At 40.7% G+C, this 282,800-nt stretch overlaps 14 protein-coding genes and 1 long non-coding RNA gene across 27 annotated transcripts; 8 read left to right on the forward strand and 7 right to left on the reverse strand.

Annotated features, from left to right (window-relative positions):
- Window positions 1-657: 657 nt before the first annotated feature.
- On the reverse strand, window positions 658-49,790 carry pde4ca (phosphodiesterase 4C, cAMP-specific a). Of its 5 annotated transcripts, none has more exons than XM_086271376.1 (16): window positions 49,441-49,790; window positions 11,548-11,739; window positions 10,758-10,802; window positions 10,224-10,260; window positions 9,510-9,583; window positions 9,359-9,411; window positions 8,826-8,938; window positions 6,095-6,188; window positions 5,749-5,921; window positions 5,546-5,644; window positions 5,200-5,364; window positions 5,007-5,106; window positions 4,725-4,879; window positions 4,493-4,615; window positions 4,220-4,402; window positions 658-3,831 (listed from the first exon to the last, which is right to left on the reverse strand). In XM_086271376.1, exons 1-16 carry the CDS (start codon window positions 49,788-49,790, stop codon window positions 3,331-3,333), a joined length of 2,457 nt encoding a protein of 818 aa, XP_086127502.1. In that variant the 3' UTR covers window positions 658-3,330. The 5 variants fall into 5 exon arrangements, with proteins under 5 accessions (XP_086127502.1, XP_086127506.1, XP_086127503.1 ...); XM_086271380.1 differs by lacking the exon at window positions 49,441-49,790 and adding an exon at window positions 36,728-37,871; XM_086271377.1 differs by lacking the exon at window positions 49,441-49,790 and adding an exon at window positions 27,057-27,841.
- Window positions 49,791-52,418: 2,628 nt separating this feature from the next.
- Window positions 52,419-57,216, reverse strand: ifi30a (IFI30 lysosomal thiol reductase a). The gene is made up of 7 exons (XM_086273219.1): window positions 56,990-57,216; window positions 55,834-56,022; window positions 55,596-55,670; window positions 55,364-55,450; window positions 55,084-55,236; window positions 52,735-52,803; window positions 52,419-52,660 (listed from the first exon to the last, which is right to left on the reverse strand). Exons 1-7 carry the CDS (start codon window positions 57,107-57,109, stop codon window positions 52,595-52,597), a joined length of 759 nt encoding a protein of 252 aa, XP_086129345.1. The 5' UTR covers window positions 57,110-57,216; the 3' UTR covers window positions 52,419-52,594.
- Window positions 57,217-59,866: 2,650 nt separating this feature from the next.
- Window positions 59,867-93,697, reverse strand: pik3r2 (phosphoinositide-3-kinase, regulatory subunit 2 (beta)). 2 transcript variants are annotated; one of them, XM_086273217.1, is made up of 16 exons: window positions 93,460-93,697; window positions 86,018-86,900; window positions 75,395-75,487; window positions 73,867-73,941; window positions 73,262-73,411; window positions 72,005-72,215; window positions 71,797-71,882; window positions 71,595-71,697; window positions 70,321-70,419; window positions 69,973-70,153; window positions 69,658-69,777; window positions 69,348-69,490; window positions 69,061-69,237; window positions 68,846-68,917; window positions 68,536-68,706; window positions 59,867-67,645 (listed from the first exon to the last, which is right to left on the reverse strand). In XM_086273217.1, exons 2-16 carry the CDS (start codon window positions 86,334-86,336, stop codon window positions 67,438-67,440), a joined length of 2,208 nt encoding a protein of 735 aa, XP_086129343.1. In that variant the 5' UTR covers window positions 86,337-86,900; window positions 93,460-93,697; the 3' UTR covers window positions 59,867-67,437. The 2 variants fall into 2 exon arrangements, with proteins under 2 accessions (XP_086129343.1, XP_086129344.1); XM_086273218.1 differs by lacking the exon at window positions 93,460-93,697 and adding an exon at window positions 88,560-88,694.
- A 2,550-nt stretch (window positions 93,698-96,247) lies between these two features.
- mast3a (microtubule associated serine/threonine kinase 3a) lies at window positions 96,248-126,790 on the reverse strand. 4 transcript variants are annotated; one of them, XM_086273644.1, is made up of 28 exons: window positions 126,481-126,790; window positions 125,156-125,187; window positions 120,837-120,925; window positions 120,022-120,094; window positions 118,361-118,381; window positions 118,099-118,180; window positions 114,175-114,332; window positions 111,208-111,283; window positions 110,878-111,087; window positions 109,876-109,977; window positions 109,312-109,444; window positions 109,027-109,112; window positions 107,471-107,556; window positions 106,954-107,162; window positions 106,672-106,813; window positions 106,256-106,388; window positions 105,979-106,144; window positions 105,703-105,804; window positions 104,625-104,747; window positions 104,299-104,408; window positions 103,939-104,120; window positions 102,646-102,767; window positions 102,359-102,547; window positions 101,860-102,083; window positions 100,541-100,663; window positions 100,256-100,392; window positions 99,724-99,908; window positions 96,248-99,617 (listed from the first exon to the last, which is right to left on the reverse strand). In XM_086273644.1, exons 1-28 carry the CDS (start codon window positions 126,517-126,519, stop codon window positions 98,767-98,769), a joined length of 4,185 nt encoding a protein of 1,394 aa, XP_086129770.1. In that variant the 5' UTR covers window positions 126,520-126,790; the 3' UTR covers window positions 96,248-98,766. The 4 variants fall into 4 exon arrangements, with proteins under 4 accessions (XP_086129770.1, XP_086129769.1, XP_086129768.1 ...); XM_086273643.1 differs by lacking the exons at window positions 125,156-125,187; window positions 126,481-126,790 and adding an exon at window positions 123,335-123,817 and having other exon boundaries at window positions 118,099-118,177; XM_086273642.1 differs by lacking the exons at window positions 125,156-125,187; window positions 126,481-126,790 and adding an exon at window positions 123,335-123,817.
- A 3,361-nt stretch (window positions 126,791-130,151) lies between these two features.
- gdf15 (Growth differentiation factor-15) lies at window positions 130,152-132,509 on the forward strand. Its single transcript, XM_086271468.1, has 2 exons — window positions 130,152-130,822; window positions 131,340-132,509. The coding sequence occupies exons 1-2, from the start codon at window positions 130,486-130,488 to the stop codon at window positions 132,113-132,115; spliced, it is 1,113 nt and encodes a 370-aa protein (XP_086127594.1). The 5' UTR covers window positions 130,152-130,485; the 3' UTR covers window positions 132,116-132,509.
- Window positions 132,510-141,756: 9,247 nt separating this feature from the next.
- On the reverse strand, window positions 141,757-144,031 carry LOC147308642 (uncharacterized). The gene is made up of 3 exons (XR_015126060.1): window positions 143,793-144,031; window positions 143,142-143,476; window positions 141,757-142,855 (listed from the first exon to the last, which is right to left on the reverse strand). It is a non-coding gene; the product is annotated as an uncharacterized LOC147308642 (long non-coding RNA).
- A 5,685-nt stretch (window positions 144,032-149,716) lies between these two features.
- On the forward strand, window positions 149,717-172,524 carry crtc1a (CREB regulated transcription coactivator 1a). Of its 5 annotated transcripts, none has more exons than XM_086273487.1 (16): window positions 149,717-149,867; window positions 152,898-153,014; window positions 154,480-154,605; window positions 156,284-156,345; window positions 156,758-156,852; window positions 157,409-157,459; window positions 157,699-157,784; window positions 157,870-157,910; window positions 158,380-158,570; window positions 158,716-158,861; window positions 158,990-159,082; window positions 161,848-161,946; window positions 163,364-163,468; window positions 166,041-166,124; window positions 166,241-166,418; window positions 167,187-172,524. In XM_086273487.1, the coding sequence occupies exons 1-16, from the start codon at window positions 149,742-149,744 to the stop codon at window positions 167,390-167,392; spliced, it is 1,806 nt and encodes a 601-aa protein (XP_086129613.1). In that variant the 5' UTR covers window positions 149,717-149,741; the 3' UTR covers window positions 167,393-172,524. The 5 variants fall into 5 exon arrangements, with proteins under 5 accessions (XP_086129613.1, XP_086129614.1, XP_086129616.1 ...); XM_086273488.1 differs by having other exon boundaries at window positions 161,851-161,946; XM_086273490.1 differs by lacking the exon at window positions 163,364-163,468.
- Window positions 172,525-173,936: 1,412 nt separating this feature from the next.
- On the forward strand, window positions 173,937-179,496 carry crsp7 (cofactor required for Sp1 transcriptional activation, subunit 7). Its single transcript, XM_086273486.1, has 3 exons — window positions 173,937-174,624; window positions 175,648-175,722; window positions 175,814-179,496. Exons 1-3 carry the CDS (start codon window positions 174,553-174,555, stop codon window positions 177,482-177,484), a joined length of 1,818 nt encoding a protein of 605 aa, XP_086129612.1. The 5' UTR covers window positions 173,937-174,552; the 3' UTR covers window positions 177,485-179,496.
- A 5,254-nt stretch (window positions 179,497-184,750) lies between these two features.
- Window positions 184,751-191,482, forward strand: cnn2 (calponin 2). The gene is made up of 7 exons (XM_086271617.1): window positions 184,751-184,949; window positions 187,513-187,634; window positions 187,765-187,831; window positions 188,155-188,292; window positions 188,394-188,510; window positions 189,184-189,330; window positions 189,909-191,482. Exons 1-7 carry the CDS (start codon window positions 184,893-184,895, stop codon window positions 190,212-190,214), a joined length of 954 nt encoding a protein of 317 aa, XP_086127743.1. The 5' UTR covers window positions 184,751-184,892; the 3' UTR covers window positions 190,215-191,482.
- Window positions 191,483-194,451: 2,969 nt separating this feature from the next.
- On the forward strand, window positions 194,452-197,004 carry rps15 (ribosomal protein S15). Its single transcript, XM_086273493.1, has 4 exons — window positions 194,452-194,572; window positions 194,971-195,056; window positions 195,474-195,708; window positions 196,842-197,004. The coding sequence occupies exons 1-4, from the start codon at window positions 194,570-194,572 to the stop codon at window positions 196,953-196,955; spliced, it is 438 nt and encodes a 145-aa protein (XP_086129619.1). The 5' UTR covers window positions 194,452-194,569; the 3' UTR covers window positions 196,956-197,004.
- A 362-nt stretch (window positions 197,005-197,366) lies between these two features.
- LOC147308647 (dipeptidyl peptidase 9-like) lies at window positions 197,367-214,525 on the forward strand. Its single transcript, XM_086272448.1, has 21 exons — window positions 197,367-197,581; window positions 198,892-198,975; window positions 199,120-199,358; window positions 199,565-199,677; window positions 201,079-201,252; window positions 202,581-202,752; window positions 202,997-203,107; window positions 203,721-203,849; window positions 203,952-204,013; window positions 204,126-204,226; window positions 204,449-204,626; window positions 204,724-204,883; window positions 205,022-205,101; window positions 205,773-205,925; window positions 206,573-206,708; window positions 208,797-208,942; window positions 209,116-209,262; window positions 209,359-209,511; window positions 209,947-210,089; window positions 210,763-210,874; window positions 213,364-214,525. The coding sequence occupies exons 2-21, from the start codon at window positions 198,920-198,922 to the stop codon at window positions 213,454-213,456; spliced, it is 2,658 nt and encodes an 885-aa protein (XP_086128574.1). The 5' UTR covers window positions 197,367-197,581; window positions 198,892-198,919; the 3' UTR covers window positions 213,457-214,525.
- Window positions 214,526-217,675: 3,150 nt separating this feature from the next.
- Window positions 217,676-223,966, reverse strand: angptl4 (angiopoietin-like 4). The gene is made up of 7 exons (XM_086272706.1): window positions 223,317-223,966; window positions 222,436-222,546; window positions 222,231-222,312; window positions 219,636-219,749; window positions 219,449-219,544; window positions 218,984-219,268; window positions 217,676-218,877 (listed from the first exon to the last, which is right to left on the reverse strand). Exons 1-7 carry the CDS (start codon window positions 223,842-223,844, stop codon window positions 218,693-218,695), a joined length of 1,401 nt encoding a protein of 466 aa, XP_086128832.1. The 5' UTR covers window positions 223,845-223,966; the 3' UTR covers window positions 217,676-218,692.
- Window positions 223,967-236,708: 12,742 nt separating this feature from the next.
- On the reverse strand, window positions 236,709-240,126 carry rps28 (ribosomal protein S28). The gene is made up of 4 exons (XM_086273190.1): window positions 240,013-240,126; window positions 239,659-239,706; window positions 237,528-237,650; window positions 236,709-236,828 (listed from the first exon to the last, which is right to left on the reverse strand). Exons 1-3 carry the CDS (start codon window positions 240,049-240,051, stop codon window positions 237,528-237,530), a joined length of 210 nt encoding a protein of 69 aa, XP_086129316.1. The 5' UTR covers window positions 240,052-240,126; the 3' UTR covers window positions 236,709-236,828.
- An 803-nt stretch (window positions 240,127-240,929) lies between these two features.
- On the forward strand, window positions 240,930-247,906 carry LOC147308650 (potassium voltage-gated channel subfamily V member 2). Its single transcript, XM_086272678.1, has 4 exons — window positions 240,930-241,754; window positions 241,853-242,486; window positions 243,051-243,176; window positions 244,517-247,906. Exons 1-4 carry the CDS (start codon window positions 241,228-241,230, stop codon window positions 244,832-244,834), a joined length of 1,605 nt encoding a protein of 534 aa, XP_086128804.1. The 5' UTR covers window positions 240,930-241,227; the 3' UTR covers window positions 244,835-247,906.
- A 246-nt stretch (window positions 247,907-248,152) lies between these two features.
- insl3 (insulin-like 3 (Leydig cell)) lies at window positions 248,153-250,016 on the forward strand. The gene is made up of 2 exons (XM_086273269.1): window positions 248,153-249,511; window positions 249,681-250,016. The coding sequence occupies exons 1-2, from the start codon at window positions 249,319-249,321 to the stop codon at window positions 249,875-249,877; spliced, it is 390 nt and encodes a 129-aa protein (XP_086129395.1). The 5' UTR covers window positions 248,153-249,318; the 3' UTR covers window positions 249,878-250,016.
- The last annotated feature ends 32,784 nt before the right edge of the window (window positions 250,017-282,800 follow it).

The raw sequence follows: 282,800 nt of genomic DNA on the forward strand, positions 1-282,800 counted from the left end.
TCTTTAAGATAAGATGTCTTTAAATACAACCATTTATCATCTTAATCTGTTATCCACTTAAGGTGACACGAGGCTGGAGCTTTCACAGAGCGAGATCCACCCTTTGGAAATTAGAACTGAAAATAAAATTAGCATTGAACAATGTTTGTCTGCAGTGTCACGTAGAAACGCATTCTCTTTGGAGCTACTTTTAAAAAAGCAGTAATCAATACTCATTTCCTTTAAGTGATAAATGCATTTATGACTTGCTTTTCTCATAAAAGGAGAAAACGGGACATCACAAAGTGAAGAGCTTTTCCTTTATTGGCAAGGCATACAGTTCTAGTTGGACAGAGGGCTAACGCAGCCACAGTTAAACAGCAGAGTTGGATTGTCAAAGCTGCAGAGTTTCAGTTTATGACACACATTCATAAAAATCTCCACGCACAGAAATACTGGTCTTGGTTGGCTGTTGAGGCTGTTCGACAACGTGACATCTTCACTAAGAGTCAAAGAGCTTTCAGATGAGTGCACGTACTCCGAGATCCTTTATGAACACGTGATGCGATCAGATCAGTGATGACAGAGGAAGACAGGCGATAGGACGTGATCCAGAAAACCCAGACGGAAATCTGTCACTCAGCAATTTTTACACCAAGAGAAAAGTGAAAGTGAGTATTCGCTCATGTATAATTTTATATTAGAAGTGAAAAGGAAAAGTTTCTCACACATGAAGCCACGTGTGAGTATTAAAACCTTAGACTAAAAAAAAAAGCTACTTGTCTGTCACATCGTTGCTGACAGGTAATACAGAAGCAATAAATAAACTGTACACAAAGTAGTGTGAGGAAAAAGAACACTATGAATTAGTGACACACAGAGAGACACACACTGACTCTTTGCATGTTGTGCTGGTTATAATGTTGTTAAATAGTCCTTTGGTGTTGAAGGCATCTTTGAGAGTTGAGTCGTCGGCTACAGAAAGGATTGCACATGTTTTACTCCAGCATGTCAGTGACCAGAAAAAAATCCCAAGTTAAAAATAAGGCTTCAAAAAAAAACAAAAAAAAGGAAGAAAGAAAGCTCAGTCACACATTTAAAACATAAGTTACACTGTTTCATGGTAATAAAAAAGTTTCTCGACAGGATGAGTTTGGTAAGTTCTCTGCATTACTTTCATAGTGTTTGAATCCGGCAGCTAATGTCACACATCTCAACAAAACACTTCTTTTGCACAGTCAATTAGTTCATTATAAAAAGGACCAAAGAAAAGAAAAGACAAGACAAGACAAGGAACTTCAGCCCTTCTGAGCGTCAATGGTCCAGCTCATCCAATTCAATTAAACTACCAGGCCGTCCGTCAACAGAAAAGTGCAGAAGTGTGAGAGAACCGTACAAAGTGCTTTGAGTTTTTTTCCTTCTTTTTAGCAAATACTTCAAAAGAAAGAAAAGAAAAAGAAAAACATGAGAAAGAAAACTCATTCATCCGGACAACAAACACGTCACTGTTTTAAGACAATATCAGTTACTGTTACGGTTCGAACAGGAGTTCAGTGAGAGAGAGAGAGAAAAGAGCAGAGACACTGAGGTCAGATTGGCACACTGGGTGCTACAATCAACCAACTTTATCAGTCACTGATGGAAAGTAGCCAGTGGCAAAATGGAAATTACAGTACGGGTTGTGTCATGCTTGCTTGGCACTTGTTTTGTCATTGACTACCGGCGTGTCCCTGTGGAGAGCAAAGTACTGATCAATGAGAGGGGAAAAAGAGGGGAGATTCAGGCACAGGGAACTGGCTCTTTGTAACCTCCTGGGTTTTTACAGTTACAGCAATGCTAACATCTGTCATTACAACCTCATCAAGACACTGCCCTCATTAGTGCAGTAATCTATGCTAGTGGATGTTACCAAAAACACTATTTCAGTAGGTAGATGCTGTGAAGTAAGAATAATGGAACTGTAATAGCTTAATGTACTCATAACTCTACTGTGACACTGAGGTTTTTTTTTTCTTTTTTCTTTTTATGTTTTTTTTTTTTTCATGATGTCTGTGCTAGTTAGTGTTTCTCAGTCAAAAGCCTCCAATGAGTTCATGTTTTGGCTCGAGCCCTTAAAAACAGACAAAAACGAAGGCTACCTATGAACAAAACTGCAAAGTGCTAAAACTTGAAGGCAAACTGATAAAATGGGCGCCAAACATCAAATCAAATAAAAATAATCCAAACAATAAAGCAACAAAAACAGAAAAATAACCGACATTTTTTTGGGTAGTCCTACAGTTAAATAGGTTTTCAATGTAAGAACTTGCAAATCATTTACCACAGTACCAGAACTTTAGTTCCACATGTGGACACTGGGAGGCACCATAAGCACAGCCCACATCGCTCTGGATGTAACTCCTAGAGCGCCTAACGCTACACTGACCCTGGCTCAGTTTTGTTGCTGACTATATCTCATTAAGATTATTAAAAATGGAAATAATACATCTGAAAACAAGAAAAAATAATATGCGGTGCCAGCTCAGTCGTTATAATCATTAAAGCAACTTGCCTGCTGAGTACAATTAAATCGGCTGTGCAACACCAGCTGAAAGGAGTGCTACTGCATGTATACAAACACAGTGATAGAGTCACTTCAAATATCTGCTACATTTAAGGTGTTTTGCAAAAAAGAAAATCCTTCATAGCTCTTCTTTTTGTGCTATGAATTTGCTTACACTTCTTTCAAGTTTGCTGTTAGCTGTAGCTTCAATTTACTGTGTGTGAATCTAAATAACAGACAACTGAATTAAAAAAAAAAACTTACTAAAAATTAAAAACCAAAAAACCCCCAAAAGGCAGGCAAACCAGCATTTGCAAGTTTGGCAAGAAGTCTTAAAAGACTTTGTTGTGTTTTCGCAGTCATTCATCACTTCCTCGCTTCTTTCACACAAAAAAATACTCCATTAGAGGAAGACACGTCTGTCTTTAGTCGTAGCGGACTTTAGGTTAGCTGGTAGAAAAGCGTGTATTTTTCTAACTTCTTATCGTCTCTGTGGAACTTCAGCCACAATTTGTCTGAGTGAGAGACACAAATTTCCTGTCCTTACTGGAACAGCGACTGGGGCTATCTGTCTCTCTCCAGTGCAAGTGACTGCTGTGTGAAACTGCAGACTTTCTCAGTCCTCCCCCACAGCCTCCCGCACTCCCGTACTCCCCACCTTGAGTCCTGCTCTTAAACCCCATCTGCAGAAAAACAGAGGTGGTGGCGTTTGCTCGAAGTGGAAGGTGGGGTGTGACAGAGGGCGAGGCACTGAAATCAAGAATAATTAAACGAAAGAAAGTCGAAAGAGTCGAAACTATTGACTGGTGCTATGTGCCAATTCGAAAGCGTGGAACCCCAGAGACGCCTTCATCTGTTTCTTCTCTTTCTTCTGCCATATCTTTCTCCGAGTCTAAAGAAAACGTCCTGCCCGAGTCACTTGTAAGCATTTTGGGAAGCCTTCGAGATACATGAGAGGCCGAATCGGATCTGTAGATTTCATGCCTCCTGCTGCTGTGGCCCTCCTCTTCCTCAGGTGGACTCTCTGTGTCAGACTCCCCCTCTTCTTCTAAGGTCAGCTTAAACTGAAACTTGTCAGCAGAAGCAGACCCGCTACCCCGACCATGTGCCGAAGCTTCCCCTGCAAAGGAATCTTCCTCCTCCTCCTCCTCCTCCTGGCCCTCTGGGTGAGGTGATGGGCTGTGGGGGATCATGCTCTGATACCACTCTCTGTTATCCTCCAGCGTGTCCAGGATGTCCTGCGCATCAGGGTGCACCAGGTCGGCCCATGTTTCCCACAGAGGATGAACGATGTAGTCGATGAAACCCACCTGAAAGAGAAAGCAATGTTTAAGACTGCGAATAACAAACTCAGCAGTGATGCTTTGACTTAATCAAAGAACTCCATCTTTCCGTGAGCGGTTTTGTATCCGAACTAGTTTTCTTCCTGACGTCTACATCCATCAACCACAGGAAGCATGAAGCTAGATACGGCTAATTTTTACAGGCTGTCTCCCTATCATTAACCATCAGGTTCATCATAAAATGTATTTTGAGGACCACTTCAGTGCCTTTTTAGTTCCATTATATAAAAGAGAAGGGATCTCCAAAACCCCCTCACAACAGAACAATCTAAATCTAGGCTGACGAACAGCACCAAGAGGAAAAATACATGAATTTGATTTTGAGGCTAAGCTCGCGGTTTAGGTTATTCCCCACCTGGTTCTTTTCTACTGAAGCATTGTGCTTGTCGCACATGGGGCTGATCTCCATGCCTTTCTCTCTCTCTCTGTCTCCCTGTGTGAAGAACTCCACCATGATGCGGTCTGTCCACTGGCGGTACAGCTCGAGAGGTTTGGTCGGGTTACTCAGGTCTGCACAGTGTACCATGTTCTGAAGAACCTGCAGTGGCAAATTAAACAGGTGTTGTCACATGTCAAATATATAGATTAGATTAGATTGATTCTATCTTTGTATAAAAAGAGTTCTCACCTGTATGCGATCTGAATAGTTGTCTAAAAGCAGGACTCCCAGGCTGGTGACTTTCTTAGTCTCCACCATGGTCTTCAGGTCTGCTAACAGGTTCATGTGTTTGGACATATCTGTGGCGAGCACCTGCAAGAACAACATTAAACACATTAAACCAAACAGAAGTCACTGGGGAAAAAGAAGGCCTAAGCTGAGTGGAGCTACTGCACGTCTACGATCTTAATGGTCCACTCACCATGTCGATGACCATTTTGCGAAGCGACTGACGCTGCTTTTTGTTGAGATTCTGAAAAATATCACAGTTGTCTTCCTGCAGAAGCTTAAAGCCTACAGCCAGGTGGTGATTCTCTAGCACTGACAAGTCATTGTACATCAGGGCCAGCTCTGAGTCTGAAGACAAAAAGGCATAAAAAACTCTGAATGTAAAATAAATCACGATCTCGTCAGCTACATAGTTAAATACACTCAGCACCCACACACATTCAGATAATCCCTGCAGAGCTACGAGCAAACTCACTGGTGTTGATGAGAAACTGATTGGAAACTCCGGGGTGATCCACGTCGTGGATGGCGCTGGCGAACAGCGCAGCGAGGATCTCCAGATCAGTAAACACAGCCTTGGATGACACACAAAGAGAGACAGTTAGTTTTGTGTGTATGCGTGCGTGTATGTGAGGGCATCAACCTGGACTGTGTATTTGAGCGTTTACCTCCAGTGCAGGTGTGGACAGCAGCACGTGTGTTGATTGGACCACGTCTGCAGCATGGATGTTGTTGTGGTAGGCCACATCAGCATGATAGTGGTCCTCCAAAGTCATTGTGAAGGTAATGAAAGTATCCACTGGAATCTTAAAGGACTTCAGCAGCTCACGTTCCTGCAACAGCAGAGGAGAGGATGGCTCATCCAAGGTAAAGATAAATGACTGATTACAAATTGTCTGCTAAGTCATTGCTTCATTGACTTCAGTAAATTCATTATGCACTTGTTTGCTTTGCCGTGTTTGAGGCTATAAAGTACAGGAGCCATACAGTACGCTGTGTGCTGTGATGTGGTACCTGGAAAATGGTGTACATGGTGACTGTCAGTGGGCGATTCCCAGAATACTCAGAGACCTTAAAGATGTCAATACCCCATCGATTTATATCCTCAAGTTCCTGTCAGTGAGAAAGTATAAATACGTATATTAAACAACATTCAGTATGTGGGAAAAAATAGAGAATTAGCCTCAGGGAAATAACAAATGAACTAGTCCTCACACCTTAGCTAGGAGTCCTTCCTGGCTAGCATTGACCCCAAATCGAGGAATGGTTGAAGGAGCGAGGCTGGGACTGTGGGTGGCCTTCTTCACACCGCTGATCTGGGACATAGGACGCTTTTTCTTGTCTTTCTCCTTGGTCGGGGGAGACATGATGTCCATGTCATGTTGTTTCTCTGCCAGTGAAAGTCATCCAGTTAACAGTGATGAAAACAGAAATGCACCACTAACACTAACTTTCCTGCTGTCATGCATTTCAACTACTCCTGTCTGAGCACTGTCCTGTGATTTACATGCATATCTACATGTATGTGCAGCAGTGTGTAGCGTACAAAGACGGCATATTTACCCAGAAAGGTGCTGGAGATGAATTCAGACACCTGGTTCCCTGAGCGGCTGGTTTCTGACAGCTGGCTGAGCTCTCGGTTCAGCATCCTCTTGAACTGAGGACAAACACATGCAAGCATCAATGAGCTTGATCAAACACTCTGTTTGCTAAACTGTGGACAGACTAGGTCGGATCAACTCAGCCGCCTGCTGGAACAACAGTTATCTCTTAACAACAACGTAGAAAAGAAACACTTTACAAGCAAATCACTCTCTCTCAAAACCTGCAAACGGTTCAGTCAAATACAAGTAGCAGATGCCACAGATCATACTGACATAAGACGTGTTGAGTCTCAGAGAAAGTCAGAAAACAAGCAACACGTGAACCTCAGGGAGTCTCCTACCCTCCCATCCAGTTCATCCCTCTCCTCCCCTCTCCTCACCTGAATGAACATCAACGAGATGGAGATGAAATAAGTCACTTCTGGCATTTCAGCGTAAAGTCAAGCATGGGAGCAAAAATAAAACGAGTGAGCTCTCAGGTTTAACACGCCTGTTCGACAAAGCTGCCCGTCTCGGAAAAATCCACCAGCGAGTGCTGCAGAAGCTTTGATTATAAGTCTGTGGAAGAACAGGAGAATTGAAGCATATGTATGTGGGAATGCTGCTGGATGCCAGGATGCAAGGCAGAGAAGGCAGACTCTCCCCGACTCTCCTTCATCCACTCAGTTACTGCCTGCCCACTATGTGTGTAAACAGAGGGAGAATGGGGTACTCTAATCTCCACCTCCTTTCAAAAATGCCTAAGAATAGCAGCCAATCAGACACCCGCTGCAGCAGCGTGTAGCGAAACAGAGAGCCGTCATTGGCCACGAGACATACACAGTAGGCAGGGCAGAGTGAGGTTGTGAGACACACCATGTGCACCAAGTTTGAAGGTATGAAGGAAAAGCTTTGAATGGATGGGGAGGAGGGTTCATTCTTGTAGCCAAAAATAAAAATAGTACATCACGCACCACAGAGACTTGGGTGCCCTGACCATTAACACAATCAGAGGAGCAAAAGACAAAATGCTTTGACAAAGAAATGCTTAAAGCGGGCTCCAAAAGTTCACTCACAGCTAAATCGTGCTCAGAAGCAGATAGAAAATATTGAAGGATAATTACAGTGGTCTTAATGTTAAGCTGATTTATTCACTTTTATACAAAATTCAAACTTGGTAGTAATTACCATCAGAGGAGGAAAAAAATGCCTATGCGGCATGTAAAAAGCTCTTTCTTAAATACCCTACTCACATATAAATAACTCAGTGATTAAAAGTGGTTGCACGATTGCTCAAAGACCCTTTCTAGGGTCAGTAAAGATCCAGTTTAACAAAGCGGTTCGATAAGGTCGTCAGGGATGCAGAAACATTGTTCACTTCAGCCTCCCATGCACCTGTCGTTGTTCCCAAGGGCCGGCATGGATAATTCTTTTCTTTAGCTCATTGACTGATCTGCAGCAATTGTGGGGGCTGGGGAGAGGAGTGGGCGTGGGAGGGGGGGTGCCTCCAGCGAAACTCCCCTCCGCTGCCACGTGAGTGACGTGTGGAATGGTGTATGCATGAAGCAGGAAGCAGGCACGGTACGTGATTGGTTAATAATGTAATTCAGATTTATGTGATGAGAAGAGGTCTGTTTCCTTATGTTTGGACGCTTCTATGAAGTGGGTGTTTGTGAGTGCTGATCGGAGAGGAGAGGGAAGGATGGAGGAAGCATGCACGGTGAGGATTCCATTTCATCCAGTGCAACATCTCTCCCACTCCCACTACTCATTCACATGTTTCTGCATATGATTCAGGGAAAAAGGTGTGTCCCTGTTTCTAGTCCCCATCTGCATGCCGGGAATCATCCTATGCATGTAAGCTTCTTCCATCTGCGGACAGATGGGGGCTTCTATTCATATTTTCATGATGGATTCTTTGTGTTAATGAGCCTTCAGCTTGGTTAAAGCATCGGTGATGGTAATTGTATTTACGAGAGGCCACACACAATCCTTGGGTTTAGTGTCGTATTTGGGGCCTTTTCTAATTTGGGCAGGAAAAAAGCACAGCCAAAGAATACATCAATTCATAAAGCATGAAAATGAACATGCCTCATGTACTGTCTATATTATCCATTCTAAAAAGAAATCGGCTGCATTTCATTTCAAAAAGGGGAAATGACAACAGTAAGCTGGAAGAAAATGACCGCACGGCTGCAGATTGAGCACCTTTCCCAGCGGTGAGGTCTAAAAATAGACATATACAGGAATAACGGCATAATCAGCCTCCAAGGTTTGTTCTCTGGTGCTTTCTATACCAAAAGCCCTCCAAAATATACAAGGACAGTCCAATAAGCTTCCAACTTGCAATTAGAGCAGGACCAGAGGACCCTGTCTTCAAAACTTCATCTCTCTGACCCTCATACGTCTTTTAAGCAACTACAGCAGATGTTTAATAATAATAATAATGGATTGGATTTATATAGCGTTTTTCAAGGCACCCAAAGCGCTTTACAATGCCATTTAAGCTCCCAACCTTGCACTTAATCCATTTTCTACAACTGCAAGATTCACTCGTGTGTGTGTGTGTGTGTGTGTGTGTGTGTGTGTGTTTGTGAAATGTCCAAAAGAGCAACAAACTTTCATTCAGTCTTTCAGTTGCCTAAATTACCAGCTTCTAAAAGTCTAACTTAGCAGGCTGTTGGTAGTGTGTTAGTGTTTTGTTAAAGTACCTTGTTGGAAGCCATCTCACTGACAGAGTGTCGGGTTTTCAGCGTCTCTAGTTGCTCCAGACACCAGTCCAGCTCATCTAGAGTCTCTATGGCCAGCTGCTGGTGAGGCTCCTCTGTATGTATATCACACACATATATATATATATATTAAATTTCATCGGGGAGGAAATGTTAATGGTATTTCCCTCTCAAATATTGAGCTGCATTTTGTTTCATAGTAATTGTATCCATGGGATGAGGATACAAGTGACTTACAATAAGCATTAAAAAAATCATCATTACAGGCACATGGCTGGAATACTTGCCCACCACTGGATTTCATGTGTTGTTGAACAACATTCGCTTACTAATTAAACAGCTGTGATGTGTTTCCAGTAACCCAGATTTCCCGATTCCCAATCGTGTTAATATCCTTGCCATCTGTGTGTGTTTGTGTGTGTGTGTGTATGTGTTTTTTGTTTGTTTGTTTGTTTTTTAACAAGTGTGTATTTTGGGCTAATAAGTAAATATCTCATTCCAAAGCCGCTACCAACCTGCGAGGCTGGTCTTGCACATGGATGGTGGGTTGCTGCCTGAAGATCGTGTTCTGTAGACAGAGACCATCCAAAGTGAACATATTAAAGACACAAGTCAGGTGTGGTGGTGAAAGAGCAAAAAGACTTAGGAAGTCTCCAAAACGCCTACTTGCTGGCCGTGCGATCTTGCTGGCCGGTTATGACGGCAAAGTTACTTCTGACTGTCCTCAGGCTGGCGAGGACCTACGAGAGGAACAAAGGAGTGAATGTATGAGTTCATCAAATGACGCATTTGTAATGTGATGAAGTGTAGCTTTAAATGCTCATAAAAGCTTCCACTTTCATTGAACAAGAGCTTCTCAACACAAATCACTGACTATCATTTGATACTGTGGCTCTCCACTCTTGGCAGATGTGCTACCCAAAGGCATCCCCCACTCCCTTTCTGATGTTTTCATAGCATCACTGACACTCCTCTAGGTCACGTCTGCCACTGCATCTGTCACCAAACACTGACTCAGCATGAGGAGAAAGCCCACAGAGTATCAGATGTCCAGACTTGATCCATGCATGAGCCTTATCTGCCACCATGCATATCTTAAACAGCATGATCCAGCAGTATTGGATTCTCAGCTCCTTTTACTGTGTAAAGTGAGCACAGGAGTGACGCACATCCCACGCAAGAGCTAGGCAACACCAGCGGGATGCTGATCCTGTCGCAGGGCCAACATGATCCTGAGGGGATGTTCCGGTAGAGCACTAAAACCCAGTCTCATACCATCTGGAGGCTGTTTTTTTTTTTTCTTAATTTGTCCATCTGCCAAATTTTCAAATAACACAATAAGTAAAACAGGCTGACTGGAAAAGATTTCAGAGGACTCACCTGTGCAAACGGTGTGACTATCATGTCTTCTGTATGTCTGCAGAAAAGACACACAAGAGGAAAAAAGCATGAAAAAACACAAAATACTGAGAAGCTCAACTATAAATCCCTAAACTGTGATACCAAAGAGTGATAAAAAGAAACCTTCCTCGTATCTATTATAGTTTATTTTAATTTATTAAAGACATGCACTGCTTCTAGTGAGGCCGGTGAGGAAACAGTCGGGGTGAGGTGGAAAGGGTGGGCGACACGTTATGAACAGTTAAATATGAGTAAAAAAAACCCAAAAGTGTGTTATTATACTTGACTCCGCTCTGATTAAGCGTCGCATGCAAGAACAAACAAAACAGAACGGGGTGTTTTAGAGAGCCTGACAGGGGTCACAAGAGAGGTTTTTGATATTTAGTCATCGGGAGAAAGGAGGGAAATGATCATGAAGCCATCCAGAGGGAATGCAGAAGAGGCCTTCAGGGGACAGAGCCAGTGTGGGTTTATTTTCGCCCTAATTTATTTTGTTTATCATGTTCTTCTCACCGAGATGACAACCAGTTGACTTCCCAATGCTTCAAGCTTTCTTCCCTTTAAAAACAGATAGGCAAGAGGTTGAAGAAATCTGTGACTGCTTCAATTACAAAACTGAAGGTTTTCTTTCTTTCTTTCTTTTTTTTTTAGATAGCGTGAAATCTATAATGTCTTGCTTGGGGATGTAACTGAGACACACAGAAAAACAAACAAAATATTCCTTTCTTTAGAATCCCAGTGGAATAGATTTGACATTCAAGCACTTTGTGATGGGAAAACAGCTGCAAGCAATACATAGCATGTCCTAATAAAGTATTTGAGAAGGCTCAGTCTTCTCAAGGTGGACCTTTCTTAACAGTCCTCCTCACTCTATGAAAAACAAGTAAAAAAGTTAAACTGCGTGACAATTTGGCTTCAGAACTCAAACTGCAAACAGGTAAGGGAGCCAGCACGTAAATCGAGGCACAAAACTGCTTCTCCAGCCCGGAAACCTCTGAGCTCAAACAGATAGAGAAGAACAGAAAAGCAGAAATGCAAATATGATCCATGTGATCCTAGTGGTATTCCTTTAGGATAAAAAGCACAGCATCAGGAATGGCTGTTGATACTTTGAAAACTTTTACCCGTGTTTTTCAGATGTAAAAAGCTCTTTTTTACTTTTAGAGAACTTGATATCAACAGATTACTACATGTAAAGCAACAAGATTCCTAGGCGGGGCATTGGATTTATCCAAAGGGTTTGTTTTAGGCCCCTCTCAATACATAGAGACAGAGGATTAACAGTTTCAACTGGTGGACTTACAGGTCACTGGCAGTGGAGGAGTTTCTGGAGGGACCTTTGGGTGAAAGGTCAAAGTCGGAGTCAGAGCGGTAGAGGAAAGATTCCCTCCGCTGGCTGTGAGGGAAATTGGTCGGTCGGGCCAGACCGGAGTTAGGGCTGGCCTGAGGGTCCAGTGGGCTGCGTCCCACAGACAATCCATTCTCCACATCAAAACTAAGAAGACATAAATGCAAAGAGAATTTATTAAGGTTAGATGACTTAAGAGGCTATTTAGGAATTTACCAGCTTGTAGATTTGATCAGGAAAGGAAATAGAAGAAATGAATCCATCCAAACTGTCCATGCTTCCTGGAAAGCTTGTTTTTCCATTCTTAGACACACAGTGCCATAAAATATCTCCCACAGAATATCTGCAATGTGTGCATTTATGTGTACAATAGCTGGTGTGTATGAATATATCCCTGAGTCTGTCACACAAATACAGTTCAGCACTTTGTGACTGTTTGCAGCATCAGGCAGGAGCAACCGAAAACCAGCTGTCAACAGCGTTATTGGAAATACACCGAGTGGCTGGTCAAGTGGGTCAGCATGCACTGAGGTGAGAAAACGAGCTCCATTAAGAGCTGCAGGCAGTATAAATGCAACAGCCATAAAATAAAAAGAATAAGGGAGAATAAATGTGGGAATAAGCATTTCCCTTCAGACCAAACTGACAGACAAACTTTTTACAAAATTCCAGTTACAAGTTAACCAGACTGCTGCTCCTCTGGTGCCAATAACATGGACACAGTTACTAAAAGATGGAATATTCATATCTAAAACATCGCTACAGACCTTATAAAGACTTCTATCACACAAGCTTTCAATCTGATATTGTCCTTTCTTGAAGAGGAAATAGTGTAACATAGAAGTAAAAAAACTCAAAATTCAAATTTAGAAGGGTGACAAAAAAAAGGATAAGACATTGTGATATATATGAGCTCAGCTCACAGCTCAGGAAGTAAGCTAAAATCAGCACCACAATTCAAGCCGAGCAACAATGGTGGATAAGAAAACACATCCAAGTCAGACTGAGACCAAAATGAGGAGGTGATGAGATCCAAAGAGGAAGAATAGCTCTCAGCACTGGTGGCTGCATGCAATGCTATAGCTGATTTATAAATAGGATAACTAACCGCTAAAATCCATTAAGTGTGTTATTAGAGTGATCCAAAAAAGAGCAGCTGATTGGCAGGATGGACCCATTTTTCATTATTAATATATTTAACATTAAAAGATAGTATAGCATTTGAAACAGCGAATCAAGCGAAACCTGAGGCTGTCAGGCAACCAGCCTGGACGTACTTGAACTCCACAGCTACACAATCATCATGCAGAGAAACAGTAAAGGCATGAAATGTGTTTAGATAATGTGATGCTCTCGTGATACAAGTATGTGTATGTGTCCGCGTGCGCGCGTGTACATACAGATGAATCCCGACTGTGAGCGAACAGCAGAGATAAAAATAGCAGCACAGTACTGACGTGGGTTACACGAGAGAGGCGAGTCTAAAAATAGCGCAGCGTCAGGTGAAGAGGAGTTCCTCCTGAAAAACACCGTCTGACTACAGAGGAAAACAACAAATGAAGGCACGGCAAGGTCCTTCTTCACAGTCTAGGCATGTTTCTCCTGTGATCTACATTTCTACTTTCCCACAGCGTTGCTCTGAGCCTCGGAGACTTTCGGCCAGCAGCTCCGTTTGGCAACGCATCTCCTTTTGCTAAACAGCGTGAGGATCTCCAGAATAGAAATCCACACTTTAGTAAAACAACCATTAGCAGAACATGAAGGATTTTGCAAGGGCAGATGCTGAGACACACTTGATCCCTTTCAAATAAACAGAACGGGGAAACCAATATTTCAAAATAAAAATCTCATGGCGTAGGTATGGGTTCCAAAGTGTTAGAGAATAATAACACACAAACCCAAAATGTCAGTGATACAATTACCACAAAATCAGATCCTTGTGCAGCTGTGTGGGGTCTAGAGTGTAACAAAATGCACACATTGAAAGACGTTAACAACTGCCATGTCGCATATATACTCACTGTACACTGTGTTGCATACAGCAGTTGATGCTCGGTTTAAATGTTCGACTTCAAAGTGACCATGGCTACACGCCTACCTGCACCAAGTTGTTGCCATTCAACTGGCAGATGTTTCCATTAACAAACAGTTGGAGAGGTGTAGCTAACAAAGTCAGAGGTCAGTGAGTGCACAGTATAGAAGGTGGGGAGTAATGATGTGTTTTTCACATGGTCAACAGTTTTTGACATTTGACACAACCTGAGCAAAACCACAACTATCTGCTGGCTCCATGAATGACTACCTTTTACTCCAATCCATGAGCGATTGACCAACTTTGGCATTTGCAGAGTTGTGCTGCTACAATCCAGCCTTTACAGTTGCATGAAAACACTGCATTCATTCCTCTCTTGCTGCGTTCTGCAGTACTCTCCCCCCCAAGACGTTGGTGTGTTACTGGCTATTACATAACAGCAGAAGCTGATTTCCATGTGACAGATTCAGACACACTGACTGCATCACAGAAGAAAGTGCGAGTGACTAAAATGTCAGACACAGTACAGTGGGACTGTGCCAGCGTGGCTGCTAGAGTGAGCGTGCACGAATGACAGACAGGCTGTGTGTGCAAGGGGTAAAAAAAAATCATAATTTTATGTGTAAATAATACAAACAATGAGTCCCAATGATGTACGCCTACAATGTGTGTATTTTAATCTCAAATTACTGAGGTGAGGAGATGGTCACGCTCTCCTCACCTTTTCATGTTTCCAGTTTAACCCATCTCTCTCATCGTATCTCTGTATTAATGCTGCGCCCGCTGCTCTCCTCGCGTGCTCTGATTATGAATCTGTTTGTATTTCCACACGTCTCTGTCTGTGCAGCTAAATTTAACCTCCGTTCGCATGTGAATCCAGAAAGGCAACACTGCAGCTAAAAATAACCTTCAGGTAGAATTCAGAGCCCTCCTCTCTCTCTTTCGCTCTCTGTTTGTCATCTCCGCCTCACAGAGCAGCAGATTCTTCCCTCCATTCATGAATATTTATGGAGGAGTTTCTATTTGAAGCCGATACCGAGCTAAAATTAGACCGCGGATCAAAATACCGCCTACGCCATTCCCCCACTGCTTTTTTTTTTTTCGCTTCCAGTTTTTTTCTCTTTATCTCTCGCTGAGCTGTTGTGAGCCCAGTGCAGGAAAGGGAATCCTGACTCACTCGTGACACTTCACTGCTCACCTAGTACTCCAGCACCCCAGCAGACAAAACACGTAGTATTTTTGCATTGTGAAATCACAATCTTCTAGTTGTGGTTCATACAGTTTTATAACAAATCCTTTAATTTATGTGGCAAAAAAGAAAAAAAAAGGGGGGGGGAAGTAGCTGTTACCATGGAAACAAGCGATGGAGATCTAAATAGGTGATAAAGTAAAACAATAACTCAAAAACACATGCTATTTTTGAAAAAAATAGTTGTTGTTGAGGCTGTTAAGTTGTGAGTTATGGCGTTTATAATTTTCTAAACAGCTGAATTGTGATATTCTATATTCGGAAAAAATGAAAAAAGCAGTTTACAGTTTTTCCCGTAATGTCGTTTCACAGTAAGAACAGTGCAACCAGAATATTCCAGTATTTTCTGCACACCTCCAATGTGCACAATCTTTAACTATACAGTTAACAAAATGTGCATTAACTCTGTCAGCTGAGGCATTCTGTAGTCCTAAGAGGTCAAAGGTCAAGGTTCAAGCTCAGTGTGCGCATCGTCTGAACAGGAAGCTCCCACAGAAGCTCCGTGGCTGGTTGGTCTTCAAAAATGACTCCTCCATTGTCTTTTTGTTTTTCACAACTGGCACCCACCCACCCGCCTGCCCACCTCTCCTCCTTCTCCGGCACCCTTCCCACTCTCCACTCTTCTCTGCTCCAAGAATAAAAGAAAGGGATTTTTAAAAAATATCCCTGTTAGTGTGGGAAGGTGTTAATTATAGTCCCGATAAAACTGGTGATGAGTGATAGCTAACGTGTATTTTAGGTTCTTCCTGCCGAATTAAAATAATCTATTCATTCTCTCTGAGGACAGAGTCCCTCTGCTGGGCCTTAGTGAAACTGCTACAGCCAGTCAATGTTCATGTCTGAACAGAGAAAACTAAGGCATGTTATTCATTTAATAATTTATTATTCAGATATTTGTATCATTGTAGCTTCAGCACAGACAAAACATGCATTCTGACGATTTTGGGGTGAGTCTTTGAACTTGCACATTGTATGCATTGTAAAATAATGAGGTAGAGACGAAGTTTTCTGCAGATAAATCAAATTAATCACTGAACAAAAACCCGAGCTACTTTTGTTCTTAATTATTGCCACGCTGTAAAAAAAAAAAAACCCTGACTGAAAAGTTTTTATACGTGCAGAGACGGTGAAAATAAAATCTCATATAAAAGCTAAAAAGCCAGCTGAAATGCGTAATGTGCCACCTGTTGGAGATTGGATATGGTTAAATAGAACCATCCTAATTTGGCATCTGCATTCGCACACCAAGCTTCAAAGGTGGACATGAATGCACATGCACTCGCACACTTAATTACTTCTCTTGTCTAAAGACCAATTAGAGCCAGCATTCCTGGACAAGGCAAAGACTTTTAGTTAAAAAAAAAAAAAGGTGTAAAGAGAGAGGTGTTTGTTATTTAAGTGGTTGGCTGGTAACAAGTGTGATTGATGGCAACCTGTCAGTGGCCCTGATACTTGACACCCCGCCTGCGTCACCGCCTGTCATGGCAACGTCAATCCCATCTGGGGAGCATTAAAATACAGGAGCAACGGCGAGCGAGAGAGGGAGAAAGCAAGGGCGAGATAGGCCCGTAAACCAGGGCAAGCTGTCATCTGAACCTTCATTCATCACTCCCAGGCCTTTGCTGTGACACAGCCAGAGGTAGAATTAGTTGCACCAAAGCCGAGCTGCGCGACGAACTGGGACGTTTATTCAAACGCTGTTTAAACTGATGCACAGAGCATTCGCTTCATGCAAGAGAAAATTGTGCTTTTGTAAAACTTGGGAGATAATCTGAAATGATTTCTAGTATGCGACAATGTGTCAGTGTGAAACAAAAGCAACAATGCTGTGAAATTATTACAGCACAAGAGGCACGAGAGACATTCTCCGCCCGGCTTGAGTGAGACCACAAAGTTCACACCAGCAACTAAGAGTCCACACGCTGTAGCTCAGCACACAGAACAATGGGAACAAAGGGAGAACAGATGTTGTAAAAGTGGTCACAGTAGAAATCCACAGAGGTGATTTTGATTCACCCAGAGGTGAATCAGCTCTATTTATCCCAGAGCACAAAGTCATCAGTTTGTGCTCTGGGATAAATGTTGGTTTTGTGTGGCCCTTCACACACACAGCCAGGACCACCCTGTTGTTTGTCTTGCGCGTCTTCTTCTTCTATTCTGTAACATCACGTTACTGAATCTGGCCGTGAAGAAACCCGATGGAGGTGGTATGTGTTTACATGTCGACAGTGTAGCTAGATTAATTCACAATTGCCTTATCTTTTTCCCAGAGCACCAGCTGCAATCCATCTCTGAAAGTACACTTATATTTTCATTGGTTTCTTGCATCTTCTAAATATTTTCTAAAAGCAATGTCATGATTATTTTATAAATCTGATTATGTTATACACTGTGGGTGGCTTAAATGAAGTATGGTAAAACAACACGTCTCATGGAAAATGTTTCCTTTTTCCATGAGTACATCTTATCAATTTACCTTCTCAAGCATGCTCTGGAATATGGCGCAGTTAAAGTAGTGTGTTTGAACATCATGCAAGGTCATTTGCCTTGAATTGAAGATGATAAAAAATTCTAAGCATCCAAGAAAATCCACCAAGTAATGGCTCAAAAAGAAAAGGGGGTCATGGAGAGGACTGGACTTAAATGCTGCGAAATGTGGATTTCAAACAGAAAAACAAACAAAAAAAACTCTTTGACTTGTCAGATCACTAAATGAATGTTGCATGAAAGAGTGGTGAAATAAATATCAGACACAGGTCTGACAAATTATGCAAAAAACCTACAGGAAGTAAGTTATTTATATCTCAGTTGGCCCAAAATAAGCTTCTGAGGCTATGGGTACATTTTCTACAGGAGAACACTAAATCTATTGAGATTTTGATATTGACTGAAAAAAGCATGTGGTGTTTCACAGAGGATCAAATGTTCCTCATTTCACATGAATGTGTAATAAAGGCACTCACAACAGATTTAAGGAAAGAAACTTATCGGTTGTCTTGTCTGTCATGTCACTGACAACTGACTTGTGGACCATTAACCCAAAAAGGGAACAGCCTTGTGACAATTAGCCTAGCTAAACTTAGCTTAGCATGAAAACAAACAAAACGAGCATTTAATCTCATTCGAGGCTCTGTGCTGGACTCATGTTTTAGTTGATAGGACATGTTTATTAGTGAGTTTTACAGGAGCTTATAAGTAGATTTTGTGCCCCTTACACAAAGCAAAGTTAGCTTCTGAGCTAACGTTCAACAACAAAGCAAACGTGTATTTCTCAAAAAGCCAAATTAGCATTTAGCTGAATAAGCTAAATATGTAAGAATGTGTTTCTCTGTTCCTGAATAATCCTCCTAAAACACACACACAGAGCAGTTTTGCTATATACACTGTAGATCTTTCTCAAACCATACAGCAAAGCAGCACAGACATAAACCGGACTGCAGCTGTGACTGCTTAAGAAAGTAGTTGTGAATAGCAACACAAACAATAACCTTTTAGCTATTTTCACACTTTACAGCCAACAAAAACAGGCCCAGCAGGTCAGCCTCTGAGTGACAGAGGAGAGCTAATTATAGACATTGTGCATTGGTAATAGAGATGTCTAACCACTGTTCAGAATGAAGTGAACCAGTAAAAACTGGTTTTAAAAGTGTGTAATCCAATGTAGAAGACACACAACAAAGACAGGGACTCAGAATCATTTGCCTTATCTTATCATTGCCTTAAAAAATGAAGACCCAACCTATACTTAGATTATTACCTGCTGAATAAATAACATTTGGCTTAGAAGACATAAAAGCTTTTGTACAGACATACTGTAAGAAGTTACTATTCTCGTTAAGGAAGACTTCACGTTTAATGTGATTAACTATTAACCTAAAACAATGCATGATTTCTAAAGAGGCAATCCTAGATAGTCCTATAGAGGAATATATCTGTTAACACTAAAATTAACAATTACCATCAGCTAATTTCAAGCAACAAAAGGGTTTGGAAGTCAGTATCGGTAAGTAAATAGTTAGGATGTTGTTAGATTATTCTTGTTATGTCTGTAAGGAAAATCTGAACGGTTCTTGCAGGCAAGGAAAAAATTTTGGAAGGTGACTATCTAGTAGTCTATCTAGTATCATAACTCACCAGCTGCAACCTTATTTTCTGGTCCAGTACTGATTGCTCGGAAATGACTGTGTGCAAAGTCTGGAAGGATGGATTCCCTCCTCACTACGGTCAAGGTGAATAACTACCAGGATTTATACATATATCACACTCATGCAGTATTACATTACATTTGTCAAACAGCATTTATTTAACTTAGAGAAAATGAGTGTCAGAGGTAAAACACTGCAGGTTCCTCAGGACTTTCCCTCTGATGGCTTCAGTCACCCAGCTGTCTTCCCCCAATATTTTTCTTCCTTTGAAAAACAACATAAAGTCTAGATGTGGAGCTCTGATACCGTTTACAATGTGAAATGACTGCCGAGGACAATCTTGCTGTCAGTCATCAGTTAGCTGATACAGTGTAGGCAGTGGTGAGATGTCACAATCAGAGGTGCTGTGGAAGAAGGAAATACTCGTTTTTCCAACAAATGGTTTTAAGTTACACTTACACAAGCGCTGTCAGCTGCAAGAATTCCAACAATTTCAGTGCAGCCAAATTGCCCAGATATTTTTTTTTTGCATATTTTGTGCCTAATCTATGAAATTGAACTTGCATAAGGAATCTGTCACTGCAAACACATTCCATTTTCTTCAAATGTTCCTCTTTGCCTTTCCTTGAATGAACCCTGAAAGAGAAACTCGCTGTTAGAGCGACAAGCTGTAGAATGATGTGTGGATATCTTGCTGGCAAAAGATAGATATGTAGCTGACCTCTATTTCACTGCGAACTGTTGTTTAAATTGCAAGTGAACAGTGGGTCATACACATACATAAAGGACTCCTTGCATGGGAAAACCTCTAACTTCAACTCCAGATTTTAAATAATAAATAAATCAGTATTTCCATGCAGTTAAAAGCCACTTCAATGCAAGTCCACCTCATGGTATTAACTTGAGGTGGAAGAGGAGGTGGAGGTGGTCAACAAGTACCTCGGGCTGTGGGTGGACAACAAACTGGACTGGTCATGCAACACAGAGCACCTGTATAAAAAAGCCCAAAGCTGACTGCACTTCCTCAGGAGGCTGAGGTCTTTTAACATCTGCAGGAAGCTCCTGAGGATGTTTTATCAGTCGGTGGTTGCTGGAGTACTTTTCTATGCTGTGGTGTGCTGGGGGAGCAGCACAGCAAAGAAGGACTCATCCAGGCTGGAAAAACTGATCAGGAAGGCTAGCTCTGTGGTGACAGTGGCAGAGAAAAGGACACTAAAATTGCTGGACATTATGGACAATGCTGGGCATCCTCTGCACACGGCCATAAACAACCAGAGGAGTCTGTTCAGTGACAGGTTGCTTCTCCCAAAGACAAGAACTAACAGACTTAAAAACTCCTTTGTCCCACACGCCATCAAACTGTTTAACTCCTCTCTGGAGGGGAGAGGGAGGGGAAACAGGAGGACAAAGGAGGGGGGAACAACTAAGCTGTAGTGCAATACTTTTTGTTAATATCCAACATTGCAATAAACTTCAATACTTGAATGTGCAATTCCCTTGTATTCTTATTCCTATTTATTCCATTTATCCCTTTTGTATACTCTTTATTTATATATGTCTCTGTATTTATATATGTGTATATATGGTATCTGCTCACATTCTGTAACTTCTGTCGGTGCTGTGCTATTTGGAAACCGAATTTCCCAGAGGAACCCACCCGAGGGATTAATAAAGTTTTATCTAATCTCTAATCTAACTTCAACCAAATTTCATTTAATGAGGAAAAGTCTAAAAACCACTGCTGTGGCCATCGCTCCTCTAAATAACAAACTTGACAGCAAAGACCAGTGATAGGAGCACCTCAAAGGAAAAAATACTATTAATCAAGCCAAGCATTGGAAACAAACAGTTTTAAGTGAGGCAACAAAGGGTTAAATTCCAGCTTTACTCATAGACGTAATTGTTTCCACATTAAAATGATTCATTAAAACAACAACAACAAGCAATATTGCTAACAACAAACCTCAGACCAGAGGAGGGTGAAAACAACTGTCAGGGACGACTCACAGCTCATTTGAATGTCGAATGTCACAAATGTAGGATGACATCAAGCGACCTACAAACTGAAAATGGCAGCCGGGGTGAAATGCAGGGGGCAGGTCTGGAGTTGCACAAACAAGAAAGGAGGAAAGAAGATCCAACCTAAGGTTTGCAAAAGACTGTAGGGGACTCGTTTACCCGGAAGGACCTAACCTGGTCGCGTAATTGTTAGGCAGAGAGGCCCGGAGAGGCCTACAAGCCACACAATCAGTACAGGGCTGCATGGATGTGCATCCACGGTCTCTGCAGTGTCAACAGACTTCTGGATAAAAATATAAAAATAAGGTACTTAAAAATATCATCATTAAGTTTGTAAATTCTGAACGTATTTTAATGACCAACAAATCACTCAGTTTGTTAACACAACAAAATAGGTATGCACACGGGTGTTCACTGCTCGTAGACTTAAATTACACCTTTCTTGGCTGCGTGCTGCACAACAACATTGAATATTTAGTATTTACTGCTGTTTACACTTAGCTAGATTAATGCGATGGCGTTGTGTTTAGTATGTTGCTTTGGGGTTTTTTTTGCTTGTTTTCTATTCTTCTTTTCTCAACAGGTGATCCAGGAGATTTTTTTTCTCCCCCCCTTTCTCACTGTCCCTCTCCCCTTCTGTTTTTCTTTTCCTTCCTCTTTCTTTCTCCCTTTCCTATCCCTCACTCATGTCTGTCCCGTCTGTAACATCTGAAAATAAAATATAATAAATAATAAAAACAAAGGTCGATCAAATGGACCAATACAGCAATGCCACGATGATCCATTTGGCAAAGTAAATCCATTGGGTATCCTTGTTGGTCTTCAGACAACAATTCTGATGGCTAAAGAACCAAATGGGACAGGCAAAAAGAAAAAAGAAAAAAAAAACACAACAAAATACACCTCTCAGCTTTTCATGTATTTTGAAGGTGTTTTTTTGGAGACCTGGAATGTAAATGTTCCTGTCTCTAAAGCACTTTGGGTATAATTATAAGCTGTAAATAAAATAGACAAGACAGTAAAGACAAAAAACTTTACGCTTCTTCTTTTCCAATAAAAATAATTTATTCAACACAAGTCAGTGGGCTACATACTAATGTATTGCCCACATTTTCATGCCTGTATCAAGCAACCTGATTCCTCTTTATGAAGAAAATGACACAATTTCAGAACCCTGTGTGGTTTTCATGCTTTGTAACAAACTGAAGTGCACATACAGGCCATCCATCCATCCATCTTCATCCGCTTTATCCGGGGCCGGCCGCGGGGGCAGCAGCCTAAGCAGAGAAGCCCAGACCTCCCTCTCCCCAGCCACCTCCTCCAGCTTAACCGGGAGAACACCAAGGCGTTCCCAGGCCAACCGAGAGATATAATCTAGCCCTGGCGGACTGATCCCCGGCTGCCAAGACACATACAGGCCACATCTTTAAATATAAGTAACCTTTGCATGATGACTCTTCCTGTGAGGTCATCACCGGCTACTGAAACAAAGTAGTCTTCAACTCACGTGTCCATTTAAAAACACAGGTAAGAGAGCGGTTTCACAGCCATGCTCGTCTGTGCGCCTCGGGCCTGCAACCCATCAGCGGACCTGCTGCCTCCGTCTGAGACAGATGGTCCATGTCACTTCACTCCCCCGTGGGCCACACCATGACTAGGAAGCGTTGATGAATTAAGAAATGCTTTGGAAAGACTTTCAGGAGACATTTATTACGACAAAGTGGCTTTTGGCTGAGAAACCTCCTCTACTTCGCCAGGACCTGTGAGAGTTATGAAGCGTAGCGGGCACAAGATGAGTTAATCACTTCTGCAAATGAGCACGGCGACTGACAGCTTGGATTCATTTATCAAGCCCGCAGTGACCTGGCAAAGTCAGATAATATTTGACCCCGGCACAAGTGTTGTGCGATTATCTCAAAGACAAGAGTCTGTGTACGTAAATGAAGCAGTAACAAGAAACATCTATCTAGAAACTACTTAACAGGAGTTGGCATCTAAAGCGTTAGAGTGGATCCAACATTCACACTTAGAGACGTTGATAAATTAGGCAGATGAAGATTTCTCTTTCCTCCTCCTCTCCTCCCAGGTTGAACTGACAGGGGAGAGTGTTGGGTTTCTAAAAACGCACGTCTAAAGCTCAGCTTTACTGCCAAAACTGTCAGCATTGTAACGCACTTAATTTATATTAAATTACCCTGAGCATAACTCCCAAACACCTAACAAAGCCCACACTTGTATTTTCCATCAGTGGTTTATTTAGAAATAATCTTTAGGATTTTTCCATCCCTTCCATCACTGTCAAACCTGCATGATATTCCGTGTCACTGTTAATTTTGCGCGCAGCCCTCTGCTGACACGGCTGAGGTAAACTAGATCAACAGCCTGTGGACACACAGCTGCCTGCAAATGGGCTCGAGAGAGGGGGAGAAGAGAAACGGCTCGAATCGATGGAGCTAATCACCCAGCTTTTAATTTTCGACCCGACAACAAGAGCGGGCTCTGTGATTTGTTATGCAGAAAATAACAACGTAAACCTTTTACCCACGAGAGGTACAAAGAAAAAGAGCCATAAACGTCCTGCTGAGGACGATTAACTTTGCAGGTATTTCCGCTGGTCAGTTTAAAAGTTTGCTTTAAAAGTTTGCTGTGAGGGATTCACCCTGAGATCACCATGAATGTAAAAATGTACTAACTGTGACCCACTGCAATAGAATTACCACCATCATCTATTTTTCCATAATAAGGGATGAAGTCAAACCACTTTTACCGACTCAGAAATATTGTTACCATGCCATACAATGCAACTACAGTTACCACAGTGTTGCATTTATTTTTACTATAGCTTGACTTGCATGCGAGCTCCAAAACTGTTTGGCTTTAAGTTTGACTAGGGAGTAAAAGTGAAGCTCCCAGCTGGGCCCCAGCATGCTGAAAGGTTGAAGATGAAATTCTGTATTATTAAAATAGTTTGTTGCTGTCTCTGTCTGCCAGTTTTTATATTTGGTCTTAATATTTTTATAAATTCACCCAATTCTTCCATCTTTTTCCACTTCAACTCAGGGTCAGCGTGGGGCTGGAGCCTATCTCAGCTATCACAGAGCAAGAGGCGCGGTACTCTCTGGACATGTCGTCGATCTGTTGCAGGGCTAACAAAGAGGGACAGACAACCACTCACACCTACAGCCACTTTGGAATCACCAGTTAAGCTAACATGGAAGTTCTGGACCGTGGGAGGAAGCCAGCCAGGTGGATTCAAACACAGGAACTTCTTGATGTGAGGTGTTGGTGCTAACCATTACAGCTATTGTGGCCCCCTCTCCAAAATCATGCTGTTCTCAGCAAAATAGAAGCAAATATAATTAAAGTAGATGTGCCTAACAGGCTATTTTAATACCTTAAGGCGAATATTACTTCCACAACATTCAAATTAAAAAAGCTTTACACGCCGATGAGCTGCGACTGTCCCATGAATTGCGTGGGAATTTCTCTATCCACGTTTCAGCAAAGTTTAAAACAGTTGAAAGGAGAAACCAGTAACCACCACCGGACGCAAAAATATCGTCAGCACTCACCCACCAACTTAAAGAAAATAGCATGGCATGCATAAAAGCACCAACCCTTCTATCTGCTGCGCTCACAGACATGTAAAAACATGCATAACCTCAACACATATCCATCTAAGTCGAAGGCCTACTTTCATGTTTTCTTCTGCAGTTAAGTGAGATAATTGGCCTTTAAATCACGCACTGCGGCCACATGAGACGCTCTAAGTTTGGTGTCTGATGTCAAACGCTGCAGATTTATATCCTTCCTCCCCATGCAGGTTTAATTTGTCAGTTCATCTCATGCCTATGTGGGAATCTACTCATGCATGACTATATTTTATAGACAAAAGGAGCCGAGGCTGACATCAGAGTGTCTGCACTGGCTCCATAGATATCAGCTGTGATCTACTTTATGTGGACTGGCTAAGAAATAACAAAAGGGAGGATAAAAAAAAGAGGGGAGGTATGAAAAAAGATATAAAGAGCATAAAAATGGTTTATACTACTGATTATAAAATAAATGCATATACTTCATAAGGCTGTCTCTGATAATCTCATGTGTTTCTAATCTGCTTGGACTTCCTGTAACAAATTACTGAAAGAAAACAGGCCATTTATTGGAACTCGGGCTCCAGCAAGAGTCAGTTCTTCCATCAGCATCACCAGCACAACCTCCCAGATAAAATAACTCAATCCAAATAAAGATCTCTACCTCCCGGTTTCTGATTCCCCTCTTTGAGCACATTTACAGATCTACTCCAGCAAAGACTGCTGCTCGTAAAGCTCTGACCTTTTTAGATCCACGGGTGGAAGTAATTCGAGCAGCAACATAATGAGCAAACGTCCAGTGTCTCCACAGTTTGACATTTTTAGGTAATTTTGCTTGTTTAAGAGTAGAAGTCAGTTGCTTTTCCTGGCACGGGTCCCCAAGAGCAATGAAATCATATGGGGCAACTGACCGTTAAAAGCACCACTGCTCACAAATGTTCTGCGTTACATCTGATAAACAAAGACCCAGCCTGAGAAACAGGACAGAGGACAGTAATGTAAACACGGCTTTATCTCCGAGTCCTCCTTCAGAGCCTCCCCGCTGGCACTGAGGATTATGTGTGAAATTACAAAAGTTCTGCGGGAATTTTTCCTATGAGAAGGACAGCAGCATTCAAGCTGCATGTCAGATAGATAAGCTTTAATGAGAAAAAAGTATTGCGTTACGAAACAGGATTTCTTAAACTGATGTGCGAGACACACAGAAAAAACATCCTGACGTTTTCCTTCACATGAAAACTTTGTTAATGTGTAACAGAAACAGGCCGGCTCACTGCTACAGCAGCAAAAATCATGAATTAAGTAAGCCACCATGTAAAATCAGCATCTCTGAAGGGCAGCAGGTATTCGGTAAAGCAGTGAAATCCAAATGATGAAGAGTGTGTGGATGTGTTTTCTCCGATTTTACCATTTTTGTTGTAAAGGTATTAAACCTGTTACATAATTGCTCCACTTCACTACTCCATCACTGTATAGTCTGCATTAAATCTCTCACACACATTTGAAATTACAGTTGGACTTGTGTACTGCTTTCTGCCTAACACATTATAAAACCTTCTTGGATAAGCCACGGTGGTAATTATGAATTTAAAAAATATCTGGACAGCAACCAGAATTTTTGTTTTTTTCCCCCCCCAACCAGGATATACTGCAATATTCAAATGATCCAAAAGCTAATACTTTCACAAGCCCTTTCCCCTCTCTTAGTTTGACTCTTGTTGAAAGCTGCAAGATGTCTTCATAATGAAAAAAAAGACACGACAGCGGGCACTGTTCTCATCTGGAACAATGCCTGAAAGTGGCTGAAGAGGAAATGTGATTAAAACAATATATATATTTAAGGAAATGCTGATTTGGACCAAAACAACTGATAAAGAAAAAATGTTTTTGTGAATATTGCAGCTGATAAAAATAGTTTGAAGTCTAAACACTTCCATATTCAGATATACAGTACAAAAAAAGAGGTTTGTTTTTTAATCCCATTAGAGTCACTCCTGTATGTTCCTGTTTGAACTATAAGGATCTAAAAGAAAAAAATAGACAGTGATACCCTACGAGCGATGCAGTGTTTTAGGTACTTGGAAATAAACTTTGGTTTCAATAAAAGCCAGTTTTACCAGTAGACCCATGCTCCACAACTTCATGCACATCTGCATAATGACACGTTTGCTGTGTATGTCTGTGTGTTTAAGAGATGAAAGAAGACGTGAAAAAAAAACGAAGACAAAAGCACCGAGAGTAAATAACATAGCTCTTAATTACCGCCTGCGTTTCTGCATGATGTCAATAGGCCTGTTGACAGCACACGGTGATCCCCATATGTTCCCACTCCGCACTGTGATACTCCGTTCCACAGAGTAAAAGAACCCACAGTTCGTTGGCACACTCATCTTTTCTTTAGCCTACTCTCTGTAACTCGTCCTCACCCTCCTCTTCTTGGCGACTCCGCTTGTCTCCCTCTCTTGGTTCTCCTCAGCTTGTGGCCGCTCTCATCTCTGTAAAGTCCGTCCCGCTTCCTCGTCTGTCTCGCTCGATCAGGCTGTCCAGCTCTCCACGGCTTCCCGGGAGGTGGCATTACCTCTGGCAGGAGTGGACACCAGCACTATGACCAGCGGCTCCAGAGGAGTGCCAGGATGAATGGCACGATGGAATCTGCCGCCCCGGGCGAAGCTGTCGCTCCTGTATTCTGGTGAAGATTTGCTTTCTCTGGGATGATACGTATAAATTTTTGAATGTAATCTGTCCTGATCACCTGAATTCCTCCAGGCTGCACTCTCCCAGCTGCACGTCTGTCTGCCTTGCAGGCTGTAGAAAAAGCTTTTCATCACTCTCAGCAGAGCTCCATTAATCGGTCCCCCATGTACATCTTGTCTTTGCTCTGGGTCTAAATGTAACGCTACACTGTTGCCCTCTTCCCCCTCTCCCTTTCTGTCTGTCTGCTCTCTCTCTCACACACTCGTCTTCTGTTTCTCTCCCTGTGCTTCCTCCTACCCCCTTTGGCTGCTACACCTTTAATCACCGAACAAACAGACTTATTTCCTTTCCCTGGACAAACTTGCTCTCCTGCTCCAGTCTGTCACAGTAGTCCTGTCATCTGCGTGTGTGTGTGTGTGTACTTTTTGTTCAGACGTGCCACAGAATGTGCACAGAGCTGTACAAGCTGGTTGTGTAAATGTGTGTGTTGGTGAGCGTGTGCACTGCTGAACAAGTGTGTATGCAGGCATGTGACTCAACAAGTGTCTCTAGGTGTGTGTGTGTGTGTGTGCATGCGTGCCTGCGTGTGTGTGTGTGTATGCATTAGACTTAAAGGGGAGCAAGTTTCAGAGTGAGGTCAGAGCTGAGAAAAGGGGCGGGAGAAGAGCCAGCACAGTCCCTGCCTTCCCTAAATGTTATAGACATTTTAACCCCTTCCTGCTCTCTCTCTTACACAATCTTAATACCACTGCAGGATCGCACTCTCTCGTTGGGCACAGTGTGTGTGTGTGTGTGTGTGTGTGTGTGTGTGTGTGTGTGTGTTGGGGAGGCCATGTATGTGTTAGGTAAAGAGATTGATGGCAGGATGAGTGTGATACGGTATTACAATAAGTAGCTCTTGGGACACGGACTGCTGAGAACGAAGAACACACACACAAGCACACACACACAATATGTACTCATGCACAGGCTTAGGCACACGCAAGGTCACCCATGACCTAAACAGATTGTGTATTTGAAGAGCATAAATGTGAAAAGTAAATATGAAACCTTAGCTTAGGTTAACTTTCTGTCTCCAAACGAAATCTTTCATAGAAGAATATTTAACAAGAAATCGGCAAAATGAGACACGAGGCAGCTATTTTACAGACAGAGACAGATTAAATGTGGTTGTTTTTCACTGAGGACAAACAGCTTTGTAAAATTTTTAATAATTTGATAATTCCTTGTTACAATTTAGAGAGCATTTGGTACTGAATATCAGTTTTAATTGTAATAGTATCCACTGACCAGGTGCTAAAGCTGGACTATAGGACATTGCAGCCTAAAGATATGAACTGTGGTGTTTTTTAATAAGTATATATTTTTTTAAACTAACTAAAACTGCAAGCAAAGAAGTAGAAGCAATTCATGGACAACATGTGTATCTGCTCTGCCTAACAGATACAAGATATTTAGGACCAATACAGATATTTGGTGATTTAAATATCTGATATTTCAATATATCCGCTGATATTTTCTGTTTTTTCAGACATAAAAAACAAAAGCAGAGTTGTTTTGTGTACTTTTTCATTTACTCATTTATGTTCTGCCGACTCTGCTTGGATCAGCAGGTTGGTGCCAACACGGAATTTTGCAGAGTGCCCTCTGGTGGACAAACTATAGAATATGAACACTCGTAAGATGTTATCGTCATACCATAAATCATTACATTTGCATTTATGAGCCATAATAAATAAAAAATAGATAAACAAATAGAGAATATTTGCTGATAACGTCGTTCCGCTGATAAATCGATCAGCCTCTAATCTGCTCTGGCACAAACTGCAGTTCTTAGCATATCCATGTTATTTGTAAACCAAGGAGCTCATCATTAACTATATGCTTGTATTATGTACTATGTATTATTAAACTGTACTGTTTGCAGCACTCATGTGAAAAATGAAGTCTTCACAGGAATCTATGCACTCCTCTTAAAAACTTTGTACACCCCATGATTCAGCATCACATTTATCTGCAATAATTTGAGGTAACTGCTTTCTATATGACTTCATCAAATTCCTCCACACCAACAATTTGACCCACTTTTCTTTGCTGTTTCAGTTCAAGGAGGTTTGCACAACTCACGTAAGATCCCACCACAGCATTTTAATCCAGTTGAGGTCCACCTCAACTCTTTTCTCTTTAAATCATTCTGTTGTAGATTTACCACTTGTGCCCTGGATTATTGTCCTGTTGTGGAACCCAATTCAGCTAAGCTTGAGCTCACAGAGAGATGGCATCACATTTGAGTCTAGAATACTTATATCGAGGAATTCATGGTTGCCTCAGTGATTGCAAAGTGCCCAGGTCTGCAAAATGAGCCCAAATCATCACCCCTCCCTTTTCACAATGCTGCACACCATGTATATGCTTGTTGCATACGCACCTGTGTAACATTTCCCCACTGTGTAGCCCCCAGCCTTAGAAGAGGTTAGTTTACACTATTGGTCACTTGCTCATTCTGTTTATGAAATTTTAAAGTTGAATAACCACGGTCGGTGTTGCACGAGACAGCACTGCATTGTTACGTTCAATGAAAGCACGTAAGCTAAATGACCAAAAGAAGCTATTTTAAGATTAGGATGAATTCATGTTAATGAAATTATGTCAATCTTTTTTTTTTGTCAATATTTAAATTTAAAACAAGCCAACAGGAGCTATTAAAAAGTGTGATAACAGACATTGCTGATAACATCTTCAAGCTACTTGAATCTTTGCAAAACCACCTGCTGCTAGCTAGAAATCAGAAATGTGTTTGTGTGCCTATAACTTTGTTGTTTAAAACGCAAGAATCGTGAGCAAAAAAAACTCATAGCTACAACCAGGACGAGCGAAAAGCCCAGCAGACATAGAATGACCCGAGGAATGACGACTTACTGTCAAGCTACACAAAACACATGCCCATAAATGGCGTTGTGCTTCATTCTGCGCTATGATATGCTTCAATTAAATTGGCAAATCAATCAATAGCATCACTTCATCATCATGGAATTCACAACCGTTAGCACGGAGACAATAGGTGAGAATGGAAAAGAAAATGCAAGGAAATAAAAGTATCACAATATAGACTCAATAGTTTCCTTTAATATGAACCAGGCTCCTTTCAGAGGCCAGAGGGTTTAAAACACATCACAGGACCACTGCTCTGCTACATACATATGAAAATCTTATTACCCTAAATGAAGAAAGGTCGTTTCATTTTTTTTTTTCATACGCCTTGGTTTTATATTACAACTTTATATTTCCATTGGTTGAGACACACACACAGCACAGACAAATTACAACTGCAGTGTTTGCTCATGCAGTCAAAGTATTTGATATGACCCTTTACTATAATACAAAGGTTCTGTGTCTGCGGTAGTCAAGAAAAACTTCCATTTAAGGAAATCTGAAGAGGTGCACACAAAAAGGACCAATCGTAACCACAATCTGAACAGACATACAATACTGCTTTGCATTACAGCTGCGGCGAGACTGAACTAGGAACGGTCACAGCTTATAAATCCAATCACACCGACTACGGTGAATTCAAATTTAGCCGTGAGCAGGAACGACTGTGGAAGAGTATTAGAATCAGATCCATCATTATTTGATGAAGGAGTCACCAAATCTAAGTCTAGTTTCCTGCTTGTATTCACAAATATCCTTTGTGAATTTATACACTACAAATATTGTACTAGCGTCCAAGCCAGGCTTATGAAAGGGAAGACTCGATCCCCTGTGGGATGAACAGTGTCCTGATGCAAGCGGGATGAGACTGTGCTATGAATTAAACTTTACAGGCTCTGCACTTTCTGACACGTTTTCATGACAGGAAAATTGTTTTCATGTGCAGTTAGAAGAATTGAAAGTGCTTATACAACACGGTGCAAGAGCATTGTTCTTTGTAATCTAGAGTGGACATGAATACACAGACACACACACACACTTGCTGGTTGGCAGCATACCAGAGGATTTCAGAGTGTTTCATGAATCTGCGTCACTGGTGGTGGAAGAGACTTGATGTCTGAAGAAAGACAGACATTAAATGTTTGGTTCTGCTCAGTGTCTTCACTTCCCCACTTAAGAGAGTCGAGCTCCGAAGCGCTTGGATGCCAAGGCCGAATCGATGTTACAAGGTCACTTTTGGAACTCACAAAATGGTAGATTCTGGCTGAACTTTCAGTGGTGGATTTAATAGTCCACTATTTGCAAAGCAAGCCTCGTGACATCATGTGTTGGACGCACGAACGAATGGTTAACATTCTTGAATAACGAGCTGTTTTGAAGTCATCGAGGAGTACTGTGTGTCAAAGTAGCCGACTGTCAGCGAACACACCGTCTCTGATTTGTAAAAGTAGCTAAAACTAACCAGATGTTTAAATGAATGCAAAAAACCCCAAAATATTTATTTTAAAAAAATGCAAAAAAGGACATATTTAAATTGCAGAATATGTAGGACATAGTTCTCCAAAAGATGTACATTTTATTTGCCTTTGTCATCCAGAGATGACAAATCTACACACCTGCATAACATCTAGTCCTAGATAGAAGCTTCAATCAAGTGAAAAATGACCTTCAAATTGAATATGTGGGTATGTGTGGAAGCCACACTGCTTCCAAAAAAAGAGTTAAAAGCAATTAAGTAATGCCCTCTCATTGCTCAATGCTTATCATGATCTCATTCCAACAAAATTAAAACAGATGGTTGCAAACAGTTTGTTCTTCTATATCTTGCGCTGTAGAAGCAAGGAAATGCTCTGTAAGTAAACTGCACTGATCGCATCACACAGATGTTAGACGTCACATGCTGTCCTCCTAAATTTGCCGGTGCAGAACATCTGGGTGTGAACACACCTTCACACCCAGACTTCATGTCAAATCAAGTGGAAATGTTCTAAATTAAGCTTTTATACACTTTTTTTTGTCGTAAATTAAATGTGTTGACTGAGATTGGCACAGCAAAGTTTAGCAGTGTTATTAAAGCAGCTGCACACAAACATACACACACGGCATGTAACAGGATCACCAGGAAGGAATATTCACAAAACTAACTGCTTCCTTTAAAGGAATTACATGCTGCTGAATACGTATCAATTACACATCTTCACAGCTACCTGAACTGCAAAACTGACACCACCCCCTCCTCACAAAAAACACAAAACCCCTCCCAAAAAACAGGCAGTTCAACTTATTTCTTCACAGGCTAAATGTCATCAAAAATATTGAGCATGTAACAAAGAAGCAGCACCAGGTGTCAGGCTTTGGCTGTTGCTTGTGGCCTATATTTAACTTTCGGCGTCTCTGTGATGTCAACGTCATGCTACACCGTGTACTGTAGTAAAGGCTAGTGTGTCACCTCATGATTCATTAGGCTGCCATCTGCTAGCACGACGGCTTGCTTTTGAGGCTCATTTTATTTGAGGATTGGGTGGATGACAAACTTGCGCAAACAAAGACACGCACACATATGAAAAACCCACAAATGCATACACACAAAACTCACATTAATAAGCACATGGGCTTGTGTGCACACTCAGGTGAATACTGCTTTACCAAGGATGTGATTATGGAATAAAAAAAATTAGGAAAATGTATGAAAAAAAGAATCTTATTTCTGCCAAAAAACAAATAAATAAATAAGAAAAAAGGGACTTTGCATACGCCCTAAGAGAGGGATGGCAAACTTAAGCCCTGGGGATTAAAATTGGCCTATTAAAGACTCAAATCTGGCACACTCCATGGCTTTAGGAAATGTAAACGAGGGCTTAAACATGTGGACTTTTACTGTATTTTCACACGTTTTATAGCATTTTCTGCTGATACAGACCTTTTCTTAGTTTTCTAATTACAAGTCAGTCAACCAATGAGTTACCAGAACTCTCTCCTGTAACTTTACATATGTATTTCCTACAGTTACATATGTATTTCCTACAGTTACATATGTATTTCCTACAGTTACATATGTATTTCCTACAGTTACATATCTATTTCCTACAGTTACATATCTATTTCCTACAGTTACATATGTATTTCCTACAGTTACATATCTATTTCCTACAGTTACATATGTATTTCCTACAGTTTAAGTCCAAACAGTCGTGCTGACACATTTCTTTCATTTCCTACAGCAGCATTTATATGTGACGTGGAAAGGCTGAAACATATTGTTGGAAATGCACTTCTTTTTCTTAATAATAATAACATCACATTTCAAGGGTTAAATGTGTAGCTAAACTTCTTTGAACAGACAGAAAGGATAGTGTCATCGCTCTGGCCGACTATGTGACCCTCGTATATTCAATAAATACGTCCATGTTTGTAGTGGGTACAATTGTTGCAGTAAGGTTTGTGAAAAAACTAGTTATACATACAGTAAATTAATACCTCACTGAACAATAAATGTACTTTTTTTAGAAACTAAAAATGCAGCCGATCATCCTGTAACTACACTGTTAGAGTTGACCTTTGTTTGGAAAGCAGCCATTTAGTAAAAAGTGAAGTGTGAGGATCAGTTTTGTTTTTTTTGTCTGGCAGTGTTTTAGACTCTTAAAACCTTCAAACTGAATAAGAATAAAAGCGATGGCCCTCGATGTGTAACGACTCATCTAGAGATTCAGAAATAAAAGTAGTCAAATTAGTAAAATTGTGAATTTGAAAGACAAAAAGCTTGTCACACAGAGCAATGCGTAATCTAATGTAGTGAATACAGCATCACTACACAATCACAACATGGAGTCTGTTTAGTGGAACTAAAAAAGCCTATAAACACAGTTATAATGCATCAAATGCACACAGCTCCCAGTCGTTCACTGAACTCTCGCTCGTTCTGCAGCACGTCTCGGTATAACTTAGTCGGTTTCCCCCTCTAGTGGTAGCAAACCATTCGGCCTGGTATTGTCGACACACAGATTGTGTTGGAAAAAAAAGTTTGTGGGGTTTTTTAAGAAATGCCAATATTCATCAGTAATTATCTAAACTTTCTCTTGGAAAACAATCATGTAAGTTGTTTTATATATTTATTTATTTATTGGGTTTTTTTTGTTTGCCGAATGATCCTCTCTGAAGTTTGGATAAAAGAAAGGCCTGTTACGTCCTCTCGCACTCTGAATACAGTAGAGCAGCTGGTGCTGAGTTTCGGCAGCGTTAGTGCTGTCCCAGGCCGCTGCTCGGGAATCGATGAGGCTCTGGAGGCGATTGGGGAAATCAGTCATGCTGAAAATATGGAGTACAGCAGTGACGCACAGAGCAGCTTCACACAGGCCCTATTGACTAATCTGGGCGTGTGTTTGTTGTGGAGGGGGGACGAGCAGCTATATTGGGACCTCTGACATTGACACTGTTAACCTTTGGTTGAGTGACCTTACATGGCACTTTTTGTTTTCCTTTTTATTCTTTCCAACATTTCTAAGCATGTCTACAGAGTATCGTTATATTGTGTTTTCAGCCTGGGAGCCTGCTGTCTCTCTTAGTCTACTACTGCACTCGTTATCTGTGCTAAAAGCCGCCCTATCTCCACCCAAGCACCCTATCGCTCCTTCACCACCCTCTCTTCTGTGCCTTCCCCCCATTTCTTTAGATTATTTCTTTTTCCACTCGGTCAGCCATTGCTGCTGTATCTCTTACTTTCACCTCACCATGTCTCTCCCCATCACTCCCTGCTTCACATTAATGGCGTCTCCTCAAACTATCTGCTCATGATACCGTCTGAGAGCTCTCGTCTCCGGCTATGTTCGCTTAATGCAGCGACATGATGAGGGTTTTTTTATGCAACACACGACCAGAGAAGCCATAAAAATGTGTTGTGTGTTGTGGAGAAAGTTATAAGGAGTGAAGTGGAGGGGGGGAAGATGAATAGTGTCCTGGTACTGTCAGTACAAAAGACGATGAGAGTGTCATTATTGTGATGGTCACATTTGGATAACACAGACTCCTTTGTCTGTGTTTGTGTGTGTATGCGTGTGTGTGTGTGTGTGTGTGTGTGTGTGTGTGTGTGTGTGTGTGTGTGTGTGTGTGTGTGTGTGGGGCAAGAGGGCAGAGATATTATTTTTCCTAAAGATTTCAAATATCTATCTAAATTAATTTCAGAACTATTACTCCTGTCGCAATGGCTTCTTCTCATTATCGCACAATAAATAAACTTGTCGCCGTCTTTACTTGTGCTTAAAAAGAGAAACTTCCTAAATGCTTTCAGGGTTTCTTTTTTTTTTTCAATCAGAAAGTTCAATGTACAAATCAGGTAATAAGAGAATAGAGGCTTGTTCTGTTCCCTTCTGTGCTTCTGTATTTCTGGCTGTGGTCTTAAATCTCCTGCTTTGATCTCCTCATATGATCCAAACAGGCTCACAGCTGGAGGAGTTCGGATGACACTCGTGAGGCACATGCCTTATGCCCAGAGTTCAGAAAAGTTTGCTGCAATGCATACTGCACTGTAAAAAAAAAAGAAAAGAATCCACAACAGCTCCAAAATGGGTGTTTTTAGTAAGAAGATTAACCCTCCCCACTACATCTGGAGTCATTTAGGTCCCCAGGTTCCCCACGGTGTGCATCAAAGTTCTTATTTTAACAATTTAAAATCTCTGTTTTGTTTTCTTTTGTTTTTTTATGTCTGTAAATTGAAACAAAGTGTCCTCCGTGGTCTTTTTCACAGATTTAGTAGATCAGACATTTTTCCTGATTACGCACATCTCCAATTACGCCGGGTGTTCACGTCATCAGTCTCCCCAGTAAGTTATCACGATTGTACTTTAAGATTTGACAGATTATTTAAAGGACTACATAAAAACACAGATGTTGTCTCCCACATCTGCCACTCGTATGGACATTGCTCTTATAAAACATAAAAGTCCTGCACCACATGATGATGATACCGTGCCTAACGCAGACAGCACAGCTTGGCTTGAGTCCCACGACAAAGAGAGACGTCAGAGAACATAGACATTGATCCAGCATGCCACCCAAGGCCTGCACCCCAACAGCAACAGCCCCTGGCTCTGGCACACACACAACCACTTGCGTTAGTTTTAACGGGCATTAGACTGGATTTAAGTTAATCCAGAGTTTTAAACAGCACACAGGTGCAGATTCAGCATTACATGCACTGAGTCAAATACATTTTACCTTAAAGCATGAACTATGGCAACTACTGGAAAAAATACACAACAAAGAATGAGCAGATGATCAAATCGATATGATGCGATGACAGAGACGAGGTGTCTAATTGTTTCCCATCAGCTTGTGTTTTATATTTATATACAGCCAGAAACAGAAACAAGCCAGCTTCCAATATTTCCTGAATGTCTGCAAACTCGTGTTGCCTACACTGCCCATCACTAAAGATCATCGCAATCACAGTACCCCTGACGCACAACTGGATACATACCCAATGCATGAGTGCCTGCGGGTGGAGAAGTTGCTGTGCATCTTCCTTGAAAAGCGAGAATCCTTATTCATCATTTTATTGGCGGGTTCAAAAAAAAGTTTGCCTGAGTTTAGAGAATCGTCAAAGCACCAGCTTCTGCGTCAATAAAGAAAAATAACTTCTGCCGTTCGAGCAAAGCCCCCATACTGTCTGGAATCAGAAAGAGAGTCTGCACAAATTCCTTTATGTCGACTGCCGTCACAAGTTATGGCATCAGGAGGCAGGTTCCCTTGACGGGACGGAGCAGGAAAAACAGATCCAAGAAGGACGAATGCAAAACAACTGCAACATGCAAAACAGCAAAACTCATGAGCTGCACCTGACAGGAGCAAGAATGGGAGTGAGAGCAACAATAAGCCAGGCCTGTTGAGTCTGCGTTTATCACATAAAACCTAATTGTTAGAAATGATTCACTTCCACCTCAGTGCAAAATCCATGAACCAAAGTGCATAAGAAAGAAAAAACTGACTGGCTGTTCTGGTTTGGGTCCCAGCTGTACGGATATGTCCATTTGTTTGGAAGGAAAATCAGAAAGGTTCAACTCAGAGTGTGTGCACGTGAACAGCCTAAAAAGGCAAAGAGTCTTGGCTGTTAAAGACCTATCGCACAGCGAGTTAGCATATCGCCTCACTGTATGTGAAAGTATGGGGCCGAAACAAATCTAATGAAACTGAGGATGGTGTCAGCTGTCAGTGCTCATCTGGGACTAATTCCTCACTGGTTCTCCTTTCGGCTCACCACAGATGTGTCAAGATAAACGCTTCTCTTGTATTTTTTTCTCTCTCTCTTTCATACTCCTAAATAGGAAACACCAAGCTTGAATTCGTCCAAGTGAGCTTCTAACTGTCAAAGCCGAATTCCTCACCAACAACCTCCAGGTATTCTTTATCTTTAAAAGTCAGGTCCGACAACCTCAACACAGTTTTGCCTCTGTGAAAGTGGACTACCAACAGAATGAGTAGAGTTATTCTGAGCAGGAGGAAGAAAGAAAAAAGCTGGAAAGAGTGTTATAATCCCATCAGATGCTCCCTGGAGTGGGCTGTCCCATGTAGTCCCAGTCAGCGGGCCATAACAGACTTCTGCTCTCTCTTCTCTTCTCTCCTGAGAGTGGTGGGACCAAACCGGGGCTTAAAACAACAAACAACAACACTGTCTCCACTGAGAGAGGGAGAGAGAGGGAGAGAGGGAGGGAGAGAGAGAGAGGTGGGTAGGGTGCTGTGTGGTAAAGAGGGAGAGAGTGAGTGAGAGCAACTTGCACAAAGAGAGAGGGTGTGGACAATGATGGTCACTGCCTGTGAAAGTGGACTAATATTAAAGGTACTTTGTGTTAAAAATTTATTTTTTTTATGTTTTAAAGTGAAAAAGAAGAATTTTAAGAGTGCATCATTTTTCTTTTGGTGAAAAAAAAACAACAACTAAAAATTGGGTTTCCTTTTCCAATATTGAGCTTTTATGATTTTAAAATCATAAATATAAGTCCATCTTTTTTTATTTATTTCATTTTATTTATTTATTTTTTTTGGGGGGGGGGGGGGGGGGTACAGTGAAACATGTAATTGTGGAAATATTTCAGAGAAGTTTTCTAGTAAAAGAGGAAATATTTCCTAATGAGAAGGAAAACAGTTTTGGGGTCATTACTCCAATAACTAATTAATTAAGAAGCGACTTGGAAGTGAAGAATTCTCAGAAACAAAGAAACAATCAAAATGCAAAACTTAAACAACTACAGGCTGCTAAACCTTCTGCTGGAACATCGATAAACTTAAGACTGTTTGTAATCCATCCATTACTCTTAATACTTATCAGTCCAAGACTGAAAGGAAAGAAAGAAAAGAAAATTTCTCTGATCCAGTAACAACATTTCTCAACAGCATCAGGCTAGAAAAACATTTTTCATCTCATTTCCCCCCTAAAAATATTTGAGTCCCCACAGAGTCGAACTCCAGCAAAGGAAATGTCTCTTTCCCCGACTCAGATCCATCAGAGAAACACAAATGCATCCTCCGGAGAGGCTCTCTGCCCGCATCTCACAACTTAATGTCCTCTAGTGGAAGAGAAGGGGAAATGCATGTTGAGGATCCTCAGCGTCGCCACACGTTTTTCTTCTGCTATTTTAACATACACCTCTGTCGAGGCTGCGAGCGCAGCTCACTGGGTTGAGCAGATGACCCATATGCAGAAGCTCAAGGTTTAAATAAACAATGTACCCATGTTTTAATGGAAGTAGTGACCCAGGATTATTACTTCAGTGGCTCAAATTGAAAGAAATAAGTCAGGATCATCACCTATAAATGGGGGACAAATGAAAATGTGTATTCTGAGAGGAGTAATCTCTTCCATGATGAAAGTGCTCTCATCTGCAGGGCTTGAGGGATCCCTGAACGGTTTATTGAGCATGAAAACAATCACATCATTTTCCCTTCACACCGGATCTGTGCAGTTTAGCACCTGTGGGAAAGTTCAAAGCTTTCCAGTATTATCATCAAAACAAAGCACCGAAGGAGGGATCAGTTCCAGAGACTTGAACAGTGCTCTTGCAGATCATGGTGGCACAACACCTTGCTAGGATTTAGTTTGTTGGTTTTTTCCCCTTTAATTTGTCACCTGTCTACACAGCCACTTCTCTAAAAAGAAATACAGTCGACGATCTGCAAACTGAAACCACTTTAGTTGCAAGTGATAACGCTGCTTTATTTATTTTAAAAACTCCTGCTCGAGAAATGAATACATCCAATAAATAAAGCAACAATTTGCGTGTTTTCTGGACAGTTTTTATTTCCATTAATATAACGTGACTGAAACACTGAATGGAAAAAAAAAACCTGTCATCACAGAGCTGGCTTGAAAAAAAAGTTTATTGAATGTTTAAAAGTTTTTCATGGAAAAAAATCCTTTTGACTCAGTGTCTCTGAAGGGGAAAAAGAGACTTCATCAACTTAGACACAAAGTGAAAATAAATTTGCGCGCACGTTCTATATTTGAGCGGCCTGCGACATTAATTTTCCGCCGGACCCCCAGTTTGTTTAATTCTTCCTGCTTGCCAGTCATCCTGCAATAACTCATGTCCATCCATTTATTTGAGCTGTGACACTGCAGGCGGAAACTTCCTCAATGGCCTGGCCTCAGAGCTGTGTAAAACAAAGCCTGACATGTTGAGTATCTGCGCTGCCCTCCAGATATCTGACAATCAAGACTGAGCCTTGAAGTCCACTTGACTTCTTTTCCTCTAATATTTAGATTTTTAACAGACACCCCGAGCTCAATTAAACAGTTTACAATAAACTCTGAAATAGAAACATATCCACCAATGTCAAATACACCACCGTTTAAATGCTGCATGTTTAGATTTCCTACGGGGCACCCAGCTCTCGTAGGAATGCTCCTGCCAATAAAAGTAAGGCAGGAATTTACAGCACCAGCTAGAGTTTCTCTCGAGCTTTTAATCTGATTTCACTGAGGTGGATGTGCCTGACATCAGTGCAACAAGCTGGAGACACCGTGCAACAGCGCCGATTTGCATGGTGCCTACATCTGAGTGTTTATATGCTCAGAGTACACACTGGAGACATTTGCTTTTTAAAGTGCTTTACAATTTTCCACAACAGGCTCTTCTTTTGAGGACACCAACAGGTGTGAGGGAAGAGAAATACACAGTCCCGCCTGAGTCCTGTTTATTCTCCCTATCTCAAGAAGTTATGGTCAAATGCAATCTAATTGGGGGACTAGGTAAATGTTTAAATTGCACTGAAAAGAATAAAATCATGAGCCTGACGTGATTCAATAACGGATCATAAAACTAAAGCTATCAACAGGTACCAGAGCAGCGCTGCCTGATAGAGAGACTGCTGCGTTGTTTCCAAAGAGATTTATGACCGCTGCAACGGAAGAATAAATTTAAGGTGTTTGAAACTCGGCAGGAAATATCCAGTTGTTTGAGGCGTGCTTTCGCAGCGAGTGCAGCGATTAAAAAGTGCGGCTGTTAAACAAGAAGACATTGTTGAAAGATTGAAGCGTGTCCTTAACAAGTGGAACAACAAACTGCTGATCCTGTGACAACAAGGATGTCGCTGAGCTGTGTTTACTGACATGATGGAAAGCAAAAGGTGAACAAAGCTTAGGAAAAACACTCCTGGTAATTCAGCACTAAAGCTGACAGCGGGTTTGGAAAAGCGTCTCTTATTATAAACTCAATGCTCATCAGCAGCTTTGCTGTGAATGAATTCTATAATTAGCAGATTTCATAGAAAGAAGAAAAAGCTAAACACAAGCAGGAACCACGCACCTATGTGCAGTCAGTAAATAAGGGCAGGTCTATTTATGGAAATGAAACTTTAAAAAAAAATGCACATCATGAGAACAAAATTTGTATTAGATCTTTCTTACCAAAAAAAAAAGGCTAGTTTTATCCTGGCAGAGGAGAGCAGGCATGACTGAAAGGCATGAATATAAGAACATCTTGTGGTCAGTCTTACTTTAATAAGATAAGCTTCAGGGCAACCATTTTTGTGGTGTGAAACACTTGGACAAAAATACACTTGAACGCATCAACATCTCCAACCAAGTGGAGTAAAGATTGGCCATAAGGCTGCTGTTCTTTACCAAATACCAAAAGGAACAGCAAAGAGCACCAAACAACCCTTACATAGCCCCCCACCCCCCTCCATATGCATCATCCATGTCTAAATGATGTGCTAAATGTGAACATTCGATAAGAATAGATGGCTTTTGAATGATAAGAATCCTAGTTGGTGGATTTGGAGCAGAACTTGCATAACATTAACACATCTTCAAAATCTGCGAAAAATAACCTTTTTTTTTTTTTTACATTATTTTGAGTGAGAATAATGCAAAGTGCAACAGCTGTCATCTATATCATCTTGGCTGCAGTCATAAACTCTACCTGGGGGTGTGGGCCAGGGTGAAGCGGCGCCTCTGGAGGTTGATGCTGCGGTTCATCAGCAGCTTCCTGAAGAGCAGCGGGGAATTTCGAGGAGACCCGCGCGGCGAATCCTTGGGTGAAACCTTTGGAGATCCTCCCGTGGAACCCCCTACGGTCCTGGACATGAGCTGAATCACGGGAAGCCGGGACAGCTTTTGTTCCCGGGGGGTCTCATCGACTTCAGATTGTTCTTCCTCGGAGCTCTCGGAGCACAGGTCGTTCATGATGAATAGATAGATGGTCAGTGGTCAAGCGATCGCTCCCTCTTTGCTCGCTCTCCCTTTGAAAAATGTTGTCGTCAGGTTTGTTTAAAGACTTTTGTGTGACATGACATATGAGACGGGTGAGGATCTGGTCCTGCTCATCATTGCTCCAAAATTCTCTCAGAGATCTCAAGAATAAAAACCTGTTTTTGAAATCTAAAATGGACTAGACAAGACTGCTCAGAAAATCAAAAGCTACCTCTCTACCTTCAGTTGTGCTCTATCAGCTCCGTTGTCTGTTGTCTCTTCCTAAAGACCATGCTGACTGCCGTGCTAGCCGTTCAAACATTAGTGTTGATGATAAACTCTCCCTGCCTTCTTCCCTCCCCCAGGCTTTGTTTACATTACTGTGAGGCCTTCCCTCTTTCCAACTAAATATGGACGTCTGATTTACAGGGAGTGGAAGCATGACAGATTACCTCCTTCTGCTCCTCTATCCCTCTTTCCATCCCTCTACTTCCCCCCTCTTCTCTCCCTTGCAATCCTAAGGAACATATTGTTCATCAACTTCAAACTGTGCTTCATAATTACTTCCTTTCCAAATTCCGCCTGTGTATAAACATTAAGCCGTCGCCTGGCTTGGCCTTCGAGCTCACCTTACTTACTCTCACTCCCAAGTTTGCATACTCAGGCTCCCCCCCCCTCCCCCCCTGCACTCCCTGAGGTGCTATCTGTTGTGAAGTTGCCTATTTCCTCAGAGACAGCTTCTTTGCCTTTCACATGCTCTGAGCGCACCAGGAAGAATCACATGAAGTGCCTCTGACTATAAAAAGCAGAGGTAGATAAAAGCTATAGAGAGCATGGGTGCTGTCACGATGGCACTCTCTATCTGTGACCAGAGGCAACAACATCTTCTCCCTCACCCAATCTCTCTGTTTATTGCCGGAGAGTGAGAAAAGGTCCTCCTGTGATTAAGGACTCATAACTAAACACCGGCGCTGGCTAGAGTAACTAAAATAACCTAGGGAGCTGGAACATCTGACACAGGACTGAACCTATGACCAACAGCTGTTTAGGGAAAGCAGGAAATAAGAATTGTTTGCTTGAGAGCTTTTGTGTGTGTGTGCATGTGTGTGTGTGTGCATACACTCATTAGCACTGCACTGCATTAAATTTGGTGCTGTCATTTCTGCTTATCCATCCTTATATCTAGAAATGAGACAAATAATCTTTTGCAGCTCATCTCAGAATGTGTTTTACTGTCATTTTGTCTCGGTTCACTCTCACTTCGCTCATTAACCCGACCTTCAGGCTCCCCTTTATTAACTCTGTACCTGTATGTTCAGCACACTCCAGCCAAAGTTAGTTAACATTTAACATCCAAAGAAACATGTTTTTTAAGCAGTCACTGGAACCAGGCAAGCAGCAGCAGACTAAAGCACAAACACGATTTGTCTGGCATCTTAAGGTTTCGTTTTTTTTCAGAGCGACGATATCAGCGAGCACGGAAACAAAACATTTCTGGCATTTCTGCAAGTGGACGGAGCTACAGCACAGCCAGCCGGAGCCAAGAGGACTGTGAGGAATATGGAAATAATACTATATCACTTGGAGATGTGCAATCATGAGAGCAAAATGAATAGATGAATAAAGTCAAATTATGGGCCTGTTATCGTTGTCATCAACTCTCAGAGCCACAGAGGCTTAAGAGCTACCCAGTGCCCAATCAGATTCAGATTTAAGTATTCCTGAGGCACATCTGGAGTGGAGTTCCTCACACTGAGGCCATTCGTGTGTTTCGAGATGTTCCCCTTTTTACAGAATCAGACATCGAGACAGTACCATCAGCTGGATGCTTCTGTCAGCATAAAGTTTGCTTACAACTTTTCAAGAGTGGCTCAGACTCGCAGCCTCTCATGTGACTGCTTCTATGATAACTGAGACTGAGTAGTGTCTGGAATGGGATGACTGTTAGTTTGGAAAAAGGCTTTCTGCTTGTTTCTCGATACGAGATTCACCCGAAAGTTTATCCCGCAATGAAGCATGCCAAAGACAGTAAGAACAAAAAACCCCCAGAAAAAACAGGGCTCATAGAAAACATTACGCTGACTCACTGTCTCCAAACATCCATCTGGAGATCCCATCTGCTGTGGACAGAGCATGCTTACAACCTTCTCTTTCAGAGTGATGTTGTAATTCCAGGTTTTCAGGCCTCAGCTGCCAGCAGGAAGCGTGCATCAGACACTTTCAGACATCGAGTATGACACACTTGGAGAAAAGGCTCACACCAGATCCACTTTGTTTGTAAACCATCTGCTTTATTCCGGGTAGGAAATGGTTTGTCTTTTGAGAACATTCTTCCTCAGATGTTTCATAAAAAGCCGCATCCCTTCCAAGCTGCTGAGGTCCGTTCTGGAGTCATTTAATGCAAATTTGATGTATATGATGTAGAAAAGGAAAAGGAAAAGGTTATCCTAAGATTTGCAGCATTGTCAGCTATAAAGCATCCTGAGATTTCTCTATAAACACTTTCTCTGGCATCCCATCAAAACTGCACTACCAACTGGTAAACAGGAGAGCACATGGCTCTCTTCATAGAAAGGGAACATAATGAAAGGCTTTCTAGTCCTTCGATATCCCTGCTGTCATGTTTGTAGCCGTGCTACTTTATACCTGCTGTCATATAAACATTTATGAAGTAAATAAAAGTGAAACATCACAGTACTTGCACCTATTTTTTATGTGCTGCGTTATAGCAGTAATCCGTTAGTATAAATCTAGATGTGATGTTTATAGTGCATCTGAAGGTTTTTTTCTGCATTTTAGGGCCCCGTACGTGCATAAAGAGGCTGGCAGGATAGTGTTTTTCCAAACCCAATGCTGAAAAAGGCGGGATGCTGCGTAAAATGTAAATAAAAGGAGAACGAAATGATTTGCAAATATCATAAACAGGTATTAACAGAACACAGAAAGCGCATCAAATGTTTGAATTTGATGGCAGCGACATGTTTAAAAACAGTTGGGACAGGGCGATGTTTACCACTGTGCACCATTCCCATCTTCTTTTAAACATCTGGGAACTGAGGAGACCAGCTGCTGGTCTTTTGTTGTCTCATTCTTGTCTGATATATGATTCTAGCTGCTCATCAGTCCTGGCTCTTCTTTGTTGAAGTTTTCACTTATTTATGCTGTAAATGTTTTCAGTTGGTGAAAGGTCTGGACTAAAGACAGGTTAGTTCAGCAAATACAAAGTCATGCAGATGTAATAGATGTACAGAGAACAGAACAGTTTTTCACTTTGTTTCAGTCCATTTTAAACGAGCGTCGGCTCAGAGAACACAGCAGCGTTCGTGGATCGTGTCCAATTACGGCTTCTTCTCTTCATGATAGAGCTTTAACCTGCATTTGCGGATGGCACAGTGAACTGTGCTCACAGTTCCATGACAGAATCGTTCCTGTTTTTAATGCAGTGCTGCCCGAGGGCCAAAAGATCATAGCCATCTAATATTGATTTTCAGTCTTTTCACCTGCACAAAGAGATTTCTAACAATTTTCTGAATCTTTTGAGGACATTATGTACTGCAGATGATGAGATATTCAAAGTCTTTGCCATTTTACGCTGACGATCATGATTCTGCAGCTGTTCCACAATTTGTAGACACAGTTTTTTGCAGCTTGGTGAACCTCTGCCTCTCTAGGATGCACTTTTTAAACCCAATCATGTCACTGACCTGCTGCCAGTTAACCTCATTAGCTGTAAAATTTTTCTCCACCCGATTGTTGCCCTCGTTCCCATGTTTTTAGATGTGCTGTTGGAATGAAATTCCAAAATGAGCTAATATTTTTGTTAACAGCAGTACAGCTTCTCAATTTACATATTTGCCATATTGTTCAATTGTGAATAAAATATCTGTCAGTGAAAAAGCAGTTAAAGCTACTTAACCAGGAAGTATCAATCTTGACATTAAGATTCTCTTTTGAAAGAGTGTCTTTGGCAGGAGAGTGTGCAGCAACTGTGTGCAACTTCCCCAGGCTCTACCCGCTGGGTGGGGATTGCAGCGCATTGGTAGGGTCTGCAGGAGAGTGAGTCAAGAAGTGGTGAGAAGTTCACAGTGAAGGAGAGCACCTTTGATGGGACGTGTTATGGCCTAAGACTGACTATAAGCTGACCTGACCTCCTACATGAAAAGGTCATGTTTGATCAGTTGACAGTTACACAAGCACATGAAACACAGTGTGTGTTGTTGCAGCAGAGCATGCTATAAAGTAAAAAAAAACAACAACTTATGACCTTTTATAGTTGCATAATATGTGTCAAAAGACTTCAATTTACCAGAAAACAATGAGTATCTTTTCCAGCTTGCAAAGTCTCGTGCTGCAATCAATTGTATCCAAATGTGACTGTAATACTGAGAACTGTTACCGGAGATGACCCACAGAATGCATTTATGTAGTGCTCTTATTGACCACTGAAAGTGTTTCGCATGATAGGCCACTCATCGATCCACATGCAAACATCATAAAGTACTTTTTCTACTCAGTACATACATCGCTATTCCTATCACACAAACACACGCACACATGTACACAGAGAAAGAGAGAGAGATGGATACACTGCATTAAGTGGAGAGTTTTTTGTGGTTCGGCATGAAAGGGACGAATTGACATGCCAACAGAAGAAGCCAGGGATTAATGAATGAATCATTTCACCTCCAGAGCCACATCCGACCCCAATAACCTGCTGTCCTCGTTGCCATTACAATAATACATTTTCCAATTTTGTTGGCTACTTTTCAACAACACTGAACATGTTTGTGTTCCCTTCTAGATTTCTAGTGAGCTATACTGTCTCACAAAAGTTGCATTTCCTGCGAAAATGCCGAGTAAATGCCATATAGTGAAAATCGTCTTCCGAAAACAGCTGAAGAAGCGGAACAATTTGCTGAAAAGAGGTGAAGAAGCTGAACTGTGTGATGAAGATGGCTTTATTTGAAAGGGTACACTAAAAAGTGTCAAGAAAGCAGAGGGAGCGAGAGCAGGGAAGACATGCGACAACCGCCACGGGTAGGATACGAACCTGCGCCTGCTCTCAAGAAACAGGAAATCAATAGGTTGAATGCCTATGGGATTCACCCAATGAGAACTTGGCAGCAACGTTCCCAGCTCTGTTCTCTTATATCTCCATCTCAACATTGCAGCTGTCTTCAAATATCAGGGACTCACTTAACTTTCAGTAGTCTGTGTACATCAGATCCTGATAATAGAGCCTCTGAAAAGTCCAGAGTAATCCCTCCTCTTTGGATCAATGATTATATTCATCAGGATAGAAGAGAGCACAAAAAAGCTGAAAAGAGATGGGAAAACAAAGATCTCCCTTTTCACTTTATTCACATGAAGAACTTATTAACCACGCTCAACTGAAAAAACGTCCGACTTCACTGGCTCCGTTGAGTGTCAATTTTTTTTTTTTATTATTTTATTATTTATTGCTAGTAAGATCTATGGTATCAGGTCACAGTTCACGATTGGATCCTATCACCTTGTCCAAGTGTAGTCATCTACTTATGCCTATCTACTGAAGCCTATGGCAGCTGGGATAGGCTCCAGCCCCCCACGACCCTGAAATGAATTACCTGAAAGAAAAAGGAATGGATGGAATGATCTCCTTGATATAGTTTCTAATATGTGCACTTCTTTCTGCCCAGTTGACACTATTTCTCCCAAATTTCTTCAAGAGACTCTACCTGTCATTTCCCCTGGGTTTCTCTCAATTATCAGTCAGTCACTCTTACTTTTAAACAGCTGGTATCATCCATCTCTTTTAAAGACCCTCCATGTATCCCACTGTTTTTAAACAGATTCCAAAATCAATTTCTAAAATTCTAGAATACACTAAAACCAGCCTGAATCATTGATACAAGGCTGGATGGATCCATGCCTTCAAGCTGTTTACACCAAATTCTGACCATATCCTCAGAATGTCTCGGCACGTCTGCTATCCAATTTTGGAAAGCCCAAGCAAATCTTGTTCTTATATAACAAGAACACCACTGTGCTCTTATGCTGCTGTGGCACATCTACTTCATTAATGGTAGATGGACTGGTTCTTATATAGTGCTTTTCTAATCTACCCGAGCACTCAAAGCACTTTATACATGCCTCATACCCATTCACACCCATTCACGCAAGCTCTTTTTTCTCTGCTCAAGTGCTTTCTATCTAACATTCACACACATTCATTCTCTGATGGATGAATCGTAGAGCAACTTGGGGTTAGTATCTTGCCTAAGGATGCCTAGGCATGGAGACTGGAGCAGTCAGGCATTGAACCACCACCACCTACAGCCAACCAAATAATAAACTTTCAAGGTAGTTTCTCATTTTCAGACTCTTCTCTATAAACCTTAGAGGTGACTGTGTGGCTAAAATCCCAGCAGATCAGCAGTTTGTGAAATCCTCAGACTAGCCCGTCTGGCACCAAACTCTAAGCGACGTTCAAAGTTGGTTAAATCACCTTTCTTCCCCATTCTGAAGCTCATTTTGAATTTTAGCAGGTCGTCTCAATCATTTCTAAATGGCCAAACGCACAGAGTTGCAGCCATGTCACTGGTTGATTGGATATTTCATGAAGTTGTATAGGTGTACTTAATAAAGTGGCCAGTGAGCGTATAAAGAGCAATGCAAAAGAACAAAACACCACATCACTCTCAGTTTATCCAGTGTTTGCAGAGGTGCTACTCAACAATGAATCACATGACAAAGAAGAAGCCAACAGGGGTTCACCTGTGAGGTTCACTGTAACTAATAACAATATCAAACAGATGTCTCCGGATTCCATCAACAGGTGGAAAAAGAGACGTAATGATGGTACACGTACACACACGTTCACAGACGCCAGCACACGCAGACACGTACACACCCACACACGAAGTTTAGAGAGGCCGAAATTGCTACAGATGTATTGCTGAAGCAGCTTGAATGTTGTTGTGAAAACAATAATAAGAGCCTTGTTTGTCTGATCTTTTATGGCGATAATTGTTCAGCAGTGTGACAGAGGCGAGCGCAACGCCTTAAGCTTAACTTTGTTCAATCATATGCTCGAGAAGCAACGCAGCTTTTTTCAACCTAAATAAACAATTACCCCCCGCCCCGCCTAAAAACAGATGATCATTAAGTACTCCTTAATCTGTGTTGATTTACAAGACCACAGCTTGCTTCACAGGGGCTGGTTTCACACTGAACACATATAATTTTAATCATTAAGCTTGAGAAGGGGCCCAGCTGTTGGGAAACTAGGAAAAAATTTACTCCTTTCCACACAGAGCGCTGGTTTTGGGAACACTTAAACTCCAGAGCTGTTCTTTCTAGAGGAAATCAGAGGATATTTAAAGAATGAATTTAACATGTGTGAGATACCTGAAGTATCATGTGTTCCCAAACATGCTTTTGAAGCAGGATGTGTGATGTTTTGGTATGCACATTTAAATTCATTAGCAAAATGCCACTAAACATGTTCAACATCAGTGACTTACAGGCCTCTGGACATGCAGCTGGTCAGAGTCCCGTAACTTCTCGAGTGTTTGATCCTGTAGGTCGCAGGGCCCAATGGGGCGACGGGCGGAGGGCCATCCTGAGCAGAAGATCTGCAGGAAAGCTTGGGCAGCTGCAGGTTTCCCGAGAAGAGCCTCTTCACAGCCCATCTGATATCACAGTCCTGGAGAGGCTCTACAGAGGAGGTTTGGTCTAAGGAATCCCACTGTCTCTGTAAGGCAGATAAAAGGCAGGCGATTTGTTTTTTTACTGAGATGATATATGCATACATGTCTAACTGTAAGCTAGAAAAAGAAGAGTGTGATGGTATAAAGACGGGATAAATCTGCATTCATAAAGACTAGATTGGAGACAAAAAGGGGGGCCAGCTTTTTAACTTGTTCACTTTTTTGCACTGAACTCAAAGGTTTGGAGTGAACTGCAGACAAGAAAGGAGATTTTTATGAAATGGAAACTGCTTGGTTAACTCGATTTTCTTTCATATGCTTTGCATGTCAGCTTTCTTACTGAAATGAAAGGGATGTGCATGTGCATGTGCTGTGGCGCTAACAAGATTGATTGCTATGCATCACAAAAATCAGCAGCTCTGTGCTTTTCAACAGCAAACCCTGGCTCAAAGCTACTTGGCACTCATTCATCCTATAATTTAGCTTATGTGCAGCTTTCTGGGCTATTACTTTGAAATATGAAAATGATGTTCAGAGAAAATTTGCCTTTTTGTTGTTAATAGTTTATGGCCTGCAATAATTACAAGAACTACACAAACTGGTGACAGAGCAACAATACAGAAGCAGCATTTTAGCAGGGATATCACAGAAACCATACATAAAGGAAAGCTGCATGTTTGCCAGCAGGGAGAAGTTTTTATATTTCCCGAGCTTCTTGAAAAGTCTCTGTGAAGTAAAAAAAAAAAAAAAAGACCATCTGTTGAGATCTAAAGGTGAGCCATGCACAGGGCTGTTTTTATGACGCTACTAAAAATGTGACAAGCCTCACAAAAGCCAACTCGGGCATTATTTTTGGAAGGTTTATCTGATTTCAGGTCCTGAGACCAAACACACTATCACCTTGGACACAATAGACGGTTCTTACAGGGAGACAGTGTTCGGGATTTCGCTCTCAGGGCTTCTCTGTTTCAGCGTCAGCGTTGAGGGGAAACAGATAAGAGTCCTTGTTTGCCACTGTATCCCGTGACCCTATCTCTCCTTCTGCTTGGAAGTTTCACCTTTCCATAAACAAACGTCAACAGACTCTGGAGTTTTATTGTTGACCGTTTCTATCCAAGATCACCACGAGAGGGGCCGATGTGTCAACTTCATGGATTATGAGTTGGATCGATCAAGAGAAAGCTATGCTGCAACACATTATCTTTGCCACCAAATGATTTCCTTCCTTAATGACACAATTTTACACTTTAATGCTGTTGCTTATTTTCACACACAAGCTCCCATTAAAGTTTCCACAACTATTTGGCAACAGGAACAAGAAAGGAAAACAAAACACGTAGCAGTGCAATTACAGAATCCACATTAATCACACATCATAGCTTTCCATTTAGTTTTTGCGAATGTGTAACCAGTTCACTTTCTTTTGAGTTCATAAAAGAAAGCAAATGAAATAAAGAAAGAAATAACCAAGCCAAGCGTAATAAAGGTTGCCGAATTTCTTAAACGTGAAATTATTACTCTTACCTCTGTGAAGTTGAAAATTTTTGAGTTATTTCTCCTCATACTTTCAGCTACTGGGAACCAGACAAATGAGAAGGAAATGCCAACGAGGAGGATACAGGAACTACAGTTAAGATGAGATATGAAGCTGTCTGTGGCACCAACATTTAGCTGGGATGTCACTCAGTACAGACCAAACTGTCTCCCCGCCTCTTCAAAACTTTCAGCTGTCATCACATCGGTGATAAACAGCAAACTTTCTTAGTAGTAGTAGTAGTAAACCGATTTGACCCAAAAGCGATGTTTTGGAAAATGACGACAATTAGTCGCCAAAACAGAAAGTATGTGGAGGCTGCAGATGCTGGTACAGAGATTGAGGTGGTGGAACAGCCTGCATGGCATGCCATTAGTCATGCGAGTCTGTCTGCAGAATCTGTGGACCTTGCAGATCCAGACCTGCCGGTCAGTGCAGCAAAACTCTGGGTTTGATCAAGCGGTTGCCTAAAATCTTCTCATTTAAGCTTTTTTTCTTACTCCATGAACACGGTTTAAATTTGTAGCTGTAGGTGAGTCTGTGTTAAAGATTCAGGAGATTTTGTGAACTTTAATGAACCTGTGCCTCCTGATGCTAAGCCCACATTAACTCAGGTTTAAAAAAAACAAACAGAACGTGAAGTATAAGGTCAACTGTGACACATGTTTTCAAGGCCATTAGGCATGAGCTTTAGATTACCTATTATCCTACCATTTACATTAAACACTTACTCTGACGCTGTGGGAGACTACAAAGACAAAGAATCTAGTAAATAAACTCAAAATATCAGTTTTAATACAGCACTGTGACAACACTGTCTGTGTCTGTCTGTGTGTGTGTGTGTCTGTGTGTAAGCTTACTATATTTGTGGGGACCAACGGCCCTTTTGGGGACCAAAATCCTGGTTCTCACAAGTTTGAAGGGAATTTGGAGACTGAGACTGTGGTTTTAGTCACAGTGTAACAATTGGTTATGGTTAGGTTTAGGGCAAGGGTTAGGCATTCATTTTCGATGGTTAGGGGCTAGGTAAAGCATTGTCCCCACAAGATATGAATACCCTACTGTGTGTGTTTATTACCTCTAACAAATGATGATTTGTGTTTTTTGGATGATTTGTGAATTTGTGTACCTCCATCTAAACTGTTTTTTAAAAAGTTAAGCAAAAAACACTTTAAATAAGGCAAATACCAAAGTACTACAAAAGCCATTTATGATTTTTTGGTTTCCATAGATATTAATTCAATGACAACACAGTCTCTTAAGAAGGTAACGTGTGTTTTTATATTTTGGAATTACAAAAGTGAAGTGATCAAATTCTTAGAAACAAAGTTCAAAAACACAAAAAGAAAAAGAAAATCTTTGATGACATTCTTCAGTGTTTCTTGTTTAGAGGCCACACCTGGCTAGTAAACAGGCATGTGCAGAATTTCTCATTCACACTTTCTGGCAGTAAGTTTTGTAGTGCATCTGGCTCCCCCCGCAGGCCGCAGGCTTAGTGCCCTGAAAAAACAAAACAAAAACTTAAGTTCAAGTAAATTACAAGGCAGATATCTAGTAGACATTGATGACTGTACCTTGTACATGCTGCAGACGAGAGAGAGGAGAGAATTCATGGCTTTGTCCTGCAGGTCGTCTGTATGCTCCTACAAATCAATGAAAATTAATATTCCCAACATTTAAAAATAAGTAACTTCTCATACCTCAGTTACACAGTTTGAATGGTTTATTAAGGCAACAGACACTTAGCAGTACACTTTAGGTCTTAAACCTGGTGATACTGGAATGTAAAACAGCAATAAGAGGCCGTCAGAGACAGATCATCTGATTGACCTCGTTAGATTGCTAGGTGCATGACTTGCAGGTGATTGCAGGTCACAGCAATGTCATATAACTGTAAGGAAGACCGGTGTGAATGACTAAGGTGGTAAGTGCAAAGGCTGAGAGAGACCATTTCCAAAAAGGGACAGGCAAATGCAACAGATAGAGCTGAGCAGCCTGATAACCTTATATTGTGGATGATCTGAATTTAGCATTTGACTTGCTTTTCATAGGAATCCCCCAAAAATGTGATTGCCGTCAATCTTGGGTCATGTGATCTTAGCAAAATTGTAATCAGGTGAGGCACACTTACTATGCACCTATTGTCATATGGATTTTGGAAATCTAAATACGAAAAGAAGACCTTAAGTTGGTCCAGGAAGTACAGTACATAGTAAAACTCCTAACAGCAAAAAGTGTGTTTAACATTCCAATACTAACGCCTCTAATAAAGAAGAGGGGCTTACGTGGGCGTGCCTGCAATTCACATGTGACTTGCTTTAGACAAAACTTCCATTTTTATGTTAGGGTACTGCATGATGTCAAGTGAAAAAGAGGCAGCTTTACATGTATCAGTCCCAGCTTTCTTTCACTAACAGATTTGGGCTTTGAGGCAGATCAAGTGTCAAACTCATCACTGAAAAAGTAACAGCACTTCTTTTGAAGGACAGAGTCAACATCAGATCTGGATCATTTCAAATCACTTTCTCCATTCCAGTCTGATGTCTTACAGTTTCTCACCTCTTCATTATGTTTTTATAGAGTAAAGGAAAAACGTCCACTTCCATGCTGTATGTCATTCAATTCTGTCTTCTCTCTCCTATAGTTTGTATTGTGTCCTGTCTCCCTTTTCCTTTCTGCTCATGCCCCAGTTGGTTGCGGCTAGGGATGGGTATCGTTTAGGTTTTATCCGATACCGGTGCCAAATCGGTACTTTTGAAACGGTGCCGTTGCTTAAACGGTGCTCAAACCGGTGCTTAAAGAATGGAGAACACAAACTTTGTCCAAAAACCTCTCATGTTCAGCTGGTTTTTTTTGTAAAAATATAACAATGTTAGCCTTTTCTGCAGCTATGTGGCATATATGGCATCACTCTTGGCTGGAAGCAGTGCTTAAACAATGGAAAAAACACAAACTTAAACCCTCTCATGTTTAACTGTTTCCCACTTTTTCTTTGGTCATTTTAGCCTTTTTGGCCAGGGTGAAGGGAGTATCTGCCATCAAACAAGAGGACAGCCGCATGTAGCTATGATGATGTTTGCTAGTTCACCTTACATGCATTAATGTAATAACGTGGTTAGCCTACTCAACGTAAATTACACATGACCAACATGAAGCTACTCACGCAGAGAAGAACGGCTGCTGCTGCCATCATCATCCGTCATCATTTCTGCTACACTGGCAGGGCTAGGGGCCAGGACTCTATTCTTCGGGTTTTTGGGGGATGTTGCTCCGGGTCCGATAACTGGCAACCCACCCGACGTGCACGGTGTGAGGTCTCGCAGCAAGCTATCAAATACGGCGCATTTCTCGGCTTTTAAAAAAACCCGCTATGCGTCGCCAGCTGTTTAATCGGATTCTTGGTGTTACCTCCTTTGACAGTATCACAGTATCAGCTTAAAGCACTTGTTGCAGGCTGCTGAGTTTGCATATTTTGCTGTGAAGTACAGCCAGACTTTTGACCGCTTCGCCTTGGACATTTTTAATCTGTAGCTCTGGGAAACATAAAATGATTGGCTAGAAGTGTATCACAGCTCAGGAAAAAAAAGCACCGAAATAAAGCACCCGAAATGTGCGCTGCTTTTCGGTCTGGTTACTACCGTTTGTGATGGCACCGGACACCGGTACCCATCCCTAGTTGCGGCAGATAGCTAACACAGAGGAGGAGGGTTTTTTTCCTGTTAAAAGGTAGTTTTTCCTTTACACTGTCACCAAGTGCTGCTCATTGTAGGCTGTCTGATTGTTGGGGTTCTCTTACGTCGTAGGGTCTTTACCCTATGAGATAAAGTGCCTTTACGTGACTGTTGTTGCGATTTGGCACTATATAAGTAAAACTGAACACCATGGTATTTGCTGGATAGGCTGTTACTGCAGTAAAGTCTTACCCCATTAATGGTGATCCAGGGCACGTACTGGTGCGGAGGTTTCAGGGCAGCCGTCTCCAAGGCATTTTGATGCATCAGCTGGTTTCCTTGAGGACCATTGACGCAGCTCATGACTTTGTCCCAGCTCAAAGTGGGGTCATAGACTCCAGTACACTACAACCAAACATGGTTGTAAACGGAAATTTATTAGTGACCGAAAAAAAAAAAAGTCATGGACTGAAGTGGTCTAGACCAGTCAATTGCCTGCATAAATCAAACAAACACGCGCACACACACTTACAGCTTTGGCTGAATTGATGACATCAGAGGAGGACTCCATACAGAAAATGATTGGAAAAGCCATCTTGGACATGTTCATCAAACAAGTCTAGAGAAAAAACAAAAAACAAATATTTCATTCTTTTAAAAAAATTAAGCATTTTGAAGCAACACAGCAAGATGCTTTTGACACCAGACATGACACATTATTCAGCAGTTTGAGTGGTTGGTGTGTGTCTGGGGTGCAACGTCACCTCAATCATGTTGCCCAGACACTCCTGTTCTCCATGCTGGCAAGTAAAGACGTACTTTTCATCCTGTTTGACCTCCTGGAATGGAATACAGTTACCAATGATGTACTTGGGTAAATCTTTTTAAATTTTTGACAGATATAGTGATGAGAACTCTTGGGTTGCCTTTAACCGTAAATGTCTTTGCACAGGTAGATTTACAATCGCAGTCTGCAACCAAGCTGCTCAGCCGACTGCTTACCTGGGCATTGCCGAAAGGCACCAGGTTAACAACCATGATGTCATTCAGGAGGACCGCTGTGGGGAAGAGCATCATAACGAGAAACTGTCTGCACCCAGGACACAGACTCTCGTAGTAAAGCCCCACCTCAACGGGATCGTCTGTCTGTTGGGACTTTGTGTAGGTGGAATGAAGGCATGACTTCAAAACCTACAGCAAAGAGCAAAACAGGGAGGTCAGCTTCTTCAAAACGCCACCACGTTCAAGACTCCAGAGGAAGCTCAGCATCAGTGAGAGTTATACTATGACTTTTCATCAATAGCATGTGGTTGTAATTACTTGTGATCAAGCCAATTTCAGCTGAAAATGCTACAGAAAGGTTGAAAATGTGCATTAGCTGGTCCTTTTTTATGACTTAAAAACAGCATACACAGATTACCTATCAAGTTGTTGCAGCGATCGTTTTTAAAAGTTTGAATTATATTTATATTGTTTATTGCATTATAATTGTGATTGTAATATTGTTAATAAATCTATCACCATTTACATGACTATATCTTTTATTCACTGTATGCCAACTATGGTAAGACCAACTAAACTGGCTGCTTAGTGGTACATGTAAAGACCGCACAGCTGGCAAAGAACTGGTATTTGAAAGTTTTACTTCCTATTTCCTTAAAACCTAAAAATAACCGTTTCTTTCGAAGTCCAGTTAACAGACAAAAAAGGTTACAGAGTTTTAGTGAGTACTTGTTAGCTAACACCGAACATTAGCTATAAATAATTACTTAATAACACACGTGACGTCATTAAAAGATGAAGACAAGGGCAACGCTTAAGGATGACTCTGATTTTTGTAAGAGACTGGCTCCGCTAACTTCATGTGCATGATAATGTTTCACCTCTCCACATTCAGACTATAATTTTGAAGTCTTTATCAGAGGAAACCATTATTTGCGGTCAGGTCAGTTTACTCACCTGAAAACTGACCGCATATCACATTACAGCGACGCACTCATTGGTGCTGCTACGCTTTCTCTCAGTGGGTTTTTTTTTCTCATAAATATAGAAACTTTTATTTAGCTATTGCCTTACCTATGAAAGTGGCTAACGTCGTCGACACTAACTAGCCATTCAAAATTAGCTCTTGATAAAAAGTTATGTATAAAGTTCTTACCCCGCACTCAACAGCCGAGTCAACAGATGAACACCAGTTTAATGGCGACTGGGAGCATGAGGAGTACACGGAGGAGCCGACGTACCCAAAAGCCAAAAACAGCAGCAGTAGTGCCTTCATCCTTACCTACAACCAAGTCACTGTTTATAACTGTCACTAGCACCACAACACGGACCCACAAACAACTGTGCGGGTCCACTCTTTAATACTCGACCGCGCTTCCTCGTGCAGGTTAGCTGTTTTTTGATTGGCTGTGGTCTTAAGCGTCACTTGTAACTAGGAGACATCTATCCAAAGAGAGCGAAGTCTCTGCTGCTGTTCTGAGGAAATAGAACTGTCATATGATTGGCATGTTAGTATGTAGTAAGTTTACACATCCTGAAGTTCGTGAAGTTCGCAATGATTTAACTACGTGGACATTTCAAGTCTATCAATAAAAAAAATAACGTCGTGTACAGGCACAATAGCTCACGTTTTTAAAAGGAAATACATATATATCTGAGTTATTTATTTTATTCACAAAGCGTTTCAAGGTATAATTTAAGAACATCCCGTAACTTGTGTGACATAAATTGTATCTCTACAATTAAAACCTAATACTGGAAAATGTTTATTTTACAATAAGGATTCAAAAGGGCATTTTAAGACGATGCAACATCTCAATTTTAAATCTTATCATGTTCTGTAAAGGTTAAGAAGTTCCCTCTTAAGATATGTTAGGGGTTTTTTTTTTCCAACAGATGAATGGGGAAGTTTTCTGTCTATTGTTGTCATTCTTGTTTTGCCTCATTATAAAACAGAGGCGGTCCAAAGGTCTTGCTCAAGAAGAGTTGACATGCAGAAAATCATCACAAACCTTGGGCACTATATAAGGATTACCTGGTGATTCTCACATGATCTGTAACAGCTTTTGTCTGTTTTTGAAAACAGGGAAGTGAGCCATGACTGTGTGATTCACTCAACTTCCTGACTTGCAGCCCTTTATTTTGTATTGGGTGTATCTGGCAAAACCAAAGCCCCTCACTTCATTGAAAATCAAACCTTTTTTTGGGGAGGGGAATTCCAAATTTTCTTTCCTTTCCCATATTTACTGTGAAATATGATTTGTGGTACGAGGCTCGGCCTGAAGACCCAGGGCCAAATACCCAGGCAGGGGATGCAGAGCACACATTAGAGTAGCAAAAAATTAAATATTCTGTGTGTGAATCAAAAGTCCCCCCACACACACAAGGCATACAGAAACTGAGGCAAAACAGAAGTCTATTTAAGGCTGCGGTCTTACACCAAAATTAAGGGGAAAGCATATGGAGGTCAGAGTTCCTCAATAGACACAGTGAGTAGCTGGCATTAAAAGCTGGCAGGAAATAGAAGAGTGGATGTAAAACTGATGAATTAACATAAATAAAATACAAACATATGAAAAAGGAAGTAGCAGAATCCCTGCAGGTTGTGCCAAAATTACAAAACTCATAGTTTCTTGCTTCTATATGGTGTCACCTTTCAAATTCCCCAAATTTAAATGACCACATTTCTACAGTAGAGTACAAAGGTCATCAATATTTTGCCAGGTAAATGGAAGTTAAGAGAAGCAAATTATTATTTAAAAAAAAAAAGTGCAAACATCCATGGAAATACAGCTTGAAAGTCCACTTTTGGTACAACCACTTTATCCTTCAACATGGTCTGAAATCTCTTAGGCAGCTTTCCGTTTTTTTCTTTAAGCAGTCTTCAGGAATAGTTGTCCAGGTCTCTTGAAGGACATTTAGAGCTCTTTTGTTTCTGCCTTTTGTTCCGTTCTCTGTCAAGATGATCCCACACTGCTTCCTTAAGGTTGAAATTCAACATTTGGATGCCTCTATCAGACCTGTTTCCACTGATTCTCCGTCCAGTTCTTATGTATTTGGCATGCCTCAGTCTTTTCTCTCCATTTCCTTTCCGTAAGAATGGGATGACGAGGCTGATGTGAACAGTTTGTGACAAGCTAGTAATGTCAAATAACACTATGATACAATTTAAAATTTGTTCTTTGCCAAGTTTTTTGGATTTGACTCTTAAATTAAGACAACCTACCACTTTTAAAAACCAGCAAAGATTCTGTTCTCTTTCTATGTAGGAAGTAGGTACCAATAGGCACTGAACTACTGGTTCTGACTTTTTTCTAGGTAATGCTAAGTGGAGTGTCATAACATGCAGCTAATATGGGAGCTAAATGGACTGCTTTGGATGATCAGTAGCAAAACATATTTGGGCTAGAAAAGATTACTATCAGTTTAACTATAGGTTTAAAGTTTTTTCAAAGCTACTACTGTCAGACAGCTCTGTTAGTCAAACCATGCAAACAAACATGGAGGATCCTGCCAAGCACCTGCAAGCCCAGCAAATCCATTAGCACATCCATCATCACATGAACAATTAGCCAGAGGAAAATGTGAAACTTCACTTTGTTGCTGTCACTGAATTACAGCTATTGACAGACTAAATAACTGACTTATAACAACAAAACTCATTCTAAAAATCAGGTCCACCATATTTGATCCAACACAGATCAAACACAGCATTGTGACACACATCGATTTTCACCAATTGGAACTCTGCATCCTCCAAAAAAATGATAAACACTTGTGTTTTAATAATAGTTGATAATTAACTTTTTTTGGCATTTCCTTACCTGGATGATTGAGCAAACCTCTCATGTTGCCTCCCGCCTCATCACCTATGTGCCAGTTCATGACATTTGTTTAGATGTCATGAACAGCATATTCTGTATTTCTACAAATATGCAGTGCCATCATGTTTTATGCCAAGCTGAATCAGGACAGACATGTAAAAATGTACCAGGATAACACAGGCAGGGAAAAAAAAGAAGAGGACAACACATGGCATTTTAGATATCTTTTATTGTCTTTTTAAAATCATTGCATTAACCTAAAGAAATAACCGTACAGATCAAAGAGTACCTGTCTGAGGACATACCACTCTGAAGCAAGCCGTACATGAAAGAGAAAGAAAGAAATGCCGCATTTGAGTTAAGACAGATAAACGGAGGGAGGATAACACAAGAGAAGAAGAATAACCATCTTTTCATGCATCTGGGTCGGGCACATTGCAACCAGTAGGCCCCTACTGGCTGAAACAACAGTGCTCCCTCTGCCTTCAATTGCACTTTGGTGTAGAGTAGCTTTATCTGACGGTCCATCTCTTCACTGTTTTTGAGTGAGAGAGACGGAACATCTTTACTAACTATAATTTTTAGCTGTATGTCTGCTGAAGCCAGTGATTCAAGAGGCAACTCGGTGGGCAACGCTGCAATGCAATGTGTGCTCTGATTAGGGTAAAGATGTGTTGATGCCTCTTAAATTTTTGCTGCTGTGTAACACTGCCCAGCCTGTTGCAACATGGACCACCGTCAATGTTGCCTCCAACATGAAGAGTGTGACGCAATATAAACTACTGTACACCAGTGAACGATACTACAACATTCACATCAGGTTAATCAAACAAATGCCAACTTTCCACACGGAGGAGTGACAATGTGAGAAGATTTAAAAAACATAAAGGGAAATAAAAGTGCTGCTCTTAGCATATATAGATAAAAAGAGAATGATAAGATTTTTTTAAGTGAAATAACACACAGGCGGAACAAGCTGCGACTATATTGGCTGAATTTTGGTCTTAAAAACTACTTAACTAACCAAAAGAGCAATCGTTTCAGCTTTTTATTCGACTATCATTTGCTGCGTAGTGCAAAAAAACAACAATAGGATGCCTTTAGATAGTCATTCCTGAATTCTAATCTTCGCTTATGTACTAATCTGTACTCAAGTATTTTTACCAAGTGGCGCTTTTGTTTTTCCTCTTTTTTTGTTTTTTTTACTAATACACAATATGAAATTCTTTGAATCCTTTACCGCAGATACATCAGTCAGATTCATATTCGAATTCACCAAACTGTGCATGACAGAAACAGCAAAAGATGCAACAGGGTCTCAAGTTAAGATTCAGCACATACAAGGCTCAGTGTAAGGTGAAGAAATCAGCAGGTAAAGAAAGACTGACACACAAATAGTTCAACTACATTGCTGAGTAACTATTTTGCAATAGAGGGAGCACTGTTCACAGGAAATTTAAAAAAAAAAAAGATGAACAAAGTGAAATGTGGGGGGAAGAGAACAAGCAGTCATAACATTTTCAAGTTTAAAATGACAGAAGAAATAAAGAAATACAAATCAATCTATCACAGCCGCTTTGAGGGACAGACTGATTCTTAAACGCATATTTACTATTTGGTTAATTACATATTGTAAACATTTGTATTTGTGTTTTCTGTATAGAGAAAAAAAATTCAAGCTAGCTTATTTTTTCTTTATAGGCTCTGTAAGGTTATCATTAAAGATATAAACAAACAAAACAAAGAACACTTGGACAAACAAATCTATCAGCTTTTTTAAAAAGCCAAAATAGAAAGAATTATATTCAGGCACCATAAAAGATCACTTTAATGCCATCATTGTTCCAAGTAGAGGAGCAATCGTGAACCATTGAGTCGTGTACCTTCCTCAGCGTCAGGTTTAATTTTCTTTTCTTCTTCTTCTTTTTCCTCTTTCCTGGCTGTAAGCACATAACCACCCCCCACCCCCAAAAAACCTTCAGCAGCCACTGAGATCTGGCGCAGTAAGACCGAGTGGTAAGATGGATCACCTTTTTACAGCATCAGTGTCCAATCTGTGCCAGATCTCTGCAGCAGCATCGAGTGTATCTTTTGTGGTGCAACTTTTTAACACTGCCTCTACTCACAAAAACAACAAACAAACAAAAAAATCAAAAACAAACAAAAACTGTCTTCCAAAAGACAAAACAAGAAAACAAACAAACAAACAAACAACTAACAACTAATATTTAATAAAATGCAAAGCAGCCAGGACTGCATTTAACATATAGACTCAGCTCTGTAAATATTAACACATGTACATGAGCTTGCTTCATCCTCCGAACACACCTGATAATCATGCGTAAAAATCATGAATGTCGATCGACTGTAACCACAAAGTTTTAACTGGTGATCCTGATGAAGCTCGCTGCAGCGGGTAAGTAAATATGTCTGCATTTCAACAACTGCTCGATTTCAAAGCAGCCACGGAGCTAAAAGTGTTCACATCAAAGCCTCGTTCTGATTCGTTTCAAGCGCCAACCAAATCAGAATTAAATCATCCAAAAATATAGATATCTAAGTATATATTTGAAAATATTTATTCTCTAGTATCTCTCATTCCTCAAACCTTAATAGACAACAAATATGTGTTTCTTTGTAGTCAGTGAAAGATGTGCTTTGTGTATGAGGCCGTTTCAAGGTTTATCATTTACAGTGTACCAAAGAATGATGAAAAAATATTTAATTGCTTGAATGATTATGTATCATATAGAAAAATGTTTTTTTTGTTGTTGCTTTTTTTCTTTTCAAGAAGCTCCAAGATGCATATCTAATAGAGAAGCGGGATGAAAGCTTTGAGTTTGAGAGTTTCAACTCCATGTCAAAGCGCAATAAAGTCTTCATCTCCTGCTCTTCTCACGCCCGTCTCACTGTGCGACCACATTTCACTGCAGCTAGCATTGCTTCTAGCCAATAATCGTGTAAATAACATGGCGTACCAAAGTGTTTAAGCACACTGCAAAAATGTACATCATAACAAGTGATGCTGGAAGCTGTTCAGTTCTACATTTCTAGTTTTCTTTCAGACACTAAAAAGTTGAGCAAAACGAAGCAGAACCACCTTTTTCATTAACTTGTGTCACACCAACCAGTTCTGGGTTAAAGTTTGACTCCACTAGAAGGACTTTCCCTAGAAATGCTTTACACAAAATCACCTTGAAAATCCCCGACACTGCTTTCACTGACTCCTTGTGGCATCAAGCCATGCATGTAGTTTCACTTCTATGTCCTCACCCGAATGGAAACAATGTTCCATTGTATTCGTTAGGAAACGCTACAGTTGGCCACCTTTTCCATATCTCGTCCACAATGTAATGTTTTCTTGACCCATGCTTTGGAGGAAAATGGTTTAAAGAAGTTTGAAAATACCTCATTTGTAGTGCTCAGAGAACATTAAATAGGATCACTTTTCTAAAAAAGAAAGCTGTGGGTACTCTGGATAATGTATAGAGTCACTGCAAACTGCAATACACTGAGTTTGTGCTGATGCTAATGCCAGTGGAGGTTTGGAGCACTACAGTAACTGAGTCAGCAGGGTCTCGGTGACTTATGCACTCCATGTGACTCTGTAACTTTGTGTGATCTGACACTTGAACTTTGGAATAAAAACACTTACAGCTAAAATCATGGACGGAAGAAATTTCACAAAGGTTGTTTGTGTTGTAACAGTGATATCCTCTTTTGGCACCATGGCCATATTCAGTGAGCTCTTTAGAACAACCCATTCTTTCACAAATGTTTGCAAAGGCACACTGATTGGTTGGTTGATTTTATACACCTGTGTCAATGAGACTGAAAACACCTGTGGTGTTGTGCAATACGCTTGTTTACACAGTGTAGAACCAAATAAAAAGGTAGAAAGAGTGCAATTATTTGCATGTTTAAATACCACAAGGAATAAGTGAAAACCTGGATGAACTGAAGCTTCTTCTTTTTTAAGGAAGATTTATGTTTTTCATGTTTAGCTGGACACTTCTGCTGTGCGGATGAGAATTGCATAATGAGCTAGCAGCTCTCCTTAAAGTAGCTTTGAAAAGTACTACAGAGTTTACACAGCCCACATAGTAAAACTAATTCTATAACGAAAACATTGCAATCAGTCAAAAGCATCAGATTTACAAGACAGTTGTTGACTGCGAAACAACAAAAGCATATACTGTACACTGTATACTCTGATATCATAATGAAAATGTCAATCATTCCTGATATACTGAATGAATAACTATCAACAAAAAACACTATAAACAACTCAGCATCACCATTGTCTGTTAGTTTTCGGTGGTTGGGCGACACACTAGTCTGAGTGTGTGAAACAAAAACAAAAAAAGTGCAGTCACAAAAGTGTTGGTCCAACAAACTGAATAATGGTGGATGATTTAATCAGATCATCTGTTTACTAACTTAATACAAAACACTGAGAACTGCTGCATGCATTAGCTTGAGAGCTTACCAAATGAGCTTTAAACAACTGGTCTGGGCCACGGATGTGTACTGTTCACATTTCTATATCTTTTATGAGTTTTATTCAAACACACACCAGACACACAAACAAACAAAAAAAACAAACACTGAAGTAGGCTAGCCTGGGTGCACCAAGCTACTGTACAGGCCCCACTACAGAAAGAAGGAATATGTAACAACTATAAATGCAATACCAAAGAGGCACAGCTAATATCTGCCACTCTCTTAACTAGAACATGCTCAGATTTGCTCTAACACGCACACAGACACTCACAATCACACACAACAACTACACTCGTTTGCGAGATACACCTTTGTTTTGATAAATGACAAATGTGTGAACGGTGGGGCACTACATGTGGTTGTGGTTGTGGCATCGTCTTATGCAGCAACGCTCCAATGAAAACAGGGAGACGACCACCTCATCGCAACGACTAAAGGCACTTCTAATCTTTCTCACTCGTACGTTTTTTTTTTTTTTTGTTTTGTTTTTTTAATAGCCCTCTAATCAGAAGCACCTCTGTCACCTCCACTTTAATTCTTGGGGTCCTTTACTTGCCAAGAACTGTGCAAAGTACAGTACAATAGATTCGTCCTGACTGAAATCAAAATGATTAAAACTTTTCAGGTCAAGGTAGGTTTGATCAGAAGACTGGGTTGGTATGTCTGGGAAAAATGTTGCTACCTGATGTCTGAAACTGAACATTTCAGAAATAGAAAAGCACTGCGTTTGTTTGAAGCTTGGGTCTAGCTCAGATGACTTAACTAATCACCAACAGAGTAGACGAATATCTCATTTAAGAAGAACGTCTAAATTTTTCTCTCTCTCTCTCTCTCTCAACAAAAAGGAACCAAAATAAGATTTTAAAACACATTTTTCCCCATTTTCTATTGTTAATGACCCCCGACTCTTCTATATCCCACTACAAAAATAGTTTTTCTTCTTTTTGGCTTTCTCAGATTACTAAATGTAAAAATGTGTAAGATTCATATTAATATTTGTTCATCCGGGAAAAAAACACCAACTACATGAATCAAGTTTAAAAGCAGCGTCATTTGACGCCTCTTTTCAGCTCCACATTTTCATTGAGAACATCAATATAACTGAGTAACCCTGCATCTACGCCGCTGTGCTTTGAACGTGACATTGAACGGAGGCGGTACTACCTACACCTCGAGCTAACACGGAGAAACAAATAGGAGAAATTCATCGCCACATCACCGGGAGGGAACTGAACCCAAGTCTAAAACATATATGCATACAACCGTGTTGTGCATAGTAAGACCACATGCCAGTGAATACTGTATATTCACTACAGAAAGCACAATTTCAACCACTAATCGAAGTTAAAACAAACAAACAAAAAAAGATAAACAACAACCCAAATGAAGGACTCCATGCATAACATACCAGATAATCTCTTAGACCGCCAAGGTCATGCTAAATGGCAAAAAGGACTGTTTCTTTTTTCATTCTTGCTACATGAAAAGACATCCTTCATTTGGCTCACATTAAAATGGATAATTTGCATCCTTAAACAGAATCTAAAAGCATAGCAAATCTTCCGTGAAGGAACCGTATAAAGTCACATACACAGGCTGCATGTGTGTCTGAAATATACTGTACATGATTTATATTACTGCTTTCTTTCTTTCTTTTATCTTTTTGTACATAAATGTTCTACAGCTCTGTGAGTCAAGCTTGTGATGAAATGAACAGTCGAGCGCAAGGGAGAAGAAGTACCGTGAGTAAATTTGCATATAAAAAAAAAAACCAAAAAAAAAAAACCCTCCAAAACAATAAACATCTGCAAGGACACTGTACCACGGAAACAGTCTAATCTAACTAGAGATGAAGTAAATACAGTACACGAGATACAATAATCACATAGGTCGATGCTCTGCAAGTGTCTTTAGCATATAGAAACAAGACACATAGGAGGAGCACTAACAGTGCCTTAAGTCAATGGCTACAGGTGCTACAGTATTACAGAGGATGAAGAAGGAAGTCTGAAACGAAGAGACGCAGGAGTATTTCCACCATTTCCATTTTAAAAGGAAACCTGAATCACGTGGAACTGCATTTATCAATGTACCTCTCCATCTAGTGTACTGTGATTAAAAAACAATTCTATATTCACAATACACCAAATATGTACCATGCATTTTTATCCTGTTATACAGCAATCACTGTACGTTGTACCTCGTCAGATCAAAAGGACACCCACTGAGAAAGAGAGCAACAAGCCAAAGCTGTTGGAAATAGAGATCATTTCATAAAAATATACCTATGTGTATGTATGTTTTTGTTTAAAGCTGTAGCTTTGTCTATGTCGACAACCGTTTACTCCCCCCCCCCCCCCCCCTTCTCTTTCGGTTTGTAACCTCGACGTGCCCCCTTATTCTAGTGACACAGGCTTGTGGTCATTCAAAGCTATTACTATGGCACTTGAGCAAGCTTTTAACTGAATCAATCTTTTTCTTTTTAAAAAAAAAAAACCCTGAAACAGCAACCCTCTTCACCCCCTTCCCCTCCTCAGTCTCCAGTGACTACACTCCCAGCCCATTGTTTTTCCTCAGCCACCTTTAAGTGTGAAACGAGCAGCCTGGTTTAGGCAAGCCAGTAATTTCCTCGGATGACAGCTCAGGCTTTTGTCTATGGAGAGTTTGCAGGCAGTCTGGGAATGACAGATCGGGCCTTTGTCTGTGGACATTTATCTCGCATTAAAGGCAAAAAAACCCCCAACAAACCCTAAAAACCAAATGTGGCTCCTGTAATTTCTACCATCATCCCACCATCTGGTCTCTCCGCTTTTTAAAGATTTAGAAAAAAAAAAAAAAAACCCATTGTGTGTGCCTTCCTTTGATGTATTTTAGTCTTTTTTCCTGAATAATGAATGTTCCTATGAATTTCTCACTTTTTTCCATAACCGACACTGGACAGTGTGGCTGGCTAATGCACCACTCTCATCAGCTTTTAACTGACTGCATCAGCCAGGCTAACTGTACAGTGCTTCGTTATCAGTAGTAGTGTGCTTATTGTGAAGCCATGCTGTTAGCAAGGAGTGCTCTTTGCTGGACTCTGTGGGAAATTAGCATCAGCTTCTGGCCAAAAATACATGATTTTTTCTTCTTTTTTTTTTTTAAATCCTGGCAATTGAGTCTGTTTTACCTGCCACAGGAACAAGCATTGTCCAGAGTTCTTTTTTTTTTTTACCCCCCCAATGCATATGTCTAATTTTCCCACTCTGGCTGGTGTCCTATGCTGCTGGTGAATAATTCATCTGGGGTGCTGGTTCTGATTCTGGGAGCGGGCCAGGACTGGGTAGGCTAGATTTACATTCAGCTGGTCGTTGTGTTGGACCAAGGAGACATTTTTGTAGTGGAGCACCAGGTCTTTGAGGGACGAATACAGATTGTAGGGCTCGGCGAATCCATACCCCGTGACTGTCTTGTAGATGACGCAGTGTTTAGAGTCACCGTCCACGCTAGAAACAAGGAGAGAGATCGTGTTTAGAGGTGATCTTAGTCTTAAAAGTCTTTCACAAACCCACCAGTAATGTAACTGTTAACTTCAGTGTCTGCAGAAAATTTACTTGAGTTATTCCTCCTTTTAAATTTTATTTTATAACTTAATGTATCTGAATTGAATTTCTGCATTTCGGTTTTATGAGACTGGATTAATCTTACACTTTGGGTTGTGCATGAATTCAAATTTGTTAATAATTCACCTTTAGAGGTACTGCTCTTAACTTACTCCCTTATCTTCAGAAAGAGCTACAGTAGTGAATTTAGCCTTGTATTTGCAGTAGTGACAGAATAATTATTCTCACATAATTTCTTGAACTTGTGGCGAAAACAAGTGTGAAGAAGAAGAAGTGATTTCCAGCCACATTTTTTGGTACAACCAAACATTTTCAATTATAAATAAAAATGTTTTAACTGCATGTTTTCACAGTTTAGTCCATTTAAATCGAACTGGTTCATTTTCCCTCACTGTGCTGCTCGTTTGTGCAGATAAGATCACAGTAAAAGCACTCGGGGGAGAATCAAAACAACACTGAGACCCTTCGGAGGAGGTGATTTTGGTTTCAAATTAATTCCAGTGCGCTTTGTTTATGGTGTGAATGTGATCTGACCTCTATCGAACTATACCAGGTGTAGGATGCAGGTTTGAGCTTAAAAAATGAGCAGACTGAACATTCGCATGTAGTTGGTAGTGACGCATTTTGGTTCACTTGTATTCTTCTCTGTGTGAAAACAAACCAAATCACGGGGAAAAGCTACAAGTTTACAAGCTTGAATGATTCGGACCAGCATAAACAAACCACAGGTGTGAAAAAGCCTTTAGACCTCACAGGGTTAAACACAAACTTACACTACGGAGCAGGCGTAAGAGCCCTTCTGTGACTGGCTCTCACGGATGAGAAAGGTTCCATCGCATTTGCCTCTCAGCATTTCCTCAGCCTGGGTGCGCTTGATGTCGCCCACGTACCAGGTACACTCGTCATGGTGGGGTGAGCCCTCATCTTCTTCCAGTGAGAAAGAGCTGAAGATGCAATGAACAAAAACTATCAAGCAGGAAAGAAACTCCAGACAGAACAATGAGCTTAACTACTGCCTTCATTACTGTCAGAGGTGCAGCTGGCTTCACTCATGACAGCACAAGCTGCGGAGCAGTCACTTACTCATCAGCATCGTTCTTTATACCCAGCCATTCATTGATCTTCTTCTGCCTCGTCCCCTTCTGCGTCAACCATCTGAAAAACCAGAGGACAACAGAATTAATGCCGACCTACAGGTTACTTCCTGTGCACGACATTTAAGGTTCTCACGACTGTAAACAGAATAAATATATGAATGTGTAAAGTTCAATTTCATGCATGGATAAAAGTTTACTTACATTAAGTACTGGTCCCTGATCTTGCGAAGCTGCATGAGATCTGGCTTGAGGCTGTTCATCTTCTTGTCAATCTCTCTGTTATCAGACACCTGCTCTCTCAGGTCCTGCTCCAGCTTACACTTGCTGTCGTGGATCTCCTTCACACGAGACTGCAAACGCTCCGAGTTGCTCTGGATTCTAATTTGCAAGAATTCGAACATTATACCTTCAACTCACCAAAATGTTGTTTAAATATAGCAGCTTTGTTTGCATCTGTGCTAAAAACAGAATTATGCATACAAACGTACTTCTGTATTTCCTTTTCGTTGCCCTCACGCTGGAATCTCTCCAAAGACTCTTTACTGTACCGCTCCTGAGTCTCAAACTGCTCTTCAAAGATCTTGATGGTCTCGTTGAAGGCTTCAATGGCTGTGCGTTTCATCTGCAGCTCCTGAGACAGAGAGAGACGTTTCAATCCAGCTCCATTTTATCTTCAGGATAAACTGCATATTGTTACGGATCACATCAACAAACACTACGCACTATGCTAGTTTAGGATTTATAATACTCTGAAATACATCTCTTGTTTGTGGTTGTCAGCATGTGTGCTATTCAAACCTGCGAGGTATGTGTGTACTCCTCGTACAGAGAGTCGTACTCGCGACTCTTCTCCTGGTACTGCTCATGATAGATCTTCAGTTGCTCTCCCACCTCCTCTATGCTGTTCTCCTTCACCAGCTGATTTTTTACCACATGAAAAACAGACGACAGCAAGATCACCACTTACTGAAGATTCAGGCCGACTACATTCGCGTGTTATTAATGAATATGATTCTCGATTTGTAAATGGAATGAGGGAAAATTATGAGCTGGATGATTCACATCTTGTGATGACAGCTGATTTATTTTAATGTAATGTGCAGCTTCACCCACCTGCTGGTATTTGGAGATGGGATACAGAAGCTTTGTGTCCAACTTGCCGTTGTACTGGGCCAGTGACTCGTGGCGGTAGTGATTGATGAGCTCCACTACAGACAGGAAGGTCAGAGGCTCTGAGAAACCATACCGCGCGTCTCTGTGATAAATCTTTATAAGCTTGTTGTTCCCCCCCTTCCTGCAGACGGAGACAGGAGCCAAAAGAACATGGTAGTAAATAAGTCGATGTACTGTAATACATGTTGTCCGTCAAGTAGCAAAGGCCTGGTTTGTTTCTACTATATATCATTTTCCTATGGCTATACTAAATCTGAAGTGAGTATTGAAGAACAGCTGTTACTTCACCTGAGTGTAAGAGTGTACTCGCCCTCCAATTTACTTGAAGCATCTCGGACCAGAAAGGTGCCGTCTGGAGTGTCTCGCATTTTCTCATTCACCTCCTCTCTGCAAATATAGCAGCATATTTAGATAGCTGCAAGAAGCAACGAGGAGGCCAAGCAGGAACTTGGTTTTGTGTGTTGCAGCACCCCCCAGTGGTCATTATTTTCTTGGCTGATCAGATGTCCCACTTTTTTCAGGATTTTGATTGACTCTAGTTTTTAAAGTTAACACTGCAAAACAGATACTTTAAATACTGCCGTCATCAAAAGTACAGGTTTAAGCAACTACTGCAAAGAAATGAAAAGGTATGACAAAGTCTGGAAGAAGCTTGTGGAAGGAGAGTCTGGCTTTTTTGTTAAATGTTCTCCCCCAGGCTAAGAATATCACACTAAGTCACAAAGAACATAAGGTTAGGAAAAAAGATGGATGCTTAGTTACTGAAATGAAAGATGATCAGCAGACACATCGGCAGCTGAAATGATACTTTTCACCATAAGCTTATAGGAGCTGCTGCAGACTGTATATAAACTGAGCACAAAAATTTAATTTGTCTATGGGCGACTATTTCTTTGTTGTAACAATGAGAATTACACAAAGCCACGACTGCTGTGCGACGTCATTCTGCAGCAGTGTGTGACCAAGCTGGTGAGCAGCAAGAGGAAGGGGTGCCAGGCAGCTGTGGCTGTGTATGGGTCTTCCACATGATACTGAGCACCCCGTTTGTTAAATCAATAAATTCTTAAATTACCAATATGTTTCTTCAGCGCTTTCTTCTAGACAACCTCAAACAAGAGTCAGTAGCAGAATAAGCCGTTTGCCATTGGCAGAGAAGATTTAGCAAGTCTGCCACATGCTGCTCTGCTGCTTGACCCACAAATGTATTTTCATTATGAACGTGGCACCATTTAAGAAAATAAACAAGTTTCCAATGGTGTAATATTTATTGCCAAGAAGCATCATTACAACAAAGAAATAATAGACCAAACACAAATTAACTTGCATCTAAAAACTTAGCACAAAAAGTAAGTAAAACATTTGAAACATTAAAGGTGTGTTGCTCTTTAAGAAAAAGAGGCATTGGATCTTATTTAAGAGCAAAATACTAACATGATTTCACTAATTTTAAGTATTTTCAATAACATAGAAATCTTTATGGATCTGTCACAAGTGTCCATTTAATCAGACATTTCTTTAAACAATACATCAAACAAAATCAATATTACGAGCCCAAAACTTGCCTGGATATTTCGCCCCAGTACCACTCTGCATCATTCAGCAGGCTGCTCGTGTCTGTCATGGCTGATGGTGTCATTTTTGACTTCACAGGCTTCGCTGGGAGAACTGCAAACAGACACAAACGCATCAGAAACCCACACCTCCTTCAGCAGTATTTTATAATAAAGGAATGGATCCAAGCAGTGTTAAAACAACATAACTTACCTGGAGGAGTGAGGTCTTGACCTGTAGTTCTCTCTATCAGCAATTTCTCCACCACCAAGGTGGGGAACTCATCATCCATTGGAAACCTGCCATTCAACAGTTCACATTTCCAACATGTAGATTTAGATTTGCTAACTCTTTATCATCATTTCACCTTTACATATTTGTTACACATTTGTTTCATGAAAGTAAAAAAAACCCTACTTACCAAGCAGTGGAGGGGCCGGTCCAGATAAGCAGGGGGCCAAAGATCTTTCCCAGCGTGTTTGTATCCAGGCCATTGCTGGCCTGTGCCTGAGTGACCTTAGCCAGGTGTGTGAGGAGATACTGCAGGGTGAGACGGTGATGGAGAGGGACGGTGGTCGAGTTCTCAAGCACCAGGCTGACTTCTCTGTTGTGGCTTCCAGCTACCGCACCATCTGAGAGAGGCATAAACGTTGTGAATAACTGTTTAGGCTTCAGTTGTGCATCTTTATTACAGCTGGCTGAAAAAGGAGAATATAAGGAGTGCATTTGATTGTATTTGGTAGTTAAAACGCATGTGATTAGTTCATGTCGCTGAAAACAGGACAAACATATATATCAAAAATGAAATCAGAGAGTCCTTTGTGTGGAGGAGAATCAGCTGAAGCATATCTAACATGCCTCAGGGAGCTTGCCCTCCTGCTTCCATTCTCTCAATGCTGACATCAGAGTGAACTCAAACAGCAGTGCACAAGGCTGAGTTTAGTCCTTGTGCAATTTTTTCGCTTAAATTATAGTCACTGAAGCACTGAAAGGTGCCTTTCTGTCCACAAAAACAACGGCGGCAGCAGCTCATTTGTGCCTGTGCTGTTCTATAACACTGTACTGCCATTTTGTCCACACCCCATAAAATCTCCATCTTAATCAGTCATTCTGCGTATGTTTTTCCTATAGTTATATGTGAGCCCATTTCAATAAAACAAACAAGAATATACCCCAGTGTGAGATGGTTTCACCTTTTATTAATTATGTTCTTTTGCTGAAATTGAAAAAGATTTGGCACAATGAGGTCCTGAATGCAGCTCTTTTGTTCACGTTTAAGCCCATTAAGTACAAACTGTGTGTGCTGCAGATTTTCCGGTGAATACTCCGGGATTTTAGATTCATTTTTTCAAGCTTAAGGCAACACTCATTGTAAGTCATGCTGTCAACGTTTGAACGTCAACTTGTGCAAACTTGACTTTCTCTTGAAAAGCCTAATTCATCACGCAGACACCAGTGACTGTTTCAAACGGGTCCTAGGGTTGCTTTTCAAACTGCACCTGCATAAACTTAACTCCCCTGAGCAGGCAGCTGCAGAATATTTAATTTGTACTGTTAACATTATTGTAAAAAGAGAAGAAAATGCACAAAAGATGACACACTGTCCCTGTTGGAAAAACTAAATGCTCAGTCAATACAAGCAGCAACTTTAAGATTTTCAATCTGTGATCTGATGTACCTGCTGACTGCTGTAGGACATGCTGCTGCATGAGAGCAGTTTGTAGGTGAGGGTAGACACAGGCAGGGATGACAGGTGATGGAAGGTCTCTCAGGTACTGCAGGACGCTCTCAGACAGGAAACCTAGATCCCTCTGAACCACGTCACTCTCTGGATGATCAATGCATAAAGCAAAAGACCAAAAAGGTGCAGTTTGTTAGAATAAAAAACTCAAACAAGCGTCAGGGAGAAGTTTAAGGAATAAAAAGGCAGTTTAATCAAGGAAAGTACACAAGAGCGAACATATCATGTCAGTGTTTGGTGTTTTTCCCCACTTCAAAGCTATGAAACTAACCCCGAAGCCTAACACCAACTGTATCTTCTGGAGACCAAAAAATGATTTTTTTTTTGAGGAAAAAAGTTATTTTCCAATTAGCTTTTATTTTTATTTTGTACTGACTTGTGTTGTTTCAGTTATTTTCTGGAGTGGATTTTCTTATTTAAATCACTGAATTGGACCTGCTGAAGAGCATGCAGGCTGAGAAACCATCCCAAATATACCCAAGTTCTGTTAAAGAAAAGGATCAAATAACGTCTAAAACAGATAAATGACAAATGTAACTCACCAGAGCACAGGCTGTACACCGGACTATCTGAACCTGAGGAGCTAGGTGTCCTGTACAACGTCTTGCAATCCAGACCTGAGACAGACAGAAAGAGCAATTTTAGTAAATGTGTTCAGAAGGAACGAAGAAGCAAAGAGGACACATTTAGATGGAAAACAGAGAAGTAGTGACAGATTGTTTTCTGACTCTATGGCTGTGGACTTGCACTAGATAATTTAACGCAGTGCAACAAGCTGGAAATGGAAAAAGAAGGCAAAGGCAGCGCAATGTAACTATGAAATCTAGAAGTAACAACAACAAGAACAATAATTAAAAATAAGAATGTGTGTCATTACTAGCTGAATGTCTGTAAATACGTGACAGTTCAGTACTGTATCCAACAACAGAGAGAATGTGACCAGCCCACAAAGTTCAAAAGCAACATCTTAAAGACCGAAGAAGGACTCACACGTTTGCAGTGGTGGACTTGAATTTTCAAGTTATCCATTGCTTTTTAATTTTGGGGATTCAGAGACTTTTTTTCTTTCCAAACTGTGGTCATCTCATCTATTTCACTCTCAGCACTAATCATCACGTTTCAGTTCAACTCATTTTTGCCAAAATAAAATTTATTTTTGGACAAACAGCTTATAGTAGTTCCCTGCGAGTAGAAATTCTAGCTCTCCCCCAGGATTTTGTGTTTTTCTTGCTCTGATGATGAAAAAAATTTTGAATTCATATTTTTTGTTAGTGATAATAACTCGCAAAGGATATATTCATATTGTAAACATATTAGACTAGGTATAAAATATACTCTGCTCTATACTCTGATACTTTTTAAAAACAGAACAAGCCCACTTATAAGAGTGCATGCATCCCAGTATTTCTGTATAAAATTGTATATTATGTATTTCGGTATACTTGATATACTGGATTTTTTTCCAAGCATACACATAAATGTTGAGTAAATTAAATGCAGCTGTCTCATTATCCAACACTATGTAACTCAATTCACAGACAAACTCTCTGATTTGTTCCTGCATCTCCACCGTCACAATTTAGCTTTTCTTTGTCTTGCATGAGGGTAAACGCCTCGTCTTGGACAACAAAAAGCCGTAAGAAGCCGTGAAGCAGTTTTTCACAACTTTTTAACATTCTGTACATGAAAGAGTTTGTGAATTGGTGTGAATGACACAGAAAGTTAGAAGGAAGAGAGAGAGAAAAAAAAAAGGCAAAACTGTGAATGGAGTCCCACCGAGCTCTATTTGTTAATAACACGGTGTGAATCAAACCCACTGCGCAGGACTCTTAGCGGGTCTGCTCTCAGTTAAACCACACTGAACTTATATGTACTGAATGTGAATGCGCATGAGCTTGTGAGAGCACTTGTACCTCTGTGCGACTGTCTGCATGTCTGCACATGTGCAAACGCTGGCATGAAAGCAAGAAGCAGATGGCGAGAGGGAGACAGTCGCACGTAGATGAAAAGACAGCAGAGGCAGCGTGACAGACAACAGATGAATATCTTGGCTGGTTTGTATGAATATACCTCTCTTTTCTATGGCTTGTATGAGGCCGACGAGGGCCGGGGGAGCCGTCTCTGGTGGTGTGAACTGCTCGCTCAGGTCCGGCACAGGAACAGCTGAAACAACAGCACAAATCTCAGTCACACTGCTACATTGACAAACCCCGCTGTTAAGTACGAGCACTTAGAGAAGCAGAGCACAAAATATGTTCATAATATGTACAAAACTTATGAGGAACACAATAAAACATAATGGATATTTATTTCACAAGCTCAGCCATTTTCAAAAGCCCCGTGGGATTTATTTATTTTGCATTTGTTTGCACAGTATTTATTAAACAAAACAAAACACTTCTTATAAATAATTAATGGACAGAAATGTCAAAGGCTGGGACATATTGTCCTCCTCAAATCTGAATGATGGGATATGACAATAACTGCAGAACAATTTACTGACTGTACTAAAGGAAGAAAGGGGATTTCATGCAGGAGTGAAAGTAAAAAAGGTCACCAGAAAAAAAAGAGGCATCGAGAAAAGAAAAACTTTATCTACTTAACAATTCCCCACAGACTAAATCAAACATCTTTTCAGTTGGAGAGAAAGAGGAAAGGAGAAAGCTAGAGGGAGAAAAAAAAAAAGAAAAAAAAAAAGGGAGATCCCATTTCCCTCCCTCCCCCTCTTTTTACTCCCTTTTCTTTTCTCCGCTCTCGTTCTCTCTCCTCCCCTTCACTCTGTCCTGCTCAGTGTTTCGCCTTAGCTCTTTGCGTGAGTGGAGCACAATAAAGGATTTAATCAAAACTCCTGAACAAGCAAAAGCCCTGTGGCAGTGTGCCAGGCTCGGCCCAGCTAGAACAGGCAGGCAGCGCCTCTTATTCGGCCCCAGAACAGGCCTGTGAGCTGGGTCTCTCTTTTTTTCCTCCCCCTTCTCTTTCTTTCTTTTTTTAAGGAGGGGTAGTGGAGGGGGGTCTGGGAGCAGGGAGGGCCTGGCCTGGCCGGGGCTTGGCAGTAGGCTCCTGTTCCTGGCACGGCTCGGCTAAACCACTGCTGATTATTAATTTGGGGAGTTCAGACAAGAAACGCCGCGTCAGCACATTCCTTGCTCTCTCTCCTGCTCCTCCATGTCTCTTAGTCTCACTCGCTCTCTCTCATTTGCTCTCCTGTTAGTGGATGTTTTTTCTCTTGCTCCTTTTTGTTTTAACCCCCTTTAGGCCTCTTTAATTTAAGTTTTTATTCGACTATTTCCTTTCTTGTTTTTTTTCCCCCTTCCTCGCTGTTTCTTTCGCGCTCTGTGCCACCATGTCGGCTTAAACGTGGAAACTCTGCCTAGCGGTGTCTCCAGCTCTCTCGCAGGCACCGACAGCTCTTCGTCTTCTTTATACTTGTTGGCCATTTTGGATTGCAGCCTTGTCCCCCTCTCATCGAGCTCGCTCTTTTTTTTTTATCTAGTTTGCAGTCGGGCGATGTGTGCAAGTGAGAAGAAACCCAAAAACAGTGTTGTGTGTAATGTAACCACCTTTCTATACACAAAGGTGACAATTTGAAGGTCAGCTCAGTGTTGCAAATCCAGTATTTGTATGTTTGCACTGACTCGCTCGCTCAGTCCGAGGTAAGCCTAAGACAGGCAAGAGTAGGCTTGAGAAAGCAAAGCTATGTGAAGCAAAATATTTGCTGGATATCTTCTCGATCAGTGTGCTTATGTAATATGTAGCTGGCTGTGCTGCGCTCTCCCTCTCAGACCTCTGTGTCAGAAGCTGAGATTTTTCCGTGTACAGCATGAATTCCCAGGTCGAATTAAACCTCTGGAATTTCCTTGCTTTAGCCTAACACTCATGCAAAACACACTTCATGCTGGTCTCAGGTTAATGTCTTAAGTTAGGGTGTGGCTTTCAAGTGCAACAGCAACAATAATATGTGATAAGCTTCACAAAAAAAAAGAGAAAAGCATTCATTATTTAAAAAACAAACAAATGTTATTTTATAACCATTTACATTAAACACAACATGGACAAAAGCACTGGGCCACCCACACGACCGCGAAGTTCCCAGTGCACAGTTCTTGTGCTGATCTTAATGCAAGAAGAGATTTGGAGCTCTGTGGTCATGGGGTCAGAAGAGCGTTGTTGACTTTGCAACTACACCTACTATCGCTATCAACCGACAAGTAGAAAAGGCTGAACTGCTTCATCCTTGCTTATTGGTTTCAATAAAGTAAAACTGCTGGTTTCAATTAGCCATCGAAACACTAACTCTGCCCGTCTGAGTTTCCCAACATTAGTAAATGTCAAACCCCAGATAAACACTGGCCTTTGGTCGGTATCGAAGCCTAACTTAAGTGTTTCCATTCCTATAAAAAGGTTTGATTGCTCTCCAAATGCACTTAATATTTGAGGCTAAAATGGAAAAAAAAACAAAAAACAACAACTTTGGGATAGATTTTTGCTCGCATTTTGAACCATGGCAAGTGATACCATGAATGCGTGTATTATGTGCAGTGGTGACAGGGCCAGTTGGTGTCTGGCTCACAGATGGTGGGTAACACTGTAAGTTGCTGGTCGTGTTTCACCGCTACATGTCTTCACTGCACTCCAACTATGTTGACAGGCAATGCATCATGACTGGGCACACCATCCACTCCTGTCACAACATATTTCAAAGCTACACGTGTAGTAGTGAGCCCCTGAAAACTCAACAAATGGAGGTGATCTGCTCTCAGTGCTCAGTCTGGTTTTACTGGCCTCCAGGCATTACTGGGAAGAACGACAAATGGCACTAAAGACACTTTCTGTGATACCCGTAAGAGTAGGCTCACTGGGAGTTGATTCGTGCAACATAAACATAGCATAAAAGATGAACACAGCCACCTTCTCACCACTCAATCCTGGGTGTGATGCATTGTAGCTTCAATGTTAGGATCACACTGTTTATTTGGAGCTAGACGTTACCATATTTGGATGATGGCATTCTAAGTTATCAGCTAACGCCAGTTAGATTTGTTACCGAGCTGATTATAACCTTTACAGGTGTACTGCAACAGCACAGATAGGCATGCACAATTATTAAAATTTTCAATCTCAATCACAATTTTGGTTTTTCACAAATAAATGAGCATGACTGTGCAATATTTACAATGCATGCTGAGCAAGCAAAAGGGCAGCTGGAAGTTTGTACTCTGAGACTACCTCAAACAGAGTACTAAGAGAAAAGAGACACTATCATCGGGTTACGTCAAATTTTATTGTAAGTGCACACTGCTACAGTTTCTAAAACTGAAAATTATATTTAATGCTTTAGTAAGCTCATTTATTATTATATGGCTGTTAATTCATAAAGATACAATTAAACAGATCAATGATACAAAATCATTTATCATTATTAACACATTTTAAAAAACTGCCAGAATAGACTACAAATGCACACAAATTTTTTAACTTTCTATGTCAATCCATTTGCAGCCACCATCGATGTGGAGTGGGCACAGCTCGCCAGCTTTTCTTTATCCTTTCACGTTTTTTTATTTTCCCCACAGCATCTTGAGTGACTTCTTTTAGTCATTTACAAACACATTGCCACAATTTGAACGACTTTATTATCTTCCTGTGCTTTCACTAGTCAACAAGGTCAATCAATACATGCTACAAAATACATAAATTAACATTTGATTTACTGAAGCTTTTACCATACCATACCACCTTTATTTATAAAGCACTTTAACATAAAACCAGAGTTCACAAAGTGCTGTACATGCTAAAAGCATAAGTAAAGAAAATTAAAATGAGATAAGATAAAATAAATAATCGTCAGTAACACAATTTCGCACCTAAATAAGTTCTCCTGTACGGCAGTAACATTTTCTCTAGCTGCAGAATGCCACAACGATCGGCAAAGAAAAGAAAGTACAGCTGGTTTTCTGTATCTGCAGTTGGATAGGGTGGCCTTTGCTTACCCTATGACCCGTGCCTCCCTCCCTTTCCAGCCTCTCCATAACTTTCCCATTGTCTTTTTCTACTGTCTCAACCTCCCTCCCACCCTTCTCGTGTGGGTTCTTTGAAAGTGTTTTCCTGGTAAGGCGCAGAGAAAGCGAGGAGGAGAGGCCTCTTCTTTCAGAGAACTGGCTTCGTGAACATGGTTTATAGCCGCCCAGAGACACTGTCAGACGAGTATGTGAATCAGGGCTGCAGAAATGGAAGGAGGACGAGGGAGGAGAGAAGGGTGGGGGTGCGAGTAGGAGAACAAGGGAGGAGTTTGCAAAAATGCCAAGCCATGGTTCACTTCAGCAGGCAGTTAAAGTGAGGCCAGAGAGAGGAGAGAAGGAAGGCAAAGAGGCGGAAAAAAAACCTTTTTTCAGACTCGTTACCGTCGCAGGTTGAGAAATATCAAGAGTTCATTTTTTCTCTGTTTACATTTAATTTCTATAAACTCAACAACAAAAGAGCAGCACATCTGGAGTGTGAGTCAGTTAGTCTATCGAAGTCCCCCTGTTTCTTTTTGGGTACAAAATGCTTGCACTCTATATGACACCATCTGCCAAGCCTACCCTCGCAATATCACTTTAAAAAGCAGAAAAACTGTTTGCATATTTTAGCCAGCAAGAAACCTCCGTTTTGCATTTCACTCGCTACTGCTGAAAAACAATGACGCAGTTTTTGCATGTACTTAAGCCAAGTTGTTGTCGACATTCTACGGTAACCCAATTTCTCGAATGCAAATGCATAATCTGGTTTCTTTCACCAGATGGAGATGAAAATAATGGTTAACAGGAGGACTTCTGATTAAAAAAAAAAAAATACACTTGGGTTCTGAGAATTTTACAAGCTTTTGCATGAGGCTGAAACATTTCCTCTCCAGCTGCTGTGTGCAGTGTTCAAATTAATTAAATCCAAATATCTGAATAAAACCAAACACAAAAATACCATACAAGTGTAAATGAACCACTTTGTACACACATGAGGAGAGCAAGGGAGACATATTACAGACTTAGTCCTAAAAAATAAATGCATAAAAAGCTTCTAGAGCAGGGAAGCCAAACTCATTTTATATTGTGGATCACATACAGGCCAATTTGATCTTAAGTGAGTCAGACCAGTGAAAAATCTCCTTTCTGTCACTGTAACATAGTCTAACTGCATATTTAATCCCGTTTATAATACAGGAAATAGTAGAGCAATTACAACAGCACATCTCAGGTTTTCTACACCATAAACAAATGATGATGTAGTAAATGAAAGACATCAACAGCATGAATCTTTGGGATTAATTTGTAAGAAATAAATGTGTAAAATTGCTAAGACTGCCCTTTATTTATAAAGCAGAAAGCTTTTGTTAATTCACAGAAATTGCCCGTTCAAAAAAAATCATATTTATTTTAGTGTGGATACATTGTGGAAACATGCATTCTATACTAGATAGATACAAGTTCCTGTTTTTTCACTAAATTATTTGCTTACCTATTATTTAATTCCTTTGATGTAGTATGAATGACCGTGGGGAAGGTCTTTATCAGTAGGATAAGTTGGAAAACTTATGAAAACATAAAGCATATACAAGCTAAACTGTCAAGAAGCATCTCTGTACTGAGTAAAGTTAAACATTTGTTGCCTTCCAAATCACTCCGGGTACTTTACTGTTCACTTATATTGCCATATTTGGAATACTGTGTGGAAATCTGGGGAAATACATACAAAACTTCACTTCAACCACTATGTAAAATTCAGAAAAAAGCAATCAGGATGATTACTAAAGCAGGATTTAGAGACCATACTAACATCATGTTCTTGAAATTAAAAATTCTGAAGTTTATGGATCTTATAAAATATAAAACTGCAAAAATTATGTACAAATCAGATACAATATGTTACCAGGAAATTTACATACGATGTTTTTTGACAGAGAAGGGGACTATGAATTGAGGGGAAAATTAAATCTGAAGACTCTTAAAGCACGGACAAAGGTTAAAACCTTTTGTGTTACTATTTATTCCACCTGTGGAACAGTAAAATTGTTTCAGTTTTACTGTGGACTAGAGCTGGGCGATATGAGATTTTTTCATATCACGATATGTTTTTTTCATTTCAGGCGATAACGATATCTATCACGATATAAGCCAAATAACTATATTTGTAAGATTTAAATGTGCCGTTGCTCACAAGTAAAATGTGAAATAATCAGCAGCTTGTTTTTATTTAAATATTTATTTCCCATAATAAGTTCAACAGGGTAGATGTACTTAAGGAACATGAGACTTTTTCAGATAAATAAAGGCAAATATTACAAACTACACAAAAGGCAGCCACTAAAGCGTTTAAGTTTCAAAATAGAACAAACGAAACAGACTAAATTGTCAATTCCACTTAGAAACAAAATATTAATTCTAAAAATAAATCTTAGTTTGTTTTACAGAAGAACAGACAAAACTGACTAACTTTTGTCAATATCAAATAAACTGAGAACTAAAAGGAAATTCTCAATCTCTCCTTGTTGTATAGCTGAGCTTTTCAAACAGTTTTAACAGTTACTTTAGTCTGACAAAAGCCGAATGACGAATTAGCGCTTCCAGTCAGAGACTGAGGCTACGTCCACACGTACACGGGTATTTTTGAAAACGGAGATTTTCCGTTTTCGTTTTAAAAAATAATCTCGTCCACACATAAAGGCAGAAATGAAGGAAAACGCTGCTATGAACATGCCAAAGCAGCAGGTGGCGCTAGATTCCTAACCGTGCAGAAATGTTGGCCAATCAGAAGTCTAGAAGCCTCGGTGGGAAAAAGTAAACAAAGCTGGGGCATAGAAGCAGAACCGAGTCGTATGTGTGGAGGGACAGTAAACACTGCAGAGAGTAGAATTAACAGTAACAGTCTTGTAGAAATTCATTTCACCGAAACAATAACGTGGCGCAGTGTGACGCATGCACCAGTTTATTGTATTTCCAGACTTGCTTTCGGCACAATTTACAGTGCACGCTACTCTGTTTTTTGTCAGACTTGAAATAGCCGAAATACCTTCACACTACGGAACTTCTATGGCTCTTCCGTTCGACAATCTCTCCGGCGTTGGAACCATCATCTGTTTTCTCTTCAGTCACGCTCGGTTGATTTTTCTAGTCGGCACACTCATTTCCTCCATTACCCGCTGGCTGCTTCCCAAACAAACACACGTGCGGCTTGGCACTTGTGCTGTATGTAACAAGTCACGCGACGTGACGCTGCGGCTGTGATTGGTTCGGCTCTGCGCTACTGAATTTGGATTGGCTGACCTTTTTTTTTTTTTTTTTTTTTTTTTAAGAGGACAAGAGTGGCGAGGTCTATCGCGATAGCTTAATTTCTCTATCGAGTAAAAGTTATATCGCGATACATATCGTTATCGTTCTATCGCCCAGCTCTACTGTGGACCTACAGCAATGTTCAGGCATTAGTCAGGTTATAAAGACGTTTCGAAAACCGCTTTTGGAAGAATATGAAACTGATAAAGTTGATGATCCATTGTATATATAACTATGCTAAATTGTATCTAAATTATATCTATCACTGTAGCTATGTTTATACATGTTCTCCTTGTTTATTGTGTGGGGTAAGTGATGATGGGAATAGTGGGATTCAATAGAATGTTGAGCATGGGGTAGGGATTAATAAGTATGTTATACTTCTTCCTACTCCATTTCAGACCTAATAATTGTCATTTCATGTCATTTAGACTTTGTTTTATTTTATTTTTATGTTTTATCTGAGCACATACATGTGTGTATTTACATATATATTCGTATTTGTAAATGCAAGTATGTGTACTTGTGTATATATTGTTTTTTTTTCTGTATATGTCTGAAATAAAGCTACAATACAATACAAAATACAATTTAAAGTCCATTAATTTATGCCCTTGTTAAAATTTTCCAAAAACATCCAGTGAGCTGGACTGGAGTCTTTGCTGTGGCGATTCTGGCCCCGGGCCTTATGTTTGACACCCCTGTTTTAGAGTCTAAAATTATGCTCAAAAATGACTAGCTAGCCACTATAGTAAGTAAACAGCTGTAAAAGTAGGGATTACAGAGAAAAGGTGAGTGTATCGCATATAATAATTTTCACTTGAGCTATGACCTCTCTTGTTGTGCTCTACACAAATAAATTATAGTTTAACAGCTTTTAGTGAGGCTGAATTGTTCTTAGTTGCATTCAAGCCTGTAAAGTAGTCAACTCCCCTAAGCACCAGGCCTGGTACTGGTAATGTTACCATCTCTGTGAATAGCAAATGGTGCCACAGCAACAATAGCTCTATTCACAGCAAGTCTAGGGCCTCTGTTCTTTCAAGGAAATGAAGATGATATTTGTAAAAGTTTGACCATTTCTAATGTACAATGCACTTTTGGTGCTGAGCCAAAGTACCCCTCCTTGAGCCACTGCCCTGCCTCCCTCTCGCCCACACCTCCCCCCTTTCTCTTCCCCTATTTCACTTGCTTCTTCTGCCCCTGTCTTTCCAAATCACAGACACAAGCGCCAGCTGCCCAACTGGTTTGTCTCACTGTCGGTCAAAGCACGGGGATACTTACAGTATGTCCTTACCTGCTTCTGCTGGAGAAAACCCCCTGCTTATTCCCTAATTCATGTCCTTCACTCAGCCTTTATTTAAGTATCGGCATGAAAAAAGCTAATTTGATAATTCTGCAGACATTTGTGCTACAGCTATGATACTAAAAATGGTAAATGAGAAATAAAAATGACACTAGTTGAATGAGGCCCCCGTGTATTTGGCCATACACCATGATCAGCCAATTGGATACACCAGAGGTAATTCAGAGTTCACAGCCTACATGCTCAGAGTGGTACTAGCACATCTGTCATTAAAAAAAAAAAAAAAAAAGAGCAAAAAGGAATTATAAGGAGAGGAATGTGTGGTTTTATGTGGAGAACAAGGAAGCAATAAATTAACCAGCTGAATCCAAAAGCAATGAAGTGCAAATTAGAAGAAGTTGATGGAAATCTTGGGAGTGTGGAAGAACTTTGGTCACAAATCAAAGTTTTACTTGAACTTGAGCTTGCTAAGGTAGACCAGTGCATGCCAAGTCAATGTTTGACTTGGAAGCTGCTGCAGCTCAGAGCAGATTCTTAGCATTATTAATAAATGTCAGTATTTTAATAAAAGCCATGGGAGTGAAGAGTGTGACAGAGCAGAGCATTATCCCTGAGTAAAAAAAGGCTGTTGTATTCCTTTTACTGTTGAATAACTCCTCATTTGTACAAACTAAAAACACACCTATAAAAATGTCAGTTTGTCAAAAGAGCCAGTATCCTTAACCCAGGCACGTCCAATTGAAAACAGCATCAACAGGCCCTCCAGCCATTGTGATTCTTGATTACACTCGGAGGGGTCACAGGCATGCATTTTTGTGCACTGCAGAGACTAGTTTTCCTGCGTCAAGAGCCGCAAAGACCGATACAATCAATACCAGACCAGTAGAGTCTGATAAGAGTCTTGTCAGTCGACGGATTAGCACTTTATTATTCAACGCAGACTTAAGTTGGCTACGCTTACAAAGAGGTAAAGCTTACTTAGTATAGCTTAAAGGGTCAACTGGCGGTCACTGCCAAATGTGAGAGCCTTATGAAAACATCAAGTACACCAAACTAGCTGCTGCTAACAGCTGGGCATGTGAGAAGTTGTGTTTTTCTTTTAAAACTTGAGGAAAAAAATCCCCCCCAAAAAAATAAAAATCAAGAAATCTCTACACTGTGAGGCTAATGAAGGAGCACCATGTTTTTGTGTCTCCCCCTGGTCTTTGTCCCAGTTTTCCTGTCTTCTCCCCGCTGTCTTATCAAACAAAGACCAAAAAGCTCCCCACCTCAAAAAACAAATGCAGCTCAAAATTACCAAACATATCTTAAAAGGTAAAAGGGAGCAAAATAAACAAACTATTATTTAGCAAATTTCTGCATCAATATTTTCTGCACATTCAAGGCCAACTAACAAACTAACACCAACTAACTAATTGTCTAGACATTTAAACAAGAAAAAATGAGACTAGCTGACTAAGAGGCAGAAAACCCTCAGCAAAACACTTAAAACTACTTTAAATGGACTCATTTAAATTCAGGCCCAAAAAATTCTATATAGGAGCTTAATGAAACCATTTATCATTTCCTCGTTAATTAAATCATATTTTAAATGTCGCCAAATTGTGCGCCCAACATACAGCCACTCGTTTTTACATCAAACTACAGCAGAACAGCGCTCGTTAGGGTCATTCCACCTTTACTCGTTCACAGCTTCTATTCAGAGAGCGTGCAGGATGCAGCAATAACTGTCAGGGTGGAGGTCAGCAGCATTGTAACATCTTTGAAACAGTGGCTGCTGTACACTAATAAAATAAGAATAATTTATTTAGTCAGCTAGCATGTCTGGCACGTAATGATTAAATGCCTACCCGACTAGTCGCTCACATCCCCATATGTGCAAGTTAAATTATTCTGATATTTTAAAAATGCCACAAAGTAAAATTTAATGATATCTCACTCTTTTCTCATTGTTATTATGTTATCTTTTTTACTTTAAAGGCCACCTTTAGTTTACAGTAGTGATGTGCCGTGAGCGTCTCACCACTGGCTGCTAAAAACAAACAAAAAAGCAGAAAAAAAGAAAATGATCTAAATAGTGCCCCCTACCTTGAGTTGACTCTGGTTTGGGAGCTGCAGGCAGGGGTCGCTGGGACCTTGGCTGACTCGATGGGAGTGCCATCTTGATGGGGCCCACATACTCAACATACGTCCCTGGGAAGTCGCCTCTCTGCTTAGTGCGCTCGTTGTACCCGAGGAGCCAGCCCAGACGCTCGGGGTGCTCCACGCAGCCCTCCTGGTAGTTCTCCATGGACATCAGAGAGGCCTTGCTGACTGTAAGAAGGTCTCCAGGCTGCAGATCCAAGTCCTCGTCCTGGTCCTTGGTGAACGTGTAGAGGGCACGGTACTGGAAACCTTCCACCGCCATTTTGTGACAGAGGCAAAAAGTAAAATGGCCACCGCTTCGAGGATTTAGGATCGGCCTGAGTCCCGCTGTAACAACAGGGTTAGGCTAGACAGAAATCCACCTCTGAAACCAAAATTGTGGCTGAGTTACTCGAGTCTGGTGTTGGTACAGTGGCTTAGAGGGTCGGGGGGGATGAAAGGAGGGGAAGTCAGCCGAAGCTCAGCAGCATTTTTAAAAGTTAATAACGAGGAGCTCTGCTGCTTTTGTGTCTGCAGTGGCAGCGGCTTTACACCTGACCGGTGTTGGTGGACTGGTGCACTTTCCTCAGCTTGATACCCCGGTTGAGCCAGATGATGGAACAGAGGGAGATCGTTGGCAACATGCTTTTTCAAGCAGCAAAAACCTGCTGGCTGGGTGCTACTGGAACAGCCTGGAAAAGGGTTTTCCCAGTGACAGGCCCCGTGTCGTTGGCTCTCCGCGGTTAAATCAAGTGGCCCGATTGGCGAGTGCCAGGGTGGGAAGGTCTCTAATCCTCTCTGGCTCTTTCAGATATCCCACATGTTTGGGGCAGGAATAATGACCGACCTGTAGGAAATAAAAAGTGCATAAATTAAGAAAAAAATTTGGAAAAAGACTTAAAATTTAGTCGAAAAAATTAAAGTAAATAAAACTATTTTAAAAAAACAATTTAAAAAAAAAAGGATTAAAGGTCAAATCTATTCGATAAATGGCAATAATTAACGCGACTTATATCTATGTGAAACGAAGCCTAAAGCGGCGCATGAAAATGGCGAACTGCGACAGCTCCATGCATTTGTGCAGTCTTCGGTTAGGACAGAGAGCTCGGATGATGCTGCTGCGTCATAACCAACAGCAGACTGGGTCCCTGGACAGGAGCCTCCATTCCCTCCACTCTACATTCACACACTCACAGCCTTAACTGACTCGTCACAGTTTCCACAGGAACAATAAGTTTTCCTGCGAAATGAACGTCTCTTCAACTCACACAACAGCACGTACAATTAACAGAACCGCAAAAAAGGGGTTTTAGCTGAACTGGCATGCAAAGGAAAATAAGGACTGCACCTCGACTGTAGGGCGACCAGAATTTTCTAAGGCGTGCAGAACCCTCTGCAACAGTTCACTCTCCATCAGAGAGAAAAAAGGTAGCTCTGTGTTGCCTAAGAAATATTTTGACTTCTGTCAAATTTACTGTACCAAGCCTGCTTCAGATGGGAACGTTGAATGGACAGCCAACTGAGAAACCACAGTGAACCATCACCATTCATATTACACCCCTTGAAGTCACTTATCTCATAGCTTCCACATATAGCAAAAAGGTCAGTCCATGGAAATGTAACGAACGTCCTCTGATAAAGCCGATTGCAAGGCCCAATTAAATGCCAAGCGCAAGTGCGCAATATATATCCTATAAAAGCGACACAACAGTCTGAAAATGCTAAATATTATCAGTATTAAAGGTTTGACTAAAGTAAATAAATGAAATCTGTCGGTCAATCGACCAAAAATTAAAAATCTACATTTTTTGGGAGTACATGTTGGAAACACTTGATTATAAAATCCACAGTAAATCGTGGAAAAATTAATGGGCAATTTTGGCCGAGTTTCGAGCGGCTGAAATTTAAAAATGCTAAATGCTAAACTGCAACTATGCTGGGAAATGAGACGGGGTGGGCGAGAAAGAGAGATTATGGTTTCCAGATTAAGTACGACATCTGTGGTCTGTGGACCAATCAAGGACAATGGTCCTACTAACCTCCCTGGACGTGATGTCAAAGAGGAAAAGAAGCAGGTGGAGAGTGAAGGTGAAAGTGGCACAATGACTGATAGAAGTTTCATCGTGGTATGGCAGTAACAAGGCATTTGGGGCAATTTTCCAAAACGTCCAAATCTCAATAACCACAGGCCTGGTTTGCGAGGCCCGACGCTGTACCAGCGTTTCATAAATGTCCATAAATGGACAGTATTTTGAATAATGTACTGCAGACGCTTAAATACAGTTGAGTAAAAGCATAAAAAATTCACCGAAACGTCCAGTTTGCAGCCGTGAATGCCAAAGTGCATGCTTTTGAACCTTAGTCTAGATTATCCTCTCCACCCCCCTCGACATTCCGAAAGCGAACGCACATTCACTGCAAAGCTTTGTGAATAAGGACGTTGTCTTTAATAAAAAAGGTTCAAGAGTTACTGTGATAACAGAACGCTGCACAGTGCAAAACTCACCCCACTTTAGGTTCAGAGGGAAGCCGGACAGGCTCAGCCAGACTCTCGGTCCAACATCCTTCGAGTCGAGAAGCAAGAGGTGCCAGGCTAGACACGTGGCACTGGCATACCCAACCACAGCCCGCAATCCTCACACCACCATTACCCCCCCACCCCCACCCCCAAACTCCCTCCCTCTTCTCTCCACCTGCTCTCCACTCCCCCCCAAACACACAGAGTCCTGCCTCCAACTGACCCCCCCTCCCGATCCTCAGCCAGCGAAAAAGTCAAGCCGTTTTTCCAGTTGCTGTAATAATTTAGTTCTTTATAGTCCGAGTCCGGCTGCAGTAAAGCAGCAAAAACAAGAAGAAAAGGAGGCAGAGGAAAAGGCAGAGCGCTCTTATTCACCAGTCCTCTTTTAGTATTTAGTTCCAGAGAAGAAAAAGTCGCACAAGGTGAGAGAGGAGTCATCTCTGTTCCTGTCCTACTCTGGCAGTGTTGTAGTAGCTCACAGTTCAGCACAGCAGCTGGAAAGCTCAGTGTCTGTGGACCCATTCGTTTTTTTTAAGACTCTGCGTTCAGTCTGAGCAGACAGCGGCAAAAAGCAGCGAGAAAAGAGAGTGAGAGACGGAGCAGTTTGCTATCAGCAGAGTCCAAACGGCTGAGGAAGACCACAGGAAAATAATTAATGAATAGGCAGCGAGTAACTCACTGTTGCTAGAGAGAGGGAAAGCTAATCCCAGCCTCTGATTGGCTGCTGCTCTGGCCATGTGCTCCCCAGTCACCAGAGAAACCGGGCAAATCAAGGAAATGTTCTAATATTAGAAAATGTATCTAGGCAGTGATAAAACATCTGACCTAAACAACTCCACCTTTTCCAGCACCTTTGACTTTTTTCATCTTTGCAACTGTGATGACTGTTTGTAATATTTATTGAAGTGATGATTTAAATCAAGTGCAGCTACCCTGGGAGAAAGATGTAAAAGAAAACATGGAAAAACTCCAGACTAAGTGTGATTGGAGAAAACTCCATGAGTCACAGTGAAGCTGTGCAATGGGATGAAAGGAGATGATGTTTGTTTTTCTGAGTTCACAGGGAGAGGGATACAGTTAAAAAAAATACAATAAATAATATAAAATAAAATACTTATTAAAAACATGTCACTAATAATTTATTAGTCTTTCACTGTGTGGGTTTTTTTTTTGGTAACTGACATTTTATATATTGCATTTATTATTGGTGTGATTAAATCGAGACCTACAAACTGAAGTCTGCTTTCTAAAGAAAATAAATGATGTGTTTAGTCAGCCAGCACAGTGCTGACCTGTTTGTTGCACCAGCATGCGTATATAAAATGCCAAATAAGCTATTAAAGGCATCACTGACACTGCTCGAGGATCAAAATGCCACACATCTTACATCATCATTACTTGTAAAATCGGTTTGTGTAACCGAATCAGTGGATTTTAAACAGATGTAATCTTTTATTTATTTACTGGTTGTTTTTCTAATTTTTCTAATGTTTATATACAAGTGCAGAGGCATGTGCCAAAACTCAAATGTGAACAAATATTTATCTTTTTCATGTTATTATCATTGTTTTGGGTTTGGTCATCAGTTTTAACAAAAGTAAACAAACTTGATGTTCATGATGACTAATTTGCCAATTAAGAGAAAGTGATTTCGAGGATGACATTTAAAATAGAAATGTTCATGTAGAGTATCACTGTAGCCAATTTTCCCTTAGGACCGATCCATGATGGTGATTTAAATATATGTAATAATTGTTAGATCATTAGTAATTACACTGTTTGTAACTGGTAGATTAGTTTCTATGTAGATCTAGATGCTGGGGAGCTTCTTTACACTCAAAATGCAAATTTTGATCACTTCAGTCATAGCGAAGAAAAATTATGATTTCATGATGATTAAGAACTTTTTTATTTAACACAGTAAATAAATATATGTAATAGGTAATCAGGTTATTTTAGTTGTGGTAAATAACAGACCCAAGAGGCTAACATTGCCATATGCCATTTTTAGCTTACTACTTTCACCTGAACAGCTCAGTGGTCATGTCTGAGAAAGTTTATTACATTCAAGAAGCTTAACTTTGAGAAGGTCCATCTTTTTGAACATTTGTGCACATGTCCATGTCCCTTAGCTGGTTTAGTCCCCCTCAAGCAGTGGTGCAGTGTGACATTTTAAGCTGTTACACCAGATGTATAACACCATGTTGCTGATTATGATTTTTTGCAGTATTAATCTTCTTGAGAGAATGAAAACAAAAAGGAAATTTAATGAGCAGTGCAATAAAAGCTCCTCAAAAATTAACAACACATCTAAAACTACTAGAGAGATTGTGCGTGAACAAACAGTTGCTAACTGGCAAGATCCCTCACATCTCCATGTCACCAAAATAAGGAAACACTGATTACATCCATGTAGGCCAGAAAGAAAGTAGTTACTACTGCATCTGAAAGTGGCAAGAGAAACCTGTCTACCAAATAATTATTTTTTAAAAACAGCTGAGGAGTTTAGGATTTTAGGAATGCACCCTAAGCTTAAAACAAACAAAACAAAAGATTAACACGTCACATTACAGATCACTCCCTGTTCCACAGACAAAGTTCTGGGATTTTTTTTTATTCATAAGCATTACTATCATTTCTTCTCTTTAAAACTTTCATAATCACAACAATGCAACCAAAAGTTCAGACATTTATGTGGGCACAAACAGTGTATTTGTGTATGCATGTTTTGGTACTTCCCGGGCTGCTGGGGAAGTACTGACTACAGAACCACCATGCATGCAGTCTGGCCGCAGGCCATCTGTCCACATGGATCTGAAAAATCTGCTGCGCCACAGGCAGATAGGACGGGCCAAAAACACTGGAGTCTGCAAAGACTAACTTTCCAGACTAAAATTGGTTCTTACGAATTTTATGATTCCAGTTTCGTTCACCTGAATTCTATCTGTCGCAAATGAAGCCGAAAAGCTCACTTTGCTAAATAGAAACATCTGCTAGATTATTTAGCACCAAGACTGCACTGTTCAGGAAAGTCAACTATGCTGCAAGGCTCTAAAGTTAAAGAGGACTCGGTCTATTTATCAGAAGCGATAACTTCAATCCATCTGGTCAAGATTATGGATTTAAACATTTCCACTTCACCAAAGAAATCAAATCTGATAAACCTGCAAAGTCTGCATCACTTGAAAACACCAGACACAAACAAGATAATGTGTGCCTTTATCTCCTCCTCAACTCCTCAAAGAAAAAAAAAAATCTCCCAAACCCTTTCATAACCAACTACATTTGACCAAAAATTGGTAATATGCAGGTAGCATACTGCAGTCTACATCTATATCACATTTATGACAACAAATCTAATCAAATTCTAAAAGGAATCTGTTTAATCTGATACAATAAAGACGTTTTAATAATGCAAGTTATTCCTGGATTGCAGGAAAAAGAAAAGGACAAGTCCCAGATAATTGCAAGTGACCAATAAGATTTGTGTCCAGTGTGTTGTGGTTGGGAGGGTAATCGATTAGGACTTTAAGTAGACTCATGATTGTCTCTGGGAAGTTAGAAAAAAATCACAACCCCACAAAGCACAGAATATGCAGTATTTCCAGGTGAGACATGACTAAACTGTCCTTAAAGACTGCTGTTTTGATCAAACAGGACCATTTCAGTTTAACTTCGACATCAAACAAAAATAACCGCAGCTTTAGTGCCTCTGCTGGAACTTGAGGCTAGTTTAGGTTTTCTTCACCCCCTCTGAGAGGTGTCACTCGGCATTTCAAGAAGCACCACTATTTCCTCTCTTTTTATTGTGTGTGTGTGTGTGTATGTAGGGGGGCATTTAAATACAACAGCCCTGCCAGTCACTCAGAGCATTTCAAGACATTTGAGAGAAGAATGAAAGCCACAAGTCATGCATCACACCGATAAAGCATATAATGGAGGACTGACATTTGGTTGCATAATGCTCGATTCATAATTACAAGACAGGGGGGTGCGGGGTCTCAGCACAGTTGAGTGGCTTGTCTCATTATGCAAGTGGCACAATTTCCATTAACTCCTCGATGGATGCCAAATCCTTAAACCAGGGATGGTTTATTTTTATTCCTATTTATCCCCTTCGTATATTTTATTTATATTGTCTCTGTATATATATATATATATATATATATATATATATATATATATATATATATATATATATATATATATATATATATATAATATTCTGTAACTCTGTAACTTCTGTCGGTGCTGTGCTTTTTTGGAAATCGAATTTCCCAGAGGAACCCACCCGAGGGATTAATAAAGTTCTATCTAATCTAATCTAATGTAAGAGACGCATCTAGTCAGGCCTTCAGCTACTTTAGGCCTCCCATAGTCTGCAGCCAAGGTAAAGACACTAGTAACACATACTAGCAATGGTATACACAGGGAGTACACTGCAAATATATTGCAAATGGGTCTTTTTAGTAGCGTTAAAATACAACTAAACAGTACTAATGAGACACTGACATTACAGAATATTTTAGCACTAATGCTGGCAAACTTGACAAGTCATTTTTAATCGTTTTCACGTCAACAAATAAGCCAGGGAAAACGGTTTAAACTTTGAAGCAGCTTAAAAAAAACTTGCTCGGCATTTGTACGTCAGCGAGCGCGAGCACCGAGCAGTGCGGCGCGAGGGCGAATTAAAGTTAACATTTCACCGCAAAGAGCACAGAAACGCACACGAGCGCGACAAAAAAAGTAGGTCTCCTTTAAACTTTAAAAGTAGGACACAAGTCACCAACGTGCAGCTGCGTGCGTGGAGCACACTTGCAGCGCTTCCACCATTTTCCAGTACAGTGGCTGCCGTACTGGAAATGTGCAATAACTTGGAAAAACTCACCGCGGATATTTCTTGACTCTTCGCACTTTTGGGTTCGGAGCAAAAGTCGCACACAAGATTCCGAGTGGTGGCTTGTCTGCAGACGACGGCTTCTCTGTGAGCTCTAAACTTCCAGCAAGCCTTTGGTTCACTTCTTAATTCCGCGTCTTTCTTTTCGCTCTTTCTTTCTTTTCCCGTTCATAACTCCCTGCTCCAACACACAGCCATTTTCCAGCTCAGCACGGTACAGGGAAGGAGGGCGCGTGGGAACTATATAAGAGTGCGCGGAAAGTGACGAACGTGAGCGGAAACGTCCGAACCATCAGTGAGGGGGTCACCGAATAGACTCGGAGACGAAAAAAAGAAACAAACAAAAAACAAAACGGAAATTTGAAGCAGACAGTCTCCAAATCGTGTTTTTTGAGCTGCATTTAAACTAAAGAAATGTGTTCATGTGGAAAAAAAGAAAGCGGTGAACCACGCGCTAAATCCATGTGCGTCAATTGTGTCAATTAGCGTAAAATACTTGATCATCATCAAATGTAAATTATTCTTCAGCACAGCCTTGACTCTCTTGAGCTGCTTTCTTGTAAGTTCTTGAAGTAGTCTTTAGGAATAGTTCTCCAGGATTCAGAGCTCTTCTTTGGATGTTGGCTGTCTAGATGATCCCACACTGCTTCGATGATTTTGAGGTCCGGGCTCTGGGGAGACCAATCCATGACTGATTTGCTTTTCTTCCTAGGGATACTTTCACTTTGCATTGGCAGTAGGGGTGGAGGAAAAATATATACAGTATGGCATTGCAATATCTTGCATACAGGAACACCAGATATTGATATTAAATAAATGAAAATACTCTGGAAATTTTATGAACAAGAGGGCTCATCTCACCTTAAAGAAGGCAACCTTTCCACAAAGAGTTGCTGTCTGCAGATTCTGCAGAGAGAGCCGCTGCATGGACCAGTGGGTACCCATCATCAACTTGCCTGAACGATGAACTTTAACCAGCAACAAAAATGTGTCCAGAGACGAATTTTATCTGCACACAAAGAGAGGCGTGAACCCTGATGGACACAGATTACCATCCAAAGATCAAATTCCAAAGCACTGCTGATTTGGGGGGGAAGAAAATTCCTGGAAGAAAAGAGGGGGAAAAAAACCCTTGCTGTCTGTATGAGATGATGTATTTAAAGGATGAGGAGGGGGAAAAAGCAGGGGTTGGATTTTCACAGGACTGTTTGGAGTTGCATCTGTCAGCCTTGGCAATCAAGATGAGACGGCAAGGTTCTTGTATCATCACACGGTGGAAATGTCATGCTTTTTTTCTTCTTCTTCTTTTCTTTCTTTAAATGTGACACTGGCTGGACACAGTACAGACGGATACTATCATGTGTTTGTTTGGTAAAGGACTCTGTGACGGAGAAGTCAGAGAAGTGTGGGGAAACCAGAACGTGGAGCCGTTGAGTGGACCAAGGCCTCGGCCTCTCTCTGCAGAAACAAAGCACTCGTTGAAACACTGGACCTACTGCAGTTTCACTTGTTTGATTAAAAACTGTTAATGTTCAAAAAAAAGAAAAAAGAAAAAAAAAAGAGTTGCTGTCTGGCTTGGACGGACTGCAATCACTAAATGAAGGTTGTTGGAGGCTTGCAAAAAACTTCTAATTTATAAATACAGGCAGATTGCCAACATGCTGCCATGACTGTGAAGAGTCTTTATAGATTAGCGCAATTCAAGCTCGCTGGCAGCTGGTTGCATACTGGTGATTCCTACCTGTAATTGGCAGGATGTTTGGGATCATTGTCATGCTTGAAAACGAAGCTGTTGCTCATTAGATGCATTCCAAATGGTTGATTAAAATCTGAGGCTCCTTTTTGCATTCATAATTCCATCACTTTGATCTCTAACACAGCCTCTGATGAGGTTTCAGTGAACAGTGATGGATCAACTAAAAGGGATAGAGGTATCCGAGTCCTGTGTCAGGTCTTTGAGGATCTTTTCCCCATTTTTAAGGACATGATTTTCAGGTTCATCTGCTGTAGTTTGTAGATTAACTACACGGGGCGATCGTGGCTCAAGAGTTGGGAGTTCGCCTTGTAATCGGAAGGTTGCCGGTTCGAGCCCCGGCTTGGACAGTCTTGGTCGTTGTGTCCTTGGGCAAGACACTTCACCCGTTGCCTACTGGTGGTGGTCAGAGGGCCCGGTGGCGCCAGTGTCTGGCAGCCTCGCCTCTGTCAGTGCGCCCCAGGGTTGCTGTGGCTACAATGTAGCTTGCCATCACCAGTGTGTGAATGTGTGCGTGAATGGGTGGATGACTGGATATGTAAAGCGCTTTGGGGTCCTTAGGGACTAGTAAAGCGCTATATAAATACAGGCCATTTACCATTTTACCATTTGCTGCTTCTTATTTTGTCTCCCACTGTCCAGTTTCCTCAAATGTTTTAAGGACCTGCTGCATACCATGCTAAGATGTTCAAAGTTTTCAGCTACACAACACTGGTCTTTTTTTTTCTTTTTTTTTAAATTGGAAAAAGAAAAAATTCCTTTTAAAATGGTCGGGTACAAGGACTGGACTGAAAATGATTTTAAAAAAAGGAGCCAACGCCCCCCCCAAAAACTTTGAAAAGACCTTCAGAAATCATGGAGAACTATTGCTCCAGAGCACTTAAAGAATTACAAGAAAGTTTGTCTCCTTGGAAGCAAATAATTAAGAAAAGGGTGCACGAAGTAAGAAAAACTATAATTTTTTTTGATACAGTACTGTAAATGTGCAAATATTATTATAGGAGGACAAATGACAAGTGCAACGTCTTGTAGTCTTGGACTTTCCAGTCCTCTGGAAATTCATTTATTTCAAGCACTGTTGAGACAAGAGAATAACAGACAATGTCACACCAGTCTGCACCAGATACCCACATGGTAGGCATTTCACAAAGGGCAGTTTGCCACGTAGAGACAAGGGGGTTGAGTGGTGATGGTGGTGGGGCACACCAATACAAAAACACAAGTGAAAAATGTGAAGGGTGGGGGCTGTTACAGTGAATTTGTCATACACATGAACGCACAAGCCGATCAGAGACAAGGAGTTCACTCTGACGCTTCATTTGATGCAAAATGGGCTGCTGCTCAGACCTGTGCCTGATTTATAAAAGTTTAACAGGGTGACCCAACAAAAGTCATGGGATACTACAATGAAAAATAAAGCAATTCAACACTAAGAACATATTAAAAATGTATATTGCATCAGAAATTTAGTGATAAAACGCACATACACACATTTCCCCCTAAAGTACAGTGAAAAAAGGTCTACGTTTTCATTCACACAACATAACCTTTATCCAAGGTTCAATATGCTGAAATTCTTTGAGAAATCCTTATTTAAATCTCCCTTGACTGCAAAACATAGATGTGAACCTTCACAAAAAGAGGAACAATCAACAAATTCCTCTTCTCTAACCACTTTGTTTGATTTTTTTTAGTTGCCAATCCAAACAGTTCTTGGGAGTAAAACAATACTACTAATAAAACAAAAAACAAAACAAAAACAAGAACAGGATTAGAATTTTTTTTTTTAAAGTAAAAACTAGTTAAAGAGTACATAATGGAAAACCAAATACCATTTGTTTATATCTCACCGTAAAAAACAAATTTTTAAAGCTGAAAGCCTCAAATTCAAGAATTCAAGGCCTATCCAACAAAACTTCCAAGCTCTCAAACAGAGTAAAACCGTGGAGATTTACTGGGATGTAAAAGATGCACAACTCTTTACAGTCAATCGCAACTTGGGATTAAAGCCATGCCACTTAACTCACATCTTACACGAGTCCATCCACCCTTACATTTCACTGATAGCTGTTATAAGGTCCACCATTGTTTATATGATATACAACAGCATAGGTAATTAGTACTGCAACAAGACTGTTTCCATATCAAAATATACAAAAAGGAGATTACCACTGAATCATTCCTTCATCCACCCAGGGCCTCAGGTCTGCCTCTCCTGCGCCTTCCCTCTCTTTTTTCCCCATACAATAATTTAACAGATTCCACTGAAGTCCACCCACATATTTGCATTGAAATGTAAACATTCATCCATAAAACACATAAAAAAACAAAACAAAAAAAAAACAGCCAAGTGAGCCAGATTTGTTTGTTGCATCCACTGTACAATTTCTGAATCCCACAGAGAAAGAGATCACCCTGAAATATAAATGTACTCTCACTGTTACACGGCAGCTATGACTTGTGCAAACACTTCTGCTAGACTACGCTTGTAAGGAGCTGGACGGAGGTTAGGTTCACAAAGGTATCGGAGGTCGGATGCAGCAGCCGGGAAGGTAGCCACTAAGCTTTATCTACACACCTGCGTGTTGATCAGGTTATAATTTAAACAACTTACAGACGGGTGGCAGCACGGATACAAAAAACAAAAAAAAAAAAAACAGGACAGCCAGTGGCGGTAGACCCAAGCATACATGAGGCTTCTTATGTACAACTACAGTACCTATTATTAAGCTAAACCATGCTTTGGCGCCACAGCTTAGCTGACAACTGTTGCAATGTTGTTATTTTTCCTTTTGTCCCGATTTGTACATGCCCTGCGTCGAGAAACAATGACTCCGAATCGTCACGATCACAATCCGCATGATAGATTTCTTCAGAGAGGCAGCAAAAAACGTGTTATGGAACTTTTTAGCATATACAGTGCAGGATGAGCACTACAGTCTGTATATGAAACAACATCCCGTTACACACGCACGCACACACACACACACACACACACACACACAACAGTATAAAAAAAAAGAATCATATGAATATTGCAATATTGACTAATATTATCTTTGTTTTCCCTCCACACCTACTAAGACTACACTGAGAAGTTGTTGCCTGGCTTTTCTCCTGTGCACTTCCTAAAATTAGAACAGCTGAAGCGTCTGAGGCATTTATAGCAACTTAAAAAACAAACAAACAAACAAATTAAAAAACAACAAAACAAAAACAAATAATCATTAAAAAGTCATAAATAAGTTTCTTCGTTTAAAACAACAAATATTTATAATTACATCCGTTAGAGGCGCCACAGTGATTTGAGAACCGAGAGAGAAATCGAGCAACTCTGAAGTAAACTTCGTTTGGCAGTCATTAATCTGTTAACAGTGTTGGAGGATGCGTGTGGTACTGAGAAATGCAGACTCTTTGTTTCTGTGATGATGTGGGACTTGGTCACAGTTTTCTGGACACATGCAAGGCCTTTAAATGCAAGTACGATAGCAGGTCAAAGCCTCATCTTCTCTGACCTTTGATCCCTGCAAAATAGAACTGAACAACTAACGCCCTTCTTTGTCTTTTGACTTGGTTTTCTGCGGTGTGGTACCCTGTGATCCCAGCTTGCTGCTGGGTTCCGACTGTGACGAGTTGATCCAGGATGCCTTGAACGCCTTTGACTGTGTGACAGGAAGCGTGGGGCTTAGAGCCGCCTCCTCCAAGTCGTCAAAGTTCACTTCCTGGACTGCCTCCTGTTTCTTGAAGGAGTCTCTGCGCTCTGATAGAGCCAGCTTCCTCATCACCACCATCTCTTTTGAGTGGTTGTTGGTGCTGCGCTGTTGTGGCAAGGCAGCAGAGCGGTGGTGATCGCTGCCTCCGCTGGCTGTGTCCTGGTGGCCTCTCTGCCCTCCAATGTGTAGGCCCTGGCGGCCGTGCTCGCCTACGCAAACAAACCCTGTAGCTTTGTCTCCCTCTAGGTCCTCCAGCCCCTCTCCCTCAGACAAGGGCACCTCCATAGTGTGACGTCGGGTGCTGTAAGCCTTCCTATCTCCGTGGTAACCCCCAGTCATCTTGTCACCAGTCAGTTTCTCTGCTGACTGAACTCTCTTGAGCAGCGGTGAGCGCGGCGGTTCTGCGCTGCGAGGACGCACAGAATGACGAGCGATTGTAGGAGGTGACAAAGTCTTGCCGTGAAAACTGTGCAGGGACTTGGGGTGACTTGGGAGGCTAGATGGCGAGCATTGAGGAGAAAGAGATTGGGGTGGTGGGATACAGGCCAGAGGCGAAGGAGGGATGCTGCTGGTGGACTTGCAACGACCAGCTTTCGTGTAGCGACCCAAGACGTGAAGAGAACTGGGACGAGCCTGCGGTACGGGCGAGTTTGGAGAGCTGGAGCAAGGAGAAGAACTTGAATCTAACAAACAAAAAAAAAAAAAAAAAAGAGTTTAGATTTAGTGGATACACTTCCTCCAGAAAGAGACAACTACATCACTACAAGAACGATTGTCCTCTTCTCTCACCTCCAGAGTGGTCAGGGGCTGGGGAGCGACAAGGTGTTGAAGGCCCAGGAGAGAGGCTTTGTGTTGGTGAGCCAGAGAGGCTGTCACTAGATGATTGGTGGAACCCCGAAGAGAAGCTACGACTGCTCTGCATGGGTGGAGGCGGTGTATGCTTAGACAGCTTCTTCAAGATGCTGCGTCGTCTGCTACAAAAGTAAATTAATAAAAAAAAAAAATTTATAAAAAAGCAAATTTACATCATTTACATCTGAGACAAGGAGCCAACTCGTGTTACTGTAATGCTAATCAAAGCTTCTCTAGGAGCATCACTCCGTCTCTCTTACAAAAAGCTTTTCGGAGGCTTTAAGGTTTTTAATGCACGAATCAGACTTGCAGAATGAAAAAAAAAAAAATCCTTTTTTTCCATTTGCCGACTTTATAATTGCAAAATCAGCAAATAGGAACTCTGCTATTTATCTGAGATCTAACATGAGGCTTCAAGGAGGAGTAAAACGTCCAATTCTTCAATATGATTTCATTCTCGCCCGTGTACCTGTCTTGTCCGTCCTTCCTCTTGCTCTTTTTGCTCCGCCGGGCCATCTTGGCCTTGTAGCTCGCTTTTCTAGCAGGTCCAACCTTGATAGAAGTGTTCTCCAGAGCAGTGGTTTGGAGGGTCACCTTGTTGCCACTCTGTCGCAAAAAAATAAAATAAAATAAAAAATTGAAATTTCTATTTAAATTCTTTCTTTAATTTGACAGTTTTAATCTTCCATACATTATAATGATCATTTTAAAAAAGCAACAAAACCCCCCGAAACAAAACACGTTATCCACATACCTTAAGCAAAAGCTCCACCACCTCAGTGTGTACGAGACCCTGGACCGACTCTCCGTTGACGTGAGTGATGAGGTCACCTGCCCTCAATCCTGCCTCGTGTGCAGGACTGCCCTCCTCAACGCACTAGATCCAAACAGACACAACCTCACAATTACTGGTAAAGCAACCATCTAAATGGCTGTTGCTGCGTTTCACCTATGCAATTAGTAAAACTAGTGTTTTTGGTTTACTTAGTTTAAACTTGTTGTGTGAAAAAAATGCCATGTATAGCAACAAAGTATCACGGCAGCATAAAGGTTTCATAAATAAAGGTATGCTTCTTGAAGAAATTTAAGAGAGGTCGCTGAGTCTGCTGACTTGATTTCATCAGGCAGCTTGTCCTACAGCTTCAGGGCTCTGACAGTGAGTGCACAATTAAAATTTTCAACCCCACCTCAGGACCAGATGAGAGTCAAGCGTTTGTGAATGTTAAGGTATATACAGACTCATATGAATCTAATTAGAGCATCTCTGAACCTTGAAGCAGACCATAGTGGGTGCCACTCCTGTTCCTGAACAGAAAACTGAGGCTACAATTCACACAGGTTTACCAAAACTGGCCAACAGAAGATTGGAAAAATGTTGGGAGATGAGTCTCAATTTCTGCTGCAACGTTCAGATGGTTGACAAAGCATCGATCCATCATGCCTTATAATAACGGTTCAGTGTGGTGTAATGGTGTGGGGAATATTTTTTTGGCTGCTTGGGCCTCTTAGTACTGACTAAGCATCGTTTACATGCAGCAGCCTGTCTGAGTATTGTTGTTGACCATGTCCATCATATTATGACCACAGAGTTCTCCTATAAAGTGAAAGGCTATGAAGAAGCTTTTATAAAGGCTTTTTTTTTTTAAAGAGTGAGGAGGGTCAATTTTTGGGGTTCTATGAGTCTGACTATTGGCTTTCTGGTTGAGTGAAGCAGCTGTTGTCAAATCACGAGAATGTAAACCGAATCATACCAAATTGCATAAGCTTTGTTTAAAACCTCAGTTCAGTAAAAGAAAAAGTTTGACATGTTCCAACAGGAAACCAGCAGATGGCACAATTTCTTTGCCATGTGCTGGAAACTATTTTGAGTCATTTGGTTTTAAATTATACCTACGCATACCTAAAAACTAGCAAACAGTCTCTCAGTGTTTGCATGTTGCTGAGCTTGGTGATGCTGATTTCACTCATTTTTAGGGCCAGCGCAGAAAAAGAGGCCATAAAGTTATTTAAACATCTATGCTTTTGATTCCCAATATAGTATAAATCTAGTCAGTACCAGATAAGATCGCATACCCAGACCATGTGATGAACGGTGTAGACGTCACTGTCTCCCATGTAGACTCTGATGGCTCGCAGCGCAAACCCAAACCTTTTCCCAGAGCTGTGGATAACCACCGGAGGCCTGAGGCAGCTGACATTGACGGACAGATCGCGGCTGGGAGACGAGTCTCTGGACGAGGGGTTGGATGATAAGGACAAAGAAGATTTGGGGCTCGTAGGAGGACCTCCTGAGTCATCTAGTTAGGAGCAGAAGAGAAGCAGGAAGAAACACAGCTGAGTCTTTATAAAGTGTAAGCACTACTGTTTTTAAAATGCTGCATCCAGTAATTAAAACCAAACAAACACTGTTCTAATCTTGACTTCAATATAAATAATGTGTTTTACAATATTTACAATAATTACACAATATTAGGCTGTAGAGGGCACTGTGAATACATGAACACTCGTTTCTTGTCACCATTTTCTTTTAATTCCAAACACTTTCTATAATGCATTCATCCTGCAAAGATACCTGGGGTAATGATGAGTGAAAGGCCAGAGACTGATGCAGACTTGGGGACTTTTCCAGAGGGGGACCTGGGTTTCTCTGGGGTCTCTAACTGATGTGCGATGCGTCGAGATGCCCCCCTCCTGAAGGATGGCCTCGTACCTGTGCTGTTGCTCCGGAGACGGATGCGGCGCAGGTTGGAAACCATCCCATCTACAATAGTGGGTACAATGTGTGAGTACTAGTGTTTCACAGCAGCAAAAAAAAAAAAAAAGTAGATAAGGTAGTTTCTGCATTTATTATACTCTTACCCTCCTCATCAGCAGGGATGGCAACTCGAGGCATGATGTCAAAGCTCTGGGTGTTGTTCATTACCAGTGGGCTGGTGCTGCGTTCCGACTGTGAGGAGCTGGATGACGCACGTGGACGGAGACTGAGAAAGATAAAGGTAAAATGCAGGTCCAATAAAAATGCAGATTTTAGCTAAGTTTCTCTTTTAGAAATTGGGCAGTAAACAACAGTTTCCTTCCTAACTACACAATAAATGTCTTTCAACAATAAAAACAAGAAGAACTGCCACTACATTTTTTAAAAAGTGCATTACTTATAGGGCTGCAACGAGTCACTGAGTAATGTGAATGATTCAATTATTTTAAATTAAAAAAAAAAAAAAAATGCTTGACGCACATTCTTTGCTTCGATGCACACGGCTCTGTGGTAAACGATTTAACATTTAACAAAAGTGTTTAACATTGATAACACAACAACAACAATAGTGATGATGACACAGTTTAACAAGTTGATACTGAGATGTTGAGCTCAGGTTTAGTGAAAGACAAAAGTGTTTCTAGTGTCCAAAACAGCAGCTCTGTTCCTGTAATCACCATTAAAACCATTACTGGGAAACAGCTAGTGAGAGTCCTTCATTGAAGCACCTGATCAACAAACTCAGACATTAAGAAAGGCCTCTTCATCCACCACCATTTACTTTACACAGCAAAAAAATCAGCTCTAAAGCTACAGAAGTAAAGCTACATTAAAATAGGAAGATGAGCTGAAGGCTGACTCCAGCCGTCCTTTTTATATGGAAGCAGTAAACACTGGGAAGTCTAAAGGGGGGCTTGGGGTGTTCTTATGTCAAGGCTTTTACTAAATTAATGAAATAATCAATAGCTGCAGCCCTAAATATTTTATTCGAAAACTGCAGCAAAATGAGCTTATTTGGTATTTTGTGGTTTTTAATCAATTTTCTTCTTAGATATCCTGTTTCTCTTTTATGGTTTAATGGTTCACTCCATTCAGCACCACACAGGGAGGCTTCAGTAAACGCTGAATGGATATATCACTTGTGTTTACACCCGTGGGCAATGTAAAGGCCTCCATCTGACATGCACGCAAGAAAACATCCAACTGGGGGAACTTTAGAATGGCTCATTGGTTTAATACAAAACGACGTGAAAAGACCTCTATAAAATTTGCCCTTTTGAAATAGGAAACGCTTCAACCCAATACGAGAGACTATTATATTTTGTGAATACAGAGAGGGCTGTGATAGTTTTGTTCTCATAATAAGGACATCACTCTCCCTTGTTCCATGCTCTCACCTCCCCCTGTGTCCATCTGCCCTCTTGTCTGCACTCGCCAAATGTTTGTGTCCGTCACCAGGGGAAAGGACTCCCCTGCCCTCCCATCGGTCCTCCTTCTCCTCGCTGTGGCTTCGGTCTGATGACGACAGGCTCAGGTTGGATGGAGTGGAGGTGGACAGGTGCTCTGTGCTGCTGTACACCTGGAGTTTAAGAGGAAAAAGGTGGCATGGATTAAAGAAGAAGGGTTTTTTTTTTTATATCCTACAAATAACCAGAGGTATTTCATTAACCAAATTACAACACCAAAACAAAAAGTCTTGCTTTGTTCCATGAGCCAGGTATTAATATTGATTATAACTCATGGGTAGTAACGAGTACCTTGCTGAAGCGGTGGGCTACAGAGGAGAACTGTCGTAGCTCCAGAGATGATTCATCATCATTTGTTTCATCGTCATCTGAGCCCAGATGACAGTATCGCTCTGATCGGGCTGGAGGGAAACATGGTGGCATGCAATAAATGATCACAAACTGGGAACAGTTTCCTATCCAAATTAAAACTACCACCATGCTGCATTGCTACAAATTTAGCTCATAAAATCATCCATTTTCTGAGAGCTCATTTCCAAATGAATTTCTCCTCACAGGTTTTTAACAATGCAGTGCATCTACTTCATAAAAGGCCCACAGTCAGTAAATCCACATACTGTCAAAGTAGCTGGTGTCCTCCTCGCTCTCTAACTGTGGAATGAATTCAGCTTTCTGCCTCAGGAGACCATTCCAGTCCAGGCCAAGGAAGAAATTGTGCATCTTTACCTCAGTGGCCCCACCTGGAGAAAGAAGTTATTAAACTCAAATATGGGCATCGAGGTCCCCAGACTTGAGTCTGAGCTTGTCTGATCCCCAGCCAGACTCTTTGTTGCACTGAGGCGCCTTGAGGCATCTGTTGCCATGATTTGGTGCTATATAAATAAAACTTATTTCATTCCATTCTCCTGGTCTCTGGCTTTATGCTTATTGTAAAACTAATTTGCTGCTATTTTCTATAAATTCAAGTTAATTAATAAGAAAATTTAAAAACAAGCATTTAGTGCTGTGCAACATAGGATGCAATAAGACATTAAATTTCAAGTCTCAGTCAGGTTTAAATGTCAAGAGTAAAAATGAGTTTTCAAATAACTTAAGTGTAACGGACTGCTTCAAAGTTTACCTGCAGTTACAGCAAAGGCCTGATCTGTGGTTTAACCAGCTTCCCGGTACAACCAAAAGCATCTGGTCAGCTGACCTTAATGATCTTTTGAAAGTGTGCATAATTAAAAGGCCTGAAAAGTAAAGAGGTCCTAACCCATACAGTGACCTAAACACAAACAAAGTGTAAAGAAGTCAAAACAGTGGAAATTTGAAGTCTAAAACATTCAAGTCAGAAAGCTCTAGAGAGCTTATTGATTACTGTGAACTAGTCGACCTCTCTGTCTCTATGGGAGGTCTATGGGAAACAATTTTATCAAGCCTGGTTAATGTAAAATTCTATTAATGAATAATCTGCCAAATAAACACACAGAAGACCTCAAATCCTTCCTTATTCCTGTGCCAACTTTATTTAAACTCTTAAAATTAAATTCCTCCACATGAGGCCTTGTGCAGACTATGACCTCCTGGTAAGACACCCAGTGACACATCTGTCACAAAAAGCATGTTTTTGCCTTTTTCTGGCCACCTCAGAGTCACACTGTCCCGAGGCCCAGAGAAGGTTTTTCATCCATCAGCAATCATGCTGTCACCAACCTGTTCCCAGGCGCTCCAGAGGGTTCTGCCTCAAAAGTCTGGTGATAAGGTCCTGAGCATCAGCTGGCAGGGCATCCTCTCCATCCGGCCAGATAATATCATCTGAACACAGGAGAGAATGCAACGAAGGGAACTAAAGGTATCTACAAAGCCCAGGGGACTGATGTGCCAAAATACAGAGATCTATTGCAGAATTTTGAGCGAGAGGATGACAAATGGATTGGATTTACGTGTATAAAAATAACTAACTATGAGTTCAATTGAAAGATTTCCTACCATTAACCACTTGACCAAAGAGCTGCTCTGGTGTGTCTCCAAAGAAAGGCACACAGCCCACTAGGAACTCATAAAGGATGATCCCCATGGCCCACCAGTCCACAGGCTTCCCATAGCCCTGCCTCAGGATCACCTCTGGAGCGATATATTCTGGAGTACCACACACCTGTAGACAGGTTTAAAAAAAAAAAAAACAGAGTTAAAGAGAAAAGGCGGATTTTAGAGAAGCTCAAAATCAGAGGAGATGAAAAAAAAAGACAAGCGAGAAGAGACAAACCTGCTTGTCAATGAATTCTCTGGTATCCTTTTCAATGTGTCCTTCATACAAGTTGGTTGTCATGTTCATTAGGCCAATCTTTGAAAGTCCAAAGTCTGTCAGTTTAATATGTCCCATGGAGGTGATCAGCAAACTACAAAGGAAGTAAGCACAGAAATGTTTCATGTTACATCAAATGCTTGCCCTCAAAGCACTGGAATTTCATCTTTAGAGAAAAAAAAATATCAAAGACTCAAAGTTTGAAAATATTCTGCTCTATCTTCAGAAAGATTCCATCTCCCTACAGATCACTGCAAGTTTAAAAATGATGAAAGCTTTTAAGTTATTTAGCGCTGCCTTAAGGCGTTCACAAGAAATATGGGGGAGGGGGGAAGGAATAAGAATATTCTCCTTGTTCATCCGTTTGCCTGACTCACTTGTCAGGTTTGAGGTCTCTGTGTACAATGCCGTAGTTGTGAAGGTACTCTAAAGCCAAGACAGTCTCAGCAAAATACATCCTGGCCATGTCCACAGGCAGAGGCCCACCGATATTCTTCAACAGATTGGCACAATCTCCACCTTAAAAACACAAATGAGGCCACCATGAAAAACGCTTTCAGGTCAGGTGACTTAGACTTAAAGGTGTACCTTGTATGGTAGATATATAAGAGCTTGGTGTGCATGTGTCTCTATGTGTCTACAGTCTGAGCCAACTGTACCTTCCACATATTCCATAACCATGCACAGGTGCCTCCGTGTCTCAAAAGAGCAGAACATGGAAACCACAAATGGGTTTTCAGCAAAGGTGAGGATGTCTCGCTCTACGAACACCTGTTGGATTTGATTTCTAAGGATCAGATTCTGCCTGTAGATCTTCTTCATAGCAAAACGCTGACGAGTGTCTTTGTGGCGCACCAGAAATACGGCCCTGTGTAAGAGAACAGAGGCAAAAGGAAGGGGAGAGGCAGTGACAACACAAAGAGAGACAGAATAAATAATCAGCAATCATCAACAAAGAAAGCAGGGAGATAATACAAAGAAAATCAATTGTGGGAATCACATAGTGGTAAATATCAGTTCAGACTGGAAATGAAACTGCCCTGACTAATTCCAGCCTGAACACAAAAATACTACAAAAACACATCCACATTTTAGTTTCCACTTTTATTTAGATCTCTGTGGTTCTTGGTGCGACTGACTCAGTCAAACGCAAACAAAGAAGTCTGTCTTACTCACCCATAGGCGCCGTTGCTAATGAGCTTTATAGTCTCAAAGTCGCTTTCCAGTGGTTTCCTACGAGGAGGGGTGCAGGCTGCACGGCTCTGAATCACGCAAATCCCAACGAGAGAGAAAGAGAAAGGGGGAGAGGAAAAAAATTACAGCTGCTGTGTTACTTTTGGAGAATTTTTTTCATGTTAACGAGAGCTCCATTTATCACTTAAATAGCATTGAATCAAGAATAATCTGCATGCTCTGCCAAATGGCATTTAATATTTCTTTGGTGCATATGCCACAGCCGTCAAGTTCGTCACCCACCACAGTTAATCCTGTCACAGACACAATTCAGCTCTGCTTTATCAACTGGAGCATCTTTTATGCACGCAACACAAATTGCTAGAGAAAAATGATTTAAAACACAAAAAAAACAACAACAACAATGATGCAAAGAGTATGCCAAATCCACACAGTGAAAGGCTGAAGGCTGGGATTTTGGGAACCTGCTAATACATCCAGTGCTGTGGAAAGGTATTTGCCTATTCCAAACTTCTTAGGTTTTTCACATATGCGTCACACTTCAATGTTTCAGATCAAACAAATTTTAATATTAAACAAAGACAAGCCAAATTTTCTTAATTATGATTTCATTCATTCATTCAGAAGAAAAAAAAAAAAAACTATCCAAACTTGCCTGGACTGTATTTATAAAAAAAAAAAAAAAAAAAAAAAAAAAAGGCTGTTATTGAGCCATTCGGAGGTGGACTAGCTGGTGTGTTTTGAATCATTGTGCTGGTACATAACCTAGGTGATCTTTGGTTTACGCCATGAACTAATGGCCAGACACCCTCCTTCAGGATTTTCTGGTAGAATCTCTTCATTATTGTTGAATGATAACCTCTGACCTTAACTGAGGCAACTGAGGATTGGATGTTTTTAGATGATGTTCTAGTTTTTTTTTGTGATAAGTCCTCAATGCAGGTCACTCCTGGGAACGTTCACCATTGTTCCAAGTTTTCTCCATTGTGGATAATGGCTCACACTGTGGTTCACTTTGGCAAACTTTCCAAACTAGCAGATGTCAGTGACTTTTTTTCCCCTCGACTGTTTCTTTAAATCGTGACACGATGTGCCCGTCTCATTTTGATGGACAGCTTCTATTTAAGTGATCTTTTTGATTCAGCAGGTCTGGTCGTAACCAGGCCTGAATGTAGCTTGTGAAATGAAATTCAGTTTTTCAAAAAAAATGTGGTTAATCAGTTAATTTATTATTTAAGGAGGCAATTACTTTTTCACAGAGGGTTAGGTAGGTTTAGAAGTGTTTAGTAATAAAATTTCTTTGATGATCATTTATGTGTGACAGATATGGAAAAAAACCCTAAGAAATCAACACCGTATCAACAAAGGTTGCCACTCGGTGACTTAAAAACTAGTAAGACAATCTTAAAGCAAATAAATCTAATCTAAAGGATGTGGAATATTTTTAAAATACGTGAGACATGAGCGCCATCTGTTCTTCCTGGGTCACTTTAGGGTTCACTGTATGCATTTGGTAACCGTTTAATGTAAGCTTATACCTGTGCAGATGTTGCCTCTCCAGTGTCATCAGACTCTCTGCTCGCTGATCTGTGAATCGGGCTAGTATGCTCCAAATGAACCATCTCTGTAACGGCAGCAGACAAAACAGATCCAACTTTATTAAACGCCAGTGCGAATCAAAGTTAAAAATCACAAAACTGTCACTGTATCTTACGAGATTAGTTCACAATGATTTATTTAAGCTAACTGCATTAGGGTTTTCAAATTTATCTGAAGTAAGCAATAATGAGATAGAAATATATATATATTTTTTAAATCTGCACCTTCCAGGGGGTCTCTGGTAAGGCCCAGCTGGCTGATTATGTATCTGGGAATATCAGTTTTGATGCCTTGTCCTACTTTGGCTTGACCCTCTGCAGCCTCCAAACGTTGGTAAAACTCCTCTGGATCAAACTCCTGGATTCAAAATATAAAAAAATAAAGGAAAGACAGTTCAGGTTTCACTCAAATATACATTACTTTGTTGACATAATATGTAGAAAAGCTTCAACTACTACATCGGGAAACGATGGATCAAACATTGTAATACAATTAAAAATGCTGAAAAATGACAGAAAAATGTTTCTGCTCCAATCTGGGCTTTTTTTCTGGCCTGGAAAACTGGAGCATCACTGGCACCTTACTAACAACAGACCCAGGCTAGCAAGGTGAACTTGGCTTAGTAAACAGTAAGCTGGGTTATTATTACTGCACAAACTAATCGCTACTACAAGATGTCAACATCATGTATGAGTCAACTTTCACGCATGCATCTAAGCTGATGGACATAGTGTTATTACGTCACTCGTAAAGCTGTGATTATTACTGCGTCTGTCATTGAGTCTTACCAGACACTCCAACAGCCTGGCAGGCCTGGAGATGATGATGAGAATCTTCTTGACCAGTTTGGTGATGATGGTCACCTCCTCGCTCTCTGAGCGCTCATACGCCTGAACAGAACAAATAGTGATGTGATTATTATAGTGACCTAATCCATTTGACACAAGCCATGAGCCACCACAACTCATCCAAAGAAGCTGTCTGCACTTGTCGGGTGATATTTTTAGCATCCATTTCATCCCCTTACATTGTCTGGTGGTGATTCAAGGGCTGGTATTTCAACATGTTGAATCAATACTCACTGCATGCTCTGCCAGGCTTATAAATAATGGAAAAACATTTGACTTTTTAACACTCATTCTTGCTTATCTAAATCCAACAGCGCTTTGATCAAACAGCAGGTTCAGAAAGTGTATGATAGAGGTGGTGAAACAGTCAGAGGAGCGATTATTCAGCAGTCAGTTTAAAACAAACTCTTGCCCTGCTAAACACAGAAAAATCCACTCTAAAAAAAATTGTAAACACCTTTATGAAAAAGCAACACTAGCAAGCAACTCAACATATGCATTTTAGCATGTGGAGAAGGGTCAAAACAATTTCTGTGGCCACAAAGAATATACTAATTAAAGAAATTATTATATGACAAAATAATCATTTAAACCACTGTTTTGCTGTAGAATACACAATCATTACAAAACTGAACACTTGACCACTGCACACCCCTATGTAATAACACAAAATACAGAACATTATTGACGGATGGAGTGGAATCAGCAGAATATTAACAGAGGAAATGGGCCTTTTCATTTCAATGTTCAGTGTCCTCAGTGCTGCTATAGTACAGCATGCAATGTCCCAGAGGGCAACCTGAGCTACCAACAATAACACCAGCTAGAAACATCTTAGAAAGAACCAACACTCCCTGACTGTTTGAAAAAGAAAAGAAGAGAAAAAAAATTCTCTGTATGAAAAAGATGAAAAATCATTTACTAAAGATGAGAGACACCCACCTCATGCAACAGCTTCTCCAATTTCTCCTGCAGCTCCATGAAGTACCTGGAGGTCACCAGACCATTCTGGGACTTGTCCAGACAGTCTCTGGCGAGCTCCACCAGCTGGTGCTGAATGAATCCAAGCACACCATCAGCCAGGGGCAGAGCGGTGTCCGGGGAACACTCTGCAATGATGTCGAGCAGCCGACCCTCCATCTGGGCCGTCGCCTGGGAAACAAAAATGAAAGCCTTCGTTTAAACCAGTACTGCATACATTTCTAATCCATTTAGTGAGCAGTTGAAGATTTTAACTTTGATTATGAGACTTTCACACAGAAAGGGAGCTACCTTAGGGAAACGTTCTTTATAGACGTGATTCATCATGACAATCTCATTGTCAAACACCCCACAGGTCCGTCCAGGGCTTCACAGAAAGAAGACAAAAGGAGAAAAAAACAAAAACCAGATAAAAATATTACAAATGTCGATATTTTTTTGCACAAATGCCATTAACAAATAATGGAGACCAAACTAAAATAAAATGAAAAACAACTGAACTAAGTGGCAAACTGAACTGATGAAATCAACATTTATATCTTTACTGAACAGCCATACACACAACAAGCTATAACATTTTATGACCACATTAACAATTAAAGTGTTGACTAACATTCTAGGTCATACAAACAGCGTGTTTGACACAATTCAGATCAGGCTCTCATGTTCACCATCCACGACCACACGTGTTGCACCCAGAGGGTTTCGGTTACACGCAGGGGTCTTTTTAAACCCTCCTTACAAGTTCCAAATCAATGTACTGTCAGCACAAATGTTAAAAATAACAGTCCTGGGTGCTCCCTTACACTACGTTGCATACTAAAAATGACAATAATGTCAATATGCGACATGAACTTAACTTGTTCTGGGTAACCACAACAGTTGCACACGCGGTATGAATTTATTTCAGGGTAATGGCAACTGCTTAGACCACTCGGAACTATTTTGAGGCTGCAAGAAATCCTTTTACGCAACTTGTAGAGCAAATTTAGAACAACGGCGACACATGTCAATCAGCTGCTGTTGATTTAGATGCATCATTAACAACTATGCAAAGGTCAGGTAAAACCCAAGGGGGAGATTTCTCCCCGGTGTAATTGCTAGAGTTACCCAGATGTACTTATAGAGTATTAGTGTACACATGCAGTGCGAATTACTGCATGTGGCACAGGCATGGACACGTCACCAAAAAAGCAACCACATCAACGGGCTGCCAAAATCCTCCCCAGCCTGTCATAAAAACTCTACAGCAACCTCAAAACAGCCTGCCATTGCAGCTATTCAGAGGGATGAGTCCAGCAATGCCAAGTGATGAGGAAAAGGTTTTATTCTATTCCAGGGGATCATGCAGAAATGGCACAGAGGGTTTTTCCAGAGCCACATTAAATAATTATCCCAACATATTCTTTCCAGACAGTATTTAATTTATCTTTTTATAATCATGTGCGAAATATCTCCTGAAAAACCATTAAGCCTACTTTTGTTAGACTGGGCTGGAGTGGCAGCCTCACCAAACAGGGCAGTGCTCATTCACATACAACTTTACAATGTTCTAAAAAGAGCAACTACAACTACTTAAGGTGGCAAGCTTCGTGAGCTTAAACCTTAGCACAGTCTATCCCACATTTGCTGTTTAACTGTTTAACAGGTAAAGTTATTTAATTTACTATAAGCTTTGATTACTTGGTGAGTATGTAGTAAAGCAGCAGGAACGGGTAGCATGTTAGCCACGCTAGTTACAAGTTTGAGGTTTTCATTTTATACCCCGTTAGCAGATCTTCTCTTTCTGTTGTGAGAAAATGTGCATATTTAAAAAAAACAAAAAAACAAACACACTTTTTTTTTTTTAAGGGAAAATTTAGAGCACAGTTCAGTTTAAATATGGCACATATGATCACACCAGTGAAGAGAAACCTTGATTTGAAACTACAATTTAGCAGCACAAGACCACAACAAGTGGCGCTCTTTTCAACTAAGATCAGGAAACTAAAGCTACAATTCAAATAAGCTCAACATCAGCCGATGAAAAATTATGCCTGGTCTGATGAGTTCTGATTTCTGGTGCGAACATGATAAAGAGCTCGCTGTATTCAAATGGCCTCTATAATCACCAAATCTCAACTAGGGATGGGTATCATTCAGGTTTTATCTGATACCGGTGCCAAATCTGTACTTTTGAAACGGTGCTGGTGCTTAAACGGTGCTTAAAGAATAGAGAACACAAACTTTGTCCAAAAACTTATGTTTTTATTTTTAGCAGTCTCTTTTTTTCTGCAAAATGATAAGCAACACACATGGGGCGATCCGCGCTAACTCGCTAATGGAGATTTACCACACCCGCAGCAGATGTGCTTGTTGTGAAGTCTTGCAGCAAGCTATCAAATACGGTGCATTTCTCGGCTTTTAAAAAACGCTATGCGTCGCTAGGTGTTTCATCAGATTCGAAGTGTCACCTCCTTTGCACAGTGTCACCTTAAAGCACTTGTTGCAGGCTGCTGAGTTTGCATCTTTTGCTGTGAAGTACAGCCAGACTTTTGACCGCTTCGCCTTGGGCATTTTTAATCTGTAGCTCTGCTCTAAAAGAGCGTACGTACCTGAGCCCGCCTACTATTCTTGAAAAGCTAAAATGATTGGCTAGAATCCAAAGTGTATGACATCTCAGGAAAAAAGAAAAAGAAAAAAAAAAAGCACAGAAATAAAGCACCGAAATGTGCGCTGCTTTTCGGTCTGGTTACTACCGTTTATGTCAGAACCGCCATAATGGCACCGGATATCGGTACCCATCCCTAATCTCAACCCAATGGAGCTTTGTATCATGGACGCACAGCAGACAATTGTGCAGAAACGGAGTGATGCTGTCATGTCAATATGGACCAAATTCTCTGAGCAATGTTTCCAGCACCTTGTTGACACTAAACCATGAAAATTTTAAGGCAGTTGTGAAGGCAAAGAGGGTCCAATGAAGTACTATTAAAGTGTATCTAATGAATTGATATATAAGGGTATATAGAATGTACAGTTAGTATAATAAGCCTTTAATAACACAACAGTTTTATCTTTGTGCTTAAGTGGCGTGTGTGGTGAGCTGCTGTATACAACTGCTACTGCAGCACATAATTAAATCTACGAGACTGAAGCCAGTTGGGGGGATTTCGGTTCCACCCTTTCAAAACAAACGGCCCAGTGAAGTATGACAGAAATGTTTGTGTAACAGAGACAGTCTATATGCTGCATCAGCATATAGTATAGGAAAGTTACCTGAGACTGCGTGAGCGGACCCTGACAGGGGGCATGGGGTGGGCTCCTTCTTCATCTGCCACACTTTCTGGGCTCGGAAAATGTTTGAAGAGGAAGTGAAGATCCTCTTGCGTGGGCTGAAAGGGCAACTGGTGCAACAACTCCTGTGAAGAAGAGGACTGGGAGGGAAAAGTGGAGAAGAGAAAAAAAAAACCCAGGGAAGTAGGGTCAATGGTTAAGTTGCATTTATTGATTCTTTTTTAAATTAACGAAATAAAAAACAAAACAAGCAAGCAACCACTGCCACTACCACTTTTATCCATTTTTATTTAAATATTCATACGTAGGCGGGGCTGTGCTTTGATTATATAACATCCTGTGTTAAAAGGCTTCCTCTGGTAAGACTCACACGTCTGCTCTCTCCGACTCACTCTTTATCCTGTTAATACCAAAGTCTTAAAGACTTTCATGTTACACTGCAGATCTTAATTAGATGCACCACCTTATATGGACATGCAGAGAGTTGATTTGTGATGTAAAAAACATCATGAATCCCTTCCTACATGAAAAGAAAGACTCAGTGAACTTTATAGATTCCCCAAAGCATTTTTCAGTAGGATTTCGCCCTTTTCACGCAGCACACATGGAGACAGGCAGCATGTGTGAATGTTTTGCTTTGTTTTTTTTCCTTTCCAAGTCAGGATGTGTGACACACCGCCTGGAATTTATGAGAACTCCCATTTGGCTAGGATCTTGTGTATCCCAGGAAGAGCAGAGAGAAGAGTGGCTCATTGGCCAGAGGAAAAACAGAAGAGCCAACGAGAAAGAAAAGCAGAGCGAGACAGTGAGAGACACTAAAAGGAGGAGAAAAAAAAAAAGAAAAGAAAGAAAAGAAAGCAACAGAGCAAGGACGTGACAGAGCAGTGATAGGAAGGTGGGGGTGGGGGTGAAGGGGCTACGCTGAGCAGAAAACTAGAGACTTGTCAGAATCGACTAAGAGCTGCATAAAGACCTCACTGACAGCAGGCCTGAAAGGGGCATTGTACAGGGAGGGCTGACTTCACCGTCTCAAAGCCATGTGGTTGGCCATACAGAATTTCAGCAGAGACGCAGGAGCTGGGTATTGTTTTCCATTTGAGCCAACTGCAGGTTCAGCGATGGCTTTCGAGATAAAATCCTAATAATCACCATAGAAGACATCGGCAAACAGCTGACAGGTATAGCTGGGCAGCACAAAGTGTGCTTGCAGTATTCCTGAAAGGGAAAGCTGAGTAGGGAAATGATGTGGTACAGCCCCTGCTCGTTTGTGATGTCATCCAGGAAAAAGAAACGGCAAATTTCAACAGGACCGGTATTATTGTAATGATAAGCTTTATTCTTCCCGTACTTTCCCCTCAGTCAAAAGAGGACACGCTCAGATCAACTCAGTTCGTCTCGTGTGATGTCATTCATTTAATGATGGACACATGGTAAATAATTCACACAACCTCCTGTGTTTTGGTTTCCCCTTTCCCCAAGTTTTTTTTGTTGTTGTTGTTGAATAGGAGGTAGAGAAATATACCATTATGAGAAAACTTTTATGCCTTTTGACTTAAAAAACAAAACAAAACAATGACAACAAAATTTACTTTTTACCACATTTAATACTGTTTCAATAATTATAGGAAAACTTGGGGGAAAAGGCATCTGAGGACTAATTCTAATATCCTCTCCAAGGTGGAAAATATGACACATGGTCGATGATGGAGGGATTCATCATCCTTGGACGTATCCTGTTATGGCTGCCTGAGTCATTAAAAAGGATACCAGGATCCATCTCCAGACAGCTGCTTTATAAACCAACCGGTGCCCGAAGCTGTCAGTGTGAAGTTTTCCAACCACTTTACTGTATCAGTAAAACTAATTATAATCAAAAATGTCACAAATTTGTAGCGATAATAACGCTAAAGCGACAAGAATGCTCTGTAGATGTAACGAAAACAATCATCCAAACCCCCCGTAGACTTAAAAGCTAGTTGTAAAAAGTTGGCAGTCTGCTTCCTTGCCAAGGAGGTTGCAGTTAGTCTGGATTTATATCGACTGCAACTCAATCTGAGAAAGACAAGCTGTCACAGAGGAAATGGCAAAAAACCCAAAACAACCAAAGACTAAAACCACAAAACTTTTCTCTACTACTGTTTATGGCGAGTGACCCGGTAAGTTTAAAGTGAAGTTCAAGTTCTAAACTGTGAGTCAGTAAGATTTTTTTTTTTTAATGCTAAAACACAGTAAACATTCCTTTTCTATGAACAAGATACAGTGAAGTAACTCTGACGAGCTATGTAATGCTGATGCTACTTCTAAAATATTTCACAACCACTGTGGAAGCTTTGTTCTAGTATTCCTTCCTTGTACGGTATGTGCAATAGGCTAAAACTAACCAATAAATAACACAAGCCAATTCTATTAAAATTCATATTTTTGGCTAATTACTGCTTTCATGTGGTGTTCACGAGACTACGACTGATTTGGTGACCAGTAACCACAAAATACCAATTTTTAAAAAGGTAAAAATTACAGGTAGCAGTGGTAAGATTGGTTCAGTGGAACAGATTGTTTTGCTTTTCACGTGAAAGATCTGTGAAAAGTTCCCTGTGGGGTTGCCTCAGGATAAAAACTCCAATCAAACATGCGAGATACCTGCTGTGTGGCGACGCCTTGCTAATAAGGGAGAAGACAAAAGTAGGACAGTTAGCAGACTGTCCCACAGACTTAAACTACTCAACTCTGAAACAAACTATTGAAGTGCCATTCAGTGGGAGAGAGGACACTGACGCAAAAGGAGAGGACGTTATCTTCATAACCAAAGCCTGCAGTGTCCAGCGACCAGCTGTCAGCTACAGAGCGATGAGCAAATCTTTACAGACCTAGCCAAACATTTTGGCAGTTACACAAATTTTATTATTCATACACTTTTTTTTTTATTAATGCAAGTTATTTTTCGAAGACTTCTGCCATGTCGACAATCGAGCATTTTATAACTTTTAAAAGGGTTGTGTGCACAGAGTCTATGTTTACAGTGTTGACCATTCTTTTTCATAACATCTACAATTTTTGGTGGTGTTCTACAAAGGGGGGGGGGGGGGGGGGGGGGGGGGGGGGTAGAATTGGATCAGCAAATCCACAGGATGGCTTTGGAAAATGTGAAGGATGGCATAAATTTTAAAACTTTATTTGCACAAGTTTTAAAGCTTTAGCTAACAAAAGACCTACCCTGTGGCCATTCAAACCACACCAAAGTAATTAAGTAACAGACAAACAATTACATGTCAAATATTTTCCTGTTTTGTTTGTTTTTCCACTATTTACTACAGAGATTTCTTTTTTCTTTTTTTCAACAATGGGTCCACATTTTTTGTGAATTGATAAAATCTTTGTTTTATAATCACAGGATAACCTGGACAGTTTTTTCGCTGTAATTTTAGACTATATGTAAAATTAATATTTGTTTCTTACAATTTAGGTCCAAGAGTCATTCCACCACATTTCTTTCATGTACTAGCATTTTGTTATCATGTAGAAAATGAGACATACAGTTGAAATTGCCCCCTTTTTTATATTCAGAGATTAAATATGTAGGTTAACTTCCCAACTTTAACTCCCCATATTAGCAGAATGGGGAGTTTCACTGGTCCGGCCAGCTTTAGATGTGTATGTAGGTCACGATGTAAAATGAGTTTGACATCCCTGAGCTACTGTAAAATCAACAATCATTTATAGGCAGATTTATGACACTTTGTAAGCTGATGGGCTTTACAGCTCAGTTAGTCAGCATCGGAAGTTTACAAGACACCACAGTCCTGTAAAGTGGAGAACTAAATGCCCCCAAGGTAGTGGTTTAGAGAGAGGTTGAATGTGTGATGATGGAAAGAGGTGACAGACAGTAAGAGATACTTCTCCGCTTACAGATACTGATGAACTTGGTGCGTTTGTGCAGTATCCAGAGGAGGGAACAGATGCCACCGACCACCTTCGTCCGTCTGCCCTGCTAAAAAACACACACACAAACAAGCACACATAAATAACAAGCTGCTCAGTGGAGGCTCATATGAAAAACTTTACATCCTGTTGACTCATTCCAATCTTCAAAGCCTAAAAAGGCCAACAGACAACATTTGATGTTTGAGTCTTTGCAAGAAGAAGAAACAGCAATTAGTTATTTTCTTACCTTTCAGTCCGGGCCAGTTGACTACGCAGATGCAAAAAAAGGGAATGGAGGCGAGAGATGCAGATAGAAAGAAGGGGCGAATGGAGGCATGAAGTGAGAGAGAAAATAAACACTGTTTAATGACAGTGACAGATTAAGTCTGCCTGTCAAAGTCACAGTCCTGTTAGTCTGACAGAACTCCCCGCCAGTGGCTGTTTGCTGTTTCTGAACACCTGCCAAGCTGCTATCATACTGCAGCATTGAGGCCTACAGACAGTTTCTCACTATGCACACAGACACACAATGCACTCATTAACACTGCAGAAAACCTAAACCTTTCTCTACCAAATAAATAAATAAATAAATCTCCACTGTCCCAATAGTTTTCCATCCAATACACTCTGAGGAAGTGGCCCAGTTTCCTTCACGGAGTCAATCTGTGGCAACAAAAGATGGTCGAATGCAGTTTCTCTGAGAAACCAGCTCTTGGGGACATGTAGCTAAATTAGAGGTGACAGTGAAGGGATCTGAGGGTTAGTGAGCTGTGTTACATGTATGGTTTCTTATCTATCCCTATCTGATATGTACAACATGTTGTATCATGTTGCTGTAAGAAGCCACTAATAAAGGCAAAGGTTTCAAATCAATACTGGAATCAATGGCTTAGTTGTGAAAGGAACAAAATAAATAAATCAGAGTGGACCAGAGCACTGGTCGTCCTTACTCTTCAAGGCTACTCCACGTTCACATGAAAAAAATAACTGCACCAAAAGCAGAGCTACGAAGCTTTTGTGAATAACAAATAAACCCAGTGGAGCTGTCAAAAGTGCAGTCACAGCATCTGTCTACACTCTGGCAGCTTAAAAATGTCAATAAATTTAGATGAGCTGCACAAGGCAGTCCTCTAAGAAGACTTCCCCTCTGCATCCCTGAGCTCTATGGTGCAATATGGCATACTGCACTGCAGCTTAACTCATGACATTTGGGACAGTCGGTCATCACATACATTTAAACTACCGGTACAGTGTTCTTGAAAATCCTACATTCAAGTATACATGTTGCTGCTCCTTACTAAAGTCTTCTTAGAGACAGGCTACCACACTATTTTCCGCTGCTGACTGAGGAAGCTGGTTGCAGCTAATGTTCCTCTAAATCCCAGCGAGTCTATAAACGGCACGCGTGATGAGAAGGCAAGCTCTGCAGTTTTCTTCCATTATCACAGCAGCCCTGAGTAATGAGTGCGCGCACCAACTCGCCTCCTTAATTGGGTTGACAAATGCCAAGACCCACGTCCAGTAAGTGAGTGACCCTGGGGGCTTTCAGCTGGTCAGACATGGTTCTCCACTGCCTCGATTTGAGGGGCAAAGGGAACAAGCCAGTGCATGTTCAGTTTGCGTGCACACAGTTTCCACCGAACCAAAGATCCCTTGGTTATTTTTTCTGATTTAATTTTTAGTCAAAGCGGGCCAAGAATAAAAATAAACTTTCACTGACTACATATCTCTTTTTTTTTTTTTTTTTAATCTAATTTGCTGCCATTTCACTCCATTAAAGTACTTTTCATTGCAATATGTCTGTTTTAGTCATTTTCCACTTGATATTACTACGGAAAAGAAACTACTGCAATAATGTGCCTGGTTTAAACCAAGACTATATTAAAAAGCATTTCATTTAATTCTTACCTGCGGGCAAACTGGAAATTGGCAGAAGAGCTAGCAGAGACATTTCTGGGGCTTTCTGAAGGACTGCTACCAGCTGAGGAAACAAAACAAAACAAAATTTTTGAAAATTGAGAGGAAGCTGAAGGAATCCAAGCATATTACTAAATGCAGAATAACTGGACTGGCTTCCTAATGTTTTACACTATCAGTGTGCAACGGTCAACTTTGCAGATGGTTTTCCTTTACAAGTTCAAACTGAAACAATCAAATATTTTAATGACAGTGATGCATACACACAAAGTTATCTAGGGCCCTTCCTGTCCTGTCCTAATCAAAGAAGGATTGTGTCAACAGACAGCAGGGGGTATTTGGTACAATCACACCATATTGCATACTGCTAAAAAGGTAATTAAAGGACTTCCACTGTCCCTGAGGACAAGTCACAAAAAAGGGGGATACACGGAATGACACTTTTTAAGTGGAGAGATCAAATGATGAGGAAGCCTAGAAGGGACTACATTAAAAATGATCACAAGGAAAAGCATTGTATGGCTTTTACACTCTACTGTGGGCACATTATGAGAAAGAAGGAAATAAAACAAAGCACCAGAGGTAAACTAGCGATTGCTTCATGACATACAGCATCAAAAAAAACTTGAGACTGATGATCCTACATGAGACAGGCAATCCTGTGCTCTCCTCAACATTCCACTCTCTGTAACTTCTCTGCTTCACACGCAATCAGCGGTGGCTAAATGCAGGAATTCTGATGAGCCAATCCAATAAACCCTGCACTGAGGCGAGCAGACAAACGGGTAAAACCGAAACACAAGTACCTGTGGCGAGTGGGAGAGGTGAAAGCGGTCGTGACAGCGTGGGCGATGGGGTCCCGACCGCCAAACTCCTTCTCTTGTTGTTACGGGAACTGTGAGTGGAAAACAGCAAACAGAAGAGAGTGATCATCTGTTTTATGCAGTGTTGTAACAAACATGATCCAAGCACACTTTGTTTATCAATCTGTGGGGAAAAAAAAAAATCAAACTCGATCAGCCTCTGAATTCATATTTTTTTGATGTGCTGACAATAGTAATGCCACTGTAATTATGTATATACATACAAAGCATGCATGACTACAAACATGTTGGCATGTAAATATATAAACAAACCAACTTGAGTGCAACTTCTTTCTTATGCATCAGCGCTAACTACACATTACCTGCTCTAATATTTAGAGGAATTAAACTTTTTGTTTTTCTTTTAGCCACTTCTAATCAGTAAATAATGTGAAGTCTGGATTGAGCAGTGTAGTACGATCCAATGACGTCTGAGAGTATTGTCATGTGAGATAAGGGAAATATATTACTTATCAGTACCACTGGCAGAGCCTGATTAGACAATAAGAACTTTGGAAAGCTGTTTTATCATGATGGAAATAAATAAAATGGTCCAAGTGACCCCTGATATAATTGAGCAGGCCATGACACACCGTCCACATGTTTGTACTTCGGTCTTTGTGAGCTGTGAAGTGTTGTTTCACTTCTGCTGGTATTTTTGAAGCTGGTCTGTGTTGTTTGTCCTGATCGGTTTTTTGGTTTCAATTTACAAACAGTGTTTCTTCTAATTTGCATATATTTGTAGAGTTTAAAATGCTCTTTTGATGCAGCTTTTGGAGTAAAGCAAACAACCTAATGCCTTTTTGGCTTACCAGTCCAAGTATAACATTACTTTAGAGTACCAGTGTTATCTTGTCCATTTCCTGTATGTTTGTATTTGGTGCCTGCAGGTTTCTGCACGCAGGTGTTAACTCCATGTTTTCATTAAGATTACAGTTTTGGCTTCTTTTCAGTTTTCTTTGTTCCCCCCCGTTTGTGATCTCAATGCTTTCTGTTTCATGTCGGTAAAGTAGATCCTGTCTCCCTTTCCTTCTGGCAGTGACCTAAAATAATTGAGGGGCTGAGACGACAACAAAGCCTGACATTTCTGGGTCGGTGCAAAGGCAGATTCACAAACTATATGGCCCCTCAACCCATAAAGACTCAAAGTGCCACAGAAACAGAAGGATGAGAGGGTCAACGTGTGCCAAGAGTTGGGCTTCAAAGTGTATACAGTACACCTCCAACCACAGAAACACTGTGAAGGTTCGCTTTTTTGCTCCTGTTAAAAAAAATAAACATCAGCAAAAACACTCCAGAACCTGTGCCGAAAGATATAAGATAAGATAGAACTTTATTAATCCCTCGGGTGGGTTCCTCTGGGAAATTCGACATGAGAGCACCACTGTATCACACTGGCACACCACGTGAGCGCTTCATCAACAGCTGGCAGTCATAAGACGACTGATATTTGGGACTAACAATAATGGTTTGTATGGATCTTGCAGGAAGACATGAAACATGATGAATGTAGGCCACTGAAACAGTCCTGCGTGTTAACTATGTCTGCTGCATTTGTTAACTGAAGCCAATTTCATCAGCTCACTGTGGTGGATCGGCCACATCACTGATTGATGCATGACCCCCCAACTACATGGAAAGAGTGGATAGTTTGACATTCCACAGATAGCCTATGTTTCAGCGTGCTAATGGCTTCTTCTTCTGAAGCTTCACTCAATAGCAGTACATTTACATTTTTAAATCCTGCAATATAAACTGCAGCTCTTGCGGTTTACACCACTGTAACAAAGGCAAATTGTGCCAGCAAACCAACAATTATGTGTTCAGATTATGACAAAGAGGTGAGAGGTAGAGACGCGACAATTTAAGATCACTATGAACTCACTGACTGCCAAAGACATATTGAGTGCATTAAGGGCTAAGACACCTTAAGAGCTGACTGGATTTATCTGATTGATGAAAGCACGTTTACAACACTACTGTCCCACTAACCGCATCAGTGCACCGATCAGCAGTGGGCCCTGGTGTCGCTTTATGCGACAGCTGGCAGCAGACAATGCAGCCTGCCCGCACACATACACACAACAGTCTACAATGGCCACGTTTCTCTGTCGGAAACAAAAACTAGGGCGGATGTAACCGACACATACAGTGCAATGCTGAGGGGCTATCACAGACCCTCCGGAGGGATCAGATGTCTGAGCTGTGAAGCGGCTATATTAGCAGACAGTCTGGAGGTTGCCATTAAGCGCCTTGAATCAAATAGCTCGAAATTACGACGTTCAACAAATTGCTGTTTCTCAGAGACTGAACGGCACAGCCGATGACAAACATACAACCCCCCCCAGACGTTTTGCAGCAGTTTGGTCGAGGCTAATTAACATTCGTCTCCATTTTCAAGGATAATTTTCTAGTTAGAAACAGGCTTTAGGTTTTGTTACCTTTTCGATCTTTTCATCATGGCCCCGGTCACAAAACTAGTTTTGTAGCTCGGCAGCACGGTCCAGTAGTAGTTTTGATCAGACATGTTGGAGGTGACCGCTAAATCCGATCCGATATGAGAATTAGTATACTGTCGTTAAAGAGGGGGCATCGCGGTAAACAGTCTCCCCTGTCGATTTAGGCTAGTACGTCGACTCCAAAGGCACAAACTCCTTTCTGCTTCTTCGATACAGACTGACCCCAGACCCCGGGCAGGGCAGCTCGGCGGTGCTAGCAACTGCGACGGCCATGGTCACGCTGCTCCTTTTCAATGTCATCAGTAAAATTTTCGAGACAGCCTGTCTCCCACGAGGTGCAACATTATCGACCGATAACTAGCTTCGACAAAACGTAAAGCGTTATTCTGGAGACAGAAACTTTCAACCACAGCAACGTCTCTGCCGCAACGCGCAGCCGCATCGCCGCGCGCCAGCAGGAGGAGGGATTTCTGATGCTTTCATGTCCTGTCGGAAATACTGGTTTAAAACGCTATGACACAAATAATCCATCCGGTACAAAAATCTAAGATTTTCAACGATAAATCTTTTTTTCCCTGTTCTTTTTAATTCTTCTCTTTTATTTTTTTTAATAGAAACAATAAATATAACATTTGACAAGAAGTTATATCAAAATTAGAAAGACTATTTTCAGAGCGTCCGATAGTCTTGAAGGTAACATTTTTTCAATAGAGATTATAGGGATGCTCGCGACTTTTATTGATTTCAAAGCCTATATAAAACAATGGTTCGGAGAGTTTAAGTCTTTTTTCTTACGTTTTAAAATACAGGTATTAACTGTGATAAATATGTATATTAGAAGACAGAAAAGCCTTAATGAAATCACCTGACTTGGCCAACAGATATCAGAGACAATGGGATACAAAGGATTTTATTGCACAAACATAACTTTGTCTCACAACACTATACTGGCAGTGGGACAAGTGTAGGTAAGCAGCACAAACACATGTAGCTTCTAAAGATCTTTGAAACTGTCAGCTGAGATGAATACATATTATTCAGTGATTCTGATATTTCCTTTCATTCCCAGCTATTGAAACTATCTTGGCTTCAGCTCTAGCCCATTCCAGGGAAAGTCCCTGGACAAGTTGGAGTCACATGTATTTATTTATTTATTTTTAACCAGAACGGCTTCTGTTTGGCAACAAATTCTCAGGTAACTTTCTTCATGCACTCCAATGTATCACTGCTGTTCTACTCCTAATGTCTGAAATGAGCTGTAACGATGATCTAATAACGTAGGAATTTTGTGCAGGCTAAACATTTGGCAAAAAAATAAATAAACAGTCACAACTAAGCAGTTACCTGTTAGATCTTCCTCAGCTTGCTCGCTCAGTTCAGCTAATAATATACAATGATATAGGCACTAGGATGTTAAATCAACTCTAGCACTAAATACAAAAGCAGATTCAAAGCCTGGATTCTTTCAGTAAAAGAAGAAGCGGCTTAATTTATTCTCTCACACTGAGACCTACAATGTCTCCCACTCTCTTCCTCTGTTTTCCCCCTCCTAACATTTACATAAAACCAGTCTTGGGCAGTGAGCCTGCTCTATCTTTCAGCCAAATTTCTTAGGTGCTTTAAGAAGTTCCTGCACTTCAGGATGTGAAGAAGTAAATGTTTACCGTCAGGAAAAGCAGCATGCATGCACAATAAAGCCCACATGTGACAGACAACTGACTGGCCTGGTTTGAGGCACAAAAAAAGGTGCAAAGGGGGACAAAGAGCGAAAGATGCACAGAATTGCCCAGATGACATACTTACAGATTTCCCCTACGAGGAAGACTCAGTTCTTTCTATAAGAGAAGAGGGAAAGGTTGAATTAAGAAAAATGTGATGGTGGTGGTGGGGACATCTTCCACCTTTGCTCTGAAATCACTGGCATCATCTTAAAGGTCTTCTTTTGCTGTCAAGGAGGACACCTATCATTTTGAATACACTGCTATGAATTACATTTCATGCTTACAGTCACAAGGTGCTAATAATAACGCTGCAGTTTTTCCTGGTGGCCTTGTTCTGTGTCACTCCTGTTTATTTTTTCATCGGCACTATGTAAATATCATTAGCTGCTGAATGGCCTAGTTTCTGGCGATGACAAGTGGGCCTTGTAGCCATTTAATTGCAAATCCTCGGTCCGTGAGTTTCAGCTAAGAGGACTGTAAAACTGCTCTTGCCAGTCAGGATTTGAAGGGTGGCACCATGTCACACTGCGAGAGTCTGTGCACAGAATTTGAGACTACCTGCACTTGTTTCATTACCTCCAGTGGTCTGAAAATTGAGAAAGTGACTATGAAGATGGTTTTAAAAAAGGGAGAACTGTGCACTGAAACAGCATTTCCACCATGACCGTTATTTTCATTGTAACTGCATCGCTCCACTCCATCGAAATTCAATGAATGCAAGGTGGGAAAAGGCTAGTTACTATAAACAGAGACAAGGGAATGGGAACACCCAGTTTGGACTGATGATCAGTGTTACCGCCTCAACAGACCCTGGGTGGAAACAATGCAGCTTTGCCTACTAAATGAATTCAGAAAATACAGACATTAATGGAGCAAAAACAAACACTTAATTATTCTGTGAACATCTCAAATGAACATGGCACCCAGGAGAAGATGTTTCTGACAGTCTTCCAGGAACCATTGGCTTTTGTGCTCCAGATCACCAAGGCAACCAGATTGTCCAAAGCACACAGAAAGAGCTCCAAAATAAACACATAGCTAAGTAGTAGTGAGGTCAGGTCTGATATACACACCTTACATTCATAAAATTTATTATGTGTCCCCGTTGCTGCGGTTCGTGGGACTCCACCTTTTCTGAAAGGATGCCCACAGGGCATGGGGTAGATGCTCAGTGCACATAATATTTTCTAACGATGCCACATAATCTAATCAATAAAGCACAGATCTAAAGAGCAACGGTGAAAGTTTTGGGGTTTTTTTTTAAATGAAAAATAAGCTGACGCCACATAAGCCACGCTGACATCAATGCCTTGCATCGTCGGCAAATGGCTCATCACTTTGAGCTAATCTCGTTTCCCTAGAAACAACCACAACCGCGCGCTGTCATGACAGCCAGCCTCCGTTTACCTGTAGACCGCGGCGTCTCAGGATATTCGGCTCATCCATCACTGAAGACAACGAAAGCACACGGCGGATCCCCGGTCAGTCAGCCCATTCCTGCGCTCCGTTCTCTCCCCGGGAGCGTTGGATACACTCCTCCTCCCTCCTGCTGTTGCTGCTTCTACTGCACCACCATCAACACCTCCTCCTACTCCTCCCCCTTCTCCTCCCATGCACGACCTACCACAAAAGGTGGCCACCACCAGTCCTCCAGTCAGCTGATCACCTGACCGGGAAGAGATGCAGCGTGTTAACCTTATTAATGAAGAGAGGGGTTGGCGCTTTGACCTTCTTATCGACGTTCTATCATCTAGTTGTCAAAAAGCTGACCGCCTTACTGTCTGTAGCTAAATGGCCTTTTTTTAACCCCTAAGAACCCAAGACCTCCCACCCCCATAAATAAAACAAAACAAAACAAAAAAAAAACCAATTCATGAATATTCAACACAGGTGTGAAACAGACACCTTTCTTCATTGCCACCAAAATTCCCATGAAACACTCGCACTCCATTCATTTCCGCATGCTGCCATCCACGCAGGATGTTTCTCGTGAGCTTGTGAAAAAAGAAAAAAAACCCCCATCATGCCAAATAACAGCTTGTGCCTGGAGGAATCATGCTTTAACAGTGAGAGGATGCGCAACAACCGAGCTCTCAAGTCAAGCTGAACAGCGGGGACTGATCTGTGCCTGTCACGCAGTGACACTATGATGTTTTTGTTTTGGGGTTTGTTTGTTTTGTTTTTTTCATAAAACAATGGTCGATCTCTTCTCCTGTGATGTAACACGTGAGTTTACATAAGGGGAGGGGATGTGAACCCTTCCTTGTTCTCCCGTGAAATTCACTGTTGATTTGAAACAGCTAAAGTGGAAACTTACTGTGTCAGAATAAAGTTTTGGGTTTTTTCAGCTGAGTGACTGAATACAGTGACTCAGTTTATCACACTACGGTGTGTTGTTTTGTCTTTGTGTGACTGCTTTACGGAGGGAAGGTGTGAAACACTTGACTAAAACATATCCACATTTTTTCATATTTGTTCGAAACAGCTTTTTATGAAAAGTGAAAAGTGTTTCAGACTTTTTGTGGCAGATTTAAAGCATTAGACCTTTGAATTAAATATTTTGAAATTGTTTCCTCATGTTCTCTGTATAAGTCTTTGACTTCAAACCTCTGCGGCCAGTCAGCCATGGTGATCACAGACAAACAGTAATGTGTTTGGGTTTTCTGTTTGCCTTTCTTTAAATCTGTTCTCTTCGGCAAACAAGACTACAGCCCAAGCACACCACAATCCTACAAGGAAGTGATTTCCAACCATGAGACACTGAAGATGGGTGGATTCCCCCTGTGACGCTCGGCCTGCTGTTGTATTCACCTGATTCATTTTTCTTTGAATCTAATTTAACTGGAAACAGACAGAATCCCTCTTGTGCATCGGCCTGTTGTCAAGACTGACCGTGAAAGCGTTTGGAGCTCCGCTGAAGTCATCTTTTTACTACCGCACCAGTCGTCCGTGTCTCTTTTTACTCAGTCTAAGTTTATTTTTGTTCACTGAAAAGGAAAGGTAAAGAGGAAGAGATAAAACTCCCCGTACAATTGTGAAGTTTGGTAGTTACTTCTCAGTTTAGAGATGAAATCACAGACATGTTAGATATAGAAAATATTTCACATCTGGAACAGAAAGCATTTCTGTATTATTGGTCTGTCTCAACCTTGGGTTCAGGTTTATGCTAAAAATTGCGTCCTTCTCCTGACCAAATCCAGCCTCACTTAGCTAATTAAATTCTGTAGTGTAGCTTTACGATCACGAGGGGGCGCCACGGTGCAATAAGTCAATGCGCAAGCTGTCTGAACTTGAAAACGTCACCTCGTTATCTTATGGGAATGGTTTCAGTTACAGATATGATTGTTAGGCAACCGTCGCTCAGGGGGTTGAGGAAGCGTATCTGTAACCGGAAGGTTGCCGGTTCGATCCCTGGGCAAGGTTGCCAGTTCGATCCCTCTCTGTCCTGGTCGTTGTGTCCTTGGGCAAGACACTTTACCCTACTTTACGGCCAAAGGGGCCGATGGCGCGATATCCAGCCTCGCCTCTGTCAGTCTGCCCCAGTGCAGCTGTGGCTACAAGCTGTGGAAGGCAAGCTAAGGTTGTGTGAATGCGAGAGTGAATGAATAGTGGCATTGTAAAGCGCTTTGGGTGCCTTGAAAAGCGCTATATAAATCCAATCCATTATTATTATTAATGTCATAAATCGTGTCAATGAAATATTAACATGATTTATTTATTTTTTAAATTAAAATCTATCTATCTATATGATCCACTGTCACGTTGTTTCTGAAAACTTTTTCAAACAAAAACACGTATGACATGGGTGCAGTTCAATCGAAATGACTGCTGAATTGAAAGTTTCTGTGCCTGGAGGGTTTGTAAAACATATAAAAATACATATTATGTATCTATATATATATGTAGCTATATAAAACAGCTGTATATCGTACTGAGAGTGAATTTCATCATATGCACTCACAGCTCGAACCTGATGCCCAGACGTGATGCAACGTGTCATCAGACACATATGTGTGTGTATATATATATATATATCACACAGAAGGACACACATACTTTTACATCATTTTAGTCTTGTCTGATGACACTTTGCATCAGGTCTGGGCAGTGTGTGAGATGACATTCACTGTCAGTACTCTGAAACTCCTCAGTCATGCTGACAAAATGAGTCAGAGGGTTTTTTCCCATCTCACTTAACAATAGATGAAGACCGACAGAGAAGACTGTAAACATTTAATGACAGATTAAACCAGGGTGTCAGTTCAGCGTGAGTCACTTTACACCTTTCACTCGCTTTCATCCGGCAAAAACTCACCCGGGAAAGCACATGATTGTTTCATCACCTTGGTGACTCACTGTTTACAGATTCGCACACATCTCTGCAATTATAAGGGTGGGGAGAATGCTTGGCAGTGCACTGACCCTTATTACTGACCAAAGTGAGACTTATACGTGCTGATAAGGTCTTGGCAGAGCTTCATGATGTATTTGTTTACTTCTTTAGTCTGTCCTATCAATCATCATTGACGGAAACTGCAGCATTTTTGCTCTCTTGTTCAGCACAGGGGACAGAAGAGGCTGAGATCAGATATGCAGATCCATTTCATGCTAAAATACACATTTAAGCTTAGGTCTATTGTGTGACCACATGATTGCTGTCATGGCAGATTAAGAAAGTTCCCTGTTTTGACATTGATTACCTCTTTGTTCTTTTATCTGTCTTCTATCTAACCTTGAGACATTTACTCTGTAGGGTGCTCAACATTAAGAGCCTTGATATAGACGTAATAAACTGTCTCCCTTTGTTTATTTTTTTTATTATCTTTGCCAGAAAATGGCCAGCCCGCTTACACATGTTAGGTGAATCTCTCATCAGTTGGAACTTGCTTTTGACCTTTGACTGTACTGGGCACAGCTGCATTGGAAACATTTAGACACAGACTGGTGAGGGTCATTAAACTATCACATGCATAACTCTGTTGGACTTCTTCGAAGTGGTCCGTGTGGATCATTTATTTGCGAAAAGTAATGAATAACTGGAAATTCAAATGCTTCATCATGCTGAGGTGGACGTAACCAAATCTTATCCCAAAATCTCTTCATCCCATTTCTGCTGTCGCCTCCTTCTGTGTGTTGATAAAAACAAAAAAACTTGCAAACGATTAAAAATTTTCTTTCTTACATTTCTGATGTTATAGTTGACATCTTGTTGTCACATAACACAAAATGCTACCATATTATGACATATGGCTCTGGATGAGCCCATCACAGGCTCACCTGACCAAACAGGGGTGTGGCAACACAGGAGCACTATAAATGAAGGCATGCCAGGAATTTAGTTCATAGCATAGGCAAACCTTATCCATTGACTGCTGCTGCTCTCACAAATCAGACCTACCCGGCTGGCTCACCATGTGCATCTCCCACACGATTCTCCCACTCGTCACCTGCACGCTGCTGCTCCTCGCCTCCACCTCAGGGGAAGGCCAGCTTCACAAGGCCCACGAAAACACACCTGATATGGAGAGCATGGACAGCCAGGCAGTTCTGCTTCTGGAGGCTGTGAAGACAGGGATCCTCAGCTCTTTGGGTATGGACGTGGAGCCCAGACTGACCCAAAAGGCCTCGAAAAAGGAGCTTAGGGAGATGTATCAGCTCTACAGGAGAAAAATAAGGGAGATAAGAGGAAATTCCAGCCAGCCAATGGGGGAAAACTCGCAATCCACCATGTCCACTGTGCTCTTTCCAGGTACAGATGAGAACTCTGTTAGACGGGGCCGCCCACTTGAGCTGCTGTAATAGTGATGTGAAAAGCCAGGTTAGAAAGTTTGATTACAAGAAGAAGACTGAGGCTTTATTATAGTATAGGTTTAACACTGTGTACTTGCAAAACCTGCTATAGTGATGTGGTTATGAATACTACGAATAATATCTTTCCTAATAGTTCACATTCCTGATAAAGGCTGATGTAGCTTAAAATAGAATCTATAGTCATGAAACTGTGGTGTAAAAAAGCAAACACATTCCTGCAAGCTTTTAGAAATCATGAGCGTGACAGGCACACCTTATACACAATGCTTTACTTTGAGGATACTTTATTAGTGTTATCAATAACAACCAATTACAAGAGTTTCATAAAGAATTTATGCAATACTCTTTTATTTCCCCCTTCCCAATTATTCTATGACACAATGCTAATGATCAAAGGATGTAAACAACTTTGTTTCTAATTTTCTTTGTTGTTTTTTGTGTGTGTTTTTCTTTAGTTTCACCAGTTATAGCGCTTCGGAGGGGTTCACGGTCAGGTCCAAGCATGCGGTGGTACAGAGCTGTTTTCCAAAAGAATACGAATATTCAGAATGACTTGACTGTAGCTCGAGCAGAGCTGAAGATTTCCAGACAGGTTCTGGGTAAACTCACTTCAGTCAGGCCTGAAGCAAGGGAGGAGATTAAAATTAAAGTCAATGGGGGAAAGCCAGCAGTGTGGCCGGCTGCCTGGACTGACTCTGTAGCCCAAACTAATATCTCAAACATTCAAGATGCGTACCTGGACATCATCCCAGAGGTAGAGAAGTGGTTCAAGACTAATGGGAAGCCACTGGTTGTGGATGTAGGGGTGGCTAACAGAGGGGCCCTCAAGCCGATCTTTTCTCTGGAATTAGACCTCACACAAGCCAACCCCGCGCAGAGGACGAGGCAGCGTCGCTCCAACAAGGAAGATGACTGTGCTGAACCAGGATGGTGCTGCCGGAAGTCAGTCACCGTGTCCTTCGAAGACATCGGCTGGACAGACTGGGTTGTAGCCCCAGTCGAATACACCATGCATTTTTGCGACGGCACCTGCCCCCACAACTACAAGCCGGCAAGCATGCACACTCAGGTAAAGTCTCGGCTGCACCAGATCACCAAAGGAGGGACACCTCATCCCTGTTGCGTGCCGGCAGCCTACGAGCCCATGGTCCTCATGCACTACGACAGCAGGGGAAAATTGACACTGACTACTTTCACTGACTTTATTGTCAGTAAATGTTACTGTGCCTGAGGAGAAAATGCAACCAACCACTTCTTCAAAATTTAAAGAAGTGTATTTTCTGGAGTGTGTTGTCTTTTTTTTTTTTTTAAGCGTTACATACACAAAAACACAAAAAACAAAGGTTTTCAATGAGTATTAACGAAGCAATTACATTTAAAATCAGAGTTATGCATTAGTTTAAAAAGCAAAAATACCTGTGCTTGTAAACATTTTCTATTAGTTATTTATTTAAGTCTATTTATGGTACTGTTTGTGTTGCCTTGTTTTTGATTTGTTACATCATTATTTAGTACTATTTAATATTTAATTGCACTGGATTGTCTGATTCTGTGAGTTTCTTTTTTTTTGTATTTTGGTTGATGTCTTATACATTTCCGTTCATATGGAAATACCAAATGCTGAACTGCTGCACTTAAAGTTGTGATAATAAAATATGTTTTCTTACAATATTTCCTTGTCTACGAGCCTTTAAACACACACTGTAACACCTTGCCTCCACTGTAAAAGAGTGCAGCTACTTAACCAGCCTGTCTGAAGTCCAGATCTCTCTTCTAGCGAAGGCAGTTGGCAAGTTATGAAATGAAAAAAAGAAGAAGGTGAAATCCTAGGAGAAAACACTTGGCATTTGGAAAGTAAGGCAGCTGGGTGTCTCAGTTCCCAGCCACCTGTTTAAAGCAGAACTGATGCAACACGGGGGCAAACATGCCCCTGCCACAAAATGTCAAACTGATAATGTAGTATGCAAGTCGTACAAATAACAAAGTATAATACAAAAAAAAAAATACCAACAAAAGCTTTCTAAATCAGCCTTGGCTCGGATAGCTCACGGGTAAAATTCAAAGGGTTTTGTCAGTGGAGCTAGTCACTAGTAATCCCTCCTTAGGCTCACAAGGTCCAGCCACGATGACGTCACTCTGTTAGCACTGAGCAAGGGCCGCCCTTTGGCACCCGCACCACACAAGTGTGCGGGGGCTGCCTCACTGAAGGCTTTTGTCTAGGCTTGTCTTCACAGCGGTCAGGATGAAAGAAAAGGGAGCAGGGCTTGTCAAAGAGGTGTATTTACATTAGAAAAGATAAAAGATGAAATAGAAAGATAATATTAAAAAAAAGACATCATCTCTTTTCTTTTATAGGCCAAAGGTGTTGACAGTCTCAACATCAAAATATCACAAAAAGCGTTTGAAGTGATTGAATAACCACGCAAGTAATGTAATCACTATTCACTATAAGTGAAAACTATGGAAAACTACCGTTTAGTCATATGTTGTCCATCAACTTAATGATCTGGAGGTCAGTGGATTATGTTTTTTATTTACATTTTAAACTGCAGCCAAACTTCTTCTTCTTTCTTTTTTTTTGGCAGAAGGAGTTGTTACAACACTATCAGGTACTAACCTGAAGTGGCTGATAGTGTCAGGTCAAGGCGTGCCAGAGAAATCAGGCTGTAAAGAAGAGATAGTCTCCTTAATGACCTTGGCGCTGTGTTTAGTATCATCTTGTTAAACAACATAAGGGATATATATATATATATATATATATATATATATATATATATTATTAGGGGTGCAATGATACACAAACTTCACGGTTCGGTTCGATACTTTGGTGTCACGGTTCGATATTTTTTCCATACAAAAAAAATGTTCATGCCTTTTTAATTTGTCATTTATTAAAATTATAAATATATATTTTAACTCAAAAGTACAGTTTTTAAATTTAACCCTAACCTTTGTGCGTGTTTTTTATTTTGACAGCGAATGCGGACCACTTATGTGCACCCCTGGTTATTTAGCTCATCATATCGCAGCCACAGAAATTCTTTTGTCCATGAAACCATAAAGCTGCACTTTCTTTTTGCCTTATAGTCTGATTTGTCATAACTTTTCCGTTTTGTGGTAAGCTTTTCTTTGGGTGTCACTTCTTCACCCTGACCTGTCTTATTTAAATATTTACTAGTCCCTAAGGACCCCAAAGCGCTTTACATATCCAGTCATCCACCCATTCACACACTGGTGATGGTAAGCTACATTGTAGCCACAGCTGCCCTGGGGCGCACTGACAGAGGCGAGGCTGCCGAACACTGGCGCCACCAGGCCCTCTGACCACCACCAGTAGGCAACGGGTGAAGTGTCTTGCCCAAGGACACAACGACCGAGACTGTCCCAGCCGGGGCTCGAACCGGCAACCTTCCGATTACAAGGCGAACTCCCAACTCCTGAGCCACGATCGCCCGATTTTTTTGGCTCAGCAGAACTAAAATATATATCCTGCTGGTTTTACACACGCACTCACATAAGCTCAGCGATTCTCTGCGCGATCAACCTCTCACATGTTTAAGCTTGCTGCGGGAGATTTCACTTGTCATGTTTGCATAGTAAGCTAACGATTAATAAGACGATGTCAGAGGAATTGGTGCACAAATTATCATCACTCACCAATCAGTGCTGTCGCTCTCTATACACAGTTCGCACAATTGCAAAGTGAAAGCAAAAAAACAAGCGCAAATTCAAACGCGACTTCAATATGTCACATATTGACAGTGGCTCACCGATGCCAATGACATAATTACCCAGCTACATTTCTGAAAGAATGCAAAAGCATTGACATATATTTTTCCTACAATAGCCCGACGGGCAGGGAAGAGATAGATTTTGGTAGCCCGACTGAAAAAATCGCTAGCTCCGGGACGTCGGGCTAGCGATATTGCGAGCCCTGTATCTGATTGAGGAATCACTCATCTTTGGAAAAGAGAGTTTATTACAGAGAAATGGCTCTTTCCAAAATAAAAGCTATACTATCCGCTTCTTCTGGGCTATATTCTTAGCAGCATATTAAACATATCAGGTCCCCATAAGGAGAATCATGTGCTAACGCTGTCTAAATGACTCGGGTAAATTTGTAGCATGCATGCTTGTTGTTTTTGTCTGCTTCCACTTGTCTTTGCACTAGGATGATGTCAGAGTAAATGTGCAGTCATATTCGTTGTGTTCCCACTAGTGCTTTCAGGTTAATCTCGTTGAAATGACCTTAACGCCACAACACGGCAAATCTCCTTAATGAGCTACCCCTGATCGCCCGTGCATGGGGCTGGACAGCCAACACCTTAAGGAGCTAACTGCGCTAACACACTAGTTCCCACCCATGTAATTGAGCATTGCTGGCACATCCAACATACTGTTTTACTTTAGTCCATGACTCGCTTACCTTCAGGGTCATACGCAGTGTTGGGACTAACATGTTATTAAGTAACGCGTTACAGTAACTACGTTATTATTGTGGTAACGAGCACGATAACTAGTTATTATGCCAAAACCGGGAACGTGTTACTCGTTACTGGGATTTAAATAGGGTCGTTATTCGTTACTTCATGTGGTGGCTATCGCGGAGCTTCCACAGATTCAATAACATTAGCAAGTGGTGGAAGCCAGCAGGTGGATGAAGGAAAAGGGAGGCAAGAGGAGAGACCAGAGGCGGAGCCAGACATTTGAAACACCCGGGGCTTAGCCCTAAAGGGTAGTATGCATGTGGGATTTTTTTTTTTTGGGGGGGGGGGGGGGGGGGGGGGGGGCTTAGAAATGACTGAAAGATTAATTGGCTCTGTTTTGAGTTTTGTTCAAAAAAGAATGACTTCATATAGGGAAAAATATATATCACACATGCAGGACACCTTAAACTAGTTTTTTAATTAAGCAGCGAGGCAGAACGAAGTCGGGGCTGTATCAAGACACGAGGACTAACCCCAATTCAACCAGACGCAGAACTGATCCAGAATTAAAACAGGACTGCAACAGTTCAAAATCAGCACTACTTAGGATTTAACCAAGACAGAACCAGAATCAGAACTAGATGATAGTAGCACTAAAAATCATCATAGACCTGCACTACACTTATTTTTTTAAATCTACCAAAGTCCACTATTTAGATTGAGAAAAGTTTATATAATTATTTAGCCTTGTTGTGCAAACAAGCCTGCATAACTTAATAAATATAGAATTTGAAAAATAACAAACCTAAAAAGAAACACTAGGTACGAGATACATGAGGACCTATGATACGGTGATACTTTTGCTAAACAACCATTTGACTAACATGTGTGTCTCACCTGCTCTTGTTCCACCTCTGTTCTGTCCTCATTCTCCATCTCCCTCTCTGTTCCTCTCTCTCTCTCTTTGTGCTGACAATCATCAAATAGACAGTTGAAACCAGATATTTACAAACTCTTCAGATCAAAACACAAACACTTTTTTAATTGTAACATCAAATCAGACTAAATGTTTATTTTTTTTAGATTGATAAATATAAAAACATATTTGTTAACTTTAAGAGTAAAGAGAGAAACTATCTGTATTTCTTAATTGCAAATGGCACCAAATTGTATTCAAAACTGAGCCACACTTATGGAGCTCCACAGTTCTTTTCCTGGTGTTTTGGTTGACATCTCTTGATGTTCCCATGTCACAGAAACAGGCTCTGTGTTTTGCCTTATATGCATCCATAGCTGTGCCACCAGTTTACTCACATGGACTCTACTAACCTATCAGAAGCTTCTGCAGCTCAGAATGGAATCGTCTGGAGTTTTCTTATTAATTAACAAACTTAGTGTACATGTACTCCTAAATTTGATGAAAGTGATAAAAAATAGACAGCTCTGTCTCTCTTTATTCTGACATTTAACTAATTCAAAATATATTTCAATATTTATCTAAAACAAACAGTTTACTCTAAATTGTTGTTGTACAGTAAAAATGTTTTATGTTTTCTCCCTAAAGTGTAAATATCTGGTTACAAATGTGAATATCCTGCTGTGTACTGAAATCTCTCTTGTTTTGCATAGAAATATACTGAACAACATACAAAGCATAATATATAAAATAACATTTACCTGAGTTTTCTCTTTGAAAGAACACTCTAATGTCCATTGTCAGAGGATTTTTACTTTTACTTTTATATAATAATCAGCTAAGAGTGTTTATATTTCTGTTTGTACTCAACTTGTACTCAACCAGCTGCACTTTTTAATTGCTGGCTCTCTGCTCTACAACGGAAACTGTTTGCCTTCATATTATCTGTCAAGCTACAGGAAATCGCCACCCAAGAAACGACCTTGTATGGGAACACAAAGCAGAGAACTGCTGCAGGGGGTGTGAGTCTCTCTTGAGCTCTCACCCGTGCACGTTAAAACTGCTCTAAGTGTCTGAGTGTCATTTCTTCACCTGAGTGTTTGATAACTGTTTACTTCTGACATCCATTCTTATATTTCAGTACATAACTGAAACCGATTTAGTCGGGGAGGGTAAGAACTGAAAATATGAAATAAACACACGTAAGCTAAGACTCTCTAAAAAAAATAGCATTTGTTCCTTTTCATTTCGCCATTTGTTGATTCACTTGAAGAGCAAGTAACGTAATATTGGTCAAGTGATCAGTTTGATATCAATCTTTCGTGATGCACCGTCATATTTACATTATTTGTACGGTACGAATGATTTTCTTTGGTACCTGGTCAAACTTAAGCTCTCCTTAGTATGGCTGGCTCTGTTTCTCCAACAGCGCACTGACAGGTAGCAGCTGCCCCGCCCCCTCGCTCAGTCGCTTAGTGCCTGAGCTCGGATCATACCAATATCAGGGGGGATTCACGCACAGTCGTAAATTCCCACAGTGTGCACTATGTGCTTCGAATATTATGTGTACTTTTTGTTTTATACAGTTGTCAGCCAGGCATCTAACTATGAAAAAATTACACTCCAAAAGACCCCGGGCTTCTGACAAAACAACCCGGGCTTAAGCCCAGTAAGCCACCCCCACGCTCCGCCCCTGGGAGAGACCCGAAGCGGCCGCTGGTCCGAGAGTGTCAGGTGAACTGAACTTCAGGTAAGAAGTTATAACCTGCAGTCCATCTGGGTCAGATATGAACCAAGTTTAGGTGGAGTTTATTTTCGTTATGTTGACTTTTTCCGTACTGCGTGCTAGCTAGCATGAGTTTCTATACAGCTGGGTGGTGCTATGTTACTGATGTTGAACTTTATTTTGTTCATAAGGTTAATTATTAGAGTTGCCAACCGTCCCGTAAAAACGGAATCGTCTCTATTCAGAAAATATTACGCGTTTCGTATTGAGGTGAAAAGGAACATTTTGTTCCGGACTTCAGCTACAATGAAAAAGACACAAAGCTGGATTTATTCTGTCTTTGCTGCAAAGCTGCCTCTTCTTCTCTCATCCTCTCCCCCTCCCTCTCCTGTTTCTACTTCAATCATGAAATTGATCAATGATCAGCTGATCGGCTTTTCTCTTTTATTTATTTATCGCCCACTTTGCACCAGAAAGAGGAAACCAGCGGATGTCTCGGTAAACAACAGCAGCAGTTTAAGCTTGATCAGCTGTTGTTAGAATTTATTTATTATTAATTTCTAGTATCAGCTGATGTTGGCTGGAGCCACAGCTGTAAACCTGCTGGTCATGATATCGGTTTGGTTATGTGGTGAGAGGGAAACATGAAGATGAAACCAGGAGATGTCCTTACTGAATCATCAGAGCTGTGATGGAGAAACAGGTTTACCTTTTAGTTAACATGAATGAGTTGAAGGGAAGTTATGAAGTAAACTAGTAAGTAAGTAAGTAAACTTTATTTATTAAGCGCTTTTCACATCGCTTAATAAATAAGCGCTGTGAAAAGCGCTTATTTATTAATACTTAATAAATGAACACTTAATAAATGAACTGTTTCTGAGAGACAAATAACACCAGGATCCTTTTCTAAGTAGCTGACAGCTGGTAACTGTGCAGGGGCGGGTCTAGCAAAGTGTTGCCAGGGGGCCAGGTAGAGCATTAAAAGGGAAAGGGGGGCACAAGGAAATACTTTCTTATTCTCATTTAAAATGTCTCACTTTTAAAAAAAAAAAATATCTGAGTCTTACAACAAACAATCGATAGATTGATACATATATACCATCAGAACAGTGTACATCACTGTCACAACAGAGTTTATTTTCATTCAAAGGCTTTATGATTTTTCCTATAGTCAAAATGCCCGGGACAATTTTTTTGTCCCAGTCCAGCTCTGTATGCAGCTCATCTGCAGTCTGGGGTTACCTACATCTTCCTATTCAGAAGGCAGAATTTCCGAGTTCTGAGTACAATCGAAAGCACCACGACTGCAGTTTTTGTGTTGGATGTAAAAAGCAGGCTAGGATAGAATCAGGCGTGGGATTTCTCTCGTGGAAATGTGCACATTATTTTTTCCTTTCTATTGGTAGGTGGCACAGTGCACGTGTGGCAAGTAAGCAAGCTAGAACACTGGCAATCTTGCTGGGTTATGGAAGCAACACATTAACAAGAGAATTCTGAGTAAAACCAAAGTTACTTTCCCTAGTAACTAGTTACTCTGAAAGTAATGAGTAACTTGAAGTAACTGAGTTACTTTTGATAGAAGTAACTAGTAATGTAACTAAGTTACTAATTTAAAGTAACTTACCCAACACTGGTCATACGTCACATGAAAACCAAAATAATTCCAAACGCCAGATCTGAATGAGGGTGGGGGAGGTTCAATTTGCCATGTTGCAAGGAGAGCTTAACTTCAGTCTCGCTAGCTTGCCCTGCGCTCTTCCTTCTGACGATGCTGTCTGTGTTGAGTGCTCAGTGGATCTCAGTCGAACGCAGATTCACTGAGCGCTCAACACAGACAGCATCGTCAGAAGGAAAGTTGATAAAATAAATCACAAATTTTATATTGTTCGATACATATGCGTACCGAACCGAAAGCACTGTATCGAACAGTTCAATATCGATACGAGCATCGTTGCACCCCTAATATATATATATATATATATTTCTCAAGTAACTTGAAAAATAACTTAAAAGAAGCTTAAAAAAACCCTGAATTCATAATTACAGCTCAAGGTTTAGGGTGAAAAGGAAATATTAACAGAGCCTGTGGTAAAAAGTGAGCAAATTGATATCTGGCTTGACACAACTGGCTGTAATAAGTGCTTTATAGGTTTTTGTTTTTTTTATCTTGAAAGGGATAAAGGTCAGTTAAACAGGAGCCCATGCTGCTTTGCGATCAATAGACCGAGCTTTTTTTTAAAAAGTGGGACATACTGAGCTCATTGAGTTAATAGATGATTAAGCAGACCTACTGGAACATCTGTTGGGCCTCTCAATTGAGTCACTGCTCATTCTTTTCTTAGCTTTTGTCCTGTTAATGCTTTGTTTCAAAGATGACATCTTCAGGGTTGCTGCACAGTCGTGTGTGAATGGATGGAAAGGCATTGATTCTCATGTGCTGAAAGGTTTTGAGCTGCATTCCACCCAAACGATACAAGCAAGCAGAGCATTTACTAAACCGTGCTCTGTGTGAGTGTGCGTGGCCTGAGACACACAGGCTTTCGTTTGGGCATTCCCTTCCTTTGGATCCTCAAATAGCCTACCTGGAAAACAATCAGCGAAATTAATGTCAGAATAACTGGAACCAAAGCTAAAAATAATCCTCCCAGTCTATTTTCACCTAACCGCTCTAAACACAGCCACAAACCTCACTTGTTATTCTGTGGCTTTCATATTTCGATTGCTCTCTGAAATCCGCGCAGATCTGGACTCGAGCTGTAAAAAGAACGACAGATTTTCACATCCTCTCTGGACCTCGCGCCTGAAAAAGCCGACAAACCACAGACTAGATAAAATAGTGCTGACCATTGCATCTTTTCCTGCCTTTGCATAAACCACATGTTTTCTGCTTTATATGAACATTTTTGTCTAGCAGTTACTACTAATCATGAGTTTTTTGATTCCTAATATAGTGTTTGTAAAGCCTCATTGGCTTATCATTTTAAAGGAAAGTGATAAGAATTTTATTTAAATTCTGCTCTTTGCATCTTATCTTGCATCTTATAGCATGAACTGGAGTAATAAATCCCACACATCTGGTTGGCTGCCTATACACTCCGACGCTAGAGTAAATCCCAGAAATATATCACGTGGGCGCCATCGAGCTTCTCACTTATCTTGTCCCTTTTTTAATTTCTAATTTAAATAAAAGTTTTAGTATTTTGAAGCATTATTTAACTTTATCGGGTCTAAAGCATGTAATGTTTTCACCATGTAGAGTTGCGTCTGTGTGTAACTGCAACAAACTGTTGAGTCATTTGCTTTAGCAACAACAACCACAGAGAAAAGTTTGGGTGCTGTGTCTGTCTGTCTGTCTGTCCGTCCGTGGTAACATGTTTGAAAGCACACATATTTCTTTGTCTAGGGTAAATATACTATGATATCATGTCTGTGATATGAAAAATGATTGGTCTCGCCGCTGGTTGCTATTCCATAACTACATGACCTTTAGTTTAAATTGCTGCTGAATTTTATGATGACTTGGTCAGCAAAATAGTTTTCCTTATTCAAACAGGAAAAAAATTCAGAGAAACCACTGCAACCTGTGTTTGGCCAGGGGTGTCAAACTGAAGTCCTGGGGGCCAGAATTGGCACGCCCAAGACTCCAATCCAGCCCCAGTGGAAAATGTGAAGGAGAGCATTGATTTTGGACTTCTCACTGTATTTTTTGTTAGTTTTACAGCTTTAACTACTGATAGAGACCTCCCCCATGGCCATTTAGACTGCACTAAAAGTAATTAAGTTATAGAAAAACAATTAATTGATAGAAATTGAGAGCATTTTTATAGTGGGTCCACAATAAAAAACAAACAAACAAAAACAACAAAACTAAAAAAAATAAATGACTTTGCTTTATTATTGCAGGACAGTCTTTGCAATAATCTGCCAGAACCTTTTAGGTAATTTTACACATTTATTTCTTCATGTTAGTATTTTTTTTTCTTTACTCCAGCAGAAAAACTGAGATGTACTGTTGAAACTGCACTTCATTTTTTCTCATATGAAGACATCTCAAAGATTCAGTGTGTAGTTAAACGTTTTTGCACAAAAAGGGGAATTCCAAAGATATGTGTGTCCATATCCATATCTGTAGTTTGATTTTTAAAACCTTGGATTTATTTTGGACGCATTGTTTAGCAAAATACTAAAAACATAACATGATGTCAATATCTACGCAAGTTAAATGTTTCTAGATTTGATTTAGGACCAAGTGAAGAATTTCCAGTGAGAGAAAAAGGACAATACTGAACACACACGACTCACAAAACCTCAGATAGACTGCCCACACTTCTCTCCAAAGGTCAAAGTAAAGCCTCATCTGTAACTACAAGAGAACACCATAAAACAATCTAATCTAATCACAAACTTGATTACCTTGGACTGCTGTCAAAATTTGTACAGTGTTTTCCAGCGTGGTTGTGATATGAGATGTGCCAATAATAGTAGCAATCAAACATGTGTAACATAGATAATCATACCAGGAGGGAGTGGATTAAATAAAATAAAAAAAAAGGTTTGTTACTCTCCTCCAAAATGGGAGATAACAGATAACACTGACATGTTGCTACCATCCAGTCATTTCTGTTTACAGTCAGACTGTATCAAAAAGCAGCAGTAGCAGTATGCTGACTTTTAGCTGTACATCGTTATACAAAAACAGAGACAGAAATCAAAAGAGACAGCTTGCTGCATACAACAACTGGAGCAAAATGCGCAGGCCTTTCTATAAATGTGTCCCGTGATTAATCTGGCAAAACGTACACGTCTTCTTCTTGACAGTCATGTGATTGGTCATTAATGTATATGGCCTCATCTATGACGTCGCACTGCAGGTACACGTCGTCATCAGGTTCGACTGGGAACCTTTGAAAAAACAGTAAATGTGATGGAAAACAGTCTCGTTAGGTAAACTGTAAAAGTTTTTGGGTTTCTGTATTTGTCTATATCACAACAGGATTGTGCAAAATGGGGAAACTGACACACACACACACACACACACACACACACACACACACACACACACACACACACACATTGTTTCTTAATCCACTTCCGTCCGTTGCTTTTGAGCTTCTGCAGTTTCATAAGTGTTCCAAGAAATACATTTTATGAAAATCTACACGTAGAAAAAACAGTTAATGCAGCTCACCTGCTTTGGTTTGAAGCTGCCATGCTGTAGCCGCAAGTTTGAGGTTTCAGGTTTTCATAGATAGAAGATTGTCCTATTGACTCCTCTCGAATCATACCAGTATATTCATGGGAATCTGCTTGTGGGGTCTCTGAGTGATCCTCCTTTTCTTGCGCTGTTCTTTGTCTAAACGGCATCACATTGGCGATTATAGAGTAGAATTTATAAATGATTACACCAACTATGATCGCAAGCAGCAAAAAGAAGACCCCAAGCCCGACTCCTAGATTTGTAGAAGGGTTGGAGGAACTGTCACTGACTGTGTTATTTCCTCCTGTGCCATTGGTATACATGGTCTGCAATTATGGATAAAGAAACAAAATGGTTCAAAAAGCATGGCTGAAACAATAATGTGATAATCTGTCAAACTACAGCACAAGACAGTGTTTAGCAGTATAGCTGAGATGGAAAGTTAAAGGTTGATTCTAAACTAGAGACCTTCCACTGTTAAAATGTAACATTATAAATATATGATTAAGAATACAAGTTTAAAAAACACAATAAAAATGGATTAAAATGAACAAAACAGTCAAAGTTGACATGTTAAATCAATATGATTATGTAAGCCAAGTCAAGCAGCAGAGGTTAAGTCAATAAAAACACTCATGTTACCTTGAAGTGCTGCTTCAGTGTTGTGGGTCAAGGTCTGCGGCGTGAGCGTAATCATGTAGCTCACCATAAGCACCGTTCGTTAGCTTTGTTGAAGTTCCCTTTATTGAAATCATGGAACTGAGCAAAAGAGACGAAACTAGAATATTTCCTGTAAAAGCTCAGGCTGAAAATAGAAAGCTGCTGACAAGAGCTTAAAAAAAGTGTGATAGTAAACTTTGTGACTCAACAGGCGAACACTCTTCCTGCTTCTACTGAGGTACATCCAACTTTAGCTTCACTTGGTTGGTTATGACCAATATTGTTTTTTGAACAGCAGAGAGTTTAGGTTAAATTGATACTTCTTTCTTTCTCTTTCCAAAAAGTCTCAGATTCACCCAACAGAAAAGTCTTTTTTTGTGTGATTCAACTTATCAGAGAAAAACAACTTTAACTTTTTTGCGCCCTTTTCTCTCAGATGTAAACCCTTCAAGCTGTGTTGATAAGGGATTCTCATGATGCCGTTAAAGTGAAACTGTGCTGCCAGCACACTCTCTAACAGACATAAACAGGATCAAACTGCCACTTGGTTCAACAGGACCTTTGCCTCCCCCTGCTGTCAGTCTTAGTCTCCACATACAGAACACGCTCATGCTTCATAACCTCTGCACTTTAATTCTGTCTGTGGATATTTGACCATACACCTTAATAACTTGTGAATTAATGACGCTTCGTTAAGCTTCTGCTGCTACTTTGCCACTATCTGAACCAAATCAACTGGAAGATCCTTTATTTGTCTCTGTCGACCAACAAAAGTCACGCTGCCTTAAAAAACTCTGTTGAAACACTTTCTCACACCACTTACAAGTTTAAATTTGTGTTCTTGAATCAACATAAACACTTGGAACGCAAAGCTGTGCTTGTGACAAGGATTTAAAAATGGCAATGTTTATCTGAGTCAGTCTCAAAAACTATCCGATTACTTTTGTGTTACCCAGAGGAAGAAACATATTAACATTTGTGACCTGCAGAGGAGTGAAGTAACAAAGTACAAATACTTTGTTAGTGTACTTAAGTTGACTTTTCAGGTATCTGTACTTGAGTAGTTTTTTTTTTTTTTTTAACTTTTACTCCCTACAATTTTAAACTAATATCTGGACTTTCTACTCCTTACATTTTCAAAACACACTCGTTATTTTTGGTTTTAAGGCATTTGAGGGGTCACTGGCCCTCAAACATCAAGCCTAAAAAGTAACACATGAAAATCCTTTTCGTTTATTAGTCACCAGAGGATAGAAAGAGACCAAAGAGGCACAATCGTGTGGCAAAGTCAGGGGTTCAAGTGGGGTGTATTTTCTTTTTCTGTTTTTCTTTTTTTTTGGTACAGCACCGGGACGACTGCAGTATCCATAGGTTGCTGTACTTCAGCATCTGGCTACTCCCACAGAAGACAAGCGAGCATAAAGGCAGTAACATTTTTTAAGTGACAGGTCATTTCAAATACAGCATTTCTATCAGCAAGCATGCAGACTGTTTGTGTGCAGGTTATCTGCACACAAACAGATGAAAAGGTCCAGCTGCTGTTTTTGACAGGGAGAGAAAAGAGAGCTAACTTCACTCGAAGATGGAGAAAGATAAGAAAGACAGAAGAGGAAGAAGAGAGGTTATATTTAAAAGTAAAGACGGCTCAGTGGTGTTTGATAAACTGGAAAGTTAAAGCTTAAATGTAGCTCCTCATGTTTTTAAATCAGATAATGGGTCTGTATATGTGACATTATGGTTTTTCATATTGTGAAACGTGCAAAACAAACTGTGGCTAACTGTGTTATTTAAAGGTAGCATGAACATCCTCTGCAGGTTAGTGCAGGTTAAACAGGTTGATTTTGCTGCACTGTGATGGGTTTAACGTGTGTGTGACTTGTGCACACTGGGTGTCTAGGAAAAAGTTACCACTGACAGTATCCAATCAGTGGTAGAGGATGGAAGTCAGCCAGGGAAACTCTACAAAGAGCAGCAGGTCAGCTGGACACAGCATGTAGATTAAGGAAATCTGAGCTGTGCTTCTTTTCACGCTGAGTCATTAAACTGATTTTTCGGCTTTCTTTACCTGCTGAGTCTCACTTTAACCCCTGACTGTACCAATGTTCCTGTTTAGAAGCAAAGAAAATAGAGCTAGTTTTAAATTTTCCTTCTTTTTGCCAGATTTTGTTTTTCTAATTAATTGATTCAGGCTAAGTTTTTATTCCCATCTTCTGATAGTAATTTATTATTACATTATTACAGCACAAGGTTCAGTTAGCTTTGCAGAATAAATAAAGGAAAAATGTGGTAGAAAAAGAGCTACTTTCTTACTTCACAGCCTGTCATTTTTCATTTTTAGTTGAGTGAAGAATTTGAATCAGTACTTAAAGTGGTCTTGAGCAATAGTTCTTGGGGTTTTCAGGAAGTCTTTTTAAAGTTTTTCTCTGGTAATTGGTTGCATTTTCAGGTCAGTACTATTTTTGGAGATCCTTATTACGCCATTTAGCAGTGACCTATGAATCATTCAAGCACAAAAAGCCATCTAACTGAAGGGATGAACCAGTGTTGCGTCTACACATAACAGCCAACAAAACAAGGAACCGCTTTTAAATTGAATATTTGGACAATTTGTTAAAAGCAGCCTGTTACAAAAACATTTTTTCTAATTTCTTTTGTTGAATCTATGAAAAATATTGAATATAACACAGTTTGATAAACATAAAATAATATTTTGCTCCAACAAAGTGATTCCCAAAACACTATTAGCCAAAAACAGCATATCTCAACACGGTGTGTAGTGCTTCCTTAAAAAATTTGAGGAAACTGGGCGAGAGGAGGATGAAAGAAGAAGTAGCAGGAATTTAAAAAGACAAAACAAAAATATCTACAGCAGATAAGCAGTATCTGAAAGTCATGACCTTAAGAAGTAGTAAAAAAAAAAAATCCAACAATGACCTGACACAGGACCTGATAGATACAGCTGGTCCTTGGCAGTCCAGTCCAGTTGATCCACCTACTGTTCATTGAAGTCTCCTCAAAAAGGGCAACTGTCAAGAAGCCATTCTTAAGGAAGGGAAACAGAGAGAAAAGGCTGAGGTCTGCCAAATTTTACAACACCTGAGCTGACAATCAGAGTCAACAGGTCTGATCAATTAATTCAAATGTAACAGGTTTGGTTTAAATCATCAACAGGATAGAAGCACAACAGTGTCTACAGCCATCTGTAAAACATGGTGGAGCCCCTGTCATGGTTTGGGGCTGAATTTCAGTCAATGTTGTTGTGGATTTTGCCAAAATGGTTGGAGGGAAAAAAATTGCCATCAAATTTTGATGTACCATACAATACCGTCTGGGAAAATTCTGAATGGCAATGACTTCATTTTTCAGCACAACAATGATCCCAAACCCAGTCATTGCAGTAAAAGCATATCTGAATAGAAAAACACACAGTGCAACACTATCAGTCATGGGCCGGCCTCTTCAGAGCCCAGACCTCAAGTTTATTAAAAGCGTGTGGGATCATCTTGACAGAAACAGGTAGTGTGGCTTTGGCTGTGCATCTACTAGATGGACTGAGTTCAGATATAGAATATTATTATAGTCAAAGGTTTAATCCATTTGTCCACCAAGGCCCAGTCATGAACTAGTGACCCAACCAGACTGTTCATGCGGATCACCTTGTGTTACCTGGCACATGCCTTCATATGTTTTATATGGTGTTAAAAGATTAAAAAGGTTTTTGGAGGTGTTTCAGAGGAAGATTTGGTACCATTTAAAAGGCTTGGCATACCTGAAAAAAAAGAAAACCTTTCTTATTTTATTGATAATTAATATTTGCCATCTTAGTACACTCTGCTGGAGCAGCATGCATGCTTCAGGACAAGTCTAACTACATTAAAGGAGCAAAGCACAAAAGACAGAATAATGTTACTTATCAAAGACTATGGGGTTCACCAAACTCTCTATCATTTATATCTGTTACCATCTCATCAGCGTTTTGTGAACAACACGGAGCCAGAGTGTGAAATTTGGTGTAGATGTTTAAATGACTTTCAGACTTTGAGCTCGGCCGATAAAGTGAAGTGAAACGTTCTTTCAGCTGTGCACTAAAGCTGAGATGTCGCTGCATGCTGGGCTGTTATTGTCACCGCAGCATGTTTGCATTAGATAAACATTAACAATATCTGACAAAGGACAGCTGGATACAGAAATCCTCCACATGCATTTCCCCCCGTTTTAAAAGGGAATTACATACAGGCTCAACTTAAAGCCTCTTGCCCCTTGGAGGCTTATTGAACAATAAAAATAAATAAATAATAATAATCCTGTGTTCAGACTCCTATCCTCCACCTGCCCTGGAGTCACTTCTTTTCCTATGTTACCATGGTTACATTACAACCAAATTACACTCAACTTAATGGCAGGTGAAACAGCTCCACTGTGTCTTTAGTGTCTGAGAACAAGAAACAATAATTAGGTGCGTTTATCCTTAAAACAAAACAAATGCTCCAGATGTTTTGTGTTTCGTGCGAACTTCAATCTGCAAGTAAGCTATTTTCACTGCGCTCCACACGGAGTCATAAATTAAAATCAGAGGGGGGTTTTTTGGAGGGGGGGGGGGGGTGTTAGGGGGGATGAAGCAGTGCAGGTGAAATTAAAAATCCCAATGCAGCCAAAAAACAGGTACGGACACGCAAAGACCTTTTCTTTTTCTCTTTCCCCTGCAGACGGATTCGTTTGTCATCGATGGCACAAATACCACATTTGTTTTTCACAAAAAACTCGTTTGTCTTCAGCGAATGTGTAGTCCATACAGCTTTTGTATCTGCTCAGTGGGAAAACTAGGAGGAGAGAGACACTCCCAGGGGGATTCAGAGACTTCTACATTCTCACTCAAGGCGCAAGTCATGTACACTAAGGCCAAACCAAACTGCAAATTGTCTCTCCACAAATGTAATGTGGAGAGAGAATGTAATGTAATGACATAATAATATTATTATTATTATTATTATTATTATTGTTATTATTGTTATTATTATTATTATTATTAATTCTGTAGATTACACTGTCCTCAGAAATATTAAGGGACACGCACACAATGATGCGTGTCTTCTTAAATAGTGTATTTTTGCGGGGGTTCCGCAGTCCAGATGTGCGGTGCGCCTCCACAACACCCCCGCGCAGCGACGTGACCACGCAAAGCCTACCTAGGGAGAAGCGTCAAGTTTGCCGTTCTCTTCCCTGAGTACACCGGAAACCATCAGATTTCATAATAAAAGATGTGTAAACCGTTTGGTTTTAATCAAGTAAAAGTAAATGTTTGTTCGGTTATCTGCCTGCACGGTTTAACAGATAATGAGATAAAAACACGGTGGCCGGAAGTTGATTTTAGGCTCACATGCCGTCCCTTTCTTGCCTCGGCAGGTTAGTAACGACGGTTTTAGGGTCTTTGAAGCTTTTAACACTAAAAATGGCTGCATTTGATTTAGGTAGTCCCAGATCCCGGTGCGGACGTCATTCCCCACACACTAACATGTTTAATAAGTGTCAGCAGGATCACGCAGCGCTTTATTAGCACACTGGAGAGGCTTCATGGGATCCTGCACATGTGGCCTTCCTGTAATAAGTCACACACTGGCTCCTGTTGTTTTAGTTAGAGTCAGTCCACAGACTGTTTTAGCTGTAGATTATAGGTATCACCTGTGGTCAGTAAATTCAAATATGTGAAGCCCACTTGGCCTGCACGACACTGTAAAAACCTTTAAAAAAAAATAAGTTTAAAGACTTTTCATTCAGGATGAAGGAAAAGCAGGTAAACGTTGCCTTTTTTTGGGGGGGTATTCTGTTTTTACGCTCTGCGTTGTGTCCGCCTCTCTAACCGGAAGCTGTGCGTCCTCCCTCCGTGTTACTTGACGCTGACCATTGAAGGAAAACGGAGCAGAAGAGCGAAACATGGCGACTTCGAACAATCCGCGGAAATTCAGCGAGAAAATCGCTTTACATAACCAGAAGCAGGCGGAGGAGACGGCGGCGTTTGAAGAAGTGATGAAAGACCTGAGCATAACCCGAGCAGCGAGGGTAACGACACCGTTTGCTGCCTTTTCCTTCCCTCCCTCCTGTCTGCGCTCCGTTTGTTTTCAGCGAGCTGTCAAATAGGCATTTGTAGCGCCGCGGCTGCACGCAGAACAGGTAAACAATAACAAACGACGCTTCCTGCCAGCTGTGGCCGATTTTCTCCTGTCGGTGGACGGCCAGCTGAGCCGACACGATGTGTCGGTCCTCAAATGTAGATGCGTACTGCGGGGACCATCTTTCCTAAAAGTTATTGGCTACAATTTTTGTCCCACGCAAGTGTAAAGCAAAGGGGCGTGCATCCGTGTTTGACAGCGCGCGTCCAGCACCGCGATTTTCCCTTCATCTCGTGGGCTTAGATACGAAGCGATTAACCTAAAGCATATGATATGATCCGTGAACGTAGAGATTGACATTTTAAAAAATGAATTAGAAAATCGTGGTGCATATAGGGATATATGTTAAGGTGTGTTTCTGTGCATATAAACCGCGGTGAACTTGTCTGACGGGTCCTCAGGCCTGTGTGCACTGCAACATGAGTGACATTTACGGCAAAGATGAAGGCCAGCAGATTATGTGGAATTTAAGCCACATACAGCACAGGCCTCCAGAATAAATCCTATGGAGGCAGGGCTTCAGTGGAAATATGATGGACTTAACATCATTGCAAGCATCAGCCACTATCCTATCTAAGCTCTGTTTCTCTGAATCTGTGTGTTTGTGTCTGCTCAGAGGACGATAAAGAGCAACTTAAAGGTCTTTCTAGAATCAGAAAAGCAGAAGTATCATGTAACAGTAGATATCGTGGATGCTGGTTCACAGTCTCACGTCAATGGCAGACTGCAGTGCAAAACTTCTAAACGTGCATTGCTTTAAAAAAAAATTATTAGAAATACGCGCTCACCCGACACTTTGTTAGCTACACCTCACTAGTGATGGGTTGGCCCATTAAGAAGTGCCTTAAATCCTCTGTGTGATTTTTTTTTTTTTAACTGCAGTTTCCTGTTCTTAGCTGACAGGACTGGCACCTAGTGTGGTCTTCTGCTGCTGTAGCCTATCTGCTTCAAGATTCAAAGATGTTGTGCATTCAGAGATGCTTCTGCTTCTTCTTCTTCTGCATGCTTTGGTTTTAATGAACTTTTTTTCGGGGATATTGTATCTTCCTATCAGCTAGAACCAGTCGCACCTTTCTCCACTGACCTTTGACATCAACAAAGCGTTTTCACCCAGAAAACTGCCGCTCACTGGATGTTTTCTCTTTTTCAGACCATTCTCTATGAACCCTAGAGGTGTTTAGAAAATCCCAGTTTCTGAAATACTGAAATACCAGCTCACTTGGTCCTGACAACCATACTACGATCAAAATCTCTTAAATAACCTTTCTTCTCCATTTGGTTTGAACTTAAGCATCTTGACTTGACAGGTCTACATGCATAAATGCACTGAGTTGCTGCATTGTGTCTGGCTGATTAGATATTTGCATAAACAAGCAGTTGAGGAGGTGTATCTTAAAGAAGTTGCCAGTGAGAGCACGCACAAAAATCGCTTGGTATAAACTGAATATATACCAATCAAGTACATTTCATTTGAACAGGTAACTTAAATGTAACATTTTACATTACACTTATGCAACATAGTTACGTGTAACCAAATAACCAAAAATCATCAGTTTGGGAATACATGTTAAGAAAAATGGCCTCCCTATGCTTTACCTTTAAACACGTCCTTATCTGGAAACTAATAGAACAAGTTGCATCAGAGTTATGACTTTATTATTATAGGTCCATATTTGTAGACGATATGTCTCGACAGGTTGGTGGAGGTCTGTGGCCTTATGTTTTTTTTTTTTATCTAGATTTCATTAAGTATGCAATCAGTCGTTTGTGTGTTTTTGGCTGTCAGTAAAATTATGCAAAAACCTCCAAGCTGACTATAATTAAAACCCAGTGGAGAGGTGGAGTATGAGCAAACCCATTAAACAGAGCGAAGCTGGATCGCTTTCTTCAAAACTGCGAGATGGGGCAGTGAAACTGGTGAAAGGATGCACTTTTCCAGTGATTAATGGAAAGACAAACATTAGGTAGCTCTTGTTTGAGCCAGAGTTAGACATGCTGGAAGGATGCCTCGGGTTTAGAGTTTCACCCTTTCACGCTGTTGCCTCCCTTTATGCTCAACTCTCACTCTGATTTTTCTTTTGTGCTTTTCTCCGTACACAGCTTCTTGTGATTAAAGTGACCCAGACTTCATATTCTGTTGTTACAGTATCTAATCCATTGCATCAGAGACTGCGTTCATGTAGCTAAAGAAGTATACTCTGAGGTTGGAGGCTTATCAAAATACACCACTGATGCAGGCATAGTAATTGTTATTATTAGATTTTCTGCCATGCCAACAGTAAGCAGTGGGCTTGCATGAGACAATTTAATTGACTGGTCATGGGTTCTCTGATTGGACATGGAAAAGGAGGCTGTTTTGAAATAAACACTGGAGTGACAGTTTGGAGGGTTTTCTTCTGAAATGAAGACAGGCACATTCAGTGATACTGAATTATATCTATACTGCTTTGCTTGCACCTTGGCATTCATATAATCTATTCACATTAAATAAAAAAGAAACCGTTAAATTTGACACTAAATTAGCTGTAAACGTTAGAGCTTGCAACAAAATTTGTCACTAAATTAAACAGCTTTTAGTTTCCACCACTTCGATCTTCCTTTCCTTTACTGCTAAAATCCACAAATCTCACTTTTAGCACTTCAAAAAATTTAAGAAAAATCTGCAAACAGTCCTGTAATGTAAATGAAACAATCATGCAACTTAAAAAGAAAATGTTCTAGCAGAACATCATATTCAGCTCTCGTTATTAACAATATCACGGCCTGGTCCTTGGTTTTTAGGCGTGTGGGGTGTTAATAGCTAATTTATTACATCGCTGTAACTGGAGCGTGGACTTAATGCGAGCGAGAAACTCTTTTACTTCTTTTCTAAATTTCCCATAAATGCCTGCTGATTTACCTGATGTTGTTCTTCTTGCAGTTGCAGTTGCAGAAGACCAAATATTTGCAGCTGGGGCAGAACCGTGGGCAGTACTATGGAGGATCCTTGCCAAACGTCAATCAGATTGGAAACAGCACGATCGACGTGCCTTTTCAGGTACAGGATTGCTTATCTTTCCTTTGCCTTTCACATTTACAACTAAAATATACCTGGTGTAGGTCAATTCAATCTGTGGCCTTAACTGCAAAAATATATTGTGTGATATAAATAAATAAATACCCCCATTTTTTCCCAATCTCTATGGGTAAGTAATATCCTGCAGTATTGACTGGTCGCTTTTTTTAGACATCCTGAGGTTCTTTTTCCCTGGACTAAATATTCTTCTACAGGAAGTCACATACTTTGTGTAAGTCACTTATGTAAGCAGTATATGAACAAAAATAATACTTTATTTAGAGGCAGTGTAAGTATCCAAGGCCACAGCCTACATTAGGTTTGTATACGGTTGTAGCATGGCTCGGCGCAGGCTCTGTCCAATAAACACTGTGTACACAGTCCTGCAATAACTTTGAAGTTTATATGTTGCTGCCGCAGCGTAATAAGAACGTTCTTGAAGCCACGTCTGTCACACCAAATTTGAATTGTGTGTTTTATGTGCAGGGAGACAGCTTCATGCTGGGCTTCAGTGCACTCGGCAACAACGTGAACAGAAGCAGAAGTTTTTTTATTGCTTTAAATTGTTTTCAGGAGCAGCTTCAAAGGTGGCAGGAAAGGATTTGCATTAATTGTCGACAGAAACATAAAAGAAATGTCAGTCTTCAGTGAAAGCCTTAAAACTGATATTGCACAATAATGAATGTTAGAAATTGAAGGGAAAAAGGGTCAGGAGGTTGTGTGTAATTTGTTCTGAATAATAGGTTTCATTTTATTTGGGGAAATAAAAAAAGAAAAAATCATTGCGTTCAGTGCTATCTGCAACGCGACTGCTGCGTTGCTTAGTGTGTCAGTCTGTGTATATGAGAAAGAAGAGCTTCTCCATGTTTTATTCTCTCAGCCAGTGCTGGAAACAGTCTCTTGCTTGAAAGGCACTGAAGCTGCACAGCAAGACAGAAAACATCTGTCATGTGGGCTAAAAAGCCCTTGTCCTTGAAATTTCCACGGAATAGCGTCAGACAAATGGAACAAGATACCAACCTTTAAAAAAAAGGAAAATGTAATGCAGTTTCGTAGTTTTAATTTTCTTTGCCAATGAAATGACAACCCTCAAAAAAACAACAAACAAACAAGTTGAAGAACACGCGTAGAACATAATGCACACATTTCAGATTTTCTTTTTCCAGTCTTCCCCCATCCTTTTCACCCCGGACCACTTTACCTTTCATTCCTGTGCTACATGCTCATAGGAAGTGTTTATTCTCTGCTGGCCAAGAGCAGTGTAACTGAGGTAAAGTGCTGACTACCGTGGCTGCCGCAGTGCTTTTTGTAGATTAATGACCTCAAAAACTCTCTTGTTATTGTTACACATTCAGCTCTAATAGTGCAGGCCGGTGAGGAGCTGAAAAGTAATGTTTGCAATTTGCCCAGTTCATTACCCATTTTTTTCCTTGTCTTTATTTGTCAGAATTCAGGGCTCGACATGAACAGGTCGACGCGACACCACGGATTGGTGGAAAGAGTCTACCGCGATCGGAACCGCATCACATCGCCCCACCGGAAACCCCTGTCTGTTGACAAACACGGACGACAGATATCCTTTTATGCTGCCTGTTGGGTGAAGTGTTGTTTAATGTTGGGGCGATCGTGGCTCAAGAGTTGGGAGTTTGCCTTGTAATCGGAAGGTTGCCGGTTCGAGCCCCGGCTTGGACAGTCTCGGTCGTTGTGTCCTTGGGCAAGACACTTCACCCGTTGCCTACTGGTGGTGGTCAGAGGGCCCGGTGGCGCCAGTGTCCGGCAGCCTCGCCTCTGTCAGTGCTCCCCAGGGTGGCTGTGGCTACAATGTAGCTTGCCATCACCAGTGTGTGAATGGGTGGATGACTGGATATGTAAAGCGCTTTGGGGTCCTTAGGGACTAGTAAAGCGCTATATAAATACAGGCCATTTACCATTACCATTTTTATCTGGTTTCTGAGCTTCAGTTTAAATCAGAGTGCTTGGTCAAAACTTCACTCGGTCAAATTTTTCTTTAGGAGCAGTAGAGTGGCATTTCTGCAGATTATTAGGAATTTACACAGATGTTTTCCTACCAATGCATGCCCCATGCTACAGTATTTGTTTTGGCCTGTTCATGCTGTTGGAAGCCTGATATACTTAATCATACTGAGAAAAAACAAACAAACATGTTAATATCCTAAAAATGGGTCAGTTTAACCCATTCCTAGGTGCTTACTAGGCATGAATATTTCAGCTTTTTGTGGATTCAAATGAGAAGTAGCTTTGAAATGAAAAACGATAGGGATGTCTCATAAACTGCTGTAGGTGCATGAAGCCTAAAAACAGGTCATTTTAGCCTGTCGCTAGGTGGTTGCGGGGCAACACGATGCCATCATAATGTGTCATGCATAATTTAGCTTTTGCGAATACAAATTAAATGTTACTGTTGTGAAATACAAACGATACAGTGCTTTTATAAGGTGCATAAGTGCAAAAAAATGGATCGTTTCAAACTGTTGCTGGGTGGTTGCTAGGCAATGCGATGATGCCGCAGTATCTGATATAGATAAGAACCTTCCGGGGCCTAAGATGAACTTGTGTGCACAGGTTTGGTTGCTCATCTTCTAATGCTCTCGGAGGAGTTGGTGGACAAAGAAACCAACGCACAGACAGACAGAGATTTCATGTATTATGATAAATATTCAGTGGGAGGAGTTTGGCTGGGAATAACATGGTGTCAACAGCTGAACATTAGCATCGTGGAGATGTTAATAAACCATAGTCTGCACACACCCACACAGTTCTGAGAACAGGACTAATCACACAGTATAAGTGAAACCACCTGCGGGCTCTCATCATTCTCCAGCAGAAGTCAATGCAAATCTTTAAACTGTATTATTGTTTTTTAAAGCTTAATATATGCATAAAATATACATTTGTGTTTAAATGCTCCTTCGTGGTAGCATTATTGGAAAATACACAGTGCAGAACAAGCAATTATTAACACCTTTTCATTAATAATGCTGTTGTATTCAGCTAGCTTTTGAAACGGAAGTGCTTCTTGATTTCAGATTTTTAGATCTTAATCAAACTCTTTGTGGGCATTTTTGTAAAAGACTTCGGCCTGTAGGTAATGAAAGTGTACCCTGTATTGTAGAAGATCACCAAGCACAGTGCTTTTTTTATTTATTTATTTTTTGAATTCACAGAAGAGAGTACACTGATTCTGCCAAGGCTTTATTCTCCAGCTGTTATTTCTTAACCTGCGATGTCACATTGACAGCTGTCCATATGGCTCAGTATATCTCTCGCCGCCACCTGATACTAGTTGGAGGAGGTAAGACGGTCTCTGATAATGACACAATGTCTCGGCATGGCCTTCTTGCAACTAAATGCATTTTTTTTTCACCTGTCATGAAGAAATGTGTTCAGATAATAACGCAAGACACATTCAGAGTGGAAAGACCCAAGAGGCTAACACTCTGACTGTGAAATCCTTCTGCATTGTCACATATTTAATGACTTTCACAGTTTCTGCCATTGAGAAAAATTATTGAAATGTTTATATTTACACTTAAAACTATTCCAGTGTCCTTATTCTAGTGTTAAACATTTAAAAATAACTGACTGCTGCATGTGATGTTGTTGTCGCGCAGTGCTGTAGTTGCCCACTATGTACTTTTTTGTGCTATTCGGGTAGATTTTGTCTATAGATCGCCTTATGTGAGTTTAAAATTCTTGTGCTGCAGGACAAACTCTGACTCAGCACTGCATCAGTGCACACTAATTCCTGCCCAGCAGGCCTCCTTCACTGGAGGATCACAGGAGCTGCAGCCAAAACGAGGTACACAAGATTTCGAAGATGTTCTCGTCATGTAGTGTAAGAGACATGTTCATTAGTGTGGTGTGTGTCAGCTCACTTCATACAGACACCCTGCATGAAATGAGCTTTTAACTCTGCCTTGAATTAGTCTATATGTGCTTTTTAAATTAGTGTTTTTTTGCATTATCTGCAGAATTCAGTGTTATTTGTTTTTTTGTTTTTTTTTGTGATCCTGTTTAGTTTTTGTGGTATTTTGTTGCTTTCTCCTGACGACTCAGTGGAAGCACCCTCCAGTGTATGATGAAAGGGTTTGAATGCGGCTTTGAAGGCAAGAGGAGGAAAATTGATTGCTGTGCAGATGGTGCGCATTCAAGTACCATGTGAATTTCGCTCCTAATGGCCATGTGAGGGGAATTATGTCAATTTTAGAAGCACTTTGGTTGAATTTGTACGTATCATCTTGGAGAAGTGCTTGTGCTTTTACCCATTATTTGCATTCAGAATTCTTTTTTCTTTTACTAATGTCACACTTCTTGTCTACTTTCTTTTTTTGTTTTTGTTTTTCCTCTTTTTAAAGGAACCTTTTCTTCCCACTGTCATCAAGTGCTTACTCAAAGGGAATTGCTGGGTACCTTGTCATCATTTTGTACCTTACAATGCAATAGTGCTTGGATATATATAAATTCATGTATATATATGTTGTAACTTGACGCTACATACATTAACGACTGCACTTACTCACTTGATCTGATTAAATGAAGGCAGTTATTATGAGCTTCAACAGGCAGGACATCTGTAGATCCAAGAGATTGAGGAGATTTATTTTTTAATTTCTCCATCTCCATCTCTCGCTCTTGCTCTCCCCAGTCCTCCTACTCACTGTACCGGGGTCTGAAGCAATTAAACAAGAGGTGGATGAAGATGGACAGAAACATAACTGGGACAGCAAAAAAGTAAATCTTCACACAAAATGTTTTTCACTTGAGTATCTCACTGGTCTTCCTGATACACTAGTTGTCTTTTTTTCTCCCACTTTAGAACATTTCAAGATCCAAGCCCTGCAAAGTTCCTGGAATCCAGTGAGTTTTAATGTCTTAGGTTGTCTAAGGATACCTTCCTCTATAGTCTGAGTAACACAATGAAATTATGTTTCAGTGTAAATATTTTTGGGGGGCACGTTGGTCTCACTGTTACGATATAGTGTTTAAATCCAGAAAGGAAGCTTCGGCTAGGTACGTGTGTACACAAATCTGATGAATGGGTGTGAATAAAGCGTAGTTTTGAACTGAAAGCATCTGACTGTAGTTCAACATTTTCATTTTGACTCGCTCAACTGCCAAAGGAATGAGAGTGTGGAGCCAAAAGATTTGCAAAAATACCCTGGGCCAAATGCATGAAGTCCAAATATCTCTGGACTTGTTTGCCTCGGGAGACATTTCCAAGTAATCTGAATAAGCTACTGGTGTTGGCGGTTCTGCTATTTCATCACCGAGTATATCGAGCATGTCATCGCTGGAGAGTTTACGGCACCCATCTGTTTTTCTGCAGCATTTTCCCGTCTCCAGAACAGCAGCTGACCGCTTCGATGAAACCAGCAGCCCACAACACTGGCGGCTCTCTTCCCGATCTGACCAACATCCAGTTCCCTCCTCCGCTGCCCACCCCGCTCGACCACGACGACCCAGCTGCCGCCTCGTTCGGCTCCCAGAGCAGCACGCAGGCTCTGGGTAACACACAAGGTGGTAATAAGCACTCTCTCCTCTGTTCTCTCTGGACATATCTTAAAGTTATGTGCAGGATATGAAGGATCTTGGATTTCAGCATTTGCCACTTGTTTGGTGCCAAGTTGGGTCTTTAAGGAAACTGTTTTCTTGTGCTGGGTAGGAGTGAACACGTCTCAACCCACAGTAGCCATGGAAATCCAGGCCGGGCAGGATAGTGTGATTCCTCTCATCCTGAACGCGGGAGACTCCCACCAGCACCAGAACCTGCAGCTCTCCCCAACAACTCCACCTCTCACTCTCTCCCAGGTACTCAAGAGGAAAGCGTTGTACATTAATAGACATAGAAACAGTGTCATGATTTGTAGGCAGGCTACAAATACTGAAATGAATGCTTTTTGAGGTTTCTGTCATATAAAGTGCCGTGCTCCCAACAGGCAGCCATTAATGCCATGAACCTGGAGCAGCAGCTGTCCCAGTACGCCTTCTTCAGCCAGCAGCCGTCGTCCCAGACACACCCAAACCAGCAAGTGAGTTTCTATCCAAAGCCACAGCTCAAAACATAATAAACTTCATCTCATTCATATGTACGAACATCCAGTTTTATATAGTATTATGACCACTTGCCAAAAAAAATCAATGAATGAGTCAACAGCAGTTGTTTAACTCGGACGTGTGGCTCGTTTTGTTTTCATTTACCCGTTTTAAACATCCAGAGGATCGCTGAGCGTTAGTCCATCTGCATATGAAGCAATTCGCTCACTGTCTGCCGCTTTACAGCTGACAGTTGGTCGCCCTGCCCTGTTGTTAGTTACTTCAAACAATCACCTCAGAGTTGAGAGTAGTTTAACTTGCTTTCTGCCCACCGCTAAAGCCAAATCACTGCTAGTCACTTCCTCTTAGAATGTCTATCACCTTAGGTCAGAGTTATTTGAAGCCGAAAAGATAATGGGAAACTTTCAGCAACGTGCTCTCCTACACAACATGCTGCCAGTGCAGATGTTGCATATCGCTGCCCCCTCCCCCTGGCACTGACTCACTTTCTCTCTCACTCCCTCGCTTTTACCCGTGGTTTGTGGACATCTTTTCATTTTCTCCGCAGTTTTGGTTGCATTTCCTCTCCGGTTTTCTCTTTTCTGCCGCAGCCGTTCCTTAAACTCTTCCTTATAAGGAATTATATTTCTTGGGTCCGCTATAGTAGCTGCAGTGGATTCACACTCGAATCGCACTCTCGAACTTGTCATGTCATGTACAACATACAGAGAAGCGTCTGATCATGTTTGTTATTGGTAGTAGTAGAGAATGAGTCATTATCATCTGAAGTTAAGTCTAAATTTTGGAATTGATGAAATAATTTACTTAGTAAAAGTTATTCTGGGTCTTCCAGCCAATCAGAGTCCTGAATTTTCAGTGGCTGTGGTATAGACCTCAGGAAGTTTCACTGGAAATTAGGATCGAGTCCATTCCTTTACAAACCTGTTGCTGTGTTTCAGTTTGTGACGCTGGCGTTGTGGTCTGCTTTCCATTTCATCAGTCTGTCAGCTCCCTAAGCCTCCAATCTCGGGATTATGTTTATTAATGCAAGTACAGCTAATCCCAATCTCCAAGTCTTTCCAACTTCTTCCAATATTTTTGGATTTATGAATGTTTTCATTCTTTTCATTCTAAGAATGTTCATACATTTTATCTCTGTTTATCACATGAACGCTAAATCATTTGAAACTATAGCTTTATGTTAAATGTTACTGAACACGTGTCCTAACAAACTGTAATCATGAAGCCGTTCATGTTTAACTGAAATGAAAATGCATTTTTCCACAGCCCATTAAAAAAAAAAAAAAGAATATTACAAAACTTTGATGTTAGCCAGACTTTAAGATCTCAGACTTAATGTTTATCTGCAGCTGCTGCTGCTTTTTAATTAGATTGATAGCATCCAGATTGTGAATGAGTGAGTAAGATGAAAAATGAGGGGAAAAATAGATAAACTGCATTTAATGACGATGATGCGTTTTGGCTCTCATGGGAACATTCGACTTACTTTGACTTACTTACGTTTACTCGTCTGTGATTCAGTCACCTCTCTATTGTTGAGATGTTTAATGAGATGGAATTAGAGAATAACCACACCAGAGTTATAGGAGCAGCAGTTCATAAATGAATTATTATAACTATATTTTTTTAATAAGGTTCCAAATAAATAATAAAACCTATGATGATTTCAGTTACCAGTTAGTTGGAAGAAAACTTCGCAAACTCTTTGATATTCCTGTCACGTCTGCTTTTATTTCATTTACTTTGATTACTTTTTGAGCAGATCTTCATTTTTGCCACAGTTGACTAAAAATAAAAACGCACCAACAACTGTGCTTTCCATGTCTTTATTCAACATACTGAGTTATTATCAGAGAGGCTGTAAAAAAAAAAAAAGTGAATCCCTGCTAATTGCTTCTCCAAAAGCTGTTTGGATTCAGGTGTTCCAATTATGAAGATGAGACTAGAAGTGTGGGTTGTAGAGGTTGTTCTCAGTAAGAAAGCCATAGAGAGTTTTCTCTTGTGATAACTATGACTCAGTCACAAAAGCTTTCTCGCTGGGTTTTTGCACAAACCTCTTAAAAGCTACAGACACATTTCCAAGAATCTAGGCGTTCATCGGTCCACAATGAAATAAACAGAGGAGATAATGACGTGGGGCTATTGGGATCACAGCAAGTGCGAATACACGCGGTCCTGAAGAAGGTACAAAGAACCCAAGGCCAACTGCAAAACACCTGCGGAGATCTCGCTAACTTGCTAAAATCTTTGTTCGTGTGTCTCAACTCCCAGAACAACAGATGAGACGCAAGTATAACATTTTGACAAAAAATACACAATGATTTACTTAGAGGGGTAAAAGTAAAACCATATCCCTGCTGCCTCGGGGTCTGGGAAAAAAGACATTTCACAGGAGATTGTCAGTGCAGCAGTCCTTGTGCATAGTCAGGTCAGACTCTTCACCTTTAACTAGAAAGTTTATGTGTGTGTTTTTTTTACATTTTGGCATGATCTTTGACAATAAAATTCAACAAAAACATATAAAACTCTAAAATCTAAACTCCTAAAAATGTCACATAAAAGGCAACTTGTAGCCTTTTATGTGATTTTTTTTTTTCTTCTTTTGATGTGTTTTCATATCTGCCAAGATGTAATAAAATAAGATATGAATATAATGCGTGTGTGATAAGCAAGCATTAAAATTATACAGTGGTGCTTAAAGATTAGTTATCTATTTATGAGTCCACTGCTTATTTTCCAGCAGGCGGGTCTGGTCCAGCTGCCGTCCTCGGTGAACTCCTGCTCCCCGTCAGACAACCAGGCGTCCTCGCAAACCAACATGACCATCGACATGAACGCGGTGAGCAGTCTGTGTCTCGCTGATTTGTTGCAACAACAACCCAGTGATGACTGGTTCTCCTTGGCTGGTTCCCAGTTTTCCCAAAGAACTGTTTTCAGATGGTGTTAACGTGTTGGGCTCGGGGTTTCGCGAACACACTGCCACGTCGAAGTAATCAGAACTGATCTCGTAGACGTTCAGCTGTGACGTGAAGTTGTCCAAGAGTGTGTTTTGTAACAGACGTTTTGCTTGGGGGGGGAAAAAACGACGTGAAAATAGGACTGTGTGTGACAGTGCAATTGTTCTTTCTTTGTTATTTTAACTATGATACAAAACCATAATTTTGCAGTCCCAGAATTTCTTTGTTTCTCTGCAGAGTTCAAGTCCCCCCCAAAAACCACTAAAGCAGAATGTAAAAAAATGCACAAAGAGATTCGCAAAACATCCGTGAATCTGAAAGCTTCTGTAAGGCGCTGTTTCTCCTTCAGATCTTGGCTCTCGCTGCTTCGCTCTACTGTTGCGATGGGAATGTGTTTGGATTACTGCAGAAATGAAGTGGCCTACATTCTCTTCATCTCCGTAAAAGACTGTGCGGCGTGAGGTCACGGAAAACGCAGAGGAAGCTCGCTGGGATCTGGATCTTAGACTTGTATTCTTGTTATTAAACCGTTAATAAGGAAATGTTTTTATCATTTTACAGTCAAAGTAATGTCAAGGAAAACATGACCTTCTTTCATTTTCAGGCGAGTTCAAACAGGTTTACTCGACGCCACTGACCAGGTCACCGGTTTATAGCTCTATCCACAGACCTTGAACTCCTTTTTATCGCTCTCATCTCATGCTACCATTATTTTGGTAACTTATCTTTTAATAGTTTAGGAGTTTAAAGGTTTGAACGCCTCGTTGACTTGTAAATGATTAAACATTATCAGCCTCATTTGATAAATCTCAATTACTTGATGGCGTATCTGTTGCTTACTTGGAAGGTTTTATAGTACTTTTTTTTTATTTTGTTAGACAGTATAAAAAACATCTGATGATAGGACAGAACAAGAGATAGCAGAGTGGGTTTTCCCTGGTCACTATTTTTAAAATATTCACTTGCTCAGGTTTAATTTCCAGCGATATTCTTACTAATTAATCCCCTGTAGTACTCAGTCTTTCACTTTTCTTTTTTTTTTCTACTACTCCACTGACGTGAGATCTACACATCACTCGTCACATATTGTGATCATACTAATTACATTTCAGCATTAGCTACAAGTATGCACAGGTTCAATATTCCTCTGATCGCCAGTCTCCTGCAAGAAAAACACCACAGACATGGTTAACCAAAGCTCCTTGTTCAATAGGAGAAGAGTTACACACAACGAACGAGGGGGGGAAACAAAACGACGGCCTCCAGTGTGAATAACTCAAATGTATCCTCTTGTATCAGGCCTCGTCCCTTCAACAGTACCGCAGTAGGGTTGGATCCTCTGCCAATCAATCTCCAACCTCTCCCGTCTCCAATCAAGGCTTCTCACCCGGAGGCTCGCCTCAAGTAAGGGCGTATGGACTGAACGAGCTGCCGGCTCGCTTTGTATAAACATCACCGTCCCTTGCATCGTAGTGCTGTGGTTATCTCTGCTGAGTAGGACTCCGTGCAGCTTTTTCTTGTTGATACAGATCTGGGCAAAAAAAAATTAAATAAAAAGCGAGCCCTTCAGCAAGACCCATAACATCAAAACAAGCATTTTCCCCCCTTAAGTTAATTGTATTGTCATTATTTATGCATTTACATATGATTACTTTCTGTGTTTTATAAGCCAAAAAAGAATAATATCTATTAGTATCTAATAAGTAGATAAAACACAGTGCAGCCTCTATTAGTTGACATTTTAACGAGCAATAGCAGGAAATCCTGGGGTTTCTTTGAGTCTGAGTCTACCGACATGCACAGCGGCATCATTAACCTTATAAATCACTGATGTGTTTTCCATGCTTGACATAAGAGGAAGTGAAACCGCGCAGTGAAGGAAATACTCTGGGAGAAAGCTGTCTGTGTGTACTTAAAGTTAATAATATATACATAGAAAATGTGCATTAAAAAGTTCTATTCCTGATCTGAATGATCACATTAAGCATTGACAAACTGTGAACCCTGAGCAGCTCTTCTTTTGCCCAGATCTGACCACCAGTCTCTTTAAGCAGTCTCTTAGTGTCATTGATGTGTTTTGTGATGTAGCCGTGTCCCTGACCTTCCTCCTCCTCTGCTGCTTTTTGTGGTATTTGCATCGCAACTCCACCGTTTCCCTCCCAGTCTTGCTTATTAGACTGTGAAGTGGAGTTTGTTTTGTTCTTTCCCATGTTTGTCAGATCTCTGTGTTTAATGTGGGTTTGCACCAGCATGGGGGGGAATGGGTGAGCATCAAGGGAGGTATTAATCCCCTTCGAAGGATTTTTCAGGAAAAGCTGTGCAAACTGAACCTTGCTTGCAATGTAGTGCATTAAGATAAACTGAACACACCCAAGGTAAACATGGATTAGGGCTGTCAGTGATGTGCGTGAGACTTAGTAAAAGCATGTAAGATTTGCAAAAGGTAGTGCTGATAATCTTTTAATCGCTTATTGCTAAGTGTTCTTTCTTAAATACTGTCTTGAATTACACCTTTAAAAGTGCCATCTAGTAAGCCTTTACTGGTCCAAAGATTGAAGTTATAGTTTCTGACTTTTAAACATGCCCTTGTGTGTTTGAGATGTGGAGAGAGAGAGGAACGTGGCGAGTGACAGAGTTGATTCATGCTGTGTGTGCATTTCTATATGTTTGCTTTCCCAACTCGGGCCTTTCCAGAGCTGAAGTGGCTCACTCGTAGTCCCGAGGTTATCCACGGGCCAAACCACAACCAACAGTCTGTGTTCTCTTGTTAACCTGCTCTGCCCCGTGGGGAGTTGTGCAGCGCACACAGATAATGTGGTTTAGAACTAGGTGGAGCACAGACTGAGAATATGATCCAATTACTTATACATTAAGAGGCCACAATGAAACGGGAGAATTCCTGCTGCTGATTCGATGAGGACATACAAATCAGGATTTTCAAGAGAATTAGCTTGCGCTGGATGAGTCGGTGGAGGGGAGAATAAAGCCACAGAGGGGATTACATTTTCAGTGATTCCCTTAATTTTAACGCACATTACATCCTGTTTGGTTTGTCTTAATTAAAACGTGGAAGCCAGAAGGCAGGAGAGGAAGCTCCTTTTTCATGTAAGGCTTTCCTTTTGTTGTCCTTACGTAGACGATTTGGGGCGTTTGGCCGGTTTGCATTTCAGTGTATTATGTATACAGAGAGCTGTAAGATATCGGCAGCTGATATTGAAAGATTTTGCCTCGTGTGATTAATTAAGCCATTTATTTATTTATTTTATCATATAATACATTTATTTACATATCTGCAGATTACTACAACTGTTTTTTTCTTTTATTTTTTGCAGGTTTTAAATCGTTTTTGTGCAATTAAAATGAAAAGGTTTGTGCTGCAGTAATGTCACACAAATGTGCAAAACGTTATGGCAGATGCTCAAAGACTTGTGAAGGCCTCCTCATGAAAGAAAATCGGCTATAAGCATTTTATAGAGGCATATAAAAAAATCCTAATTATTCTAAGCCTTTGTATCTGGTTGTCTAGACCCGAGGTGTCAAACATGCAGCCCACTTTGATCGTTAGTGGGTCAGACCAGTGAAACTACATGATAAATGTGTAAAATTCCAGTAAAACATCTGGTAGTTTATTGCCTAGACGGTGCTGTAATTCCGAGATTTTTTTCTTTTTAAAACACAAAAGATAAAATAAATACGCTGATGGTGCATCATTCACATAAAAACACTTAATGTGTTGGCATATGCAAACTGGGTGGGCATTTGTACATTAAAAACCTCACACATTTCCAGACGTTGTGACATGTTGCAGTGTTCTAGCTGCTTTGACTGTCTCGTTTTGTATATCCCGTGTTTTTTGTTTAATGTATTATGTCTGAAGCCTTGATGCAATACATATATATGCTCATATTGATGGTGCGCACTTGTAATTTTGACCTACATCTATAATAAACCGATCACTGCTTGTTTGTTGTTGCAGCACAACTCCATACTGGGCAGCGTGTTTGCAGACTTCTACGACCAGCAGCTGCCTTCCATTCAAGCCAGTGCGCTCTCACAGCAGGTACAGGCTCTGTCCGTGTCAGATAGAAACCAATCATCTTCGCATGTTTTTCCTGCATTTAGCTTTCTCCTACTTCAGGGACTTGTTGCATTATTTCTTTCTTTTGGGATTGCCAGTTGGAGCAGTTCAACATGATGGAGACCCCCATCAGCTCTGACAGCCTGTACAACCAGAACTCCACCCTCAATTACTCCCAGGCTCTTATGATGGGTTTGACTGGCCACTGCAACCCTCAGGACTCGCAGCAGCTTGGATACAGTAGCCATGGCAACATCCCCAACATCATTCTCACAGGTGCTGTTTCGACACTTCACACGGCTTCTCAAGACATGCAGCGAGTGGCCTGTTAAGGCAGAGACCCAGACTCTAAAGTGTAGAACTGGTAGATCCAAGTGTGGAGGAACGCTTGTGATTCACATTTTCTTGTGGGTCTTGTGACAGTAACTGAACAGAAGAAGCTTCACAATGATTTGGTTGATTACTGGATTTGTATAATGGATGGAAGCAACAGCACTTTGTCATTCAGTCGTTGCATGCTGCCGCAACCCGACGTGTTGTTACATTTCTCACGAGTTGCACATCAAGGATAAAAAAGGTGGTTGCAGTTATGACGGAAGTTACGACGTAGATTTCCCACAGAAGTCTAAATCGGGCATAAATCACAGGATAAAAAAAATGAAAGTCCAACTTGATTATTTATGGTCTGAGCAGTATGAAAGTAGCGGGTTACCTGTCATTCAATCACTAGAATGTTAGCTCTGACATTGTTAAATGCTGCAGAGACGTATAACACTTATCTGCATGTAGATTCAAAGATAACCATCCTCTTAAGGTTTGCCTTTATTAGTTTTTAAAAAATTAGCCCTCCTAATAATCAGCTTCACTTAGATATGTAATTATGATGCCAAGCTGTCCCCTTAAGTTGTTATCAAATCATAACCCACACTCCTCTGCATTCTTTTGTTTTCATTGAAGTTGTCTCTAATTTTAGCCTTCCTTCTCTTCCTTAGAAACCTCAGTGAGATGAATAGTATTTTTTTTTTTCTTGTTGTCTTTCCACAGTGAGTGGAGAGTCTCCACCCAGCCTGCCCAAGGACCTGTCTGGCTCCCTGCCCACAGATGTCAGCTTTGATGTGGACTCTCAGTTCCCGCTGGACGATCTGAAAATCGACCCGCTGACGTTGGATGGCCTGCACATGCTCAATGACCCGGACATGGTCCTCACCGATCCCGCCACCGAGGATGCATTTCGCCTTGACAGGCTGTAACAAAAGTAGCGGGTGTAACAGGTGTGTGAACTCTGCTACCTAAAGCCGAGGGTCTCTGAGGAGAAGGTATCTAGAATCAGGCTGATCAAAGGCCTCATCTGGGCTGAGCATCAATTCCACACGACCCAACACAATCGACTCCCACAAATGAGCTCTTAAAATGTTTCTAAAGACTGCTGCTAGCTTCCCTTTAATGGTTCTCTCACTACCTTTTGTGATGGATCCTGTTGCGATTTAGATGATATACCCGTTTTTTATTCGAGGAAGCTTAATGAAAATTTGGGGGCATAAACAGCCCGGTCTCTAATTCTCCATCAATGACTGACTAAACTATGTCTGTAGAGCAAACCCGTAATAAATCACACTATAGCGATCGCACGGCTGTTAACATAGAGTAGCTTGATGACTCAGAGGAAACACCTGTTGAGCTTAACCTCCCTCTGTCCCAAGCTGTAATGGAAGCCCCGGTGAGGCGATGAGTCACCCTTTTGCAAGCTCATTTATTTTTAGGGAATGGTGAATTTTGATTTTTATCATAGTCAGTGGCGGTCATCAGTTTATGCATGAAATCACAAATCACTGTGCATACTTGTTTTGCCTTAATAGCGTCTACATTTTGGTTTTCATGCAAAGATGACTCTTATGTAGATGAGGAAGAAAGAGGGGAAAAAACAAAGAAGCATTTTAGGGATGGAGTAATTTTTACAGGTGGTTTGGCCTACGTAATCCGCCGTTGTGTCGTCACTACCATATCATTTTTCAACTTCATTTATCGCACCTAAACGGATAAATGAGGAATACGAGCTAGATGTTTACAGGCTTTGTTTTATATTTTACATGTACAGAATGTGATTAGAGTTTGCGTAACGGTATCTATGCAAAACTACAGCGATCGATTTGGGACTGTAAAATGAAACACACACATCGAACCCTTATACGCAGGAAGGCAGCGTGCAGGATTCTTAGAGGACGCACGGCGACCGTGCCATGTTACTTTTGAAACTGTTTCCATTCTTTCAGACTAGTGAGGTGTAGAGATGGTGGGGGGGAAAGGCACACTGAGCGTGGCACACAGGATTACTCCCAAAGATGTGACCTCAGCGTTGTTGAAATATCTATATATATATATATATGTATATTTTTCCAGACAATTGAACTGCCTCTATAATAGAACAGAATTGTTGATACAAAGAGAATGTATTTAGGTCACATCTGTACAACCATGTTGTTGCCATCCTGTCATCCTCATTGCCTCTCATAACTAGCCTTTATGTCCTTAAGGACACATATTGTTTCCCCAAAGCGGATATGACATCCTGCTTTAAGTTTTATGTGTTGCTTTGCTCGTTTCCCTGGCACTACAGCGACTCTATGTATCCGTTTTCTCGTAGCGCTCGTGTTGTCCGTGCCCTTTATCAGTTCGTTCCGTATCGCTCTGGTCGCTCTCGTAGTCGTATGCTTTCGTGCTTTAAAAATCCTCTGTGAAATCAGTGCGTGTTTCAGTAGATGGGTCCTTTGAGTTCATTCAGAAACGTGTCTCATTATTGCACTTTATGCATTTATTTAAAACACTGATTTCTCAGAGTGTATATACCAAACCCCCCGTCCCCACCTACCCTCGTGACTGTTATGTGCACTGGACCTGTCTGTCCTGTCTTTGATAAAACTTGCCTTCTTGTAAAAAAAAAAAAAAAAAGAAGACGAAGAAAAAAGAAAAGACAAATGAAAAAAGCAAATTGAATTATACTTATTTTTGAAAACTTCTATAAAAAAATCTATTGAAGAGAGCTGAGTTGTTACTCAGTCGGTGAGTATTTTGTTACACTGTTACACATTTTTCTTTCCTACATTTTTTGCACGCAGGTGTGTCTGTCGTGTCTCTGCAGCTCTGACTGCATCATGTCGGAATAAAGAAAACGAAACAATGCTCGAAGACGTTTGTAATAAATTATTAATTAGCAAAAAAAAAAAAAAAAGAAAAAAAGAAAAACAAACCACGGTTCAAGTTACAAAAATAGTGCATTGGACATTTGCAGTAAGTGTTATTGTAATACTGTGCCAGATGGGATGAGTCAGTCCCTGAAAAGTATTTTGCAGAATTAATATTGCAGTTCAGTGCAGGTAGAATAAAATGTAAAATAGATATAGATTCATTCCCAGGACACTATTCGGCTGTTATGTTCCTGAAACATCGCGTCTGTCGATGTGCGTCGAGGAACCCTGTGCCAGCATATTTATTTTCATGCAACACAAAACTATGATTGAATCTTAAAATTAGATTTTTAAGCTTTTTCCTTTAAAAAACAACAACAAAACTCTAATATTTCAGATGCATCATGTTGGTCAGTGATCCTGCGTTCTAGTTATCACTGTGGGAAAGTGGGGTGGTTGTTTTTCTATTTTAATAATTTTGTGACTGCACGAATCTCCTTAAGTGTTTTCTCTTTATGGCTTGTTTTTTAACAATTTATTTTATTTTATTTTTAAGGGTTAGGTCGGTTTTGTTTGTCCAAGCAAGCGTTTTTTTTTTCCCCCCTTGTTCGCTAAACTCGTCTTTTGTCTCTCTTTGATTCTGCATCGTGTATAGGCTACGTGACTGCTAAGTGAAGCCTGAAAGCATCAGATATGTGGTAATCAGCCTTTCATGCACATGTAGAAGCCGTTGTTTGATACTGTGTTTTATACCGCAATATCCAGTATGCGCTTTTTTTCCCGTGGAACACCCACACAGTTTTGATTATGTCATTGTAAATCTATAGACTAGCTTTGTATATTTCTGTATGGTAGGAACAATGTTTTTCGTGCTTTATGTGATATGATGTCAAAGTAAGAAAATGCACTGAGAAATACTGTGCTGCAATATGTCATTGTGGCTCTATATTCTCTGCTGGACCTCCAGACTTTATAGTGAGCCTGACATCTTTTGTGGGTTCTTTATTTCCGTTTGTTTTTTTGTTTTGTGTTTTTTTTTAAACACTTTTTGTGCTCATGTAGATAAGCGCTGACTGATGCGTCGCCTGTTACTGCCACCTTTTTAAGCAGTAACGTTCTGGTATCGCACCAGTGTTTACAGAGACAAGAGTTTACAGCAGAGCAACGTTTGTTTTCCTCTACCTTAAAATGTTTCAGCTGAGTTAAATACTGTATCTGGAAAAACAGACTACATGCATGTAGAACCACTTGCAGTGTAGATTAGCTAAACAATTTTGTGGTTTAAACAGTGAATCAGTAAGGTTGAACAGTTATTTCAATATTATTATTTATTAATTCAGAGTTATCTGATATTTCGTTTGGACCTCGTCCATATGCATTTCAAGGCCCTTGAAGCACTTTTCATTTACTTGAAAAACTTTTATTCTGCAGGAATTCCACTTCCTGTTACATATTAGACTATTTAGATTCTTTTGGTCTTTACTTCAGAGCAGATTTGTCTACAGCACTGTATCTTTTTTCTCCTTCTTTTTAAAGTAAAATCAACAGTTGAACCAAAGGTAAAAAAAAAAAAAAAGATAGCCATAAGTAAGAGAAAAAATTTAAAACTTTTATAAAACATCCTCTTTTTTTCCTCAAATGATCCCATTATGGTTCAAATTATTTCATATTTACCTACAAAGTCATTGTTTAGGTTGGACACAATTACTGATTTCTACAACATGAATTAAAGGGGCACCTGTTATGCATCTCCTTCCAGTTATATTTGCTCTTAGAATGGGAGACACTAATAATAAACAAGACCACAGTAATTACTTTATCCAAAGCCTGTCCTAAATGCTTAGTTTTTTTCTGCTCTTGGCTCTGTATGATGTCACTGAGAGTGGATAGTCTTAGTATGCTCATCAAAGGCCCCAGTGGGATACGCCTAGAGATTGTTTGGCAATTAAGTCACTATGAAATTGATTTCTAAAACGTGTCTGTGGGTCTTATACTTTATGTCACTCGGGCCACTTGGGTCCCAGTGACGCTACTTTCGTGAAGGCCCTTGCAGACGCCTGCATGCCTGCTTGTTTTTTTTTGTGACTTGTCCAAAGTGAATTTACAATACAATGCACCAACTACTAGGCCTGAACTCCACCCACCTTTCGTTCAAACCTTCTGTATGTTTAAAGGGAAAAAAGCTAAAACAGCCTGTTGCATAAACAAAAGATGTCCTGAGAAGCTGCACCAGGGCCCTCTATAAGATACGTGGGGGTTATTCTGTACTGTGAATCCTGCACGTCTACTCTAGAAGAGTCAGCAGTTGTTTGTTTTTTTAAATTTGGTGCTGGAAATGAGCATAACAGGTCCCCTTTAAAGAAATGACTGCTATATCCTGTCCACTAGATGAGAAATCTATTTTCTGCATGATGCCGAATTTCAAAGTATCTTGACATATTGTATTTTGCTTTAAACTAACCATTTAGTTTCGCCTTTGTTTTATAAATTTGTGGTGAAATCGTATTTTGTAGTGAAAAAAAAAACACTGAGACATAACATGGACACGATGAGAAATAACACGAGTAAGAAAAATCACATACAAATACTGTACAGTCAGACTAATAGTGGCTCTGTGACACAAGCTGTTAAAACACAAACTGAATCAGGAAGATGAAACAGAGTGTAAGGTCACTCAGTGGGTTGCCCACAGCTATGAATCCTGTGAGTGCATTTCGAGGACGGCCCAGTGCTGGTTCAAGACTCACACAATGGCAGCTAAAACGTTCTACAATGTATTTTAAGTTGAGTGAAACTATTCCACACACTGCAAATGCACTATGTTCCTGTTGCCGTGAAGAGGTGCACTATGTTTCTGTAGTGCACTCGCAGCAACAGGAAACATTATGCTCGTATAATATGCAAATCTAGCATTCTGCAGCAGAGCTTGGCAGGTCTGTACTTTTTCTTTTTGAGCTAACCCTTTAAAAGCAACTGGTCCAAACCTTGTTCTTCAAATTGTGCGTTTTCTATTTTAACTGTTAAAATTGGACCAAAATAATCCAAGTTGGCTGTAAATGTGAGCGACGTTATAGATTTGGGGCGGGGCTTTCCATTTAAAATGTACCTGATGTATTTTTCTCGTGTGAAGGCTTCTGTCTTTGTATCTTTGCATTATTATTTGTAAATGAGATGAAAATAAATATATCTGAATAAGCCAAGACACTTGATTTCTCGTATTGTGTTTTTTTCTCATTAGCTTGACTCCAAAAAGTACTAGAAAACAAAGACGTGCAGCAGTAGTTTCATGGTGTTTGCAGCCCCCATAACTGGCATAACTTAGACTTTCTCACCCACTCCAGGACTTCAGTTGCCCTGCCTCTCCCACTCTTTCCGCACCAACAGTTTTAATGAGTTTCTACTTTTTTTTATGTGGGATGGATACTAAAGCTAAGACTGCTGGTGAGAGGACAGTCTTTTCTATGACTTAAATGTGTTCTGGGCTTTGCGTGGATTGGATTATGCTGTGGTTGTCAAGAAATTAGTTTGAGATTAAATGTTTTAATTCTATTTGGTTACAACAGTTAACCCTAAATGTGTCTCTTCTTATTGTTGATTATCCTTAACTAAAACTAAAACTAGATCTGAAATAAAATGTTCATTAAAAATAAAAACTAAATACGGAGGAAATGCCCTTCCTATTTGTTTATTGGTTAAGCTTTGTTATCCTAACTTGCCTACAGTCTACAAGACTGAGTCAACTGCTGTGTAAAAGTGCATTTTTTTTTAAATTATAATACTTATACTGATTCTTGTAAATTTTGCCTCTGGGACATGCCCTTCATATAATATTACTTAAAAATATTAAGACCTACTAAAAACATTTTCAAAATGCCCAAATGCTAAAATGCCTTGTTGGCGTCAAAGGTTAGAGGAGAATGCCCAGACCATCTTCAGGATGAAGACCACTCATTGAAGCCAAAGTATGCAGAAGAGCATATCTGAACACACAGCACATCAAACCTTTAAGCAGATGGGCTACAGCAGCAGAAGATCACACCGGGTGCCACCCCAGCTAAGAACAGGAAACAGAGGCTATGATTCACACAGAATCCCCCAAATTCTATAATAGCATATTGGAAAAATGCTGTCTGGTCTAATATGTCTTGAATTTCTGCTGCGGTGACTGACATCACGGATGTGCTGTTGACAAATCTGCAGCAACTGTGTAATGCTAGTATGTCAATATGGATCAAAATCTCAGAAACCTTGATGAAATATGACAACTCTGAATGTAAGAAGGGGTCACATTTAAAGCAAAGTCATTCTTGCATCATATCTGATGGCCCCATCAATCTAGCACAGCCCGTCCTGCTTTGCTCCTGTGGACAGGGACAGGCTGTGCTCTTTGACGTATGCTTTGTTGTTTTAGAAACTGCAGGACTCCATCTACTGGTGAAATGCTGTAATATAGAAGGATCGATTTTAGACATGAGTAACTACTGTACTTCGTTGCGATAAACACACACATATGTTTCTTTTATTCGAATGCCTGACAGAATGTGTGCAGCTTTGGCAACAGAGTGCGTAACTAAACAAAACAAAGCAAACGTTTAGACACTTTAAAAAATAATACTAAGTGGTTGTGGTTAAATCTGTCTTGGAGAAGATAACGTGGGGGAGCTTTGGTATTTTTGGGATGTGGCTAGCTGGCTTCTGACAGTGGCGAACAATTTTGAACACAGCACGAAACTGTTGGAAAACCATTAGATTTTGCGCTACAAATCACTTTTATAAAACTATCAGTATTTGTTATTTAGGGGTCAAAGGCAGTGCGTAATTCGTTTACATACTACATGATCTGCTGTACAATGTTTACTGTGTAACCACAAGTAGATGGAGTCCTGCGGTGGTACACATCCCTGAGTGTATCAGGTATGTTTACTTGAGGACGTGCAGACGTCAAAGCGCACACAACGTATCCCGGCATGCAGCAGGAGGCCGTGGAGCGATCCTGCAGCTGGTAGTGAGTTGCGAGAGCGCCGAGGAGGCAGCAGCAAACGGGCAACATAGCTCACACGTTTCCCTACTCCATGTGAGATAAGCCGAGCCGTTACCTTACAGGCGACAGAAAATATGCTGTACGGACGCCTGACGTGTTCCCGAAGCGGCTTTTGAGTCATCATTGTCACCCGGTTTTCATTTTGGAGGATTCCTCCCTCCATCCTCCGGATCGCACCGAACAGGCAATGACAACGGTCTCAGCAACCCCGCAGCAGATGAGGGAACGGCTGCTGCAGGCCATCGACAGTCAAAGCAATGTGAGTGCGCTAAAGCGAGCAGGCTATCTAGCTTAAGTTACCTTGTTTCCCTGCACTCTGGGGCAACTCGACTTGAGAATTCGCCCGACAACTCTTATTTAATTATATTCCTGTGCCCAAACTTCTTATTGTATATTTTAAGTTGGAATTAGAGATGGGGGTACTTGAGTTGACAGCTTGAAAGCTAATTTAGCTACCAGCGTTACCCTGGACAGACCATAATCTGGCGTGTAGCATGCTAGCGGCTAACTTAGCCACAGCGGGTTTTGCGTATACGTTAAAAAGAAAACTATTTGCTTAATTTCCTTCCAAATTCATTTTCCATTCTGAATTTATTTTCACCTCGTACTTGTTTTTCACCCTAAACTGTTTCATCTTAATAAAAATCTCGTGTTACTAAGCCATGGACGGGAGCTAGCAAACTCTTAGCTCCAGCGGCTAAAGCTACGTTTTTTGAAACAGTCCACCCTTCCTTCTCAGCTGAAATGCTAGCCGCGGCTAAATCGGCTAGCACAGGCAAATTCACAGACACTTGAGCTCCGCTTGACTTTGTCAACAAGATAAGAAACTCGCGTAAAGTTAATTAATTTGTGCTCTCCGTTTTGGTCTATATGCTACCCTATTGTTATAATGATTACAAAGGAGAAGGTTTTGTGAGTTGACACTTCCATCTTTACTTTGCAACGTCGTTTTGTTGCTCTTGAAGCAGACAGACAAGCTAATGCCCCCCTCCCTCCCCTTGCTAACTTCTAAGCTAACTTGCCCCTCAAACACGTTGCAGGCACGATTCAATTCCCTTGAATTTGTCTAATTTCTGGGGAGTTTCCACGATCAGCATTAGTGCAGGGCTCTTGGCTAATCACTGAATTGTCACCAGCATTGGCCTTTCTAGAATATTATAAATGTGATTGTAATTCTCATTAACAGCTTCTTTTGTTGTTACTTAAGTAAGCAGTAATTTTTGGGTAATATACACTTTGTGTGACCGTGATGTTTTAGAAGCTCTATATATCGTCCTTGCAGATATGCAATATGGTGGTCGTACTGGAAGTAATTGCCTGCCTTGAAAAGTATCCTATCACCAAAGAAGCACTTGAGGTAAGACAGTCGACTGAACTTAGCTGCTGCTTTATACCAAACTGTTTAACTGAATAGTGTTTCTAATCCTAGTGCTTGTTTTTTAACGTAGGAAACTCGACTAGGAAAGTTGATCAATGATGTGAGGAAGAAGACGAAGGATGAAGACCTGGCTAAACGAGCTAAGAAACTCTTGAGGAACTGGCAAAAGCTGATTGAACCTGGGCCAGCTGTGGCTGCAAGTGTTCCTGGCTCTACCAATGGCAGTTCTCATCCCTGCAGAACCGATGCCTCTCCTTCTGACATTTCTGTGCCAGGGAAAGGTGTCCCTGAGGTCAAAATCAGAAATGACGTTCACAACACGTACTCACCAAAAGCTGAGAAATCAAGCAGCCGCAAGCGGCGGGCAGAGCACAGAGACAGTGGAGTGTACTTGCAAGAAAAAATCTCCAAAATGTCCCCATATGATAACTCTGTTTCAACGCCACCCACCAATGGGATTGCAGGCAGTCCGGATGCCCTCCCTGACCAGGAGGTTGTCCCGTCTCCTGACAGATCTCGAGTTGAGCACCTTGATAATGATAAAATGAACAGAATTCCTGTTAATGCTGTCAAGCCTCGCCCCAGCTCTCCCGGGGTGGCCAAACTACCCAGCACTTCCTCTTTGATTAAAGTTGCTGTGATGCAGCAACAGGCCAGATTGGATGAAGGAGGCGGGGGCTATTATCAAGCCAGAAGTCCTCGTGGTCTCACTACCAGCCCAAGGAGTACGAAGCAAGATACAATGACCAAGCGCTCTTCAGCATATGCACCAAAAGGAACGCCGGTCCCAAGCCCTTCCTCCAGGGACTCTCCCTTATCTTTTTCCCACACTGTGTCGTCCCCGGCCTCATCTTATGCTGACAAGCTGCCACATTCTTCTAATAGGTCTTCAATGCACTGGGCCAGCAGTTCAGAAGCCTCCTCTCTTTGCCCGTCACAAGACATATCTGCAACACTGGAATCCCCATCAGTCTCCCCCTCACCTTCTCTCTCCCAGCAGAACTCAGAACCACACAGACAGATTTCTGAGGGAGCTATGGTTGTGTCTGATGACGCAGATGGGCTAACCGTACCAAATTCGGAACATAAAAGGAGGAAGTACAGGTCTAGAGATTACTCTGTCAACTTAGATGGCCAGAAAATGGAGGACACCACTAAACCCGTTCGGTTAAAAGAACGCAGATTAACGTTTGACCCGGTCACAGGTCAGATTAAACCTCTGGTGCATAAAGAACCTTCTCAAACAGATGAAGCACCCACTCCTGACCTCGCTGAGTCTAGGCAGAGAACTGAAAGCACTGTACAACAGTGCGCTGCCACCGCCACAGTCCCAGGTCCTAGCCCTAACCCCTTCCACCACACAAACTGGAAGGAGCTGTCTAGAAATGAAATCATCCAGTCCTACTTGAACCTTCAGAGCAATGTCCTTAACTCCTCGGGGGTTCAGGCCCCTAGTGCACACTTTTTCATGTCGGAATATCTGAAAAGGGAAGAACAGGAAATTAAGGAGTCGCGGAAGATGCACGTTCTGCAAACGGACAATTTGACAGGGGATTTACCGGGCGTGAGCCGGGACGTGACAGATGAGGACTTGGACAGGATACACACACAGCACTGGCAGGGGGTGAATGGCGTTTGTGACACCAAGGGCACCTGGTACGATTGGACAGATTGCATATCACTGGACCCTCACGGGGATGAAAGCAAATTGAACATCCTGCCATACGTTTGCCTAGACTGAAGGGGTACGGGAAGGTTGCAGTACTTTTCCACTCCTTTCCTCATCTCACCACAGAGACGAGATACTTTGTGATTTAATTTTTTTTTTTTTTTTTTTTTGTTCACTGTGAGTTTGGCAAAAATCAGGCCTGCCAAACTCCACTCCCCCACGCCTCTTCCTCTTTCTGTGATAATCTATTAAGATTTTGGTATAAAAGAAGTGTAAAGATTAAAAGACTAGTTGAGTTTGTAATATCAAGGGCTGTTTCTGTTTTATTTTTCAAACTGAAAGCCACAGGAATGAGGCCCGTATTGCAGAGTACTGCTGCTAACCATAAAGGCAAAAAAAGAAGACAGAATTATCCCAGATCACCCAAATAGGTGTAACAATGTGAGGTTTTTCTTTTTTTGAATATTATGAATTGTACCCCTCTTTGAGGCACACTGGGATGATGCTGTTTCTTTTTTTTTAATCTGTTTAGTTTCTAACAAGAAGTTTTGAACTAGGGTTAAACCTGAGGGAAGGCTGGGGTTTAGCTGTCCTGCACAGACCACCATGTTGGTGCCCAGAAAGATGTTAATAAGAGTTCATCTAGCACAGTTAGAGCCGAATATGTCCAGGGTTTGAAGTTACTGGAACATATTTGGCAGTTACAAGAAGCTTTATGTGAGATATAAAAGAGTAAATTATAAACTTCTTATCATATATACATCTATTTATTTTTGACCAGTTCATTTACGGGATGTTCATCAAAACAAATGTTAAAAAAAGGACGATAACAACAACTATAGATTCTTTTTGCTTTCTCTTCTGTTTGCATCACTGTGCTCTCAGCTGAATCTTAAATGTTAAAGGAAGCCCATGTGCTGTCCTTTCTTTAAGATTGGCCGGTGCGGATTTGTTTTGTTGTTTTGGTTATTTACATTCCAGACTCCACCCTCCAACCAATTTCCGCTCTCTCTGTCTCATCAGCTCGGCTCCTAAAAGGTTCCAGGTCATGAAGATTCTTCTGGAGATGTAACCGTTTTAAAGTAGTGTGGTGCTAATGCAAAAAGGAAAAAAAATAGTGCAGTCAAATGTTTCCATCCATTAATTCTCTCCGAAATATTAAAGAATGTCCCAGCTGCTGGTGGTGTTCAATGACAAAAGCAAGGACATGTTTGAATGCTGGAACTTTTTCTGTTTCTTTAGATATCGTTTGCCTTCTGAAATTCCTTGCTAATATATATTTTTTTTCTGAGTTTATACCGCCTTAGTGAATGTACAGAATTGAGACCTCTTATGCACTTGTACATAAGTTGACGACTTGTTGGTCATTTTCTTTACTGATTCATTCATTCGAGTGTGAACTGACTGATTCTCCCACAATGTGCCCATGGATTAATACGAATTTCAGACACATTTGCGGCTCTCGAAGCTGCTTTTTCCAGGCTTTAGAAATCATTTAAGTTGCAGAATGAGGGTGGCACTTCTTTTGCTCCCGTTCAAAACAGTGATTCAAACATTTAAGAGAGAAACACAGAGCGAGCTGTGCGCATCCAATGTTCTTGGCGTTTTCCATGTGACAGTACTTCAGTTCGACTCCCTTTTTAGTCGCTACCACCATTCTCACATGATTTAAATGAAGATTGGCTTCTGTGCAGCCTCTCTGTCCATTCATTCTTTTTGGTCATCCATTCCTACCTACCAATGTGCCTTGGTTTAAAAACAAAACGGTGAATCTGGATTTGCTTCCGCCTAAAACACGCCTGCCTGGAGCTGGATTTGTACGTAAGAATCCCAAATCCCCACGATCAATCTGACGCTGGTATATGCACCGTTTTCTGTTACTTTTTCTACGCGCTGATCTAGTGAGGGGGTGAAGCTGCAGACAACGAGAAACTGCACGTCGTCATCAACAACACCACTGGCAATAATGGAAAAGTGCTACAACTGGTTGAAAAGAATCTGTTTTTTTTCTGGAGTTTTGATGGGGCATCTTTATTTGTTCAGTGTTTAACATCTCTCAGTTGTTTGAAAAATAAAAAGATCTAAATCTTGGCTGCCGTCAGGTCTTTTATGGTTTAAGTAGTTAATCTAAACTGTGCCTTTTGTTTGAAGGTGGACTTTTAATTGGTGCATTTACACATGTCGTCCATGTGGGGGTGCACATTGTCCATGTGTGTTCTTTGTCTGCACCAGAGATGTAAAATGATGAGAGTAATATCGGTTCAAATTCATCAATAATTCTTAAGATTTTACTGGGCCCACGCTACAAAAGGTCCTCTGTTATTAAACAGTACATTTTACTAGTCTAAAAGTATAATCCCACCCTTTTAAACTGGCCATATGTGTAGTAAAGCAACAGTTTTTCGGCACCTACTGGTTGTAATTCTGATTGCCTTTGGGTTGCAACATGTTCAATAGGCTAAAGAATGTTTTGCCTACGTCACTCCTCCTATGACTCAGTCAGCTGATGTAATCACATAAGACAGCAGGATGAGTAAGTGCCCTCTGGTGCGTTTACCCTCACACTGAATCAGCCTGCCGCACACCTGTATGACGGTATCATCTGTTACATGTACAAAGAAATCCAGCTGTATTTATGACCAGGAGGATGCTCAGACACTGATGAGATACACCTGGGCTTAGATCACTGATATTTTATGGGGCTTTCTTCTGCTCAGGTTAAAACAGGATAGTTTCAGCTTGGATTTGAGAACAATTTTGCATTAAATGTTGTAGAGTTATAGCCATTTTTAAACCCTCTCCCCGAATTTCTCAGCTTCAAAATTAATTGGTCAAATAAATGATTTTAAATATCAGGATAGTTTTTAATATGTGGGTGAAACTAGTTTGCAGGGGATGACTGTCTGAAGTCTAGAAGCCCTGGATATCACCAAATCTTATGTTTCCTCCCCAGAGATGTTCATTACTGCCTTTAATCCAACCGCCTTCAGTTGTAGCTTGTTTGTGGGTCTCTGCATTCAGTTTTGTGCTACCTGAAAGCACGCACTGTTGAACATTGAAGACTATCCTATTTCCTCGGCTTATCTGTTTGCACTGTAAAGTGCTGCCTAAACAGTTTTGCAACTGAGACTGTAGCCCTGTACATTTCACCCTGCTACTGCTATCAACAGTCAAATCATCAGTACACACTAGTAACCCACTTCCATTGGCACACATATTTGCCCGTGCGCTAACCCTGCCTCCACCGTGTTTAACACATGGTGTACTTTGGATCATGGGCTGTTCTTTCTTTCTCCAAACTTCATCCATAATAAAAGGTGAATCCAAACAACGGTGAAGGCTTTTTTTGGGGCAAAGTCCTCCCTGTTCTTGAGTATAACCAGGCGTTTGCACCCTGTGCATTCACATTACTTGGACAATGACACACCTACTTCCTCAAGAGTGTTTTCACGTGTCTAAATGTTGTAGTGGGGTTTTTTTTAACCATGGAAATAATTATCTTATCATGCACTTTAGATGTCTCCTGGGGTCTTTCTGACAATGAATTCCTTCTTTTTAAGGACTCTGTTTATTTGGCCACTCCTAAGGTCTCTGCTATCTCTGACTGGTTTGTTGGGTTTTTCAGGCGTGCAAAATGAAAGATCAACACTTGAAATCAACTCCAGATCTTTTATCTGTTCAATTTGCTGTGAAATGACGAGAAAAAAAAGGCCTGGCCTGAAAGTTTTCAGTCAAACGTCCAATTACGTTTGAGCCTCTGAAAATGGGAACTATATAAAATATAATGGACTGAAAGAAACGTGTCTCATCAAACATCTAAATAAATGATCCAAGTGACCAACTGAGGATTGGATGGTTCTCACTTGGATTCGAATGTTAAAAAAATTCCAAAGTATTTAATCTGTCATTGTAGTTCACAGGCTACATACGACACAATTTCAATGAAAACCTTTATGACTTTATAACTTATAGATCTTCATCTTCGATCAAATATGCGTTCTAAAAATGAATCAAACATCTGTTTACAGCACAAATTATTAGGAGGCACATCTTAAAAATATTTGTACTTTCAACAATATCTCTGTTTTTTCCACATTCAGTCTACTGTCATTGCAAGCACGTTAATATTTATGGATCCTAGTGGAAAGGAGTTTTTAGGAATGAAACTTTCTTTTATAATCCACCAGCAGTGGTGCATATTATTGAAATATTTCAGGTATTAATTATTTAACTGCAGTTTTTACAAGAGTAAAGCTTTGGTGGATTAATTTGGGTCCCTGGGTCGCATATTCATACTCATAAATCAATGCTCTCTTCCACAGTGTGTCATTTGTCCTGTCTCCCTGCCCTCACCGTTGCAGCAGTTGGCTGCCCCTCTCTGAGCCTTGTTCTGCTGGAGCTTTCTTCCTGTTAAAAGGGAGTTTTTCCTTCCCACTTGCTGAAAGGAAGTAGTTTGATACTGGATGGATAGTCGGGAAAGATGGAGAATAACGTCAGTGGGATTGTCCCCAGTCAGTGGGACAGATTTCAAAACTTAAAAAAACAACAACAGTCAAAACCCCCCATACTTTTACAATATTTAATACAGTATATGTTGGACAAACTTTTCAAGGGGATGTCAAAGACATCAGCTGAAGAAGAAAGAAAGATGTATCCGATGAGTGCAGGTAGTAACACTGATGGGCTCCAGCATGTGTCCATGTCGGGAGGAACCGTCGGTGTCTCATGGAGTCATACTAATCTGATGTACCACTGTCATAAAGCAGCCTATTGTACAGTAAAATACGTTTTCTCTCTTACATGAGCTTCTCTTAAAGCTCATCTATTTCCCAGAAAGACTCAGAGGAGTTTCTGTTCTGCTCTGTGGGTATTTTTGTCGAAATAAGATAAAGAAAGAACCCCCTGACCTGTCCAGCTGACTGCCAGCTTAAATCATATTATGCGCCACTAATACATTGTCTTAGATACGTCTTACATAGCATCCTGGACTTTCACACATGCTGACATGCCAGGAGAAGTTTTGTTATCTGAAAACCTCACACCACCGACATTACGTCAGCCCAGTAGCTCATTCCCAAATAACTTTTTTCTCCCCCCTGACCGTGACTCAAAAAAGTGCGACAATTTGTCTCGTCCTCTCTCCACGTCTGGTATGCAGGGTGGGACCAGAGGTTCACTCCCACTATTCAGGAATTTGGGAAGTTTCCTTCCATATAAGGAGTTTTTGATATAAATCGCGACCTAAGGAAGAGCAGTGGAAAGGTGGAGCTTAGGATCGATTAACGAAGCGTGGAACGAAGAGTATACAGGACTATCAAGAGAAGTCCCCTCTCTCGCTTTGTTGCTTAAATATTTTTTTACTGAGTAGTGCAGTAGTGCGTTTTGAATGGAGGCCTAAAATACATTTAAACTCATGACAGGCATTGCTTAATTATTTATATATGTGCTCTTTATCTAATGGGTCGTTTTTACATATCAGTTGAAAGCTTTCATGCAGTTGGCACTGTCACGTCATAGCAAGATGATCCTGCGTTCAAATACAGTCTGAGGCCTTTTTGTGTGGAGCTTCCTTTTCTTTGTGGGTTTTCTTTGGGTACTCTAGCTTCAACCCATGCCACATATCAGTGTCCTGTTCCGGTTGTACCCTGCCTCTCACCCCACGACAGTCATGACAGACTTCAGTCCCCACGACCTTCAACTGGATGAGTGTAACAAAATCGATAGATGTTTCTGTTATAAGGATTGTTTATCTTAAGAGCATTACAAGAAACTTAAAAAAATACAAATTTATAATAGATACAATAATTATAACAGCCACATAACAGTTTCTAAGTGTAGGATACATGCTTATAAAATGTCTATTTACATAGAAAAAAAATCTGATATGCATACAAGGTGACCAAGATTAAAAAAAAAAGACTGCACTGGTTTCAGGGGAAAAAAAGAAGAAGGTGGTGTTTTTCGGGTATGAGATACAGTAAAATAAATAAAAAGTGAACTGAAACAATGCTGTAAACTCGCAAAACTAAAGTTTAAAAAAAGTATACAGGAAATATCTTCAGTTTCAATCTTTGTCAGCCTGGCCAAATTTGTTGGCATAACCAGCTTGAAGAGTATTTGGTGCATATGTTTACTGAGATTTGGACATGTACCTGACTTTGAGTAAAGGGTTTTATTATTATATTTATTCCAAATATCACATGTGAAAACAGCAGCCATGATAGAAACTAAAACTAACAGCACAGCTAATGAAAAATGAAACTGAAACCTGATCGTGTTTAGAGAATCTGAGCTAGACTAAAATATGTAAAGCCACTTTGCAAGATAAGAACAACGAAATGAAACTGGAAATCCAAAGTTAACCTCCCATATTTAATGTATTTAGTTACCTGGTTCATGCTTTCAGTGAATTATATTCTCCAGTGCAAATACACACAAAATGCTAAAATCCTAAAAGTCTTTCTTGTGCCAAAAAGTGATTGTCTGCCAAAAACTGATTTCCAGTGTTTCTGTGTATTTTTATGTGTAATATCTTTACGTATGTTCGTAAATAGACTTCGGTGAACAGGGGATACAAAGGGGTTACATAAAGAATTAAAACATTATCTGTTTTTTAAGTATCTTTACAACTTGTACTTACATTATAACCAATCCGGTCCTTTATCCCCACTTAAAATATTTTTACAGAACTATTGTAATATTTGCTGCCATTTCTGCTGTCCTGTTGGGCAACTTACTCTTACAAAATACATTTTTAATGTTAATGAGATTTTTTTTACTGCATAAATAAAGGTTATATAAAAGTCGCTGCCAAAAACTGATTGCGGCTTGTATCTTGCTACACGAATGTTGTTTGTGGCTCAAGATGACTTTATGTCATCCATAAGGGATGCATTTGACATATGTTTAACATATTATAGCCCAACAAGTTACTTATAGCACTTTAAATATGAGCAATCGCTTTTTGGCAAATACCGGAAATCAGTTTTTGGCAGACAATCACTTTTTGGCACAACACCGGCTAACCCAGACAGATGCAGATACAAACAACAAAACACATAAAATAAAAACAAGATAAACAAAAAATACGACTGTATTACGTAACCAAGAGCACATGAAACTGATCTCCTTCTTCACCTGTATGAAATTGTGCTAAATATTCAATAATCACTCTTTTCAGCTAGTTTGCAATTAAAAAACAAAACAAACAAAAAACACCTAGAAACTTCGGAGGGTCATTTCCGGGACGGACCGTTCAGGGGTGAACTATCTTGATTCGTGAATCAAGACTCTTTGACAGAAACCGTGGGAGCGCTCTAATTGGCGCCCGTAAAAGAGAAAGGAAGTATTTAGTTCAGTCCGAGGTTTCATTGGAAGACAAACTCGAAGATATTTTAGCGCAGTTTTTATCTTCAAGTCGGAGTCTCTTTCTTTTATTATTGTTTGCCACTCTCAAAGGAAAAATCTCAACACTTTGAAAATGTCTTCCTTTAACAAAGGTCCGGCTTATGGGTTATCCGCAGAAGTGAAAAACAAGGTAGGTGGCCATACTTTTCTCTCCCATATAAAGTTAAGTCGCATTGAACTTTTCTCGCCTTCTTCATTGCGCTTCTCTCTTAACGCGAGAATCACCTGGCCTCCATTTTAATATGGCGCTCAGGTTAAAAGGTAATCAGCGGGGGTAAAAAGGGAGTTTTGAATAAAAAGATTTAAAACTATATTTTATACATATATATAAGTCGGAAAATGAATAATTAAACTCTGGTCGAGTGTGAATAGTTTGCAAAGAAATAAGTTGTGGTCTAGTTAGACACCTTGGACCTCCTTAGTCCCTCTGCTCGTGCAGGAGACTTAACTTAAAATCGCACCATGGGCGTTGTCCGTCTTGGCAAACAAGCATGTCGTTGTGGCAAAAAAAAAAAAAAAAAAAAAAAAAGTTACCCCCGTTTCCAGCATTTTCCGCCGCCCGTGCAGCTCTCTGCCCTGCGTTGTGACCCGCATTAGTAGATAATGTAATTGACCTGTTAGCCCTCGGATTGGATGCCACTGTTCTCATTGCTTCTGTGTTCTCGTGGTTTCTGCAAGAATAGTTTCCCCACTTCCCCTCATGCGGTAAGGTGTAGCGCTGCTCTTCGTGCTTTAACTTTGCTCTCCACACCGTGCCAGATCAGTGCAGGGACAAAGCCTCTCTCCTCCTCAGCCACTCACTCTGTGAAAAATCAAGGTGTCGACTGACACCCCCCCGCAAGTTCTGGGTAATGTGTAACTTTATTGATTGGGACCTTCGTGAGGAAAGCAGCTTGTTTATTTGGTCACAGCCGCATCGAGTTAAAACCTCAGAGGTGACAAGCCCGATCACGTTGGCACGTCACTTTTCGCCAACTTTCCCCCCTTTTTTTTTTTTTTTTTTTTTTTTTTTTTTAAAAGTACTTTGAATGTGACTTACTGTCCATTTCGTTGTTATTGGGAAGCAGACTCCTTTTTTTTTTTCTCACACAAGTGTTACAGCTGATCTGTCCTTAGCCTTCTGTTCATTCTCTTGACACCCGCATATAAGGGCACTTTAACTTACCTCCACCTCATCCCCCTCCCCTTCTGCATTCTTTGGATGTTCCCTTGTGTGGGGCGAGGGAGAAAGAGAGGGTCGTATCCCCTCCCCAGATCTCCACAGAACAACATGTGGTTGACTTAAAGAAAGCATGCAGATTTCCTCTGTCCATTACCACAGGCGTCCTTGAAGGAGGAGAGAGAGAGGGGGGGGGGGGGGTCTACTAAAGAGAGTGGTATTTCCTGCCGTCAGTGACGTAGCTCACCCTTAAAATGTGAGGCATTGAAGGCTTTTAAATTCCACCTACCCCCCCCCCCCCCCCCTTACAAACTGATAAACACAGACAGTCTTTGCTTGTAAGAGTAATCCCCAAACTCACTGATACACTGCAATAACTGTTTTATTTATTTATTCATCTCAGTGCACATCCATTCATCGGCTCGGCACACAGACACAATCCGGCGCCCTTCTCGCTTCATTCAGCTCCCTTTATCCCAGCGCTGCGGGCTGAATTCCTCGCGTTCAGCTTGTCGCTGGAAATTACATCTGTGTCGGATTCCTTGCGGGCAATTAAAACGGCCAGTGTTGTCTTTTAATATGCGGATAACTGGATGAAGGGAATTTAATTAGAAGACAGGCATTCCTGAAGAGCGCAGCCAGCTGTGAGCTGTGTGCGGCCTGCTTCTATGTAAATAGTAGGTTACTTTTGCGGTTTAGTTTCCCATTGCCTTCGGGGACAAGGAAAAATTGTTGGCTGGTTGTGAGTTTGCACGCAGAACTTTTTTTTTTTTTTTTCCTTCTTCTTCTTCTCTTTCACTGGAGGAGGAGAAAAGCTGACCTGTTTAACTCTTAGGTCACTTTTCTCCATTTGTCCGCCTTTCAGATTCAGCTCATGAAACTGCTGTTTGTTTACGTGACCCCGATTCTCCTCCTGAATGGCCTCTTTCTCATGCTCTGCATCCGTCGGTAAAGCTTTTAAATCAGAGTAACGCCTCAACCGTGACGCCGTCAGCAGACCACGTTAAGCCCCTTAAAAACTGACGCGCCCTGTTCTTTCTACAGCAGCTCCCTTCCTGTGCCTCTGGTGACTTTGTTACAGTTTACCAAACAGGATATCAGTGTGTGTTTCTGTGGGGGGGGGGTGTATGTGTGTGTCGGGTCACAGTGGAGTCACCATTTATGAGAATGAAATCTGACCAGCTCTGTAGGAGTCGGTCAAAGTGAAAATGTGGGGATGACCATGAAGCCTGGCCTCATGCAGTCACAATAAACCTTTTAAAACGAACAACAACTAAAACTGAAATCTTCGTGGTGTGTGTTTTGGTTATCATCACCTCGGTCCTTGGTGTTTGCGCGGCTCAGTTATCAGCAGCTGGAGAAAAATAGAATTCTTATATCTTAAGAGTGTTGAAGTGGGAGGTCATTGAGGACAGGGCGAGCTATTCCACTGCTGACAAAAGAAGCTGGTGTGACTGCATCTACTGTTCTTCAAAAGAGCCACCCACTTGGTTGCAGAACACACATGTGACCTCTGACCTTTGTTACCAACTAGATTGCACAGAAGTACGACCCTCAGAAGGAAGAGGAGCTCAGGATCTGGATCGAAGACATCACCGGCAGTTCCATCGGCCCCGACTTCCAGAAAGGCCTGAAAAACGGAGTCCTCCTGTGCGAGTAAGCAGAGCCTACATCAAAGTTCTGTCACGCTAAACCACCAGGGCCTCGATCATCTGTTTTTAATATGCACACAGATCTGGAAAGCTCACTTTCTTTCTTTCTTCCCCGTTCTTTCTCTACTTTGCAGACTTATTAACAGGCTGCAGCCAGGCTCTGTGAGAAAGATCAACCAGTCAGCACTGAACTGGCACCAGGTGAGTTTGTCTTATTTTAGCTAATTGAGGGCGCGGCAGACTTGTGAGCAGGAGCACTTCATTGACGCTAGAAGTGCAGCAAGCAGTTAGACTTGCCTCTTCCCTGCATTGTGCTGAGGATGTCAGTGCACTGAATCACACTCATGGCTATACTTGGACATTAGCAGTGTTGCTTCTGCTTTTATCTGAAACTGGTTTCTTAATAGTTAGTGCTTATAAAAATATTTGACTGCAACTTGTTAATGAGAGGATACAGGCAGAGAAATAATCGCCCGGCTTCAGCTTAAAACCTGTCGCTCTTGTTTACTTTGGTGCGGCTTTAGCTGGAGAACCTGACAAACTTCATCAAAGCTCTCACAGTGTACGGCTTGAAGCCCCATGATATCTTCGAGGCCAATGATCTGTTTGAGAATGGCAACATGACGCAGGTCCAGACGACTCTGCTCGCCCTCGCCAGCATGGTGAGTCTCTAAAAACGTCGCATCACAAACGGTAGTGGTAGTTTTTTGTGGGGAATGATCGCAGTTTAATGAGAACTCTTCTACACCGCCTTTTCTCTCAGGCCAAGACCAAGGGCTGCCAGTCGCGGGTTGACATTGGCGTGAAGTATGCGGACAAGCAGCAGAGGATGTTTGACGATGAGAAGATGAAGGCTGGACAGTGTGTCATTGGCCTACAGGTACAGTTTTCAGTGTCAGTAATATCACAGGACTGATGCTCGCAGAGTGAAACTCGGGGCCAGGGCTTTAAAGGAAATGCAGACAAGGGACTAAACTTGATTCTTTTTTTTTTTTTTCTTTTTTTTCTTCTGAAATATAAAGATCAAAAAATTAGAAATAAGAATTTTTATTTTATTTATTTATTTTTTTAAATGATCTGATCATTCTGGCTGCGTTTTGACAGGTGGGCTACGTGCTCGCAAAGCTGAACTCACTGCTGCAAGTGGCGAAACTGTTGTGAAAGAAGGCTTTGTCATGATGATCTCATGTTGAGTAGCGTTCTTCTGTGCGAGAGCTGCACATTGTCACTGATGCTTCAAACCTCCCTACTTTTCTTTCCTTCCCCCTCCATTACCTGGAAGGGTATCAAGTAAACACAAGCACTTCTCAAGCAATGAAGAAATGCCTCGACTGTAATTTGAGAGCTTTGCAAATATGAGGAACAGCTTAGTCAAAACTTTTTAAAACACGTTTGGTTAGTGTTGCACCAGTATCAACAGTCCCACACTTGCTCAAAACAATAAAATGTGAGAAATGCAGTGATGTTGTGCAACAGTTTACACCAAAACTCTTTATTGATCTTGTATGACTGTTGATCATTTATATACAACAAGTGATTGTTCTATTTTTCAGATGGGGACCAATAAGTGTGCCAGTCAGGCAGGTATGAGTGCATATGGCACCAGGAGACATTTATATGATCCCAAGGCTCCAGTCCAGGCCCCCATGGACAACACCACCATCAGTCTGCAGATGGGTACAAACAAAGGGGCGAGTCAGGTATGCATTCTTAAAGGACTGCAGCAGAAATAAGCTTCGGGACACTGGTTATGGCTTGTCCTTGGCGTTCTTTGCCTGCTGTAAACTACGGTCATGTTTGGTCTTGTAGAAAGCTGTAAACTCCTGTATTATCTAAAAGGCAAAGCTCAGTCTCTGTCTGAGCAAAGTCTTTTGTTATATTTTTGCCATAACAAATTACAACACAGACTAAGGAAACAATTTGAACACATCAGCAGAATACTAGATTAAGGATAGCTTGACATCAACGTATATTCTCAGTTTATAAAAATGGTCATTTTGTTACAGTGAGTACATTAATGACATTATGGCTCTGTGTTTGTTGAAACCATGGGAGCTGCTGTTAGTGGAAATAAATGGTTACCGGGTAGCATTTGATTTCCCCAACAGATCCTCTGTGTTGCTGATCTTTTCTAGATGAATGACATGTATTCTTTAACCCAGTGGCCAAATGTCTGGGGCCAGTCTCGTGTTTGCCAAGCAGGAGGAGAGGAAGGGGGGGGATGCTGGGGAGAATTCCACAAAATCTGACAGTTTTCCTTTTCCTGTCTCCACTTCAGGCTGGGATGACGGCTCCAGGAACGAGGCGTGCCATTTACGACCAGAAGCTGGGCACAGAGAAGTGTGACAACAGCACCATGTCTCTACAGATGGGATACAGAGACGGGGCTAACCAGAGCGGGCAGAACTTTGGCTTGGGACGGCAGATCTACGATGCCAAGTACTGTCCCAAAGCCACTGAGATTCCAGGTGATGAAAATGGAGCTGGTGTCGCCCGTGACTACATCCCAGATTACCAAGACGAGGGCTACCAAGGCTACCAGGAAGAGGAGCAGGTGTACCAAGATGATGGAACAGATTATTAAAAGATTGGAGGGAGCTGAGGAAGGAAAAGCGTGATTGTGTAAAGCTGGCAAGTTCTGCGAGACAGAAAGGTGGTTTATCTTTTATATCATTAGGATGTTGCACTTTTTTTTTTCTTCCTTTTTTTTGTAGGCCGTATCCTCTTAGTATTGTACGAAAATGTCTTCTTACCCCTGTTTGTACAAAACCATCTACACATATCATCATGAGCTGTATTTCTGTAATTTCTTTATATATTTGAAGTGACCACAAAAGCCAATCACTTGGCTTGGCTAGATATCCCAGGGATTTCTGTCCATGTGCCAAAGTTTTGTTTTGGTTAATTTTTTTTGTTGGGGTTTTTTTTTTTTTTTTTTTTTTTTTTGGTCCTCCTGTGGCTTTGCTAACACATTAGTTTCATTGAGGGATCCCAAGATTTTCTTTAAGGGCAACATAAACTAAAAGTGAAACCTTAGGGATTTTTTTTCTTTCTTTCTTTCTTTTTTTTTTTTTTTTTTTTTTGGTCCTCCTGTGGCTTTGCTAACACATTAGTTTCATTGAGGGATCCCAAGATTTTCTTTAAGGGCAACATAAACTAAAAGTGAAACCTTAGGGATTTTTTTTCTTTCTTTCTTTCTTTTTTTTTTTTTTTTTTTTTTTTTTTTTTTTTTGTGTTAACAATAAATGGTTATGAGAAAATGCATCTTTCCATGAAATCACCAGTGCTTATGTTCCTGTAATAGCTGTATCATCTGTGTTTTAAAAGGAAAAAAAAAATCCTGTGAATGAGAATGTAAACTTATTTCGTGTTAGTTGTTACTTCAGTATCTTCTTCATCCTGTCAGTATTGACATGCGGTAATCGTCCGTTTTGGTTATTCTGGCAGATGAGGGAACAAAATGGATTTGTTAGAACAAACCAGTCTTCTTTAAATTCTGCTATTTCTCTCACTTCTTTATTTCACTCTTTTAACAGAGGAAATATTTCCTTTGTTTGCATAACCAATCTGACTGGAGAGAGGCTTGTTTTCTTTGGACAGTGGAGGAGTGGATAAAATGATACTCAAGTGAAGTTTTGAACATTCCAATCAAGAATACTGGATTCTTCTTTGTCTTTCAGTGAACAATGTTTCAGTGGCTCATTAGATATTGGTTGATATGCAAACCAATCATATATTTGATCATGTAAGATTATTATTTATACATGTTTGTGATTTTTTTTTTTTTTTTTTTTTTTTTTTTTGAATGGAGGCTGTTTTGTACCTTGACATTGAATAAAATTTGGTATTGGACTATGCTGCTTTTTTTTTTTTTTTTGTGTGTGTGTGTGTGTGTGTGTGTGTGTGTGTGTGTGTGTGTGTGTGTGTGTGTGTGTGTCTTTTTGAATTAAGACAGACTCGACGGCCGCTCTATGTATAATGGCTCATTTATCCAAATATCTAATCGGCCAATCGCATGGTAGCAACTTTCAATGTGGTATGGTTGGTGGTGCCAGACAGGCTGATCGGAGTATTTTAGAAACTGCTGATCTGCAGGGATTTTCCCACACAACCATCTCTGGGTCTGAAAGAGAAAATAACCAGTGTGCAGCACTTTTTCTTTGCAAGGTTATTGTTAAATAAAACTTGATGTGAAAATGAAATTTAAATGGATATGTTATTTTGTGAACGTGGAAAACAAATACAGAAGAAGCATCTTTAGTATTTGTTAATTAATTTTATTACAACTTACCTGATCTTTATTTAGACTTTGGATATTTACACGACTGAGTCATGTCTTTATTAAAACACCTACACTGATTCTTCAAAATCTTGCCTCTGGCATATGCCCTTCATACAATAACAATTCAAAAGATTAAAACACTGAAACTGATAAATGTAAAAATACACTCTGAAAAATAAACCTGAAATTAAAAAAATAAAATAAAAAATCCAACACCACAAACTGGTCCTCTGGGCCTTTGTGATGTCAGAGTTCAAAGAATGCTTTGAATAAGAAGGAAACAGTGACTCTAATTAACCACTCATTAACCAAAGTATACAGAAGAGCATCTCTTAATGCAGAACCTGTCAAAGCTTGAAGCAGATGGGCTACAGGAGCAAAAGACAGCACAGGGCGACACCACAATGTACATGAATATTGTAGCCGACCATGCCCATCCCTTTTAAAATTCTAACAGCTGCTTTCAGCAGGATAATGGACTATGTCATAAAGCATAAATCACCTCAAACTGGTTTTGTGAACATGACAATGAGTTTTCTGTACTCAGATGACCTCCACAGTAACCAGATCTCAATCTGGCATCATGTCAATAAGGGCTAAAATGTCCATATTGGTGTAGCATATGAATTGTCCAGTGAGTGCGTGCTGGTGTCAGTTCAGTCAAATGAAACGTGTATTTAAATGCTGTTTGAATTTGGCTTTACAAATTTACTATCTGCAAAAGCATAACTGATTTTATATTGACCTTGTAGGTGTGTGTGTGTGTGTGTGTCTGTGTGCATGTGTCATGGAAAACTGTGAGACACCTACTGTCATATTAACAGCTGTAAGTTTGGGTTTCAAATGCTCTGGCAAGTGTTTGTTTTGTCAGCAGTGCAGCAGAGCTCCAAATGAAGGCTGAGTTCAACAATCAGTGTGGTTTGCCCTTTCAGTAGTTGTCTAACTAGAAAGACATTCAGAGGTCGTAGATGTCTGCCAAAGCCCGTGTACTATTTCACAGTTTTAAGGAAAGTGATCTGTACAAAATTGAGCGGTGTCTTCCTCTGAAAACACTCTCACCAAGCTTCATTAAATTTGGCTAGATAGATTCTGGGCTATGTTCGAGATAATAGATTGTTCATAAAGATGTAACTGTGAACAAAACACTCCCATCTCTCTCTCTATCTATCTATCTATCTATCTATCTATCTATCTATCTATCTATCTATCTATCTATCTATCTATCTATCTATCTATCTATCTATATTTAAAATAAAAATAAAAACAGAATAAAACAATAAAACCACAATTGATTTGGTGCTATAATTTTTCAATACTTATTCACTATGAAATCCATACAGGGTGTGAACTTGGGCGTGTTATTTAGACTGACACATATTTTGAATTTGTGCCATAGCATTTATGTGTAACCAAGAAACAATTACCTGGATTTACCGTCACAGGTAAATCCAGGCAAGCTAAAAAGGACAATTGAAGATAGAACAAACCAGGCAGAGATGACGTAATATAAGATGGGAAGGGTCATGAATAACATTGCAATAAGTAACCAAGTCCCAGTATAACAAATAAAATAAGTTACATATTGCTATATATCCGTAGTCTGTTAACTAGTTTTATATAAACCTGGACAGTTAGAAACTGTACACGTATGGTCAGAAATTGACATCAACAAATAATTCTGACTGAATATTTGATCATTCAATTTTCAATAGGATCAAGGCCCGGGGCTTTGGGGAAGTGAATTCTAGAAGCTGAATGTTGGTCTGCTTTAGCCATTTGAAAACCAGTTTTAATATGTTCTTGGGATCATTGTCTTGTTGGATGACCCAGCTGTGTCCAAGTGTTAACTGTCTAGCTGTTGATACAAAGTCAAGTTGAAGCACTTGTATACACAAGGTGAAACCAGGCAAGCCAAAAAGGACACTTGAAGATACAACAAATTGGTTGTTTATTGTAGTTTGCGGGTTGTTCCTGATCATCCCAACCAATTTTCTCTCATCTGAGGGTGATAATTTGGGTCCTCTTCCAGACCTTGGCAAAGTGGTGATACATCTGAATAACGTGTACTGATGTAAATTTATTTGAACTGATGATCTTGGACTCTTGACTCTTAAAAGCCACAAATTACCATGATATTCATGCCCATAACCCCCAGTGTGTTTAAACTACTGACTGCAACTGTGTATGTTTAGTCCCGGGGTTTCCGACCTAGACCTATGTAGTCATGAGATAAACGTGAGGAGTTTTAGTTATTTAAATGAATGGTCTCATAAGATTTGAGGCCAATTGGGACACTGCATGAACTGAAAATACTTCATCCGACTTAAAGAATTTCGGAACACTTTTACTGCCTTTCTGCGAAGATCTGTCTGCTCACTACTTTCCTGTAATGTTTTTGTTTGTGTAACTCTTCTCTCCTCCTAAAAAGCAGAACTAACCCTGCCATATCTGTGGTAACACAGACAGTAATGAAAACAGGACACGTTGGTTGAAACCTGACACTGGACACAAACTGCAGTAACTCTGCAGCTGCGCCACCTGCTGTTCACAGAGGAGATCAACGCCCGGAAAACATCACCGGATGTTTGCCAGAAATCGCGCGATATCTGGCCTTGCGAGACTTCTGGCCGTTCTTTTCCCCCGGAACATCAGGCAAGATGGTAGGTGTTTGTTCCGTCTCGCAGCTAGTCAGACTACAATCTGTATGCATCGGGGCTCTAAAGTTGCTGATTTGAACAGCTGACTGTGTCATCGAGTAGTTCCACAGTTTTTATTACCATCCAGTAGAAAATCGTTGCTCCAAATGAAAGATTAAACTGTGTTTACAGCCTCCGTACTAGCCGGAGCTATGGCTAAGCTAACCCGGTGGTAGAGCGTTACTCGTAGCAGTAGCTGAAATAAAATAATCATTATAATATTACTGTAGTTGGTTGTGCATGGGTTATTAAACCGACCTGTAGACGTTTAATGGTGAAAATGAGTGACGCCTGTTAAATTCTGAAGCATCAGTGTAAAATGCTAAGCTACGTACTCACCGGGGTGATCCCGTTTCTTCCAGGCGGATACCGAGATCAAGAAGAAGCGTACCTTCAGGAAGTTCACATACAGAGGTGTGGACCTGGACCAGCTTCTGGACATGTCCTAGTAAGTGACACAACTGATACGGTCACTGGTGATGTCATTCAGTCAACTAGAGTTACTGTACTACTACTGCACATCCTGACATAACGTAATTTGTTGTCACAGTAAGACACTCACAGAGGGGTTTAAGTGATAATACTGACTCACTGAAAATCAAATAAAATTGTCCAATTTTTAAGATGATTTATTCAACTCTGATGCTTGCAGGTCAAAACTGAATAAAGAGGCTTGAGACTGGACACTGAAACTAGAATTTACTTGTCTAATATTGGCAGCCATTTTTTTTTTTTTTTAACCTTTATGTGTCTGACAGCATTGAATAGTTTGTGTATGGACACGTGATTTCTTTTCTTACTTGCATCTGGGAATTGGAGGCGTGAAACTTGATTTAAATTGTTTTCCTCTGTGTCCTGCCTCTAGTGAGCAGCTGATGCAGCTGTACTGCGCCCGCCAGAGGAGGAGGCTGAACCGTGGCCTGCGTCGCAAGCAGCAGACTCTCCTTAAGCGCCTGCGCAAGGCAAAGAAGGAGGCTCCTCCCATGGAGAAACCAGAGGTGGTGAAGACCCACCTGAGGGACATGATCATCCTGCCTGAGATGGTTGGGTCTATGGTTGGAGTGTACAATGGCAAGACTTTCAACCAGGTTGAAATCAAGGTGAGATGTCAGTCTGGTAATTGGCACAGTTTGAAAAGCTGGGGTGGCTTTATTTCTGCCATTGAACTAAATCAGCGCACCCATCCAATAAAATGGATCATATAGGCCATTATCATTTATTTTGGGGGAAAAACAAAGGCCCCAAACAAAAGTGTGCATTGGTCCAGCAGGTATAACTGACCAATAAATTGACCTTTTGCCCATTTACAAACTCATTCAGTTTTCACTCATTGCCCTCTAAAAATAGACTTTCAGCTCAAGTGGTTTTTATCAAATGTAACTAAAATATAATGTGGAACTGTAGCTACATCTGACCATGGTTGTCAAAGTGATTCAACATGACTGATAATTAGTACACTGGGAAAATACAGATACACTAAATTGAAAGAAAATATGGGACGTCTTAGTTGGTTAAAAAAAATCTAAGGGGTCTTTATCAGTTTTCCAAGAATGTATTTCCTATAAACTAGTTTTCCTGAAGTCACCGCTTTACATTGAGTACACTGTGATGCATAATCTACTGCAGTATTGGACATAATTTTAAACCTGCCATATTGTCCAGTTAAATTAAAAAAAAAAAATTACATCAATTTTTAAGTTGACAGTAAAATATGCTATGAGCCAAATCACCCATTGTGATTGATTATGAATGCAGGATGATGCATAATAATCAGGTGTTGTAAAACCCCTTAAGTATGCCAGCTTCAATGTGCACAGATCCTGCATGCCTCCAAGCTTCCCTATTTTGGTAGTGACCAAGTCAGTGTGTTATTTTGTGTTTCCAAAGTGTACAGGTTTACACTGACAAGCAAAGGTTCCTGTGTTGATCCAGGGAGTAGGCCCACATCTCTTTGGGGTTGTCAGGAAGGGCATCCACCTTTTAAAGAAGGTGACAGCCAAAAGTAGTTTGAATCATACATTACGTTAGTAAATCTTGCATATCCTGTATAAAAGAATTCCTACTGTATTGTATTTTTCAAATCCACAACCCTGTTTGTACACATCAAATTACACTTTGCTCAAGCTGTTGAGGAGAAGCCGTTTTGTTTAAACGTCAGTAAATTTGTTCTGATCTCTGTCACATAAAATTCTATTGCTCCGTACTTAACATGTTGTTTGTCCCCTCTCTACAGCCTGAGATGTGTGGTCACTACTTGGGAGAGTTCTCCATCACCTACAAGCCAGTGAAGCACGGTCGCCCTGGTATTGGAGCCACACACTCTTCTCGTTTCATCCCTCTGAAGTAGAATGGCTGTATTATTTGTATAAATAAAAAATTGGGTGCTCCACACAACATGATTGTGTTGATTTTCTTTTACATTATGGGTCAAAATGAAAATTGAATGCATATTTTAAAGATGGCATGGTGACAGAAACCTCATGAATGCAAGACTCAAAGATAAGGTGCTTTTGTTTGAATTTTGATTTATGCTGAAATGATCGAAGTCCCTGAAATGTAACATTTCTTTACAAAACAAAAGATGCTATGTACATCAAAATTATTGGTGACTTGCTAATTAGAGGCTTTCAGCCTTTTTGACATGGTCTCTGCTTCATCTTGAAGCTTTAAACATCAGGCATCAGCGCCTAACCTGGGAAGCTGTTCATGCTCAAATAAGGTGAGCAGTTGTAATACTGACCACAAAGTTCCTGCCGCCGCTGAAACCAGAGCAGCAACAGCGGTGCGGCTGAAAAAAGCACCGGGTTTGTACTCCACCAGTACGAATGTTCCGCCTCTTGAATCTTAGAGCCAGCTGCAATTTGAGTGTGGCCATTCTGGGCCATGGATACAAGCTCTAGCGGTCTCAAAACTGTTTATTGACATCGAGCTAATAAGGTTTGTAAGCCGGGTAAAGAAACAGTGGCCGAATTGGTGAGTGTTGGTTTAAATTTTAACTTCTTTCACAGAGCCTGTTTTTATAGAAAACCAGACACCGCTAGCTTGTGGCAACCTAGCTTCCAGCCCGGTTAACGGCAGCTAGCTTGTTAGCTTCAGAGCGAGAATGACAGAGGGGAACAGTCCTGTCAAAAGGCAGCGAAGGCAAACACGATTTAATAACTGTCTTTTGCTGCCTGTTTTTAAAATCTTTGGGGTTTTGTTGTTCACCTCATGATGTAAGTAACATCGGCTGAGTTTGAAATGTTCGCTCAAATAAATTTGCCGGTGTTTTTTTCCCGGCGTGAGTGAGTAGTTGCAAATCAAGAACAAAGATCTATTGTAGGCAAGCTAACCTTAACTGTTACCATCAGCGGCACCGGTATTATTATTATTATTATTTTACCATTTCACTCTACTAATTTCCCATCCTTAATATTAAGCCTCTAAACGCTGTCAGGTATCTACCTGACTCAAATGGGCTCTTTCCGTATATTATTTTACAACTGGCACATAGGTCCCTGTAATTTTAACGTGTTTAGTAAGATCGAGGCCACGTTAAGTTAAATTTTAATTGCTAATAGGAGGATTACAAGGACTAGACATACGGTAATAACGTTACAGATGTTCTTCATCCAAGCGAAGATTTACGGTATGGCTATTATACATTCGTACATGACGATTAACAAATTATTGTTGAATTCGCTATTTAGGGCCATCTATACGAATTCTGTGGTACATGCTGGTTGGTGTTTTGATTGCGAGTTTGTTAAACACAGATGTAAGTGGCCTCACCATAATATTAGATTAGTCAACTATAATTACCAAAGGAGTAGCATCAGAAAAGCATCTCGGTTGTTTAGACAGTATCCCCCCACACAGGTGTTTGCGTCATATAATCTCTCACTAAACAGAGATTATAAAGGCAGAAATGTGGGCTATACTATAAATCCTGTATTTCACCTGAAGCTGAGTTGTAGATGTGGCAGCTGCTTTTGTGCTATCATAGACTTGCATATAAAAATCGTTCAGGGGATTTCACATCTTTAGTGGACACTGCAGTATGCAAGTATCCTTTGAAGTCTTAATAAAGGATACATTTTCCCCTCTGTTTGGGGCCCACTTTCTGTATTTGTGTTATGCACTGTGGCTCAATCTAATGGGACAAGAACAGCCTGGTGCAGACAGATTTCTTGACTGTGTCTAGCTTTTGTTATAAAGAATTGATGACCCAAATTCCAAATTTGCTAACTAATTTTATTTACAATTTTTTAACATTACATCTGTACTTCTTCTATTGGTTACAGATCTGACGTCAAACGTGTTAACCAGTGAATGCATAGAGTCAAGAAGGTCAGACTTTGTGACAATAAAGACGGTATCTGGACAAGGTACAGTGTTCATGTAGTCTCTCTGCCTTGGTTAAAAAAAACGGATGAATAATATTTAAACCAGTTCCAATAAATGAATGGCCTTGTGTAGGTGTGCCTTGGTTTCTGCACCACTTATCAGTTCTTTGTAATGTCAACGTGCAGCTGTGTGACTGTGAGCATGACGGCTGTGGACGGCCTTTCGGATAATGCAGAGGTGGTGGAAATGGAGGATGTGCCATCTCAGTTCTTTGTGGAGAAACACTCTTGGGAGGGCCTGCGAGATATTATCCACTGTAGCAGGAAGTACTCAGGCATGATTGCCAACAAGGCTCCCCATGACTTCCAGTTTGTGCAGAAAAATGATGAAAATGGACCCCACTCCCACCGGCTCTACTACCTCGGTAAGCCGCACAAAAATGCCCAGTATCAGCTTGTAATTGGTCATTTCTGTCTTTTTCTCAACTGTACTCCTTTCAGTTGACCTCAGTCATGCTTTTCTGCTCAAGGCAGCAGAGGATGATTGCCTCATAATACTAAAACAGTCATGGTGAAATGCCTGTTGTTTCTTGTTGACACTGCCTTTGTTGCTTTTCTTTGCGCTTACCAGGAATGCCTTATGGAAGCAGAGAGAACTCATTACTCTACTCAGAAATCCCCAAGAAGATTCGGAAAGAGGCCCTCTTAGTGTTGTCATGGAAACAGATGCTGGATCATTTTCAGGTGAATTCCCCATCTCTCCTCTCTCCTCTCTGTTTGTGCCACAACCAAACTACCCAGTATGTTGTTATTGAAGTCCAAAATACTATCCAACCACTATGAAGGGATGATGGGGCAGATGAAGGTGGTTTAATCATGTGTTTCTCATTTATTATGTTACATATAAATATATCGATTCATTAAAATCCTGAATCGATTTTTTAATATAAATTTATTTTGCCCGAAAAGCCAGAATCTCAGGTTAAACCTCACAAAATTTCAACAACCACCAAACAGCTAAATCAGTAAATGTGAGCAGGTACACGGATTCTGCACAAAGACGTAAACACAAAGCGCGGACCCGCCGACGCATCAGAATCAGTGAGATGTTGCCTTTCTCACCCGACGGCACGGACACTGTCGGGGCTGAAAGCCGACAGCTCGCTGATTCTGATGCTTCGGCGGGTCCGCGCTTTGTGTTTACGTATTTTTTGCACTAGATTCTGAGCTGCAGGTTTTATCTCTCTTCAACCAAAATTCACTGAACCAGCAGCAAAAGAAGCAGCATATTACGCTTCACATTTGATAAACATCGTCACGGATTCCTTCTTACTTTTGCTGCTTTGCTTCCACCACGATAAAATCACACTTCATGCACAGCTCTCTCTCTCTCTCTCTCTCTCTCTCTCTCTCTCTGTATACTTCAAGAACAGTTTCCCGTCTAAAAATCTGTTTTCTTTATTATTCGCTTGCGCACAATTATACCGTTGTTTACAGCGCTGTCGGCTGCTGTGTTTTTTTCCTTTTACTTACTTCTGTAAAGAAAGCCTCATTTCTGCCGTTCAATAGGCTACTGAACAAATTTAAACTTTTTAAAATTATGCAAAATTGCAAATCGCTTAGCTGTGTCTCTAATAAAACCTCTGTAACTTTCCTCTGCTTCACTTCAGCAGCATCAGGTGTTGTTCATATGTTGATTAATGGTTTTTCCTTCGTTTTTGATCTACTGCAGAATATTTGTATAAAATCCCAGGCCAGGAAAATCACCTTCATGTTTTTCTGTGTTTTATCATCAGCTACTTTGACACAAAGGCATCTGCTGTGATGCTTACACCTTTGATAAAGTCTCGCAAGTGTCAGCTTTCTTTTTATAGATAAATAAATATGGAAATGTACTGATGCATGATCTGAATTATAATATTTTTTACTGTCTGAGGCAAAATTTCCCCGATTCGAATTGATTCGAATCGATTCGGGACCTTGTGAATTGGAATCAAATCGATTCTAGAAATCAGTGACGATACCCAGCCCTAAATTTTTACATATATGTACCGTTGCATATGCACAGGTTTACACAGCAAACCTCTAAAAATCCCTTTGGTAAATTCAAATCTTATCCACATGTTTTCCTGTTGTTGCTCTAAGGCTACGCCGCACCAGGGGGCATATTCTCGAGAGGAGGAGTTACTGAGAGAGCGTAAACGTTTGGGAGCATTTGGTATTACATCCTATGACTACCATTCCCAGACTGGACTGTTCCTCTTCCAGGCTAGTAATAGCCTATTCTACTGTCAAGACGGTGGCAACAATGGTTTCATCGTGAGTACAGCTGCTCAATTTTTTGCAATTCTTAGATTCTCTTGATTAAAGAATGGATCAGTACAGCTGTGTAAAGACACTGTTATGTTAAATACATTACTTTGGCTCATAAACCTTTAAATACTGTGTATCCGTTCAATTAGAGGGATACAGTACCAAGGAATACCTGCAAGGTAGAGATGATCTCTATCTGTGAGTCTCCTGTCAGACTTTCTTCCAGACACACAGTCAGTGAATAGTGTTATTACATAGAATAATGTTATAAGTTATTACATTTCATGTGTTTGTGTGATTAATGGCTAGAGCAGGAATGTTAGACTGACTTTGCGTTGTGGGCCACTTTGTTCTTAAGTGGGCCGTGAAACTGAAACTCCCCTTTCTGTCAGTGTAAAGAAGTGTAACTGCACATTGAATCCCTCCGACATCTTAATATAAGTAATTTCCACAGTACAGCTCAGTTTTTACCCATCAGCTCTAAAAGGCTGATGGGGGTAATGCTATCACCCTGCCTGGTGGACAGACAGGCAAGCAATGGAACACCTGAGTTTGTGAATGCAATAACTCAAAAACAAGGTGACATAGGAGTTTCAAATTGGTGTATTGACTACAAATCTTGGGAGAGTTAACATGTTTTAGATGTCTATCAATAGTAAAAGCTGTAAAACTCGGTTTGGGCCTTGGATTAAGATTCATTTAGATTGTTTGTCAGAGGTGCACTTCAGGTCTTTCTCCCCCTGTGCTTGTGCCTTTTATAATTTTAATGCAGCTTTTTAACCTGCTTGAAGTAACAGGGATTTCCTTAGACCCTTGTACATTACACTGTATTTAAAGAGTTTTTGGAGTGCATGATGCTGCTGCTGAATCTTGATGGGTTTAGCAAGATAAAAAGAATAAACAAACTGGTCGAATAATAGATAAATGAGATTTGTATAAACATACAACAACATCCTCACTGGTAGGAGAAATTGCAATAGCTCGAATGCATTGAGTCACTTTACAAAATCATGAGCTGGTCTGAGTCACTGAAAATAACCACGTGCATCCATATGGGTGGTCTGTACTTGCTGTCATTTACTTGGCTGTGCAGACCAACAATCTCAAGCTGTTATTTGAGCTTCTCTTTACAACTCAACAAGTATTTCAAGTCAGCAGATGTTACAGACGGAGTTAACTTAGTTTACAGAACTCTTTTTGATTGTCCTGATGTCTTTCCTCTAAACTTCCAATTTTTTTTTTTCATGAATCAGGTTAATGTTTTCATAAGGCTCTCGCTTTGTCCACGTAACATTCAATTTCCTTTTGACTAAGACTGTTTTTGTTGGTTTTAGCAGTCAGCTCCTGTAAAGCCTATGGAGATCAAGACCCAGTGCTCAGGGACCCGTATGGACCCCAAGATCTGCCCCGGAGATCCAGACTTTATAGCCTTTATCAACAACAATGACTTGTGGATAGCCAACATTAAGACAGGCGAGGAAAGGCGACTCACGTACTGCCATAAAGGTCTGAAGACTCAGTTTTTTTTTTATTTAAGCAGTATTTTTATTGAGTGAGCTTTACAAATTTCACACTATTAGTGTGTGTCTTGTTTTGGCACTTCATCTTCCCTGTTTTTTCTCATCCAATTTCACTTTGTAGCGCAGAGAGAAAACAACTTTGAGATCCCACATGTTCAGTTTTGTGTTTAGGCATATGAATATGGCATATGGATTTGAACCCATTTGCTAATTTATTCAATTTCTCCCAGGTTTAGATAATGTTAAGGAGGACCCCAAGTCTGCAGGTGTAGCAACTTTTGTCATACAGGAAGAGTTTGACCGTTTCACTGGCTACTGGTGGAGCCCCACAGCAGTAGAAGGTCAGCCGTATGTCTTTTTCCAATAGTACCAGCTCAGCTCGGCTCGACTCAGTTTTTAGGGTTTTCCATTAGGTGGTAGTACCTGGTACCAGGTACTTTTTAGTACCCGCTTGGCCAGGATTCCAAGTGACCTGAGATCTGATCCAAAAAATGTGATGTCATCAGACTGCATGCGGCCGATTGTCAGTCAGTGGCGTCACTCGATGAGTCATGAGAGTGTCTCCTTCACAAAAATCGAAGCTGCCATTTTTTAAACCTGGCAATGAGAAAAAACATTGTGGTCCCCGAGCCTGACAAAAAGCCATACACTGAGCAGCGGGTGTACCATCACCTCGATGCCCTCTATTGTTATGGTGTTCGTGTTGCATACAAATAATGTCGCTGAACTTTCAGCTGCACTGCTATAACGACCCCACGTACATTAGGTGGCACTCAATTGTAATGGAAAACTTCCGAAACTGAGTTGAATCGAGCTGCGTTGAGTTGAGCCGAGTAGGTTCTCGGCTCAATGGCTCTTACTAACAAAAGCAATTCTTAAGGAACAATTCTTGCAGCCCATGTTATAGGTTCTGTTTCTTTGGATAAATTGCGTTAATTGTTTTTCTCTCGTCAGACCCTAATGGAGGTAAAACAGTGTACCTTCTGTATGAAGAGGTGGATGAAACAGAGGTAGAAATTATTCATGTTCCATCTCCGGCACTTGAGGAGCGGAAAGCAGACGCATACAGATATCCTCGCACAGGTCAGTGCAGGTTTGCACAATGTATGCACAAGGATTTAGAGTAGTGAAAACATACGCACACATTTCTACAACTTGTATTTTTTTCTAATCTCTTATTTACAGGTAGCAAAAATCCCCAGTCTACACTTAAACTGGCAGAGATCAAGACAGATCATCAAGGAAGAGCAAGTGTCTCACTTCCTTTTCTTCACTTTTTTTCTACGTGCTTTAGCATCTTCATTCTTTAGCATGATCTTTATCTCACGTGTGCGTATGCATGTGTATGTGTATTTACAGATAGTGAGCACACACGACAAAGAACTGGTCGCCCCCTTTAACTCCTTGTTTCCTGGGACAGAATACATCGCCAGAGTAGGATGGACGAGTGACGGCAAATAGTGAGTGTTGCAAAATTCTGCCACTCTCAGAATAAACCAGCATAAGAAACTATCTGATTGAGAACCTTTTAAAATTGTAGCTTCAGTTTGGGAGCTATGGACGTACACAACAGTCTCGTTAGTTTTTACAGAAGTTGTACTGGAGGGAACTATTTTTCATTCACGATTGCTCATCATTCCATACAAATCAGTCTTTTGATCGTTGTCTGCTCTCTGTTGTAGTGGTTGGGCAGTGCTGTTAGACCGCAGTCAGAGGAAACTGCAACTTGTTCTGCTGCCACCCGCCCTCTTCATCCCAGTGACAGATGATCCAGCTCTAAGACAGGAGAGTCTGGAGGCTGTGCCCACTAACACGCAGCCATACATAATCTATGAAGAAACCACTGACGTCTGGATAAATGTAAATGTTTTCTCACAGCTCTCTATGGTTACCTTTAAAATAAACTGATTAAGTACATTTATAAATTCTAATTATGACGCTTTCTTTCTTTCTGCAGGTTCACGATATATTCTATCCCTTTATTCAAACGACAGAAGATGAGTTTACTTTCATTTGGGTAAATGAGTCTAAAACAGGTTTCAGCCATCTGTATAAAATCACATCCCAGTTACAACCAGGCTGCTACCGTTGGATAGAGGAATACCAGCACCTAGAGGGTACGAAACTAGGAGATGCCTCTGCATTGATTTGAAATGAAATAATCAGATTTTTTAGGCTGATATTACTTTTGTCTTTAGACTCAGCTGTTAGCGTTTACATTATAGAATGTTGATTTTTACTTTTTTGTCCTCCAGGAGACTTTAAATGTGCAATCAAAGAAGAGGTTACATTGACCTGTGGGGAATGGGAAGTGTTGGCAAGACATGGCTCCAAGGTGAGTGCCAAATACAAAAGAAAAAAAATCACACTTATGAGAGATGCAGGTGAACTCAGTAAGAAAATATTTGGGCAGTTCTCAATTTTAATCTCAAGTAATGATCATGAATTTGGAGTGTTGATTCTAAATCCTAATTTTAGGGTGTTTATAAAAAGACTGGTGCTGCAGTGTCTGAAGTTGACAACAGATCCACATCAACTGACATTTGGTATTTCCCTGGAGATTTTCTGTCAGGCTTCTGCTGCAGTCAATTTCAATTTTTGCTTGTTTCAGGCATTTTTTTGTTTTCAGTCTGGGTAAAACAGATGGACAGAAAATGTCTAAACATGTTGACATGCAAACACCGTCAAATGCTACTGAAGCTGAAAGATGACAAGTTAACCTGATGCTACCTTTAAAAAAATCACTAGAACACTCAAATATACATGTTTGTTTGAAATGTACATTTTACTGTATTTTCTGTATTTTGTATTCTGGAGTTCAGCACCAATGCTGACTAGGTGTCAGCTTTTCTAAACTATTTAATATATTACTTGAAACAAAGATTTTCCACTGGCTTTATTTAGGTTTGTCATGGACTACTTTATGGCATCTGAAATTGCTGTATTTTTGCTGAGAGCTGCTGTTTTCATTCACCTTCAAATGCTCTCTAATGTTTCCTTTGCTAGATCTGGGTCAATGAGGCAACAAAGTTGGTGTATTTCCAGGGCACCAGAGACACTCCTCTGGAGCATCATCTTTACGTGGTCAGCTATGAGTCACCTGGAGATGTGGTCAGACTAACTAAGCCTGGCTTCTCTCATAGCTGCTCTGTTAGTCAGGTACTATCATTTATTTGTGCACGTACCTGTTTGCTTAACTCTGTGTGCAAATTTCAGTAATCCAGCTGTTTATCCACCTGTTTTTTTTAACATGTTGCTCAACAGTTGAGTTGCTTTAACATATTTTACTGTTTTGAGTAGTTCTGGTGGGAACAAATACTTCAGTCAGTGCCAGAATTACATTTCAAATATATGAAAAATAAATAAATAAATAAATATAAGTGTTGTTGTCTTACACCTGGGGAAACAAGACCAGTCCAGATTAAGTACAGCTAATAGAGGATATAGAGAAGGTTTAAGTAAAGAGAGAAACTGCCTGCTTAAGAGCAGTGAGAAATAAAGCACTGGCTTGAAGGAAGCGTTTAACCTTCTCCAGGCAGGCAGTTACGACCTAACATCCTGATTACCCCACATACATATTTTATGAGGTTTTTTTACTCAGAAGTACCACTGCAGGACTTGGTTGTGCATTAGCAACAAAAAACTTAATTCGGGCCTGAGAGGGTTAAAGAGAGTGTTGACAGCATACTTGATAGTGTCTCATGTCGGGCTTTGTTGTAGTTAGTGATACAACTTTGCATCCCTCTTGCCTTTTATTTCCTTCCTCTTCTTTATAAGGCATCTCTTTCTCTTCTCTCTTCTTGCAGAACTTTGACTTTTTTGTCAGCCACTACAGCAACGTGAGTACTCCTCCCTGTGTTCACGTCTACAAGCTGACTGGCTCAGAAGGTGACCCGCTGCACATGGTTCCTGAGTTCTGGGCCAGCATGATGGAATCGCCAGGTAAACAGAGCCTGATGTAAAAAAGACCATGTAACATCGCTCGTACTAAAGACGGAGAGGCACTGCTTGTCAGCAGTGTGTACACTGAGATAGTATCCAAGAGCAACTGCATTCCTCTGTCTATAAGTGGTTAGTTCCAACGAAAAGTACTTGTTTGACATTTTGTCAAACTAAAGGAAAAGTCAGCCAAGAGTCATTGTTTTAAAATCTCTCAAAGGATTTGATAAATTTGGTTTTCACATGGTAAATGTTTTGTTCCCTTTTTTTTAAAACCTCTCTTGCAGTTAAAAAATTACAAGTCTGGCATTAAACAAAACAAAGCCTCTCTGTGTGAGTATAGTTTTGTGCAGAGGATAGTCTGTCCAAGTGTGAGTGTTCATATCAGGAGACGATCCTAAACATCATCACATTTCTTCTGTTTCTGGGAGCTTTGGAACTCCTGAAATTTAAGGCTTAAAGTTTATTAACCTCTTTAATTCAAACTACTTATCATGGACCAAACCATCACAATGGATTGTCTGTGAAGGTTCTCAGTCATCCAGGTCATCGTAGTCAAAGGAGCTTGCAAAGAAAAGCGTCTGGACTTCTTTAAGTTGCTTGAAGACATTTCACCTCTCATCCGGGAAGCTTCTTCAGTGTCCCTTTTGTCCCTCTGTGGGGGGTCACTCCCACTAGGTTTATATCTGGGACTCTCCACCATTTGACCTTAGAACTGAAGCTTCTCGGATGAGAGGTGAAACGTCTTCAAGCAAGTCAAAGGAGCTTGCAAAGAAAAGCGTCTGGACTTCTTTAAGTTGCTTGAAGACGTTTCACCTCTCATCCGGGAAGCTTCTTCAGTGTCCCTTTTGTCCCTCTGTGGGGGGTCACTCCCACTAGGTTTATATCTGGGACTCTCCACCATTTGACCTTAGAACTGAAGCTTCTCGGATGAGAGGTGAAACGTCTTCAAGCAAGTCAAAGGAGCTTGCAAAGAAAAGCGTCTGGACTTCTTTAAGTTGCTTGAAGACGTTTCACCTCTCATCCGGATGAGAGGTGAAACGTCTTCAAGCAACTTAAAGAAGTCCAGACGCTTTTCTTTGCAAGCTCCTTAATCACAATGGATTGAAAATTGCTCTATATAAATTTTTTTAGCACTACACCTTTAGTTAATGTAGTTTTCATTATATGGGTGTCAGCTTGAACAGTTTGTGCTTTGTTGGAAGAGTAGGAATTGAAGCAGAAGTCTTGATTTAGACTTTTGTTGGGAATTTTTGCAGACGGTGTAAACTATCTAGTGGCCGACATCGTTGCTAGCATTTATGCTTGTGCAGGTGCATTATGTGTAATTACCTTGTGGCCGTATCTTGGTGTTTTATGTGTGGCACCAGACGATAGACAGCATTTTATTTGTTTGTTTGTTGGTTTTGTTTTTTTCTGCCTTCATGTCCATTCCGATAAATTCTGCAATTTCCCACCTGAAATTTACTGACATTAGAGAGTCCTTACATTGATGTTAGAATTATGTTTCCTTGTATTTAGCCACTTAGAGAATAACAATCAATATACTAACTCAAAGTAGCCGAACATGCACAATGCACGAACAAGCAAATCACAGTCGATGCAATCTGTAGTTAAATTTCTAGAGAGGGGTGGTTGAGGTGAAGATTTCCCACTAAAACATAAATCCCTGTTAACCGCCACCCCATTGCAGGAGCTTCTACAGAGTTGCTTGTCATGATTGTGCTGTTAGCTGAAACAATGTTTTGAAGCTGTAAAAATCTGGCTGAGGGAATGAAAAATAAACCTGCAGCAGAGTCCAGCTGTGGAATATAGTACAGGTTCAAGAGTATCAGTAACCTTAAACACTAAAACGTTTCATTTTTTTATTCCCAAACAATCATTTAGTTCTGTAAAATGTTTTAGAGTGCTGAGGTTTTTTTCTGCTGTAACATTTGTTGACAAAGGGTTCTCAGGCATGCTGTATGAAGCACTTTGAGTAGAAAAGCTTTATATAAGAGAACCAGTCATTTCACAATTTACTTTTTTTTTATTACATAAAACCTTGTTTGCGTATGCCTAACCTGGTGACTGCTTGTTGATGTCATCCAGGTTGTCCGGGAGATTACAATCCACCTGAGATTTTCGACTTTCCGGGGAAGTCAGGCTTCCAGCTTTATGGGATGGTATACAAGCCTCACAACCTGCAGTCTGGGCGGAAACACCCCACTGTTCTCTTTGTCTACGGAGGCCCACAGGTTTGTAGCTGCATCTTATCCATCTTACTTCTAACTGTGTAATCATACGGCTTTGTTACATAAGATTTAATCATTGCTGCCTTCCCTTTGTGGCTAATAAATGCTGCTCTGAAAGTCTATTACTGTGTAAACAAAATGTTTCTAAGAATGTGATTATGTCTTTGTATATGTAGGTGCAGTTGGTTAACAACTCTTTTAAGGGCATGAAATACCTCCGCCTGAACACACTGGCTTCTCTCGGCTATGCTGTGGTTGTCATTGATGGGAGGGGTTCTTGTCAGAGGGGCCTTGAATTTGAAGGAGCACTGAAAAACAAAATGGTAAAGTTTGACACATACAAATAATAATCCAGTATCATTAAAGAAATAGATGTGATGTGAAAGCTCCAGCCGAAATAACTCTGTTTGCCTCTCCAGGGTCAAGTAGAGATTGAAGACCAGGTGGAGGGGCTGCAGTATGTAGCAGAGAAGTTTAACTTTGTGGACCTGAGCCGTGTTGCCATCCATGGCTGGTCCTATGGAGGTTTCCTTTCTCTCATGGGCCTCATCCAGCGACCCAATGTCTTTAAGGTTGGACTACCTGTTTACCCTCAAGCTGTCGTTTATTGTTAAAACCATATTAAACTTTTACCTATAGCCCAAAACATGCAGGCATTTGTTATTTAATGCAATATAAAGTGGAGAAATCATTTCTTAATTCTCCGTTTCCTTATTGCTCATAACCTCATTTGTGATGCAGTTGCCAGTTGCATCCACATGGTGTCTGTCTTGGAGTGTGTTAGCCATTAGTCATTATTAAGTAGAGATGTCTGCAGATACATCAAGATTTTTCTTGTGACATGCGTGCATATCAGATGTAAAACAATGACATCAGAATATACCATTAATAATCGTATTATAACACACACAGTAAGCCTAAACAATTACTCTCCTGCAAAGTGACTTCTTTCCAGATTAAGATGAATTCTTTTTCTTTTAATGTTATTTCTTTTCCATCCCTGACAGCTGGCTATTGCAGGTGCCCCAGTGACTGTGTGGATGGCCTATGACACAGGCTACACAGAGCGCTACATGGATGTGCCTGAGAACAACCAACAGGGCTACGAGGAGGGATCTGTGGCGCTGCATGTGGACAAGCTCCCTAGCGAGTCAGTACACACACACTCTTATTTAAGTTAACAAGAAAGAAAAATGTTTTTAAAATCAAAACGCACATTCTCTGCAGTTTCTCATATTGTCTCTGCATTTTAATAACGATTGTAGGATCTTTAATGTTATATTTTGGTTAAATGTGCTTCACATTTGGTCAGTCCGATACCTGTGTGCAACTGACAGTTCAAACACTTCTTAAAAAAATCAGTCTCATTCTTATGAAACACCTTTAAATGTGACTCTTAAAACATTTAAACTCTTGAACTCGTGCTTGTGCATGCCACACCTTGCCTCTGTGTCCTTGGGCTACTTGGATCATTTTCATTAGCTGAGGAACGTTGAGTTATTGATGTTTCAGTAGCGGGGTCTTCCTTTAAGTCAAAAGCTGTGGATTATTATTATTATTATTTTTTTGTATGTAAAATAAGTTCTGCTAACATTAAGATTGCATCCTGACGGAACCTCACTATTTAGGGTTCTAGCGATGACCTTAAAAACGTGATACTGAAAGAGAGAGTAAAAGATTTTTTACAACTGCATTTGTGTAATCATTCTGTAAATCTCTTTGTGCCACTTAAAACATTTGTAATGTTGGGAACATGTTTTTACTGTTCTCAGAACACGTATTCATTGCAGTTTAACTAATCACATCGTAACTCTCTTCTTCAGGCCCAACCGTTTGCTTATTCTCCACGGCTTTCTGGATGAGAATGTACACTTTTTCCACACCAATTTTCTAGTGTCACAGATAATCCGGGCTGGAAAGCCCTACCAGCTTCAGGTTTGTTTCATATCTTAAGAGCATAATACATGTGTGTGTGTATGTTTATGTTGTTCCAGCATTATCACAATCATGTTGTCCAGGATCAATGCTGCAGTTGATCACTTATGTTGGTTTGTTAGTGATAGTGAGTGATCGAACAACATCACTGGTCAGATGCAGGGCTGATCCTGGACCAACATTATTATTATGATAATATAGCCTATATGGTGATAATATAACATCACCAGCACTTGGATATCAGATCATGCTTCCAGAAACATAGAAGAAAGTGCACTTTTACTGCTAAGGGCCATCTTAGTTTTCACAGGATTTTCGCTTGTATCACTTATTTATAGTTCAATAAATTAACTTCAGTTAACATAATACAGTAGTTGGATTATATATTAGGATTAGGATTGTTGTTTTGAATTTTGAACCTTTAGTGTCAGTGGGCAGCTATTTCCATAATGACAGCCTCAATGCTGTGACACTTTGCATCGACAGCGTTCAGTGCGATCATGCAAAGCAGCTTCTTTTTCCTGCTGCGCTTTCAGTGCTTTCATTTGGAAATACAAGTTAACTCTTGAACCACTTCTCTGTCACCAACCAATCAAAATCAAGAAGTGTTGAGCTTCACAGTGTCAACTTCAACACGGGTAAAGGTTAAACGGCGCTTGTTTGTCCCTCATGGCCCAGTTATATATGGATAAGGGAGATGGTTTGTGTAACCTAGCAACAGCAGGTGCTAGGCTACAAAAACAACCTTTGTAAAGAAGGTCATGAGTGGCTTCAAAGGCAAAAAAGATATTTTCTAGATTAGATATGATTGGTTACAGTGGGGCAAAAAAGTATTTAGTCAGCCACCGATTGTGCAAGTTCCCCCACTTAAAATGATGACAGAGGTCAGTAATTTGCACCAGAGGTACACTTCAACTGTGAGAGACAGAATGTGAAAAAAAAATCCATGAATCCACATGGTAGGATTTGTAAAGAATTTATTCGTAAATTAGGGTGGAAAATAAGTATTTGGTCAATAACAAAAATACAACTCAATACTTTGTAACATAACCTTTGTTGGCAATAACAGAGGTCAAACGTTTACTATAGGTCTTTACCAGGTTTGCACACACAGTAGCTGGTATTTTGGCCCATTCCTCCATGCAGATCTTCTCGAGAGCAGTGATGTTTTGGGGCTGTCGCCGAGCAACACGGACTTTCAACTCCCGCCACAGATTTTCTATGGGGTTGAGGTCTGGAGACTGGCTAGGCTACTCCAGGACTTTCAAATGCTTCTTACGGAGCCACTCCTTTGTTGCCCGGGCGGTGTGTTTTGGATCATTGTCATGTTGGAAGACCCAGCCTCGTTTCATCTTCAAAGTTCTCACTGATGGAAGGAGGTTTTGGCTCAAAATCTCACGATACATGGCCCCATTCATTCTGTCCTTAACACGGATCAGTCGTCCTGTCCCCTTGGCAGAAAAACAGCCCCATAGCATGATGTTTCCACCCCCATGCTTCACAGTAGGTATGGTGTTCTTGGGATGCAACTCAGTATTCTTCTTCCTCCAAACACGACGAGTTGAGTTTATACCAAAAAGTTCTACTTTGGTTTCATCTGACCACATGACATTCTCCCAATCCTCTGCTGTATCATCCATGTGCTCTCTGGCAAACTTCAGACGGGCCTGGACATGCACTGGCTTCAGCAGCGGAACACGTCTGGCACTGCGGGATTTGATTCCCTGCCGTTGTAGTGTGTTACTGATGGTGACCTTTGTTACTTTGGTCCCAGCTCTCTGCAGGTCATTCACCAGGTCCCCCCGTGTGGTTCTGGGATCTTTGCTCACCGTTCTCATGATCATTTTGACCCCACGGGATGAGATCTTGCGTGGAGCCCCAGATCGAGGGAGATTATCAGTGGTCTTGTATGTCTTCCATTTTCTGATGATTGCTCCCACAGTTGATTTTTTCACACCAAGCTGCTTGCCTATTGTAGATTCACTCTTCCCAGTCTGGTGCAGGTCTACAATACTTTTCCTGGTGTCCTTCGAAAGCTCTTTGGTCTTGGCCATGGCGGAGTTTGGAGTCTGACTGTTTGAGGCTGTGGACAGGTGTCTTTTATACAGATGATGAGTTCAAACAGGTGCCATTCATACAGGTAACGAGTGGGGGACAGAAAAGCTTCTTACAGAAGACGTTACAGGTCTGTGAGAGCCAGAGATTTTCCTTGTTTGAGGTGACCAAATACTTATTTTCCACCCTAATTTACGAATAAATTCTTTACAAATCCTACCATGTGAATTCATGGATTTTCTTTTCACATTCTGTCTCTCACAGTTGAAGTGTACCTCTGGTGCAAATTACTGACCTCTGTCATCATTTTAAGTGGGGGAACTTGCACAATCGGTGGCTGACTAAATACTTTTTTGCCCCACTGTACACACACAAAGAGCATGTGTAAATTAATTTGCTGATGTTGGTTGATTGCTCTGTTTTCATTTTTAAAGGTCTACCCCAACGAGCGGCACAGTATCCGCTGCCCTGAGTCTGGAGAGCACTACGAGATAATGCTGCTGCACTTTCTACAACAATACCTCTAAAATCAGACAACAGGGGACAAGTGAAGTCAAATTCCCCTCTTCCTTCTTTTACCCCTCCCAACTGTCCGCCCACCTGTATTCTCCATGACCTCCCCACCCCAGCCCATTTCTAACTGTTTACCCTGTCAGCAAGAAACACATCAGACACCCAGCAGCCACCAGCTCCTTTCCTCCCAACCAACTATTCGTCTCACTTCTGCATTACATTTCCTCCTTTCTGTCTTCTTCTGTTACTCAATTGCTCTCCCAGTCTTCTTCACGCCCCCTTCACCCCCATGTACAGTCTGGAGAAAGGTTTACGTGCACGACATGTGGTGTCCCACCCAGAAAGCCGAACAAAGACTTGTGAAGAAATGTTTGCAGGCTGTGTCAGTCTGACTCATTGCTCACTCACATCTTCATTTCTACAGCCACGATGGTTTCTGCCAAACGTTATCAAATTGTTTTCCCGCCCCCCCAAGCCTGTTTTGTTTACTCCAGTCAGAGGTAGAAGCGGTGGTTACAGTTCACAGATATGACATGGAAATGTGTCCGCGCATTTGCAGACGTAAACCTTTACAGTATACATGCATATGTAAAATACAGTTCATCTCATACATAAGCACAGACACTCACACCCACCCTCACAATAGCCATACATACTGTGGGTCTGTACCTCGGAGTTGGTGTAATAATCAAGAAAGGAAGAAAATCAAGGCTCTTCCTCTGTCTGTGTTTTTAGCGTTTGTTGTTTAAAATGAAATATTTTTATGGATTTTTATTCTTTTTTTTTTTTTTCATGAGTGCTGATGGAAGGCACTCATTGATGTTTTTGCGCCGTCTTACCCCGTCATATTACATTGCTCGAGATGTCTGCTTGCCTTCTTAACACATAATTTATATTTGCCAAAGTACCTCTTGACTCTTGATCATGCTGGTATTTCCCTTTTTTACTGCAATAAAGACAACAAGAGGGTGAGCACTGGAGTCTTACAACAGCTTTGTACCACCGAAATACAATTTGTACATGATAATGAATAAATGTATGAATCAATCACAAGCTTTCTTCTGGTGCAGTCTTATTGTTTTTCTACCTGTGAAGGGTTATATGTCTTGTTGTACTTCATATTTTCTGGGATTAAAAGGTTTTTTAAAATTATTATTTTAAATGTCAAGTGTGGCTTAAAGCCTCAATTAGACCCCCCGGCTCCTGTATTCCTCTTCACATCAGACCTGCACCTGACTTAAAGAAATCCACCTCAGCTACAAGAAGAGGGCTTTGAAGCTCCCCAAACATGTGGCAGCTGATGCTGTGGTAACCTTTAGATGTATTGAGTGATGCTTCATATTGATTTGGGAGCACCGCAGAGACTTAACTGGATTCCACTGCCCTTAAAATCACTTCAATAAACAAGCAGGCCTTTGGAGAAGAAGGAAATGGCAATATTTGATCCTTTGCTTGTTATTGCAAGCCTCTAATCAGCCATGTCTTATGTGATGGACCGTGCAGTGAAGGAAACTTAGGCACAGGTTAAAGTCCAAAAAATGATTTTTTATTTAACCCAAAAAACATAATTGGTTAACTCATGCAAAAAGAATCAAAATCTTGGGCCCATAAAAGAGGTCAAACTAACAAAACTCTACTCAAAGTTGACAACACAACTGATAACTCAAACAAACTGACCTAACTTAACGAGACAAAGGGGAAACTTAAATAGTGGCTGATCAGCCCACAAAAACAGGAAAAGGGGTAAAACACACAAAACCTAACTAAACCAAACATAATGAACTCCAATTCCCCCCCATGGTCCCGAGTTATGGCGTGAACCAATTTGTAGCCTTCCTTTAAACCTCGCTCCGCCCCTTTTCCACCTCTTGGCTCCTTAATCAAGGGACTGGAACAGCTGCAACTAAGGTAACTCAGAAAACAAAAGATTAATCATACATAACAGTGTAAACTAAAATGTGCGCACTTATTTTAGAATGCAGCGTTATGTGGATATATGAATTAACTAAACCAAAACCAGTTATTTATTGTCCTGTAAATAAATTCCTATATTTAAAGAAAGAAATGTGAATGCAATGTTACTTATAAGCCTCTACACTAACATGGTGGGTATTACCACTGTGTGGCTCTAAGTGCAGCCATCACATCTTATTAGTGCAAATTGGACATTTAGGCATGTAGCCATGGTCAAAGCAGCCTTTTAAAGGTCAACCTGGACAATAGAATAAGGAATGAATAGTGATTTAAGTGACTGTGATTCAGAAACTGCTGATCTACTCGGATTTTCAAGCAAAATCTAGGGTTCATAGAGAATGGCCTGTTGTCCAAAACTGGACAACAGAAGATTGGAGAAATGTAGTCTGGTCTGATTATTCTGCAGCAAAATTCAGATGGTAGGGTCACAATTTGGCACAAATAGCACGAAAGCATGGATCCATCCTGCATTATATCAATGGTTCAGGCCAGTTGGCACACTTTTATGGCCCTTGGCACCAACTGAGCACCATGGACCTGAATATTGTTGAGCGTGGATCCATCTTCTGATGACTGCTTCCAGCAGGATAACACACCATGTCACAAAGCTCAAATCAAACTGGTTTCTTGAACATGACAATGAGTTCACTGTACTCAAATGGTCTGCAGAGTCACCAGATCTCAATCCAATAGAGCACCTTTGGGGTGTGGTGGAAGGGGAGATTCCCATCACAGATTTGCAGCAGCTGTGTGATGCTTTCATATCAATATGGACCAAAATCTTTAAAGAACATTTCAAACATCTTGTTTAATCAGTGCCATGAAGAATTAAGGCAGATTCGAAGGTTAAAAGGGGGTCCAACTTGGTACTAGCATGGTGTACCTAATAAAGTGACAGCTGAAAACTGGTTAGATTCGTTTAGTGAAAGGTCTTGATTAAGGTTAATCAAATCTGTCTACCAGCTCCATTAAAGCTAATGAATTATTCTGCTTCATCTGGTGTGTGCTTAATTTGTTTAAAACAAACAAACAGAAACACTGGACTGTTTCTTGGTAGGGAGTACAGCCAGACCGCTAATGCTTTGGATTGTACTGGCACTGTTCCCGAAAGAGCCAAAGAGAACAAAACAGCAGGAGGTCAACACAAATAAACCAAAAGCGCCTTAAGTGAAAGCTTTATTTATTTATTTATTGTTCAAATTAAAACTCTACTTAATTTATAGGCCCACCTTGACTTTGAACCATGAAAATCATTTTAGCAAGTTTACATTCATTCATATAAAACTTTGCAAATCAAATGGGAATAACAATATTTAGACTATCCCAATGTCTGGGCTTAGAAGCCCCCCACCACCACGACCAAAAAAATAAATAAAAAAATAGAGAGATATTTAAAGGTGTTAGACAAATGCAAATAGGTTTGTGTTGCCACAGTTTCTTAATATGCCCTAAAAGTACATTTCAAGAATAAATTGGTTTTAGTTTTGATTTAGAGAGTTGCAGAAAGAACACTTTAAATGCATGCTAAATGAAAAAAATGGTAAACCTTATTTACCAAGGTTTAAAAAAACGAAAACAAAAACCTGTTCCCATGCCTTACAGTCGCCCGAGCAGACAGTCACCACAACAAGTCACCAAATGCTTTCCATTTGCAGGAAGTGCTGTCCCGTTCTTTTTACATCACCCAAGCTGTGACATCAGGCCGTCGACTTTCACTGGCAACACCGTAGCCCAGAAGAGAAAGGCGAGTTGAGATGAGGGTAAACTCCTTCAGATCAGCTGTCTCAGATGTTGATCTTGACCCGGCTGTCAGTTCTCGGAGGATCACTGTGGATGAAGCACATTAACAGTAAGCCTGACAAGGATGTAGAAGGTGGTGCTCTGGAAATTAAAGCTGACACCTTGGAGCTACTAAGGTTTGCTTCCAGGTATAAGCTGCTGATCGAGAGGTCTGCTACGTGCGGCTGAGGTTTAGTGCAGATGTGTGTTTGCGCGGTTAGCAAACTCAGTGTTGTGTTACAAGTGTAAGAAAAATAAATATCAGTTTAATTACATGAGGTAGCCACAATGTGAAATCAGACTACATGCCTTGCATCACATCTTGGTTATGGATTTACTGCAAAATGCAAGAAGTTTTCTTTCCCACTGTCGCCCTTGGTCATCTGATTCTTGGGGTTTTGCATGTACAGCATCTTGAGGTGACTGTTGAGGTTTGTGGCTGTGTAAATAAAACTGAATTGCATTGAACATAACAGAGATAAAGTGCACACAGATATTGATTTCAATCAGTTTTATTGGCTCTTTATGGCCCCAAATCTTTCTCTTAAAAAAAACCAGAACATAAATTACAAACAGCATATATAGATAGATAGATATATACATTTATCAGGTGATTTTTTTTACAACATTTAAATAAGGAAAAAAAACATCTACAGTAGCTCTCAAGTCTTAAGGACACAGATAATATCACTGGACAACAGTAACAGTTATAGTTATGAAAACAGTCCTTCAAATACTACTTACAAAAACTCATCTTAAAAGTAGTCAATATGACTTATTATCAACAACATCTCCACAGGAAAATCAGAACAACTCAGTTAAGAATAGTTTTCGACTGATTCAAATTTGCAGGCAGAACGTGCAGTATGTGGTACAAAAGGCTGGAACAGTGTTTCTGCATCTAGTTTACAGTGAAGTACAACTTTACACAATGCTTCTGTCGTCATGTTCACGTAGAAAATGACTGTTTTAATTAAGTCTCCATTTGGTCTGCCCCATTGGGTTTAAAAGGCTTGCTTGATGCATGCTGCATGGTTTTTTTCTTTCCTTTTTATTAAAAATCTGACAGTCCTTGCTACATTCAAACTTATCAACAGACCGCATACACAGCTGACACCTCACATGTGATGAGGAGTCTGGACTTGTTGGAAAAGCTTCTTTGCTTACAGCTCACTGGACAGGCTGGGACACGCTGTGATGGGACGTCCTGTTGACTGGGAGCACCAGCTTCAAACCAGCAGAAAGAAACTGCGCAATGCTACGACATATTAATTTTTTTTTTAAATTCCATTGCACGTTTTAGCTTTGTCTCTTCTGTGGCCATCAATGCCGGGAAGGAATCTGCTCATCTTCTCTGGAGAACAGTCCTGATTTTGAGGGCTGTAGCTCTCAGATTAAGTCCCTAAAGGGAGATAACCAAGGAAGTGGCAAGCTCTACCTCATCAACCAATAGTTCTGCTTCTTACAACCCTTCTTGTTTTTGCCTCGTCTGGTTTTTTATGATTTGCTCTCGATTGCAGCGGGAGCAATCATCATCATACTGGATTTCAAAGGGTAGTAACGGCCTCTCCAAGTCTTCCAGAAGATGCCTTGCTTTCTCTGGTGCCGCTGCTTGGGAGGAGGACTCTGGAAATATCTGCCATTCAAGTTGGAGCGCCCACAGTTACTGAACCACCAACCACCTAGAAAAAACAGGACGATATTAGGTTAGTTGATGCGTTTTTACTGGACTCTATGTGAGCCACATCACGAGTTAATATCTGAAGGATGTTCATCATTGTATCTTACCAGAGAGGTGCTTGGCACAGTTGGTGTCACTTTTCTGGTCATTGTCCTGGTCATGGGTGGAAAAAGGCAGACCAGAGGCGGTGTCAGTGGCCAGGGAGCTCTCGAGGTCACTGAAAGTGCCACCCTTCTGAATCTGGAGGGAATATTTGGTTTCCTGTCCGCCCAGTTGGAACGGGAGACGGACGGTTGCAAGGTCATCCACCCAGTCAGAGAGCTTGATGTTGAGGATGTAGCTGCCATCTTTGGCAATAGAGTAAATCTTCTCTAAACCTAACCAGAACTCTCCTGGAGAGGAAGGAAAGAAGAGGAGTTTGAGCTCTGTTTGCATGTGGTCCATTTCAGGTTTAAGTGCTAAAATGTTTTTGGAGGGTATTTCTGTCCACTGATGCAACGTTACTAAAAGGCAGATAACCTGTCTGAACACTGTACCAATCAGCCAGTGAAATAAAATTCAAAAGCATTTACCATTCAGGCTGCCGAAGCCTTTCTCGTAGGCATCCCACAGCTGGTCAAAGTCCACTGAACCATCTTGGCGCCTCTGAATCACTGTCCATCCGCCGTCTGGATAGAAAAACAGAGAAAGAATGATCAGAACATATTCCATCTGATGAAACAGCAGGTTCAAAATCTAAAGGAGTTTTGCTCCACGTACCAGCTGTCATCTCACAGAAGACTTCAAAGGGCTCTGAGTTTGCTGGCTGGATGGTGTACACCCCACTGGTGGTCTCTCCTCTCATGAACAGCTCGTGACAGTCCGATGCCGTCTCTGGAAAAAGAACAAAGAAGAAGGAAAAAAAGTTAAAACTTGGACTGTATCACGGATGCCTTTTTCCCTGGATGTGCTTTAGACATGCTGCCTTTTTAGTCCAACCGCTGTGTTCAGATTTCGCCCCAGCTCCCTCAAATGTTTTTATTTTGGTTATCCTACCCAGCTTTCAGAAATAGGTCATTCACAGTTAGTGAATCTTTCAGTAATGGGCTGCTGCACACTTCGAGTAGAGTGTTTTCAAATAAGACTATATCTCCAGGGGAAAGAAAAATAAAAGCTTATCACTATGTCTGGAGATATGAGTGTGTTCCTGATAAAAACAAAAAACAAAAACTTTGACCTAGCTTTAGCAGGACTGTTGTAAACATGACCTTTCTCCCAGTTCCCAGGCAGCCTGCCCTCTTTAAGTGCTGGGCTGTGCAACCTATAGAGTTACATACTCCTATCCTTTACATTCCTCTACAAACCCCCCGCCCTCTCGCTCGTGCATCCGACCCCCTTCCTCCCCCTTGGCTTGTCACACCTCCCTCACGTGCACAGCAGCCGCTTGGTGACGAAGATGTGCATGGCTGCTGCATGCATGGGGAATGATCACAGCATGGTGTAGGGATGAGGGGGGCTGTTATTGTATGCAGAGCAGGGGTCTCCAGAGCTGGCACGTGCTTTAATAAGGGATGAGGCTAATTGCACCCCTGGCATAATCCTTTTTTAGTAAGGATGACATCATGTAGTGCAGTTTAATATCCTGCCAAAGCCTCGTCACAATTTACTGTGCATATATATAGATTTAAATTTGGTTGTTCTAGTTGTTTCAGTGAAAGCTCATCAGCTGATCACACAGTAGCAAAATCTGTTTGTGTGAGGTGACCTTTTCTTCTTTAGAGAAATGAACTCTTGTTGTGGTGACTGTCTGCTCAGGGGTCAAGGGTTCTCCTGAACTTTAGCACATTTCTAATTCATTATAATTGGAAATAAGGAGGAGATGGGGTGGCTGGGAGGTGCACAGGGATGGGGGAGGAGAGGACGACCAAAGGGAAAGGAGGCTCAGGAGGAGGAATGCCTGTTTGATTGTTGTAGGGCAAAGGTTGCTCATTCTTCAGGGATGTAAAAATGTTTGTTTAACAGAAAAAGGTGGGACATCTTGGAAATGGGGAGGAGGTGAGTGTCTTCAAAACAACATACGATATCTGTACAAAGTTCAGAGATAAATTTAGCTTGCCTTTCCCCTTTGTTTTCCTTTATTATTATTATTATTTTTATTTTAGTTAAGACCCAAGGTGAGAAATCTGAACATGAGTCCAAGAAAACCTTGTTGCCCTTTCCCTCCTCCACAGCGCAGAAATGATCTGCGCGTAATCCTGGCATGCTGTCTGACCCTGACTGAATTCTCCCAGAGACCAGCAAACTTTCCCCCAGTTGAAACCTTTCCAGAATAACTCCCCCCCCCCCCCCCCTCTCTCCCCCATCCCTGAATCCTGCAGATGTCAGAGCTTTATGGTGTAATTGTGATTTCAATGACCGAACTCTAATGTTACCTCAGCCACATTCACCTTTCACCTAGTTCACACACATGGCTATTACAACCCGAGAATTCAGTTTGAATATATCATTTTCCATTTGTATTCATTCATAATTACTGCAATTATTCCATATGTGCAGATTTCAGCGTTATTTAAAACTAAAAAGGAATAAAATGAGATCTATATCTAATCTGATAGAAAGCTCAGAGTTTCTTATCGCTTCCCCATTTGTTCAGCATCCAGTCCAGTCTGGATGAAACCAGTCATTCATGCTGGTTCAGTCACAGCAGCTGTTTGGCGTGCCTGCAGTCTGAGAGCCTTTCATAATTACTGTAAACCACAGTATCAGAGGTGCTGACTAAACACCTTACTAATTTCCCGTACAACTCCTGCAGCGATATTCCAGCAACTTCCTGTTGCTATTGTGATTAAAATCCCTCAAATGTACGATAGACTCAGCTTACAATTAAACAAACAAACAAACAAAAAACCCCAAATCTATACTTTATATTTTAAATATGTTGTACACGTGACTGTGTTAACCCTCTCAGGCTCAAATTAAGTTTTTTGTTGCTAATGCACAACCAAGTCCTGCAGTGCTACTTCTGAGTAAAAGAAACTCATAAAATATGTATGTGGGGTGATCAGGTTGTTAGTTCTTAACTGTTGCAAATCTGCAACGTCTGCCTGGAGAGGGTTAATGCTATATCGTATTTAACGAGTAATACTAATATTTCAGTCGCTCTCAGGGATTGCACCTGTTGGTATTTTTGGCGTCACGCTGAGCTGATAAGCTTGTCCCGAATTAATTAGTTTCCTTGATTTTAATTGCTAGTGATTTAAGCTTCTTTGTGGCCTTACTAGACAGATGGTCTGTCACATTTGGCGTCAGATTTTGTAGAGTCGACTTAAGACAGTGTCAAGGGGGGGATTTTGGACGCTTTTTGGCTTTACTTACCGGCCGGCGAGTCGCGCTGCTCCGCGACACCACCCTCGGATTTGCTGCTCCGCTGGGAGGCTTTCTGTCTTGACTGCTGGATCTGAAAAAGGTTGCAAATCAGTGATGAGACAAAAAAAAAGACAAAATAATAATAATAATAACGATAAAGATGTTTAAAGAATTTTTTGTGCAAGCAGTGTGCGTAAATGTGGCGCCTGCTTACTTCACTCTGCAGGGTCCTGATGCGCACGTTCTGTTTGTCAAGCTTATCCTGCTGAAGTCTGATGCGCTCCATCAGATCATCAATTCGTCTGTTCTGGGCCTCCAGCATGAGCTGACAGAAAAATATGACACAGGTGCAACAATATTAATTATTATATCATTTTTATTCGACGACGTGTTTGTGCGTAAAATAAATCCATCGCTCAAAGGAGGTCCTCCAGTTAACACCGCAAATAGGGTACCCGTAAGTTTCAAACTGTTGCTTGAAACTTGTTATTTTATCCTACAATGACAAGCCAATAGTGTGTAGGTGTAGTTATGTAACCCATTCGCCGCTCGGGATTTTCCAGCTCACCATACAAAGCTCTCCGACTCACACAATGCTTTGTAAACGAAGCTTTGCTAAGAAAGCAAAACTTTCATGAGCCCCTTCAGTGTCTGTGCTGCAAAATGCAACGGAACGGAAAATTCTTGCATCTGATGCTGGCAGAGCCTGTTTATCCGGCAGCTCTGTCTGCACGTACTGCACGTTTATCCGCGCCTGCAGTAGTAACCTTCCACTCCGGCTTACCACCACCCGCTGCTTACGCTCTGTTTAATTTTATTTAGGACCACTGAGTGTTCAGACACCCCCCACCCCACACACACACAGACACACACACCTTGTAATCCTTGGATGCTGTAAATCCACTGACTTGATAACCAGTGCAAAATCCCTTTGTACTTTGAGGGGCCTACATGGAAGTATCTTAACTCTAAGAAAAATGGTTTGCACACAGTGGAAAAGCTTCATTTCAGATAATTTCCCTCCCAGACTAACTTTCATTCAACTTATCCAACATAGTTCTAATGATCATCATTAACCTACACACATAATCTTACCTGGATGTTGTGAGCATCACTGCTGTTCTTGGCACCAGCATTCATGTCAGACATCCCTCCATTTCCCTGCAACATGCCGTCCACCTTCTCCTCCAGGCGGCTGAGTCTTTCACTCATTGTCCTTCTCTCCTGCTGCATCTCCTCTGCCTTATCCCTCAGCTCGGCTGTGACATTCAGCACCTGCCCCTCTCTGTCTTCCAGTCCCTGGGCCCGAGCTTTCAAAAGCTCCCCCTCTGCTTGTAGCCTCTGGCTTTCCTTCCCCAGTTCGCTCACAGTGCGATTGAAGACTTTCAGTTTGCTTGACAGGTCCCTCATCTGGATTTTAGTTTTGTCCACATGCTCCTTCAGCCCCTGGCCCAGTTGCAGGAGGCCGTGGGCAAGGACGTTAACATCATCCCATGCTGCATACTGGACACGCTTCTCCTTGGTAGCACCACCAGAGCTTGAGGCTCTTTTCCTCTCCACTGGGAAACTTGTGGCCATGAGCACCACCAGGCAGAGAGTCAGAGTTGCCAGTGTTGTCTTCATTTCTGCCGTTTTACTAAACTTCTGAAATACGTCTGTAAACTGTGCACAGAATTGTGCAGTGTCCTGCCTTCTCTTCTCGAATTGGATCTGATAGTTCAGGTTCCTGGATAAACAAGCTCAGTGCTGCTATTATATAGTTTCTCAGCCGTCAAGTCAAAGCTGTGAGCCGCCTGCTATTGGCCAGCTGAGGAGAAGGAGGCGTGCAGTCACTCTCAGGTTTCTGTCCCTCCTCCACCTCTCTGTTAACTCTTCCTGTCAGAGGCTGACGCCAGAAATGATAAAGTGGTGTTCATCTCTGTGCGCTGGGAGACAGGACAGTTGTGTACCCTTCTATGATTTGTAATAGTAGTATAGTCTGATCATTATGATTGTAATATGATTATGAGTACATGAACAGTTGACAATGATATCAGAAGCCAGATAAAAGGTTATATTCTTTGATGAACAATGTGGTTCTGTGTTTGGTGAGTTTGTGCTGGATAAAGATGAAGCACAGACCTTTACTGAGCTTCTTCATTGTGTCCTTAGTTCATGCTGACAGTGAAATAGCTGAACTTCTTTTATTCATCATTTAAAATCAAGCCAGCATTCAATTTTCTGTGTTCTTCTGTACTCGCTTGTATTATTTAGTTCATGTGCCTCATGCTGTTTTTATTTTAGCAGATAGCAAGCTGTGAAAATGTCAGAGTCAAAATGTTACAGCTGTGATTCAAATTAAAAATACGAGAGAAGGTGCATGATGACCACAAATCTATCCATACCTGAATTCTAAATTAATCTCTCTTCACAGTAAACTTTGAAATATTTAAAATTCATACCACTGAAATGAAACCCATTAATCTGAAACGAGCGTCTTTAGCTGAATATTTTTATTCATTAATGGATTTATTGTTGAGCAACTTACATTTTTTATTAAATGTCAGAAAACAGTGAAACCGCACGTTTGTCCACTGAAATCTTAAATTATCTTTTGTGTTAAACACTAAAAAAAACCTCACAATCACCCAGTTTCCAAAAATATAAATAATCTTCAATTATTCATCTTGGAGACTTTGGGACAAAGAAATTAAAATGAAAAAAATTGCTTTAAAAATACCAAGAATGGGTAAAGATAAAATTAAATAGCTATTGAATTTCTCCTCTGACATCCTATTGGGAAAAAGTCAGTCCAGAGAAATGGCTATTTAGTCTTTATCTGGATTTTTCTTTATCATAACTCCTTGGATAATACAAGGAATGTGTGTCATCGGAAGAGGAACATTCGTATTATTTGGCCTGAGGTTCTCCATAGTAAAGATCTGCTGCTGCTCAGAAGCCTTGAGCACTGTGAGAATTAGGGGAAAGTTCACACGGCACAGAGACTGTCAATATTACGGGTTCTAGGTTTTTTTTTTTTTTTTAAACAACCTCTATTGGCAACCCTACGTGATCTGGGGGGAGACCACAAATGAAGGTCCTGGTTAACCCTCTCCTGTCTGCAGACCAGACTAAGTAGGTGAAAGGTGACTCAGAGACTGCTGACAGTGCTGGGATGGGGAAACTCAGCACCCTCATTCATGGACTGGAATGCAACAAACATTCATTATTTTCCCCCCAAAGCCTCAGCAGGGTAGGGGTTTCCACTGAAAGCCCTCAGTGCTCCGGTTAAAAATAGGCTTTTCTTGTTCAGTTTTATGCCCTTCATGTAATAGGAGCGCTGAGGTCAACCCACACACATTTACCTTTGTTTCTCAAACTGACGCACTGCAGGGATGATTCATATCCTCTCAGTTACAGTAGAGCAGGATTATCACTGAACGTAAACATCTTCTGTATATTTACTGAATTTATCTTTTTTTTACAGTTTAATGAAAGGCCAAGTGGTTGTAGAGCAGGGACAAGCAGGATTACTGCATAACAAAAAACAGACTCGATTCATCCAACAATTCCTGTAATGAACCCGATGACTGTCTGGTTTACGTGTGTCATGATGGTACACGCTGATTACCCACCAGCCTTTACGCAGTCCTTCAGGACAATACAGAACTTGGGAGGGATGTGAGCTACAGTAAGGATTACTTTTTACCTGTAAAGATTGCTAAATATTCCATCTGTCATGTGTGGAAAAAAACAAGCTGTTTGAATGTGTCTGTTGAAGGAGACCTTGACATGCAGCACACTGGACCGTTTCAGACTGTCTAGAAGAAATGTTGTCTTTCAGATATTTAGATTTCATCAGGGGTAGAAGTAGTCAGATGCTTTACTCAAGTACACACAAGTATTTTCACAAACTGTGCTCATTACCCACAGCAAAGCCGTCTCTTCTGTTCTATATCATTTAATTATGTGATTTATAGCATGCTGCAGGTACACTATTAACATTAAGCTGCATTTTAATGTTTACATCTATTGACATGCTGCTGGAAACTTTAATCAGTGCCAGTGTTATTATATTTTACAAGATCATATGTGTAGAGTTTTAATGTATACGACAAATGGTAACTGCGATCCAAAAAGTGTAAAGTAAAAAGTACACGATCTATCAAAATGTAATGGACTTACGACACAAAGTAGCTACTGGAATTACTCAAAGTATGTACAAGTACCCCAGAGCTTAGTATTCGAGTAAAAACAAGAATAAAATCAGCTCAAACATGAAGATCTGAGGAGCAGACAGTTTATATATTTACCCCAGAACAGACAAAAACTGTTGTTATCATTTTTTAAAAATTTGTTTAATGCCATGGATGTTAAACAGTGTGGGAATCAGTCTCCCCCGTTTCCTCCGAGCGAGTGTGTGTCCCTGCTCATCACCGCATCCACACCTCACTGCCACAGCTGCTTATTCAATTTCCCAAAATGGCCGCTCCCATCTCTGGCCGGCATGCTGACCTTTTACCCAGATTCCAAACACAGAACATCTGTAAATCTTAGTGCAGCCCCCCCTTCACCCCCACAGACATGGTTGTGCACGAGGGAATGGAAAATGGGAAGAATGAAAGAAGAAAAAAAAAAGAAAAGCAGGTGCTGGAGGCAGTAAACCGATTCTCATGGGCTGGCTGTTTCACGAGGTTTTTGGGTGATTTACATCACAGTTTTTTCCACTTGTCTTTGCTGGAAATTCACATCCAAAAAGATTTAAATGAATAAAACAAAAATAAAAATGAAAAACTGAAGAAAAACCCAGAGGAAAGAAAACAATTGAAGCTTCTTCTTTCATGTCCCAGTTTGAAGAGATGATAAATATATGATCACACAAGGCAGGCTCAAACACATCCATCACACACATCATGAGATATTCATGAGGAGCAGGAAAGCAGTGACCTTTCGAGCCGACTGCACAGCCGGCGAATGGAGCTCATGACTGCTCTGTGATTGCCTCAGTGAAGATGGATTAAGGATGCAACTCTAGACGAATAGGCCTGCATACAACAGGACTGGTCATCGATAAAAGGCTGGTTTTATTTATTTATTTATTTTTAATAATAGGGGTGACATCAGAATTATATATATAGCTTTTACTTAAACTCAATTTTAACTATTGAATATAGCACCAAATCACAACAACAGTTGCCTCAAGCCACTTTATATTATAAGGCAAAGACCCTACAATAATACAGTTTTACTCCTGGTGTATTAGTTTTTTTTATTTAAAGGAACGGTAACATGAAAGGTGGCCCTCATAGTCATGGAACATGAACTATAAGAGATCCATAGTGGATTGCAGCCACAGCTAATTAAACATTTATTCAAATTTACAGTTATAAATCAGACCGGTGTGTCTGACACTACAGCAAAAAGTGGACATTTTAAAAATATACATCTTTGAAGACATTTATTTAAGCAGAGATATACTCAGGCACCATCCAGATGTAGAGGGGAACTAGCTAGAACCAGTTTTCCAGCTCCTGTCCTCCAAATAAATGCCAAAGAAAATGCACTTCTGCCTCCCAGTGGCCAGAAGCGAGAGCATACCCTGCCTACTTGCTCAACTTTGACTTGTACTCATCTGTCTACAAGGAGGGGTGATGGCGGTGGTGGGTCTTCAGTGCCTGCTCTACTGCTTTCGCCTTAAGCACTGCATACTGAATGCGACGCAGCATCGAGCGAATCAAAACCTGCCAGTTTCTTTTAAGCCTCCAGCTGTCCTGAAACACGAGGTGTGACTTGTTTCACCTCCAGCTGGGTTCATTGGGTACATAGAAGAAGCGGATACAGGGGGATAATAGAAATAAACAGTTCAATACATGGACCTGTTTACATATTGCATGTTCCAAGAGAATCCTTCAGTGTCCACACACTAAATGCCAGATTTTATGCCTGTTTGTGAACTTTAACAACCTGCTTAACCGAACTGTGATTTCTCAGTTCTTTAGTAAAATCATGGAGCCATTTTTCTGTTTGAGTTCAAAACATTTGGGACAAAAAACAAGTTATGTAAGGTAACAGAATGAATAATTACTATTGCTCTTTTTGTGCAGCTGACAAAACACAGTCTACTGTGTGTCTATATAATTATTCGTTCTTGCAGAGCACACAGACAAACACCTTTTACAAGTCACCTCACCTCAGGCGCACATGCACAGACATGCTGCAGGATACAAAAGAACATGGTGCTTCTGCTCGACTGACAGCTTTGGATATTTTAACTTCTCCGATTGGACATATAAGGAACACATGCAGACAGATGCTGGATGCTTTTCCCTCAGTGTTTTTATTTTTATTTTTTTATTGCTTATGGACTAAATGAGTAACCCAGATGCAGGAAGCAGAAAAGTACAGAATGTAGCCCACACATTTTCCATTTTGGAAAATTTAGATATGTATAGACTGTGGCTGAGAACAGCAGCTGTCTTCCCATCATACAATTTTTTTTCTTTTGATGGTGCCGGAGATCCACAGTGTTTTACACACTTTTGGGGTTAAACCAAGTACACTGAGCAAACTAATGCTATCTATTTAAGACTTTGAATAGTAATAGAGTCGTCCTCAGGCTAAATTCTGTTAGACTATGCAGAGAAATGTAATATCAGGACAGTTGGGTGACAGATTGCACCAAGAATTTGAGTCAATTCTGCAGCGTGATGTGTTTTTTTCCTCCCTTCTGGCCACAAAATCCAGAGTTACACAACAGCTATAAAAGCACAGCACCAAGATGAACTGCTGGGATGGTTACTAATGAAAGCAACCAGAGAAGCCATTGAGAGAACAGCCCAAAAGCTGCTTTTTCCACATCTGTGCAACGCTAACTGGTCCCAGCAATTCAATTCAATTCAATTCAATTCAATTCAATTTATATAGCACCAAATCACAACAATAGTCACCTCAAGGTATTTATATTGTAAGGTAAAGACGCTACAATAATACAGAAACCACAACAATAAGACGACCCACTATGAGCGAGCACTTGGTGACAGTGGGAAGGAAGAACTTTCTTTTCTGGAAGAAAGCCCTGGTATGCCACGTCTTGGAATGATACTGCCTAAGTTAAGCATATATATGTAAATAGAATTCGTCCTAGCGTTGAACCCTGTGGTACTTCATAATTAACCTTTACTTAGGAATGACTGCCACTTATTTTCTTTCTTTAAAAAAAAGAAGACAAAATTCTCAATATTGAAAATAACTAGTGTACTTCCAAAAATGTAAATCTAACGCCCGCCTAGCTCTGCACAAATAGACAACCAAAAAATATTCTCCTCACAGCAACTCTAAACATTTACAGGGATCATGGTGTATCTTTTTTAATCAGAACAAAAGTGTTTAAATAAGGAAGACCTGCCCCATGTTTGAGGTCAGGTAACAGTCTCTGAGGCTGTAACGCTCTCATTTATTAAAGCACAGATTTTATGTGGAGTGAGATCAAAAACCTAATCAGTTCATTTCTATATATTCCTTTAACAGTGTGTACATACCAAGGAATATACAAGATGCTCTGAAAATATAAGCCACGGGAGAACAAAAAGAGTTTACGTGAATTCCTAACTAAATGCTGCAGCTGGAAATAAATAGAAACACATATCTATATTGGCTTGGGATTGTGCAGAAATGAGGCTGCGGGCTTTGAATGATCTCTCCAGAACCCGTCTTTTACATTTTATGGACTTAAACCGCAAATCTCTGTGGCTGTTTAGTCTCCTTGGGGTTTCAGAGGATGCAGCTTTGTTCCTTGTTTGTCCCCAAAATGAGCCCCTTGGTGTGTACCCCAGTTACCGAGCCTGATTCCCATGAACTAATCGGCCTCTTATGAAACATTCACGCACGCACACTGAGTTCACCACGGCGTAAGAAGCACTTTGGGTCACAGGGTGTAGGTCGCTAATCACAATGATACTAATTCACTTCTCAATTAATTCTAATCAACAGGAGTGGAGGTGGAAGAGACACTTGAACTGAAGTGGGATCTGACTGTGAATGAGGCTTTTTGTGGGATAGCTGAGGGTACTGGCAGACAACCTCCCCAGCGTTAAGCAGCTGGTGGTTTGCAGAAGAAAGAGAAGGAAAGTAGGCTTGTGTTACAGAGTGTTATTGCTAAATAGTGGAGGCTCTGACCCATGAGTGTGTCCGAGCAGATGTGCACTCTTTAGCACTGACATTTCTGCAGGAATCGTGCTCTTATGTCTCTTATTCCTGCTGCGAAAATGACAATACGCTAAATTTGTTTGCAGTGAAACCGCCCACCTCCTGTGAGAAGACAGTGTCTTTCTCAGGAAATGCACCACTTGAACCACTTCAAGATTTATAAGATTCCACATTGAGTGCATGACCTCTGACCATCTGCTGAATCCCCATTAAAACCCAGAGTGACTGCCTTGATCCGCGTTAATCCAAATCCAGAATCCTAATTGGAACTGTGGCACCAGAAAGCAGTTCAGGCCTTGCTTTTTTCCCTGTGTTTTCACAAGTAACGGTGCAAATCAGAGCTATTCTTCTCAGCAGTGCAGGAATGGAATTAAAAGAAGCAGTAATAATAATAATAATGCATAAACAACAGTTTTAGCCAGTATGTTATTTTGTGTGTTTTTTTCTTTATTGTGGTAAATAAAAATAATTTTGTTTTTTCACCTGGGCTGAAAGTTGGTACATAATCTTTTCTACACATAATAGAAGGAAGATCATTCACCTGAGTTCAGATAGACAGAGAGAGTAACATCCAATTGAAAATTTGGTTAAATTTTTTTGTTTTAAACTTGGATTTTAGCACGGCAACTTCCATTAAAGCGTGGGTGCTGGGTGTGTCAGCAGCTTGGGCATTTACAGCCATATTTTGATTTTCTGTGGCTCTACAAACCCATGTAATAAATGCAAAAATCTTTCAGGAATGTAATATAAACCCTAAATGCAACACCACTAGAACTTAACTCTTCAGTGACCTCTGTAAAGTTTTAGCATGTGCCATCGACTGCATATTGTGCGTGCATTCAAACTGTCATAATATGTCTCTTTCTGTATTTTAGAGAGCACATCTGACCCAGATAACATTTGTTTAAGCCCGCTGGCCACTGTGGTATGTACTGTACATGACGCTACAATAACAAGCAGTGATGAGCAGCATATTGATTCATTTCTTTACCTACAAGCTGTGATCCATATGAAGAAATATTACAGCGATGTGGAGAGTGAGTGCTTACTGAACCCGACTGTACTTTTAAATCCCCCAAAGTCGTATAGCAGGGCCATAAGATGAGCCAGATCACATCACCCCACACAGACATTTTCACGTCTGGAATAATACATGATACCGTGCCAGTACTGAAGTTTTTCCAGCAGTTATGGAGCCAGAACACAAAGCCTTGTTGTTACAGCGTTTACTTAAAACCCTGTGCTACAGAGCTTCAAAACAGTGTTTTTTTTCATTACCGTCCCTCCACAACAGGCTTTTTATCAGACGCCAAGAATCTGACCCTGTATGTGAGCCCGTCACTTTCCCGTCTGTGCGAGCACCTGCTGTTGTGCGGCGAAGTGTGAGATATTTTGCATAAGTCATGCACACTGTGTGTGTATGTGTGGGAGTGGGGGCTGCTTTATAAAATAAATAAATAAATGAGTGAATGTATTCTGTTTCTGACCTTCACACAAGGAAGCTGTCCCCCCCTCTTTGCACTTTAGCTTACATAAAAGCAAATCAAGCATGTCCAAACTGTGTTTTGTATTTTATCACCCAGCTGCCTTCTTGTGCTTATATATTTCTTTTTTCTGTGGCATGCTGTTCATGGTCACATGGTTATATGTGCATTTCTTTCTGTCTGTATTCAGAGTTATAGTTCAGGCAAGGTCTTACGTGTTATTTCAGAACGATGTACTGTTTGTTTTTTTGTCCACAGTTGTGAATGAAAACCTGTGTGATTTTGCAAACTGATAAACTGATAAACAGAATCAGCATGTTCTGAGTGAAAGATGCACTGTGCATGCTTAAAAGTTTTTAATCTTTTTTTTTTTTTTTTTTTAGCATTTCCCTCTTATAAAGATTCTCGTTGACACTGAATGTGAAAATCTGGCTAAGTGGACCAACCTCATTTTCCACAAATTAAAGGCAGGAAATAAGGATAACCGTTTCAAATGCAGAGTGTACTACAGTTCAGTAATCAGCAGGGATGGAGGGGAACAGGGAGGGTGCCAAAGAACTAGATACCAGCAGAGGGACTGAAAGAGAGGGGCAGGAAATGACTTCTAGTTACCTCTGGGGTTATTGTCTTCTGGGCCTATGTGTCCTATGGGCCCCATTTGTAAATTTCATGGCCTTGAACCAGGTCGTGGTTGGGTTCAGAGTGTGTACATCGGTGGCCTGTCTCTCCTTGTAGGTTCCATCACACCCCCTTTGGCCTTCCTGTTACCCTGCATGAGAAACAAAGCCCAAAGCCTTTAGCCAGGTTCCCTTATTTTCAGCGAGTCCCCTTCTAATATTTGTAAGAACGTTATCATGAAGGCATTCAAATAATACCTTTATACATACTATACTATTCTCAATGTATTTCTTGAGACCTTAAAGAACATACTGGTACAGAGGAAAGTATATGATGCTTTAAAAGAAGCCACAATAGCATTTGCTTTATTGATGGCTATATAACTAAGTACAAACAATTTAATAATGAACTATATGACTATAAACATTTTTACCTTTAGTTTGATACTTTTTGATGATACTAAAGTTGTATTTTGATCAAGCAGAATAGGAAACACTGTACTTTCGTGTTGTAGAAGATGCACTGTTAAACCCTTTTTATACTTACTGATACATTTAGCAACATTATTATTCATTGGGAGTTTTGGTTTAGGTCGTCTGCAGATCCACACACACACACCTTTCAGCTCTGTTGTCCTCGCCACCAACTCCAAAGCACACCAACAGCGCTACAGTAGCTGCACTTCTACAAGTCACAATGTCCTTGATTTCTTCCTGGTTTCTCTGGAACCGTGTTAAAGATCTGAGACAAACAGACTTGTTGTCTCAGACTGCTGATGTTTTCTCCTGGCTGGGTTAGACCTTGGTGGCATGCAGGCAAACAAGTAGAGACCTTGGGATGGATTTTCTTCTAACCTGCTGTATTTCTGCTTCAAAAAAAGAGTGGAAACAAGGACCGGTGGGAGATACGGGAGCGATAAGGAAGAGGTGGTAAACACATGCCAACTGAAGTTCTTGAAGGGTTGTTGACGCAGAGGGTTGGAGAGGGGCAGAATGACAGTGACGTAGGGGCCAAGGTGACAGCAAGTTGTTTTCGTGCATGGAGCTGCCGAAGACTGAAAACATAAACAGAGTAGGACTCTCTCCTCTTCCTTATGGACTACGTCTGTTGTTCCAGAGAACGCTGATTTTGAAGCGTTTGTGAGTAACAGTCAGCTACAAGCTGGAGTGTGTTTTCTGATTTGCAGGTAAAGCTCATTTGGGTAAATAACCACTTTAGGATAAATGGGGTTTATCAGGATTCATGTCTGAAGGTTGAAAAGAGACAAAGCAGTTTGTCTCTTCTCTCCTCTGTCCCTCACCTCTCTCACCGTGTTATTTTGTCTCCTTCAGGTTCTCCTGGAAAAGCCGTCAAGTGCCAGCACGCTCTCCCTTTACCCTGGCAGCTGAATAGATTCCAGGTATTAATTTGTGGCTTGGTGTCAAATTTCCTCTCTGGTTCCGCATATACTACACGCTGATCCTTTCTTGTAGAAGTCACAGATATTGTCTCAATCGTTTTAGAACTCAAACCGTTCAGTTTCACTAGCCACACTCAAGCCTGATTACTGACAAACCTGCTTAATCTAGAAACTACTTAAAGAGAAGGTATCTGACGAAGTGAAGCACTAAAAGATCTCAAAAAAGCAACACATTGTGCCTCGATCTAAAGAAACAGCTGAGAAATAAAGTCGCTGACATCTCTCAGAATGGAAAGGGGTTACAAAGTAATTTCTAAGGTGTTAGGACATCACTGAAGCACAGTCAGACCTATTATTCACAACTGGAGGAAGCTGAAATTACTCCACGAACATATTGATAACTCATCCAGGATGTCAGAAAAGAACCCAGAATGTAATCTGAAGACACGCAGGCCTATTTGCCACAGTTAAGGTCAGAGTTTATGATTCAACAATAAGAAAGAGAGACTGGGCAAAAGTGGCACCCATAGGAGAGTTCAAGGATAAAACCACTGCTGACCAAACGCCCCCCCACAAAGGCTCGTCTCACATCTTGATGATCCCAGAGGCTTTTGGGAAAATATTTGTCGACTGACAACACAAAAGCTGAACTTTTTGGAAAGTTTGAATTCTGTTATATCTGCATAAAAGTAACACAGCATTTCATGAAGCACATCATACCAGCAGTCGAACATGGTGGTGAGGATGTGATGGGCTGGGACTGCTTTGCTGCTTCACTTGGACAATTTGCCATAACTGATGGAACCATGAATTCTGTTCCCTACTAGAAAATCCTGAAGGAGGATGTCCGACCATCTGTTCATGCCCTGAAACTCAAGTATGCCTGGATTATAGGCTACCACAGAACAATGATCAGAAACACACCAGCAAGTCCACCTCTGAATGGCTAAAAACCAAAATGAAGGTTTCGGTGTGGCCTAGTAAAAGTCTGAACTTAAATCAAAGATTAAGATGCTTTGGCCTGACCTTAAACAGATCGTTCATGCTCAAAAACTCTTCAGTGTGTCTGATTTAATTATTTCTGGAAAGAATAGTGGGCCAAAATTCCTCCACATGGGATGTGAAAGACCCATTGTCAGTTAAAAGAAGTGCTTGATTGCAGTTCTTGCTGCTACGGTTGGCACAAACATGTCAGTGTGACGAATGTGCATAAAACTATGAAATCATGAAGGGGGTAAATACTTTTTCACTGCACTGTATGTCTGAAAAAGGCACCCAAGTGTTTAAGTTGAACTCAGCTTTGCACACAACCTGTCTGTAAAACAGGCCAAGGTAAAATAGGAGATCATTAAACCTACAGTGTACATAACTCAAACTGACCTCCTTTCCTGTTTAAACAACCGCAGAGATCCTTCAGGAACCCCAAGCTGGAATTTAGCCAGATACCTTTGCAGAGTATTAATTTACAGACTGCTCAGTATTCCTCTGATGTATTTCCTGACATTTACACATCGTTAGTTCAGAGGTAACTGACCTTAAAGTTCTTTAGACCTCAACATTTAAACATAGCCACGCTAAACCTGGATCACCAGCATTCATGACCAGATTTCACTTCTAATGCTGCAGAACAGCAAGTAGATCTGGAGGGGAAAGCATTACTATAGCTGTGTGAACTAGTACATCCTCAGCTTTTATCTTAAATAATTTGAGAAAACGGGTCACATATGTTTTGAACAATTTGAATCTGTCTGTACTGTGTTCATTAGCTATACAAGCTACACGGCTTTGGAGTGGTGCTCAAAGTGGGGAGCAGTTGCAGTTATAAATATAAAATAAAACTAATGTGGATAAATATGATTTTTGGTGGAAAATAAACAAATTCTAATGATTTTTAATGATACAAATTGTGTTGTGCAGATGTTTTTCAGCTTGTCCCATTATTATTAGTTTATGATGGAGAAACAACACTGCTGGAAATGAACGGTGGCATGAATGTTTAAGTTAGTTTAAAGGAGAGAGCTTGGCCTGTAAATAGTCTTCACTTGCTTACATGCAGTCGATTGTGTTGTACCTGAAATGGAGGTCAATTCCGTTAGCTTTTAAAACTCAGACACTGCCCCCTGCTGGACGGAACGTAAACTGCACAAGGTGAAATAATGGCGTGCCCGCTAAATTTGTGGAAATTCCTTAATTTTCATACACAACAGTGCAACAGAAAACAGCTATATTAGCCTTGTAATGTTTGCTATTTAAAAATAAATCTACTTATCTGTGTCTGGGAAAAAGTAATTATAGAATTATTTACAGGAGCTGGAGGTCAAGAGGCGAGATGGTTTGGACACGTGCACAGGAGTGAAGGTAGATATACTTGACAATTGATGTTCATGGGCATGATAAAGGACATGCAGGGAGTTTGTATGACAGACGCGGATGTTAGGGACAGGGTGAGATTGTGGTAGATTTTTCCATTTAATGACCTCTAAAGGAAACAGTTGAAAGAACTAACATCCATTTACTCTGAAAGAGTAGTTTAAAACTAGTCTATTTTAATACTTTTGAACTGTAATGGAATGATAGACTTGAGAAATTGACCCTTCAGAGTAACTAAATGTATAGAAGTATTGGATTATTTACCTTAATTCACATTCAGCGTACAAGAATTTGACAGCCACCCCTCACCTACTATTAATGCATCAATAATGAGCTATTACTTGTCTCATGCAAGTTTATCATGGCAGGCTAATGTTCCAGTTTATTGAATTAAAAAAATCACTTAGTATAAAAGAAAGAAGACTTCAAGGATAATTTTCAACTCAAATTTATTTCAAAACATCTGAACAAGTGGCGGGTAGTCCACTGAAAAAGACTGCATCCTGCTGTAGTTGATGCTCCACAGTGTTGGATTGGCAGCTTCAGCGGGCACTGTGAAGACAGAGCAAGTGAGAAAGGTTTAAGCCTGTGTTTAAGTCTTATACATTCCCAAATTTGGAACACTGATACGCTCTGAATTGAGCAGCATTAGACATGAGCAGCCTATCGGGAGGACTGAAGGAAGAATTCAAACATCAACCCCTGACCACCATGGGACATATTCCCTACACACTGAAAACAGGCAACCTTTGTGCAGCTCTGTTACACTTTAACTAGATAAGAGCTTCTGACCAGTGGCCAAGATGCAATTATGATCTAATACCGCAGATATTTGAATTGAGAACTTAGAACATTAGGTTGAGTTTAAGACTCATTATGGACATTTCAAAGCCAAAAACAGATCGAACCGCAATATGATTTACTGCAAGCCATTTTTAATGTTTTTTCTAACCTTATAAGGTTATATAAGGAATATAAATATTCCCATAGTGCATGTTAGTACTATGGGAATATTTTTTACTTCTTGTTAACTATAATACAACGGCAAACATTGTCATCACCTCCCCCGCAGTGTTTTATTATCATAAACTGTTCTTGGTTCACTAAGTTTTTAATAACAGTAACGTTCAGCATCATCAAAGTATCTAAGGTCAAATGCATATTATCCATCAGCACTCTCACTGTGGGCTTCACCAATGCTGACAGTTTAATGACTCAAAACACTGATCACCTGAGGTTATATCGTCTCACCTATCGCAGCCTCCTGGCTTCTCTTTCAGACTCCAGGAGTGTCAGCACATCTCCCTCTCTGACTGGGCCCTTCACGTTCCTGATAATTGAGCGGTTGCTGTCGTCCATGAACTCGACACGGACCTGGTGGGAAACGGGAGTGCCCAAAACTTAAACATTAAAATGACTCTACAGCAGACACATTTTTCTGTTTAAATTAATGATGTACCACTTAAAGAGGGTTTTGTTCAAATGTTTACAGACAGCCTATATGGATTTTTCCTCATTTTGTTTTTGTTATGCATTCCTTTCTGTGGCAAAGGAGCAAAGCAGTTGTAATTCAAAATATATATTTATTTGGAAATTTTTCAGCTGTTTAAATTATCCACTTAACATGGAAAATAAACCAATGGTCATGATAATCAATTTCAACAAGGAGTAACTGTGGGGTGATATAGCACAATATCTAAAAAATTATTCGGATGGCATTTTTTTCAAACGTTATTTTTTATAATCTGCTTAATCTTTGGGACCCCGACTCTGTTCCCTGCTGTTTCACTGTCAGAAAACAGTATCTGAGGATCTCACTCTGCAATGCTGTAAAAGCGATCAAGTGAACACCCAACAATCAAGTGAACACACATTTTAGTAATAAAGTACTCAGTTAGTGGGCAGCACAGTGTTACAGCAGTTTGAAGAATGGAAGTATAAACACATGTATGTTAACTTAACTATAGACCCTTTTCCCATTAGTACCTACACAGATTGACTTGGTAACGCTCTCATCCCGACACTGACCAGCGAATCGGTGGCATGCAGTCTGGTGATGCAACATTTTAGGACCTACCTGCTCAGATCGCTTTGTAACCCCGTTAGCAGGTAGCATGTAGTATGACCTAATGGAAAACCCCGAAAACCACTGAAAGTCAATCTGAGTAGGTACTAAGAAAAAAGGGGCTTAAGTTGGGTGTAGCTATGAATGTAACATAAATTGTCATCATTAGCCCAAGTAACCAGTACACCAAACAGCACACTAAATGACAACTGAGTTAAATGGCCTGCATCTGTATAGCGCTTTACTTAGTCCCTAAGGACTTAGTCCCCCTAAGGCAGGGGTGTCAAACTCAAATACACAGTGGGCCAAAATTCAAAACTGGAACAAGGTCGCGGGCTAACATTAATATTTATTGAAAAAAAAAAAAAAAATCTTCCTCCAGATTTAAGAATGAATCTCTTCTTATGGACTCAAACAAGTTTTGCTGAAAAACTGAATATGGAACAAGAAAAGCTTAATACTAAACAATATATATATTAGCTGTATAATACCAGTAGGCCAGCTCTAATAATAATTTGGTATGGCTTGGCCCCCGGGCCAGAGTTTGATACCTATGCCCTAAGGCAAGCTACATTGTAGCCACAATGTAGCTTGCCATTCACACACTGGTGATGGCAAGAAAAAAAAAAAAAAAAGCATTGATACATTTTAAAGATACATCTGGTTTCTCTATTAAACGTGGTTTCCAGTTAGGATCAATGGCTTGCTCGAGTATGTCATTAGTAGTTAAAATCCAGGTTAAAACTTTGTCCCTCCCAAAATAACCTGCCTCCTTTGTGGTAAAAGAAATCAGAGGAGTCATATTTTGTAGCTTAATCAGTTTTTCATCTTAAACTTCTGATAATAATTCAGCTTAGTTTCAGTTAGTTGGTAGAGCGAATCTGCCCAGTTTCAACGTTAGTGACTTTAGTTACAATACTATGGAGGATATTTATCAGGAGCAAAAAGTTAAGCTCAGATCAAGTTTTTGTTTTGTTTTTAAAGAAACAAACAAAACCCCTGACTTACAGCTAAATCAATGTCCAAACTTCAAACAGCTGTCTCAATACCTCATACTTAATGTGTAAACAAATTATCTAAGACAACACGAAACTTGCATTTTTCATCCTAGCCCTTTTTAAGAGGTACAAAATATCGTTTGTTATTTTTTCCTTTGTTTAGAAATCTAGTTTTTAATTTCACATGAATTTACAGCCCTAGATTGTGTATATCCTTGGCAATAACTCAAAGTAAGCTTACACATATAAAAAGTAAATATTAATCGCAGATACTGGTTTGTGCCGGATAAAATTTGAGGTGTTAGCCAAACTAGCATACCTGTGTACATTGTCCCTGGGAACCGGTTCTCCCGAGAACCTTGGTGACCTGAAAATGAAAACACGAGCAACATGAACATCAAATCTCTAAATTCAATATAATACATATGTATAATTTTTTAACGAACACAGAGAATAAAGAAAAGTGAGCATAAGTACTGCGGCAGCTAGCAGAGACTGTAGCATTGACAGGCCTCCATGATAGAAGCACGAGAGCCGAAGAGACGTTTGCTAACTACGACACAAAAAGTGGATTTAGCCTAAAAATTTTGAGCCCATTTGAAACAATACTTATTGTTGTGGGCATTTAATCGCTTTGATACGATAATTTTCAGCGTTTTATAGATTTTCTTACTCTTGCAAGCTTGATGGGCTGCACGCGGCTGGCGTCCATGTTGTCAGGTTAGACCGGAAAGGAAGTCACGTGGTGCTCGGATGGCATATATGGCAACTGTAATCTTTTAGTTTATTAAAATTTTAAATTTTAAATTATTTTTTAATCAAATTACAAGTAACAGAATCTAAACTTACGAGTAATAACAACAATAACGAACTTTAATAAAAAACTATTAGACATTCGTAGTTACCTTCTTTTCCGGTAGATTGGGAAATACCATTCGAAGCACCCATGGTGGAAACCTGGGCCAAACCATTATTCACAGAGTTTCCAAAACTATTTTAATGTGCAGAAACAGAGAAAGGAATTTGTCTCTGTGTAACTGTATCTCTTTTTTTGTGCGTACATACAGACAATTCAAATACTGAATTATTGGAGTGACTACAAATGCTTGTGATATCAGTCAAAAAACACAGCCTATTTATCCAAAGTCAGTATCAAAAAGGTTACTGATTCAGTACATTATTAAATAAATTCACTGTTATATAATCAATATTTTGTTTTTAGTTGGCTTGACTTAATATTGAAATGAATACTTTGTCAATTATACCAGTGAGTTATTGTAAAGAGAAACATATCAGTGATAAACAGTGATAAGGGTCTGTGCAGAATATACAGAAAACAAAGACAATTTTTATCAGTCATTATTAATTTTAATGTATTTTGACTTTAATTCTAAAATCAGGCTTGTTTAACTAGTTCAGCAATAGGTCAAAAAGGCCATAGCTGATAATTTGCGTAATCTACCTGAATATCCTGTGTAAAAGCTCTCTGTAGCCTTGTTAGCCATGCCATACTGTCGTGACACCACCCTCTCTGCTTTTCTTCCTCTCTCAGAAGTCAAAGCCTTAAATCACAACACTAATCCTTGTGAACAGTATTTTTAACTTGCGCTGGGACAGAAAGAACAGCAATAGGATTAGAGAATCAGTGAAGAGGCTGAAGCCCTAACTCATGCAGTTGATCTTCTTGCACAGTGACTCAAAAGTACCACAGCTCTTTCTTTGTCTTTATTTCAACCTGGAGGATTTTTTTTTCTTTTTTACCATGGTGATATTTTTGCTTGATATTGTAGATTTAAAGAAAAAACATATTATCATTTTTCTCCTGTGATTTGATTCAAACTTGGCATAAAACATTTTCCAGTGATTGGTCTTCTGAGCAGCTGTCGCAATGGAGAAGTGGAAAATTCTAAAAAAACGTCGCTCCAGTCTTTTTGCATCCGTAAAACGCGACTTGAGTTTCACGCAAAGCATCGAAGAAGAGGAGAGTGAATTCCCCTTTTCACAGGACAGCTCAGTAAAACCGTGGACATCAATGGACAACCTTGACGCTCCTGGTGCCAGAAAAGAGGTGAAAAAAGATGAGAAGAAGGATGCACCAAACCCCTGGCAATCAAACATTGTCAACCTAAATGTGGGCGGAAAGGTGTTTCACATCCCTAAACACTTGGTCCTCCGATACCCAAAGACCAGGATCGGAGTCCTTGCTCTGTGCAATGATCCAGTTAAGCGTCTGACGCTCTGTGACGATTATGATTTTCAGAACAACGAGTTCTTCTTTGACAGGGACCCCATGTTTTTCCATTACATATTTCACTTTTACTGCAGTAATGTTCTGTGGGTGATGGATGGCTTGTGTCCTGTCAACTTTGAGGAAGAGATCTCATTCTGGGGGCTCAAACTGAAGGATACTCCAAGGTGTGCTGTAGATATTTGATATGCAGTGTATCTATTGTGGCTTTGTCTGTGGATATTTAAAATGTAGCTATGGTAAAGCATTTGTCTGTCTTTCTCAGGTGCTGCCGCATTCTGTTTGAGGAGAAATTGGACGACATCAGAGAACACCTGAAGGTTAACCAGGAGCTCATAGATGAGATTAAACCTCACCATGATGACGAGGGCTACAAGACCATGTTTCTTGGAAACTTTCGTAAAGCACTTTGGGACTTGATGGAGAATCCTTACTCCTCACTGTCAGCCAAAGCCTTTGCAGTGTTTTCCAGTCTCTTTGTGCTTATCTCTATCGTTGCCATGACTCTGAATACAGTCAAAGAACTTAGGCAGTACAAACTTGCAGGCAAAACCTACATGGAGTGGGTGGAGGTTAGTTCTATCCTTTTCTTCACGTTGGAGTACTTTCTGCGACTACTCACCACATCAAACATCAAGCATTTTGTGAAGAGCGCCCTCAACTTTGTCGATTTGGTAGCCGTCATGCCCTACTTCCTCCAGATCATTTTTGAGACTTTTGTATTAGACGCTGAAGACATCAGTGCTCAGGAGGATTTGAAGGCCATGTCAAGAGTCAGCAAAGTCAGCAAGGTGCTCAAAGTGGTCAAGCTCATGCGCATCTTCCGTATCTTGAAGCTTGCCCGTCACTCCACCGGCATGAGGGCTTTCGGCTTCACCATCCGCCAGTGCTCTGAGCAGGTATGAAGGGAATAATCAATAAACACAAATGCTGGTAACATTTGAAGGCCTTTGAATAACATGGCAACCTGCAAGGCAAAGAGACATAAGAGGAACAGGAGGTAGTTTTATGTGAAAGTCACCACTAGGAGAAGTAGATAAGATAAGATAAGATAAGATAAGATAAGAAGAGAAGAAGGTTATGATAGTTTTACAATAGGATATCACAATCGATCTAAATTTGCATATTTTATTTCTTGAAGAGAGTGACACTAGATGATTAGCTTATGATAAAGAACAAAATCCACCTACCAGCAGCTCTAAACTTCACTAATGTAACATAATATCACATTTATTCATTTAATTAACAAAAGACAGAACGGTTTCATTGCATATGATGTGTTTAAAACCCATTAATTGAACAAAGCTTGCACAGCCGAGTGCAGAAATGTCAGGAAGGCTTTATAGTAACATCTCAAACTGTCATATTACTGGATGCAAGCCCCTAAAATAGTATCTGCTTTATGACATAGTTTCATATAAACAAGCGCTGTCATTGACGTGCTCTGTTCTGTCGTGCTGCAGGTGTGCTGTCTGTTTCTGTTCATCACCATGGGCATCTTCACCTTCTCTGCTCTGATGCATTCTGTGGAGGTGGATCAGCCCGGGACACCGTTCAGCAGCATACCAGATGCCTGGTGGTGGGCTGCGGTGAGTACGGGACAAGCTCTACGTCCAGTAAAGTTCTATGGCTCTAATATGTTTGGGATGCTTGTTACAAATGCAGTATAACTAAAACATCAGATTTGGGTTTTTTTTGTGGCTTTTAGTGATTTCTATAAAAGTTTTAACACTCTGGGAATTATTTCTTCTTTTTAATGGCAGCTGTGATGATATTGTAAATTATTTTTGAAAATATTTTCAAGTCCAATTTTTAGGTCCAGCCACACTGATGATGTAACCCTACTTATAACACCACAGTTGCTCCACATCTTTTCATTATGAATGGGGCAATTAATGTTTTACAGCATTTAGAGCGTGTAGCCAGCTCTCACCGGCTGCCACTCAGCTTCTTCCGGATCAATTAACTCACTTATGAAGCTTTGGTAAGCTCTTTCTCTTGACAGCGCTGAAGGGAAGCTCAGTTGGGGTGTGTCAGTATGATCAAGCAGTGCAGTGCATTTCGGGTGTCAGGGATTAGGTCTATCTGGATTTGTGCTGCCTGCTTAGTCAGACCAAGGCAGATTCACAGTACAGATCATGTTCTGTGCTATTTTTATGCCTTTAAAATGCAGTAAACACTGATTATATTCAAGAGCTCAAACACAGTCTTCTTTAGTGAATTAATGGTTGGCTAAATAATATTCTGAAATCGTCTCTCTTGCAGAAAAACCTACTAACTATAAAAAATGTAGGATTTGCCTTTGTGTAATTCTTACCCCAAAGTATCTTCCATAATTGGTACTATATGTGAAACGAAGAGAAAGATGTGGAGTAACTCCAGGGTCACATAAACTTGATATAAATTATCTAGCCTATACAGATGTGGAGAGTGGCTACTGATGGCCGCCAAGCTGTCATATGGTTAAACAGTAACTTATGCAAATTTACTTTCAAGCTTCATATATAAATGATCAATATTTAGAGGTATGAATATCACACCATTTCTAGGAAGGTTCACATGGGTCACACTGTGTCACCAGCCTGGTACTCTGTGTGTCTTTCAGTATCATCTGAGGACATGGTTTTCATTTATCTGGTGGCAGCTGTGAATTTATATGTGTCTAATTCCCTCTAATGCTGCGTAATGCGTCTCATTTGTAGCCAGACAAAGTGATTGCATTCAAGAAATATAAAAAAAGCATTTTAATTACTCGATTCACAGAAAGTAATGGATACAAAGTGCATGAGGCCAGGTGAAAGGCAGGTACTGTGAGGATTAAACTGAAAACTTCTTCTGCTCTTCTCTTGATCCCTACTTAAATCTACACAAGAGAGCACTGGCTTTGAGTAATTTTATGGAAGCTGACGGTATTCCTTTTTTCCTATAGGTCAGCATCTCCACTGTGGGCTATGGAGATGTTGTCCCCATCTCCTACCTCGGCCGCTGTGTGGCATTCAGCTGTATCTCCTTTGGCATCATCCTTAACGGCATGCCCATCTCCATTCTGTTCAACAAGTTCTCCGACTACTATGCCAAACTGAAGGAGCAGGAATACAACTTTTCCAACACGGTGCGCACCTTCCAGCTCAAGAAACGTCTCAGGCGTAAGTTTGACAGCTGCTTCGAACCCCGGCCGGAGGACTCGGATGAGGAGATACACTATCGGCCCAGTGGCAGGCAATTTACCCCCGAGATTGAAGAATAAGAAAAGTTGCCTAGTTGTGACCTCAGTAACCCTAAATGGCCTTATCACCCTTGGGTATACAAAAGTAAAAGACTCCATCTGCCTCGAAGTCTCAGCCTATGTGATTGAATAAAAGCGATCTGATGGGGGAAAGCAGAAAGCTGAGACAAGCATTAAGCCTCAGCTTTGCAGTAGGTACTGTTTTCACACTATAGCGACAATTCCTCTGTCAAATGGACAAGATGCTCAGACTAGACAACTTGTTATGTGTTTCCACAAATAGCACACGTCTACAACTAATGCTCACTCAACAGAAATAGATGTTTGACACAAGGAGGTCAAACAGTGACATTATGAATGAAGCAAAACTTCCCTTATATCCTTTTGAAAAGACTACTGTCATTGAAAGTGCTATTAATGAACAGTTTTGAGTGACTACATAGTCTCTTACATTTTACTTTGATGCTCAGCAAAAAAGAAATTGTACCTTCAAGCTCTAACTAGTGCAACTTTTGGCCATTACCAGCATGTACCGCCACACATCATGGCGGCTTTAAGTCACCATTTACTTGACTGCAATAAAAACATTTTATTTATGTGTGCATCTCAGAACAACTATAACACCATCAATGGAAAGTTCTCACATTTGACACAATTTATGTTTCATCGAAGTGGCATACCTATCGAAAAAGCACTCCCTCTGTTTTTGTCCAGTCACTCAGTGTGGTCTTGAAGACACCCAAGTGGGGTGAGAGATATAGCAGCGGGTGTCAGTATACCGATCAGGAGCCTCAGTGTAATTTGGTTGTCAAGGATTAGTAGGATTTGTGCGTCTGTTTCCTACCTAGTCAGACAAGTGGAAAAGTCAATCAAGTACTGTGCTATTTTGGTGACAGAAGGAATCTGATCAGGTGTGCGCAGACAGGACGTATTTAAATACTTACAAGCTATATTTAATAGACGTACAATAGAGGCCTCCAGCGTAGTGATTTTTCACTCCTACTAACACATGGGCAGTGATGCCTATATCTGTCATCCAACAGCTCAGAATTTGTCGCGATCCCTGCGGCGAGAGAGAATTGAGCTTTCCGTTCTTGACCAGGAGATGTCAGGATCAATCATGGTCTAAGCCTTGTCGTCACACTGTGATGCTATGATTAGATCATAAACCCAAGTCTTGCCTTGGGCACCAGAAGACCAGCATTATAACATATTAAACAAACATACAAAAACTCTTCGCGGATACAGACACCACAGTTTTCTTGGCTCATCTGCTCGACACTGGTTTTAAATAAGAGGGACAGATAGAGGGGATTAGAGACAAGTTCTCTGGTCAGTCACGACAGATGCTGTGGGAGTTACACTCCATTTCCAACTGCAGGAATATTGTGTTGAGCCTCTGCTCATGAAAGACATCCTGAACATCCATTTTACAGCAGACTGTGACTTCATCCATTTGAATAATAATCAGAGACAATGACTCATTAGTGACTGATGTTTCCTTGTCATTAAGTTCTGTGCAAGTGCACTAATTAACGAGCGAACGATCAAATGTAGTGTCAGATGTGTCTAATTTACCCTCTGATCTGGGGTTAAAGTGGTCCGGAACGGTGGCACCTTCAGTTATTGAGTAATTATATCTGATAGGAAGTTTAATATAAAACACTGTCAAACAGTTCAGTTTTCATGCTCTGCAGTCTTTCTGGATGATTCTGATGCCACACACGGGTTCACCACATGATCCCGTCTGCACACGTCCTTTTTTCCGTCCCATCCCTGTCAATAAAGTTGTGTTTGTGGTACAGAAGAGGAGTGAGCATAAAAGGAATAACTTTTAATAAGTGGCAGGTAATTACAAATTCAACGTTTCAAAACAGCTCAACAGATTTAATGCACAAATTGTTCCTGTGCAATTTGGATCTCAACCTGTCTGCTAGCTAGAGGTATAGTGGCTGTATTTTTGATGAGTGATGGCAAAACATGTTAATGTGTATTAATTTTACTCTCAGAGCTGAAGAACAAAAGGAAGGTTTCTATGGCGACTGACATGATTTCATTTGGAAATTTAAAGATTGCATGTTATATCATTAATTTAAGATTTTTTTTAATCAGACACTGTTTCTGTGAATGATGTGTGGCTGAAGTTAGCAATTTCATGTTCTGAAATGTTTTTAAAAAATGAATTAAATGATAATAACCAAAGTTTATACTGGAAAGTAAGTGCAGGTTAAACAGGGTAGTTTGCAAGTGTTGTGGTTCAGTTTACAGTAAGGGAGAAACACGTGACTCAGTTAAGATAGAATTTTGCGACAGAGGTGGAAGTGTAGCTTTCAGGGGAGAAAGCTTATAAAACGTCATTTGTGTACAAAGTCAACAAATTTTTAGGCGATTTTTATCAGACTGGATGGTTACATTTTTATGATATTGCCTGAAAGAAACAACAGTTGGAGCAAGTTTCAATTTTGAAGATTAAGGTAAAAGAAGAAGGTCACATCACAATTACTTCATTACAATAAACGTATCTACGTATCCCCATTTAAAACTCAAAAACAAAAATGAGAAAGTCCATTTATTTGTCATTAAAAATTACTGTCTTTCAGCAGACCTCGCTTATGCAAAATTAGTTAATGTAAAAGAACCTTAAAGTCCGTATTTATTAGTGGACACCTGTCTTATCTTTCTGAGGAATGAAGCTATTACAGGATATAGGTACTGTTGGTTTTACTGTGCCGTCAGCATCAATTACACCTCAAGAGTATGGCTGTATCACATGACTCAGCCAGAAGGAGAGAAATCAGAAAATTTAGAAGGCTAACACATAGTAGTTGACAAGAAGAGGAAGCAATGGATGAACATCAAGAAGGAATCTGAGAAGCTTGAGAAATACCAAGGGCTGAGTTAGGAGTTAGAAAAAATGTGAGGGTGAAGGCAAAAGTGATCCTCATGTGTGTATCTATCTATCTATCTATCTATCTATCTATCTATCTATCTATCTATCTATCTATCTATCTATCTATCTATCTATCTATCTATCTATCTATCTATCTATCTATCTATCTATCTATCTATCTATATCTATATCTATATCTATCTATATCTATATATATCTATATAGATATATATATCTATCTATCTATATATATCTATATCTATATATCTATATACACACACACACACACACACACACACACACACACACACACACACACACACACACATATGTATATATATATATATATATATATATATATATATATACACATATATTTATATATGGCATATGATAGATCGGCAAAAGAGAAAACAATGAGTTATCATAGGTTGCAGTAAAGCTTTGATTCCACTTTGGTGCAGTAGGCAGTGCCATGATGAGGTAAACATACTCAGCTTATTTGACATCTGCAAACTGACTGACATCTGTGTGTTCTGGGCTAAATGGTTGAAAATGTTAACACACAGCATCAACCTCAGCAAGAAATAAAGGGCAAGAATCTGTGAAGGCAAAAAAAAAAGAAGAAATAATCAAGGTGCTTTGCGCTGAGCACAGCAGCTGAGAATAACAAACAGGCCACTGCCTACCAGTGATATCATCCTTAGAGGTTAAAATGCTAATCATAGCCAGAAGTGCATTTTAGATGTTAAAGTGTCACCTTTCATATTGTTCATCTGTGCTGGAGATATGAAGCAGTCACCTCTGGTATGATTAAGCAACTACAGTATAGCCACAGGGTGACCATGTGTGTGAACAGTTGCGTCATAATCCTTGACATCTCCTTTTTCCGGTCACACTCTCTTCCGATTAGATCCCATCCTTCATGATGTGTTAAGATAAGATGCTAAAGGGACTCATAGTCAAGGAAAATATTTTAACCACAAGTCAGCACCAAACCCAGATTAGATTCTGCACAATGCAATATAAACAAACAACAGGAGAGTTGACTAAAAGCAGAAAAGCTAATCAAATATAAGCACTGAGTCTTTGTTTAAATACACCGAAAGTGGACAGTGGCGGATGCCCATAAAAAACATGGTCAGAGGTTCAAATATAAAAGTCAGCGTATGTATATATGGATGCACTTCTTTCTATGTGTAAGTAACCACCAACCTTCAGACTGGGAAAGGACTTGCTCTTTCTCCCGAGCCAAAATAATACTCATAATGATAATAACACAATAATAATACTCATTAAAAAAAGAAAAGAAAAGAAAGAAAAGCAGCTTAACAACAGTAACTGCAGAAGTAGTGACTTGTTACTTCCACCCTGAAAAACAAGATCAGTGCCAGAGCAGATTTTTTATCTCACTGAGAGTTTCAGCCTTGAGATTCCACATCACTTTCATGCTGAGCTTTTGATCAGGACATGCTTTTCCCTCACCAAGGCTGAATGCAACTTTTGAACAACCTGTGGCCACTACATACACTCCCTATATAAACCCCCTCAAATTCCTCAGGTCACTCATTTTCTGCCTTTGCCAACCAACTGAGGAGCAGTAACACATCATACAATGCCGGCTGCTAGGTGTTTGGTGTCTCTCGTGGCGGTGCTAGTGGCTGCAGTGTGTGTGGCACATGCACAGGAGAGGATCAAGATATGTGGACGAGAGCTGATACGTCTGGCCGTCTCATCCTGCGGCAGCTCCCGGGCCAGGAGAAGCATCCTGGATTTAGGACTGGAAAAGAATCAATACGCTCCTCTCTGTAAGTACTTAAACAATCTTTTATTTGTGTTTTCATGACATATATGAAAGGTAAACAGGGAAAGACGTACTCTTGCTTCTTGACATCAAAAGTTTGCAAGATTTTTTGGGGATGAAGCTGCACGTTTACAGTGATCTCTCTAAATCCCAGATGTGTTGCCTCTGCACAGGGGAGCAGATCTCCTCCACAGAAGAGTACCTGACTTCAGGGACTGTACGCACGGCTTCGAGGGCAGATGGAGAAAAGGACGCCGTCTCCTTGGCTCCTCACCTTCTGTCATCACGGATCAGGCGAACCGCTGGAAAAATATCTGATATTTGCTGTGAGAAAGGATGTAGCATGAAGGAGCTGATACAGTTTTGCTAAATGAAGCCGGTGGCATATCAGAACGAGTTAAGTGATTATCTTCAGAGTTTTGCTGGGTTTTCTTTTAGTGATCCTGAATGTACTTGGTGATATTTATCTATGACATTTAACAGTATCAAAGATAAAACTGGAGTGCACACAGGATTTTGTTATTTGATTTATTGTTTTTATCAATGTAAATATAGTATATTAACTGAACCGATATTACTGGACAGTCAGTCCATAAGAAATCACAAAAGTCCCAGAATCAAACCCTTATTTTCTCAGACCTAACAAAGATGACAATAAATATTACTCCCAATGAAGTGAAGGTTTCAGTTACTGCTTGTGTCCTATACACTAATCTGCATCAACTGACCCAAATCTTAGACAATTATGATAAGTAAGCAAATGCAAAGCATACAAAAAACTTCAGATGCCAGAGAACCATTTTAACACTTGAGCTGTTTTTCTGCTGTATATGCATACTGGTATATATTAAGATCCATGTAAGTTTTGTTGTGAGCGCAGTTTACTGGTGCCAAAGGAGCTAAATCGGATTGAGGCTATTGGCCTAGCCATTGAGCTATTTAACAGAAATAATCTTTGTAACCCGGCCTGTGCCTCACACCGAGGAGTGTATAATTCTCTCAACAGATAATCAAATGTGCCGCTGATTAGCTGCCACTCTATACTGCAGCCTGCGCCGAATGACTCCTAATAGCAAATGAAATCAGCCTACAGTGACTGATTGGTTAATTTGTTTTAATTGAGGGAAGAATGGATTGTGCTGTACGTACGATTTGTTTTTGCGTAATTGGTTTTATTTGCTGTGTTATCAGACAAAGCGCGCAAAGATGAATGCTAAAATTAGATCAACTTGTTAGCAGATTATATTGTTAGAAAGGTTTTAACTGCAGATAATCAGAGAATACAGCACACTAATAATGCCTGTAACAATTGGCTTAATCCATCAAACAATAAAGAAATTAAATTAGAAATTTTGGGTTCAAACTGATGGCATGCATTCAAGATTTGTCAGCCATCAAACTACAGTATTAGTAGTATGATGGCCCATGCTTAGAGTAATGTGCAAAAGTCTTGAGCCACCCATCATTTCTTTATATTTTTCTTAGAATTGACCAGACTCAAGCAATAGTTCTCCAGATTTTTTGAAAGACTTAAAAAAAAAATCATTTTTAGTCCAGTCATTGTACCTGACCATTTGAAATGTTATTTTTAGGGTTTCTTTGTTGATTCTATGAAACATAACATAAGATAAAGTAGCATTTTTGTACCAACGAGGTGATTCCTGAAGAGCTATTAGGTGAAAACTTTGCATATTTCAGTGTGGTGTGCAGTGTGATAGGCATGAAAAACTATCTGCAGAATATGATTAGTATCTGAAAGTAGTAGTAGTAGTAGTAGTATTTATTTATTGTCATTGTCAAGAACAATGAAATTGCGTTTGGGGCTTCCATACAACCCAAAAAAAGAAGAAAATAATAAATACCCCTTAAAACCCAAGTGTACATATTTAACCCAGTGTGACTCCAATGCAATAAGACAATCCTTAGCAATAATGTTCGTAGAAATTCAGACAAAGACCTGAGAAACATGACAAAATACAACAATGCACCCATTCAATATTATTGTACTGTGAGATATGATATCAGATATGATAGTTATCTATTTAAGAAAGAGGGGGGGGGGGGGGGGGGGGGCAGGAGGGGGAAGAGAATAAAGATATGATGCACCAATGCAGACCAGTTCATTGCTATTAAGAAGTTGGATATGGTTATTGTCCGTGAGAGGGGGGCAGAGAGTTCAGGAGCCTCACAGCCTGTGGATACAGGCTGTTGGCCAGTCTGGATGTTCTGGCCTGTATAGACCTGTACCTTCTCCCTGAGGGCAGCAGATGGAAAAGGTGGCGCGCAGGGTGATGTTGGTCCCGCAGGATACTGTGCACCCTCCTCAGACAGCGAGTGGGGAAGATATTACTGATCTCTGGCAGACTTGTTCCAATAATTCTGCCAGCTTCCTTCACCACCCGCTGGAGTGCTTGCTGATCGGCCTTGGTGCAGCTGGGGAAAGTGATGTCCTTAAGAAGCAGAAAAAAAAATCCAGCAAAGACCTGACACAGGACCCATGTATCCCCACCCTTCAGTTGATCATCGACTGTTCACCGAAGCCTTATCAGAGACAGAATAATGAAGTTAAATTAGAAATTGTGGGTTCAAATCTTCAACAATAAATATGGAAGAGGCCAGGATAAACACAGTGTCTGCTGTCTGCAGTGTTTTGGAGCTGCATTTCAGTTAGTGGAATCTGGGATCTCATCAAACTTGAGTTGCGGTCAGATTTTGATCTGTCATGCAGACCCATCATATGACAACAATTTTATTTTTCAGTATGACTATAACCCCAAACACACTGCCAATGCAGTGAAAGAATCCCTGCATAGAAAAACACACAGTGGATCGCTATCAGTCATGGACTGGCCTCCCCAGAGCACGCACCTCAACATTATTTATAAATACAGAGAACAGAAAAAAAGCCACTCGACATCCAAAGAAGAGCATTGAATGTCAGATTAGAGAACTAAGAGAGATTGTGTTGAAGAATAAATGTCAATTCTCACATTGAAGCTTGTTAGAACTATACAAACACCTATTGTGCATTTTCCAATCAAATTATAAAGAAATAAGGGATGGCTCAAGACCTTTGCACAGCACCATATGTATATAAAAAGGGTATGAAAGGACAAAAACTACCAAACAAACACTACAGTCACCCTTCATCTTTTCCCCCCATTCACTCACATATAATTTTATGCTAATTATAAGATAATTCCAAAAAACATTCTCCTACACCTACAGATTCATTGCTGTTAGTCACCATAACTTGCATAAAAGAAGTGTACAAGCATAATTCAGCTTGTACAATATTACTAATATTTGCTGTCCTGCAAAGACGGGGAGAAAAGCATAGTCGCAGTTTTATAGTTGCCCCACAGTAGGTCATGGAAATTATGAAGTAAAATTATTCCTAATTCAATTTAAGAAGAACACATGTGAACTAAAATAAAACGATTTCATGAAAGGTTTGATGCAGTGTCTCATGCTAACCAGCAGAGAGTGACAGATATCAGATTTTATGCGAGGTGCTACACTGCTATCTCCCACCTGACACCCATCCATCGCTCTTTGCATGAGCTGGTTAATTCTGTCAGGTTAAGGGTGTCGCGTTTTTGTTTTTGTATCCATCCCATTCTTTTCTCGTGTATTTCAGCCACATTTCCTGCTGCGATGATCAGCCTCTCGCAGCTCATTATCGTAAAATGCTCAATCACCTCGAGTGATCCTTTATCTCCTTGTGACAAGAGGGAAAATGTGATCAGAGGACACTTCTAGGCCTGAACCCGTCCTTATGCAGTGCCAACATGAGATGACAAACGCACGGCTGCAGGGGGGCCCCTCTGGTGGGCTTCTCTCCATGCCTGTTTTGTCAACTGAGAAGCTGCTAAACCAAATATGGAAAATGAAATCAGAGCCTTTATCTCTCCTTCTGCCTTTCTATCTCTTTGTGTCTAGTTTCAGTGAGCGGGTAAAGCAGCAGGGCAGAATAGCACCTTTGCTGAGTGCCAGCAGAGCAGCTACACGGCTCACACATGAGCACACAAACGCACACACATACACGTCAGGCAAGAGTGTGCGCGTGTGTGTGTGGACTTGTGGGTGTCAATTTGCATGTAAATGAAATGGCTCTCAGTGCTCTTGTTTCCAACAGTAAAAGTGTCAAGGCTAAGGATGCCATACTTTGTGAATGTGTGTGTGTGTAGAGGTTTCATGTTTTCATGTGTCGGTGTTTGCATATGTCTATGTGCTCTGCATAATCTGTGTGGGCGTACGAGACCGGGAAACCCATTTGAAGTCCGTGGCTGTGCTTGTTTTTTAAAGCGTGTTGTTGTTTTTTTGTTTTTTTTACCAATGTGCATGTGGTTTATGCAGGTTTGTGACCAGCGAGCACACGTGGGTGTGCAGAGGGGAGCAGAAGTCAGGACAATGACTGACATGTCTGTTTTTGTGAGTCCTTTATTGTTAGAGCTCCAAGCCGTGCTTTTACGCAACATAAGCTGTCAGACGTTGTGTCAAAGAAATCCTCTGTGACAGGCTGTGCGTCTTGATTCACACGGCAAACCTGAAGATGAGGTTTACTCCGAGATTGTCATATTCCCCCTTTTATGGCATAGATCTGCTCTGCTCTCCTCCAGATCGTGGAAATGGTGTGAATGATTGATCCTGTTCTCAAAGATCTCAGATTTTATTTTAATGGATCTTCTGCATACGTCTGTGCTAATAACAATGCTAATATTAGTGCTTTTGGGAACTTTTCTGAATGCTGCTAATAATATCTCAATAACTCAGGTTTTCCCATCAAATTCCAATTATTCCAATCTTAACTTTGCTGATAATTCTGTGTTTTTGAGGGTATTCTTTCAAAAGCCAGAATACTTCCTACTAATCCAATCTTAATGGAGGGTAGAGAAATTTAGTCTGTTCCTTATGCAGTCTTACACAGTTATATGATAGCAGAGCTGGTGAGGGTTAAAACAAATTGCTTGTTTTGCATTGCAAGTTGTAAACTGTAAGTCCAGTAATATGTTAAAATATGCTCAGCAGCCAGTTCATTAGGTACACCTACTGGGTGGGATCCCCTTCAGAAAAGCCTTTTTTTCTTGATGGCATTGATTCAACGAGGTGCTGGAAACATTCCTCTGAGATTTTAGTCCACGTTGACATGATAGCATCACACAGTTGCTGCAGATTTGACGGCTGCAAGGCTACAATGTCAATCTCCCAATGCTCTCAAAGATGCTCCATTGGAGTGAGGCCTGATGGGGCCTTTTCTTTTGATCTTTTTCACACTATCTTCTATAAACCCTAGAGATGGTTGTGTACGAAAATCCAACAGTTTCTGAAATACTCAGACCAGCCCTTCTAGCATTTACCTAGTCACTTAAATCAGCTGTCGTCTCGATCATGTCGACATGCCTAAATGCACTGAGTTGCTGTCATGTGACTGGGTGACTAGGCTTTCATGTCAACAAGCGGTTGAAAAGGTGCACCAGTGAAGTGGTTGGTGAGTGCATGTGTAACATAATACTTTAAATATGCAGACTGTGTCTTGAACCGGCAGAGCTTCTTACAGCTCCTCCCTTCTTCACAAAGGGTCACCACGGCAGGTAGCTCTGCATACTTAATTTGGCAGCTTTTTTTTTTTTTACATCAGATGGTCTTCCTTACACAAACCCCAAGGGACATATGTCTCCTCCTGGGCTCAAACAAGGAATAATTCACTTTCTAGCAATTGTGCAAACCACTGCACCATGGAGCCAGACACAGATAACAGGAAACATTTCACTCTATCATATGACAGACACAAACACTGAACAAACTAACGAGATTTAACACAATAAGTTGTAACTTCTAATTATCTACATACCTTTTAAAAAAAAGAAAAAGAAAAAAAAACGAAAAGCAGCAAGCAGCAGGCACATGCAGCCAGAACAGATATGAGTAATGATATCGGACAAACTGGTGCTCTTTGTGCTGTGATAGAGAAAAACACTCCTCCCCTACTCCTGTTTTCTTCAATTTACACTGCAGAAACTTATTTATCACTCACTGTTCCACTGTTGTTCTGCATCCAGCTAGTTTTAAAACCAATTTAATGTTTGCTTTATTTAAGGTCAGCTCCAAAGCTTCACTTTAATCAAATCTGAAATCATTATGCGGTCATGAGGACTCTGTAAACCAATAAACACACCATCAACAGAGTGTACGCGGTCCTGAAAGTTCTAAAAAAAGATAAGACATCTTTCAGACCTATCCCTAGTTCATCTGCAGAAAACCATTTCCTAACATCATCCCATATACTGTGAAACTTTGTTATCCTTCCATCTGCTGCATCCACCATCTACTGCAAAATGATGGGTCTGTCTTCTCCTCTGCTCAGCAGCATTTAGATGGCCTGACCAGCAGTGACAGCTTCAAGAGCATTGTGCAATCAGACTGCTCCCATGGGAAGCCCGTTGTTGTTGGGTGTTCTCTTATCTCCTGTCATCTGGGATTTATATTTCCCTATCTTTAGCATTGGTACTACGAGATAAAGCAAATAAACCACAGTTTTTCCAGAGAAAAACAGAAGTGAAGTAGTATGGCTGTAATGCTTTTTGCCTGTTTTCAAACCTCTTTTTTGCAGATGCTTCCATTTCTTAACTGCATGCCATGATTCAAATCAGACAACTCATTTTACATTGTGGACACATTCAGCTGGACCAGTGAAGCTAAATGACCAATATGTAAAATTACAGAACAGGTTCTGGTAGACTTTCCTGTAACTTTAACATATTAAGTTTTCATTTATTCATAAAAAAATGTCCTTTACTGTGGACTCACTGTAAAAACAACAACAACAAAAAACAACAACAGAGTAAAAAAATTAGACATTTCTATATTAGAGTGGAAAGCAGCAACTTTTCTGCCAATTTAATTGTGGTATCTTTTACTTAATTACTTGGGTGGGGGTGGGGGGGTCTTTATTAATAGGAAAGATTATCAAACTTATTAAGGTAACAGTTCAGACTTTATGCTTTACTTTGCATTTTCCAAAAGCCTGTACAAATAGTGATTATCTATGAGGGCGATATAGCCACAGAGATTCTTGTTTTGCAGTGCTTGTTAATATTTTGTTGTAAAGTGCTTTGGGCCAGGAGTGTCAGTATCCTTCAGTTTCATTCTTCTGCAACTTAAATGTCCTCAGATTTTCACTGCCCACAGCCCCCAAACCAAAGCCAGTTATTACCTTAGCTCCCTTAATTACTTTCTCGCCCTATACAGTCCGTCATATGCTCGTTATTATAGCCCCTTAATCTGTCTAGTGGAAGACAAGATGCTCATGCAGCAAACACACACACACACGCACAGACACACACACAGACATCAACTGCCACTTTGTCACAACCTTGGGGCCGCTGGGAGGTGGTGAAGCTGAACTAATAGAGTTGAACTGGTAGAGGGCAGTGTGGCAGCAGCAGCCGCTAAAGCAACTGCAGGCAGGTTTTCTGCAGCTGCAGAGCTCAGTGCCACAGTGCAGCACAGATAAAGTGATGCTCCAGTCTACCGCTTACAGCTGAGTGTAATGCCACTGCTGAATAATTAAAAACCTACTTTTTTGTGTGCATTTTCATTTAAGATAGTATTATGTAAAAGTTTGGTCATTTATTACTTTTATTAGTTAGTCCAGAGAGGGACAGAAAATAGCAGATATCTGTCCGGCTACATGTAACCCCTCAAGCTACTCACTGACGTTACTAAATAGCTTTGCGTTTAACATATAATGAAGTGAAACATTTGCCTTTTGATATTTTCCGTTGATTAATTTAACACTTGTCTGTCATTCTGTTAGGTTCTAATTATTTTTTGTCAGTGAACATTTCTTTTTTTGTTTACAAGGATTACATTTTAAAAATTATTAGTCATGTTACTAACACCACAAAGTACTAAAGTGTAAGTAAGTGTAAGAGTCTGGCGTTTGTGGGCTGTATACTACTTTTTAAAATAGATGCATAAATAAATATTCAGTAAGTACTCAAATCAGAATTACTGGAATGTTCCCAGGTGTAAGCAGACTTCCCATAATTTGTGGTAAACAAGAAGAAGAACAACAAATCTGTCCATACCTATAATTTTTTAATAAGCACTCCTTATGTTTATCTAGGACAGTATTTCTCAACTAGGTGTACTAGCACCCCTATGGGTACTTCGGAGTACTGCATGTAGTTTTGTAAAATGTTAATTAAAAACAAAAAATGTTAGTCAAGCAAAATTCAAATGAATAAGCACAATAATTACCTGTTTTTGTGTGAGATTAAAAATAAAATATTCAAAGAAAAAATTGGTTGACTGTGTCCTTTGTGTCTGAAAGTTGTTCTCCTGGTACCTGTGTGGATAATCCAGCTTCCTCCCACGGTCCAAAGACACGCATATGTTACGTTAACTGCTGATTCTAAGTTGGCTGTAGGGTGGCCGAAAATGAGCGTGAATGGTCATCCATCTTTCTGTATTAGTGAACCTGTGCAGGCTGTATCCTCTCACCCGACCTCTTGCCCTACGACCGAGTAAATTAAAGAAAACTAATTTGTGGTTGAAAAGATAAAATCAAAAACAAAAGAAATAAAAGCTTGTTAAAAAAGGTGATCTTTACATTTATTTGAGTCACTTTCTGTAACAACTCTAATCAAAAGAAAGCAGACTGAGCTTGTAAAAGAGTTTCAGCACCTAAAAATGACACAGATCCTCAGTGCTGAACAAATAAGCGCAGTAGAAGTTATTTATGTGGTTTTCTAGCCTTGCAACTTGCATACTGATTTTTTATTTTTATAACACCTCTCTGCTCACCCTGATGGGGGAGGAGGGGGGGGGGTGCTCACAAAATGTCATAAATGTGATGGGGTGCTTCTCACCTGGTAGCACCTAATCTGATGCAATTCCCATGTGAAGCTGAAGCTAATTGGATGAAGCGCAAAGACCCAGCAGTCGTCTCGTGTGTGTGCACGCGTGTCCGTCCACACCACGTGTTTGCAGACATTGAAATGTAGAAGGTGGAGTAACCTCCTCATAATTGCAGGGCACGGTAGTGACACAAGCAAAACATGAGATTAGTCTCCAAGCGCAATGAAGAAATAGAGAATTGATTAAGATGGAAAATGCTTGTCAGGGTGTGTGTGTGTGAGTGACTGAGTGAGTGAAAAGGCTACAAGGAGAAAAACGATCAGGGACTGAGAGAGGGAGAGAGAGAGGGAGACAGCGGTGGGCAGGCCCAGAAAAGCGATTACTCCAGCTGCTCTTTCACAGCTGCTCCCAATTGCTCCATTGCACCTCTTTCTCTCCGTCCATCACTCCCTCCGGCTCGTCCCTCCGTACGCTCATGTGTGACTGGACTGTTTGTAGCTGATGTAATCTTGACAAAACACTCCACAGTGGGAGTACTTAGCTGATGTGCAACCGTCTCACGGATGTACGTTTAAAAGAAGCCGCTGTGCAGATGCAGGAGAGGATTGTTCTTGATGGAATAGTAAAACGGAGTTAAATGATGTAGTGGAGAAATCAATGCTGGGAAGGCTGTCTAAATGTTATTTGAGATCCTTACTCTATTAAGTGAAATAAAACACATTAAATGTTCCACAAAACCGCTGCTCACACACAAACATGGGGGCTCCGTTCCCGCCTGTTCGTCTCTTTTGAAATTCCTTTCACTATTGTCGTCAGACCGTCTCGGGGGTGGGGAGGTGGCTGTTAAAACATGAGCAGTCCATTCAGTACGCTTCACCTAATCAAAGCTACGCTGCTTGTGAAACTTCCAGTTCTCCAGCCTATCAGGATGTGTGATAAAGACAGACTGAGAGACATGGGCTTCCTGGCAAGCTGAGATGTTATGAGTGTGCGCGTGCATGTTCCATGTGTTTTTTGTGTAACACACTTTGGCCTTTGTTTGCCTCTCTCCCCCTCTGTGCATGTGTGTGTGAGAGAGAGTCAGAGCATTACTTAAGCCCAGAGGAGTTGAACAACAGCAGGTACAGTATCTTAATACAGTGAGGTACCTTTTAAAAAAATTGAAACGCTGGCTCTTTGTCACTTCTACTAAGTCGACCCATTAACGAATATGATAGCTTAATTGTTCGGGGTTTGCCCCCCTGCATTAAAGGCATCACTAAAGAAGTTTTCACCTGAGCCTGGGAAGTGAACATGAAGAAGAGGGCTTATATTTCTACTTTATAAATGAGAATGAAGGCCAGTACACAGCATGTTGTAAAAAAGCGACACAGAATTCAGTACCGTTTGGCTCCAAACTTGTCGTGTGACGTGCATAAACACTAAATGTGGTTAGTTTTTGCTGAATATTTGCCCTTAAAGAAAGCACTGTAAAAAAAGGAAAATGGCATCAAGCAATGATGAGCTGTGTTTCTGAACAAGAAAGAGAAGAAACAGAGATTCTGGGTTCATCCAATTCTCACGTGAAGGCAGCAGCAGTGAGAATCTCATGGTTTGATCCAGGAGTTGAAGCTGTACCACGACTGCTTTCGTACAGATTTGACCCAGAGCAGTGTCTAGCTGTGTGTCTGAGGTAAAATGGCTATTATTTTACTTTTGGTATATTCTGCACAGGTGCAAGTTTCGAGCTACAAGAGCACTTGTAGCCAGATGCAGTGGTCTGATGGTTTATTTGGATCCCAAAGTCGGAAAAAGTCAAGCAAGCTTGGTTTGAAAAAATACATACTACACGATATTGTGCAAAATGTTGACACGGATTTTACACATCCTGTATATAATGGGGGGGGGGGGGGGGGGGGGGGGTAATGCACTTTGATAGTTCGTCTAACAAACAAACAAACACAGGAGTGTTTCCCAAAGTCTGACCTGTATTGACCCACCTGTTTAGTGTCCTCCTCATTCATGCTGGCTACCATGGTTGCTGCAGAAGCAGAAGTTCACTACTGTGAATAATAATTAGCTAAACTGAGACAGCACAGCATTACCTTATTGGCAATGTGAGTGTTTTAAGTTTTTCATTACCAAATTGTGTAAATTATTGTGACATACTACTTGGCCTTGTACCCCTGACCCCCTCTATAACCAGTGTTGGGGAGTAACGGAATACATGTGTGGGCGTTACTTATTTAAAATACAAAATATGAGTAACTGTAGGCTGTTACAGTCGCCACTTAAATAGGTGATAATTAGAATGCAGTTACTTTTTTGAAATAAATAGATTACACGGCAGCAATTTCCTGTTTCATATGTTAGGCCTGTCTATCCCATCTCTAATTTTGGTAATTTCACGCATTGCCAGAAATCCTAACAAAACACGCAATAAGAGGCTCTAATGTAAGCGTCCTGTTAATATTGGTGGCGTGAGTTACACAATTGACCCGGAGCCAGTACAACACAGCCAGCAGTGCAAAGGCAGGAATGCATTTCTTACTTGAAAATTCCAATGCCACTTCACATTTAAAGAAGAAAGGGATGGACGAAATCTGATATCTTTGATGTACTATTGCTGTGTGATTTATTACTATTAATAAAGGATGCATGACAACCTGGTAGCTGCAAATAATCATGTGCAGTTCTGAAAGCAGACAGAAAGAAAACATATTACTGATACAGAAATAGTTTTCCATAAGAGATCACTGCAAAAAGTGCAGCCTCACCTAATGTCCACCCTAATGTTACTCATTTTATATTAAGATTAAAACATTTAGTTGGTATTGCTTTCAGAACTGCACATGACTAGTTGTAGCTAGCAGGTTCTTAATGCTATCCATCAAGTCAGTCAACGTTAGCTCGGTGGCAAGTACGCTGCAGTAATTGTAATAAAAATCACACAGCAATAGTACATTCATGCAGTTGTAAAAAGCATGACAATATATTAAGTAATCCAAAGTATTCAGAATACGTTACTCACACTGAGTAACTTTACATTATAGACTACATTTTGGGCCATGCATTCTGTAATCTGTAGTGGAATACATTTTAAAAGTAACCTACCCAACACTGTCTGTAACACTGGCACTTCTTCTATACACTATATTGCCAAATGTAACGACTCACCTATTTAAATCACTGTGTGTTCCAATCACCTCCATGGCCACATGTGTTTATTTTTGTTAGTTAACTGGTAACAGAACAAATTGCTCAGTGGAAAATTAGGACACTAAAACCAAAAGTGGATCACTTTTGTACTGCCTCTTGCTGCAGCAATGAGTTTTTTCCTTAGAAGCCAAGGATGTACTGTCCACTTTCACTGTCTGTCTCTTTAGCAGTAATTGGCTCTTTGTTTTTTGGCTAGCTGCACTCAAATAGGAAAATCCACCTGTTAGCTGTAATTTTTGGTTTAGTAAAGTGCTTTATGTGTGCACTGTGTGGAGGAAAGACTGTTTGAGTCAGGTGACTGACAAGCTGGAGTCAGGAAGTGATTTCCTCCTGTGGCCGGATTTACTGAGTGGTGCATTCATCTGATGCAATCAACACTAGTTTTTGCAATAAAACGTTTTCTCTTTTCCCAAGTACATCCAAGCAGTTTACAACACAACAGGTTACTAAGCACATCACAAACATAACTATTTTTCTTATCGAAGCACGATCAGGGATCCTGACATCCCTCAGCATGTTTGCAGCAAAAATAAAGAACGCAAAAACCCCCAATTTGGGTCTTATGGTATCCTTCACTTACATTTGTGCTTCGCGTTTCCTCACTTCTAATATGAAGGAATCAATTTAATGAGATGATGTAAGGTTAAACAAGGGTCTCCAAAAAGTGTGGCATCTCTGTCTCTAAAACCCTTTTGTTTGTTTTTTTGTCGATCGCACACACTCACCTTATTTTTCCTGCAGACATGTTGATGGGATTCCCACAGCCAAAGAAACATAGTGCGAAAGTTGACAATACATCCTTGGTTTCTTAACATAAAACTCATTGTTACAGCCAAGGGCAGCACAAAAATGATGCCTTTAAACTCAGTTTTAGTTTTGGTGTCTTTATTTTCCCCATAGTTACTGGTTTTGTTAGCTAACGTAAACTAATGTAAGGTTATTGACTACAAGCAACCAACCAACCTAATGCTGTCATGCTCTGCACTGGTGCTAAAAATCTTTTAAAAACTTTAACTTTAAGCACCTTTAAGCTCAATTGTGTGAATTGGCTTTTATACATGAAGTGTTTCATGTCTACTTTAAGGCAGGTTTACAAGAGGTGTGTTCACATGTGTGTGTCATACTCTACGATCTTTTGGCAGTTGTAAATAAACGTTGAGTGCATCCGGTAGCACAGCAGCTGTCCAGCATTAAACTAAAGGATGACTGGAGAGCAAAGGAGTACACTACTGTTTTGCCTTTGATGTGGGCGTGTCCCAGTAGCTCTGAAGTTGTGTGAAAACTGTTGATTGTGGCCCACTTGTCAACATTTGACCAACGAATAGATCATCCAGGTCCAGTGACATGCTGTTGGGATTCACTGGGTGAAATCACCCTCGGCTTGGTGTTCAAATTGAAATGCACATGCAAATGGACAGAATTGTGGGACCATAAATAACTCTTTATGTCAAAATGATTGATTAACGAGTGACTTAGAGAACAGATTCACATACAGGCAGTATAGTGAGATGTATGAACTCAATGAAATGACTCATGGAATGACAAAAGTTAGTGTAGCTTATGTTTCCCCTTCACTGTGGCGTTGCTGATCTTGATAATATAATAATGTAATTGCAGAACAAATACTGAATATGAATGCTAATCACTCTTATTTTGAATTTTTTTTTTTCCACATGCTCGTTTCAGTAACCGAACACGATAATTGTTGAATGCGTAATCACCTACCGCTCAGCCGACACAATGGGCTCTCATGTGTATATTTCAACTTTCACCACCTACATCCACCCTTAAGCATGACAGAACCACCTCCACCCCCCATGCCTGCCACCACTTTCTCATATTTTATCTCCTTTACCCTTCCTACTCCCCCTGCTCTTAACCTGCCTCCTCATTCCTCTGCGTTGGTGGGTACTCTCCTCTTTCCCTCTCCATCCACTACTCTTCCGCTCTTTTGCTCCAGCTGCCTTGCCATGCATAATTAAATTTCCAGTGGAAATGCACCCTTCCTCCATTTTTCTCTTTTTCCTCTTCCTCCATTTCCCTCCATGTCTATCAGTCTTCCTTTCTTGTGCTCTTGTGAATAAGATGGGTAAGTCTTTGCTGAACATCTCAATTTTTCTTCCTCTATGTCTCTCCTCCTTCCTTCCCTTACCACCTGCTCTCTTTAGGCCTACACTGGGACCGAGTGCCAGGCCTGTCTTGTTAAGTGATAATGTTAAAATGCTAAATCACACCACCAGAGCCACCACCGCCTCCCTCCCCATCTCATTCTGTGAGGGGTCTCCGGTTTCACTTTGTGCTGTCATCCTATCCAGTCACACTCATCAATACTCAATGCAGGATCTCCATCAGCCTGTGTATTTCTCTTCCAACATTAGACAAGGTGATGTTTGGGGCCTGACCAGACCCTTGTTAATGTGCATGTTAATGAGCCTGAAGTATCAGACTTCCTTCTTTCTGTCAGTTTCATGTCTTTTTCATTCACTCAACAAGTAAAAAATACGTCGGGTCACATTTATTGTTTCCCCGGTTTCACTTCCACACTCTTCCTCCACAGTGAAACTTATTATAAATGTAGGAATCTCTTAGATTATATATTCATGCGGTATGACACCATGCTCTTGCTCAAAGGAAAAGGGCACAAATTTAAGACACAAACCGCGGGCTGTATTGAAAAATTATATGTCTTTAGCAGCTTTAACTTCAACAATGTTATGTTTGAAATACAACCAGTTAGGGGCGGAGGAAAGTGACAGTAACTACATAGTTTTTTAAAATACTGACTTAATTTGAGCTAGTACTGCATCAGTGATCACCTGCTTTTGCTCAAACCTGGATCTGTGTAAATCCTGTAGCTTCACTATTAAGACCAGGCTCGGCTTGTGCGCTCACACAGATGTGACTAACAGCTGCTGATTCCATTAAACATCCCTGAACTGATGATTTTATATTTCAATGCAATACAAAGGCAAATGTAGGAAATGTAACCAGATTCTGTTTTCTCTCAGTGCAATTACGAAGCACACTGATACTGGTTACTAATATATTCACTGCCAATTTATGTTGTATTCAAACTTGTAACTTAATCTTAAGCAATTCTACTAATAAGGGCAATCAATGGTATTTTTAATTTTATGCTACTAAAAAAAAATAAGTGGGACATTTCTTGCATTTAAACAAAACTTTGATCAGCCTGGTGTAAGAGTCAGGTGCTTTGTATGCCCAGCCTCCACCCCAACCACCTCTGATTCTAGCAAAGCTTTTGAATGTGGCAAAATACTATCTAACGTTAGCTGTACTTCTAATAAAATCCAGACCCAAGACAATAGAGCCACTTTCTTCATGAGTCTCATCTCCAGCAGCAGGCACGTTTAAACTGTGACTTTTGCTATCAGGTCTCAAAACAATGGATAGTACTATTAGTACTATTACGCAAAGTACTCCGTCTTATCAGCTAATGTATTTTCCAGCAGCTACTATACCATTGGCCCACTGGTGGCCCTGTCACCAGCTTTAAGGCTTTACAGGATTTAAACTGGTAATGTACCTGGCTGCTTGCTCACCCATAGCTGACGTTAGGGTAGGATATCAGTGATTCATTACACATATGCAAAGTAACTCAAAAGTTTTTCACAAGTTTCTACAGACAGAGCAAAGTGGTCTTTTTGAATAGTTTTGGTACAGACCAAAAATCAAGCATCAGCTCATCATTCAGGGATGAAACTTTTCCTGGAGTTGAGGTAAGTATTCATGACTATAACATGTATCTAGTAGTGATGAGCATGCAGAGAGGCAGTTCCTGTGTCAGACATTTCCATCACACTAACTTGAGCCAAGCCTTGAATATAATCCAAGGCCATCTGTTGGGTAGATCCTTCGATATGCTAATTAGCTGGTGCCAATCTTTCCTATTTAACTGACGGCGTCTTTGAATGGGAGAGTTCTACTGTGTCACAGATGGATTTAAATATCAAGGTAGTTTATATCAGTAAAGATCAGTTTAGGTCTTACCTTTTGCACACGCGTAATGGCAATGAAGGAACGCACATGTAAAATTGCTGTAGTCATCATAATTTTTGGCATCACTTTACAAAAAAGAAAAAAAGAATCCCTAAGAGACTTTTACCACATTGTGATTCAGGCAGTTTGAGAAGGAATTAGACTCCTTCATGTGCTCTAGGATCTGTTTTCAGGGTTGAGGAAAACTAGCCTGTCATTGGGAGACTTTGGCCAATAACAGGTTTTTCCACCAAATCAAGTATGTAGGAAAGAAGTTGAAGAAGTAATAGTTTGACTTCCATGAGAACAAAAAAGTCAGCACTGACTCAGTTTGATCACATATATAGCAATTGTAAACACTAGCTATTTTTCTGATGGAGCGGTTAGAAGCACAAGGAGAGAGCTGCAGGAGAAGGGCAGGCTATTTTTAAGCTCTTGTGTTTTTTGTTATATTTTATTATTATTTTTTTATTGGCTACTAAAATACTGTGAAGTTCATTGACTCTTTTTCAGCTACAGTCGCGGGATGCTGAGCTGTTTACTCTGTACAGAGCAAATACGGTTGTTTGACATTCAGTTAAACAAAGCTGTTTTACACAGCAGATGACAGGGACTAACGTTGCAACTCAATTTTGGCTACAGGAGCCATCAGGTAAACATATACAAACCCAGATCCAAAAATGTGGGGTGCTGTGTAAAAACAGAAGAAAATCATTTGAAAATCTCAGAAACACATATTTTATTTACAATATAACACAGAAAATATATAAAAAGTTTAAACTGAGAAACATTTTACTTTTTCACGAAAATATTAGCTCATTTTAAATTTTAAAGGCAGCAACACGTCACCAAAAAGTTGTAATGGGGGCAACAAAAGGCTGGAAAATTATGTGGTGCTAAAAAGATGAGATTAATTGGCAACAGGTCAGAAATATGACCGGGTCACCTTATTGATGTTGCAAGTGTAATATTCACAATTTTCATCCCCACGTTTATCTTTCTGCTGCATGGGAAAGGTTGGGCATATATTGTGTTTATCAGTGCATTTTCAATGCAAATAAAGGTGTTGCTGTATGAGAAGCTTTTCTGACCTAGAGTCTTAAACAAAAATGCACCTTTTTTATTTTAGAGAAATGAAAAGAAACTAAGACCATAAAATATGTAGGTGACTAAATGGAGTAAACAGACCAAAACAAAACATCACCACAAGGATTTTCTTGTGCCAGGGTGTCTTGGGGAATAACTTGCTGATGTCACACTCTTGTTTTTTTAATTAGGCAAAAATATCACGAATAGTGCCTAGACTTCTACACGCCATGTTGGGGCTCAATTTTTCCATTTTTAAGCCTTAAACCTACCAGAGTATAATTAGTTATTGAAGAGGCATCAGAATTTAGATTGTTTTTCCAGTTTTCATGAGCCCACTGAGGTGTAAGGACCCCTAACCCCAAAGCTATCCTGATAATCACGATACAACATTATGAAATTTTTTTTTGTCATAGATAAAAATGATATAGACCTCAAAAGATTAAAAGAATCAGCAAGGGGCACACAAAATATCTAAATGAATTAAATGAGGGGAGGACTATAGCACAAACAGGTAGGAACAGAAAAAGAATGCAGACTTAGTCAAATAAAAAGCAAGTCAATAAAGTGATCTTTAAGAAGTGATTTAAAAGACCCTGCAGAGTTGGCGAGCCGAGTTGCTCGGGCAGAGTTCCAAAGCTGAGGGCTGAAAAGGTCCAGTCACCTTGGAAAACAAACCAATGGTTATAACATTTGGAAGCAACCAGAGGTTTTAAGAAACTAACGTGGATTACAAAGAACAAACATCAAAAAAAGAATCTGATTCAGAGACACAAGACTTCTAGCAAAATGGTAAAATCTGTTTTAAAACTCAAGGGGAACCGTGTAAAAATGCAGAGTCATCTGCTGATGTGGTATTGTTTTCATCTTTTAAGTCTTTCTATCTGCTATCTGCCTGTGTGTGTGTGTGTGTGTGTGTGTGTGTGTGTGTGTGTGTGTGTGTGTGTGTTTCACAACAACACATGATCTTGAGCTGCCTATTGCAGCAAGAAATAACGAAAAGACCCTTACAACATTTTGCAGCTGTTTAAATGTCTGATTTAGTCAAAGCAATATATATTAAAATATAAAACTACATATACTTCTCATTTATTCTCAAGTCTTCTGCAGAATGTCTATTCAGCTGAAATCAGGGCAGGTTTAATTCACAGCTCCAACAGAACAGTTAGAGCACACAAGACACCAATTGTACATGACGATTCATGCATAGATAGAAGCCCAGCCAATACCGTAAACAACAAAGTTCTTGCATTACAACATGTCAAGATTCAGCTACATAACATACGTCCCACTTTGCTGTGTACTAAGCATGCCAGTCATGCGCAGTGAACTGTCCTTTAATGTGTTTGCATCAATTATATGAGTCCAATTCTTTCTGATCCTTGTGGAAATTAAAGCAAAGATGTCAACAAATCAAAATGTAACCTCGCCGTGTTTAATAAATCATACCGTCTCTGTGAATTCTGTTTCAATCCATGTTTTCTCTCAGTTTAACCACTCTGCTTATTCAAATCTCCAGCAAGAGCTTTAGTCAGTGTCTAAAAAAAGGACTGACTTGACGTAATGGGAACATTGTCAAAACAACCCCAATCCTTAACTCATCTCATGAAGTCCCATTCAGTCATTTTTGGACTTTGGATAGAGGATTTTCACAATCATGTGATCATTTCTTTTTCTTTTTTTAAATTGTGTATGCAATAATAATTTAGAATTATTTATTTTTTAAATAAACTGTGTTTCTGTAAAAATAATTGTGGCTAGAACATTTTACCTTTTACTTGTGCTGTGACTGGCTACCATTTGTTTACATTTGCGGCACCAGTAAAGAGGTCCCCTGTGATAATCGTTATGTGCTGAGTAATGTCACAAACAGTTATTAATACTTATATGTGGATCTGCATGTGGGGTTGGTAATCCAAAACCATGCATATGTATGCAAAATCTCTGACTCACTGCTTTTCCCCTTCCTTGTCATTCTCACACATACACTAACTTAAAAAACTTAAGCCATGAGGGGCTCCTCTTACAGCTACGGCTTTGGAATATAGTCCGTTGCAGTTTATGATGAAGAGGCCTGCTGCTAAATCCAGTTGGAGGTTTGCAGAGATAGATGGAGATGAATACCTCTTTCCATCATCCCTCTCGCTTTCTCTCTGCTGACACGTGCTCACTCGCACATGGACACACTTCCTCTAGCTCTCCGAGTTACATGAAATCCACCCACAATTATACAGCACGCAACTGCAAGGGAATCTTTCAGCAGCCGGGGTTTGGTCTCAGTGGGCAGCGCTTCACTGCTGAGTGCGCAGCCTCTCTTGCCTTGGTGGGGGGAGGCCTCCTCTGTCGAGGTATTATCTGCTCCCATCTAAAATTCATCAGCTACTGGGAGATTCGTGACGACAAGTCAATTTGATCGGCTAACAATGCACCGTGGTGGTCGGTGTTCTGTGCACAGGCAGGTATGTGAGTCTGCGTTAAAGAAGGCATAAACAACACAACACATGGGTAGGCATGTGCAAGGAGGCAGAGGGGTGCCACCTGCATCAATACAGAGTATCTAGTGGTTATTTCTAATCAAATGATTGATTAATATGATTAATAAACACAATAAACACAAGAAAATAATATTTAAGTACTTAAAGTAATATTTAAGTATTTAAGTATATTTAAGTCTAAATGTAAAATTATTCATTTAAAACATAAATATGAACACATTTGTGTTAATTGCAAGCGTTTTGCACATAAAAGAAATCACAGTGTGTGGGTGTGTGTGGGTTTGGGAGAGCCTGAGATGTGATGATGGGTCATGTAGCAGCAGCACACGTGCACAGTGTGTGTTTCAAGCATGCATATGGGTCTCATGTGTTCTCATATATAGTGCACACATGACAATTCCCACAGAAGGCCTTTACTTTAATCACTTGACTATTTCTAAGTAGCACAAACTCAGTCCCAGCACAGAGGGCGAGGTGATGTGTTGAATGTTCTCTCATAATATTAGATGATAGCAAAAGCATTTTACCACATGCACACTCTACAAGAGACTGGCCTGCCATCGGGTCAAGGGCACTTGGGCTCGATGTCTGCAAGAACACTTAGACGTGTGCTAGAGGCTGGAGATCAAACCAGCAACCATGCAATAGCAAAGATAACAACCCACTCTACCACATGAGCACTGGCTCCCCAATTAGACATAGTAATTCACTAAAGAAGTTACCAATCAGGGCTTTCCCTGAATCAAAATTGAGACAATCCAATCAGATTCAGCAGTTAAATACAGCTACTTGGATACGTCTCTTTGGTTGAATATAAGTTTACCAGAATATTCGGCAAGGCAGCCTAATATTGGTTGGTATCAGCAGGATCACTCAACCTCAGATTTTAGCTTCTGTCATCAGTCAACCATAAACTTAGTGCATGTTATTGGATAAACAAATACTCAACACTCATGAATTTTAGCTGAAACCGGGCTATCAGACTGAAGATTTAACCACAAATACATGCGTCTATCATGTGCTAAAAATGTAAGATTAGCCTTACTATTAATTTATTTGAACCTCTGTGTGAATAGATGACTGCACACCTGCGCTCACTTTTCTTAGTCTATGCAGATTTGTATATATATGTATATAAAGTGTACAGCAGCAAAAGGTATGACAGAGATTCTCAGTGATTCCTTCGGTTTATCTCAGCACATGCACACAACACATTCACACCCTAGCGCCTGATGTCCTCTCTCTCCTCTTCCCCTTTTCCCTCTCTTTCTTTTTGGCATCCATCACTGTCTGTGGCAATGGACTGCGAAACAAATTTCTATCACGATACATTACAGGTTAAGAAAGGGAGCTGGGAATGTGTTATATATGCCGGGTTCGATTTTTATGTAGGGTCTACAGGCTCGTCCATCATTGCTCTGCTAGGCACCCTTGTGCACTGGGCCCCTGACGAGATGTTGTCTTGGCACCGCTATCAATCATCCTACACTTGCCTCGTGCCCGATGCGAAGGAGGGGGCATGTGTTGTAGCTGCAGGACTTCCTCCCTCCTTCTGACAATGCATTCCCTTCCTCCGCCCCTCACAATTGTTCCTCGTTTGAATTGTGCGTTCAAAGCATGTGCTTTGTATATAGGGCTTTCGTCCCTGCGTGACCTCTGTGGGTCTTCCCTTTTTGGCAGAGTCCTATGATTTTAATGACAGGAGATGATTAGCTACTAATTGCGCCAGCCATGTGTGAAACACGGTTAGCCTGGATCCACCTGGCGCCACTCAATGATACCTGGGTCAGTGCTATTAAAATAATATGAGGTCATGCCTTCATATGAAATGTAGCCTATATAAACCCTAATATAGCTTAGGGAGGAAGCATCATTATCAAGTGATAACAGAAGATTGCATTCCACAGCATTTAAGGTGAAAGTGTCTGGATGCAGTGCTGTGCTATCTGTGGCTTCATAGCCTGGTATAATTTCAGTCCACAAAGACTAGGTTGCATTAAAGTTTAACCTTAGTTGCTCTGATGTCTTAATATATTTTCATTTACCCTTTCTTCATCTTTGTACTTGACATGTGGGTTACACAGACACAGGATACTGAATCAGGCTACTGCTAGACTAATCCTTTTTCTCCCAAAGTCAGGCGGATTACGATTTAAGAAGTACTCCTTCGTCCTTCACACTCCACGGTGAAAGTCACCAAGCTATCAGAGAGCACGGGGGGTAGGCACAGGGAGTAGGGACTGCTGGGTGGGAGTAAAGGTGGAGGAGGAAGGGGGGTAGGAGGGAAATGGGGAGAGGGCTTAATTAGGCCAGATCACCGATGCTCTACGCCATTGCCACCGCCATTCCCACCGCCATTCCCATCCCCGGTCCCTACTCTATTCCCCTAGATCCCATCTACTTAATGTTCTGTGAAATCATATTCCACTCCCAGGAGAAGAAAGAGAAATCAGAACAATAAAGTGACACATTTTAAAGAGAGGCAGCACCACGGGGAAATAGACTGTTAGTGACACATGGAAGATGTGGCCTGATGGATAGCAACCACATCTGTCTGGCCCATTAAGAACAAACAGCATCAGATCCAAAACACAGCAGTCTGGAAGAAGCTCCAGCACCATCCAAAAACAAGGATTCGCTACTGTTTTACGTCCAGTCGAAGTAAGTATTTTGCTGTGTGCAGCACGACCTCATTAAAGCCAAGGCATTAAATCAAACACCTGCTGACTCTGTCTTACCATTTAACAAATTGCTGTAAAACTAAAATAAATTTTCTTCAGTTACGTGGCATTATTTGTAAAAATCATCTGGATATAATTGATGCTCTGGATGTACACAGCTTTTTTCTTTGTGCACAAACTGACAGGAATGTAAACATTTTAATTTAAATCTATATTTGGAAAAGCTGTGACGACTCTTTCAGCTCAAATTTGGTGTTTAGAGTTTGATAGACGTGCATGCGTTATGTAGTTTCCTGTGTTTGTGCACCTGAGAATAGACACCTGTGGTGATTAATCACATCAACACAGCAGCATTCCTGTAACCATCCATCGCAACGAGCAGGGGAATATAGACAAAACTGATACCTTGTCATAATTTTAAGAAAGATGTGAAACTGAATTCTGGGTGCAGGTGTGAGGTTTTGTAGCTCCATGTTACATATTAAAGTAATGAACTGTTTAATGGAAATAACATTAGGAACACTAAGTAGTATCTTTATACATATGGCACACTGAGCCAAAGACGTTTTACAGTAAGAAACTGTTGCTATTAATTACACTAGATAGACTGTAAAATAGCATTTTAATGCAGACTTGGTCTTTTACTGTAATCTGACTTTAAAAGTAAGCAGAGGGCAGAAACTACACGGCAGTGATGTTGACCAGATAGAGGTTAATGGCAGAAAACTAAAACTTATGACATTTCTTTTGCCAGATGTTGTCTGTTTTTTAACAGTCGTCACTTCTATTAAAAGCAGCATCATAACTTACGTAACAGTTATAAATATCTGCTTTACTAGCTGTCACGACTACGTTTTGATGGGTTGTTTTCTCCACGGTGATGTGATTGAGCTACAACGCTTGCAAATTTAGTTTCAAATCACTAACTGAAATCCTCCAAAATGCCCCTTTATCAAAATGGATATTTTTCTTTTTATAAGCAGCAAAAATCAATGAATAAATTTAGTTTCACAAAAGCTAGATGTGGCTGTCTCACCAGTTTAGCAATTGCGTGCAAAAATACTCTGTAGCCTCAAGGAATCGGTGAAAAAATACAGCTGAAGGTCCCTTGAAGGTTAAAAACAATGCTGTTAATGGCTGATATTTCACCATGCATAAAGACCATGAACATGAGGTCAGTTTCAAACTGCACCCTGAACAGCAAATTCAAGGTGCACGGTTAAACTCTCAGATGAATGGACCTTGTCACGTAATAAACCTAAGCTGCTTTAATTCCTTAATTAGGACTGTGTCTGTGTCATTGTTCTGCATTTCCCTCAGCTCCATTTTAAATTAGCCACAGTTACTCAAATATACACATACAGAGCTGTTAAGCTGTAAATTCACAAATTAAAGGTTAGATCGTGACCAACAAAGTAGGCCTAATGTTGTTTTTGGGTGTGGCAGCAGCTTCGTCTTTTTTCCTGAAGCCGAGGGGAGGCAACGAGGCGTTGAAGCAGACAGGCCGCCTGGCATGCAGCAGGCAGTGAGCAGCGAAGACGTCCAGCAAAATGGAGGTATTCAAATAGACAGAGGCACCTAGCGTCAACATGCAGACAGACGTGAGAGGGAGGGAGTCTGTCAGAGAGGAAACGGAGAAAAGCTGGACCACGGAGATACACGTGGAATACAAATAATACACAGAATGGACAAACAGCTGGCCAGACAGTGACAGACAGACGCATGGAGACTGACGGATAAGAAGACATTCAGGCAGGCTGGGTGGCAGAAATCCAGACATCCATGCAGAATAGATGGAGGGCAGACAGTGCAACAGGCAGCAAGCACAGGCCTGCAACCACTCCATGCCTTGGGGACAACTTTGGTAGTGAAGAGATGCTATATCTAAAGTGGCTTTACTCTCTTCCTAGGAAGGGGGGGGCAGCTTTTTCCAGCATCCAGATAGCATCAGGATTTTTTCATTTCGACACAAGGCAGAATTATCATCCAGAACATCTGAATGTACCCCATCCACTCCTCTCTCTGTATCGCTCCTCTCCAATCATTCCTAATGCACTCTATCTGTCTCGCTCCCCTGTCCCTCCACCGTCCTCCCCCTCAATCAGGCAACCCTGTTTTCATTCCTCACTACCTCCATTGTTCTCTCTCTTTGTCTTTTTGCTTTATATAATTCATTTTATTGTTCACTGCATGCATTCGTCCTCTTTGCTTCCCAGTTTAGGTGGATGCGTTCAACCTTAAATGCACTTTTCTCATAAATGTTTGTCCAGTTTCTCCTTTGTAGAAACTCCATCGATTCCTTTTACACTAAGTTCACCAGCCCACATCTATTCAGGTGGTTCCACAGCACGCAAAAGATGCAAAAAAATGGCATAAAAATAGGGAAAGAAAACTGAAAATTGTCATTAATGCATCATACTTGAATTCTACCTCACATGCCAAAAAACTTGCCTGCAGCTTATTGTTCTGCCATATAAAAGCAATATTAGTGACTATTTACTGAGTATTGTTTTTGAAGGCCATTTTGGAAATAATAACATTAAATAAAAGAAGAGCTTTACTGTATTTAAAAAGCTGTTTTGCCCAAGAGTCTACTTGATTTACTCTTTCTTCCTTGACGCATTCCTACCCCGGTGAAGGTGCCTGCTTTTGTTTCTGTCAGTATTTGCACGCCTGCGATGAAGCTGGCAGGCTGAGCAGGAGTCCTCTCTGTGACGTTTGCATGTTTTTTTTAATCCCCCCTTCATTGCAGTATGGCATGTATGGATCTCCCCACCGTGTGACCTACGGGTGACGGGGAAGCCTGCCAACAACGTGCCCGGAAACACCGCGACGCCAACACAGCGCAGCGCGAGCTAAAAATAGTCCTCTGGTGATAAATAATAAAACCTCTCTCCATATGCCAAGCGTCCCTCTCCTCTCCTCGTGATTTCAGTCTGTGCGGCTAATTGTATGACTTAATTTGCTGGGTTCGTGCTGTATAGAAACGCAAGAGCTGAGGCTATTAATGGTGTGTATTAATGCCCCCCCCCCCCTTTTTTTTTGTTACTGAAGGAAAATTGCACATAATTTTCCCGTCAAAGCCAAATGCTGAGTTCAGCTGCAATTACAGGAGTGAAATAAATCGAAGAATTAAATAGAAATCTTTAGTGGTGTGACCAAGTTTAAATGTTGGGATAAAACACAATCAGATGCAAAGGTTTGCTCAGTTTAAATTCCCCTTTTTAAAGCAGAACACCTGCCTCTGATACAACATCACACAGCTGAGACTTTAATCTCATCCAGTAATTTTAGATTGAATTAAAATGACAATAATGTGATTAAGTATTAAAGTATTTATTTCTGTATATTTTTTAAATATTGCATTTATTACCGTGCACTGTAGCTGATCATTCTCACATCACTCTCATGTAATGTCATGCACCTCTGCGCGGTTTCTCTTCCTCCATCTTTCTCAAAGACCTAATTTAAGGCTGGTGTTTGAAAAAAAAAAAAAAAGCAAAACTAAAATATAAATGAAAAATAATTACAATCAAAGAGAAATCTCTCTCTCTCTCTCTGTGTGTCCGTGTGTGTGTGTTTGGGGGGGGGGGGGGGGGGGGGGGGGAAGGACACGGCGCTCCCTTTTCTGTTTTTTCCTGGCTGTCTGGTCACGATTCAGAGCCCTCACAGCGTGGAGCTTTGTGTGTGGATGCTGCTGCAGTTGAAGTCCGCATGGGAACCCCCCCCCTCCCCCCCTCCATGCAAATACCCCCCTCTCACCTCTTTCTCCTCTCTTCTCCTTCTTCCATCTCTCCCTCTTTCTCATCCACCCGCTGCTCCTCTTCCTCTTCCCGCTGCCTCTTCTCTCCCTCTCGCTCTCTCTCCTCCCACGCACGGCTCTCCACGACCGAGAGGCTAAAAATAGCACCAGGAATCCCCGCATCAATTCAGAAGAAGGAGGAGGAGGAGGAGGTGTGGGGCGGGTGGGGGAGTCAGCTCACACAAGGTCACCCCCCTCCCCCCCCCACACACACACATTTCATGATTTGCCCCGGCTCACATCTCTGTTTTTATCCACGAGACCCACACCGTGTCAGATTTTATTTCATCGCCTTGAATTGATAAAAAAAAAGTCCAAATGGTATCGATCCCTCTCTAAATCCTATTAAAACGTCCCTCCTTATAATTAATTTCGTGACTCGGAGAATGGGAATGAGCTTTCACTGAGCACTCAAGGCAAAAAAAAAAAAGTAAAATAAATCAGTTTTTTTTTCTTCAAAAAAAAAGAAGAAGAGGGGGACACTTTCCGTAGCAGAAGCCGCGTTTTGTGAGCGCACAAACAGTTGGAAGAGGGGAAAATACCAAGGCGCAAAGAAACGAGAGCAGCCAGCAGCTGTAACAATAAGCTGCTTGCAAAATTTCACAACGTGTTTCCTCCGTTTCCATTCCATGCTACACGCGACAGGAGACGGCAATGACTGGGGGAGCCCCTATTCTTAGCAGGAGACTATTGATTTTCTTTCTGTCATTTATAATCATCGTTGATGTGTCTTCCAAGGAGAGCTCCTGTGCAATCTCTATCAAATAAAAGGTACGTCCTCCCCTTCTTTCCTGGTATTCCTTATTTCTTTGCCTTCCTGCTCATTCTCTTTCCCATCAGCATCAGTTCAAAAGGACGGGGTTTGAAAAGATTGCAGGATGAAATTCCAATTGCAGGGTCTCCCTTTATTTGCATTTTCACACCTTGCAGCAGTAGTGCATGACACCCCCCCCCCCCCCTTTCTTTTTTTTATTTGCAGAGCTGAAGCTTTCTATCTGCCACACACCTATACTGAGTAACTAGGAATGGACAGTTTCTTTCTCACTGGTGTGCAGAGTGGGATTTAACGGTATATCCTCTTGCATTAGATAATGCAATGCTGCACGTGTGCGCTATTATTTACAATTTTCTGTCCTTACATTAGGTGGCATTAAGTGTGTGTTCTAAAGGTAGGTTTCATAAGATGAGCCTTTCACAGAGTAGTGCACAGTCCATCTCCTCCTGCTGTGGATAATATGGAGTGGTGGTGGGGGGGTCAGTTGGTCATCTCCTTTGTGTTTGTTGCGGCTCTGATGATGAGACAGGGACCAAGTCTTTGAACCTTTGCATTAGTGATGAGCTTTCGCCTCTCTATCTCTCATCACCATATTTTACAACTGGACAAAGTGAGCCTCTCTAGTCAGACGCTGGTCCCATCCGCCCACACTGTGGTGCACCAGTGTGCACATCTGTTCACAAGAACACACTGATGCACAAACACACGTCCAGTCGCACATGTTTGGAACGTGTGCGCGCACACACACACAATTAAATATCATGCCTTAACTAGCTTTACACCTATGCAGGAGCACACACACACACACACACACACACACACACACACACACACACACACACACACACACACACACACACACACACACCGGGCTGCATTATAAATGGACCTTGCCCTGTGTTTTTCTATCTTTCTCTTTGTTCTCTTTCACTTCCCCTCATCGTCAACTGCTCTATTTAGTGCGGTGGCAATGCTGTGCTCTGTGAAAAGAGGGTGATGGCCCAGTGCTCCTGCAAAGGCCAGACCAGAAAATGCGGGGCAGGTGTTTGGTTTTTGTGAGCCGAGAAGACGTCACGCGGACCCGGCGTCAGGCAAAGTCCAGTGACACTTCTGTCATTACTGCATTAACACGGCCACACCTTGATCAGATGTAAAAGTTGTATGACGTACAGCACTTTAAAGCAAATGTGATAACGTCTCAGGCGGAGATAAACAAGCTAAAGGGCAGTAGGTGTCACATTCATGCGAGGATTTTGCTGTGTCTAGTTGTCATCTTACTAAAATAAAAAGGTTTTTTGCTACTCATAATGTCAACATTACACACTATAGCAAATATAATACTACACTAAATCAATAGAAACGGTTATATCAACGTGTTACTCACTGAACGTATATGTGTGTGTGTTTTGTTTTGTTTGTTTTTTTGTGGCTCAAGGGGACTAATTGGCTTCTGGGTTATATTCTGGAGGTGGATGAGAACCCTCATTCTTCTGTCTCTCCACCCTGGATGTGGTATTCCTTTATTCAATTCCTTAAATGGGATCCCATCTCATCTCGGATGGTACCTGGCATGTCTGTTCATTCCAGCTGCTGCCTGCATGGGCCACTCCATCATTCCTTGTGCCTTGGCCCTTTCCGTGGCAGTAATAGAAAACACTTCATCACAGTTGTCCGCCTTGCAGGACTCTCCGCTCATTTATGGGACAGTGGGATGCAAACATGTCAGCTGATATTTAACAATGACTCTTCCGGTACCTGCCTCCTCCTGAATGATAGCAAAGCTGCTTAGTCATTTGAGTGGTGGAGCAAATCTGACTAATGATCTTAGTTAAATTCCACCATTGGGCACGGGGCCCTTCCACCGCCACTGCCGCGGCTGGCAGCCTGTATCTCCCAGACGCGCTGTGTCGAGCCTGCCCCTTGGTATCATCTCACACTAACTGCACCACGAGCGTGTTAATGCTGCAGCTGAACTGAGTCACGACTCTTTCTTTTTTTTAATCTCTGGGATCGCAGGTAGTTCATCATGTGTGGAGCATATCAGCATTAGCACAGGCAAGCTGCACTGGTCCCGCAGAATATGTGTCACATTATTCACTGGTCACTGTATAAAGGCCTACTTTTGCTTCCACTGCACCAAAGTCTGGCTTTGAGGCATTGTCCCAGTAAGTAGTTTTAGAGTGAGATGACAGCCATAGAAATAACATGCAGTGAATATCAAGATGGCTCCCATACACTCAGCCATTATAATGGAAAAAAGTAACAATGTGGAGAAGTTGATGTGGAAAGAAGTGATTTGGAAACCTTTGTTTAACTTAATGACATTGTTTACATATGATATTTACTATAAGCTTTGTCTTTATAACAGCCTTCCGATGTGCTTGTGCAGTGATAAAGTCATTTACGACTGCTATTTGAAATATAAAAGGAAAAAAAGGGTTTTCTCACTAAGCCATACCCTAAAAGCAATGAATTAAAGTGTAACTTTATTTTAGATCTTTGGTGGAGACCTTTACCTTTATATTTCGTGCACTCGTTTTACTTCAAAGTTGGTGTTCTCTTAAATTGCCTAATCTGTGTTGATAGAGAGGTGTGCGTGTGTGTGTTTCCCTAATTGTCACAGTAACATGAAAATTCTGCAGTGCAATTTTTGTTTTTACTGTTGGCGACTTTGATGAGTTTTTGGTCATTTAGGATGCAGAATCACTTTTTATTCTCAAAATTACACCACTGACGAAGCTTGCTGCAATATTATTGATTTGCAATTACTTGAGTGACTAATTTGGATTTCAATTGGTGGTAAGGCCTCTGTGCAGAACAAGAGAGCAATGACAAGAATCAGACTACACTGTTAAATAACAACTAATCCACATTTTTCCCAGATTTATGACAATCTGTCAGAATTTCACGAGTGGCAAAAGGTTGCAAGAAAAATTATTCAATGCATGTAAGGTATAAGAGGAAGATAAATAAAGTCTCATTGTTACAGTATTGCCGTCCACTGTAAGGTGTGCACGCTGAAATGAGATTTTGGCTTTTTTCTCTTTGTTTTTTTTTTTAAGTCTTGAACAATCAGGCCTCATCTTATCTTTTAAAGACCTCATAGTATCACCCTGATTGGGTCCTCTACCACAGCGTGTCTCTTGCATGGTCTTCCTCGTCTCACCTCCAACCAGGTGTGGCAGATGGCTGCTCCTCCCTGAGGCTACGTCCACACTAATGCGTTTTCGTTTGAAAACGCATCGTTTTCTCTCCGTTTTGGCCTCTATGAAATGTCCATAACTCTGGACAGTTTAAAATCTCCTCCATTTCAGCCCTGATTTCACAGCGTGCAGAATGTGTAGTCTGTATCATATATTTTTGCTCATTATCTGCTACACGGTTTTGTTTTGGTGCTAAGACACAACAGTGGTGACACCTGATCATTAAGGCACACCGCACTAATTTTAAATAATGTAATTATATTCATGATAACTGATGAAAGTTTAGGTAAGTCTCAAAACATTTTTTTTTATGAAGGTCTAACATTAAAGTTAAATTAGCCTAATAGAAATAAGTTAACATTCATCAGATTAAATCAGCTTTATGAGATGTGAATTGGTCTAACATCCGTTTTCTATTACTGTTTTTAATATTATGGAACACAAAAGTTAAACGGGCCACATACAGCACGTCTGGTGCTGCTGTGAATATTCTGGATGATTTAGTAATGCATGAAAGCTTTTGTGAGAGTGCACACAGGTATCCATTGCCATCAACCTACACCCATTTATCTAAAGTTAAGGAAGCATTGTCATTGTACTGTTTTAATATGCTATCTCATTACCCTAAAATGTACCTCAAAATGCCTCGTTTACCTCTTTGTACACCAGTTGAGAACCACTAGTCCAACACAGGCCTACTTCTTTCTTCTTCTCTGGTTCTCTGAACCACTGGTCCAACATACAGTTAAGCTTAATGCTATTTGATGTTAGTATTGCTAAGCTTTATATAGCAAACCTTAGCCTAAACTGCTCTTAGCTAAACTATTCGTAACCTGTTAGTTGTACCTTTATTTTGAAAGAACTCCATTAACAGCTGACTTCCTTCAGTGTGATTTCTCTCCTTTTTTCTTTGCTTTTTTTTTTCAATAGGGTGCACATCAAGTGTCCTCACTCAGACCATACCTCCACATTTACGCTGGTATAGGAGCGAAGAATTTTTGTTTTTTTCAAGGCTTTTTCCATAAAATCTTTTCAAACAGTTGCTGCATCTCCCTCTGTTTATGACAGTTTATGACAGAGGATGTGATGTCCATTTGTCTTCAGCTTTGTTGTACAAACCATTTTGGTGTGCATAATCAGCCCCTCGTAGATGTACTTTATGCTAAAGCAGTTAAAACCACCTTTAGGTTAGTTCACGTTACAGTAAACGTCACCAGGAGCAGAGTGCTGTTTTGCAGTGATGACACAAGTACACATATACACACACAAACACCAAACACAGACACACAAGCTGAAAACAATACCTGCTATAGTGTCGCAGCTGGTAACAAGGAGCTGGACTCTGGTTTGAAACCCCACATGTGCTCAATTAAAGTGTCTCTGAGCAAGTCGTGCCAAACACTTCAGTCAAAGTCACATCAGTTTACCTAATACTGTAAATGTAAAGCTTGTCACATTAATATTAAATAAATGCTATTGGATATATTACACCAAACATAGTGAGATGCAAAGAACATTAGAAACAGGTCTTTCAGTGTGGATGTTTTCTGTGTTTTGCTAATGGCTAATCTCTGTACCTGTGTATAATCATTTTTTGGTTTATGTCACAGTACAGCGCATTTTTTGTTTTCCTCTTCTTTTCAATTGAACTCTTTTGATCTGTTCTGTGTTGGTGCACCTGCTCTTTTAGATATCTCTCTCTCTCTCTCTCTCTCTCTCTCTGTCCAGTTTCTCTCACAGATGCACACACTATCAGTTTCTTCCTCTCTCTCACGCACACACAAATTCTTACACCCTGGTTGGTTTTCTCTTTCTCTGTAATTACAGGTTTCTTATCTACTTCCTGTGTTACATGCTGCAGCCACTGGCCTCTTCCATGTTTCCTCCTCTACCATTTTAGTGTCACAGTGTCTCCCTACAGCACCCGACAGAGACGAGGACACACAATATGCTGTTTTGCAGGTCTGGACCAGGAGGAAGGGAGAAAAAAAAGGAAAACTGAGATATAAAGTGTGGGTTTTGGCATGTGTGGCTGGTTGGTGGATGGGTGTTTGTGTGTGTCCAGCAGTTGTAAAGTTTGGTTTAATTATTCACGTGGAAGCAGTAACATTGCTTCCCAAACTAGCAAATGAAACTCCATCTTGCTTAGGAACTCACACAGGTCACAGCGACCAATTACTTAATGAAAATGCTCAGGTTTCTAATGCAGCCTTGGCCAGAGCTCTACTCCAAATTCCTGCAGTACATAGACATAGCTATAAAACAGAGTGTACCACAGCTTTCTTCCAGTTGTTAGGCAAAGTGTGTCACCTCTGCAGTCTTCGGACCCATCAAACCTTCAAATGGCTGAGCCAGCTTTAAGGGAAGGATTATTACTTATTAAGAATGGCTAATGTATGATGTAAAAGTTGGCTGCGTCTTCATCTCCATCCTCTATCCTCTCCTGTCTCTTTGGCTCAGTCTCCGCTTCTCTCTCTTGGCTAAAATGCTGTGTTTGAGTTGTTTGTGCCTACACTTTTACATACTAGCCATCAGACCATGAAACTACAAAAGCATGCAGAAGTCTTTTTCAATACAACAGTCACATGTCCACACAGTGAAAAGGTTCACTCACCCTCTTTGCATACTGACTGTGAAGTGGACAAAGCCCACAGGCCTGATTCAATTCAACAATTCCCTGTGAAGACCATTTTCAATGTACACATACATTCACTGGTCACTTTATTAGGTACACCTTGCTAGTGTACCTAATAAATGCATTAAGACTTGTCTATATTCTCCATGACATAGATTCAATAAGATGCTGGAAGCATCCTCATTTTGCTCCACAGATTGGCATCGCACAGTTGCTGCAGATTTGTCAGCTGCACATCCAAGATTAAAATTTCCTGTTCCACCACATCCCAAATGTGCTCTGTTGGATTGAGATCTAGTGACTGTGGAGGCCATTTGAATACAGTGAACTCAATGTCATGTTCAAGAAACCAATTTAAAATTATCTGAGCTTTGTGACATGGAGATTTATCCTGCTGGAAGCAGCCATCAGAGGAGATGTGGTCAGAAGGGATTGATATATTCAGTAACAATACTCAGGTAGGTTGTGGTGTTTAAATGATGTTGACTTGGTACTAAGGAGCCCAATGTTCCAAGAAAATATCCCTCACACCATTTCACCATCACTGCCAGCCT

This window comes from Aulonocara sp. 'chitande type north' Nkhata Bay, linkage group LG18 (assembly GCF_057382095.1).
Source record: "Aulonocara sp. 'chitande type north' Nkhata Bay isolate Kocher_YH1m ecotype deep benthic linkage group LG18, A_spYH_male_GT1.1, whole genome shotgun sequence".
Lineage (NCBI taxonomy): Eukaryota > Metazoa > Chordata > Actinopteri > Cichliformes > Cichlidae > Aulonocara > Aulonocara sp. 'chitande type north' Nkhata Bay.

What these genes read in the sequence shown, in the direction of transcription:
- pde4ca (XM_086271376.1), bottom strand. Translation starts at nt 49,790, where the DNA reads ATGCAGATTTATCCCGTCTTTATACCATCACACTCTTCTTTTTCTAGC. An exon ending in AGGAAGGACTCCTAGCTAAG is followed by an intron (nt 5,645 to 5,748) that starts GTGTGAGGACTA and finishes TCTCACTGACAG; the next exon opens with GAACTTGAGGATATAAATCG. An exon ending in GCAAAATGGTCATCGACATG is followed by an intron (nt 4,616 to 4,724) that starts GTGAGTGGACCA and finishes TTGTTCTTGCAG; the next exon opens with GTGCTCGCCACAGATATGTC.
- ifi30a (XM_086273219.1), bottom strand. Translation starts at nt 57,109, where the DNA reads ATGAAGGCACTACTGCTGCTGTTTTTGGCTTTTGGGTACGTCGGCTCC. An exon ending in TGCCTTTCGGCAATGCCCAG is followed by an intron (nt 55,671 to 55,833) that starts GTAAGCAGTCGG and finishes ATTCCATTCCAG; the next exon opens with GAGGTCAAACAGGATGAAAA. An exon ending in CCTGGATCACCATTAATGGG is followed by an intron (nt 52,804 to 55,083) that starts GTAAGACTTTAC and finishes ATTGATTTGTAG; the next exon opens with GAGCATACAGACGACCTGCA.
- pik3r2 (XM_086273217.1), bottom strand. Translation starts at nt 86,336, where the DNA reads ATGGCGGTGGAAGGTTTCCAGTACCGTGCCCTCTACACGTTCACCAAG. An exon ending in ACCGGCCCCTCCACTGCTTG is followed by an intron (nt 71,883 to 72,004) that starts GTAAGTAGGGTT and finishes GTTGAATGGCAG; the next exon opens with GTTTCCAATGGATGATGAGT. An exon ending in AACGAAAAGGAAATACAGAA is followed by an intron (nt 69,238 to 69,347) that starts GTACGTTTGTAT and finishes CTTGCAAATTAG; the next exon opens with AATCCAGAGCAACTCGGAGC.
- mast3a (XM_086273642.1), bottom strand. Translation starts at nt 123,420, where the DNA reads ATGTCTGATCAAAACTACTACTGGACCGTGCTGCCGAGCTACAAAACT. An exon ending in TAGCCCACCGCTTCAGCAAG is followed by an intron (nt 104,121 to 104,298) that starts GTACTCGTTACT and finishes CTTAAACTCCAG; the next exon opens with GTGTACAGCAGCACAGAGCA. An exon ending in CATCCCTGCTGATGAGGAGG is followed by an intron (nt 102,548 to 102,645) that starts GTAAGAGTATAA and finishes CCACTATTGTAG; the next exon opens with ATGGGATGGTTTCCAACCTG.
- gdf15 (XM_086271468.1), top strand. Translation starts at nt 130,486, where the DNA reads ATGTGCATCTCCCACACGATTCTCCCACTCGTCACCTGCACGCTGCTG. An exon ending in GTCCACTGTGCTCTTTCCAG is followed by an intron (nt 130,823 to 131,339) that starts GTACAGATGAGA and finishes GTTTTTCTTTAG; the next exon opens with TTTCACCAGTTATAGCGCTT.
- crtc1a (XM_086273487.1), top strand. Translation starts at nt 149,742, where the DNA reads ATGGCGACTTCGAACAATCCGCGGAAATTCAGCGAGAAAATCGCTTTA. An exon ending in CGATCGACGTGCCTTTTCAG is followed by an intron (nt 153,015 to 154,479) that starts GTACAGGATTGC and finishes TTTATTTGTCAG; the next exon opens with AATTCAGGGCTCGACATGAA. An exon ending in ATAACTGGGACAGCAAAAAA is followed by an intron (nt 157,785 to 157,869) that starts GTAAATCTTCAC and finishes CTCCCACTTTAG; the next exon opens with AACATTTCAAGATCCAAGCC.
- crsp7 (XM_086273486.1), top strand. Translation starts at nt 174,553, where the DNA reads ATGACAACGGTCTCAGCAACCCCGCAGCAGATGAGGGAACGGCTGCTG. An exon ending in CCATCGACAGTCAAAGCAAT is followed by an intron (nt 174,625 to 175,647) that starts GTGAGTGCGCTA and finishes TCGTCCTTGCAG; the next exon opens with ATATGCAATATGGTGGTCGT. An exon ending in TCACCAAAGAAGCACTTGAG is followed by an intron (nt 175,723 to 175,813) that starts GTAAGACAGTCG and finishes TTTTTAACGTAG; the next exon opens with GAAACTCGACTAGGAAAGTT.
- cnn2 (XM_086271617.1), top strand. Translation starts at nt 184,893, where the DNA reads ATGTCTTCCTTTAACAAAGGTCCGGCTTATGGGTTATCCGCAGAAGTG. An exon ending in AACGGAGTCCTCCTGTGCGA is followed by an intron (nt 187,635 to 187,764) that starts GTAAGCAGAGCC and finishes TCTACTTTGCAG; the next exon opens with ACTTATTAACAGGCTGCAGC. An exon ending in CAGCACTGAACTGGCACCAG is followed by an intron (nt 187,832 to 188,154) that starts GTGAGTTTGTCT and finishes GTGCGGCTTTAG; the next exon opens with CTGGAGAACCTGACAAACTT.
- rps15 (XM_086273493.1), top strand. An exon ending in CAGCTTCTGGACATGTCCTA is followed by an intron (nt 195,057 to 195,473) that starts GTAAGTGACACA and finishes TCCTGCCTCTAG; the next exon opens with TGAGCAGCTGATGCAGCTGT. An exon ending in TCAACCAGGTTGAAATCAAG is followed by an intron (nt 195,709 to 196,841) that starts GTGAGATGTCAG and finishes CCCTCTCTACAG; the next exon opens with CCTGAGATGTGTGGTCACTA.
- LOC147308647 (XM_086272448.1), top strand. Translation starts at nt 198,920, where the DNA reads ATGCATAGAGTCAAGAAGGTCAGACTTTGTGACAATAAAGACGGTATC. An exon ending in AAAGACGGTATCTGGACAAG is followed by an intron (nt 198,976 to 199,119) that starts GTACAGTGTTCA and finishes GTCAACGTGCAG; the next exon opens with CTGTGTGACTGTGAGCATGA. An exon ending in ATAGCTGCTCTGTTAGTCAG is followed by an intron (nt 205,926 to 206,572) that starts GTACTATCATTT and finishes CTCTTCTTGCAG; the next exon opens with AACTTTGACTTTTTTGTCAG.
- angptl4 (XM_086272706.1), bottom strand. Translation starts at nt 223,844, where the DNA reads ATGAAGACAACACTGGCAACTCTGACTCTCTGCCTGGTGGTGCTCATG. An exon ending in GTGATGCTCACAACATCCAG is followed by an intron (nt 222,547 to 223,316) that starts GTAAGATTATGT and finishes TTTTTCTGTCAG; the next exon opens with CTCATGCTGGAGGCCCAGAA. An exon ending in AGGCTTCGGCAGCCTGAATG is followed by an intron (nt 219,269 to 219,448) that starts GTAAATGCTTTT and finishes CTTCCTCTCCAG; the next exon opens with GAGAGTTCTGGTTAGGTTTA.
- rps28 (XM_086273190.1), bottom strand. Translation starts at nt 240,051, where the DNA reads ATGGACGCCAGCCGCGTGCAGCCCATCAAGCTTGCAAGA. An exon ending in AGCCCATCAAGCTTGCAAGA is followed by an intron (nt 239,707 to 240,012) that starts GTAAGAAAATCT and finishes TTTCATTTTCAG; the next exon opens with GTCACCAAGGTTCTCGGGAG. An exon ending in CCCAGGGACAATGTACACAG is followed by an intron (nt 237,651 to 239,658) that starts GTATGCTAGTTT and finishes GTTTCCCACCAG; the next exon opens with GTCCGTGTCGAGTTCATGGA.
- LOC147308650 (XM_086272678.1), top strand. Translation starts at nt 241,228, where the DNA reads ATGGAGAAGTGGAAAATTCTAAAAAAACGTCGCTCCAGTCTTTTTGCA. An exon ending in AAACTGAAGGATACTCCAAG is followed by an intron (nt 241,755 to 241,852) that starts GTGTGCTGTAGA and finishes TGTCTTTCTCAG; the next exon opens with GTGCTGCCGCATTCTGTTTG. An exon ending in TCCGCCAGTGCTCTGAGCAG is followed by an intron (nt 242,487 to 243,050) that starts GTATGAAGGGAA and finishes GTCGTGCTGCAG; the next exon opens with GTGTGCTGTCTGTTTCTGTT.
- insl3 (XM_086273269.1), top strand. Translation starts at nt 249,319, where the DNA reads ATGCCGGCTGCTAGGTGTTTGGTGTCTCTCGTGGCGGTGCTAGTGGCT. An exon ending in GAATCAATACGCTCCTCTCT is followed by an intron (nt 249,512 to 249,680) that starts GTAAGTACTTAA and finishes GCCTCTGCACAG; the next exon opens with GGGAGCAGATCTCCTCCACA.